Source organism: Sciurus vulgaris (genome assembly GCF_902686455.1).
Source record: "Sciurus vulgaris genome assembly, chromosome: 7".
NCBI lineage: Eukaryota > Metazoa > Chordata > Mammalia > Rodentia > Sciuridae > Sciurus > Sciurus vulgaris.
In genome coordinates, this window is record NC_136467.1 from 132,604,887 (window position 1) to 132,893,244 (window position 288,358).

General features: G+C 36.0%; 2 protein-coding genes and 2 pseudogenes across 4 annotated transcripts; 2 read left to right on the forward strand and 2 right to left on the reverse strand.

Moving 5' to 3' along the window:
- Positions 1-7,790: 7,790 nt before the first annotated feature.
- On the reverse strand, positions 7,791-227,191 carry EXOC2 (exocyst complex component 2). Its single transcript, XM_079147307.1, is given in 29 exon segments — positions 7,791-8,100; positions 8,639-8,691; positions 8,693-8,699; positions 11,431-11,492; positions 16,747-16,869; positions 18,624-18,679; positions 51,406-51,547; positions 102,561-102,677; positions 105,915-105,981; positions 109,229-109,290; positions 109,965-110,024; positions 110,475-110,555; positions 115,630-115,691; positions 116,819-116,940; positions 117,345-117,502; positions 117,659-117,724; positions 126,030-126,154; positions 142,422-142,547; positions 158,619-158,737; positions 162,897-162,999; positions 163,732-163,813; positions 163,948-164,093; positions 173,824-173,904; positions 182,604-182,728; positions 184,168-184,281; positions 196,170-196,296; positions 199,346-199,522; positions 203,057-203,220; positions 226,757-227,191. Coding segments are annotated over 28 exon segments (2,775 nt in total). The 5' UTR covers positions 203,175-203,220; positions 226,757-227,191; the 3' UTR covers positions 7,791-8,006.
- Positions 53,141-55,694, forward strand: LOC306665668 (ras-related protein Rab-7a-like; annotated as a pseudogene). The gene has a single exon. The product of its transcript is annotated as a ras-related protein Rab-7a-like (transcript).
- LOC306665831 (mortality factor 4-like protein 1) lies at positions 134,069-136,775 on the forward strand (annotated as a pseudogene). Its single transcript has one exon. The product of its transcript is annotated as a mortality factor 4-like protein 1 (transcript).
- On the reverse strand, positions 203,204-224,911 carry HUS1B (HUS1 checkpoint clamp component B). Its single transcript, XM_079147302.1, has 2 exons — positions 220,598-224,911; positions 203,204-203,217 (listed from the first exon to the last, which is right to left on the reverse strand). The coding sequence occupies exon 1, from the start codon at positions 223,117-223,119 to the stop codon at positions 222,097-222,099; it is 1,023 nt and encodes a 340-aa protein (XP_079003428.1). The 5' UTR covers positions 223,120-224,911; the 3' UTR covers positions 203,204-203,217; positions 220,598-222,096.
- Positions 227,192-288,358: the final 61,167 nt, after the last annotated feature.

The window sequence follows — 288,358 nt, forward strand, 5'->3', positions numbered from 1 at the left end:
TTATTTCAATAGATGCAGAAAAAGCATTTGATAAAATACAACACCCCTTCATGCTCAAAACACTAGAAAAAATAGGGATAGTGGGAACATTCCTTAACATTGTAAAGGCCATCTATGCTAAGCCCATGCCTAATATCATTCTAAATGGTGAAAAACTGAAAGCATTCCCCCTAAAAACTGGAACAAGACAGGGATGCCCTCTTTCACCACTCCTATTCAATATCGTTCTTGAGACTCTAACCAGAGCAATTAGACAGACCAAGGAAATTAAAGGAATACGAATAGGAAAAGAAGAACTCAAACTATCCCGATTTGCGGATGATATGATTATATACTTAGAGGAACCAGGAAATTCCACCAGAAAAACTTTTAGAACTCATAAGTGAATTCAGTAAAGTAGCAGGTTACAAGATCAATGCTCATAAATCCAATGCATTTTATACATAAGTGATGAATTTTCAGAAAGAGAAATTAGGAAAACTACCCCATTCACGATAGCATCGAAAAAATAAAATACTTGGGAATCAATCTCACAAAAGAGGTGAAAGACCTCTACAATGAGAACTAACAGAACACTAAAGAAAGAAATTAAAGAAAACCTTAGAAGATGGAAAGATCTCCATGTTCTTGGATAGGCAGAATTAATATGTCCAAAATGGCCATACTACCTAAAGTGCTATACAGATTCAATGTAATTCCAATTAAAATCCCATGACGTACCTTACAGAAATAGAGCAAGCAATCATGAAATTCATCTGGAAGATAGAAACCCAGAATAGCTAAAGCAATCCTTCGCAGGAAAAATGAAGCAGGGGGTATCGCAATACCCAAACTTCAACTTTATTACAAAGCAATAGTAACAAAGACGGCATGGTATTGGTACCAAAATAGACAGGTAGATCAATGGTACAGAATAGAGGACAGGGACACAAACCCAAATAAATACAACTTTCTATACTAGACAAAGGCGCTAAAAATATGCAATGGAGAAAAAGATAGCCTCTTCAACAAATGGTGCTGGGAGAATTGGAAATCCATATGCAACAGAATGAAACTAAACCCATATCTCTCACCCTGCACAAAACTCAACTCAAAATGGATTAAGGACCTTGGAATCAGACCAGAGACCCTGCAGATTATAGAAGAAAAAGTAGGTCCCGATCTTCAACATGTCGGCCTAGGACCAGACTTCCTCAACAGGACTCCCATAGCACAAGAAATAAAGCAAGAATCAATAACTGGGATAGATTCAAACTAAAAAGCTTTCTCTCAGCAAAGGAAACTATCAGTAATGTGAAGAAAGAGCCTACAGAGTGGGAGAATATCTTTGCCAATCATACTTCAGATAGAGCACTAATCTCCAGAATCTATAAAGAACTCAAAAAACTCTACACCAAGAATACAAATAACCCAATCGACAAATGGGCTAAGGAAATGAACAGACACTTCACAGAAGAAGATGTACAAGCAATCAACAAACATATGAAAAAATGTTCAACATCTCTAGTAATAAGAGAAAAGAAAATCAAAACCACCCTAAGATTTCATCTCACCCCAATTAGAATGTCGATTATCAAAAATACAAGCAACAGGTGTTGGCGAGGATGTGGGGAGAAAGGTACACTCATACATTGCTGGTGGGGCTGCAAATTAGTGCAGCCACTCTGGAAAGCAGTGTGGAGATTCCTTAGAAAACTTGGAATGGAACCACCATTTGACCCAGCTATCCCACTCCTTGGCCTATACCCAAAGGACTTAAAATCAGCATACTACAAAGATACAGCCACATCAATGTTCATAGCTGCTCATTCACAATAGCCAGATTGTGGAACCAACCTAGATGTCCTTCAATTGATGAGTGGATAAAGAAACTGTGGTATATATATACAATGGAATATTACTCTGCCATAAAGAACGATAAAATCATGGCATTTACAGGTAAATGGATGAAATTGGAGACCATCATGCTAAGTGAGATAAGCCAATCTCAAAAAATTAAAGGACGAATGATCTCACTGATAAGTGGATGATGACACATAAGGGGGAGGGTGGGGGGAGTTAGTGTTAGGGTTAGGGTTAGGGTTAGAGTTAGGGAGGGGGAGAAGAATGGAGGAAGAAAGGACTGTTTAGAGGGAAAAGAAGGGTGCGAGGGGTGGGGGGAAGGGAAAAATAATAGAATGAATCAAACAACATTATCATATGTAAATTTATGATTATACAAATGGTATGCCTCTAACCCACGTACAAAGAGACAAACAACATGTATCCCATTTGTTTACAATAAATAAAAAAAGAAAAAAGAAAAAAAAAACTCAATAGAAAGACTGAATGGTAAATGTGAAAAAAATTTCTCAGAAAGTAGAATAAAGACAAACAGAAAACATGAAGGAAAGATTTTTAAAAATCTTAACCAAGAGGTCAAGGGAATTAAAAAAATAATTCAAGAAAATTTCCCAGGATCCAAAGGCATTCGACTTATAACTAGGAATAAAAGGGCATCATACCCATAACAATATTATAAACTGTCAGAAACCTAGGAAAAGGATAAGATTCTACAGCAGAGAGATAGATACAGGCAGAGAGATTGGGAGAGTCATGCTACAAGGCTTTTGAATTCCGAGGGAAAAGACTTCCAACCTAGAATTCTATATCTAACCAAGCAATCAATAAAGATTTTCTTTAGATGTTCAAGGTCTCCAAGAAATTAACCTCTTTCACTCTTTTCTCAGGAAGTTACCAGAGGCTGGGTTCAACTGAGTGCGGGAGCAAACCAAGAAAGAGGAAGACCTGAGATACAGAAGTGGTAGATCCAACACAGACAAGCAGAGGGAAATTCCAGGTTGATGACTATAAAAGGAGGGCTCAAACAAAGGCCAGTCCTGGGAGCAACCAGCCCAGACTATGATGGGCAGAAAGCTCGAGGGAAGTTGTAAGAAGATAAACTTGGTAAAATACTTATGTGCGTGAATATATCACATAGACAACTGCACATTTTGGATGAAAGGAGTTTGGGGATGAAGGAAAACAACATGGAATACACAGAAAATACAAAAAGCTCCAGAGAATGCATCAAAGTCTATACTGGCTTAGCAATGAACAGCATATACACAGGAATGAGAAATTGGACACTGAACACACACGCCAAGAGTAAAATTCAGGGAAGTGTGTGTGTGTGTGTGTGTGTGTGTGTGTCTATGTGTGTTTTAAAAGAGGCAAATTTAGGGAGAGCTAAATTCTCATTTTCTATTATAGAAAGATCATAGTGCCCAAAACTTAAGTAGCAGCATTATAAATCTGTTAAGGAATGACACAGAGGCAAATACCAGAAGACTACCTGAGTTAAAAGAACTAAAAGTGGATGGCTTTAGAGAACAGGCAGAGTGGGTATGAGGGACAGAGGGATTGTCCACAACCAGTTCTGTGAAATCATCTGATGCTTTACATATATAATTTAAAAACATGAAAAGATTCTGACACATCTGCTAACAATTTCATCAATTACATTCAACAGCTATTTCCTAAGGAGTTATTCATCACCAGCTGCTGAGTTGGGACCCAAGTCCTCATATGAGGGTAGTCCAGTGATTACTGGATGTGGCACAGTGCACAGCAGTCCAGGAGAGCAGGGGATAGGAAATGTGGCTACACAGAACCCAACCCTGTGACATTCTACTGTTTGTACTCACTTAGGCACAGGCTGATTCCAGGAGCTGGGCTCAGACTCAGTGAAGGGTTGGGCATGAGCATCTGTAATATTCCAAAAGACAAAGAGGCAGGGACAGCAGGAAGTGATCTGACACCCAGGAAGAGAACCTAAGATTAGAGAAGCTAAGGAAAGAACTCAACACAGAAGTTTCACTTTGGTCCTTAAGGCCAGGATACTCTGTGACACTCAAGGAAGAGGCAGTTGTCTTAAAAGCCCCTATTGTAAGATAAGAGAACTACTGCACAGCAGTATCTTCCTCTGGCCTGCTTTATTACTCTCAGTCTAATCATTTATAGTTTTCTAAATGCCAAGTTTATTGACTATTTCTCAGTACTCATCTTTTGACAACTTACTCTTTTGACCTTGCTGATGGGTCTTAGTTCTTGGGGCTCTGTGCTTAGCTAGAGGGTTTATGGGCAGGTGGGACATGAACAGTGGTTTAAAAATGTGAGGAGATAATAATGCTAAAACCATGACAATATCAACAGTGACCACAATAATGCAATCAGTGGGACACTAGCCACTATTAAAACAACAGGGAGAGGGGCTGGGGTTGTAGCTCACTGGTAGAGCACTTGCCTAGCATTGGTGTGAGGTACTGGGTTCAATCTTCAGCCACCACATAAAAATAAAATAAAGGTATTGTCCATCTATAACTAAAAAAATTATTAAAAAAAAAAAAAAAAAAAAAAAAAACCCAGGGAGATATACAGGACTGGCTCCAGTGTTCACCTTGTCCAGGGACAAGCAGAAGGACATTCTGACTTCCTTCTGGATTTCACTGGCCAACCTAAGTACAGGTACACAAAAGACCTGGGTCCTGTCCATAAGATTTTGAGGGGGTGGAGTGGGGGGTACCCAGGATTGAAATCTGAGGCACTCAACCACTGAGTCACATCTCCAGCCCTATTTTGTATTTTATTTACAGCAGGGTCTCGGTGGGTTGCTTAGCACCATGCTTTTGCTGAGGCTGGCTTTGAACTCAAGATCCTCTTGCCTCAATCTCCTAAGCCACTGGGATTACAGGCATGCACCACCCACCGTGCCTGAACAATAAGATATTTGTTATTATATGTTAATAACCTGACCAGTAAAAAAAAGGCTTTCAGAGTGATACATAGGATACAACTCAATGTGGGTTTAGAAGGAATAAGATCAGCACACAAAAGGCAGGATGGCAATATATAATATACATATGTATACATATGTGTGTGTATATATATATCTTGTTGTGCATATATATATCTTTTTAAAACATGTACCAGTATTTAAAGCAAAGTGAAAATCATTACAGCTGCTTCTCTAATTGAGGTACACTGTCAAGTTTCAAAATCTTCTTTAGATTTTCAGACCAGTTTATAAGCCCATATGAAAATCTTTACAATAGTACTGATAAATAAATGTTTAAGGACAAAATGTATGCAAATTTCAGTATTCATAATTTCAGTATTCATAAATTTGTTAAGCATACAAATGTGAAACCTAATTATTTTAATATAATTATTCTAATTATTTTAGAAACCTAATGATTTAAAAACTATTTGGAATGTGTAACTTTACAGAAAACAAATTATGACACACTCATAAACAACTACTAAACTATCCTACAGCATATATTCGAAAGAGAAACACATTCACTATTTTGTACTCAAACCAGAATTAAAAATATACTATTTTTATTCATTCTTTTAAAGAAAAATTCATGCAAGGATGACAGAGAAGGCGGAATGAGTCAGTAAGAGCTGTGGCCTACAGCAATTGTGCTTGTTTTGCAATGCCCAAATCATTTCTAGAACATGCCACTTTCATGGTACACTGATATAGAAAGTCTTAGTAAAACCAAATTATTTCTAATAGTCCCTTAGTATTTAAAATTGAGGCCTACTAGCTAACTCACATGAAGCCATGCTGACCCACACAGACATGGATCTGTTAAAAAAAAAAAAAAAAATGCTATCAGAAGATGAAAGCCCCTTGGATGCATCCAACTATTTTCTCAGCTGTCTCTTTGTGAAAATTGGTTGTAGGGCCTAGGTTTGTCCTGTCAACTTTCTTCTAACTTATGTTCCTCCATCTCCTCTTAAAACCACTAAATTCATCTTCTGTAAACGCAAGTAGCTCTTGAAATTCCCCCTTTCTTCCCAAGAAGTTCCCCCCGACTACTTGGAATAGGTTGTCCCTGACCCTCAGTTGGGTATGGGGTTTTTATGCTACTATGGTTCTCTGAGCCATAACTTATTCCTATGTGCCTTCCCTTAACTGAGGTCCCTCCAGTGCGAAAGATGGCAGAAATCATGTTCAGCGTGGGAGGAAGAACTGGGCTATTAGTAAGGCAGTATAAGGTTAAGGAGCCAGGAGCCAGACGGTATGAGTGGTGAACATGGGTCCTACCACTAACATCTTGTAGTCTCAGAGAAGTCACCAACCACTCTATGTTTATCTGGACAAAGGAGGTGACCCAGCCTATATATATCTATCATAAGCTGTTGTGAGGATTAAATGAGGTAATGTAGTACAATAACAACACATGACAGTTTCCCAACAAAAGATTTAGTAGGGGACCTGATAAATGTTTTGCTGACAATGACTTGAACAACATAGGGTAAACCAGCATTTCAATGTTTATTATTTTAATTAAAACTAGACATATAAGCAGTTTATAACAAAGGAAAAATGTTGAAATAGAAGAAACTTAGGGAAAAATGTTAACTAAAGTACACCTCAGAGTGAGATAGATTCTTTACCTGGCCAAATGTACTATACTAGATAATTAATTACAAACATGCAGGATTGCAGTCTTGTATTTAATTCACAGTCATAGCTAGATACAATGGTTAACACACTCCATTGGTTAGCAGGAGAACAACATTCTGCATACTTTTTCATGGCTTTATCAGGCCACAGTTGTAAAACATTAAACTTTTAACCTTCCAGTTATTTTGAGTCCCCCCAAACACCAAATTAACAACATAACATTTACTTATTCCAAATAATACTGTATATTACTATACTATGTTCTAAAATTACTTGTAGTAACAAAGACATTCATTTTGGAATTGAAAAAGAGGACTGTATATCACCCATAGAAAAGTTTGAAGACCCTGGCAAGTAAAACTACAATTGGAAACATTTTTTGAAACAGGATAAAATGGAGTTAGGTGAAGGGAAGCTGCTTTGAGAGATGTCCACAGTGACCTGAGCCTACTCTGGTAAGCCCAGTCCAGTAGTGAATCACTGCTTGCTGACCCAGGGGTGTCTTGAAATCTTCGAAAACACAGACTATGCCAGAGCAGCATCCTCTCAGCTCCGGGTAAGATTTTTCAAAGGGTTAGAAGTGGTAGAGAGAGTAAATACACTAGAGTAGAAATAAATAGGAGTGCCAGCTGTCCTCATGTGACTGGCGGGGTTCTTAGGTGACATTGAAGACTATGCTGTCCCTGACAGTGCTACAAGTTTGGCATGGAGTCTGGCATCCACATTCCATGAGAGATAACACAAAGGTCCTCAGGGACCAGCAACATGCTGAAGCTAAGTGACACTCACACACAATCAAATCAAAAACAGTGATGAGAACAACAAGAAGAAATTTGCAAAAGGTGCTGGATATTTAGTACTATGAAAAAATAAAAGTTGGACACAAAATGGAAGTTAATTCATGAACCACAATAAGATATCCTGATTACATAATTTTTTAATGAAGACCACGAATTCCCCCCAAACTCACTTGATTTAGGAGATATAGAGTCATTTGTATGAAATAAGGTTTTAAAGTAGCAGCTGCGGCAGTTTAGGATAAGTTCACAAAGATGTCTAGCTATATTTTCTAAATTTCTTATCAATCTCTTCATGAGTCTTATAAACCACTGACATTAAAAGTCTAGTTAATGATACATGGGAGAAATGCTTTCAGACACACCATGTACCATCTCAAAAACATTCCCTAAAGAAGCTGCTCCTCCCAGAACACTCACCAGGAAACATTTAGCTCAGTGGGAAAAAAAAAAAAAAAAAAAAAAAAAAGCCAAATAGTCACATAGGACCTTATTAACAGAACATAAAAAACAAAAAAAAAAAAAAAAAGGTAAAAAAAAAAATTACTGCTTGGGGCATTTCAAATAGTGTCATTTTGGTTGAGATAAAACATACATTAACATCTTTTCTAAGCTTCCAAGTTGATGGGGGGATAAAGAAATTGCAAACTCAGTGCTTCATACACACCAAATACCTTTAGGGCACTTAGGAAAGAGAATAGTCTTATTACTTGTTATCTTTCTGAGCTGCCCTTTTTTTTTGCAGGTATTTATGTTTTCATCATGGTTGAAGAAGCAGCTTGGAAACAGGTAAGCTGCAAGTGCATACTGCTCTTGAACTTGTTCAGCAGCTCTTCCAGTAACCTGCAGGGAGGAGACACTATTTCACAGTCTGACAGTGAGGATGGCCTAGCAACCCAAGTAAACATGCAAAGAGACAGCTTGCCCGACTCTGCCTTCTGCTGTTGTTTTTAGAAAGAAGCTGAAAAAATCACTATCTATTATTCCTAAGAACAGAAACAATCAATCAACGAAGCTGGTATAAGAAAAAAAAAATCACCAAGTTCTGGGCATTTTACTATTCTGCCCTCTTTATTATAGTCTTAAATATATAAGCCAATAATATATTACATAGAATAAGTAAGATTTCTTTAACATTTTCAGTCACTTAAAACTAGAAAAAAACTTAATTTCTAAATTATCTTAAACCTAAAATAAAAGTCTTAACTTATTCCATCACTTGGAAGACAAGCAAGGTACAGGTAACTTGGTGCAGCTAATAAATACTACTCCTCCTTAAATTCCGTATCAGCAGCAGCATCAACTTTTAAAGAATCTTTGGATAACAAAACCTTGTTCAATACAGCTAACTAGCTTCTGAAGACAAGCACAGAGAACTTACTTCTTATCTGCTCCACTTGTAATCTGAGGCAGGGCTTCCAGGGCCTGTTTAAAAACTAGACCTGGAACAGAAGGATACACTGAAAGCCCAAACAATTCAGAGTTCTGAGGGATATCAATTAGAGGATCACTTAAAAATTCTTAAACATAGAGAAACTAATATAGGCCGTGAAGCAAGTGGAAATATGAGAAAAAGTAAAAGTGAAAAACAGAAAAGAAAAGTAAAAAGCAAAAGTGAGGCCATGGTTACTAGATGGAGGCTTTGAAGGAGCAGGGTCAGAAAGACTCAACTGGGAAATGAGACATCACCTGAACAAGGAACACGTCATGGGAGATGCGGGCTTAGTGTGGACAGGTTCTAAAAAACGATCTTTTTTTTTTTTTTTCAAAACTGAACTACAGATAAAGTATCAGGTACAAGAGGAAAGAACTACAAAGAAATGGGAATAAGCTTGTAAAATATTACACAAGCAAGGACACTTATCGTATTGCAATGGTAATAAGGCTTGAGTTACAGTCATATAAAGATGGTCTTCATAGGATTTAGCTATTATATTTAAAATCTGGAGGAAAATGGGATAGATGTTTATATACTTTAAAATATAGTATCATTTCTTTATGAAAAGGGTAAAAGGAATACATTTAAAAACCCACCTATTTTGGTGTGCTTGAACTTTTTTTTTGGGTACTAGCTCAGGAAATTGAGCCTAGGGACACTTTACCAGAAATCCAACCCCCAGCCCTTTTTTTTCTTATTTTGAGACAGGGGTCCCCTTAAGAGTTGCTGAGAGCTGGTTTTGAAATTTGTGATCCTCCTGCCTCAGCCTCTCAAGTCTCCTGGGATTACAGGGCATTGGGCTACTGCAAACCCAGCTTGATATGCTTAACTTTTTCAAGTAGAAAATGTCAGAAAAATCACTGAACAAATGAAAAAACATGTTAGGGGAGGGAAAATAGTTGGTACTAACATGGGACTGTTCACTAGGGAACAGTTCTGAGGCTTTTCAAATCTCTAGTGACTCAGTGAGGAAATAATTAATTGTTTACTATTTTAAGGTTGGTCGGTGAATGTTGTATTATAAAACATCCCTCATCATCTACCACTAAGTACGTTTTTTGAGCACGTTTCTTAAACAAGGGGTAGGGTGTTACAGAAACATGTAAAGAGAAAGAAAAGTTTCCAATAAAGTCATAAAAATGGGCACTGGAATCCTTTGTTTGTACTGGAAGAGACGGGTAGGGACTGGAAGGGGTGCTTATTGGCACACTCATAGCCTTCCCCAAAGTTAACTGGTTTCTCCTCTTTCCTTGGATGATGGGAAGGCAACTGCATATTATCTCCATCATCATCTTGTTCTTATAAACCTCTTCTAAAAAAAAATTGAGAGAAAATGTAATACTATTGTTTCTTCATTATCACTGTGAAATATAATGATGGATAATGATAATAAAAGTTTATACTACCTATTATTTGTAGAGACACTAACAGTTTTGAAGGTAACTTGATACATTTTCTTATTTAATCTTCTCAAAACTTTGTCCTGGGGGGAGTGCAGATTGAGCATCCCCAGTCCAAAAAATCTGATATCAACATACCCACAGAATTTGAAACTTTTAGCACCAACATTATGCCACAAAGTGCAAAATATTAAAAAAATATATAAATTACTTATCAGGCTGTGTTTAAAGTATATATAAACAAATGAATATCAGGTTTAGACTTGGGTTCTCATCCCTATGATACCTCATTATGGATATGAAAATTATTACAAAATAAAAAAACAATTCTAAATCCAACACGCTTCCAATCCCAAGCACTTGGATAAAGGTACTCAAAACCTGTATTATCTTCTTTTCTAGATGAGGAACTTGGGCTCTGTAAAGTTATGCTCATGGGGAGAATAGGTACTCATAACCAGCAGATGTGGACTAGGGGTTGGCTCTCATCTAGCACTTGGAGCAGAAAAAAAACATGATGGTTGGGGAAGAGGTGTGGTTATACATGAACATGAGAGTCCTTCTAGAAATGAATTTCGGTAAGCCATGACATCAGGAATAAGAAGCTAACTTCATTTATTAAGAAAAAAAATTTTAAGTCTTTTCAGGTATAATGATGTCAGTAAGAATGATGGCATAAGCCATCTTACCAACATGATAAATGAATAAATAAGTATATTACAGTGCCCTTAAATATTTGATTTGCATACAACTTGGCTTCTCAGTCACAGTAATCCAGTATTTCCTAGGTAATATTGCGAGTGTGGTAAATAATTTTGTAAGGGCAAATACTAGCTCTGTTTCACTTCATCTACTGATATTTCAATGGTAGGAAATCCTGACTTTCATTCAAAACAGCTAAAAATTATCATAAAATTTCCACTACAAAATTTTGCAGAGAAACCACAAGGCTTCCTTTTATGCTGATATTTACAACACTTGAGCTGTCCTTCTAATCTACTATGAATAGAAGAAACCTCAATTCTTATTCTCTTCTTTTTTAAGAAGTATGTAATTCTCTGCTATATTATTTATGATAGTAAGATTTATCAGTAATGAATGAAATGCATAAATTATATTTAGCCCCTTCCCTTTATTTTGTACTACAAAGAAGTGATCTGGAGAGTACTTGGCTTATTGTAGGCTTATACTGTTTAGCTAAAAAATTGATCAAATATAAGCTTTATCACAAGTTTATGAGCTTTTAAGCAGCCATCTTTACAAAGGACATAACATACTAGTAAAACAACCTTTTTTTTAAAAAATAGAGCCACATGAGAACACTTAACATCTTACTTGCTTTCAGGTGTCAGGTAAATGGCCACAGTATCCCTCAAAGCACAGATTTCAAGTCTTGCCTAAAGATAAAAAAAGGACAGAGACACAATAGGAAGTTGTGTTGATTATCAAATATGTACAAGTACCGAGGGGAACAGTTTCTCCAGTCTACTAACCATAGGACAGGGTGGGTATGGTGACAATTAATTGCAAAAAGACTTTCTAAAATCTGTATAAAGAAATTGTACAAAAAGATCTTCTTTTAGCCAAAATTAACTTGAGTCAAGTATGGTTATGTACAGACAAGGAGCTTGATACCTCACATGAAAAGTACAAACCATGCAATGATTTTCCAGCAATCAGTATTTACTATCTGACTTGTAATTTGCCTGATAGTCTGGTGGTGACAGGAAGGAAACTCTGAGACAGTGGCCCTGAGGGGCCCCTCCCCCACAGTGGGGGAAGTCACAGGGCTTGCTTCCTCAGCCTATGCCCTTCCAGGCACACTGTCTCCTCTCAAAAGCTAAGCTGCGCTCTACAGATTTAATGCAATCCCTATTAAAATCACAACTGTGCTTTCTTAAAAATGGAAATTAACAAATTGATCCTAAGATTCATATGGAAGTGTAAGGGACATAAAACAGCCAAAACAATCCTGAAAAACATTAATACATTTGGAGTATTCATACTTTCTGATTTCAAACTTACTACTGAGCTTCAGCAATCAAGTCAGTGTGGTATCAGCACATGACAGGCACAGAGATGAAAGGAACTGAACTGAGGGACTGAATAAACCATTACATTTATGAACAATTGGTTTTCAACATGGTACCAAGACCATTCAGTGGAGAAAGAAGAGTTTCTTTAACAAATAATGCTGGGACAACTGGATATTCACATGCAAAATAATGAGGTTGAATTTCTTCTTTAGTATAAAAATTAACTAAAAATAAATGGTAGACCCAAATGTAGGAGAGAAAACTATAAAACTCTTAGTAGAAAATAGAGTTGTTATGGTTTTGAAATGAAGTATTCCCCAAAAGCTCGTGTGTGAGACAATGCATGCCATATACATTTATATGAAAGTTTCAGAACACATAAATCGTAGAGGTAGAAAGTTGTTGGCTGTCTGTGGTGGGGAAGGAGACATAAAAAAATGGTGGGAGTGATGGCTAATGAATCTGGGGTTTTTTTTTGGGAAGTGATGAATATTGATTATGCTGATGACTGGGCTACTCTTCAGATACACTAAAAATCACCAAATTGTGTATTGTGTATTCTTTTCATATAATAGGTAAACTGCATGAATATATTTGCATGAAACAAACAAAAAAAAACAAAGAAAGAAAAAAGAAAGAAAGAAAAAGAAAGAAAAGAAAGAAAGAAAGAAAGAAAGAAAGAAAGAAAGAAGAAAGAAAGAAAAAGAAAGAAAGAAGAAAAGAAAGAAAGAAAGAAAAAGAAGAAAAAGAAAGAACCCAACCTAGGGTTCACTTCTATACAAGGTAAAAATGTGTGACCTGACACATAAGCCAGGATTCCCTGGAGCTCCAGAACAGTGCATCCTTGCACTGCATTCTCTAACTTCTCTGTCTCAACAGTGGGGTTGGGGGACATTTAAAAGAAAAAACCCTATTCTCAGGAGTGTAAGAAATGTAAAAGGATAGCAAAAGGCATAATTAATTTATATAAGATACATTTTATTCAGTGACTTTCTGTTTGGAAAGCACTTGTTTGGCTTCATTTTGCAGAGCTTGTAAAACTAGAGTGCATTTATGATAATTTTTGTCTCTACTGCTTAAATTCTAGTATAGGCAAAAAACAACAACAAAACAACAACAACAAAAACAAACAAAAAAAAAACTACAGGCCTAGAGGAAAATATCAAAGAGAAAAAAAATATGGTAGAATGTTTAGCTGAATATCTTAGGAGATAGATTAAAATGCTGTAAAACTAATCTTCAGGTAGATATTTTATTCAATCAAAGTGATAGGGTATTTCAATTAACCTATGAATTATGACAATTATAAAAGTTATAGCTACTTAAATAATACATATATAATTGTAAGCCAGAAAATGCCTCTCTAAAATAACAGCCAAACTCACTCTCTTCTGGCTCTGGGGAAGGTTCTAGATATTGTCCCATCCTATCTAAGATACCTACTCCAGAGAAGGGAGGTCTAACAGTCATTCTTAACAGGAAAGGGTGAAGTGGGGAGTTTAGACTGACTTCAACTTTTTCAAAATATAAAATGCCTGGCCCACTCCCTAAGAAGGATTCATAATGTCAGAGAGTAGAACAGTTATAGTAGCCAGTAGTCTGACATGTGCATCTCAAAAAAAAAAAAAAAAAAACCTCTCCATCTGATGTTAATATCTCTCCCCAACCTTTGCCTACTGTATGTCTGTGGGGTTTAGTCACTGAGTAAATGGACTGCAGAGGTAATTTGCACAGAGGGCAAACTTTTGTTATTATTCTAAGACTGCTGAGGGCCACAGTAGCTACTGAATCTTCCTTCAATACTACACAATTTATCTACTAATGATCTTCCATAATGCGACCATTATAATAATCCTGATCTTTCAACTTATACTATAATATCAAATGGCTGATAAATCCAATTTTTAGGGAAAATTGGTAGCAAATGTTAATGTAGTATAAGTTTTTGTAACAGATTTCCCTCTAACCAAATTAACAAGTGTTGTCTATTCTTTTCCCCAAAAAAATTTATTATGAAAATTTTCAAATGCACTGACTTCTAAAGAATTTGATAGTGACTACCTGTATAGTCATATTAACTTTACTTGATGTACTGAATTCAGCACAATGTTCCTGAGATTCATCAGTAGTTTTTTTCTCTTTAATGCTAAAGGGCATTTGGTTGTACAAACATACTGCAGTTTGTTTATTCTGTTGATGGACACTATGGACACCTGGGCAGTTTCCTGTTTAGGGTTATTTTGAATAAAACTTCTATGAGTATTCGTACATGCTTTTTAAATTTTATCTATTTATTTATTTATTTTTGAGACATATATTTTTAGTTCTAGTCATCAAAGTTGAAATGGCTGGGTCATAAGATATTCATATGTTTAGTTTTAAAAAAAATTGCAAGACCTTTCCCCAGAGTTGTAGTGATTTATATTCCCTGCAATGTGTGAGTTCCAGTTCCTCCACATTCTTGCCAACACTTGGTAATGTTACTCTTTAATTTTCTTCATCTTGGTGGATGTCTACTGGTGTCTTTCTGCAATCTGAACTTTCATTTCCCTGGCATCCTTTCAGTGCTAATTGTCCTTCAAATCTAATTACATGCATGCTAAACCTTCGACACTGTCCCAGGAATTCCTGGAGTTCTTTTTATTTTTTCCAATTTTTTGTGTGTGCTATTCCTATCTAGTAGATTTTTAAAAATTCATTCACTTTTATTTTTCCATTCCAAAATTTCCATTTAATTCCTTTTTTAGAGTAACTGCTGATATTTCACACCTATTGGTTCATTATGAGCATATTCTCCTTTATATCACTGCACATAGCTGCTTTAAAATTCTCGTCTGCTAATTCCAACAACTTGATCATCTTATGGTTGGTCTGTTGATTTTTTTTCTTTGTGTTACGCTTTCCTGTTTTGTCAATTTTAATTAATTTTGAATTTGTATCCTAGACATTGTGAATGTTTTGTTGTAGAAACTTCGGATTCTATAATATGTCACTAAAGAGTTGAATTTTTGTTCTAGAGTGCAATTAACTTATCTGGATTCAAACTAAGCACACTTGGCTCTTGGGTAGCAGTTCCATTCTTACTTCAGTTTTTCCAGCCTTAGCTAGGCTGGTTAGAGTTGAGTTTAAAAGGCTAAACAGAATTTAGGAAATGTGAATACAGAATCTGTGGCACTTGCTTTCTTGCTCTCTGGGATACTTCCCTCACTTTTCTCTTGGTGGGGCTGCCCCAAAGCCTATTCTTTAAACCAGAAAGAACAGATTTTGGATTGGAGTTTTTGGTACCCCTGGGCCTACTGTCAGGCTAAAATCCATAAAAATTGGGGAATTCATTTATGTGCCATTTCCTCAAGAATCTGTTCACTCACTTATAGCTGGTCTCTTGTGTCTTCAGGTGTTTTATTGTTTGTAAATTTTAACCAATTAGATCTTATTCACATTTACAACATTATCTTTAGAAGGCTGGCCTGAGAGAAGCTTTCTCAGCCATTAGTAGGAGAACTGCCATTGTTTTGTTTTGTCTTTTGGTGAGTGTGCATGTGCTGAAGATGGAATCCAGGACCCCTACCACTCAGTCACAAACCCAGCCTGCAACTGCTATTTTTTTTCCTTTCAGGTTTTTAAAATTGCTTTTATTTTTTGAAAGTTAGTATGTGTATTACAGGAAACAAAAACATAAACAAAGATAAAAGTAATCAGGTCACAAACAGCTCAGTAGGATGTGTCCTTCCAGGGTCCTGTGTACACATACATAAACACCCCAGTCTCTGTGATTGAGACCATTGTGTGTACTGTGCTTTTCCACACATCAAGAATATTCACCAATTCAAAACCCCAAAACTATAGGAGTTTTTTTGTTTTGTTTTGTTTTTTTTTTTGATAGCCAAGAACATACTGTTAGAACTCAATCTGTTACCAAAAAAAAAAAAAAAAAAAAAAAAAAAAAAAAAAAAAAATTATAATCCTGTCTTTCTTGGAGACAAAAATTTCAATGAAGACAGAAATGGTAACAGGTCTCTAGACAGAAATACTCTGCCACTGTTTTTCTATAATACCCTCCCAATGCTCCAGGTACACAAAAAGCTCATAGTAGGGAGCTTCTCTCCCATAGGCCTGTATATCTGATCTCCTTGAAGTTGTTTTACATGCACACCAAGAATCAACTGATTTGTTTAGAGCAGTTGTATTTGTTGTAATTATAAAATTAAACAAGTAGGACATAAATCAATGAAATATGAGACAGCTATTAGTGCTTTCTATGTATACTGCATTGAATGCTTTGAAATGACTTATAAATAAGTTGCTACATTTTTTCTATGAAATTGAATACAATGAAGGCACCTATAAAATTAAAAAAATCACAAAAGTTTGAAGTGATCTGCATTCAGATAATTTTAAAACGATAGTGTTTAAGGTTTTGCTCTAATGACTGAAACAGAAACTTGAACTCACAATGCCTCAATGGATATGGCTCATGTAAGAAATATGATGTATCTGCAATTAGTAGAAACATTTGAAAAAAATCTACCTGTATGTCATGAGATGGACGAGTTAAAATACATTTACATATTTTAAATAAAAATAAAATTTCAACATGAAATTGAATTTTTGGTACCTGTAATGCTCCATTTTTGCTGAAGGAAGAAACACACTGCATCAGTCGACTTAGCTCTTCAGAAACTGCTTCTACCACCTTGGACAGTACCCGAGGCACCAATTCTTTGGAAATAGTAAACACCTGATGGGAGATTTAAAATAAGAAAAAAATAATGCACTCTGGGGCTTTTCCTAGCCTGAATTTGTTAAAATCAAAACAACATGCAAAACAACAACAAAACCCCCTAAGTTTTCTTACTTACTTATTACTTTTGGTAGTGGAATTTAAACCCAGAGGGGCTCTTACCACTGAGCTATATTCCCCAGTTCTTTCCTTATTTTTTATTTTGAGACAGGGTCTTGCTAAATTGCCTAGGCTGGCATCGAATTTATAATTTTCCTGCCTCACTAAACCCAGCTCTAAGTCATATTTTTAATAATCCTATTTAAAAATATAATATAGGCAATTATAATTTTGAAAGTTATTGTTGATACTGATAAACTAAAATTTGATTGAAGTTTTTTCTCTTCCTACCCCTTTCACAAGAAACAATTTCTAAGGAAGAAATTAGAAAATACACTGGATAAATATTTTGCCATTGTTTAAATAATCACTGAGCCCTATATGGTGATGCATGCCTGTAATTCCAGCTACTTGGGAGGCTGAGGTAGGAGGATCACTTATGCCAAGGAGATTGATTCCAGCCTGGATAACAGGAGTGATACCAGACTCAACAAAACAAAACAAAAACAACCCTGGGTTAAACTCCTTAGAACATGACAAACAACCCTACGTGCTGGGTCCTCTATTATGCATTGGACAAGATTCCCAGCTTTATTGCTCACCTGCCACCAAAATATTTCTACAATGTTTCATTTGTTTTAATTTTAAAGGAAGCTAATAAGAGCTTTCTTATAGTCTTCATAAAATCTCAAATGTGATAAATTCCTGCCTGTGTTATATCATATAAGCCTTATTTTTAGAGAAAGTTATATGCTTCCCCTTTTTTTTTTTTTTTTTCAAGTTTTCCTCAATCGTCTGAGATACTTCTGGATAGAGGAGGCAAGTATAAACCTAGAAACACCCATTTGGATACATACAGGTGAGGAGGCTCTTGAGCAACAGTGGTAATTATCTAATGGTAACCTCTTTGCTCTGCCCCATTTTATCTGGCTTCCCATCAGTCTGTGAGCCACAGCCACCCTGAAAGTGTTGGTGAAGCAGTGAGTAATGGACTATGAAACTACTGAACGAGAACAGGTCATCACAGTGGTGACAATGGTGGCAGCTGTGGTACAATGGTGGTAGCTCAATGTTCCTCAAAAGGGCTCTCTTCCCCAACTAAAGATGTTAACATGAAGCTTTAGAGGGTAACACTTCAAGGGAGGGCAAGCTTCTGTGTGAACCAGAAGCAGCAACGTTTCCCAGTACCTACACTATTGAGACTATCTGCCTCATTCTAACATCAGATTCCCCTGGGAGTATGTCTTTCTGACAAACTTCTGCTTTTCTGAAATCTCCAGCACTATGTGAGCTCATACTGCAACATGAATGAAACATAAATGTTTATTTTTATTTTGGCTAACCAAAGAATAATTAAATTTCCAAGTTAAGGAACTTAACATTCTTTAAAGGAAAAATACTTTTCCCATTCTATTTATCTGGAACTTCCAATATTACTGAATTTAGTTTTAGTTGTCAGAGAAAACATATAATTTCGAAAAAAGATACACACACACACACACAACACACACACAGAGCTCAGCTTTATTTCATTTATATCCAAGATACCTGAAGGGGAAGAAAAGATATCACCATTTAAAATCATCAAATTTTCCACTCTCTTTTTTTTCCTAGTCATCCACTTTTCTTAGGAACATCTAATGACAGCTTACCTCTGCATGCACAGCAATTATATTCACCAATGCTTCTTTTAAGTAGTTTCTGACACCTGAAATCAAGAAGGGGGAGGTGAAAAAGCATTTAGTGGGAACACAAGCCAGTCCTCTCCCCTGCTGGCACCAGTGTGCACTGTGCAGCATGCTGCGTTACAGTGTTCTGAGGAGAAACAGAAAGTAATGCCACACTATCAATTTCCTTTTGAGAACCAAATGGTGAAAGGACTATTTTCAAACAGGTCATTTTTTAAAAAAAGGTTATATTAGAAGTTTTCTTTCACTGTTTTTCATTTCTATCACTATATGTTTTCTATCAACTACTGGTAATTTGACCTCAAAATTAAAATTTTTAATAAATGTCCTATTTCTTCACAAACACATGAATAATAATACACAGGACAGAAGGTAGATTTTATTAAGGCTTATAAGATATATGTTAAATATCATAGCACTTAACTTTCAAAGGTAAAATTTGAATTATTATGCAGACTGACTATTCTAATCTTAAGGAATCACTCTGAGGAGAAAATTCTCACAAAACCACACTAAATCTGATTCTGTAAAGCAAGTTTATGCCTGGACAAAATAAAGATTTCTGATTCTAGGTACAGGATCAAAGAGCACTGCTTTACTCAATAGTAGTACTCACCAGATTTATGAGTACAGGGTCTAAAGTTAATCTATTTTGAATCAAACCCCAGTTTCAACACCTAATAGCTGTGGCTTTTGGAGAGAAGACAGTGAGCCCCAGTTTTCTATCAAATGAGTATAAAAAGTGTACCCTCTCTTGTCATGCTATAATGTGGATTAAAGGGGATAATGCATGAGACAGGTATTCACATGGCTCCTTAACAGCTTTCATGATTATTATTTTTCTAGAAAATACACAAGAACAAAATGCTATTTTATTGTAACTCCAAAAACCTTTCATTTAGATGGACTATTTTAGAACGTACACCCAGAATTAACTGCACACCCTGAGAATACTTCCACTACATAAGAAAAAATGTTCTGTATGCAAAATCATGAATATTACCAGCAATGGCATTAAGGATGATCTCTCAGAACGTTTGTTATACACACTTCTGAATATTTAGGAAAGCTGAGACAGAGACCATGAACTAAAATCAATGTTTTGAATTGGCATTTGTAGACTTTGAATACATATCTGGATTTTGATTTTGCCATATACTATGGTGTAAAAATAAGTACACTGTGTTTCTTTTGAAAAGCCAATTTCATATGTATTTCTGTATAATATGAAGGTTCAGATGTTGCTGATAGGATCGCTGAAATAGCTGAGTGAAGAGTAATTACATGTAATCCAGAAATTGATTCTTCCTGAGAAAAAAAGGATAATTGTAAGGGAAGAAGTTTTATGTGGGAGGTAGGACAGAAGACACAAGGAGTCTATTGTACGTGAAGGGGTAAATAAACAAACTTGGGGGACCAGATCAGCATTCTTCCTGTCAAGGAAAGTCACACCAAAGAGAGTTTCCTTACGCTGTTCCCTACTGCATTGAGGGCACCAGGGGTCCTGGCCTACTCTGATACCCACTCTCTCACAGAATTAGTATGGGGTGCATGGAAGCCTGCTCTGGCTCCAAAGTCTGTTATCACTGTCTCATGTCTATTGCCTTTTAACTGCAATTCCTGGGAAAGATTAGTTCATATATATTTATATATCTGTGTATCTAACATGTAAGTCACTAATACTATAAGCACAATACTAGGTAAGGAACCAAGGGTCTCCAGACTTGATGAAAATCAGGGTCCTATTAATGGCACTACAAGAACGAATGTCAGGAGGTTCTTGGTGTTCTAGCAGTGGTGCCTAGAAATATGAAGGTAATTTTTAATTCTTAAAATTCTTAAATGTAAATGACAAGGGGGCCACAGTGGTGACTAAAAAGTCAAAAATGAAATTCAGAATCAACCAAGAAAATATCACATGCTTTGTGACATCATATGCTATGAACTCAACTCCCACTCTGACCTTAATAGGAGAAACATTTCCTGGTAAAAAACATTAGACTAAGCATTACTAATAAAACACCCTTTAAAAGGGACAAAACTAAATTAGTCAATGCAATTCTAAAGACTTAGCTGTGAATTATAAGAATAAAAGCAAAAGAACCATATTTCTGAGAGAAAATTTGAAAAAACCTCTTAACCAAAAGAACCATATTTCTGATAGAAAATTTTTAAAACAATCAAGCTTCCCATTTTAGGTTGACCACATGGATAATAATGTATTGTAGGAAGCACTTTGTATAAGTTAGAGAACTTTGGATTTCTTGGAGATTTTTTCATTACAGACAGGAGAGAAAAAGAGGAAATACTTTCTCCCCCCACACAAGTGACAACTGCTTCAAGGGTAAGTGGTGATATTGGGAAAAGTGAAGGGGAAATATATGGTTCCAAGAATGGACAAAACAGGGCTCCTACTCAGACTTCAAGGCAGGCCAGTAAGGGTCAGACAAAATGAAAACAAAGACCTCTAAAAAAAGGCACACCAGCTTGATGAGGAACTTCATAAAGCATCATTTATTTCCCCCCCAGGCAATGCTGGAGTTACAACAATAAAATATTTAAAATATAAAAGATTGCCTCACTCCATAAAACCCTACCCAATGTGTTAAATACAGAAGTATTTTTTTATTGCCTGTTGGAGTAACACTGTTGTTCATTCTAAAGGAGTGACTAAAAGTTTTCATTTATTCATTAATTGTAATTTACTGAGACTCACTACATAGTGGCACCATTAAGTACACATCAGGGGCAGTCAGGAATTAGGTCCTTCATGCAGAGGATCCCAATGTGCTTAGTTATTACAAGTTTGACTTCAATTTACTGTGTTTATATGTGTGTTTATATTGCATGTAGCGGATATGTACAAGATGGTTATAAGAATGTGCCTGACATTGCAAAAAAATTCTTTATACTGATTTAAAATAAGTTAAATAAAATAAGTTAATAAAATAAGTTAAGTGAAAGATCTTTACTTGCTGTCTTTATTTTGTGACATTCTTAATTGGTTAAAAAACAGTACTGGAGTAGGGGTAGAGAAAGTCTAGGCAAAGGGCTAGAAACCAGGCAGTATCTGTGTTTGGGAAACTCATAAGATCGCTGTACTCTTCTAAGATAAGAATTCTGAATCCTTTCTTTCTACGCTCCGACCACAGCTGGGTAGCAAGCAGCCTAACCAGTTGTGCCATATACTCCACTCTTTCACCTTCCTTGCACGCACTCAGGAATCCACAGTGAGAAGACACAATCTTAAAAGACTAACCTCTGAAAAACCTCTTGGTTTTAATTGCCCACTGAGTTTTCTGTTTTAAAAAGCTCAAAATCTGACAATGGGAGGATATCAATTCTTTCAAAGACCTGTACCTAAAGCCAGGTGCTGCTGGTCCCCTAGCTCACTTGCTCCATGTGGCACTCCACCTGGTGGTAAATACGGCTAGCAATAAGGTGGTAATGTACTTTTCCAACTGGATAGACAAAAGTACAGTTGGTCCTCTTTTTCAATAGGCTCTGCATCTACAAACTCAATCAATGGTAGATTGAAAATACCAAAAAAAAAAAAATATGGATGTGTACATACTTTTCATTTGTCATTATTTGTGAAGAGCAGTGACAGAGATGGGAGAGGAGTGACTGAGATTGGGGGTCTCTGATGACCTCATGGCTGTGGTATGCCCGGTGCCTGGGAATGTTTCTGTGCCAAGGCACAGGATGCCTAGCTGCTGTGGCAATGCCCTGCATGAGCAGGCTCTGTGCAAGAGTCCTATCAGCTCTGATCTTGATCTCAGGCACACAGCTCCCAGGAAGGAAGGAATTCTTATTCTAGACAACTACGATGTTTCAGCAGCTCTGCTTCTTCAGTTCCTGCCTGTCTTATAGTAACTTTTAACAATGGACTTTCTAACAGCACTTTGCAACTGTGAACTGTAACTATTGAAAAGCTACATAGGTTGTCCTAGTTTCTGTAACTTTCCTGAATACAAAGAATAATGGTTGCATAGTCTTTAACCTGATAATGAGAATGAGATGTATATAAATAAAGGTTGCTGATGCAACTCTTTAGATCTGCATCTCCATCGGAGAGTAGAGCTCCACCTGATCCCAGCTTAATCTCCAAGATCTGTGTCTGTGAATCTTTATTTTCCAATCCCCCTTTGCTCCTCCCTGAACCCAAGAGTTTGGTCATGCTGGTTGGGACAATTATTCCTAAACAATACAATACAGCAACTCTCGGCATAGCATGTATTCTGTATTAGGTATTATAAGATATCTAGAGACTATTTAAAGTATATGGGCCTTGAGCATCAGTAAATGCTGTCATCTGTAGGGGATCCTAGAATCAATTCCCCCACCTCCAGAGACCAAAGGACTATTGTATGTGGAAGCCACAGTGAAAGAATGGAAATCCAAACACTGAGAGGTGACTGAGACCATGCTCGGGCTTGGGAAAGTGAGGCTGGGTCTTCACTATGGTCTCATGGGCACTAACTGACCTCTTCCTTCAATGAGAGAACTGGATGAAAAAAGAAAGACAGAAATGCTGAGGAAGATGTTACCTAAGAAAGACACAGATGATGCCAGGAAGTTGTACATGCATCTGTTATAACAAATATCCAAGGCCTAAGTAGGAGGCAGAATGAAGTGTAATGTGAATTTCAAAGGACCTTGGTTTTCACACCTGGAGACAGAACCAGAATACGATTTTTGGTGATGGCACTATCTTCAAAGGGTCTATGATTGTGTCAGAGGACCATATTGCGGTTAATTTGGATGGTATACATTATTTCCCTTTCCACTGTATTTATTCTAATTGTAATATTATTAGTATTGATGGTTGACAATTACCTTTAAGTTCACAGAAGTAAGTGACAGAAAGGATACTTGGAATCTAAATTCTGGCTTACCTATATACTACTTATATGACCTCAGAGAACTCAATTTACTTTCCAGACAACTGCCAACTCTGTGAGATACCAAGATTATAATATCTCATTCTTCAATATTTGTGCGTCTAATATGTGATAGGTACCTCCAGGTGGTGATATCCCAAAGTAAGCAAAACAGATGCAACCCCCACTCTCTAGCCCTAAAGGAGCTTAGAATTCAGTGGGAAGGAACATTTTGTCATGAAAAGCAGTACACATATTTCAGGGGTTAATTTTTTAAAATAAAAACATTAGTAGTTGACTAAAAGACATAGAACAAGAAAAAATACACTAACTTTTCTTTCTAAATCTCATGATCTATATGTTTGCACCATGTAATCCATTTTGACTCTCATCTACTTGTAGGTGGCACAGAAATTCCTTAGCAGTTGAATTTGCACATAATGCAGGATAGCAGCAAACAACCCAGACACAGCATCAAATGTGACTGTGGCATGATTAATTGGAACTATTTGTCTTTGACAGTACTCTCGTTGTGCTGGCTTCACACAATGTTCATTAGAAGTTGGAATTTTAGTGGAATGCTTGTATGATACTTTGCACTGGCTTTGAAAAGAATGATGGAACATCACATACTAATAACAGTCCTATGATAACATCTGAGCCATTACCTGAAAGGGGACCAGGTGGACACAGGAAGACTTACACCATGATCTCAAATGCACATGCTACTTACTACTGTCACCTTGGGGCAAGTTCCTGATCTGAGGATTTCTAACTTTCTCTTTCATTAAAAAAAAAAAAAAAAAAAAAAAAAGATAACATTGATAAAATGGAATAATATTGGTAAGAGGCCAAGAACTCACTTGCCAAATACTGGGCAGTCAGCAAATGGGAGATGCTATGATTGGTTCCAGTCACGGGCCCCACCCTGCAATTCCATGTGCACATGGATCACCTGGAACATCCTCTCAGAGCACTCTGTACCTTCCTCCCACTGAAGCAGCTTTACATTTATTTTTGTGACTACTCCATTAATATCTATCTCCTGTACTGGACTATAAATTCCACAAGCATAGAGATCACACACCCTTTTTCTTATCTTTGTATCCTCAGAACCTATCACAGTGGCTGGCACACAGTAAGTGTTTGGAAAATATTCATGAATGAAGAAATAAGAGGTAAAGGCCATGTCTGCTCTGCTCACTACTAAGTTCTGAGGACTAAATCACCTAAAGAAATTGATAAGTCAATGAGTGAATAAATACATTAGAGAAAAAACTTGAATTTGTGTAAAATTCAATAATGTCCACAGTGAAATGACACTTGAGTCATTCACTAAGAAGGTAAGTAATTGGCTCTGTTTATGTGTGAAGGAGGTGTTCTCTGGTAGTGTCTCTTACTTCTCTTAACACATAGGAAAATGAAGAAAGTCTTTGTAATCAACAGTCAGGATCAATTTGGAAAATACAATTTGACTAAAGAAAATACAGCAGAATAGAATGTAGCTGAGATTAAATCTATTTGCTTTTCAAACATGCTTTATTTTTCTAGCTATATTCTTAAGCTAATCGCTTGTTTCAAATAATAAACAGTTAAAGTATTTGCTGAATGCTCACTATGTGCTAGATATTTAGGGAGATGCCTATGTATTATAATAGAACATAGTATGTGAACATTTGTCAGGAAACCTGGGTTTTAGTTTAACGTATGGTACAGATACTATTAGGAAGGAACCATCAGTGTGGACAGTGTGTGCAGAAAAAAAGCAAATTGCCCTGCTTCTTAGAGTTATAGACAAATGTTACATTATTATGATGTAGTAATAAGTACTGTTTTTAAAAAGGTACCCTTAGATAAACCCCCACAACTTTCCATGTGATTTAAGTGAGGGAATGAGAAATAGCTTCTAAGCATTTATAATATATATCTCTCTACTCTGAATATGAAATTAGAATGTGTCATGATATTTGACAAAAAAAAGTGTCCCCACCCACACAGTATCAACCCAGACTATCACTTAGCAATTAATTTGGTAGCCCAGTGTGGAAATTCCCCATGGAGAAAACAAAGCTTATTTCTATTCTGTGCAAGGCTGCTTCTTGCAGGGTGGGCTTCCTGTAAGTCAACCAGTACAGTGTAACATCTTCAACACCAAGAGCTGTTTTCACACATCAGAATGGAAAGAAAACCTTCTTGTTTGGTATATTTGCGTTTGTTCTTTCAATCAAGTAGAGAGGTGACTTGATTTTGGAATAGGTGCACTATTAAAAATATCTATTGTGTACTATTACTATTTCATGCCAGACACTATTCCAGGTGCTAGGGATATGGCAGTAATCTAAACCTACACACAACAAAGCCCCTTCCCTCATAGGGCTTACACTGGAGTGGGGATATTTAAAACAATAAATAACTATCTTAAATATAGAAAAAAGGAGCCCTAAACCATTCCAAAACAGCACAAGTAACCAAGTGCATGACAAAAAAATTGTTCAGGGAAATGGTAAAACCTGCACTGCCAAAGACAGGCTTCTGTTTTATTAGACTTCTCAGTACTGTCTCTGGGGTGGGGAAAGCTCCATTACTTGTTGAAAAGATGGAGTCTTCCTTTTGTGTCAGTTTTATGGAAATAATTCTTACCAATAAGTTTTAACAGATAAGGTACAGCTGTGTATTAGAATGATTTGGATTTAAACCTCAGCTGGAAAATCAGTTAATTTCACTTAGCTTCAGGTTTTCCTGAATGTATGGGAAAATTCTTTGTAAACATATAAATTAAAAAATGTCATACACATTTGATTCTTATTATTAATAATTTGGACAAATTGCTAGGTATGTTGCTATAGAGGAATGTCCACATTAAAGGACAGAATATTGGCCAGGCACAGGGGCAAACGCCTGTAATCATAGTATTGAGAGGCCAAGAGAGGAGGATTGTTGAGTTCAAAGCCAGCCTCAATGAAAGCAAGGCACTAAGTAATTCAGTGAGACCCCATAACTTAATAAATCACAAAACAGGGCTGAGGATGTGGCTCAGCGACTGAGTACCCCTGAGTTCAATCCCTGGTAACCAATAAAAATAATAGAATATTGAACATTTTGGGTTGACCAAGTGTTTGTTCTGTAGTTTTTAGTTTGAAAATTAAAAAACTACCCATTGAAAAGAAATTAAAAATCATTGAAGTGTAAGTTTACATAATAACGAATAAAAGTCCAATAAATTCTTCCTTCATCCTCCCCAGGAATAATCACAATTAATAGTTTGGTGTATATTCTTTCAATCTTTTCTGATGTATATAATTTTTTCTTAAAAAATGAGATTATACTACACATTCTCTTCCTGAAACTTGATTATGTCAATCTACAATACATCACAAATATTCTTTCAAAAATATTTACATTTTAGAGCAGTTATGTTCTCACCAATACTGAGCAGAAGGTACAGCAATACCCACGTACCCCCTTCACCCACACAAGCACAGCTGTCCTGTTATCACCGTTTCCCACTAGAGTGGTACATTTGATAAAATGATGGATAGGCAGTGATACACCACAATCACCTGAAGTCCACAGTTTACATTAGGGTTTACTCCAGGTGTTCTTCATTCTATAGGATCAGACAAAAGTATAGTGACATGTATCCACTACTGTAAGTACATGCAGAATATTTTCACTGTCCTAAAAATCCCCTGTGCTTGCTCTGCTTATTCATCTTTCTTTCTCCACTAACCCTGGCAACCACTGGTCTTGCACTCTCCTCACAATTTTATCTTTTCTGGAATGCCATATTAGAATCGTACGGTATGTGACCTTTTAAGATTGGCTTCTGTCACTTAATATGCATTTAAGGTTCCTTCATATCTTTTCACAGCTTGACAGTTGATCTCTTGTAGTGCTGAATGATACCCCATTATCTGGATGTACCAGTTTATTTCTCCATTCACCTACTGAGGGGCATCTCTGTTGCTTGCAAGTTTTTGGCAATTGAATAACACTGCTATAAACAATCAGCCGTAGGATTTTAGCACCTTTGGTAAATGCCAAATGATTGTCACTGCTGGATCTTCTGATAACAGTATGTTTAGTTTTTGTAAGAACTATTCTCAACTGCCTTCCAAAAGGATACACCATGTTGTGTGTTCCTACTGGCAGTGAATGAAGCTGTCTCTTACTTTTCTATCTTTACCAGCATTTGGTGTTGTTCAGTGTTCTTAGACTTTGGTCATTCCAATAGGTACACGGTGGTATTTTAATTTGCAGTACTCTAATGACATAATGTGTGAGTCATCCTTTTCATAGGCTGATTGGCCATATGTAGATTTGTTGTCAAGATCTTTGTCCCATTTTAAATTGGGTTGTTTGTTCTTCTATATACATGTATCCACCTGATAATTTTCAATGGCTACCTAGTATTTTATCATACAGCTATATCATAATTAACCGTTTTCCTACTGTTGGATAGTTACCTTAAGTAATAATGCAGTGAACACAGACTCAATCATTCTACTAGCATATTTATGTAAGATATCTTCCTGGAAGTGGAACTGCTGAGTTCAAAGATTTCAGTTTTGATCGATTCTGCCAAGCTGATATTCAAGAGGCCACAGAAAATTATATTTCTTTTTTATTTTACCCTGGATTCTCTGGTTGCTTAATTAACAGTACCTCCAATATATGCTTCTCCTCACCCATGACAGTCCATTGAGAATCTTCTTAAACAGCTATTTGACAAAACTTTGATTTAAACAATAAAAGAAAATTTAAAACAAATACAAAAGTCAAGAGGAACTTATTAAAAGTTACACAAGACATTCACTTAATCTGACTGTATAAAGACTGTATAAAAGAGTTGAAGAGGAAGAAATCTGTAATTACAGAAAATAACCACTATGTACCATTTGAATCTATACCAAGAATGCAAACTTTTCCATGAAGCACTTCCTGTCACAATTGAACAGACGACTCCTTTAAATGCAGACTGAGTTCAAGGTACTCTGCCTAATGTTGTTTTGAAACATGACACTCTTCAGTCAATGCTATAAGAAATCAACCCTGGAAACTCTGGAGATACTGCCTACCTTATAAACCACATTTCCTGTTTTTAACCCCTGTGCCCTAAATCAGTTTTCACTCCTAGTCTACTGATAAAAAGATTGAAAAATACTATAAATATCCCACAATGTACTTTTTTATTGTCAAACTGAAACGATACATAAAAGTATTTTCGGCTATTTCTTTTTCAAGTAAATTATCTTTTCAGTTATATTCTGAAGAATGCCTATTTGAAAAAAAAAAAAAAAGTAACCAGAAACCATATCAATATTAGCAGAACAGATAGACTCAAATATTTCGTAATAAAATTTGCTTTTGTTGGAAAAGAGAAGGGGTTTTAATTAACAAGTCTCCATGTTTTAATGTACTAATTTCCAAATTTATAGCTTTTGCCATGTAACAGGTTTTTAAAAATGTATATCTGAGGACAGGATGCTTTCATATGTAGTGAACAAATAACTTCAGCCTCTACAATGTTCTACTTTCTATTCAAGGATTTCTTTTTCATTAATCAATATGATATCCTGTTGATCAATATGATCAATCTGAATAGGAGACCTCAATCCTTTTGAAAAAGAAAAATATCACCAGCAGTGAAAATAGCAATGAAATGATTTCATAGCTTATTTTTTCCATCTGTAATAAAAATTCATATTCCTGAGTTTAGTATTCATAAACTTCATGAACAGCTCTTAAGATTTAAATAAAGGTAAGGCAAATATAAACCCCTGTCCATTTCAAAAGTTGAAGTCCGATGTCTAAGACCATTAATTATACATAAAATATTATAGAATACTTTATACGTTTTACCTAGAATATCACCTTCCTCATTTATAAACTTGATACACTGAATTTCAGACTTAAAGGTAGAAAATTAGCCAATTTAATTCAAACTAACCAATTAAATTCATTTGTTCAATTTAATCCTTTGACAAAAATACATTTTTTTCTATAAGAGGGCAACTTCAATTGAAAAAGTGAAAGTGACAATAGAATTCGTTCTATAAACACAAATGAATACATTTCATGTCTACTGTATAGTATATCTTTTCTAGATATAATGTTTCAAAAACAGGTTTGGGGTAAAATGTTAATTTTCAAACACTCAAGGAATCTTTGAAAAAAATAAGAATGATTTCAATGAAACTGAAAGTAATGTCATGAGAGAAGTAGGGCTGAGAAGCAGGTTATTTAGCTGTGTGGCCTCTGTGAACAATGGGAAGGACTTCTATTTACTATCTGGCACTGTGTGTATGGTTCAAAAATGCTGGGTAGTTCTATTGCTATTATTGACCAGTCAGTGCATCTCTATGACTAGAATTACTACTGTGGAGCACAGGAAAGAAGTAATCAGGTATTGTCCTTATTCTTGATTTACAGCTCCAAACTCAATTTAAGAAAGAAAATCCAATCATTGTAAGTTTCAGCCACTAAACCAAAAAGAAGGACCTTGAAATTAAAAACAAGCTTGAGTCATAATAAAATTGAAGGCAAATAAAAATGTGAAAAGCCGATCGTTACCTGGGAGTTTAAAGTCTCACTTACTTTTAGTAACAACTCCAGGTAGAAATCACATCTTTCAGAAGAAATTGACACATATTTGCTCAGAGTATTAAAACCATAAAGTGCTGGGCTTGTTTCTCTGTTGAAACTGATGACATTGAAGGAAGAGGTCAAGGAGAAAGGTTGGGACAGAGGCGTTTGGGTGTGAGTCCCCAGCTTGGGCAAGCTGTCTACGTGCATGAGTGTGCCTTTGCATAGCTGTATTAGAAGTTCTTAAGAGTTGGTCCCAATGAGGACTGTTAACAGGAGGCACATGTTTCAAGGGAGGTGCAAAGTTCAAGAGAGCCTCATTTAATTCACGGAAGATCTCTGTAATGAGATCTTCGAATACCTAAATTCTAAATGGTTCATTATATCTCTTGATAATTTAATTAACAATTACTCAGCTGCTCTTCCATTTTCAATAAGAATGCTTGCTTTTTGTACTCTATCACATGTATTTGCTTAGTATAGATTCGTAATCCAAAAATAAATATAAATGTAAAGGGGTTGCCCTTACTCTTCCTGGTATTTTTAATTTCTTAGAGACTTTCTGGTGGGATCCACAGGTGACTATGGTATGTTGCCTATCATTAGAAAGCACAGTCTTGGAGATGAGGCTTTAAGTTTACTGGATTGTACAAATCATAGGTAGACAAATTTTGCAACTTCTTAGTGGATACATGTGTATTTACATATAAATATAGAAGATTATAACATGAGATAAATACAATCTCTATAAATATCATGTTAGCAAAATGTTAATACTATCTATTATAAAATACATGTAATATAACAAATGTATAAAACACATGCATAAATATATTATGTATTTTATACATTATAAATAATAAATTAGAAATGAAGAAATAAAGAGGAAGTAAAATTATTTTATTAGTCTAGAAAAGCTAGGTTATGCTAGTTGAAGAACCCCAAAATATCAGCAGCTTACAACAACAGACAATATACTTCTTGCTCATGTGATATGTCCAGTGTAGGTCACAGGGGTCTTGATCACTGCGATCACTTGGGTTTAGGATTATGGAGGCTCCACCTCAACATACCTTCTGTGATCACAGAAGTAGAGGAAAATGTGAGAGGTAGTCTGAGCTAGTTCTCTAGGCTCTGGCTGGAGATTAGCAGGCTACTCCATAGGCCTAGCCCTGACTTCAGAGGGTAGGGCAGAAAAACCCTTTCCCTGAGAGAAAAAAAAAAAGGAGCTTTGGTGAATAGTAATACAATCTACAATTATTTAGAGTAGATTTTTACATATACAGTACAAAAAAGTATTTTAGAATTGAAATTAAAATGATTTGAAGGTCTGATTCTAAGTTCATTTTATTTTGAAACTTGGATTTAATAGCTTTGTAGTTGAGAAACTACTACATGAAAAAATATAGATATGTTGGAGAAAGTATATAATGGGCTGCATTTTAAACCATGATCACTCAGCTGTTAGGGTCTTTAAGTTTACAGATATGAGTGCTTCCTTCACCTTTAAAATTAAGTATAATTTACATTTAGAGAACTATATAAATCCTATGTATAAAACATGATGATTTTAAAATTTGTGTATGTATACACACAGCCAGATCAAAATATAGAGTTCTTTATTTTCAGCAAACTCTGATGTACTCCTTTCCTGTCCAAGGGGTAAACACTATTTAACCTCTATCTCCTAAGATCAGTTGTGTTTGTTTTAATACAAATGGAACACTGAAACTGGTACAGAAGCAGAGTGTTGTTTTTATTTATTTATTTATTTATTTATTTATTTATTTATTTATTTATTTATTTATTTATTTATTTATTTATTTATTTATTTATTTATTTTGTTAACAGGGCTTGAACTCAGGGACACTCAACCAGTGAGCCACATCCCCAGCCCTATTCTGTATTTTATTTAGAGACAGGATCTCACTGAGTTGCTGAGCACCTTGCTTTTGCTGATGCTGGCTTAGAACTTGAGATCCTCCTGCCTTGGCTTCTAGAGTCACTGGGATTACAGGCGTGCACCACAGCATCTGGCAAGAATAAGAAATTTTTTTTTTTTTTTTTTTTTTTTTTGTGCTGGGTTCTTCTGCCTTTCCAATATTTGCGAGAATAATCAAGTTGTTGCATGTGGAAGGTGGATCATTCTCATTGCTATATGAAATTTTACTGTACCACAACTGATCTATCATAAAATTTGTTTCCAATTTTTAGTTACTTCAAATAGGGTTTCTAGGAATATAGTTGTTCACATCTTTTGGTAGGCATAAATAACAATTCTCTTAGAAAATCTACTAGACTGGAACTGGGTCACTGGAAACATGCATGCTGATCTTTCATGCATATGGCAAGTTCCTAGTGGGGAGTACCACAGGAAGGACTGCAGGCCTCAGCAGAATATAAAAAAGCAAGCTATAGAACAAACCATAAAAGAAGAGGAAAAAAGATCAAGTATATACACCAATTTTTCTTTTCACTAATACAATCCAACTGTAGAGTACAAGAATATTAATTTATTTCATACACATCATATTTAAAGTCTATGAAAGTTGCTTTCTGTGATTTCATAAAACCTATTATTAAAGTTCTTCAATACACAAACTTGCTAAAAGTGGTATGCATTCTACATATAATTCTTAAAGCCCTTGTTACTATAATGATGGGTTGTCACATCATTTGCAATCAGAAATGACAGCAATTTCAAAAAAGAAAAAATGGGTTTTCAAGTATATCATATTTATGAATTTACTTTGGTTGTCATTCAAACATTTTGATTATTAGTATGAGATATATCAGAAAATTGAAGTAATTGATCCAAAAAATAATTCATATCCCAAGTAAATATCCTGTACCATATAAAGATTTTATTAGCATTGTCTTTAATTTGCTCAGATAGAAATTCATTGATGTCTATTGCTCCAAATACTTAAAAAAAAACTAGACACAAAATGAGTTTTTATTCCAACTATTCTATTTTAGATTGTTAATATAGGCTAAGCACATTAATTAGATTGTGGATAAATGACATATATATGTTGAAAGTGGTTAGAAAGCAGAGAGAGAAAGAGTTCTAGATCAGTGCTCTTCCATGGTCTTAGGTAACATTTCATTTGGACCTCAGTTTTCTCATCTATAAAAAAGGTGCATGTTACTCTCTCATCCCCATTCCATCCTCTTTTATTGTGGACTCCTAGGAAATACAGAAGACATTATTTTTTAAAGTACTCAGAAGTTTTCCACATTGATGTTCAGAATAAATAGTAATCAAAAGGTCAACAATTAAGCTGTACTCAAAGTATTTGAGGGTTGGATTTTGCTGCTTATTAAGAGAAAGTAGTTAAGAAAGTGGGAGTCCAACAAATATTTATTGAATGCCTCCTATTTCTGAGGTTCTAAACTGGTGTTGGAAGAGACAGATGGTGATGGCATTCTGAAGACATGCTCTGGGGTTTAGCATTCTTAACAAATTCTCTCACATGCTCAATATATATATATAAAAATGAGTAAATCTCTGCCTCCCACACTCCCTGAGCACAGGATTTGAGCTCCTGGTATTCATCTGATGGTTTACTAAGGGTTGCAGGTAGATTGGTGGTGAAGATTTACTCCTCAAGTGTTCTCAGGAAACTCACCCCTGGAGAAGAAACTCCAGGGATGAAGGACACCCAGGGAGGAGTCCACAATGGACAGAAAACCAAGAAGAGGGCTGGGTTAGGCACATAGGAAACTTCCATTAGAGGAGTGTGGGGTAGGAAGGGTAGAGAGAGATGTGGGGGTCAAGTGAGGGAAATGAATTCTTGAAAATGTTTTAAAGGGAGCCAATAACCAGATTTGCATGTAAAAATAAAACAAAACAAAACAACAACAACAACAACAACAACAACAAAAACTTAAGAGAGAGGGATAAGCTGTGGGAGGCTTCACTCTAAACCAACACTTATTAAAACTTTTCTCCTTCAGTTCTAACCACAATAAAAACATTTGAATGGTATTGCTTTTTGATGAAACTATGACCCTCTTCTGTTTTATAAAATATCACACCAGAAACAAATTTATAACTTCGTAATGTATAAAGAAGAGGATTCTTGGATTATATATTTTTCAGCTCAGTTCTCAGAGTTACTTTTCCCTTGCCCAAAGTTAGCAACTAGTAACTATAGTTTACTTCCACCTCACCCTACACCCAATAATACAAGAAAAGCAAAAAAGTTTTAAAAAATAACCACAATACTAGGAAAGTAGGTTAGGGAATGTGGGGATTAGCAATGATTGAATATAAAAATCTCTTTCATCTTTCTATCATTTCCACAGTCTTCTGTCCTAACATTCCCTGTCATTCCTGTCATCTCTCTTGCTGTTTTTGAAGTCACAGAATGTATGTATCACAGTTGGATGCAAGGTTCTCCAGACAGCTGCCTGGGTCTACCTAAGTGCCAATAAATTAGAGTTGCTATGTAGCCATTTAGACCCCAGGTGTGCTGGGAAGGATAGGGCACCACAGGTCCAAGGAGGAAATACCTAGTAAGAATGATTGTAACAAAGTAACACTTTCAATAAAAAATGAGAATGAACATACACGTACATACACACACACATACCACATGTAGGTATATGTGTTGAACACAAAGTGGCTTCCAGGGTTTCTTTTAGTCAACTTGTCTGCCCTGAGTCTCACTATTGTTACTCTAATTCTTCAGATTCTGAAAAACAGGAACTAAATTACCAAGGCACATTTGATAATGACTTTAAATTTTGTAAGAAAAGTCCAAATATAACATTTGGAAATCATCTGAACCTCAGCCTTTCTGCTGTGATGCATGTTATAAATAACTGGAAAATCATAGTAATTGTTAGTTTCCAGTTCAAAGTAACAGTCTGGATTGCCTACATCACTATACTATTCCAGTGCACCCCACTTATCTAAACACTAAGGCCAATCCTCAAGTGTTTCATTAAATTTCACCTTTAATGCAAAGTGCAGAGATATTAAAATTAGTCCAACAGTTTTGGGGCTAACTGTGGACTGCAGTGCCCCATTCTGCCCAGAATATGTAGAGACACTAACTGGTTCCTATCAGCTCTGAAGCTACATTTATGTGGGCCAGGCTACTCTCTAGGCCAACAGGCTAGGACAATAAAAACTTCTACATACAAACCAAGGCTTTTGTTTAGAGGAGATATCAGAATAGAGGCAAGGTAATTCCAATGATAAACTTAAATAACATGGAGTGTATACAGTAATCTCAACAGACATGCCCTCTGTACAAACAGCCATGTGGCATGGCTGCCTGAGTTATGTTCTCTCTGTTCATCCAGTATAGGGGCAGCAGAGACTTCTAAAGTCTCCTCAGGAAGGCCTGAGTCAAAGAGATCAAAACAATGGCAGCCCAATGCCCTTCAAAGGTTTTCAGACAAAAGCATTTAAGACAAACTTATTAAATTTAGGGCTCACACTTACCCTAAATGTAATGAAGTTCATTAACTAATAATAAAATTATCTGGGATAGAGAAAAGAATGCTGAAACAGTGGCATATATACAAGTATTTATTATTTTATTACCTTGGTGTTTACCAGCATGCACAAAACTGTAGTATGAAAATGAGTTTTAGAGAAAAGTCTCTTAGATCTATGAACAGATGGGCAAAAGCAGGTAAAGTGAAGGGGGGGAAATCCCTTCCATAGAACTTAGAAGCTTAAGTTCCCCAGATTCATAATACAAATATACAACAATTACAAAACACACATGCACACTTTATTCAATGCCTTACTGATTGGAAGAGAACCTTTCAGAAGTCAGGGATGCAATCCATCATTACCTGTCTGGAACAGTATGTTCTGGAACGGCTCAATGAATGTTGACTTACAAACAGAACTGATGGTATTGAAGGAATATAGGTAATGTTACTATTGCTAATGTGGCTCATCCAATTTGAGAACAGACTTTTGGATAAAATTTTCTGGGAGTGAGAGAGATATAAGTCAACAGGGTTGACGGGGAATTCAGAGACACAGTGTGAAAGACTAAAACTAAGTTAAAGAGAAGACAGAGAGACATAGTGTGAAAGACTAAAACTGAGTTAAGAGAAAGGAAGATTTTCATATTCTCCTTCCCCTCAATGGTTCATTCCACTGGGACAAAGAAGCTACAATGAGAAAGGAAAACAGTCCTATACACCAGAGCATAACTATGCAGGGCAAGGCTGACCTATAAGACTCAAAGTTCACTCTAAGGGACTCCTTTGGCCAAAGGAGGCACAATTTGATTATTAAAAAATAGCAAGTACTAAAATGAACTGAAGCTTATATGTTTATATCATGAGTTCATAAAGATATTTAAAAAATAAACAAATACCTTGTTGAGACCTTTGAGAAATGCTAGGGAACCAACTCATTTGGAAAAGTGCCAAAGAATCAAGCATTTTCCCTGACCTTCCAGTATGAACTACAAAATGAGCATACAGTTGATGAAAATAATTTTTTAACTTATTTAGTGTTCCAGGAAAGAATCAATAATTTGCAATCTCTAATAAGAAATAGATCATGGCAAAAATTTCCAGTGGGGGCTAAAACTGTTAGATGAAAAGTTTATGGTCCACTTTTAAAGGGTAAATCAAGTTGATAACATTTGAATTCAATTCACATTTTAACATTACAAACAGACTAAATGTACTATATAGACTTGATGGAAGTAACTTTTTTTTTTTTTTTTTCTCCTTCCATCAAAAATGTTTAATTAAATTATTTCAATTAAAAATTATTACTAATTAACAGATAAGGCACTGTAACAGCAACAGGACAAAGACATTTAACACTTTTGACAATTACAGTTAATAACAGGAAATCTAAGTGGCAAAAAATATATCATCATACCTGTGCTATCTGAATACTAATATATTAAGTAGACAAAGAAAGTGTTATGAGATATTAGACAAATATAAATTTGTCTAATATAAATAAATTTGTCTAATAAAAATAAATTTGTCTAATATAAATATAAATTTATATTAATATAAATATAAATTTATATATATGTCTAATATAAATATAAATTTGTCTAATTGTCTAATATCTTTAATTAATATTTTTTGGTTTTGAATAAAGTTAATAGCAAACTCTTTTTTTTTCTTACTGAGAAGTTATGGAAGTAACTTTTTAAACCTAATACTGATAAAGCATCTTTACTAACCACAAATTTATAGAAAACAACAAAGAAAAAGGTACAATGTTAATGACATCATGAGGAACCAAACTAAAAAACCTAGAATGTGAGAAAATCTAAAACACAAAGAACCTAATTTATTTAACAAACTCAAGAGGGGACCCTAGAGAGTTAATAAAAAACTAAAAAGATAAATAAAATAAAAACACTTATGAGATGCATGAATAAAGAAGAACATAACTTGAGTGAATCCTACCTTGAGCAAACTGTCTAACAAGCCTCTGTAAGAATTTCAACAGTGAGCCTATGACAAAATCAAGGAATCATTTTTCATTTTTTCCAGATCTGATAATAATATTATGATTGCTTATGTTTCTTTAAAAAAAAATCAATCCTCCTGACTTGTGCATGGGTAAAAAGATGTAATACCTGAGACTTACTTCAAATTACTAGATCCTGGAAGTAGTGGGGAGTCTGGTGGTATAGATTAAAAAAAAAAAAAAAAGATTGGGGCAGGGGATGATAATTATTGAAGCCAATAGGTAAATCAAGATTTGCTATGCCATTCTGTTTAACTTTGTGTCTGAAAATTTCGGTAATAAAAAGTTTTAAAAACGACTTAAGACTACACAATAGTACGTTAGTTTATCCTGATGCCAAACAGCACAGTTTACCACTATCAATTTAATACATAATAAAATAAATACTTCAGCAGATAAGACAATGCAATGAAGAAAATATGTAGGCCACAGTCCATCTCAAGGTTAATAAATTTCACATTTAAGACTATTTGAGCCAATATTTGGCTTTATTGAAAAATGTCTGGCAGACAAAGAAATTATAACCAAATGTCAAAAGCATTGTACAAATGGTTTTATAGCACGGCTCTAATATGTTAAATTGCTTATAAGAAAGGAGACAATGTCTGAAAAAACAAGAGCCTACATGACGAAACTAATTTTTAAAAAACATGACCAACTAGGATTATCCTCCAACAAATATAAGACCATTACAATCTACCTCACAATAAGTTTCAAATGAAATTAAGAACGGTCAGACATCATAACCCTATGTACATGTATGATGACATGAATGGTGTGAATCTACATTGTGTACAACCATAGAAACAAAAAGTTGGACCCCATTTGTGTACAATGAATCAAAATGCAGACTGTAAAAATAAAAAATAAAAAAAATTTAAAAAACTGTCCAAGGATTTATAAAAGCTTTTTCTTTAGAGTTTAGTAAAGGGAAGAGATTATTGACTTGGACATTTCTTCAAAGATGAAGTTCACTCAGTTGGTGTCTGTTTGATCAAAGGGAGAATTCATAAAGTGCTGAACTACCAAGAGTAGGGGACTCTGTGAGGAGTGGAAAGGTAATAGGGACATGAATGTTTTCAGTGAAAGCTAACACAGATTCCACATCCAGAGAAGAGGAAAGATAGCACCAGGAATATGATGTTTATAATGGTGTTGCATGTATTTTACAATATTTTAAGTCCTTTTAAATGGATAATGTGTTATTATTTTTGTAACTGTTTTCCTATTAAATCAACCAAAATTCCATTGACATTTATTGAATAACAAAAGTTGACTCAATCTGACATCCTCTCAAAGATGAGACTACACACTGATATTTTAATTGCTGTTTATTTTTTCCTATCATTATTCCTGGCTTGAGGAACTTTCAAAAAGGTGTTTCTCATGAACTGATCAACTAATTACTTAATAAATCTGTTACTGAATGCAGGCTTTGCGCCAAGTACCATTCTGTTTACCAATACAGAGAGCAGAAACAGCACAGGAGAGGGTAAAGTACAGACAAGGTAACTAGCAGGATAACCCAAGACTCACTGGGTGCAAAGAGAAGCACCTGGACCAGGCGGAAGGTGTGGTCAAGGGTCCCAGGCCCTTCGCAGGGGGGAAAGTCAACTGGAGGGAACAGTGTGGACAAGGGAACCTGGGGATCAGCTCATGCCTTTTGCCTGTGTGAGGATGAGCAATGGCACAGTGTGAACTGAATGCCAGTGACATAAACAGTTGGTATTAGGAGACAGGATTGGAGAGCAAAGCAGGGTCAACTCATGACCAGTACTCAAATTGTTAAAACTGTATATGCCCCTAAAGACTGGGGATGGGGGGAAGATGGTAACTGAATGATTGTGAGGGAGAAGAACCTGAAAAAGCCCCCAGGTTCTACAGCAACAAGTTAGCAGGATTCAAGGGCAAGAGATGGAGAAGCAGAGATCAAACAGGAAAGAAATCCAGGTTAAAAGATAGACAGGAGTTACTCAGCAAGAGGTACTTACAGTCTCTGCTGGCCAGGTGGCAAGTGGGGCAGGTGAGGCAGAGGCAGCAGTGCCATGATGAAGAACAAAGGAAAACAGACAGGGTAGTGGGTTACAGAGGAGTGCTTTTCAGAAAAAGAACTGAAGGTGTGGTGAAGATGGCAATTTAGAGTGTGTCATATGCAACAGGATACAAGTAACTGGAGCTCACTGAGTGTGGGATGAGCAAAGGGCAAGGAAGGTATCTAGTACTGGGGGCAAGAAGAAAGTGGAACATGTCAGCCTTGGAGGCTGAGGGAAGCATGTCCCTGGAAGCTAAGGGAAGCCAGCACAGAAAGCAGGTCAGCAGGCACTCAAAGGAGGCGGGAGAGGATGTGATCTGAAGCAGTTCTTTTCAAAGACTTGACTATCAGGGTAAAACACTACCTACAAGTGCAGCTGGAAGGGATGAAACAAGGTTTGCCTGTTTTCTTTTTTAAGAGACTTGAGTGACTTTCAATTTTGTTAAGAAAAAGGCTGTGGAAAGGAAGATGTCAAAGGCCTGACTAGAGAAGAGAGGTGAGGAATGAGCTTGAAGAGGGGTGTGGAAGCAAGTTTAATTAACCTCCAGAGGCTGAGGAGCACATGATGTGGGAAGGACAGATGCACACAGATAGAAAGGAGGGCAGTACTGACCATTGGATTCCATCATCCAGAAAACCAGGACTTGGTTATGGAGAGAAAAATACTTAAAAGTTATAGTTTTATAAATCTTCCTTATAGCTGATCCCTGAACTGTTGGCTGAGGAGTTTTATTTGGAATAGGAAGTAAAACTGAAATAATTCTGCTTTCTTTGTATATTATTAGAACACCTCGAGTTTTATATTTGCTAGGATCAGCTCATGTCTTTTGCCTGTACACCTACAACTGGCTCTCTAGATCAATAGAAATATATATTATAATCATCATCTCATTATCATTATTATTATTAATCACAATTAACAGTGTATCACTAATTATAACCAATATCAATTCATAGTAACATCATTTGGAAATGGAAATGGTTAGTACCTTATAAAAGGGCTTGAGGGGGTGAATGAACCCCTTCACCCCTTCCACCATGTGAAGATGCAGGGTTTGTCCACTGCAGCAACAAGGTGCCATCTTGGAAGCAGACAGCAGCCCTCACCAGACACTGACTGAATCTGCTCTCACCTTGACCTTGGATGAAGATAAGCCAGAATGTGATATTGCAACAAACTTGTATAGACCCTCCCTGTGCCAGAACTTAAAATGCATTTTAGTAAATTGTCCAGAAAATTTCAGAAAAAGATTTTCCCTACGAGTTGTTAAAGTTTAATAGCTGATGAGATTAATGTTTAAATGGAAGTAAAAATGTAATGATATAAATGGGCACATAGCATGCCTGAGTTCTATGTACAGAGTAAAGTGTAAGCAAAGTTACTGAAATACAAAAATATTTTAAAAATTACAAAATTTAGTATGAAAAGAAAAATGTTGAGGGGGAAAAAGCATACACAAAGCCAACCTAAACAGTCTTCACAGAGGAAGTATATTTTCACTAGGTAATTGCAAAGAATGATATTATAAAACAAGACAGTATAGTAAAAATAAATAAATAAATAAACACAGCAAGAAAGTATTTTTCACATGATTTTCCCCACAAAACTCATGAATTTTCATTTTAATTTTGGGAAGAATTACCCAAATGGTTCAAGAAGATATGATTTTTAAAGATAAATGGATATAAAAGCATAACAGAACTACTTTGTTATTTAACATTTTTGCCACATAATGCTATGATATTTTTCACCAAAACATCTGCCCTATCCCACACACACATACCTGCCACCACCACCATCACAATTAATAACAAACCAACCAAATGACAAAAAAGAAAAGCATTCATCACGGATAAAGATACTAATAAGAAGTAGTTTCAGGAGTCTTCTCTAGCAAAAGGCTTATTTTAAGGATATTTCAGAGGATGGAGAACATTAAGAGATGTACTCCTGATTTTTTGAATGCTGAAAGAGAGAAGAGTCCTTATTAATTCATTTGAGAATCACAACCCTGTCATCTCCTTCACAGTACTATTAGCTTCTCTACTGACACTTTAAACTTGGAAATCAAGCTGGGTGTGGTGGCACATGCCTGTAATTCCAGTCACTCAGGAGGCTGAGGCAGGAGGACCACAAGCTCAAGGCCAGCCTCAGCAACTTGTCCAGATCCTCAGCAATTAGCAGGACTCTGTCTCAAAAATGAAAATAAATAAAAGCAAATGCATTTTTTATCTAACGTGAGGTAAAGATTTTAAAAACTTTGCATGTACAGATTAACATACTGATTTCACTTTATTCTAGTTGATGTTTCAAATATGTATATTTCTGAGAATTAAAGTTTAAACAGGGCAATGAATGTGTAGTTTTCTCTGGCCAGTGTGCAAAGTATAATTAGGTCCTTAAATTTGTATTGGTGATCTTAATAATTTTATGATTGAAATGCTGTTTTCCAAATTCCTTTTAAAAATGGAATTTAGGGGTTGGGGGTATGGATCATTGGTAAAACACTTGCCTTTCATGTGCAAGGTCTTAGGTTCAATCCCCAGTACTTAAAAAAAAAAAAAAAAAGTACTGTTTAGAATGAAAACTATTTCTTTTTTTTTTTTTTTATTGTAAACAAATGGGATACATGTTGTTTCTCTGTTTGTACATGGCACAAAGGCATACCATTTGTGTAATCATAAATTTACATAGAGTAATGTTGTTTGATTCATTCTGTTATTTTTTCACTTCCCCCACCCCTCCCACCCCTCTTTACCCTCTATACAGTCCTTCCTTCCTCCATACTTGCCCCCCTCCCTAACCCTAACTCTAACCCTAACACTAACCCTTCCCTCCCCCCCATTATGTGTCATCCTCCACTTATTAGCGATATCATTCGTCCCTTGGCTTTTTGAGATTGGCTTATCTCACTTAGCATGATATTCTCCAATTTCATCCATTTGCCTACAAATGCCATAATTTTATCATTCTTTATGGCTGAGTAATATTCCATTGCATATATATACCACAGTTTCTTTATCCACTCATCAATCGAAGGGCATCTAGGTTGGTTCCACAGTCTGGCTATTGTGAATTGAGCAGCTATGAACATTGATGTGGCTGTGTCTCTGTAGTATGCTGATTTTAAGTCCTTTGGGTATAGGCCAAGGAGTGGGATAGCTGGGTCAAATGGAGGGTCCATAGAATGAAAACTATTTCTATTTACCACTAATTTATATTCTGAATAAAGGGTTATTATTGGAACGTAATGTTAGGTATGTATATTAGGAGAGTAAAACTGATCAGAACTAAGACATTGCAGTGAAAATAAATTAAATGCTTTAACCAGGGCAGAAAAGGAAGCTACAGGAAGAGAACTTCAAGATTCATTAAGTAAAGCAGAAGGGATAACTTTGGTTATAAACTTGTTTTATTGATAAAAAAGTAAAAGTAATCAGTGGACAGAACAATTTCTTATAATTCTTATTCAGGCATTCATTGGGAAGAACCATTAGACTCAGCAATGGCTATAATTATGTAGAAAGGTCATCTTGTGAAAAAATTAGCATGGCTGCAGCCTTGTACATGGCCAGTAGAGACATCTGTGACTACCAGAGCAGGCCTAATGAGGCCACTAACAGACAGTAGAGGCCCAGAGAAAGTCATTCTAAAGTGAGAATTAGCTTTCTTACTTTAACAAGCAAGGTTCCTAATACACATAATTGAGCAGTGATGTCATTGAAGTGAATTGAAATAATTATGTTTCCCCCTTAATTTCTGACCACATATAAAAGATAAGTTCCTACTCTAGAAAGCAGTTTTACAAACTTCATTTTGAATTTAATTATTTCTTCTCGCAAAAAATCACAAAAAAAACAAAAATACCTAGATCCACTGCTTAATGAAATATGAAAACACTTGTCAGGCAGTTTCTCCCAAGTTGTAAATACATCTTTCTATACATAATTGTGTTAATTTTTATGAAGCACATTTTATTATAAAGGAAATACCTTTTATTTTTTCTGGATTCCACCCAAGTTCATAGTCCACTCACCTAGCTACATGACTTTCTCTATAGCTTCCTCTCTTCAGCAGAATGATAAAGCCCCACCTCCATCACCTAGTCCCCACTAGGCCATCAGTACCTTTAACAACTTCCCTTAAAGCACCACTTCAGTTAGATTAGTTTTAACTTTGTTCTGTTTTGTATTTGGTCTTTAATGTCTAGGAGCTTGGAATGCCTTACCACCTGAATTCTTGGGATGTATCCCAAATCCTATTTGTTCCTCAAGATATCTATGATTACAGGCCAAGTTAAATCATCCCCAATCAGAAAGAGTAGAATCAGGAGTTTGCAATTCTCTGGAGGGCATTTGGATCAAGTAAGAGACCCTGATAACAATAAATCAGATGGTTGGCCACTGAGCATTGATATGAACTCTGCTGATGAGGAAAAATATATATTTCTTATAAGGCTATCCATTTTTTGAAAATTCTAATAACTGCTATGTGATTTTAATTCTGCCTTCTGCAGCTAAACAGAACTACTTTCTCTTCTTAAAAATGTAGATATCAGAAGATAGCTATTAAATCCATCTTTAATCCTTTTTCTAGAATACAGTTCTGACAACCATTTTCTATATGATTTGGCTTTAAGACCACATGCGATAGCTTCAGAACACAGGAATTTGCACCTTCTATCTCTGGTTACCACACTTTAGTAATTCCAACTCTCATTTCACTGGATACGTTAAAGCAGAAACATCACAGAGCACTTAGAGAGTAGACCTGCAAACAACCTACAACCTTTAGAATTCACATATTGGCTTGTATTAAGCTATGCCTTTTCCTCCCTCCAGTTGTGAAAACTTGTCCATCCAATAACTGTACCTATGTAATTTATACATGTGACTTTTCTTTATCTTTATGTTTCTTATTATGCCTTTTTCTTTTTTGTATGCTTTTATTCTCATAATTCAATTTTTCTTGTATGGCTTTAAATTTTTTCTAGTCAATGAACTCTACCAAGCCTTTACACCTAGCAATGTTAGCATACCAACTTCCTGCCCTCAATAAAAATCTCTGGATTATTCAAAACCCCTCACTTTTCCAAATAAGTTTTAGAATCACCTTATAATTTCTACCCAAAAAAAGTGCTGAGAATTTTGTTGGCAATGCACTGTTATCTACAGATAAATTTGGGAGATCTGACTTCTTAATATTGAGAGTACCAATACAAAAGTACAGCATTCATTTATTTAATGAAAATAAAATATAATTTAATGAAATTAAATTCAGCAGTAATTTTCCATTTCCAGTGAAGAAGTCAGAAATGTATTTTGGTTGACTTATTCCTTATTCTTTGTGTTTTGATGATATCGTTAAGTGGAATTATTAAAAATTTTACTTTCAATTTTTTGCTATACACTGTTGTATGTTAAATATAACTGAACTTTGCATGTTGATTCTATATCCTGAGATCCTATAAATTTACTCATTAATTACAATAATTTTGATGGTTCCTCAGAATAGTCCACATACACAATGACACTGTCTTGGAATAAAAACATTTTTACCTTTGTTATGGTTTGGATATGAGATGTCTCCTAAAAGTTCTTGTGTTAATGCTGGAGTATTCAGAGGTAAAATGATTAGATTATGAGTGCTAAAACTTAATCATTTCCATCTTAGAATGGACTAACCGGATGGTAACTGTAGGCAGGTGGGGCATGACTAGAAGTGATGTGGCACTGGGGGGGGGGGGTGTCATATAAGGGTGCATATTTCCTGAGGCCCCTTTCTCTCTCTCTCTCTCTCTCTCTGTGCTTCACAGCTGCCATGAACACAGCAGCACTCTTCTGCCATGTCCATCTGACATGATATTGTCCCTTACTTTGGGCAGAGTGAGGGAAGTAGGCTGACCATGGACTGAGACTGAACCTCTGAAATAGTGAGTCTAAAGAACTTCTCTTCCTCTAAGTGGTTCTTGTTAGGTATTTTGGTCACAATGACAAAAAGCTCACTAACACAATCTTTCCCCACCCCTGCTAATCTTACTTTTTTTTCCTGCATGATGACAATAACCAGGACCTCAAAGATAATATTGACCAGAAATAAGAGTAGACAACTCTGTCTCCTTTCTGATCCTAGTGGGAAGTATTTCATGTTTCATTACATTATATTAGTCACAGGATAAATGGTTGCATGACTTGCTGAAACATAGACTCATGAGTCTTTCACTTTCATATCAAAACAAGTGCGTGTCTATGAGGAAAACAAGTTAGTGTTACATGTACCTTTTCTTCATGAGTATGCTGCCTCCATAGATAGTTCTTTTTCTTATGTATATAAATTTTTTTTTTTTTTTTTTGGTGCTGGGGATTGAACCCAGGGCCTTGTGCTTGCAAGGCAAGCACTCTACCAACTGAGCTATCTCCCCAGCTAAATTTTTTTAAAAAATAAGAATGTGTGCTCCTCACAAATATTCCCAAAACACTAAACTCTCCCTCTCCCTATCCCTCTCCCCCTTTTCTATATACCCACATGCATAGTCATCTCTCTGTACCCATGGGGAATTGGTTTCAGAACATTGTCCTTATGGAGAATAATACCAAATCCATAGATGTTCAAGTCCTTCATGTAAAGTGGTATGATATCTGTGTAGAACCTGCAAACATTCTTCCATATACTTTAAAATCATCTCTAGATTATTTATACTACCTACTACAAGGTAAATGCTGTGTAATTAGTTGTTAGGCTATATTGTTTACAGAATAACAATAAGGAAAAAAGTCTGTTCAGGGTCAGTAAGTTGCAATGATATTTTCGAATAGTGTTTCTGATTTGTGATTGGTTGAATCCACAGATGCAGAACCTGCAGAGACAGTGGGCCAAATGTATAAGTGTATATATGATTCACACGTACATATTACAAATATAACATTATTTTCTAGGGACCCACATTTTAATAATCAATTTTCTCAGAGAGCAGTACCATACTTTGATATTGTCTAAGAGTTTAAAACTTTTTGAAAAGTCAAATAAAACTCCAATTTTTTCTTATCTCCATTCTTCTAACATCTTATTCTCCAGAAATTATAAACCAGATTTAAGCTTTTAATAATTTGAGTCATTAGATGCAGGCAATAACCTAATTATACAATGTCTTTTATAGAATATATTTAAAATATTTGCAAGATAGTTCTGAAAGGTAAAAATCTCAAAACTAAAATTGTTTTGGGTACAATAAACATATAATAAGAACTATGCATTTGCCTTTGTCTCCATATCAGATTTACATTCTCTCTCTCTGACTTACTTAAATATGCTGCCTAGCATACTGCTTTGACAATAGACATCTAATAACTCTTGCTCACTAATGAAACTGGGCATCACAAAGACTGTGATCTGACATATTATTAACGTGTGGGAAATTATTCTGCTCTGGATTATATGCACCATTTACATAAGCAGTCAACTATGATATTATTTTTAGAATGTTAAGACATATTCATGTCATGAATTATATAAAATGTCTTCCCCTTCCCATTACAATATAAATTATTGCAATTAATATAAAAGCACTTGAATTAAAAGTTCAATTTAGTACTTTACCTATATAAAATAACTAAGTTTAAATTCATTTTTAAATGCCTTTAATAAATGAATATAAATGTAAATTTATATGCCTTTTGGAGAAAAAAAATTAGCTAACACCAGTATTTAAGAGAAACTTTAAAAGAAAGATTTTTAAAATATACTAAAAAGATGTAAACTCCTATGGTATGTGAAAATGGAGCTCAATAATATCCTCAGTTTAAAATTTATAGAATTCTAATACTTGGAGCTCTTCATAATTATGGATAACAGAACAATTAAAATCTTAAGAACAGTCAGTTATGTGACTCAGAACTAGCCAGACTATCTCTACTGACATACACAAATAAAGAGGTGACAACAAATTAAATATTGAACCACCAGGTTAAAAAAAGCACATGTATGGCTTTAACAAATATTTCTTCCTGAATCATGAAATTAATCAACTGGATTTCTTTTTAATCACTACATACAGTACCAGAAACTAAATTTAATGCTAACAACAATAAGTAATCAGTTACTAACATGATTTTAAAATTCAGGATCTAGAGCTAAAAACTCTAAAGATAATATTAAAGTTGCTAATTGAAATTATTTTAGGAGAGTAATAGTCAAACCTGGCTGTTCACAAGTCTCAAGTCAACTTTAAACAAACTAAAAACCACTAGATGACTATGCAAGACTGAGGTTCAGCTGTACTCATGAAGTCAAAACTACACAAAGAACAGAACTAAATACAGTTTACAAAAGTGAAACAAACACGGACAACTGAAGTGTTTTTGGAATAAGAGAGTATATAAACTACTGACATTAGGGTGCCATGTGCTTATGAAACAGTTTCTTTCTAAATAAATTTTTAAAAATAACTAACCTGGGTTTAAAAAAAAAAGAAAAAAGCCATGCCACTTAATGTCATTTAACCAGCAGAATCTTAATTTTGTATAGAGAAGAAATTATCTATAAACTATTACATTTTTAGACTTCACATCAATGGTTGGTATTAATTTATTATTATGGTTGAAAAAGATAAGAAGATAACAGAGAATGGACTTTGGGTATCTTAAATAAATATGTTACAACAGAGGACTTGGAAATCAAATGTCATGTTATCCAACTAGATACAATGGAAATCTAAGATCCCTCTTAGCCTGGCTTTGCCACTCACACGCTCCTTTCCTCTTGTTAATGTGCAATGAAGTGCTGTCACAGGATCCACCTGGCTAGCATTCTGACCCAACAAAGCCCTTCAGGAAATGCAAAACTTCATGAGTCTCTTTCCCAAAGATACTCCTTAAAGAGGCATAGTGATGAGAAAGAAGACCTGTGTTTTACTCCAAGAGGAACTGTGCACTGCTATTGATGTTTTTTATGAGAAGTGGGAAGTCTGAAAGAGGGCCAGCCAAGAAAAGACAGACTTCATGTGTGTTAGCAGCAAACAAATCCTGTTTGTCTGTAACAATTAGAGCTTTTGATGAAGACAGATATGAACCACTGATTGTGAAGACCAAAACTTGGTCCTCAATTCCAATTTGTTGCAGTAATGGATGAAGTAGTTGTGTTGTGAGTGTTCTCTTCCCGCAGAAACATTGTAAGTAAATTAATCACCTTGGACATACACAAAATAATGTTAAGAACTGTTTTGGTGCTAACTTTTAATATCTAGTACAGGTTAATCATTGAAGGAAATATGAAGTTTAACAAAACTCATTCACACTATCACTGAACAATATATTTGAAAGAAATATGAATTTTAACAAAACTCATTTACACTATCTATGAACAATATATTACTTTTACATAGTGATACCACATAGAATTGCTGATGTGTTAGATATAATTAATTGTTGCATTTTAATTGAAATGCAGTTGCCCCAAATTCAAGTTACTTCTTCAATACAGCTGTCGTGAGAATTTACAAAAGACAAGAAAATGATCATTTACAAAGTTCATTTCAATTCACTTTAATAAGTATGAAAATCTCCTGCGCACAATTTATCAAAAAGCAAATAATCATGGTAACAAGAACACTGTATGATTTACTTTACTACTGAAGAAAAATTTTTGAAAAATCACTGCAAAACCATGTGTGAATAATCGGGAGATAAATTGAGGAGTAACCTGCACATGTAGAAAGACTGCATATTAATAAACTATCAATCTTCATTCACTCAACACACATGCACAAAACATCTTGTATGTCAGATCTGTGCTAAAACACTGGGAGCTCAGATATAAAAATGGTCCCTGAACTAAGGCTATCCAGTAAGGACTAGATAATGATAAATACTTCACATGCAGAGCACTCAGAACAGCAAACTGCTCCAGAAGCACAAGGAGAGAGGTAGGCCAACTTCACCTACGGGCATATAGAAGGGGGTCAGGCAGAATGTCTGTCAAAGCATCACCTAGGAAATTGGGGAAGGGCTAGAATAAGCAGGAAAGTGGATGAAGCTAGATGGAAGGGAATGGACACATGGCTTTCAAGCCTGCTGCCTGCAGGAGGTACATGGAGAGACAGAGGAATGGCATACTGCAAGCAAAGATGAATATAGGAAGGGCCTTGCCACTGCCAAAGAAGTATGGGGTCAGTCTGAAGAGCAACAGTCACCTGAAGAATTTAGATTAGGGGGTAGGAAAGGATCCAATTTAAATTTTAGAAGGATGAGGTTTCAAAAAGGCAGAGGTAGAGGCAGATGGATAGAGGCCTTGGGGTGAGGTGCTAAGGTTCAGGGGCAGAAGCCCACATAGCAAAGGTTCACAGGGCTTATTGTATGATGGGAAAATACTGTGAAAATTAACAAGATTCTAAATGAATCTGAATTGGACTTTAAAAAGAAATAGTTTGAATATGAACTGTAATCCACTTTGGGCACACAAAGCATGAACATAGAAAAGTAATGGAGTTTAAGGGAAAAAGATCAATTACAGGCAGATGAAGGAATAAGGCCTAATAGGACTACTATGACCATGAATTCAGAAAATAAATTAACTCTGGTCACATAAAATATTATTCATGATTGTTTCTGGTATCAGTACATGTGAACACATTTTATCACCATCTAATGAAAAAGCATTACACAATAAAAAACAAAAGTACAGTGATCAATTAAAAGAACAAAGAGTAAGTCAAACTTGTTAATAATTCCCTAGTACATCTACGTATGTATATCCAAAAAGAATTCATGTCTAGTACAAGCATGACATTTCTATATAAGACCACTTCTATAAAAAAAGGTTAATAGGTAGCTTGGTTTTATGTATCCCACATTATTTTGTAAAAGGAAACAACTATTTGATCAGTCAAAAAGTTTATTTGATTCAAAGAGCAATATTTTTAAGATACATATAAAGTGATCTAAGCAACTTTCTTTTTTAAAAAAAAATTTTTAGTTGTAAATGGACACAATGCCTTTATTTTATTTATTCATTTTTATGTGGTGCTGAGGATCGAACCCAGTGCCTTGTATGTTAGGCAAGTGCTGTACCACTGAGCTACAGCTCCAGTCTAATTTAAGCAACTTTTAAATAATATCACAAAAACAATACTGTGTCAATCACTCTTATGTAGCTCAATTTTCTTTGCTGAGTTACTAGAATAATCTTAGTCCTACACATTTTCCTTCTATCCTTCACCTTTTCAGCATCAATAATGAGGTCTTAAACAGAACTGACCAGTTTTCTTAAATAATTTTTTTGATGATGGTCCCAAGGTCACTGCATGAAACTGTCACTCATAGTCACTCTATCATATCTATGCAAAAAAGTATCATAGAGAGCAAGTATGTATTATTAGAATGATCAATGATTATAAGGTATAATTAATTATTCTCAAGAATTACAGAATAACCAAGCCATTGAGTATTAATAATGAAAAAATGTAGACTGGAGTGTAGTTCACTGGTAAAACACTTGCCTAGCATGTATGAGTCCCTGAGCTCAATCCCAGCACTGCAAAAAAAAAAAAAAAAAAAAAAGTGTGCTACATTCCAAACTATCAAAAAAAAAAAAATGGGTTTGAGCTAGTAACTTAAAATAAAACTCATCTCCCATCCTCAGAATGAGAAAAATATGAATAAAGAGAAAAGCATTCTAAGCATATATTACTTGACAAAAGCATATCCATATCTATTATCAGTCGAAACACACTCTATTACTTTTAGGGAACTCCAGTTACTGTGTTCACTTACCTGTAGGAGGCAGGCAGTCTTTCCAGTCAAAATAGCCTGCGTAAATTCCAGGTTCCAAGGAGCCAACTATGGGATCTGCTTTCAGCTCTATGTAATTTTCAAAGAGTCTTTGGTCTAGTTCTTTCAATGAGGCCATGCTAACCTAGAAACAAAATTAAAAAATACAAAGAATAATGCATGCTGGTAAGAACATGGACCACTAGAACACTTGCTTGAGTGTTTTACAGTGGCTGAGTATAAAGTAAGACACCCACTCTGGAAAACTATCCAGTTTCTATTACCTTGTTCCATCACTAGCAATTACACTTCAAAGCATAAGTCCAAGAAAAAGTTCATGAGAAGACTTTTTGTAATGATATTCATTCACAGCAACATTATTCATAAAAGCCCAAAACTGGAAATAACCCTATATCTATGAGAAAGACCAAACAAAATGTAGTTATCAATACTCAACAACAGCAACAACAACAAAATCACTGATAGATACATAATTTGAATGACTCTCAAGATGGTATTAAGTTGAAGTAAAAAGATATACAGATACACATGAAGTTCCAAAAAGACAAAGCCACTCTGCTGACAGAAGTTAGAAAAGTCAAAAGAATAGTGCCTGGGACACAAATCCAAGATAGCGAACTAGAGGTAGGCTGTGTTCCTTGTTACTCCTTAACTGGGGATTCAAGCAGAGGAAAATCTTTCTCTGTGAGGCAGTCTTTGCTGCTCTTGGATCCCCTGCTATTTACCCCATTTGTCTACCATGATCACGGCTGTCTGCCAGCATATCGCCTACTTTTTGAGTGTGGACCGTTCACTGACTGCCACCTATCATCTGCCATTTGCCCATTTGCCTGCCTCTTGCCTGGCCATCGCCTGCCTTTCACCTAACCATCAACCACTGCCCAAGGTCTACGTGCTGATCGTCCATTGTTAGCCTGAAGTCCACCTCTAGATCACCAGTGGGTCACCCGCTGCCCACTGTTGCCTGGAAGTCAATTTGTCACAGTAGCCACAGGTTTGGTTACATGTGACTGCTGCCATTTTGAGACAACAGCCAGGACCTGCAGGACCCCCAGCCCAACCAACCGCACCCCAACTTCAGGACTGACAGCCCGCCTGACCACGCCCCACCTTCAGGACCCCGGCCCACCCATGCCCCTCACAGACTCAGCTCCTGCACTTGGTCAATGCCCACGCTACAAATCCCCAGTTACAACACTTTGAAAGTCATCGCAGCCATCTTGGATTATCCCAGAAACTCCCAACCTGACACTCCTGCTGGAGATTGGAAGCTCATTGTCAGGTACCTTTCGTGCATTGTCTATACTGGGTGCTGCTATTATTGATCTCCCTCTTAAAGAAGAGGTTTTAGAAACTTGCAGGGTCACTATAAGCCTATAAGGGGGAAACTGCAATACCCGAGATCCACACTGCTACACAGGAAGATACATGAACAACAGGAAAAACAAGGGAAGAAAGTGTCCCAAACAAACCTAGATGCTATATTAATAGAATCCAATGACAGTACGGTAAAAGAAATGACAGGAAAGGAGTTCAGAATGTACATAATTAAAATGATCCATGAAGCAAAGAATGAGATAAGAGAGCAAATGCAGGCAATGAATGACTGCTCCAATAAATAGTAAAAAAAAAAAAAAGCAAATGCAGGAAGCAAAAGATCATTTCAATAAAGAGATAGAGATTCTGAAAAAAAACAAAAACAAATACAAAGGCGGTGGCGGTGGCAGTTGTGGGGGCCGAGCCAGAGTCTTGGCCATAAAGCCAGAGGCAGTGGCAGCAGCGGCATTGAAGGCTGAGAGAGAGCACCCAGGAGTCCCCTGCCCTCTGTTGCGTCTCCTCCTCAACAGGAGCCCTCACAATGCACCCAGCCCAGAGCCCCTAGTGCAGCGGCCACATATGAAGGATGACCTCTAGGAAGAAAGTGTTGCTGAAGGTAAACATCCTGTGAGATTCAGACGTTGGTAAGACATCACTCATGAACCAGTATGTGAACAAGAAATTCAGTAATCAGTACAAAGCCACAATAGGAGCAGACTTCCTGACCAAGGAAGTGATGGTGGATGACAGACTAGTTACCATGCAGATCTGGGACACCGCCAGTCAGCTATGCAGATCTGGGACACCACCAGTCAGGAGCAGTTCCAGTCCCTCTGCATGGCCTTCTATAGAGGCACAGGATGCTGCATCCCAGTCTTCAAAGTAACCGCCCCCAACACCTTCAAAACCCTGGACAGTTGGAGAGATAAGTTCCTCTTCCAGGCCAGTCCCTGGGATCCTGAAAACTTCCCCTTCGTCATGTTGGGGAACAAGATTGACCTTGAAAACTGACAAGTGGCCACAAAGAGGGCACAGGCCTGGCGCTAGAGCAAAAACAACATTCCCTACTTCGAGACCAGTGCCAAGGAGGCCATCAACGTGGAGCAGGCCTTCTAGATGATCACTCAGAATACGCTTAAACAGGAAATGGAGGTGGAGCTATACAACGAATTCCCAGAACCCATCAAACTGGACAAGAACGACCCAGCCAAGGCCTCGGCCAAGAGCTGCAGCTGCTGAGGGGTGGTGGGCGCAGAGCACAGAGTCCTCCACCCCCAGGATCATATCCAGGCCTTTCACATAGTGCCCCCTCCTCCAGACAGAACAGCAAGAGAACAGCTGCCACTGAATCACCCACACTCACGGAGGGCGCACACACACACACACACACAAACACACACACACACACCCTCATGTGGCACCAGGACAGGACAGCTGAGCCAGCACTCTGTCCTGTAGTCAGCCTTGGAAGCTTCTTCTTTTTGACTACTGGAGAGAGAGAACTGTTCACAGTCAATTTGTGTCTAATTAGTTATCTGATTTTTTTAAAGGTCTTGTGGTCCCCCCAATGAGAAGTCTCCCCTTGGGAAGGCTGGTGCCCACGCTTCATGATAGGCTCCCGGCCAGCCTGGTCAAGCTGTGTTTTGTATGTATCTGTTAATGCTCGTTACTTTTAACTAATCAGATCTTTTTATGGCATCTTTTATTATGTAATGCTTCTTGGAAAAAAATCCTTTAGTACATATTAATATATGCAATCAATTAAAACAAATGTATAAATTAGTGTAACAAATTCTTGGATTATGTGTTGAAGTCATGGAAGGCAAGTGTGGCAGGTCAGACCCTCTCTGGATCACAGAGTGTTAGCATCTCAGAAACTGGAGATGCAGCTAGCGGCAGTATTCTGTACAGTAGACACGAGAAAGATGGACGCCTTCTCTCAAAGACTCAAGTCAAAAAAAGGAGATTTTCATCTCTCCAGTGGGAAAACTTGTCTAGATCCCTTCTGTATCTAAATTTTTTTCCAAAAGAGTTAATTTGCATAATACCGTGTGCAATAAATGGCTGTTATTTCATATTAAAAAAAATCCTTGAAATGAAGGAAATAATAAACCAAATTAAAAACTCCATAGAAAGCATAACCAACAGATTAGATCGCATGGAAGACAGAACCTCTGGCGATGAAGACAAAATATTTAATCTTGAAAACAAGATGACCAAACAGAAAAGATGGTAAGAAATCATAACAGAACCTCCAAGAATTATGGGATATAATGAAAAGACCAAATTTAAACATTACTAGGATTGAAGAAGGCACAGAGATACAAACCAAAGAAATGAACAACCTATTCAATGAAATAATATCAGAAAATTTCTCAAATCAGAAGAATGAAGTGGAAAATCAAATACAACAGGTCCACAGGACAACAAATGTACAAAATTACAAGAGATCCATACCAAGGTACATTATAATGAAAATGCCTAACATCCAAAATAAACATAGAATTTTAAAGACTGTGAGAGACCAGCATCAGATTACATATAGGGGGAAACCAATATGGATTATCAACAGATTTCTCAGCTCAGATTCTAAAAGCTAGAAGGATCTGGAACAACATATTTCAAGCTCTGAAAGAACATGGTTGCCAACCAAGAATCTTATACCCAGCAAAACTAACCTTCAGATATGACAACAAAATAAAAGCCCTCCATGATACACAAAAGTTAAAAGATTTACAAATAGAAAGCCTGCACTACAGAGCTTTGTCAGCAAAATATTCCATGATGAAGAAATGAAAAACAACAATGTAAGACAGCAAAGGGAGGAACTACCATAAAGGTAAGGCCAAGCAAAGGAGAAAACAAGACAAGTTAAAAACCAAAAATAAGCCAAAATGACTGGGAATACAAATCATATCTCAATAATAACCCTGAAAGTTAATGGCCTAAACTCACCAATCAAGACATAGACTGGCAGATTGGATTAAAAAGAAAGGCCCAACAATATGCTGCCCTCAAAAGATTCATCAAAAGTTGAGCAATACTGTTTACCCCTCTCATCCCACATAACTGAGGCATACTGGCTACTAGGGCTTACTCCCAACAGGGCAAGGACATATTTCCTCAGGTACTGTGAAGATAGAGAATGAAGGGAATGCACCTAGGGCTCAAGGTGCAGAAGCCATGGAGCAGAGCTTGTTCCAGGCTTGCCCTACTGTGCCAGCTGCTGTGAGGGCGATAGCCCATATGCCTGGTGCCCATCTGGCCTACAGAGAAGATGCTATCAGGCAGAGCTAGCGTCTAGCTTTTATTGGACACCTACAGACTAAAGGTGAAAGGATGGGGAAAAATATACCATGCACATAAACTCAGTGAAAAAGCGGGGGTTTCCATCCTCATAACAGAAAAAGCAGACTTCAAGCCAAAGTTAGTCAGAAGGGATGAAGAAGGACATTTCATACTGCTTAAGGGAAGCATAAATCAACAAGATATAACAATTGTTAATATTTATGCCCCAAACAATGGTGCATCCATGTATGTCAAACAAATCCTTCTCAATTCCAGGAACCCAAATAGACCACAACACAGTATTATGTGACTTCAACACACCACTCTCACCACAGGATAGATCTTCCAAACAAAAATGAACAAAGAAACCACAGAAGTCAATAACATAATCAATAACTTAGACTTAACAGACCTATATAGAATATTCCATCCATTAACAAGTATCACTTGGTATCACTACATGGTTTCTTCTCTAAAATAGACTACATGTTATGCCACAAAGCTACTCAAAGCAAATACAAAAAAAAAAAAGAGAGAGAGAGATACTATCTTGTATCGTATCATATCATAATGGAATAAAATTAGAAGTCAATGATAAAATAAAAAACAGAAACTACTCCAACAACTGGAGACTAAATAATAAGCTATTAAATGATGCATGGATAGTAGAAGACATCAGGGAGGAGATAAAAAAATTCTTAGAGGTAAATGAGAACAACCATACAACAAATCAAAATCTCGGGGACACTATGAAAGCAGTACTAAGAGGAAAATTCATTGCATGGAATGCATTCAATAAAAGAAGACAAGGTCAACAACTAAAAGACCTAACATTACATCTCAAAGCCCTAGAAAAAGAAGAACAGAACAATACCAAAAGTAGTAGAAGACAGGAAACAATTAAAATCAGAGCTGAAATCAATGAAATTGAAACAAAAGAAACAATTCAAAAAATTGACAAAACAAAAGTTGGTTCTTGGGAAAAATAAAATTAATAAATCTTAGCCATACTAATGAAGGAAAGGAGAGAGGAAAAATTCAAATTACTAAAATTTGTGATGAAAAAGGAAACAACAGACACCATTGAAACACATAACATAATTAGAAGCTACTTTGAAAATCTACACTCCAACAAAACAGAAAATCTTGAAGACATCAATAGCTTTCTAGAGACATATAATCCCCCAAATGAATCAAGAGGACATACACATTTAAACATATCAATTTCAAGCAATGAAATAGAAGAAGCCATCAACAGCCTACCAACCAAGAAAAGTCTGGGACCAGATGGCTTCTCAGTGAGTTCTATAAATTCCATGAAATAGAAAAGGAGGGAACCCTCCCAAACTCATTCTATGAAGCTAGTATCATTCTGATACCAAAACTACACAAAGACACATCAAGGAAAGAAAACTGCAGACTAATATCCCTAATGAACATATTAAAATTAACAAAATTTTAGCAAACTACATACAAAAACATCTTTAAAAGATAGTGTACCATGATCAAGTGGGTTTCAACCCAGGGATGCAAGGTTGGTTCAACATCTGGAAATCAATAAATGTAATTCACCACATAAACAGATTTAAAGTTAAGAATAATATGATTATTTCAATATATGCAGAAAAAGCGTTGATAAAATACAGCACTCCTTCTTGCTCAAAACACTAGGAAAGAAAAGGGATAATAGGAACATACGTCGACATTGTAAAGACTATCTATGCTAAGCCCATGACCAACATCATTATAAATGGAGAAAAACTAAAAGCATTCCCTCTAAAAACTGGAACAAGACAGGGATGCCCTCTTTTATCACTTCTATTCAACATCATCCTTGAAACTCTAGTCAGAGTAATAAGACAGAGCAAAGAAATAAAGGTATAAAAATTAGAAAAGAAAAACTCAAACCATTACTATTTGTCAATGGCATGATTCTATATTTAGAGGATCCAAAAAATCGCACCAGAAAACTTCTAGAACTAATAAATGAATTCAGCAAAGTAGCAGAATATGAAATCAACACTCATAAATGTAATGTATTTGTATTTGTAAGTGATGAATCAACTGAAAGAGAAATTAGGAAAATTACCCCATTCACATAGCCTCAAAAAAAAATAAAATAAAATACTTGGAAATCAATCTAACAAAAGAGGTGAAAGACCTCTACAATGAAAACTACAGAACACTAAAGAAAGAAATTAAAGAAAACCTTAGAAGATGGAAAGATCTCCCATGTTCTTGGATAGGCAGAATTAATGTGGTCAAAAGGACCATACTTCCAAAGGCACTATGCAGATTTAACACAATTCCAATTAAAATCCCAATGACATTCCTCACAGAAATAGAGCAAGCAATCATGAAATTCATCTGGAAGAATAAAAGACCCAGAATAGCCAAAGCAATCCTGGGCATGAAAAGTGATACAGGAGGTACAACAATACCAGACCTTAAACACTACTATAGAGCAATAGTAACAAAAACGGCATGTTATTGGCACCACAGGAGACAGGTAGATCAATGGTACAGAATAGAAAACACAGACAAACCCACATAAATATAGTTGTCTTATACTAGACAAAGATGCCAAAAACATACAATGGAGAAAAGAGCCTTTTCAACAAGTGGTGCTGGGAAAACTGGAAATCCATATGCAGTAAAATGAAATTAACCTCCTATCTCTCACCCTGTATGAAACTCAACTCAAAATGGATCAAGGACCTCAGAATTAGACCTGAGACCCTTCACCAAACAGAAGAAAAAGTAGACCTGAATCTTTACCATGTCAGTTTAGGACAAGACTTCCTTAAGAAGACTCCCAGAGTATAAGAAATAAAAGCAGAAATCAATAAATGCAATAGATTCAAACTAAAAAAGCTTCTTTTCAGCAAAGGAAATAACTAATAATATGAAAAGAGAGCCTATACAGTGAGAGAAAAATGTTCACCACACACACTTTAGATAGATCACTAATCTCCAAAATTTATAAAGAACTTAAAAAATTTTATACCAAAAATACAAAGAACCCAATCAATAAATGGGCTAAGGAACTGGGCAGATACTTCACAGAAGAAGATATGCAGATAATCAACAAATATATGAAAAATTGCTCGCCATCTCTAGTAATTAGAGAAATACAAATCAAAACCACCCTAAGATTTCATCTAACTCCAATCAGAATGGTGATTATCAAGAATACAAGCAATAATAAATGTTGGCGTGGATGTGGCGGGGAAGGCACACTCATATATTGCTGGTAGAGTTACAAATTGGTGCAGATAATTTGCAGTATGGAGATTTCTCGGAAAACCTGAAATGGACCCATCATTTGACCCAGCTATCCCACTCCTCGGTATATACCCAAAGGACTTAAAATCAGCATACTACAGTAGAGCAGCCACATCAATGTTTACAGTTGCTCAATTTACAATAGCCATATTGTGGAACCAACCTAGATGCCCTTCAATTGATGAATGGATAAAGAAACTGTGGTATATATACACAACAGAATACTACTCAGCCATGAAGAAGAATAAAATTATGGCATTTGCTAGTAAATGGATGGAGTTGGAGAATATCATGCTAAGTGAAATAAGCCAATCCCAAAAAATCAAAGGCCATATGTTTTCTCTGGTAAGTGGATAATGATACATAACGGGAGTGGGGGCAGGGCAGGAAGAGAAGAATGGAGGAACTGTGGGTTGTGTAGAGGGAATCAGGCGGGAGGGGATGGGGGAAGGAAAGATAGTGGACTGAGACAGACATTATTACCCTATATACATGTAAACACAAAAGGTGTGAATCACATTGTGTTCAACCATAGAAATGAAAGTTGTGCCCCATTTCTGTACAATGAATCAAAATGCAGTCTGTAAATAGGAAAAAAAAAAAAAAAAGTCAATTTAAAGAAAAAAAAAAAAGAAGAATGCCTGGAAGGGAACCCAAGAGAATGTTTTATATCTTCATGTAGGTGGTACATATCAGGATGTGAACATGTGTAAAAAGTCATCAATTCATACCCTTAAAATTTGTCATTTTACTGTGTGCAAATTATTCTTCAATTTCAAGAGAGAAAAATAAAGGTTGAAAATAAATGGACAAGCAAATAGATATAAGGCTAATGCAACAAAGAGTAGAGTGGCAGTATAATGTGTGAACTACTCACCTAAGTTGTGAGAATTTTAAACAGATAAGTCATGAAACTTGCACAGCACAATGGAAGTACTAATAAACACTACCAGCTATTACTATTCTCACAACTGTCCCCTTTCCATTAATACCCCATTCATGCTGGCTGCTGAACATAGATGTCAACTTGATTCTGGCTCAATAGGCAAGAATGAGCTTCATCCACCATCAGATCAATGCCTGCGTGTGGAATAAAAGTTAAAAAAAACCATCCCATGACTAAGGAAAGCAGAGTCTAATAGGGAAGAAGGAAAGGACAATATTTATAAAGGAATATACTGTGGGACAGAGAGGAAGTGTTCAAGGGCCACTGGTGCGGGAGTTGAGAAAGGCTACACAGAGAAGTAGAGGCCAGAGGGTAGTGTCCTGATGGACCATGTGTCTCTAATTAAAAAGAGGATGTCTTCTTTAAAAAGTGATAATTTAATATGTGTGTGTTATAAATAGACTCACTAATTTCCTATATCCTAGAACTGGGACCATCTTTTACAGTACTTTAAAACTACTGGTAACAACTTACTGAGGTAAAGCTCATGTTAAGAGGATGCATTTCTGATTCAGGGCAAATTATTATGTCTGATAAAATACTGTTCTCTTTCTTAGCAGCAATACACATATGGAGCAATATACTTATCTCATGCAACCTGGCCCATGTCCCAGACAAGGGTCATGAATGGGTAGCACTGGAAAAGAGACATCTGAGTAGAGGTCACATTTAAAAAAATTTTTTTAGAAGGTGTCTTTAATCAAAATGATTAAAAGGGTAAAATTACTTTCTTGGTATTTTTAATGTTTCAACTTAAATGCTCAAATTTGGTTAAAATGTTTCTTTTTTTAATCTGTTTTTAGTAAAAAAAATTTTAATTTTAAAGAAGATAGAAAAATTGCATTAAATTTGGCTAAATGTTTAGAAATAAGCCCATTAAACTTCCATCAGCACACCTTGCTCAGTGCATGTGGATAACTTGGTTCAGTCACATTAATGGTTTATTTTTAGAACTTTACAAATGAACATTAAAGGACAGATGGTAAACTCACATCTTTTTATATTATTAAGACACAACTCTGGACAAAAGCCAAGTAAATAATTAACTTTTAACAATAAACTCAATTCTTAGTAAGAGGTGGCATTATTAACAGAAAAAAAAAAAATATGTAGATGACAGGATATAGGCCAGAAGATGTTCCTAGGACTTGCAAGGGAGGGTCATTCTTTCCCACTTCTCAGCCTCCTGTTGGGTCCTACTTTTATTTAGTAGAAAAACAAAGGACATTAGTAGAAAAAAATATTTCTAGGCACACAGCATTTGCTGTCTGGGTTCCAAATGGCATGAAGATCCCTGAAGATTCATCATGGGGGAACTTTGTAGGTAAGGTTTCCTTGAAAGATGATTTGGATACTTTGATCACATGAATTTAATATTCAATGAATCAACAATCTGCATTTTCATATTTTCTTTTCTTTTTTTGGGGGGGGGGCATGTTTTTTCATGAGAATAATTTCATTCTTTAAAATATATGGGGCCAGAGCAGAAAAAACTCTGATTTGGAATGAGAAAACTTAATTTTGAGTCCTGGTTGTTCTGTTACTTTCAGGACAAGTCCTTGGCCTCTCTGAATATCATTCCCTATGAAGAATATGGGGCTAAAAATACCATCCCTTATTTATTTGCTTATTTATTTATTTATTTACTTTTCAAGATTATTGGTATACATAGGAAAGCATTCCAGTTTCAAATGTTAAAATCCTAAAAACATGGTTATTTGTATATTATTCCTACAATTAATTCAATTCTACTTTTGAATGTGAGAAGCAAAATGAAGGGGATTTAAAAACTGACTTTTTTCAGTTTTCTACTGGCTGAATGAAATACCAATAAGAAACTAGAAAGGAGGCTGGGGTATAGCTCAGTGGTAGAATGCCTGCCTAGTATGCTTGAAGGTCCTGAGTTCAATCCCTAGTGTTACAATTAGGATGTGAAGTGTCTCCAAAAGTTCAAGTGTGAGATAATCCAAGAAGGTTTGGAGGAGAAATGATTAGATTATGAAAGCCTTAACCCGATTAGTGAATTAATCCCCTGATGGTATTAACTGAGTGACACCTGAACATGGGTAGGGTGTGGGTGTAAGAGGTGGGTCACTGGGGGTGTACCTTTGGGGTTTATATTTGGTGAGCTGAACTCAGTGTCTCTCTGTGACCTGATCATCATCATGTGAGCTGCTTCCCTCTGCGACACTCTTCTGCTGTAATGTTTTGTCCCACCTCAAGCCCCAAGGAATGGAGCCAGCTATCTCCAGGAGAAAGACCTCTGAAACCATGAGTCCCCCCAAATAAACTTTTCCTCCTCTAAAATTGTTCTTGTCAGGTCTTTTAGTCACAGCAGCAAAAAAGCTGACTAAAACACAGCATTTGAAAAAGAAAGAGAGAAAAAAAAAAAAAAAAGAGAGAGGAGAAGAGAAGAGAATAAGAGGAGAAAGAAGGCAGGAGGAAATAAAACTGGAAGAAACTCTGGCCAACTACCAAATCACACCAGGAGGAGGTTTGAGAGAAAGTCGAATGTTCAGTGACACAACATGAAAAGACCTCTAACAAACCATTATCGCTAAGAGCAGAAACAGAGAATGTACCCTGTGATTTTTCTAAGACACGGCTAGAGTCATCTGTCATTTGGACAGAGAATCATCTGGAAAATGATGGCAGTTGGCAACATTTTTCCTTGAATACAAGCAATGATTTACTTGGTAGGCATCATGAAAATGAGTTCAACACATAACAAACAGAATCAGGAGAAATGCTATAATATAATCTTGTGCACTATTTGTTTCAACCACAACTGAGTAATTTTAAATATTTGAGATGATTAATTAGTTAAAAATTCAAAATTCAAATTCTGAGGGAAAATAAAGCCTATCATTTATTCTATGATACACTCCAAGATCCTTCCTACTGTCCTGTTTTTCAAATGATCTGGACAAAGACTAGGAAGGATATTTTTTAAAAAGCCCTTTTTTAGTCAATTTCTTTCTACTTATTAATGATATAAACTGAAGCACCAGAAAGTTTCTACTAATTACTTCACAAAAACCTGGAGAAAAATTAATCTTATTGCTTCTCTTATCATTTCATATATTTTAAAATGACAAAGAAAATTTCTCTAATAAATATATTCATGTAACTAATGTATAAAAACAGAGTGACCACATTCTACAAATAATAATTTTTTATTGTAAGACAGCATATTGCAATTCTTTACACAAAAATTTCTGGAAATAAACTAGACACTTGGCCCTAAAGCCTCAAGTCACAACATTTCTCATCAGGATGATTAATCTTTACGAAAAGGCAGGAAAACAAGACAGAGCCGCCTACTCTGACATTTTCATTCTTTGAAGAAAAAAAAAAATCCCAATCTAGCTCATGAACTGGAACTATCATTTATAAAAAGTATGTAATCAACCAAGAGTAAACTTTGATTATATGATTAACAAGATCATTATCTTTCTTATTCTTTGCATTGAGAAAAGTATACTGACATTATAAAGTGGTTCTAGCATCATTTTACCTAGAAATCTGATAAACATTTGCCCAGGAACCAGTCAAACTTTAATAACAATGTTATTTCATTTTTTTTTTCCTTTATGCTTACTTGAAAAAATATAAACAAGAGATAACAATACAGATTTTTTTTAAAAACCCACTCAAATGATTTGTATAAGACTTATTTTTGCCCACTCTTTCTAAATCCAATGATCAGAGAGTGGGGAAAATGTATCTTTCAGCTAAGATGTTAAGTGTCCTGCAACTGCTATTGAGCTGGGCACACACAAGTGTGTGCACACATGCTTAAGAAGTACGGCAAAAGTATCACTGTGGTTACATGGAAAGGAAGAGAGGTGTGGATCAGCAGGAAGAGGTTTATCTGCAGGCTCCGAGAGTCTGCTGTTGGTTGTATCTAAAAGCTCTACCCTAAAAGGACTCAAATCTGACATGATTCTTATAGATTTAGTTTGATGCCTTTCTCTCCTTACTTACTTTCCTCACTTTTGAAGAGTTTAGGTGGGGAGTGAACCATCTCGAACCTTGCAGGCTTGGCTCTACAGAAAGCATCTGGCATTTAAAATAAGGAGTTCACGAGGAGGTATGAGAAGGAAGGAAATCATTCAAAGATAGTATGAGAGAGTGCAAGGAAGAGGCTGTGGGAAAGGCAAGGAGAAGGAATAAGACAGGGAAGCCAAAGAAACGAAGGAGAAGAAAACAGCTTGTGAACAAAGTTCAGAAAACAATCAATTTGTTCACTTAACCTTAACTGATTTACCTGTGTTATTTTTTCTATTCCCTGGAAGTTGTGTTTTTCAAAATGTTCTGCTATATTTAAGAAAGTACGACGTTCTAGATGGCAGCAATTACTCAGGACAATCAAAAGTCGCTGTTCCTAGAAGCAAAACAAATTTTTAGAAATACATTTATAGTAACACTTGGCAAGTATAACAGATAAACCTTATCACTTTCTGAAGTTTAATTATAATCTCTTGCTTTTTAACCTCTATATTTTCTTGACTGTTTCTTTCCTAACAATAACATAGGAAGAAACATCTTATAGTTCTACAATTCCACTAATTGCTTAAGATCACATAATACACTGAAGAGTCAAATGGGCTACAGGTGTGCTCAGGTGTAGGCATTTCCCTAGTGTGGGCAAGGGCCCTAAGTTCAAACCACACCACTGCCTTAAAAATAAAAAAAATAATAATAATAAAAAAGAAGAATAAAATAATGTTTATTTTACCAATTTCATGTACACAAAATGTTATACAAATGGATATCTTAAATAACTATTAGAAGAATATAAACTTTTATAGCTTGAAAGAGATTAATGCTGACATATTATCTGTTTGATGGGCTCCTTCAAAATCCTCATGGACTGAGGGTCACTAAGGCCAAAGGATTCTTCCACAGGAAGTGGTCAGGTCAGTCAAGGGAAAGGAGTAGAGCTCCATTTGCTGGTACATTCTCCAGGGTCCTGTCTCACTTAAATAATTTCTTATAAAAATGATCAGACCCCAATGCTTACAAATGCAATATCCTACAGTTCAGAAGAATTATGTATATAAATTCTGGGAATGGCCCTTGTGGCTGCTACTGTGGTCACTGAGGCTTGGGGGTCCTGTACTCCAGCTGGTGTGAGGGCATTCTCTGGAACAGCTGTGACTCATCTATGACCTTCATTCAAGATCCTTGACTAAAACTAAGGCAAAAGTACCTTCTAGGAAAAGTTCTCAACCATACTTGGCTTATTCTTTCTGTACAGAATCAGAGTAACTTGCAATAATGTAGTTCGACATAGAAAAGGTAGATATGAACAGGTTCCTGTTCTTTGAGGTACATGGACCAAAGATGTACTACACTCTTTGAACTCAATTGCCAAGCAAACCTTGCATTTCCTATAATTTCAGTTCAATCAAGTGTCCACAGACCTTCTAATTTTTTTAGGGGGGCGTGCGATAAGTACCAGGTATTGAACCTAAGGGTGCTTAACCACTGAGCCACATCTCCAGCTCTTTTTTTAAATTTTTAAAATTTTTATTTGACACAGGGTCTCACTAAGTTGCTTACGACCTCGCTAAGTTGCTGAGGCTGGCTGTGAACTTTTGATCCTCCTGCCTCAGCCTACCAAGTCTCTCCTGGGATTACAGGCACTGCACCCAACATATTCTATGTTTCATTATTTAAAATGTTCTCATCTTTATTTCTGGCAGAATATAGCCTACTCACTGCCCTTTTGGTCCATTAACAAATAGAAATAAAAGGCCAAATAATTTTAAAAAGTAACTTCAAACAAATGAAAAAAGTTGCTAATGGCTCTGAGTCAACTTGTGGATAGGAAGTGGAACATATTACAAGGTTAACAGGGTGATATTATGTATAAAACTTTTTCCATATTTAGTGAATAAATGGCAGAAAAGACACCAGAAAGAAACAATGGGTGAGTGCTGGAACTGCACAGATGAAGCCAGGAATGGCAAGACCATCTCTCCCTCTTGTTCCCAAACCTGGTTCTGCCATTACGCAGTTCTTTTAAAGCACATGGGCAATAAGTGAACAGGACTGGTATCCCCAATATTATTTTCATGTTTGGTCTTTATCTCATTCTATAAATGTACAGTCTCCTAGAACCCCCACTTTTTTACATCCTGGTTGAATGCTTTGACCTGTCTGTGACCCAGTCGGCTGCAGGTCTTACTCTGCAGGTTTAAACCTGAGCTGGGCTTTTTGTCTGGCACTGAGGAAGTTGTTTGGGCTGTTGCTGAAAGGTATGCACAGATGAACTGTGCCACTTAACATGTGCCACTTAACATTCAGGGTGGGAAACCATCCCACCCTGAGCCAGATTCTTTAAACCTAAATTCCATAACACAGGCCCCTTTTTGTGGATATTTCTTCTCATTATCCACTGTCCAGTGAGAGGAGATACTGTAACCTCCTCCATATGTAAGCCTTCTGATAAATGCTTTGGACTGATCACCCTGCATTTTGAAATCCCAACAGGCCCCATTTAGGACAGTAACTTGCAGGAACTCCCCTTCCACCATGTCTGGGGAGACTTTAGGCACAAGTTCTGCTGGACAGAACACTAGTATTTTTCTTAGTATTGTATCTATTCATAGGCTGTGTATATAGGGTTAATTCACAAATCTCTCTAGATTTCCTTCCTGGGATCCAGACAAGTATATCCAATCACCCAGAAGATATCTCCTACTGTCACCCATTGGACAAATCTCCCAAACTAAGTTTTCAATCTTTCTTCAGAAGATGTTTATCTCAGTGGCAGGTAACTTCTGAATCTAGTCATCCAAACAAGTAAAACCTAGAATAATATTTTTGACTACTTTGACTAAACAATAGTTCCCTAATGTCAAATCTATTATTATTAGGAATTCATACTTAAATTACTGTGGAAATAACAAATAAGAGGGTAGGAAATTCAAATCTTTCTTCTTGATACACACAAACACACACACATTCAATACATCATCACAATCAGAGAAGTTATTTTTCTTTAAGATAGCTAACTTGAGTCTGGATTCAACAGCTAAGTTTACCTACATGGTAATGTATATATGTGAATCATCCCTAAATACACGTATATATTAAAAATGTGTATGCACATGTGTACACATGTATGCATGTATGTGCAGATATATGGTGATCTGGTTTTGTTTTTGCTATAAAACCTGTATTCAAATAAATGGTGACCTCACAGAAACAAAAGAGAGAAAAGCAAAGCTTCTCTGATTGAAGAGGCAACAGACATGAGGGACATCCCTTTGTCCTGTGCCTCCTTCCCAGAGGATCAAGGTAACTTTTTCAAGCACCAGAGAACTAGTAGGACATCTTTTAATGCTCACGAACCCGCACAGATGTGGCAAGTGTGCAGGACTTTTTAGGTGCAATTCCAGCTAAAAAGTGATATGAGGTACATTTTAATTATACTTTACTAAAATTTTCACAACATAATATAGCCCCAAAGCATACAGCACTGTCCCATAGAACATGTTACAGCAATGATGCAGTAATACTCAACATAATTCAGATTGATTTATGGGCTAGTCATTAAATAATTTTAAATGGCATGTTTTATTTTCCTTTATTAGCTTACTTACGGAAGTCAAACTAAAGTCTTCATGAATACTTCCAAACAAATCAGGAGAAGAAATGTCTACAGAAAGACTGAATTATAGAAGAGAAGAGTTAGAATTAAAGCACTGAAACTGAAAAATGCAACAAACTATGTGTAAATTTCACTTTAAAAGGTTCTGGTATAACTATAATGAACATTTTTTAAAAAAGGTTTCTTGGATTGGGAAGAGGGGAGTGAGGGGAGGGGAGGGAAGATGGGGTGGGGGAAGGATGGTGGAATGAGACAGACATTATTACCCTATATATATGTATGACTATACTACCGGTATGACTCTGCACTATGTACAGCCAGAGGAACAAGAAGCTATGTTCCATTTGTGTACAATGTATGTATTCTACTGTCATGCAGAACAAATTTAAAAAAAAAAGGTTTTGGTTAAAAAAAAAATCAAATAACTTTCTATAAATTTCCTAAAATATATTTTAAATTATTAGCTCAAAGAAGGCACAGTGGGCTATCAACTAACATGGGCCATTAAAAAAAAAAAAAAAAACAACAAAACAACTGCTTTTGGATGTTCTCAAAACTGGTATAAATTTAAAACAAACCATCAAAGGAAAAATGTCAAGTAATTTTACTCAAAGTGTTTCTATCAGAATTTCCAAGGGGCTTTTTGAAACTTCCTTCATAGTAATCCACTTTAAAGGTGAGGTGAATTAGGAAATTAATTGATAACCCACAAGCAACTAGAAAACAAAACTGGTGACAGAGGGAAGGACGTATCATAAAGATACCATTCCTTTTTTTTTAAACCTGACTGATTTTAAAAATTCCCATGGAAGATTAAAGCAATGAAAATATAAATTAACATTTCAAAACAGAGATAATAAAAGAATGCCAGTCTGAAAAACATTGAAACATAAGCCAAAGATAATTAAAACAGCACTGATTTAAAATATATTTGTGATGAATCAACTGAAAATAAAGCTCAGAAATACACTGCACATGTATATCTAATACAATGATGTATGAAACAAATTATAACCAAGCAACAAGACAATCAATAATACCAAGATTCTGATTAATTACACAAATTTTGGCATAGTAATAAACTTAATAAAGAAAATCAATTCAGAAAATCTAAAAGAATTAAAAACTTATTTGATCATCATAGATAGTTTTATATACTGGAAAATAAAAACCAATATGAGGAAATAAATAAGTAAAATTCCTTAGAAAACTTGGAATGGAAATACCATTTGACCCAGCTATCCCACTCCTTGGCCTATACCCAAAGGACTTAAAATCTGCATACTACAGAGATACAGCCATATCAATGTTCATAGCTGCTCAATTCACAATAGCCAGATTGTGGAACCAACCTAGATGCCCTTCGATTGATGAATGGACGAAGAAACTGAGGTATATATATACACACAATGGACTATTACTCAGCCATAAAAATAATAAAATTATGGCATTTGCAGGCAAATGATGAAATTGGAGAATATCATGCTAAGTGAGATAAGCCAATCTCAAAAAACCCAAGGACTAATGATCTTGCTGATAAGCGGATGATGACACATAATGGGGGGCGGGAGAGGGGCAAGAATGGAGAAAGGAGGAACTCTATAGAGGGAAAAGAAGGGTGGGAGGGTTGGGGGGGATAACAGAATGAATCAAAAACTAAACCCTAGGTAATGTATGATTACACAAATGGAATGCCTCTACTTCATGTACAAACAGAGAAACAAGATGTATCTCATTGTTTACAATAAAAATAAATTAATAAAAAAATAATAATGAGGGAAATGCAAATGAAAATCACAATGGGATATTACATCACACCTGTTAGGATGAGTGTTAACAAGAAGACAAGTTTTTTTTTTGTTTTGTTTTGCTCTTTTTTTTTTTTTTTTGGTGGTTCTGGGGTTTGAACCCAGAGCCTAATGCATGCCAGGCAATCACTCTACAACTGAGTCACGTCCTCAGAATTACACTATTATGTGTAACTATAATGCAATAAAACATAAAAAGAAAAAATGACAGGGTGAAATAAGAAACTTTTTATCTTAAAAATATATATGAATGCCAATTAATGATGAATGAAATGATATCTGAAGTGGATGAAATCGAAAGGAAGCATTTTTTGGTTATCTATAAGGTGGCTTAAATGAATGATTTTTCAATTAAATCAACAAAGCTCTGTGGGTTAAAATAAAAAGACAAGAGATATGTGTTGATGAGGATGTGGAGAAAAAAGGAATCTTTGTACCCTGTTGTGGACTGTCAGTGTTACATTCTTCAAAACTGGGGAAAACGGAGGAATGCTGGTTAAAGGGCACAAATTTTAGGTTATAAGAAAATAAGTTCTGGGGATGGAACATGATGTAGTTATGTTAATACTCCATACTAACTAGAGTTAATAGGACTGTAATGTTTGCTTGTAATTTGCTGAGAGTAGATATTAAGAGTCCTCACCACCCACAGACAGTCCTACCCCCAGCAATGATTTTTGATGATATTAATGGTGTCAATTAATTTTATTGTGGTAACTACTTTACAATGTATATCAAATAAATGTACACCCTGACTGTGTACAATTTTTACTTGTCAATTATATCTCATTAAAGCCAGAAAAAGGAGTTATTAAAATAAACTCATTATGAGTGAGATTCTCATTCATATGAATAAAGTCATTAAGAATAAAGTCATTAAATAAAAAAAAATAAATAAAGATTTAGGAGACTTTTTTTTTTCAAAATTGTTATCAGAGCAAAAATTTTAGATGCAGAGGAGTTACATGTGTCAAGTGTCATTCAGAAAAATTAGATGTTAAAAAAACAAATAAAGCATTTTATAGTACTGTCCTATATAGCCAAACTATGAAAAAACTACCTCATGAATTTGGAAATATCAAGTCAGGAAGTATTCTCTGGAGCTCAAATAACTGACCCAAGCTCAACTCTTCCCAGATGCTCAATTTCTAACAAGAGAACTGGTGCAGTCCCCTAACACCAGGAGTATAAAAATAATAACTGGGAGATATACAATTAAATTTCCCACCATTTTATTATTTATAAAACCTATTCTTTTGGACAATTAGTAAGCTAATTATGTTTTCAATTTGTTTAATATGTGTGTAATAAGATTACAATGAATTCAGAAGATAAAAAACTTATGGAAAAGGCATAGGTCATATAAAACTATGACTTTAATATGAACAATTTACCTCTCACTGGAAATCTCAGAATATAAAACCAAATATGTAACTTCAGTCTACATTTTTAATTCTCTTAAATGCACAGGTGAAAATAACTTCACTTTTACTTACTGTGTAGTATCTATATCAGCATCAGGTTTGGTGCTCAATTGTTCCAGACAGTATATAAAAACCTAAGTCAAAGATAAGTTTCAGTGACATAAAACTGTGACAGTCATCTATTTGGACATGAAAATTATTTAACATGAAATAGAACTATCTATACCATCAGTGGTATGTTGTGGGGGTGTATTAAGTACATTTATATTTGTGTATGTGTGTTCCTGTGTGACAGATAAGTTGCTTCAAAGTATACCACATAAGTGACAAAAAATAAAAGCACTTATGTTTTTGACCAATTGTTTTGAATATATTTTAGGAAAAAAATAACCTTTTTTCTTTCCCTTGTTCATTCACTAACATTTTTCAACTTTGTTAACACAATGTGCCTACACAGAACTGATCCCAATCAAAAAACTTTATAGTTTAGATAAAATGTAAACAAGTAATTATCATTTAATTTACTCTAATAGAATGATCTAATGGAAATACAAATAAAGTATCATGAGAACACAAAAATGAAAAAGTTAACAAATTAAATATTTAGGTATTATTAAAATGAGCAGGAATTAATCCTAGATTAAATATTATTTGTTACCCTACTTACTCTAAACTATTACATACACAGATAAGATTCAAATATGAATCCATATTTAACAAGTTAAACATATTATATAAACAGAAGGGCTGACTGCTAAATGCATGCATGATCCCAGGTTTTGGGCATCGCTGCTGTCAAACATTACCTGCATGATATTGATGCTTAACTGGCAAACCTCTTCCTGTGTTTTAGGTTGTTGAAAGACCTGTGAGGAAGAATTATGATTGAAACTTTTGGACTTTGCTAAGGAAATAAACTATTTATGGAGTTAGACACAGTTAAAACATGAGAAACTGCTTCAGGTATGGACATGCTTGCTCTGAAGAGCTGGTTCACAGGTGATTTCCTAGGTAGGGGTAGTTCTGGTCCCAAGCTGGCTGACAATACCCAGGTCAATCATTCACTTTGTATACAAAGTATTGCTTACATCCCCTGGACTCATATTTTAACTCTTATCATCCCACCTTAGAACCAGCACTCAGCATATCTCTATAGTTGAACTTAAAAAAAAAAACACACACAAGTAAATATGCGAAATAAGTTCTTGTATTCAGAAATTCAGTTCTTTGTATTCAGAAATTTAAAACTGTAATTCCTGAGAAAGGGTTCCTCAAGAAATTCTGAAATGGAGATGGAATTGAGCAGAAACTTACACTGGCTTCCCCAGGCTTGCACTCCAGAACGCCCTTCAGGGACTGCAGGGAGTGCACGATGCACTGTTCAAACTGACATGGCTGAAGGAAAAAAATACCTATCTTAAATTTTTAAAAGAGCACAGGCTATGAAGACATACTTAACTAAGTGAATATGGCCAAAACTCCAACTTTTTCAGGATTTTGGAAAGGAAGACAGATAATAATCTGACCAATAATATCCTAATCACCAAGTTTTAGATTTGGCATGTGCTTTTTGCACTTAATATTTGTAAAGTGGGTCAATCTTAAAACTAAAGTACATCTCATTCTACTAGAAGAGAACTCAAATATCACTAAAATTTGTCTTCAATATTTTACTCTTCTGAGAGGCAAATGATGCAAAAAGGACCAAATATAATGAGCACGTTACTTTTTTTTTTTTTTTTTTTTTTCAGTATTGGGGTTTGAACCCAGGAGTCTAGCACCACCCCCAGTCCTTTATTTTCAGACAGTGTCTCTAAGTTGCTTAGGGCCTTAAGTTGCTGAGACTGACCTGAAACCTGTGATCCTCCTGTCTCAAGCTCTTGAGTTGCCGGGTTACAGGTATTTGCCACTGCACCCAATTTTAGCTTATATTTGAAACACTATGTCCCAGGTACATTCTGAGATAAGTTTAGTTCCCTAGATGTTCCACATCTCTGGCACTGTTCAACAAAATCTAATGCTAATAAAAATGAGCTGTAAGTGAAATAAATTATTGTAGTACATACATATTAAGTGAAAAAAAAAGTTGAAAATATATCTAACCAATGGCAACCAATAAGCTTCAATGAATTCTAATACCTTAAGCTCCTATGTGTGTCTGAAGTTTTACTCTGGATGATAGTGACACGAGAGTAAGACAGAATTCTCATGAAAAGCTTATTTTGTCCAGGACATACCACCATGAAAGTTACAGTCAAAAATGATTTTCTAAAAAAGTATAGAAATATAAATTTTCAACTGCATAATAAAATAAGCATCATGAACAAAACAAGTAGAACTCAGAGAAAAATGGTGCTGGAGGGAAGTCTGATCTAAATATGACAGTCAAAGAAGGCACCCTGAGATGGCAAGAACACTGAGGCTGAGTCGTGAAAAGCAAGAAGGGAAGAAAGCAACTTTTTTGGAGGAAAACAGTACGCACACAGGCAGAGGTGGGGGCAAGAAATACCAGCACTGAAGGACCAAGGGAAGGGCAGTGGATCATAACCTCTGAGTGTGAACACAGGCACCACAGATAGGGTTAGGAGTTTAGGATTTATCAAGGGACGCTGAGTCAGGGCAGGATCAATGCTCAACTAACCAGCTTTGTGCAAAAAATCTGGCAAGAACCTCTCCTCAAAATACACACTGATTTTTCAAAAGTGTTTGGGGAAAAATAGTAACAAAAGAAAGGAAGTGACAAATGTATACATATTTTAAAAAGACAAGTTTACTTTCTTACAAAAATAGCTCTGACAATGAAAGTTAAAATAGTGCCACAGCTTTAATGATTTTACTACTCTTTGAACCACCAGAGGGCACCATAAAGAATATTAAAAGTAGAAGTGGAAAAAAAGGGGGACATAGGATGACTGCACAGAAAGCATTTAAAGAGTCAAAACGTGTATTAGTGCCTAGCATGTGTGACGATTGGGGTTAACCCCAACACCATCACAAAAAAAAAAAAGTTTATTAGATGAACTGACCTTAAACTTTGACCACCTATCTCAGGAGACATGAAAATTTAAGTTGTTAAAACAATGATAACAATCTAATATTGAAAATAAAATAAAAAATTGAACTTCAGACAGTTAAATAGTGACGCTCATGTGTGCTCACTTAGATTTCTTGTGTTAAGATTTAAACTATGCATTTTAAATTTTTACATTTATATTATACAATAAATGGACAGGGAGTAATAGAAAGCTCAGTTAAATTGGGAGTAAATGACAGTCTAAACAATTACCTTTTCTCTAAAAAAAAAAAAAAATGAAATAGAGCTATCTCTTGTATCGTCAGTGAATCATCCAACATAGTTGACTACTCTACAAGAAGTTATCACAAATCATTCCAGTTCCTCTGAAAGAAGAAAATTCTCAGAATTATCCAAACTGAAAAAAGGCAGAAACCATTTTCAACATGAGAAGAAAACAGGATGCTTTCAAGTGAGCTGTAAAGGAGCACTGAAGTGAAGTTCTAATTAAAGACAATCTTCGGCAAAAATAGCAGTCATAAGTGGCAAAACTCGATATTCATTTCTTTAAACACGATAAGGAATGTTTCCCTATAAACAGTCAAAGGAAAAGAAACAAATGGGATTGGTAGTATGGAAATGTTAAGATAATATAACTTAGAGGTATGTGACAGGATTTGAAAGAACTAAGCCATTGTTCAAAGTCTAAGAATTTTACACACACACGTAAGGTTAAACTATTTTAAATTGGAATCTAGACTTGTGCTCTAGACTTTTTCTCTTGAGAGAGACCCATGTTGAATGGCTAAAACCTTTGTCAGCATTATCAAATCCATTCTGTTAGCTTAATTCTTCAAAGACATTTGACCAGAAAATGTCTGCTGACTCTCAATGTGCTCCTTCTCATTGGTCATTCATTTCAAAGACCCACTGGGGTTTAGATCTTCCCCTACACTACTTACAAGGCTTGTGTGTTTCAAGTCAAACAAGGAATTAGCTATTTTATGGTTATAATTGCACTAGGGTAGTCAAACTTTAAAGATAAGACTACAAACACATTTCGGTAGCAACTATCCCAGGTCATTGTCACAGAGGCTGATTATAATAATCAAGTAAACCAACCATCCTAGGTTACAGCAGCTGTCAGTGAGGTGCACACTGGGCTGACCACATATGCTATAAACACTAACCTGAAGAAGGACCTAAAGCCAATACCTATTTTAAGGCTGAGGATCAAATTTACATCATTTTTTTTAAATGAAACAGAACCATGAAAACTGAGACTTTATTTTCTCAAACTGAACATATAACCCTCCCCCACTCTTTTTCTTTCCAGAAACTAATTTCAGGCAGGTATCACAAACTAGGAATTAAGGTGACTTGATGTTTAATTTGGTCACATCTATTTCATTTGGGGCAAGTTATTCAGTGGGTGATGGTCCAATGATCTCTTTTGGACCTATCCTTCAAGCTTCTATAATTGCTTCATAATTAGGACAGGGTTGTATGAAACAGTTTTGAAAATATAGTAAGGAATAATGTAAACTTAAGGAATTGCCATGGAGGCCCCAGTCATTACACATGTTAAATTAACAAATAAAGATTCATGTTTACCTAAAGCTTACAGTTTACAAAGAGCTTCAATCCACAGTATATCATGTAATCCTGACCCAAAACACTGTGAAGAATTATTTTATTCCTTTCCTAATTAAAGCATAGGGATCAGTTAGGTAACATGGCTTCTTTAAAGTTGTGGTTCTAAATTGAATGCAGTACATTTTCTTCCATACCAGTGCTGTCCAACAGAAGTATAATATAAGCCACAAAGACAAGGTAGAGATATAATTTTAGATTTTCCAGTAGCCACATTAAAAAAATTAAAACCAAAAAATTTTAACATAGTTATTTAATTCAAAATATCCAAATATCATAACTTCAAAATGTAATCAATATAAAAAGTTGAAAGATTTTACATTCAATCATTTTAGTATCTTGAGAGGCAATACTAGTTGCTACACAACTTTCTCTAACAATTTAGTGTGAGGTGAAATAAGGTACAGAATAGCTTTTATTTAAATACAAACAACTGTGACAAATAGAGTAAATCTAATTAAGATATTTTTATTCTAAAGATCTTTGAAATTAGATAATCAATTTATTAAAAACAATAAACTTTTCTAACTCATTTCGAGCATGAGTTAATAAAAAATTGGAAGTAAGCATTTCTTTTCTAAAGTATGTTGTTACTTAACGTAAGGAACACTTGCATATATTTAAATCACATTAATATAGAACCTTCAATTTTGGAAAAATAAAACAAGACCCAATTTTCCCAATTCTCAAAGGAACGTTGTTGATAAGAAGTTCAGATCTTCAAGGAAAAGAAGAAATATGTGGGAGCTTTGTCCCTCAACAGCCTCACTCCTCATTGGTTTATAAATTTGAACTGGTAAAAACCATTTTATTCTTGTTTTCCTTACCTGAAGCAGAAACTGGAAGTTTTCTTCCCACAATTTAATTTCTCCCTTTTTCTCACTAAGGTAAGACTAAAATTGGGAGTAGCCACAAACTCTGCTGAAAAGCTCCATTTCCCTGCCTCTGCTGCTGAGGATGTACATACATAAAAGTGTTCTGCCAACTACACATGAAAGACCTGTCAGTCATGGCTCTGAGGAGAGTGCTAGACTTTTTTCCTAGAAGGAGTAATGCTGTGAGTTATCATGGGGCCATCCTGTGCAGAAGCCACTACAAAGGACCACAGAGAAGAAAGGCAAAGGGCGTCTGGGTATTGGACACTTGGATTATCTGGCAATGTGTGAGAAAAAGGAAATTTCTTGTCTTGTGTAAGTCACTAGGATGTTTCTTTGGCAATGTCAATCTTACTGACACATCCACATACAAGATTTTTAGGGGGATTTGTAAGTCAGTTGTGAGAACACAAAAAATTATGAAAACTATATTCAAAGATATTTTGAAACCCATCTGAAAAGAACAGACCATAGTTGTAGTTGCTGCCTGACCTGTGAACTTATCTGCAGAGGTTTGGGCTTGTTGTTTTCTTAAAGTTTAGGGACCAGAAAGAACCTCTGTTCTGCTTTTCTGAAAATTTGAAGTTGCTGAGTAATATGGAATTAAGAATAAACTTTTTTAAAAACTAATACAAACAAAAATAGTGATGCAGGATGAAAAGAAGCCACTCTAAAAGAAACCCACTGTTTTCATTAATTGTTAAATAAATAAAAGTGATTAGCATTAAGAAAAATGACTCAGAAAAATTAAACAAGTGCAATTTTTTCTATTTTCAGAAAACTATAGAGTTGCAATGCAGACAGCATACACACCTTATGAATATAATGGTTTTTAACATAATAAACAATATGTAATACTGTTTAATTTTAATGTTATAAACAATAAGGACTAATGATGAAACAGAATTTAAACTTACTAGAGAAGTCAGTCCTTCATTATCAACAATCCAGTCCTCCTTTTCAGCTAATCTCTTTATTTCTACAGGAAAACAAGCATACAGTCCTTTTCATTATAATTATCTCACTGATATTATACAGATAAAAATCTACAAAGGGTATGGTTTTACTTATTTTATATAGATTTGTAAAAATCTGATGAAAGTAGGAATAGATGTAATTTTTGTAGACTTAAAGATCTAAATATGTATTATTTACTTAATTTTTCTAATAAAATACTAATATAAATAAACATTTTTAATACATAGCCCAATTTGGAAAATATTAGGTTAGGCTTAATGATTCCCTTGAGATGAGGATTACTTATTCAGTACCCAAAACTGGACAGACAACAAAATCAGCCCTACAATTTTTTCCCCTATAACTTCTGATGAATACTTTGGATTCTGTTTGAATGTTATACATTCTTGACAATGGCAGCATGATTCTCACTTGGCTAAAGGAATGTCAACTGCCAAAATGTCAACACTGCAGGCTGGTACAGGTTCCTGGGGAGAAAGGGTGAAGTGATAAATTAAGAGGGGAATGTTCAGCTACACAATGTATTAACTACCATGTCTGCAGTGATGTGACTTCCCCATTTAAAAAGCCAGTGGCAGATAGTAATGGTTTGTGTTATTTCTAACAATGTTCTTGATTGTTTTCGATAACATTTAATATCCAAAAGGCTGCTTTATAAAGATTAACCTTACTGATTTTATGATTCTCTGTGGAAGATCCTGAGAAAATTAAAAGTATCTATAAAAAAATTTCTAGTATTCATAATACCATTGCTAATGGCCTTTTATCAGATTTTACATTGTTTTATTTATATTAAAAAATTTGAATGTACACATTTTTTAAAACAAATCCCTATTTTATACACTACATTTTCTACTTAACATTTGCCCTAAGGATGTTCTTATATTCTGAAATATTTTCAAGTATATCTGTCTCAATTTCTGCATGGTCCTGCATCTCACCTAAATTGATTTGAAAAGAAACCAAAATGAAAAACCTCTATTAACAGCTAGAAATGAGGTGAATATATTCAAATTACCGGTAAGAGTACTTTTCTCTTGTTTTCAAGGATTTGGAAGCTGAAGAAGGGGGCAAATTCAGATAACTATCGTCCAAGTAAGTGTTATCAATTTTTCTTAACCACACCTTCTGCTGTGTGTTGTAATGTGACCATTACACAACGTACACGGAGATCCAAAATGAGATCCTGGATAGTCTGTAACATGTCATTAGGAATTTCAAGGGCAGTCAATGATTCATAAGTAAGCCTAGGAAACAACACAACAAAAGAAAAGTGAGCAGAAGGGATCTTGAAGTAATTCCTTGCTATTGCTTTCACCATCTGCCACCTGTGCCTCATTGAGCTTATGAGCTATACCATTAGGAGGAAAAAAGGGAGAATAAGACCAAGACCCTGGTATAACAATAATACTGAATTAAGCAACAGAAAAGATATACATACAGTATGGTTTTCTCATCCAACATAAATACCAGGAATGTTTAAGAGTTTTACTATTAGATGATAAGTGAGAAATAGTGGAGGAAACAGGACAGAGAAAGAGGAAAGTAAAAATTTCTTTCTTGCTGACAATATTAAAATGGTCATATCCCATAATGAAGTCCGTCCCCTCCCTACTCCCCAAAAAACAAGGTGTGTTTGTGTGTATATTTACCTTATGGTCTGGATGACATGAGCAAAGCCACTGCCCAGAGAGTTCAGATTTCACCTCCCAGCCTCCATACTGCCTCATTTCTCCCTCTCGGATGCTGAGTGGGAGCAAAGCTCCACGGATCAGCTTCACGAGAGAATGCATTACTTCCTGAATCATTTTCTAGAAATGGACAAGCAAAAATGTATTTAAATGTCATCAGGTTGGTTAAATAAAAGAATGAGTCTGATCAATAACAAATACTTTCATTGTAAAATCTTCTAGTAACCTCAGATGAGAAAGTCCTACCCTGTAGTCTACATACTTATCCTTAACTTACCTTGAAATCATTTTGTCTTTGCCTTACATTCTTTGATCTTTCAATCTGACCTGACTTCTCAGCAGTCTAAAATTTTTAAAACAAAATAAAACATATTAGTTGTCTTTTAGAAACAATTTATAAAATTAAATGTTTTAATAGTTGTACATGAGAACATGAGATATAACTTGATTTGAGTGGATGCTTAAGAAATTAAGTTTCTGGTTATAAGATGATTAATTAGAAATCCGTTCTTATGCCATCAAGAAGTTACATACCTTTCTAAAACCTTTAGGTACAATTCCCATAAATAAATATAAAAATTAAGGTTGAAACTATCAATCTCATAGGAGAATTTCATATGGTATTTCAACAATTCTATATGATTAAATATGATGTACCATATCCATGATAACATTTTTAAAATACTTTTTTTAGTTGTTGTTGGACCTTTATTTTATTTATTTATTTTTATGTGGTGCTGAGAATCAAACCCAGTGCCTCACACACGCTAGTGCCTCACTCTGCCACTAAGCCACAACCCCATGATAACATTTTTAATATAATTTCTCATTAGATAGTACAGAAGTAAAAGGAAGAGTAAAACTCTAAATTAAGGTACAGCAATCCTAGGACATCCATTCTATTTCCTTGGTAAATACTTATAAGCATTATGTCATTTTATTTAAATAGATTATAAATCACTGCTCTTCTTTCAGGGATTTTACAATGTAATTTAGAAAAAATACATTCTACTATTCTAGAATAATTTTTTGTTTACTGACATAGCCCACCTTTCCTTAAAGTAATGTGTAGAAGACATTATATTGATTAAAAGAGATCTGTTCAACTGGATTTCAGTTAGCATTTTATTATCAAATTTCTGACAACCAAGTACTAGAAGGGCAAGCTTAAGGAACCTTACAAATAAAGAAGCAACAACAAAATTACACCATGAAAGGAAAACTCTGACATTTCACTGATATAATGTAAAAATTATTTCTTAAAACCCTCACATATTATTGTGTTAAATGTAAAGAAATGTCTAGAGACCTTTTAAGTTAAAAACAGTCACATTATCAATGATTATGTTACGAACTTCATATTAACTTTAAAATACAAGCAATGTTTATATATTTATACATAACATATATACACATATTGGATAAGCTAAAGAAACAGTGTATAGAGTTTGTTTATATAATGAACATTACTGAGTAAACAAAGGATTAGATTGTTGGTTGTTTCCAACAATAATGTCCAACATGCCTGATAAAAAGTAGTCAGCACAAACATAAATATGCATCCTTCAAACTCTAATTTACACTTATTTTTAATTGTATATTAAACTATGGAGTTGTCTTCAGTTTTTTTCTTTGAAGGAACTCACTTTTGCTTTGAAAGGATTAAAGGTATAAATAAAAACACTAAACTCAAAATTCACCTCAATAACCATTCAAAAAAGCTAACTCCTGTGTTCACTGGTCAACGATTCCTGAAAATCTTAGTACAACGGAATGGATGTTTTCCTTCATTTTTAAGATGAATGAAAAGTGAAGTGAAGTGTATTAAGTATGAAAGAGATGTGATTAGGTCTCAAGTGAGGAGGAGGGAGGGAAAGAGGGCCAGTGTAGAGGTATAGCCAGCCAGCAGAATGCTAGAGTGATCCAAGTGAGCAACGGCTGTACCTGAAAGTAGATGGAGGAGCCCACAAATATTATATATACAATATATATAAAGCCTGACCACCCTGGCCACTGTGGTAAGGAAGGTGACATGCCAAGAGGCCTCCTGTCTGAGTCATGTCCACTCAGGCAAGCCCAATGGCTAAGAGCTGCTAGCCTGCTTTCTGTTCTTGTCCAGTACAGTGCTCAGTCAAAAGCCCACTGCTGGGTTACAAAGCACAAGTGAGACTCTGGGTTAGATATCCAGTACTGCACCTGCTTACCCAGCTAAATCACACTGCTGGTAATACAGAGCCTCAGCGTAGAAAAATTTGCAAACACATGTTCTGCTCACTAAGGGGCTAGCGCTGTTCTCTGAATATTGTAGACACTATTTTCCTTTTTTCTTTCTTTATTATCCCACTAATTTGTTTCAAATATCATTTCTATCTATAGCCTTCCAAGAGATATCTCCAGTGCAAATGTCTTCTCTGAGACCCATATTTGAATCTCAAATTGCCTACTTGCTATCTCTTTGAGTCTACTATCTTAGAAACTTGGTATGTTTCCTCCCAAGTACATTCTTCCTCAAGTCTTTCAGGCTCTGTAATGGCAAACATGTTCACTCAGGAGTCTGTTGCAGGGCTATATCTGAAAACCTGTCCTCATCTCTCTCATCTAATCCACCAGCATGACCAATCAACACTATCACCAAAATACAAGTCATGCCTATCAATTTCTCTCCAACTCTGCTGGTAAAACCTTCACCCAAACCACTACTCTTGCCTGCCTATACCACATTCATGGCTTCCCCACTTGTGTTCTCTGACAATTTATTTAGACTAAGCAACTAAAGCGGCCTTTTTTAACACAGGATGGCAAGCCCAGCCAGTCCTCCTAACGTGTGCATGCCTGCTAGGGACAGTCTGGGTCTTCCTGTTTTTTCAGATGCCACATGACACATGTGCATTCATCATATAGAGCATGTTGATCTCTCCTGTGTTGTTTCCTTTTCATATGCCAAGTATCAACTTAAATATGCACAAAGAGACCTTACTTCCATTCCATTCCACTACTAGAATTTTTATCTTAGGATAAAAGACAAAGGTTTTTGTTTCTGTTACAGCCTTTCGCAGGACTTAGGGTGACTTTTTAAAAAATTATATTTTGGTCCTACCTCTCAGGGAGGGAAAAGAGTCAGGTTTACTCTCTCTCTTCAGCTCCAAAGAGTTGTTTTTTTTGTTTTGTTTTCCCTCTTCTTTTTTCTCCTCTGAGGCAGCAGGGATTTGAACCACGGCCCTTGCGTATGCTAGGTGAGCACTCTCCAAACTGAGCCATTTCTTCAGCTCCAGGTTTACTCTTGACATTGCTTTCTTTATAATACTGTATATTTCTATTTTAGAATTTATGTCTGCATATATATTCTGTGTGCATGTTTGCATGTATATGCATGTTGCAGGTATACATAATGTGTGCATGCATGTATGTTTATACTCTATGTCATGTGTATGTACAAATGTATTTCTATAATATTGGTAGGTACATGTTGTGTGTGTGTGTGTGTGTGTGTGTGTGTGTGTGTGTGAGTACCTGGCACACAGATGATTTCCAGTGTATTCAATAAATATCTGGTGAAGGAATTATCACTGGGACTTAGGGTCCCTCAGGACCTTTCTGCACATACTTCAAAAACCATGACTGCCCTAAACACTGGGATACTCTGAAGGCCTTTTTGAAAAACCTGAAGTCCTAGGTCTCAAGGAGACAGATTAAACTCTTGGAAGGAGATCTGCCAAGCATAAATACTATGATATGCTCCCAAAGAACTCAACAGACTCAGTTCTTCCTAGAGATTTAAGTTGTCAACAAAAAGTATGAGCAGAAGTCTGAAAGTTTTGTATGAAGACTAGGGATTGAGAGTACTTCTGCTGGTGTTGAAATCAGATGTTGCAGAGGATCCAGCTCCTACTGGAATGTCAGGAGGCACACAATGACACTGGATACTGAACTGCTAAAGATTTAAGAATCTTACAATAATTAATTTTATATGGCAACTTGAACAGGCCACAGGGTGCCCAGGCATTTGTTCAGATATTATTCTATGTGTGTCTGTGAGAATGTTCTAGATGAAATTAACATTTAAATCAGTAGACTGAGTAAAGCGGGTGGTCCTCCTCTATGTGGTGGGTCTTATCTGATCAGTTGAAGGTCTGGATACAACAAAAAGGCTGTTTCATTGTCTCTGAGTAAGAAGGAACTCTTCCTGCTTGAATGTCTTCTTTGGGGTATTCACCTTTATTTTTGCTTTGATACTTGAACTGAAACATTTGCTTCTTTTGGATCTCGAGCTTGATGGCATTTACACTGTAACTTATACCAGTTCTCCTGGGTCTCCAGCTTGCTGCCTCACCTTGCAGACCTTTGACTTATCAGTTTTCACAATCACATGAGCCAATTCTCTTTGTATATGTGTGTGTGTGTGTGTGTGTGTGTATGAGAGAGAGAGAGAGAGAGAGTTATGCATACCTATACATATCCGATTTGATCTGTTTCTCTGGAGAACCCTGATTCACACAGACCTAGTCTGGTATGCTGCAGAGGAAGGAAGGGACGTGCCAGCATAAGACTGTCAGAGGGAGTCTTCTCTAATTGTGTCCTCCATAGTACCTCAACTTTGTACATAGGGAACTGACCATTCAATGGGAAGATTATTTCAAAGTCATTTGTTCTGTAAATACTTTTAAATGAAAGAAAAAGAGAGAAAATGTGTAGTTAAGAAGTATCAAGGGCTGGGAATATGGTTCCTTGGTAGGGCACTTGCCAGGCATGTATGAGGTCCTGGGTTTGGTGCCCCATCATCCCACAACTCAACAAATGTATCAAGTTAAGGCTATGTTTTTGTCACAATTTTGTTCACAAAACAGATGCTTGTAAATGTATGATAACATCTACTGGACAATAATTTTGTAAAATTTAAGAACTTATCTCCAAATACACACAGAGTAGAAGGGAAAGAGGAGTTAAGTCTAATGCATGCAGTTGCTAATAAAACAACAGTGACATATTGTTTTAATCTGATGAGGAGATGAACATTCCTAACACAAGAAATTTCCTTAGTTTTGCCTTACTTAAAAAAAAAAAAAAAAAAAAAATCCAGCGGTGAAATCTACATTTTAATTGACATGAGCTGTACAACTTTTTAAGATAGCAATTCCTAACAATGAACAAATAATTGAATACTTAAAAAATTTTCATTCAAAAATACACTACATTTAAAATATATCTAAAGGTGAGATCTTAATCTATTATTAACCATTTCGTTAACTAAAAACCTTAACTCTTTCCTGCATACACAGACCAAAACTACTTTGTGGTAAGACCAACGGCTAGATTTCACTGTTTTGATTCACATTATGTTACTTCACATGGACTAACTGGTTTGAAGAACTGACTATTTCTTTAAACTGTTGGAAACTTCATCTAAATCTTTAACGGATGGGCTCTTAATAAAACAAGACAGTTCTATAACAACTAAATATGAAAATTTAAGCAAATTGTATTTAAATACTGTAAAGCTCTCTGGAATGAAATTAACCCTTAATAACCAAGTTTTCAATTCTGAGAACATAATAATCATTTCCACAGTAGTATACTTGTTGCTCAATTTAAGTTTTTATAGGTGTTCTACATCTGAAACAATGGGACAAAATGGGTTAAATACTAACGATTGGAAACTTCAAAATTCTTCCCAATATTAAGTTTCTCGATTTCACTCATACACTGACAGGGTGGACACACGTACAACTCTTCCACTCCTTGCTACTTCCCTTTGTTACCTTTTGAGATTTACAATAGATGGTTAAAGAGTTTTAAAACATGCTTTAATCTATAGAATGAATTACACTTAATTAATAATCTTACTATAAACTTAAAATGAACATTTATGAACGTAAGTATACAGAAATATATTCAATTCAGTAGAAAAATTAAAATCATCTTTTTGTGTCAACAAAAATGTTGTCTATCAGATCTGAAGTAGGTCATTTATTTTTCATCTACAAATATCTCATATTTTTACCATACATAGGTAACCTACAAGGGAGGAAATATATTCCCTTTCACTAAAATACTTCAAATCAAAAGCTCTTAGAAACTTTATGACTAAAAAAGAGTCTAAATAAAACAAGTTACTGACTGTGTTGTGTGGTTCACATTTTGGAACTGATTCAAATGAGAGAAAAAACACTTGGCTAGAAACAAATAATATGGCTTACAATCCATTTCCTAAGGGACTAATTCTTCAGGTGAGTTAATCTACCTTGACATCATTCAATTCTAACTGTTTAGCACTCTAATTTTCTTTTGCTCTTTTCTTGGTGGTACTGCAAATCACATCCAGGGACCATATGCATGCTGTGCAAGTGTTCTTCCTCTGAGTCACAGTCTCAGCCCTGGCATATATTTTATTCCAAATAATAAGAACTCTTATTTATCTGCTAGACACTGTTATAAGCACTTTACTTACTTTAACTCACTGAATTCTCAAACCAGCCCTATGGAAGAAGACATAAAGAAGTAAAGGTCAAGGGCCGTAAGTGCGGGATGTTTCTGTTTATAACACTAGTGTTGTGAGAAGATCTTTGAAAACCATCTGTGAAAAGACATGGTATGGAAGCACCTAACCTCTCCTGTCCAAACAAATGAGCTAGTTTAGAGATGGAGCAGATTATGAAGAGAAAGCTGTACTGTGAGAGATACAGCTCTTCTCCACTGTGGCAGAGGACAAAGGGCCCAAAGCCTGTTCCCAGCACAGTGAGCTGCCCACAATTCAGCTGAGATCCATGGAAATACAAATCAATTTGTGAAACATATGAAAGCAGAGCACTCAGAAAACTTTTCTCAGCTGACCTGAAAAACTGAAGTTTTGCAGCAATAAGTGGCATTATATTTATGAAACCCCACTTTATTTTATAGGATTCCCTCTATTAGAGTTCACTCTTCAAGAGTTTTCCTATAACCAGGTGATACAAAAAAAGGAAGGAAATTGTTAATTATTGGTTTAATATTTAAAATTGCCCCTGTATAGTAATTATTACTGCTGAGTTCATTAAATAAAAATTGCATTGGTAAGTCATGCTTAAGAGATTGGTTTTATGGCACTAAGGACTTGGGTTTTCACGCACCACCATTTTTATGGTTTTCACAAATGAAGTAAATAACAGTCAATCATATTAAAAAAAGAATCCTAGGGATCTAGTAGACAGAAAAGAGATCATGGGCAAGGAGTTTTAATATGCAAAGGGGAAAAAAAAAAAAAAACCCTCCAGAGGATGATTTTATTTCTTTAACACCTGAGTGATTTATGCTCATGGTCAAAAGAGACTCAACAGAACCCTAGAGCATCCAGATACCCATCCACTTCTGTAACCACTTCAGATTGAGAAGGAGGGATCTAGAACATCAAAGATGTGACATCTTGTGGGAGGTTTTGTTTTTTGCCAAAAAAAAAAAGGTGTAGCTCTTGTTCATGTTTACTTTCCATGTTGCCAAGTTCAAAAGAAGTAGGAAATAGCCCCTACCTTCATGAAGACCCCCACACCTCTTACAGCTCTCCTGGGGCTATACAGAGTTCTTCCATTGAGACAAGAAACAGAACCATTTTCTCAATCCTACAGGTGGGCCCAGGTAGCAACTAGAGGCAAAGGATGTTAAGAGTATACATTCCAAGAAATGGAGACCTTTTGTGAAGTATCTGAGGTGAGATCATAAAGTGATAAGTCTGATTTCCAGGTGTAACACACAAAAGTCAAGATCATTACTTTATGCTCATACTTTCCACACTACCAACTACTGATACTTCTCAACTCACAATGTCATTATGTACTGATAAACCCACCACATATTAGAAATATCCTAAGTTGAAAATGCATTTAACATATAATCTGTAGATATCATAACTTAGCAACACAGTAGAGTGTGGGCTGTTTTCCTGCTCACTGCTGCCACCCAGCATCACAAGAGATGATTACACCACATGTCCCTAGCTTGGGAAACAAAATTCAATGTGATGTCTCCATTGATGTTTATCACTTTCACACCATTGTAAAGTTGAACCATCATAAATCAGAGACATCTGTACATTGCAATTAAGACATGAAGTAAATGTGTAACTCATTAAAATGTAAAGGCTCATAAGAACTCAAGTAGGCTGAAACAATGGGGTTATGTGACATGATTTTTAAATTTGTTCCCATTAGGAAATTCTAGTTATGTGGATTATTTCAGAACTGTGTACAAGCTGCAAACCTTTTATTTTTGCTTTATTGTTTGTTCATAGTCTAACAGACACAATAATTTCATTCACAACTTGTTCTGACTGACATTATATTTGTATCTGAATCTTCGAAAATACTTCCATGTTCTTCTCAATTTAGTTGCTTTCCTCATTTAATCCTTATAACCACTTGCTGAGAGGAATAATTTACTATTCTCTTTTCAACAGATGAAGAAAGTGAGTCCTGGAACAATCAAGTAATTGGATCAATGTCATGTGGCCACCAAGTATCAGAGCTTTATGACACTTTTAAGTAAACCTTAGGATATTAAATAATACTTACAGGGGTCAGGCCTCTAAGGTTTCAAAATCTAAAATAAATATTAAGAACAGAAATTCACAGTGACTTAGCTCCACCTATAGTCAATTTCCTTTACATACCTCACTGAAAAGGCTTCCATTAACATAGGAAATCCAGAGTTTCCAGAAGTTAGGCAGCTGACTTAAAACAAGCTTAGTTAATTTTTCAACAAATGCCACTCTGTAGGGAGTTTTGTATCTCCATGCTAAAGGAAAGAAGAATAAAATACTATGAATACTCTTTTGAATCAAGAATATAATGTATTTGAATATATGATTTTCTACCCACACCCACACCTAAAAATCAAATGCATAGGAGAAATAGCCTAAATATGGGTAAAAACTTGTGTTGGCCCACTTTGGCTATGGAACTTTAGTGACACAGCAATATTTCTTAACTCACATCACACTCCAGAGCACAGTAGTCACCAAGGTCCCTACTTTTCTTGTTTCCCTCTGGTAATGAGAAGCACCCTCTAAAGCATTGCAGCCCGCATACGCAGAGGCCAGTATGACAGGTCAGGACATCAGCTGGGAGGGCTTCAGGAGAAGGGTACTTTGGCTCTTCAACCTTATCCTCAAAATAGTATAGTTGTCTTCAAAAAAGTCATGCCTTCAACCAACAAAGAAAAGCCAAGGCAGGAGCTTGCTCTACCAACAATAATGAAACTCAAGGCTAATTTACAACCTTTTAGAAAAGTCATATACCCCAGACGGTGAAAATTCAGTCAAGAATCTAGTTTTCATAGAAGAGCACATTCAAGGAGGTGTTTCAAGATGGCGGACTAGAGGGTGGCTCCATTTCCTGTTGCTCCAGGACTCAGGATTGAAGAAGAGGAAATATTGAGAGACTTGGGACCAACTAAAAGCCGCCGGGTGAGTCTCTCCCATTGTGGAGGCGTCCCGGATGGGGCAGTCAACCCGGAACACAGGGAACTTTGTGAAGTAGAGCTGCCTGGCGAGACACGCCTCCCCCCACTGAAGCAGTGAACTCGGACCACTGGGAGCATCGTAGAGGAGGCTGCTCAGTGGTTGGACTCGGAGCAACCACCGGTGCTCCAGGCTGCTGCCCAGAGGAGGAGGAGGAGCATGGCGTGTCCCTTGGACTCGGAGTGACTGCAACAGGGCTAGGGGCGGCTGCCCCGAGGAGGAGGTGCGCAGTGAGTTGTTTGGACTCAGAACAACCGCTCCTGAACACCCGGGGGGCAGCCCGGAGGAGGAGGAGGAGCATGGCGGGTCATTTGGACTCAGAGTGATGCACCAGGGCTACGGACAATTGTCGGGAGGAGGAGGTGCGCAGTGAGTTGCTTGGACTCCTAGCGACCGCACCGGAACACAGTCGCTGGGACTCGGAGCGACTGTACGGGGCTCCAGGTGGCGGCTCAGAGGAGGGGCCGCACAGCCAGGCAATTAGGTGCAGAGCAGGGTCCCAGGACCTAGGCGGCTTCTTGGTGGAAGAGCTGCACAGAGACAAGCTGAGGGGCGGAGCGAAGGTTCCAGGACTGCAGGCAGCTTTTGAGGAGGGGCAGCCTAAGGAGACTTGTCTGTGAAGGGTGAGTCTCCCAGACCCAGGAGGTAGGTCCGGGCCCCTGGGAATGTTGCAGAGGAAGGCAGCCCAGCCCAGGCAGTAGTTGTGGATTCAGGGGAACCTCTAGGAGGGGAACTGACAAGTGAGACCTCCCCACCGGGTGAGTCTTCCCTGCCGGGTGAGGTTTTCCCACAAAAACGGTAAAACCAGAGACACAGGCCCAAACAGGCCTTGCCTCAGCCCTCAGCCTAGTTCCCCTTTGGATGACCATTGGTCAACAAGTGGAGGCACCTCTGCCCACTAGCAGGGAATATACCCCACTTGAAGGCCACCACCCCTAGAGAGGCAGCTTCCTTCTGGAGCACCGCATTATCAACTTCCTCCAAGACTTCAGGCTACTAAAGGTTAAGAGGGAATATACTAGAAATCTTCAGGGACATTATAAGTCAATAGAGGAAATCTGCAATATCTCAGCGGTCCACTGATCCCTGAACAATATGAGAAAACAAGGAAAGAAAATGCCCCAAACAAATCTAGATGTTACATCAATAAAATCCAATGACAGCATGGCAGAAGAAATGACAGAAAGGGAGTTCAGAATGTACATAATTAAAATGATCAGGGAAGCAAACGAGGAGATAAAAGAGTAAATGCACGCACTGAATAATGAGATGAAAGAGCAAATGCAGGCACTGAATGATTGCACCAATTGACAGTTAAAAGAGCAAATACAGGAAGCAAAAGATCATTTCAATAAAGAGCTAGAGATATTGAAAAAAAAAAAAACAAACAGAAATCCTTGAAATGAAGGAAACAATGAACCAAATTAAGAACTCCATAGAAAGCACAACCAATAGGATAGAATATCTGGAAGACAGAACCTCAGATATTGAAGAAAAAATATTTAACCTTGAAAACACAGTTGAACAAACAGAGAAGATGGTAAGAAATCATGAACAGAATATCCAGAACTTTGGGATATCATGAAAACGCCAAATTTAAGAATTATTGGGATTGAGGAAGGCTTAGAGAAACAGACCAAAGGAATGAACAATCTATTCAATGAAGTAATATCAGAAAATTTCCCAAATCTGAAGAATGAAATGGAAAATCAAGTACAAGAGGCTTATAGGACACCAAATACACAAAATTACAACAGACCCACACCAAGGCACATTATAATGAAAATACCTAACATACAAAATAAATACAGAATTTTAAAGGCTGTGAGAGAAAAGAACCAAATTACATTCAGGGGGAAACCAATACGCATATCAGCAGATTTTTCAATCCAGACCCTAAAAGCTAGAAGGGCCTGGAACAACATTTTTCAAGCCCTGAAAGAAAATGGATGCCAACCAAGAATCTTATACCCAGCAAAACTTACCTTCAAATTTGACGATGAAATAAAATCCTTCCATGATAAACAAAAGCTAAAAGAATTTACAAAAAGAAAGCCAGCATTACAGAACATTCTCAGCAAAATATTACATGAGGAAGAGATGAAAAACAATGATGCAAATCAGCAATGGGAGGAACCATCCTAAAGGAATTGTCAAATAAAGGAGGAAACAAGTTGTGTCAAACAAATAAATAAACAAAATTTAAAAAATAAGAAAATGACTGGGAATACAAATCATATCTCAATAATAACCCTGAATGTTAATGGCCTGAACTCATCAATCAAAAGACATTGACTGGCAGGTTGGATTAAAAAGAAAGATCCAACAATATGTTGCCTGCAAGAGACTCACCTCATAGAAAAAGATACCCATAGACTAAAGGTGAAAGGATAGGGAAAAACATACCATGCACATGGACTCAGCAAAAAAGCTGGAGTATCCATCCTCATTTCAGATAATGTGGATGTCAAGCCAAAGTTAGTCAGAAGGACATTTCATACTGCATAAAGGAAGCATAAATCAGCAAGACATAACAATCATAAACATCTATGCCCCAAACAGTGGCTCATCCATGTATGTCAAACAAATCCTTCTTAATTTCAGAAACCAAATAGACCACAACACAATAATACTAGGTGATTTTAACACGCCTCTCTCACCACTGGACAGATCTTCCCAACAAAACTTGAACAAAGAAACCATAGATCTCAATAACACAATCAATAATCTAGACTTAACGGACATTTATAGAATATACCATCCAACCAAGAGCGAATACTTTCTTCTCAGCAGCACATGGATCTTTCTCTAAAATAGACCATATATTATGCCACAAAGCTAATGTTAGCAAATACAAGAAGATAGAGACAGTACATTGTATTCTATCAGATCATAATGGATTGAAATTAGAAATGAATGAAAGAGTAAAAAACAGAAACTACTCCACCACCTGGAGATTAAACAATATGCTATTATATGATGAATGGATAACAGAAGATATTAGGAAAGAAATTAAAAAATTCTTAGAGGTAAAACATCATATCAAAATCTCTGGGACATTATGAAAGCAGTACTTAGAGGAAAATTTATTTCATGGAGCGCATTCAATAAAAGAAGTAAAACTCAACAAATAAACGACCTAACACTATAGCTCAAAGCCCTAGAAAAAGAACAGACCAACACCAAAAGTAGTAGAAGACAGGAAATAGTTAAACTCAGAGCTGAAATCAACGAAATTGAAACAAAAGAAACAATACAAACAATTGACAAAATAATAGTTGGTTCTTCGAAAAAATAAACAAAATTGATAAACCCTTAGCCACACTAACAAAGAGAAGACGAGAAAAAACCCAAATCACTAAAATTCGGAATGAACAAGGAAATATCACAATAGACACGACTGAAATAAAAAACATAATTAGAAGCTATTTTGAAAATCTATACTCCAACAAAATAGAAAATTTCGAAGACATCAACAGGTTTCTAGAGACATATGAATTGCCTAAACTGAACGAGGAGGACATACACAATTTAAATAGACCAATTTCAAGTAATGAAATAGAAGAAGTCATCAAAAGCCTACCAACAAAGAAAAGTCCAGGACCAGATGGGTTCTCAGCCGAGTTCCACAAAACCTTTAAAGAAGAGCTCATTCCAATACTTCTCAAAGTATTCCATGAAATAGAAGAGGAGGGAACCCTCCCAAAGTCATTCTATGAAGCCAATATTACTCTGATACCTAAACCAGACAGAGACACATCGAGGACAGAAAATTTCAGACCAATATCCTTAATGAACACCGACGCAAAAATTCTCAACAAAATTTTAGCAAATAAAAAAGCTCTACACCAAGAATACAAGTAATCCAATCAACAAATGGGCTAAGGAAATGAACAGACACTTCACAGAAGAAGATGTACAAGCAATCAACAGATATATGAAAAAATGTTCAACATCTCTAGTAATAAGAGAAATGCAATCAAAACTACCCTAAGATTTCATCTCACCCCAATTAGGAATGGCGATTATCAAGAACACAAGCAACAATAGGTGTTGGTGAGGATGTGGGGAAAAAGGTATACTCATACATTGCTGGTGGGGTTGCAAATTAATGCAGCCACTCTGGAAAGCAGTATGGAGATTCCTCAGAAAGCTTGGAATGGAACCACCACTTGACCCAGCTATCCCACTCCTTGGCCTATACCCAAAGACTTAAAATCAGCATACTACAGAGATACAGCCATATCAATGTTCATAGCTGCTCAATTCACAATAGATGCCAGTTTGTGGAACCAACCTACATGCCTTTCAGTTAATGAATGGATAAAGAAACTGTGGCATATATATACAATGGAATATTACTCGGCCATGAAGAATGATAAAATTATGGCATTTGCAGGCAAATGGATGAAATTGGAGGATATCATGCTAAGTGAGATAAGCCAATCTCAAAAAACTAAAGGACAAATGATATCGCTGATAAGCGGATGAGGACATATAATGGGGAGTGGGAGGGGTTAACGTTAGGGTTAGGATTAGGTTTAGGGTTAGGGATAAGGAGGGTGGTAAGAATGGAGGAAGGAAGGACTGTATAGAGGGAAAAGAGGGGTGGAAGGGGTAGGGGGGAAGGGAAAAAAATAACAGAATGAATCAAACAACATTGACCTATGTAAATTTATGATTTTTTAATAAAAAAAAAATTTAGCAAATCACATACAGAAACATATTAAAAAGATAGTGCACCATGATGAAGTGGGTTTCATCCCAGGGATGCAAGGCTGGTTCAACATCAGGAAATCAATAAATGTAATTCACCATATCAATAGACTTAAAGTCAAGAATCACATGATTATTTCAATACATGCAGAAAAAGCATTTGATAAAATACAGCACTCCTTCATGCTCAAAACACTAGAAAAAATAGGGGTAATGGGAACATTCCTTAACATTGTAAAGATCATCTACGCTAAGCCCATGGCTAATATCATTCTAAATGGTGAAAAACTGAAAGCATTCCCCCTAAAAACTGGAACAAGGCAGGGATGCCCTCTTTCACCATTTCTGTTCAACATCATCCTTGAAACTCTAGCCAGAGCAATTAGACAAACCAAAGAAATTAAAGGGATACGAATAGGAAAAGAAGAACTCAAACTATCCCTATTTCCTGATGATATGATTATATACTTAGAGGAACCAGGAAATTCCACCAGAAAACTTTTAGAACTCATAAGTGAATTCAGTAAAGTAGCGGGATATAAGATCAATGCACATAAATCTAATGCATTTTTATACATAAGTGATGAATCTTTGGAAAGAATAATTAGGAAAACTACCCCATTCACAATAGCCTCGAAAAAAATAAAATACTTGGGAATCAATCTCACAAAAGAGTTGAAAGACCTCTACAATGAGAACTGCAGAACACTAAAGAAAGAAATTAAAGAAAACCTTAAAGGATGGAAAGATGTCCCATGTTCTTGGATAGGCAGAATTAATATTGTCAAAATGGCCATACTACCAAAAGTGCTATACAGATTCAATGCAATTCCAATTAAAATCCCAATGATGTACCTTACAGAAATAGAACAAGCAATTATGAAATTCATCTGGAAGAATAAGAAACCCAGAATAGTTAAAGCAATCCTCAGTAGAAAGAGTGAAGCAGGGGGTATATCAATACCAGATCTTCAACTCTACTACAAAGCAATAGTAACAAAAATGGCATGGTATTGGTACCAAAATAGAAAGGTAGATTATGGTACAGAATAGAGGACAGGACACAACCCAAAATATACAATTTTCTCATACTAGACAAAGGTGCCAAAAATATGCAATGGAGAAAAGATAGCCTCTTCACAAATGGTACTCCAACAACTGGAGACTAAATAATAAGCTATTAAATGATGCATGGATAGTAGAAGACATCAGGGAGGAGATAAAAAAATTCTTAGAGGTAAATGAGAACAACCATACAACAAATCAAAATCTCGGGGACACTATGAAAGCAGTACTAAGAGGAAAATTCATTGCATGGAATGCATTCAATAAAAGAAGACAAGGTCAACAACTAAAAGACCTAACATTACATCTCAAAGCCCTAGAAAAAGAAGAACAGAACAATACCAAAAGTAGTAGAAGACAGGAAACAATTAAAATCAGAGCTGAAATCAATGAAATTGAAACAAAAGAAACAATTCAAAAAATTGACAAAACAAAAAGTTGGTTCTTGGGAAAAATAAAATTAATAAATCTTAGCCATACTAATGAAGGAAAGGAGAGAGGAAAAATTCAAATTACTAAAATTTGTGATGAAAAAGGAAACAACAGACACCATTGAAACACATAACATAATTAGAAGCTACTTTGAAAATCTACACTCCAACAAAACAGAAAATCTTGAAGACATCAATAGCTTTCTAGAGACATATAATCCCCCAATGAATCAAGAGGACATACACATTTAAACATATCAATTTCAAGCAATGAAATAGAAGAAGCCATCAACAGCCTACCAACCAAGAAAAGTCTGGGACCAGATGGCTTCTCAGTGAGTTCTATAAATTCCATGAAATAGAAAAGGAGGGAACCCTCCCAAACTCATTCTATGAAGCTAGTATCATTCTGATACCAAAACTACACAAAGACACATCAAGGAAAGAAAACTGCAGACTAATATCCCTAATGAACATATTAAAATTAACAAAATTTTAGCAAACTACATACAAAAACATCTTTAAAAGATAGTGTACCATGATCAAGTGGGTTTCAACCCAGGGATGCAAGGTTGGTTCAACATCTGGAAATCAATAAATGTAATTCACCACATAAACAGATTTAAAGTTAAGAATAATATGATTATTTCAATATATGCAGAAAAAGCGTTGATAAAATACAGCACTCCTTCTTGCTCAAAACACTAGGAAAGAAAAGGGATAATAGGAACATACGTCGACATTGTAAAGACTATCTATGCTAAGCCCATGACCAACATCATTATAAATGGAGAAAAACTAAAAGCATTCCCTCTAAAAACTGGAACAAGACAGGGATGCCCTCTTTTATCACTTCTATTCAACATCATCCTTGAAACTCTAGTCAGAGTAATAAGACAGAGCAAAGAAATAAAGGTATAAAAATTAGAAAAGAAAAACTCAAACCATTACTATTTGTCAATGGCATGATTCTATATTTAGAGGATCCAAAAAATCGCACCAGAAAACTTCTAGAACTAATAAATGAATTCAGCAAAGTAGCAGAATATGAAATCAACACTCATAAATGTAATGTATTTGTATTTGTAAGTGATGAATCAACTGAAAGAGAAATTAGGAAAATTACCCCATTCACATAGCCTCAAAAAAAAATAAAATAAAATACTTGGAAATCAATCTAACAAAAGAGGTGAAAGACCTCTACAATGAAAACTACAGAACACTAAAGAAAGAAATTAAAGAAAACCTTAGAAGATGGAAAGATCTCCCATGTTCTTGGATAGGCAGAATTAATGTGGTCAAAAGGACCATACTTCCAAAGGCACTATGCAGATTTAACACAATTCCAATTAAAATCCCAATGACATTCCTCACAGAAATAGAGCAAGCAATCATGAAATTCATCTGGAAGAATAAAAGACCCAGAATAGCCAAAGCAATCCTGGGCATGAAAAGTGATACAGGAGGTACAACAATACCAGACCTTAAACACTACTATAGAGCAATAGTAACAAAAACGGCATGTTATTGGCACCACAGGAGACAGGTAGATCAATGGTACAGAATAGAAAACACAGACAAACCCACATAAATATAGTTGTCTTATACTAGACAAAGATGCCAAAAACATACAATGGAGAAAAGAGCCTTTTCAACAAGTGGTGCTGGGAAAACTGGAAATCCATATGCAGTAAAATGAAATTAACCTCCTATCTCTCACCCTGTATGAAACTCAACTCAAAATGGATCAAGGACCTCAGAATTAGACCTGAGACCCTTCACCAAACAGAAGAAAAAGTAGACCTGAATCTTTACCATGTCAGTTTAGGACAAGACTTCCTTAAGAAGACTCCCAGAGTATAAGAAATAAAAGCAGAAATCAATAAATGCAATAGATTCAAACTAAAAAAGCTTCTTTTCAGCAAAGGAAATAACTAATAATATGAAAAGAGAGCCTATACAGTGAGAGAAAAATGTTCACCACACACACTTTAGATAGATCACTAATCTCCAAAATTTATAAAGAACTTAAAAAATTTTATACCAAAATACAAAGAACCCAATCAATAAATGGGCTAAGGAACTGGGCAGATACTCACAGAAGAAGATATGCAGATAATCAACAATATATGAAAAATTGCTCGCCATCTCTAGTAATTAGAGAAATACAAATCAAAACCACCCTAAGATTTCATCTAACTCCAATCAGAATGGTGATTATCAAGAATACAAGCAATAATAAATGTTGGCGTGGATGTGGCGGGGAAGGCACACTCATATATTGCTGGTAGAGTTACAAATTGGTGCAGATAATTTGCAGTATGGAGATTTCTCGGAAAACCTGAAATGGACCCATCATTTGACCCAGCTATCCCACTCCTCGGTATATACCCAAAGGACTTAAAATCAGCATACTACAGTAGAGCAGCCACATCAATGTTTACAGTTGCTCAATTTACAATAGCCATATTGTGGAACCAACCTAGATGCCCTTCAATTGATGAATGGATTAAAGAAACTGTGGTATATATACACAACAGAATACTACTCAGCCTGAAGAAGAATAAAATTATGGCATTTGCTAGTAAATGGATGGAGTTGGAGAATATCATGCTAAGTGAAATAAGCCAATCCCAAAAAATCAAAGGCCATATGTTTTCTCTGGTAAGTGGATAATGATACATAACGGGAGTGGGGGCAGGGCAGGAAGAGAAGAATGGAGGAACTGTGGGTTGTGTAGAGGGAATCAGGCGGCGGGAGGGGATGGGGGAAGGAAAGATATTGGACTGAGACAGACATTATTACCCTATATACATGTAAACACAAAAGGTGTGAATCACATTGTGTTCAACCATAGAAATGAAAGTTGTGCCCCATTTCTGTACAATGAATCAAAATGCAGTCTGTAAATAGGAAAAAAAAAAAAAAAAAGTCAATTTAAAGAAAAAAAAAAAAAGAAGAATGCCTGGAAGGGAACCCAAGAGAATGTTTTATATCTTCATGTAGGTGGTACATATCAGGATGTGAACATGTGTAAAAGTCATCAATTCATACCCTTAAAATTTGTCATTTACTGTGTGCAAATTATTCTTCAATTTCAAGAGAGAAAAATAAAGGTTGAAAATAAATGGACAAGCAAATAGATATAAGGCTAATGCAACAAAGAGTAGAGTGGCAGTATAATGTGTGAACTACTCACCTAAGTTGTGAGAATTTTAAACAGATAAGTCATGAAACTTGCACAGCACAATGGAAGTACTAATAACACTACCAGCTATTACTATTCTCACAACTGTCCCCTTTCCATTAATACCCCATTCATGCTGGCTGCTGAACATAGATGTCAACTTGATTCTGGCTCAATAGGCAAGAATGAGCTTCATCCACCATCAGATCAATGCCTGCGTGTGGAATAAAAGTTAAAAAAAACCATCCCATGACTAAGGAAAGCAGAGTCTAATAGGGAAGAAGGAAAGGACAATATTTATAAAGGAATATACTGTGGGACAGAGAGGAAGTGTTCAAGGGCCACTGGTGCGGGAGTTGAGAAAGGCTACACAGAGAAGTAGAGGCCAGAGGGTAGTGTCCTGATGGACCATGTGTCTCTAATTAAAAAGAGGATGTCTTCTTTAAAAAGTGATAATTTAATATGTGTGTGTTATAAATAGACTCACTAATTTCCTATATCCTAGAACTGGGACCATCTTTTACAGTACTTTAAAACTACTGGTAACAACTTACTGAGGTAAAGCTCATGTTAAGAGGATGCATTTCTGATTCAGGGCAAATTATTATGTCTGATAAAATACTGTTCTCTTTCTTAGCAGCAATACACATATGGAGCAATATACTTATCTCATGCAACCTGGCCCATGTCCCAGACAAGGGTCATGAATGGGTAGCACTGGAAAAGAGACATCTGAGTAGAGGTCACATTTAAAAAAAATTTTTAGAAGGTGTCTTTAATCAAAATGATTAAAAGGGTAAAATTACTTTCTTGGTATTTTTAATGTTTCAACTTAAATGCTCAAATTTGGTTAAAATGTTTCTTTTTTTAATCTGTTTTTAGTAAAAAAAATTTTAATTTTAAAGAAGATAGAAAAATTGCATTAAATTTGGCTAAATGTTTAGAAATAAGCCCATTAAACTTCCATCAGCACACCTTGCTCAGTGCATGTGGATAACTTGGTTCAGTCACATTAATGGTTTATTTTTAGAACTTTACAAATGAACATTAAAGACAGATGGTAAACTCACATCTTTTTATATTATTAAGACACAACTCTGGACAAAAGCCAAGTAAATAATTAACTTTTAACAATAAACTCAATTCTTAGTAAGAGGTGGCATTATTAACAGAAAAAAAAAAAATATGTAGATGACAGGATATAGGCCAGAAGATGTTCCTAGGACTTGCAAGGGAGGGTCATTCTTTCCCACTTCTCAGCCTCCTGTTGGGTCCTACTTTTATTTAGTAGAAAAACAAAGGACATTAGTAGAAAAAAATATTTCTAGGCACACAGCATTTGCTGTCTGGGTTCCAAATGGCATGAAGATCCCTGAAGATTCATCATGGGGGAACTTTGTAGGTAAGGTTTCCTTGAAAGATGATTTGGATACTTTGATCACATGAATTTAATATTCAATGAATCAACAATCTGCATTTTCATATTTTCTTTTCTTTTTTGGGGGGGGGGGCATGTTTTTTCATGAGAATAATTTCATTCTTTAAAATATATGGGGCCAGAGCAGAAAAAACTCTGATTTGGAATGAGAAAACTTAATTTTGAGTCCTGGTTGTTCTGTTACTTTCAGGACAAGTCCTTGGCCTCTCTGAATATCATTCCCTATGAAGAATATGGGGCTAAAAATACCATCCCTTATTTATTTGCTTATTTATTTATTTATTTACTTTTCAAGATTATTGGTATACATAGGAAAGCATTCCAGTTTCAAATGTTAAAATCCTAAAAACATGGTTATTTGTATATTATTCCTACAATTAATTCAATTCTACTTTTGAATGTGAGAAGCAAAATGAAGGGGATTTAAAAACTGACTTTTTTCAGTTTTCTACTGGCTGAATGAAATACCAATAAGAAACTAGAAAGGAGGCTGGGGTATAGCTCAGTGGTAGAATGCCTGCCTAGTATGCTTGAAGGTCCTGAGTTCAATCCCTAGTGTTACAATTAGGATGTGAAGTGTCTCCAAAAGTTCAAGTGTGAGATAATCCAAGAAGGTTTGGAGGAGAAATGATTAGATTATGAAAGCCTTAACCCGATTAGTGAATTAATCCCCTGATGGTATTAACTGAGTGACACCTGAACATGGGTAGGGTGTGGGTGTAAGAGGTGGGTCACTGGGGGTGTACCTTTGGGGTTTATATTTGGTGAGCTGAACTCAGTGTCTCTCTGTGACCTGATCATCATCATGTGAGCTGCTTCCCTCTGCGACACTCTTCTGCTGTAATGTTTTGTCCCACCTCAAGCCCCAAGGAATGGAGCCAGCTATCTCCAGGAGAAAGACCTCTGAAACCATGAGTCCCCCCAAATAAACTTTTCCTCCTCTAAAATTGTTTCTTGTCAGGTCTTTTTAGTCACAGCAGCAAAAAAGCTGACTAAAACACAGCATTTGAAAAAGAAAGAGAGAAAAAAAAAAAAAAAAAAGAGAGAGGAGAAGAGAAGAGAATAAGAGGAGAAAGAAGGCAGGAGGGAAATAAAACTGGAAGAAACTCTGGCCAACTACCAAATCACACCAGGAGGAGGTTTGAGAGAAAGTCGAATGTTCAGTGACACAACATGAAAAGACCTCTAACAAACCATTATCGCTAAGAGCAGAAACAGAGAATGTACCCTGTGATTTTTCTAAGACACGGCTAGAGTCATCTGTCATTTGGACAGAGAATCATCTGGAAAATGATGGCAGTTGGCAACATTTTTCCTTGAATACAAGCAATGATTTACTTGGTAGGCATCATGAAAATGAGTTCAACACATAACAAACAGAATCAGGAGAATGCTATAATATAATCTTGTGCACTATTTGTTTCAACCACAACTGAGTAATTTTAAATATTTGAGATGATTAATTAGTTAAAAATTCAAAATTCAAATTCTGAGGGAAAATAAAGCCTATCATTTATTCTATGATACACTCCAAGATCCTTCCTACTGTCCTGTTTTTCAAAATGATCTGGACAAAGACTAGGAAGGATATTTTTTAAAAAGCCCTTTTTTAGTCAATTTCTTTCTACTTATTAATGATATAAACTGAAGCACCAGAAAGTTTCTACTAATTACTTCACAAAAACCTGGAGAAAAATTAATCTTATTGCTTCTCTTATCATTTCATATATTTTTAAAATGACAAAGAAAATTTCTCTAATAAATATATTCATGTAACTAATGTATAAAAACAGAGTGACCACATTCTACAAATAATAATTTTTTATTGTAAGACAGCATATTGCAATTCTTTACACAAAAATTTCTGGAAATAAACTAGACACTTGGCCCTAAAGCCTCAAGTCACAACATTTCTCATCAGGATGATTAATCTTTACGAAAAGGCAGGAAAACAAGACAGAGCCGCCTACTCTGACATTTTCATTCTTTGAAGAAAAAAAAAAATCCCAATCTAGCTCATGAACTGGAACTATCATTTATAAAAAGTATGTAATCAACCAAGAGTAAACTTTGATTATATGATTAACAAGATCATTATCTTTCTTATTCTTTGCATTGAGAAAAGTATACTGACATTATAAAGTGGTTCTAGCATCATTTTACCTAGAAATCTGATAAACATTTGCCCAGGAACCAGTCAAACTTTAATAACAATGTTATTTCATTTTTTTTCCTTTTATGCTTACTTGAAAAAATATAAACAAGAGATAACAATACAGATTTTTTTTAAAAAACCCACTCAAATGATTTGTATAAGACTTATTTTTGCCCACTCTTTCTAAATCCAATGATCAGAGAGTGGGGAAAATGTATCTTTCAGCTAAGATGTTAAGTGTCCTGCAACTGCTATTGAGCTGGGCACACACAAGTGTGTGCACACATGCTTAAGAAGTACGGCAAAAGTATCACTGTGGTTACATGGAAAGGAAGAGAGGTGTGGATCAGCAGGAAGAGGTTTATCTGCAGGCTCCGAGAGTCTGCTGTTGGTTGTATCTAAAAGCTCTACCCTAAAAGGACTCAAATCTGACATGATTCTTATAGATTTAGTTTGATGCCTTTCTCTCCTTACTTACTTTCCTCACTTTTGAAGAGTTTAGGTGGGGAGTGAACCATCTCGAACCTTGCAGGCTTGGCTCTACAGAAAGCATCTGGCATTAAAATAAGAGTTCACGAGGAGGTATGAGAAGGAAGGAAATCATTCAAAGATAGTATGAGAGAGTGCAAGGAAGAGGCTGTGGGAAAGGCAAGGAGAAGGAATAAGACAGGGAAGCCAAAGAAACGAAGGAGAAGAAAACAGCTTGTGAACAAAGTTCAGAAAACAATCAATTTGTTCACTTAACCTTAACTGATTTACCTGTGTTATTTTTTCTATTCCCTGGAAGTTGTGTTTTTCAAAATGTTCTGCTATATTTAAGAAAGTACGACGTTCTAGATGGCAGCAATTACTCAGGACAATCAAAAGTCGCTGTTCCTAGAAGCAAAACAAATTTTTAGAAATACATTTATAGTAACACTTGGCAAGTATAACAGATAAACCTTATCACTTTCTGAAGTTTAATTATAATCTCTTGCTTTTTAACCTCTATATTTTCTTGACTGTTTCTTTCCTAACAATAACATAGGAAGAAACATCTTATAGTTCTACAATTCCACTAATTGCTTAAGATCACATAATACACTGAAGAGTCAAATGGGCTACAGGTGTGCTCAGGTGTAGGCATTTCCCTAGTGTGGGCAAGGCCCTAAGTTCAAACCACACCACTGCCTTAAAAATAAAAAAAATAATAATAATAAAAAAGAAGAATAAAATAATGTTTATTTTACCAATTTCATGTACACAAAAATGTTATACAAATGGATATCTTAAATAACTATTAGAAGAATATAAACTTTTATAGCTTGAAAGAGATTAATGCTGACATATTATCTGTTTGATGGGCTCCTTCAAAATCCTCATGGACTGAGGGTCACTAAGGCCAAAGGATTCTTCCACAGGAAGTGGTCAGGTCAGTCAAGGGGAAGGAGTAGAGCTCCATTTGCTGGTACATTCTCCAGGGTCCTGTCTCACTTAAATAATTTCTTATAAAAATGATCAGACCCCAATGCTTACAAATGCAATATCCTACAGTTCAGAAGAATTATGTATATAAAATTCTGGGAATGGCCCTTGTGGCTGCTACTGTGGTCACTGAGGCTTGGGGGTCCTGTACTCCAGCTGGTGTGAGGGCATTCTCTGGAACAGCTGTGACTCATCTATGACCTTCATTCAAGATCCTTGACTAAAACTAAGGCAAAAGTACCTTCTAGGAAAAGTTCTCAACCATACTTGGCTTATTCTTTCTGTACAGAATCAGAGTAACTTGCAATAATGTAGTTCGACATAGAAAAGGTAGATATGAACAGGTTCCTGTTCTTTGAGGTACATGGACCAAAGATGTACTACACTCTTTGAACTCAATTGCCAAGCAAACCTTGCATTTCCTATAATTTCAGTTCAATCAAGTGTCCACAGACCTTCTAATTTTTTTTAGGGGGGCGTGCGATAAGTACCAGGTATTGAACCTAAGGGTGCTTAACCACTGAGCCACATCTCCAGCTCTTTTTTTAAATTTTTAAATTTTTATTTTGACACAGGGTCTCACTAAGTTGCTTACGACCTCGCTAAGTTGCTGAGGCTGGCTGTGAACTTTTGATCCTCCTGCCTCAGCCTACCAAGTCTCTCCTGGGATTACAGGCACTGCACCCAACTATATCTATGTTTCATTATTTAAAATGTTCTCATCTTTATTTCTGGCAGAATATAGCCTACTCACTGCCCTTTTGGTCATTAACAAATAGAAATAAAAGGCCAAATAATTTTAAAAAGTAACTTCAAACAAATGAAAAAGTTGCTAATGGCTCTGAGTCAACTTGTGGATAGGAAGTGGAACATATTACAAGGTTAACAGGGTGATATTATGTATAAAACTTTTTCCATATTTAGTGAATAAATGGCAGAAAAGACACCAGAAAGAAAACAATGGGTGAGTGCTGGAACTTGCACAGATGAAGCCAGGAATGGCAAGACCATCTCTCCCTCTTGTTCCCAAACCTGGTTCTGCCATTACGCAGTTCTTTTAAAGCACATGGGCATAAGTGAACAGGACTGGTATCCCCAATATTATTTTCATGTTTGGTCTTTATCTCATTCTATAAATGTACAGTCTCCTAGAACCCCCACTTTTTTACATCCTGGTTGAATGCTTTGACCTGTCTGTGACCCAGTCGGCTGCAGGTCTTACTCTGCAGGTTTAAACCTGAGCTGGGCTTTTTGTCTGGCACTGAGGAAGTTGTTTGGGCTGTTGCTGAAAGGTATGCACAGATGAACTGTGCCACTTAACATGTGCCACTTAACATTCAGGGTGGGAAACCATCCCACCCTGAGCCAGATTCTTTAAACCTAAATTCCATAACACAGGCCCCTTTTTGTGGATATTTCTTCTCATTATCCACTGTCCAGTGAGAGGAGATACTGTAACCTCCTCCATATGTAAGCCTTCTGATAAATGCTTTGGACTGATCACCCTGCATTTTGAAATCCCAACAGGCCCCATTTAGGACAGTAACTTGCAGGAACTCCCCTTCCACCATGTCTGGGGAGACTTTAGGCACAAGTTCTGCTGGACAGAACACTAGTATTTTTCTTAGTATTTGTATCTATTCATAGGCTGTGTATATAGGGTTAATTCACAAATCTCTCTAGATTTCCTTCCTGGGATCCAGACAAGTATATCCAATCACCCAGAAGATATCTCCTACTGTCACCCATTGGACAAATCTCCCAAACTAAGTTTTCAATCTTTCTTCAGAAGATGTTTATCTCAGTGGCAGGTAACTTCTGAATCTAGTCATCCAAACAAGTAAAACCTAGAATAATATTTTTGACTACTTTGACTAAACAATAGTTTCCCTAATGTCAAATCTATTATTATTTAGGAATTCATACTTAAAATTACTGTGGAAATAACAAATAAGAGGGTAGGAAATTCAAATCTTTTCTTCTTGATACACACAAACACACACACATTCAATACATCATCACAAATCAGAGAAGTTATTTTTCTTTAAGATAGCTAACTTGAGTCTGGATTCAACAGCTAAGTTTACCTACATGGTAATGTATATATGTGAATCATCCCTAAATACACGTATATATTAAAAATGTGTATGCACATGTGTACACATGTATGCATGTATGTGCAGATATATGGTGATCTGGTTTTGTTTTTGCTATAAAACCTGTATTCAAATAAAATGGTGACCTCACAGAAACAAAAGAGAGAAAAGCAAAGCTTCTCTGATTGAAGAGGCAACAGACATGAGGGACATCCCTTTGTCCTGTGCCTCCTTCCCAGAGGATCAAGGTAACTTTTTCAAGCACCAGAGAACTAGTAGGACATCTTTTAATGCTCACGAACCCGCACAGATGTGGCAAGTGTGCAGGACTTTTTAGGTGCAATTCCAGCTAAAAAGTGATATGAGGTACATTTTAATTATACTTTACTAAAATTTTCACAACATAATATAGCCCCAAAGCATACAGCACTGTCCCATAGAACATGTTACAGCAATGATGCAGTAATACTCAACATAATTCAGATTGATTTATGGGCTAGTCATTAAATAATTTTAAATGGCATGTTTTATTTTCCTTTATTAGCTTACTTACGGAAGTCAAACTAAAGTCTTCATGAATACTTCCAAACAAATCAGGAGAAGAAATGTCTACAGAAAGACTGAATTATAGAAGAGAAGAGTTAGAATTAAAGCACTGAAACTGAAAAATGCAACAAACTATGTGTAAATTTCACTTTAAAAGGTTCTGGTATAACTATAATGAACATTTTTTAAAAAAGGTTTCTTGGATTGGGAAGAGGGGAGTGAGGGGAGGGGAGGGAAGATGGGGTGGGGGAAGGATGGTGGAATGAGACAGACATTATTACCCTATATATATGTATGACTATACTACCGGTATGACTCTGCACTATGTACAGCCAGAGGAACAAGAAGCTATGTTCCATTTGTGTACAATGTATGTATTCTACTGTCATGCAGAACAAATTTAAAAAAAAAAAGGTTTTGGTTAAAAAAAAAATCAAATAACTTTCTATAAATTTCCTAAAATATATTTTTAAATTATTAGCTCAAAGAAGGCACAGTGGGCTATCAACTAACATGGGCCATTAAAAAAAAAAAAAAAAACAAACAAAACAACTGCTTTTGGATGTTCTCAAAACTGGTATAAATTTAAAACAAACCATCAAAGGAAAAATGTCAAGTAATTTTACTCAAAGTGTTTCTATCAGAATTTCCAAGGGGCTTTTTGAAACTTCCTTTCATAGTAATCCACTTAAAGGTGAGGTGAATTAGGAAATTAATTGATAACCCACAAGCAACTAGAAACAAAACTGGTGACAGAGGGAAGGACGTATCATAAAGATACCATTCCTTTTTTTTAAACCTGACTGATTTTAAAATTCCCATGGAAGATTAAAGCAATGAAAATATAAATTAACATTTCAAAACAGAGATAATAAAAGAATGCCAGTCTGAAAAACATTGAAACATAAGCCAAAGATAATTAAAACAGCACTGATTTAAAATATATTTGTGATGAATCAACTGAAAATAAAGCTCAGAAATACACTGCACATGTATATCTAATACAATGATGTATGAAACAAATTATAACCAAGCAACAAGACAATCAATAATACCAAGATTCTGATTAATTACACAAATTTTGGCATAGGAATAAACTTAATAAAGAAAATCAATTCAGAAAATCTAAAAGAATTAAAAACTTATTTGATCATCATAGATAGTTTTATATACTGGAAAATAAAAACCAATATGAGGAAATAAATAAGTAAAATTCCTTAGAAAACTTGGAATGGAAATACCATTTGACCCAGCTATCCCACTCCTTGGCCTATACCCAAAGGACTTAAAATCTGCATACTACAGAGATACAGCCATATCAATGTTCATAGCTGCTCAATTCACAATAGCCAGATTGTGGAACCAACCTAGATGCCCTTCGATTGATGAATGGACGAAGAAACTGAGGTATATATATACACACAATGGACTATTACTCAGCCATAAAAATAATAAAATTATGGCATTTGCAGGCAAATGATGAAATTGGAGAATATCATGCTAAGTGAGATAAGCCAATCTCAAAAAACCCAAGGACTAATGATCTTGCTGATAAGCGGATGATGACACATAATGGGGGGCGGGAGAGGGGCAAGAATGGAGAAAGGAGGAACTCTATAGAGGGAAAAGAAGGGTGGGAGGGTTGGGGGGGATAACAGAATGAATCAAAAACTAAACCCTAGGTAAATGTATGATTACACAAATGGAATGCCTCTACTTCATGTACAAACAGAGAAACAAGATGTATCTCATTGTTTACAATAAAAATAAATTAATAAAAAAATAATAATGAGGGAAATGCAAATGAAAATCACAATGGGATATTACATCACACCTGTTAGGATGAGTGTTAACAAGAAGACAAGTTTTTTTTTTTGTTTTGTTTTGCTCTTTTTTTTTTTTTTTTGGTGGTTCTGGGGTTTGAACCCAGAGCCTAATGCATGCCAGGCAATCACTCTACAACTGAGTCACGTCCTCAGAATTACACTATTATGTGTAACTATAATGCAATAAAACATAAAAAGAAAAAATGACAGGGTGAAATAAGAAACTTTTTATCTTAAAAATATATATGAATGCCAATTAATGATGAATGAAATGATATCTGAAGTGGATGAAATCGAAAGGAAGCATTTTTTGGTTATCTATAAGGTGGCTTAAATGAATGATTTTTCAATTAAATCAACAAAGCTCTGTGGGTTAAAATAAAAAGACAAGAGATATGTGTTGATGAGGATGTGGAGAAAAAAGGAATCTTTGTACCCTGTTGTGGACTGTCAGTGTTACATTCTTCAAAACTGGGGAAAACGGAGGAATGCTGGTTAAAGGGCACAAATTTTAGGTTATAAGAAAATAAGTTCTGGGGATGGAACATGATGTAGTTATGTTAATACTCCATACTAACTAGAGTTAATAGGACTGTAATGTTTGCTTGTAATTTGCTGAGAGTAGATATTAAGAGTCCTCACCACCCACAGACAGTCCTACCCCCAGCAATGATTTTTGATGATATTAATGGTGTCAATTAATTTTATTGTGGTAACTACTTTACAATGTATATCAAATAAATGTACACCCTGACTGTGTACAATTTTTACTTGTCAATTATATCTCATTAAAGCCAGAAAAAGGAGTTATTAAAATAAACTCATTATGAGTGAGATTCTCATTCATATGAATAAAGTCATTAAGAATAAAGTCATTAAAATAAAAAAAATAAATAAAGATTTAGGAGACTTTTTTTTTTCAAAATTGTTATCAGAGCAAAAATTTTAGATGCAGAGGAGTTACATGTGTCAAGTGTCATTCAGAAAAATTAGATGTTAAAAAAACAAATAAAGCATTTTATAGTACTGTCCTATATAGCCAAACTATGAAAAAACTACCTCATGAATTTGGAAATATCAAGTCAGGAAGTATTCTCTGGAGCTCAAATAACTGACCCAAGCTCAACTCTTCCCAGATGCTCAATTTCTAACAAGAGAACTGGTGCAGTCCCCTAACACCAGGAGTATAAAAATAATAACTGGGAGATATACAATTAAATTTCCCACCATTTTATTATTTATAAAACCTATTCTTTTGGACAATTAGTAAGCTAATTATGTTTTCAATTTGTTTAATATGTGTGTAATAAGATTACAATGAATTCAGAAGATAAAAAACTTATGGAAAAGGCATAGGTCATATAAAACTATGACTTTAATATGAACAATTTACCTCTCACTGGAAATCTCAGAATATAAAACCAAATATGTAACTTCAGTCTACATTTTTAATTCTCTTAAATGCACAGGTGAAAATAACTTCACTTTTACTTACTGTGTAGTATCTATATCAGCATCAGGTTTGGTGCTCAATTGTTCCAGACAGTATATAAAAACCTAAGTCAAAGATAAGTTTCAGTGACATAAACTGTGACAGTCATCTATTTGGACATGAAAATTATTTAACATGAAATAGAACTATCTATACCATCAGTGGTATGTTGTGGGGGTGTATTAAGTACATTTATATTTGTGTATGTGTGTTCCTGTGTGACAGATAAGTTGCTTCAAAGTATACCACATAAGTGACAAAAAAATAAAAGCACTTATGTTTTTGACCAATTGTTTTTGAATATATTTTAGGAAAAAAATAACCTTTTTTCTTTCCCTTGTTCATTCACTAACATTTTTCAACTTTGTTAACACAATGTGCCTACACAGAACTGATCCCAATCAAAAAACTTTATAGTTTAGATAAAATGTAAACAAGTAATTATCATTTAATTTACTCTAATAGAATGATCTAATGGAAATACAAATAAAGTATCATGAGAACACAAAAATGAAAAAGTTAACAAATTAAATATTTAGGTATTATTAAAATGAGCAGGAATTAATCCTAGATTAAATATTATTTTGTTACCCTACTTACTCTAAACTATTACATACACAGATAAGATTCAAATATGAATCCATATTTAACAAGTTAAACATATTATATAAACAGAAGGGCTGACTGCTAAATGCATGCATGATCCCAGGTTTTGGGCATCGCTGCTGTCAAACATTACCTGCATGATATTGATGCTTAACTGGCAAACCTCTTCCTGTGTTTTAGGTTGTTGAAAGACCTGTGAGGAAGAATTATGATTGAAACTTTTGGACTTTGCTAAGGAAATAAACTATTTATGGAGTTAGACCACAGTTAAAACATGAGAAACTGCTTCAGGTATGGACATGCTTGCTCTGAAGAGCTGGTTCACAGGTGATTTCCTAGGTAGGGGTAGTTCTGGTCCCAAGCTGGCTGACAATACCCAGGTCAATCATTCACTTTGTATACAAAGTATTGCTTACATCCCCTGGACTCATATTTTAACTCTTATCATCCCACCTTAGAACCAGCACTCAGCATATCTCTATAGTTGAACTTAAAAAAAAAAAACACACACAAGTAAATATGCGAAATAAGTTCTTGTATTCAGAAATTCAGTTCTTTGTATTCAGAAATTTAAAACTGTAATTCCTGAGAAAGGGTTCCTCAAGAAATTCTGAAATGGAGATGGAATTGAGCAGAAACTTACACTGGCTTCCCCAGGCTTGCACTCCAGAACGCCCTTCAGGGACTGCAGGGAGTGCACGATGCACTGTTCAAACTGACATGGCTGAAGGAAAAAAATACCTATCTTAAATTTTTAAAAGAGCACAGGCTATGAAGACATACTTAACTAAGTGAATATGGCCAAAAACTCCAACTTTTTCAGGATTTTGGAAAGGAAGACAGATAATAATCTGACCAATAATATCCTAATCACCAAGTTTTAGATTTGGCATGTGCTTTTTGCACTTAATATTTGTAAAGTGGGTCAATCTTAAAACTAAAGTACATCTCATTCTACTAGAAGAGAACTCAAATATCACTAAAATTTGTCTTCAATATTTTACTCTTCTGAGAGGCAAATGATGCAAAAAGGACCAAATATAATGAGCACGTTACTTTTTTTTTTTTTTTTTTTTTTTCAGTATTGGGGTTTGAACCCAGGAGTCTAGCACCACCCCCAGTCCTTTATTTTCAGACAGTGTCTCTAAGTTGCTTAGGGCCTTAAGTTGCTGAGACTGACCTGAAACCTGTGATCCTCCTGTCTCAAGCTCTTGAGTTGCCGGGTTACAGGTATTTGCCACTGCACCCAATTTTAGCTTATATTTGAAACACTATGTCCCAGGTACATTCTGAGATAAGTTTAGTTCCCTAGATGTTCCACATCTCTGGCACTGTTCAACAAAATCTAATGCTAATAAAAATGAGCTGTAAGTGAAATAAATTATTGTAGTCACATACATATTAAGTGAAAAAAAAAGTTGAAAATATATCTAACCAATGGCAACCAATAAGCTTCAATGAATTCTAATACCTTAAGCTCCTATGTGTGTCTGAAGTTTTACTCTGGATGATAGTGACACGAGAGTAAGACAGAATTCTCATGAAAAGCTTATTTTGTCCAGGACATACCACCATGAAAGTTACAGTCAAAAATGATTTTCTAAAAAAGTATAGAAATATAAATTTTCAACTGCATAATAAAATAAGCATCATGAACAAAACAAGTAGAACTCAGAGAAAAATGGTGCTGGAGGGAAGTCTGATCTAAATATGACAGTCAAAGAAGGCACCCTGAGATGGCAAGAACACTGAGGCTGAGTCGTGAAAAGCAAGAAGGGAAGAAAGCAACTTTTTTTGGAGGAAAACAGTACGCACACAGGCAGAGGTGGGGGCAAGAAATACCAGCACTGAAGGACCAAGGGAAGGGCAGTGGATCATAACCTCTGAGTGTGAACACAGGCACCACAGATAGGGTTAGGAGTTTAGGATTTATCAAGGGACGCTGAGTCAGGGCAGGATCAATGCTCAACTAACCAGCTTTGTGCAAAAAATCTGGCAAGAACCTCTCCTCAAAATACACACTGATTTTTCAAAAGTGTTTGGGGAAAAATAGTAACAAAAGAAAGGAAGTGACAAATGTATACATATTTTAAAAAGACAAGTTTACTTTCTTACAAAAATAGCTCTGACAATGAAAGTTAAAATAGTGCCACAGCTTTAATGATTTTACTACTCTTTGAAACCACCAGAGGGCACCATAAAGAATATTTAAAAGTAGAAGTGGAAAAAAAGGGGGACATAGGATGACTGCACAGAAAGCATTTAAAGAGTCAAAACGTGTATTAGTGCCTAGCATGTGTGACGATTGGGGTTTAACCCCCAACACCATCACAAAAAAAAAAAAGTTTATTAGATGAACTGACCTTAAACTTTGACCACCTATCTCAGGAGACATGAAAATTTAAGTTGTTAAAACAATGATAACAATCTAATATTGAAAATAAAATAAAAAATTGAACTTCAGACAGTTAAATAGTGACGCTCATGTGTGCTCACTTAGATTTCTTGTGTTAAGATTTAAACTATGCATTTTAAATTTTTACATTTATATTATACAATAAATGGACAGGGAGTAATAGAAAGCTCAGTTAAATTGGGAGTAAATGACAGTCTAAACAATTACCTTTTCTCTAAAAAAAAAAAAATGAAATAGAGCTATCTCTTGTATCGTCAGTGAATCATCCAACATAGTTGACTACTCTACAAGAAGTTATCACAAATCATTCCAGTTCCTCTGAAAGAAGAAAATTCTCAGAATTATCCAAACTGAAAAAAGGCAGAAACCATTTTCAACATGAGAAGAAAACAGGATGCTTTCAAGTGAGCTGTAAAGGAGCACTGAAGTGAAGTTCTAATTAAAGACAATACTTCGGCAAAAATAGCAGTCATAAGTGGCAAAACTCGATATTCATTTCTTTAACACGATAAGGAATGTTTCCCTATAACAGTCAAAGGAAAAGAAACAAATGGGATTGGTAGTATGGAAATGTTAAGATAATATAACTTAGAGGTATGTGACAGGATTTGAAAGAACTAAGCCATTGTTCAAAGTCTAAGAATTTTACACACACACGTAAGGTTAAACTATTTTAAATTGGAATCTAGACTTGTGCTCTAGACTTTTTCTCTTGAGAGAGACCCATGTTGAATGGCTAAAACCTTTGTCAGCATTATCAAATCCATTCTGTTAGCTTAATTCTTCAAAGACATTTGACCAGAAAATGTCTGCTGACTCTCAATGTGCTCCTTCTCATTGGTCATTCATTTCAAGACCCACTGGGGTTTAGATCTTCCCTACACTACTTACAAGGCTTGTGTGTTTCAAGTCAAACAAGGAATTAGCTATTTTATGGTTATAATTGCACTAGGGTAGTCAAACTTTAAAGATAAGACTACAAACACATTTCGGTAGCAACTATCCCAGGTCATTGTCACAGAGGCTGATTATAATAATCAAGTAAACCAACCATCCTAGGTTACAGCAGCTGTCAGTGAGGTGCACACTGGGCTGACCACATATGCTATAAACACTAACCTGAAGAAGGACCTAAAGCCAATACCTATTTTAAGGCTGAGGATCAAATTTACATCATTTTTTTTTAAATGAAACAGAACCATGAAAACTGAGACTTTATTTTCTCAAACTGAACATATAACCCTCCCCCACTCTTTTTCTTTCCAGAAAACTAATTTCAGGCAGGTATCACAAACTAGGAATTAAGGTGACTTGATGTTTAATTTGGTCACATCTATTTCATTTGGGGCAAGTTATTCAGTGGGTGATGGTCCAATGATCTCTTTTGGACCTATCCTTCAAGCTTGCTATAATTGCTTCATAATTAGGACAGGGTTGTATGAAACAGTTTTGAAAATATAGTAAGGAATAATGTAAACTTAAGGAATTGCCATGGAGGCCCCAGTCATTACACATGTTAAATTAACAAATAAAGATTCATGTTTACCTAAAGCTTTACAGTTTACAAAGAGCTTCAATCCACAGTATATCATGTAATCCTGACCCAAAACACTGTGAAGAATTATTTTATTCCTTTCCTAATTAAAGCATAGGGATCAGTTAGGTAACATGGCTTCTTTAAAGTTGTGGTTCTAAATTGAATGCAGTACATTTTCTTCCATACCAGTGCTGTCCAACAGAAGTATAATATAAGCCACAAAGACAAGGTAGAGATATAATTTTAGATTTTCCAGTAGCCACATTAAAAAAATTAAAACCAAAAAATTTTAACATAGTTTATTTAATTCAAAATATCCAAATATCATAACTTCAAAATGTAATCAATATAAAAAGTTGAAAGATTTTACATTCAATCATTTTAGTATCTTGAGAGGCAATACTAGTTGCTACACAACTTTCTCTAACAATTTAGTGTGAGGTGAAATAAGGTACAGAATAGCTTTTATTTAAATACAAACAACTGTGACAAATAGAGTAAATCTAATTAAGATATTTTTATTCTAAAGATCTTTGAAATTAGATAATCAATTTATTAAAAACAATAAACTTTTCTAACTCATTTCGAGCATGAGTTAATAAAAAATTGGAAGTAAGCATTTCTTTTCTAAAGTATGTTGTTACTTAACGTAAGGAACACTTGCATATATTTAAATCACATTAATATAGAACCTTCAATTTTGGAAAAATAAAACAAGACCCAATTTTCCCAATTCTCAAAGGAACGTTGTTGATAAGAAGTTCAGATCTTCAAGGAAAAGAAGAAATATGTGGGAGCTTTGTCCCTCAACAGCCTCACTCCTCATTGGTTTATAAATTTGAACTGGTAAAAACCATTTTATTCTTGTTTCCTTACCTGAAGCAGAAACTGGAAGTTTTCTTCCCACAATTTAATTTCTCCCTTTTTCTCACTAAGGTAAGACTAAAATTGGGAGTAGCCACAAACTCTGCTGAAAAGCTCCATTTCCCTGCCTCTGCTGCTGAGGATGTACATACATAAAAGTGTTCTGCCAACTACACATGAAAAGACCTGTCAGTCATGGCTCTGAGGAGAGTGCTAGACTTTTTTCCTAGAAGGAGTAATGCTGTGAGTTATCATGGGGCCATCCTGTGCAGAAGCCACTACAAAGGACCACAGAGAAGAAAGGCAAAGGGCGTCTGGGTATTGGACACTTGGATTATCTGGCCAATGTGTGAGAAAAAGGAAATTTCTTGTCTTGTGTAAGTCACTAGGATGTTTCTTTGGCAAATGTCAATCTTACTGACACATCCACATACAAGATTTTTAGGGGGATTTGTAAGTCAGTTGTGAGAACACAAAAAATTATGAAAACTATATTCAAAGATATTTTGAAACCCATCTGAAAAGAACAGACCATAGTTGTAGTTGCTGCCTGACCTGTGAACTTATCTGCAGAGGTTTGGGCTTGTTGTTTTCTTAAAGTTTAGGGACCAGAAAGAACCTCTGTTCTGCTTTTCTGAAAATTTGAAGTTGCTGAGTAATATGGAATTAAGAATAAACTTTTTTAAAAACTAATACAAACAAAAATAGTGATGCAGGATGAAAAGAAGCCACTCTAAAAGAAACCCACTGTTTTCATTAATTGTTAAATAAATAAAAGTGATTAGCATTAAGAAAAAATGACTCAGAAAAATTTAAACAAGTGCAATTTTTCTATTTTCAGAAAACTATAGAGTTGCAATGCAGACAGCATACACACCTTATGAATATAATGGTTTTTAACATAATAAACAATATGTAATACTGTTTAATTTTAATGTTATAAACAATAAGGACTAATGATGAAACAGAATTTAAACTTACTAGAGAAGTCAGTCCTTCATTATCAACAATCCAGTCCTCCTTTTCAGCTAATCTCTTTATTTCTACAAGGAAAACAAGCATACAGTCCTTTTCATTATAATTATCTCACTGATATTTATACAGATAAAAATCTACAAAGGGTATGGTTTTACTTATTTTATATAGATTTGTAAAAATCTGATGAAAGTAGGAATAGATGTAATTTTTGTAGACTTAAAGATCTAAATATGTATTATTTACTTAATTTTTCTAATAAAATACTAATATAAATAAACATTTTTAATACATAGCCCAATTTGGAAAATATTAGGTTAGGCTTAATGATCCCTTGAGATGAGGATTACTTATTCAGTACCCAAAACTGGACAGACAACAAAATCAGCCCTACAATTTTTTCCCCTATAACTTCTGATGAATACTTTGGATTCTGTTTGAATGTTATACATTCTTGACAATGGCAGCATGATTCTCACTTGGCTAAAGGAATGTCAACTGCCAAAATGTCAACACTGCAGGCTGGTACAGGTTCCTGGGGAGAAAGGGTGAAGTGATAAATTAAGAGGGGAATGTTCAGCTACACAATGTATTAACTACCATGTCTGCAGTGATGTGACTTCCCCATTTAAAAAGCCCAGTGGCAGATAGTAATGGTTTGTGTTATTTCTAACAATGTTCTTGATTGTTTTCGATAACATTTAATATCCAAAAGGCTGCTTTATAAAGATTAACCTTACTGATTTTTATGATTCTCTGTGGAAGATCCTGAGAAAATTAAAAAGTATCTATAAAAAATTTCTAGTATTCATAATACCATTGCTAATGGCCTTTTATCAGATTTTACATTGTTTTATTTATATTAAAAAATTTGAATGTACACATTTTTTAAAACAAATCCCTATTTTATACACTACATTTTCTACTTAACATTTGCCCTAAGGATGTTCTTATATTCTGAAATATTTTCAAGTATATCTGTCTCAATTTCTGCATGGTCCTGCATCTCACCTAAATTGATTTGAAAAGAAACCAAAATGAAAAACCTCTATTAAACAGCTAGAAATGAGGTGAATATATTCAAATTACCGTAAGAGTACTTTTCTCTTGTTTTCAAGGATTTGGAAGCTGGAAGAAGGGGGCAAATTCAGATAACTATCGTCCAAGTAAGTGTTATCAATTTTTCTTAACACACCTTCTGCTGTGTGTTGTAATGTGACCATTACACAACGTACACGGAGATCCAAAATGAGATCCTGGATAGTCTGTAACATGTCATTAGGAATTTCAAGGGCAGTCAATGATTCATAAGTAAGCCTAGGAAACAAACACAACAAAAGAAAAGTGAGCAGAAGGGATCTTGAAGTAATTCCTTGCTATTGCTTTCACCATCTGCACCTGTGCCTCATTGAGCTTATGAGCTATACCATTAGGAGGAAAAAAGGGAGAATAAGACCAAGACCCTGGTATAACAATAATACTGAATTAAGCAACAGAAAAGATATACATACAGTATGGTTTTCTCATCCAACATAAATACCAGGAATGTTTAAGAGTTTTACTATTAGATGATAAGTGAGAAATAGTGGAGGAAACAGGACAGAGAAAGAGGAAAGTAAAATTTCTTTCTTGCTGACAATATTAAAATGGTCATATCCCATAATGAAGTCCGTCCCCTCCCTACTCCCCAAAAAACAAGGTGTGTTTGTGTGTATATTTACCTTATGGTCTGGATGACATGAGCAAGCCACTGCCCAGAGAGTTCAGATTTCACCTCCCAGCCTCCATACTGCCTCATTTCTCCCTCTCGGATGCTGAGTGGGAGCAAAGCTCCACGGATCAGCTTCACGAGAGAATGCATTACTTCCTGAATCATTTTCTAGAATGGACAAGCAAAAATGTATTTAAATGTCATCAGGTTGGTTAAATAAAAGAATGAGTCTGATCAATAACAAATACTTTCATTGTAAAATCTTCTAGTAACCTCAGATGAGAAAGTCCTACCCTGTAGTCTACATACTTATCCTTAACTTACCTTGAAATCATTTTGTCTTTGCCTTACATTCTTTGATCTTTCAATCTGACCTGACTTCTCAGCAGTCTAAAAATTTTTAAAACAAAATAAAACATATTAGTTGTCTTTTAGAAACAATTTATAAAATTAAATGTTTTAATAGTTGTACATGAGAACATGAGATATAACTTGATTTGAGTGGATGCTTAAGAAATTAAGTTTCTGGTTATAAGATGATTAATTAGAAATCCGTTCTTATGCCATCAAGAAGTTACATACCTTTCTAAAACCTTTAGGTACAATTCCCATAAATAAATATAAAAATTAAGTTGAAACTATCAATCTCATAGGAGAATTTCATATGGTATTTCAACAATTCTATATGATTAAATTATGATGTACCATATCCATGATAACATTTTTTAAAATACTTTTTTTAGTTGTTGTTGGACCTTTATTTTATTTATTTATTTTTATGTGGTGCTGAGAATCAAACCCAGTGCCTCACACACGCTAGTGCCTCACTCTGCCACTAAGCCACAACCCCATGATAACATTTTTAATATAATTTCTCATTAGATAGTACAGAAGTAAAAGGAAGAGTAAACTCTAAATTAAGGTACAGCAATCCTAGGACATCCATTCTATTTCCTTGGTAAATACTTATAAGCATTATGTCATTTTATTTAAATAGATTATAAATCACTGCTCTTCTTTCAGGGATTTTACAATGTAATTTAGAAAAAATACATTCTACTATTCTAGAATAATTTTTTTGTTTACTGACATAGCCCACCTTTTCCTTAAAGTAATGTGTAGAAGACATTATATTGATTAAAAGAGATCTGTTCAACTGGATTTCAGTTAGCATTTTATTATCAAATTTCTGACAACCAAGTACTAGAAGGGCAAGCTTAAGGAACCTTACAAATAAAGAAGCAACAACAAAATTACACCATGAAAGGAAAACTCTGACATTTCACTGATATAATGTAAAAATTATTTCTTAAAACCCTCACATATTATTTGTTAAATGGTAAAGAAATGTCTAGAGACCTTTTAAGTTAAAAACAGTCACATTATCAATGATTATGTTACGAACTTCATATTAACTTTAAAATACAAGCAATGTTTATATATTTATACATAACATATATACACATATTGGATAAGCTAAAGAAACAGTGTATAGAGTTTGTTTATATAATGAACATTACTGAGTAAACAAAGGATTAGATTGTTGGTTGTTTCCAACAATAATGTCCAACATGCTGATAAAAAGTAGTCAGCACAAACATAAATATGCATCCTTCAAACTCTAATTACACTTATTTTTAATTGTATATTAAACTATGGAGTTGTCTTCAGTTTTTTTCTTTGAAGGAACTCACTTTTGCTTTGAAAGGATTAAAGGTATAAATAAAAACACTAAACTCAAAATTCACCTCAATAACCATTCAAAAAAGCTAACTCCTGTGTTCACTGGTCAACGATTCCTGAAAATCTTAGTACAACGGAATGGATGTTTTCCTTCATTTTTAAGATGAATGAAAAGTGAAGTGAAGTGTATTAAGTATGAAAGAGATGTGATTAGGTCTCAAGTGAGGAGGAGGGAACAAAGAGGGCCAGTGTAGAGGTATAGCCAGCCAGCAGAATGCTAGAGTGATCCAAGTGAGCAACGGCTGTACCTGAAAGTAGATGGAGGAGCCCACAAATATTATATATACAATATATATAAAGCCTGACCACCCTGGCCACTGTGGTAAGGAAGGTGACATGCCAAGAGGCCTCCTGTCTGAGTCATGTCCACTCAGGCAAGCCCAATGGCTCTAAGAGTCTGCTAGCCTGCTTTCTGTTCTTGTCCAGTACAGTGCTCAGTCAAAAGCCCACTGCTGGGTTACAAAGCACAAGTGAGACTCTGGGTTAGATATCCAGTACTGCACCTGCTTACCCAGCTAAATCACACTGCTGGTAATACAGAGCCTCAGCGTAGAAAAATTTGCAAACACATGTTCTGCTCACTAAGGGGCTAGCGCTGTTCTCTGAATATTGTAGACACTATTTTCCTTTTTTCTTTCTTTATTATCCCACTAATTTGTTTCAAATATCATTTCTATCTATAGCCTTCCAAGAGATATCTCCAGTGCAAATGTCTTCTCTGAGACCCATATTTGAATCTCAAATTGCCTACTTGCTATCTCTTCTTGAGTCTACTATCTTAGAAACTTGGTATGTTTCCTCCCAAGTACATTCTTCCTCAAGTCTTTCAGGCTCTGTAATGGCAAACATGTTCACTCAGGAGTCTGTTGCAGGGCTATATCTGAAAACCTGTCCTCATCTCTCTCATCTAATCCACCAGCATGACCAATCAACACTATCACCAAAATACAAGTCATGCCTATCAATTTCTCTCCAACTCTGCTGGTAAAACCTTCACCCAAACCACTACTCTTGCCTGCCTATACCACATTCATGGCTTCCCCACTTGTGTTCTCTGACAATTTATTTAGACTAAGCAACTAAAGCGGCCTTTTTTAACACAGGATGGCAAGCCCAGCCAGCTCCTCCTAACGTGTGCATGCCTGCTAGGGACAGTCTGGGTCTTCCTGTTTTTTCAGATGCCACATGACACATGTGCCATTCATCATATAGAGCATGTTGATCTCTCCTGTGTTGTTTCCTTTTCATATGCCAAGTATCAACTTAAATATGCACAAAGAGACCTTACTTCCATTCCATTCCACTACTAGAATTTTTATCTTAGGATAAAAGACAAAGGTTTTTGTTTCTGTTACAGCCTTTCGCAGGACTTAGGGGTGACTTTTTAAAAAATTATATTTTGGTCCTACCTCTCAGGGAGGGAAAAGAGTCAGGTTTACTCTCTCTCTTCAGCTCCAAAGAGTTTTTTTTTTTTGTTTTGTTTTCCCTCTTCTTTTTTCTCCTCTGAGGCAGCAGGGATTTGAACCACGGCCCTTGCGTATGCTAGGTGAGCACTCTCCAAACTGAGCCATTTCTTCAGCTCCAGGTTTACTCTTGACATTGCTTTCTTTATAATACTGTATATTTCTATTTTAGAATTTATGTCTGCATATATATTCTGTGTGCATGTTTGCATGTATATGCATGTTGCAGGTATACATAATGTGTGCATGCATGTATGTTTATACTCTATGTCATGTGTATGTACACAAATGTATTTCTATAATATTGGTAGGTACATGTTTGTGTGTGTGTGTGTGTGTGTGTGTGTGTGTGTGTGTGAGTACCTGGCACACAGATGATTTCCAGTGTATTCAATAAATATCTGGTGAAGGAATTATCACTGGGACTTAGGGTCCCTCAGGACCTTTCTGCACATACTTCAAAAACCATGACTGCCCTAAACACTGGGATACTCTGAAGGCCTTTTTGAAAAACCTGAAGTCCTAGGTCTCAAGGAGACAGATTAAACTCTTGGAAGGAGATCTGCCAAGCATAAATACTATGATATGCTCCCAAAGAACTCAACAGACTCAGTTCTTCCTAGAGATTTAAGTTGTCAACAAAAAGTATGAGCAGAAGTCTGAAAGTTTTGTATGAAGACTAGGGATTGAGAGTACTTCTGCTGGTGTTGAAATCAGATGTTGCAGAGGATCCAGCTCCTACTGGAATGTCAGGAGGCACACAATGACACTGGATACTGAACTGCTAAAGATTTAAGAATCTTACAATAATTAATTTTATATGGCAACTTGAACAGGCCACAGGGTGCCCAGGCATTGTTTCAGATATTATTCTATGTGTGTCTGTGAGAATGTTCTAGATGAAATAACATTTAAATCAGTAGACTGAGTAAAGCGGGTGGTCCTCCTCTATGTGGTGGGTCTTATCTGATCAGTTGAAGGTCTGGATACAACAAAAAGGCTGTTTCATTGTCTCTGAGTAAGAAGGAACTCTTCCTGCTTGAATGTCTTCATCTTGGGGTATTCACCTTTATTTTTGCTTTGATACTTGAACTGAAACATTTGCTTCTTTTGGATCTCGAGCTTGATGGCATTTACACTGTAACTTATACCAGTTCTCCTGGGTCTCCAGCTTGCTGCCTCACCTTGCAGACCTTTGACTTATCAGTTTTCACAATCACATGAGCCAATTCTCTTTGTATATGTGTGTGTGTGTGTGTGTGTGTGTATGAGAGAGAGAGAGAGAGAGAGTTATGCATACCTATACATATCCGATTGATCTGTTTCTTCTGGAGAACCCTGATTCACACAGACCTAGTCTGGTATGCTGCAGAGGAAGGAAGGGACGTGCCAGCATAAGACTGTCAGAGGGAGTCTTCTCTAATTGTGTCCTCCATAGTACCTCAACTTTGTACATAGGGAACTGACCATTCAATGGGAAGATTATTTCAAAGTCATTTGTTCTGTAAATACTTTTAAATGAAAGAAAAAGAGAGAAAAATGTGTAGTTAAGAAGTATCAAGGGCTGGGAATATGGTTCCTTGGTAGGGCACTTGCCAGGCATGTATGAGGTCCTGGGTTTGGTGCCCCATCATCCCACAACTCAACAAATGTATCAAGTTAAGGCTATGTTTTTGTCACAATTTTGTTCACAAAACAGATGCTTGTAAATGTATGATAACATCTACTGGACAATAATTTTGTAAAATTTAAGAACTTATCTCCAAATACACACAGAGTAGAAGGGAAAGAGGAGTTAAGTCTAATGCATGCAGTTGCTAATAAAACAACAGTGACATATTGTTTTAATCTGATGAGGAGATGAACATTCCTAACACAAGAAATTTCCTTAGTTTGCCTTACTTTACAAAAAAAAAAAAAAAAAAATCCAGCGGTGAAATCTACATTTTAATTGACATGAGCTGTACAACTTTTTAAGATAGCAATTCCTAACAATGAACAAATAATTGAATACTTAAAAAATTTTCATTCAAAAATACACTACATTTAAAATATATCTAAAGGTGAGATCTTAATCTATTATTAACCATTTCGTTAACTAAAAACCTTAACTCTTCCTGCATACACAGACCAAAACTACTTTGTGGTAAGACCAACGGCTAGATTTCACTGTTTTGATTCACATTATGTTACTTCACATGGACTAACTGGTTTGAAGAACTGACTATTTCTTTAAACTGTTGGAAACTTCATCTAAATCTTTAACGGATGGGCTCTTAATAAAACAAGACAGTTCTATAACAACTAAATATGAAAATTTAAGCAAATTGTATTTAAATACTGTAAAGCTCTCTGGAATGAAATTAACCCTTAATAACCAAGTTTTCAATTCTGAGAACATAATAATCATTTCCACAGTAGTATACTTGTTGCTCAATTTAAGTTTTTATAGGTGTTCTACATCTGAAACAATGGGACAAAATGGGTTAAATACTAACGATTGGAAACTTCAAAATTCTTCCCAATATTAAGTTTCTCGATTTCACTCATACACTGACAGGGTGGACACACGTACAACTCTTCCACTCCTTGCTACTTCCCTTTGTTACCTTTTGAGATTTACAATAGATGGTTAAAGAGTTTTTAAAACATGCTTTAATCTATAGAATGAATTACACTTAATTAATAATCTTACTATAAACTTAAAATGAACATTTATGAACGTAAGTATACAGAAATATATTCAATTCAGTAGAAAAATTAAAATCATCTTTTTGTGTCAACAAAAATGTTGTCTATCAGATCTGAAGTAGGTCATTTATTTTTCATCTACAAATATCTCATATTTTTACCATACATAGGTAACCTACAAGGGAGGAAAATATATTCCCTTTCACTAAAATACTTCAAATCAAAAGCTCTTAGAAACTTTATGACTAAAAAAGAGTCTAAATAAAACAAGTTACTGACTGTGTTGTGTGGTTCACATTTTGGAACTGATTCAAATGAGAGAAAAAACACTTGGCTAGAAACAAATAATATGGCTTACAATCCATTTCCTAAGGGACTAATTCTTCAGGTGAGTTAATCTACCTTGACATCATTCAATTCTAACTGTTTAGCACTCTAATTTTCTTTTGCTCTTTTCTTGGTGGTACTGCAAATCACATCCAGGGACCATATGCATGCTGTGCAAGTGTTCTTCCTCTGAGTCACAGTCTCAGCCCTGGCATATATTTTATTCCAAATAATAAGAACTCTTATTTATCTGCTAGACACTGTTATAAGCACTTTACTTACTTTAACTCACTGAATTCTCAAACCAGCCCTATGGAAGAAGACATAAAGAAGTAAAGGTCAAGGGCCGTAAGTGCGGGATGTTTCTGTTTATAACACTAGTGTTGTGAGAAGATCTTTGAAAACCATCTGTGAAAAGACATGGTATGGAAGCACCTAACCTCTCCTGTCCAAACAAATGAGCTAGTTTAGAGATGGAGCAGATTATGAAGAGAAAGCTGTACTGTGAGAGATACAGCTCTTCTCCACTGTGGCAGAGGACAAAGGGCCCAAAGCCTGTTCCCAGCACAGTGAGCTGCCCACAATTCAGCTGAGATCCATGGAAATACAAATCAATTTGTGAAACATATGAAAGCAGAGCACTCAGAAAACTTTTCTCAGCTGACCTGAAAAACTGAAGTTTTGCAGCAATAAGTGGCATTATATTTATGAAACCCCACTTTATTTTATAGGATTCCCTCTATTAGAGTTCACTCTTCAAGAGTTTTCCTATAACCAGGTGATACAAAAAAAGGAAGGAAATTGTTAATTATTGGTTTAATATTTAAAATTGCCCCTGTATAGTAATTATTACTGCTGAGTTCATTAAATAAAAATTGCATTGGTAAGTCATGCTTAAGAGATTGGTTTTATGGCACTAAGGACTTGGGTTTTCACGCACCACCATTTTTATGGTTTTCACAAATGAAGTAAATAACAGTCAATCATATTAAAAAAAAGAATCCTAGGGATCTAGTAGACAGAAAAGAGATCATGGGCAAGGAGTTTTAATATGCAAAGGGGAAAAAAAAAAAAAAAACCCTCCAGAGGATGATTTTATTTCTTTAACACCTGAGTGATTTATGCTCATGGTCAAAAGAGACTCAACAGAACCCTAGAGCATCCAGATACCCATCCACTTCTGTAACCACTTCAGATTGAGAAGGAGGGATCTAGAACATCAAAGATGTGACATCTTGTGGGAGGTTTTGTTTTTTGCCAAAAAAAAAAAGGTGTAGCTCTTGTTCATGTTTACTTTCCATGTTGCCAAGTTCAAAAGAAGTAGGAAATAGCCCCTACCTTCATGAAGACCCCCACACCTCTTACAGCTCTCCTGGGGCTATACAGAGTTCTTCCATTGAGACAAGAAACAGAACCATTTTCTCAATCCTACAGGTGGGCCCAGGTAGCAACTAGAGGCAAAGGATGTTAAGAGTATACATTCCAAGAAATGGAGACCTTTTGTGAAGTATCTGAGGTGAGATCATAAAGTGATAAGTCTGATTTCCAGGTGTAACACAAAAGTCAAGATCATTACTTTATGCTCATACTTTCCACACTACCAACTACTGATACTTCTCAACTCACAATGTCATTATGTACTGATAAACCCACCACATATTAGAAATATCCTAAGTTGAAAATGCATTTAACATATAATCTGTAGATATCATAACTTAGCAACACAGTAGAGTGTGGGCTGTTTTCCTGCTCACTGCTGCCACCCAGCATCACAAGAGATGATTACACCACATGTCCCTAGCTTGGGAAACAAAATTCAATGTGATGTCTCCATTGATGTTTATCACTTTCACACCATTGTAAAGTTGAACCATCATAAATCAGAGACATCTGTACATTGCAATTAAGACATGAAGTAAATGTGTAACTCATTAAAATGTAAAGGCTCATAAGAACTCAAGTAGGCTGAAACAATGGGGTTATGTGACATGATTTTTAAATTTGTTCCCATTAGGAAATTCTAGTTATGTGGATTATTTCAGAACTGTGTACAAGCTGCAAACCTTTTATTTTTGCTTTATTGTTTGTTCATAGTCTAACAGACACAATAATTTCATTCACAACTTGTTCTGACTGACATTATATTTGTATCTGAATCTTCGAAAATACTTCCATGTTCTTCTCAATTTTAGTTGCTTTCCTCATTTAATCCTTATAACCACTTGCTGAGAGGAATAATTACTATTCTCTTTTCAACAGATGAAGAAAGTGAGTCCTGGAACAATCAAGTAATTGGATCAATGTCATGTGGCCACCAAGTATCAGAGCTTTATGACACTTTTAAGTAAACCTTAGGATATTAAATAATACTTACAGGGGTCAGGCCTCTAAGGTTTCAAAATCTAAAATAAATATTAAGAACAGAAATTCACAGTGACTTAGCTCCACCTATAGTCAATTCCTTTACATACCTCACTGAAAAGGCTTCCATTAACATAGGAAATCCAGAGTTTCCAGAAGTTAGGCAGCTGACTTAAAACAAGCTTAGTTAATTTTTCAACAAATGCCACTCTGTAGGGAGTTTTGTATCTCCATGCTAAAGGAAAGAAGAATAAAATACTATGAATACTCTTTTGAATCAAGAATATAATGTATTTGAATATATGATTTTCTACCCACACCCACACCTAAAAATCAAATGCATAGGAGAAATAGCCTAATATGGGTAAAAACTTGTGTTGGCCCACTTTGGCTATGGAACTTTAGTGACACAGCAATATTTCTTAACTCACATCACACTCCAGAGCACAGTAGTCACCAAGGTCCCTACTTTTCTTGTTTCCCTCTGGTAATGAGAAGCACCCTCTAAAGCATTGCAGCCCGCATACGCAGAGGCCAGTATGACAGGTCAGGACATCAGCTGGGAGGGCTTCAGGAGAAGGGTACTTTGGCTCTTCAACCTTATCCTCAAAATAGTATAGTTGTCTTCAAAAAAGTCATGCCTTCAACCAACAAAGAAAGCCAAGGCAGGAGCTTGCTCTACCAACAATAATGAAACTCAAGGCTAATTACAACCCTTTTAGAAAAGTCATATACCCCAGACGGTGAAAATTCAGTCAAGAATCTAGTTTTCATAGAAGAGCACATTCAAGGAGGTGTTTCAAGATGGCGGACTAGAGGGTGGCTCCATTTCCTGTTGCTCCAGGACTCAGGATTGAAGAAGAGGAAATATTGAGAGACTTGGGACCAACTAAAAGCCGCCGGGTGAGTCTCTCCCATTGTGGAGGCGTCCCGGATGGGGCAGTCAACCCGGAACACAGGGAACTTTGTGAAGTAGAGCTGCCTGGCGAGACACGCCTCCCCCCACTGAAGCAGTGAACTCGGACCACTGGGAGCATCGTAGAGGAGGCTGCTCAGTGGTTGGACTCGGAGCAACCACCGGTGCTCCAGGCTGCTGCCCAGAGGAGGAGGAGGAGCATGGCGTGTCCCTTGGACTCGGAGTGACTGCAACAGGGCTAGGGCGGCTGCCCGAGGAGGAGGTGCGCAGTGAGTTGTTGGACTCAGAACAACCGCTCCTGAACACCCGGGGGGCAGCCCGGAGGAGGAGGAGGAGCATGGCGGGTCCTTTGGACTCAGAGTGATGCACCAGGGCTACGGACAATTGTCGGGAGGAGGAGGTGCGCAGTGAGTTGCTTGGACTCCTAGCGACCGCACCGGAACACAGTCGCTGGGACTCGGAGCGACTGTACGGGGCTCCAGGTGGCGGCTCAGAGGAGGGGCCGCACAGCCAGGCAATTAGGTGCAGAGCAGGGTCCCAGGACCTAGGCGGCTTCTTGGTGTGAAGAGCTGCACAGAGACAATGCTGAGGGGCGGAGCGAAGGTTCCAGGACTGCAGGCAGCTTTTGAGGAGGGGCAGCCTAAGGAGACTTGTCTGTGAAGGGTGAGTCTCCCAGACCAGGAGGTAGGGTCGCGGGCCCCTGGGAATGTTGCAGAGGAAGGCAGCCCAGCCCAGGCAGTAGTTGTGGATTCAGGGGAACCTCTAGGAGGGGAACTGACAAGTGAGACCTCCCCACCGGGTGAGTCTTCCCTGCCGGGTGAGGTTTTCCCACAAAAACGGTAAAACCAGAGACACAGGCCCAAACAGGCCTTGCCTCAGCCCTCAGCCTAGTTCCCCTTTGGATGACCATTGGTCAACAAGTGGAGGCACCTCTGCCCACTAGCAGGGAATATACCCCACTTGAAGGCCACCACCCCTAGAGAGGCAGCTTCCTTCTGGAGCACCGCATTATCAACTTCCTCCAAGACTTCAGGCTACTAAAGGTTAAGAGGGAATATACTAGAAATCTTCAGGGACATTATAAGTCAATAGAGGAAATCTGCAATATCTCAGCGGTCCACTGATCCCTGAACAATATGAGAAAACAAGGGAAAGAAAATGCCCCAAACAAAATCTAGATGTTACCATCAATAAAATCCAATGACAGCATGGCAGAAGAAATGACAGAAAGGGAGTTCAGAATGTACATAATTAAATGATCAGGGAAGCAAACGAGGAGATAAAAGAGTAAATGCACGCACTGAATAATGAGATGAAAGAGCAAATGCAGGCACTGAATGATTGCACCAATTGACAGTTAAAAGAGCAAATACAGGAAGCAAAGATCAGTTTCAATAAAGAGCTAGAGATATGTGAAAAAAAAAAAAAAACAAACAGAAATCCTTGAAATGAAGGAAACAATGAACCAATTAAGAACTCCATAGAAAGCACAACCAATAGGATAGAATATCTGGAAGACAGAACCTCAGATATTGAAGAGAAAAATATTTAACCTTGAAAACACCAGTTGAACAAACAGAGCATGATGGTTAAGAAATCATGAACAGAATATCCAGAACTTTGGGATATCATGAAAACGCCCAAATTTAAGAATTATTGGGATTGAGGAAGGCTTAGAGAAACAGACCAAAGGAATGAACAATCTAATGTTTTCAATGAAGTAATATCAGAAAATTTCCCAAATCTGAAGAATGAAATGGAAAATCAAGTACAAGAGGCTTATAGGACACCAAATACACAAAATTACAACAGACCCACCCAAGGCACATTATAATGAAAATACCTAACATACAAAATAAATACAGAATTTTAAAGGCTGTGAGAGAAAAGAACCAAATTACATTCAGGGGCGAAACCAATCGCATATCAGCAGATTTTTCAATCCAGACCCTAAAAGCTAGAAGGGCCTGGAACAACATTTTTTTGCAAAGGCCCTGAAAGCAAATGGATGCAAACCAAGAATCTTATACCCAGCAAAACTTACCTTCAAATTTGACGATGAAATAAAAATCCTTCCATGATAACACAAAAGCTAAAAGAATTTACAAAAAGAAAGCCAGCATTACAGAACATTCTCAGCAAAAATATTACATGAGGAAGAGATTGAAAACAATGATGCAAATCAGCATATGGGAGGAACCATCCTAAAAGGAATTGTCAATAAAGGAGGAAACAAGTTGTGTCAAACAAATAAATAAACAAAATTAAAAAATAAGAAAATGACTGGGAATACAAATCATATCTCAATAATAACCCTGAATGTTAATGGCCTGAACTCATCAATCAAAAGACATTGACTGGCAGGTTGGATTAAAAAGAAAGATCCAACAATATGTTGCCTGCAGAACTCACCTCATAGAAAAGATACCCATGACTAAAGGTTGAAAGGATAGGAAAAACATACCATGCACATGGACTCAGCAAAAAAGCTGGAGTATCCATCCTCATTTCAGATAATGTGGATGTCAAGCCAAAGTTAGTCAGAAGGACATTTCATACTTGCATAAAGGAAGCATAAATCAGCAAGACATAACAATCATAAAATCTATGCCCCAAACAGTGGCTCATCCATGTATGTCAAACAAATCCTTCTTAATTTCAGAAACCAACATAGACCAACACAATAATACTAGGTGATTTTAACACGCCTCTCTCACCACTGGACAGATCTTCCCAACAAAACTTGAACAAAGAAACCATAGATCTCAATAACACAATCAATAATCTAGACTTAACGGACATTTATAGAATATACCATCCAACCAAGAGCGAATACTTTCTTCTCAGCAGCACATGGATCTTTCTCTAAAATAGACCATATATTAATGCCACAAAGCTAATGTTAGCAAATACAAGAAGATAGAGACAGTACATTGTATTCTATCAGATCATAATGGATTGAAATTAGAAATGAAATGAAAGAGTAAAAAACAGAAACTACTCCACCACCTGGAGATTAAACAATATGCTATTATATGATGAATGGATAACAGAAGATATTAGGAAAGAAATTAAAAAATTCTTAGAGGTAAAACATCATATCAAAATCTCTGGGGACATTATGAAAGCAGTACTTAGAGGAAAAATTTATTTCATGGAGCGCATTCAATAAAAGAAGTAAAACTCAACAAATAAACGACCTAACACTATAGCTCAAAGCCCTAGAAAAAGAACAGACCAACACCAAAAGTAGTAGAAGACAGGAAATAGTTAAACTCAGAGCTGAAATCAACGAAATTGAAACAAAAGAAACAATACAAACAATTGACAAAATAATAGTTGGTTCTTCGAAAAATAAACAAAATGTAAACCCTTAGCCACACTAACAAAGAGAAGACGAGAAAAAACCCAAATCACTAAAATTCGGAATGAACAAGGAAATATCACAATAGACACGACTGAAATAAAAAACATAATTAGAAGCTATTTTGAAAATCTATACTCCAACAAAATAGAAAATTTCGAAGACATCAACAGGTTTCTAGAGACATATGAATTGCCTAAACTGAACGAGGGAGGACATACACAATTTAAATAGACCAATTTCAAGTAATGAAATAGAAGAAGTCATCAAAAGCCTACCAACAAAGAAAAGTCCAGGACCAGATGGGTTCTCAGCCGAGTTCCACAAAACCTTTAAAGAAGAGCTCATTCCAATACTTCTCAAAGTATTCCATGAAATAGAAGAGGAGGGAACCCTCCCAAAGTCATTCTATGAAGCCAATATTACTCTGATACCTAAACCAGACAGAGACACATCGAGGACAGAAAATTTCAGACCAATATCCTTAATGAACACCGACGCAAAAATTCTCAACAAAATTTTAGCAAATAAAAAAGCTCTACACCAAGAATACAAGTAATCCAATCAACAAATGGGCTAAGAAATGAACAGACACTTCACAGAAGAAGATGTACAAGCAATCAACAGATATATGAAAAAATGTTCAACATCTCTAGTAATAAGAGAAATGCAATCAAAACTACCCTAAGATTTCATCTCACCCAATTAGGAATGGCGATTATCAAGAACACAAGCAAACAATAGGTGTTGGTGAGGATGTGGGGAAAAAGGTATACTCATACATTGCTGGTGGGGTTGCAAATTAATGCAGCCACTCTGGAAAGCAGTATGGAGATTCCTCAGAAAGCTTGGAATGGAACCACCACTTGACCCAGCTATCCCACTCCTTGGCCTATACCCAAAGACTTAAAATCAGCATACTACAGAGATACAGCCATATCAATGTTCATAGCTGCTCAATTCACAATAGATGCCAGTTTGTGGAACCAACCTACATGCCTTTCAGTTAATGAATGGATAAAGAAACTGTGGCATATATATACAATGGAATATTACTCGGCCATGAAGAATGATAAAATTATGGCATTTGCAGGCAAATGGATGAAATTGGAGGATATCATGCTAAGTGAGATAAGCCAATCTCAAAAAACTAAAGGACAAATGATATCGCTGATAAGCGGATGAGGACATATAATGGGGAGTGGGAGGGGTTAACGTTAGGGTTAGGATTAGGTTTAGGGTTAGGGATAAGGAGGGTGGTAAGAATGGAGGAAGGAAGGACTGTATAGAGGGAAAAGAGGGGTGGAAGGGGTTAGGGGGGGAAGGGAAAAAAATAACAGAATGAATCAAACAACATTGACCTATGTAAATTTATGATTTTTAATAAAAAAAAAAATTTAGCAAATCACATACAGAAACATATTAAAAAGATAGTGCACCATGATGAAGTGGGTTTCATCCCAGGGATGCAAGGCTGGTTCAACATCAGGAAATCAATAAATGTAATTCACCATATCAATAGACTTAAAGTCAAGAATCACATGATTATTTCAATACATGCAGAAAAAGCATTTGATAAAATACAGCACTCCTTCATGCTCAAAACACTAGAAAAAATAGGGGTAATGGGAACATTCCTTAACATTGTAAAGATCATCTACGCTAAGCCCATGGCTAATATCATTCTAAATGGTGAAAAACTGAAAGCATTCCCCCTAAAAACTGGAACAAGGCAGGGATGCCCTCTTTCACCATTTCTGTTCAACATCATCCTTGAAACTCTAGCCAGAGCAATTAGACAAACCAAAGAAATTAAAGGGATACGAATAGGAAAAGAAGAACTCAAACTATCCCTATTTCCTGATGATATGATTATATACTTAGAGGAACCAGGAAATTCCACCAGAAAACTTTTAGAACTCATAAGTGAATTCAGTAAAGTAGCGGGATATAAGATCAATGCACATAAATCTAATGCATTTTTATACATAAGTGATGAATCTTTGGAAAGAATAATTAGGAAAACTACCCCATTCACAATAGCCTCGAAAAAAATAAAATACTTGGGAATCAATCTCACAAAAGAGTTGAAAGACTCTACAATGAGAACTGCAGAACACTAAGAAAGAAATTAAAGAAAACCTTAAAGGATGGAAAGATGTTCCCATGTTCTTGGATAGGCAGAATTAATATTGTCAAAATGGCCATACTACCAAAAGTGCTATACAGATTCAATGCAATTCCAATTAAAATCCCAATGATGTACCTTACAGAAATAGAACAAGCAATTATGAAATTCATCTGGAAGAATAAGAAACCCAGAATAGTTAAAGCAATCCTCAGTAGAAAGAGTGAAGCAGGGGGTATATCAATACCAGATCTTCAACTCTACTACAAAGCAATAGTAACAAAAATGGCATGGTATTGGTACCAAAATAGAAAGGTAGATTAATGGTACAGAATAGAGGACACGGACACAAACCCAAATATATACAATTTTCTCATACTAGACAAAGGTGCCAAAAATATGCAATGGAGAAAAGATAGCCTCTTCAACAAATGGTGCTGGGAAAACTGGAAATGCATATGCAACAGAATGACACTAAACCCATCTCTCTCACTGTGCACATAACTAAACTCAAAATGGATTAAGAACCTCGGAGTCAGACCAAAGACCCTGCAGATTATAGAAGAAAAAGTAGGTCCAGATCTTCAAAATGTCGTCTTAGGACCAGACTTCCTCAACAGGACTCCCATAGCACAAGAAATAAAAGCAAGAATCAATAACTTGGATAGATTCGAACTAAAACGCTTTCTCTCAGCAAAGGAAACTATCAGCAATACAAAGAAAGAGTCTACAGAGTGGGAGAAATCTTTGCCCAATCATACTTCAGATAGAGCACTAATCTCAGAATCTATAAAGAACTCAAAAACCTCTACACCGAGAATGCAAATAACTCAATCTGCAAATATCCCAATCGACAAATGGCCTAAGGAAATGAACAGACACTTCACAGAAGATCTACAAGCAATCAACAAACATATGGAAAAATGTTCAACATCTCTAGTAATAAGAGAAATGCAAATCAAAACCACCCTAAGATTCCATCTCACCCCAATTAGAATGGCGATTATCAAGAATATAAGCAACAACAGGTGTTGGCGAGGATGTGGGGAAAATGGTACACTCAAACATTGCTGGTGGGTTTGCAAATTAGTGCAGCCACTCTGGAAAGCAGTGAGGAGATTCCTTAGAAAACTTAGAATGGAACCACCATTTGACCCAGCTATCCCACTCCTTGGCCTATACCCAAAGGACTTAAAATCAGCATACTACAGAGATATAGCCACATAAATGTTCATAGCTGCTCAATTCACAATAGCTGCCAGATTGTGGAACCAACCTAGATGTCCTTCAATTAATGAATGGATAAAGAAACTGTGGTATATATATATATATATATATATATATATATATATACACACACACACACAATGGAATATTACTCGGCCATAAAGAATGATAAAATTATGGGATGAATATCATGCTATTTGAGATAAGCAATCTCAAAAAACCAAAGGACGAATGATCTCACTGATAAGTGGATGATGACACATAATGGGGGGTGGGAGGAGTTAGTGTTAGGGTTAGAGTTAGGGTTAGGGAGGGGGGCAAGAATGGAGGAAGGAAGGACTGTATAGAGGGAAAAGAGGGGTGGGAGGGGTGGGGGGAAGGGAAAAAATAACAGAATGAATCAAACTACATTACCCTATGTAAATTTATGATTACACAAATGGTATGCCTTTACTCCATGTACAGAGAAACAACATGTATCCCATTTGTTCACAATAAAAAAAAGAAAAAAAAAAAAGAAGAGCACATTCAAGTGCAATAACTGAATGAATAATTCCTTCCACAACACAGAAATTCAAGAGAAAAAACGTATTGAAACCTCTTTGGTTCTATATTATTTAATACAGTTTTAGCAGTAACTGGGAAATAAAGCCTTAGAGTTCTGTGGGGAAAAATAAGTTTTTGGGAATAAAAACAAACATAGAGAAATTGGGCCTAGGATATAGAGCTGGCTGTGCCTGATAGTGTGTCTGACACGAAGTTGGGTGGGGTAGAGAGTAGGGGGCGGTAGTCATCGGTGGTGGGGAGAAGGAGGAGGTGGTGAATCACTTATAAATGGCACCCAAACAGGACCCAAAACCGAAATTCCAGGAGGGTGAGCGAGTACTGTGTTTTCATGGGCCTCTCCTTTATGAAGCAAAGTGTGTTAAAGTTGCCATAAAGGACAAACAAGTGAAATACTTTATACATTACAGTGGTTGGAATAAAAATTGGGATGAATGGGTCCAGAGAGCAGAGTACTCAAGTATGTGGACACCAATCTGCAGAAACAGCAAGAACTCCACAGAGCCAATCAGGAGCAGTATGCAGAGGGGAAGATGAGAGGGGCTGCTCCAGAAAGAAGACATCTGGTCTGCAACAGAAAAACATTGAAGTGAGAACAAACAGAAAACACCTGGAAATGGAGATGGTGGCAGTACCAATGAGACACCTCATGTCCTCGGAAGAAAAGGGCCCGGGTAGATCCTACTGTTGAAAATGAAGAAACATTCATGACCAGAGTTGAAGTCAAAGTAAAGACTCCTGAAGAACTAAAACCATGGCTTGCTGAGGACTGGGATTTAATTACCAGACAAAAACAGCTGTTTTATCTTCCTGCCAAGAAGAATGTGGATTCATTCTAGAGGATCATGCAAATTACAAGAAACCTCCAGGAAACACAGATACTAAGGAGTATGCTGTTAATGAAGTTGTGGCAGGAATAAAAGAGTACTTCAACGTAATGTTGGGCACTCAACTGCTCTACAAATTTGAGAAATCACAGTATGCTGAAATCCTTGCAGATCATCCTGATGCACCCATGTCCCAGGTGTATGGAGCACCACATCTACTGAGATTATTTGTAGGAATTGGAGCAATGCTGGCCTATACTCCTCTGGATGAGAAGAGTCTTGCTTTATTACTGAATGATCTTCACAGTTTCCTCAAGTACCTGGTAAAGAACTCTGCAACTTTGTTTAGTTCCAGTGATTATGAAGTGGCCTCTCCTGAATACCATCGGAAAGCAGTGTGAGGAGGCGCTCTTTGCTCACTTGTGTTTGGATCTCTGTAAACACACTTTTGTTCTTAGTTCTTCTCTTGTACAAATGATGTACTTTGAAGATGTTAGTGTATGACAGAACTGATGTTTGTTTTCTGTTTGAATTTAAACAGAGAAAATAAATGGGGTCACTGTTCCTCTTCCTTTTTTTTTTTTCTTAATTTCATTTCAAAGTTGCTACCAGTGTATTCAATGATGGACAACAGAGAGACATGCTGTAGAGTGTTTGCCTAGTTGACAAAGCTGCTTTTGAATGCTGGTGGTTCCATTCCTTTGACACTATGCACTTTTATAATATGTGTTGATGCTATATGACAAAATGCTCTGATTCCTAGTGCCAAAGTTTCAATTCAGTGTATATAACTGAACACACTCATCCATTTGTGCTCCTTTTTCTTTTTTTTAATGGTGCTTAAAGTAAAGAGCTCATCCTTCACAAGTCATCAGTGTTGTTCCTTAGGCATTATATCTTTGCTCAAATTGTTGAAGAATGGTGGCTTGTTTCATGGTTTTTGTATTTGAGTCTTATGCATATTTTAACATGATAGACGCAACGCATGTATAGCTAGTTTTCTGGAAAAGTCAATCTTTTAGGAATTGTTTTTCAAATATTCAATAAATTTTTTCTTTAAATTTCAAAAAGCAAAAAAACAAAAACAAAAAAAAAGTAGAAATTTAGGCATCTGTAGTGATTTTCAGGCTCCCCCTTTCTTTAACACAGGGATTTCTTTGTGGTTACTTGACTCAGGATTCCTTCCTGTCTCCCTTGCTCCTAAACTACTCCTTGGCTGCTCACATGGAAGCTACTGCAAGCTCCCACAAAGTCCTCCACTTAGTCCCAGTTCACAGAGATTATCAGAAATGCTGGACAGGGGGTGGAGGGAAGTTAAGATCTAACTGTTATTTAGCAACCTCAAAGACAGGTCAGCCTCCAACTAGGATTTCCATTAACTCCATGATCAACCACTAACTTCCTTTTAAAATATCCCTAGGCAAAAAGTGCTGTTCTTGTTGGTGTTCCAGGGAGGGAGGTGTAAACTGTATGTATTTTAAAATGTCTGATAATATATGGCTAGAAAATAAAACTTAAATGATACACAGTGGAAAGTATACTGCCTGTCACCACCCCCATTTGTCCAGTCCTCAGTTCAGCTGTAAGAAACCACTGTTACAAGTAACTTGTGAATCTTTGCTAAAAGCTTTTCGTATATGCAAATATAAATATGTGCTCTCTGTCTCCCAACTGCCACTTTAAAGAAGTTTTTTTTTGGGGGGATTACACAAATGAAAGCATACTAAATATACTCTTTTGATGCTTGGCTTTTTTCATTTAACAAATGATTCCTATCTTCCACATTCATACTTAACATGTTCCTCCTTTTTCTTCCCATAGATACAGAAGACACAGTATCTAATATTAGAAGTACTCTAAGGAGCAAATTATCTTCTAAGAGAAAAGACTGTTTTCACTCTTTTGCAGTTAAAACTAATGCTTTAACCAATAACTGTATGCCTACATCATTTGGTATATGTGCCTGTACAGAATAAACTCCATTATAAGAACAGCTGGGTCAATGAGTACATGCAGTTGTAATTCTGAGAAATATTACTGAATTTCATTCTAAAGGGGTTATTATGTACACTTTATCAAGCACACATGAAAGTAGAAGCTTCATTATAACCTCATCAACAAACAAACCGAGCACACAAAACCCAAAACAATAAAAGTTTGGGGTTTTTGCCAAACTGGTATTTCACAACAGTATTACACTGCCTTTTATTACTATTATTATGAATGAGGTTAGTACCTATTCATATGCTTCCAAATCACTGAAACTTCCTTTTTGCTGCTTTTGGGGTCTTTTTTTCCTCTTAGGCCCTCTGTTTATGTTGTGGGGGCAAGTTCTAAACTCATTTTTTACAAGAATGAAAAACATGATTCTTTAGTTAAGGGCACATTGTAAACTTTTACTTGGTCAATATTTATTGATGATCCACTGTGTGCTTATCACATGGTTGTACCCAAGATCTGTCTAAACTGTTCACCACTAATGCTGAACAAGCTCTACTTAGTTTTACAATCTAAGAGAACAGTCAATTCAGAACATCACAATAGCAATGTAAGGCAAGTCTAAGGTGTCAAAATATAGCTTTTGTCTCTTGATAGAGTTGGTACAGATTCTTTTTCCCAGAAAGTAATTGATGGACTATTTTCCAAAGGCAGGCATCATGCCAGGGCCAGGTGTGTTCTAAGTCTAATAAGGTAAAAAACAGGAGAAGAAAATCTAAAAGTTGAAGCACTGAAAGATTTTCATTATATGGTAACAAATAAGTATAGTATCTTTCACAAGAACAATGTTTCCAAATATCTGGGTTCCTCTATGCAGCCAAATCTATCAATATTTCATACCCGCCACCAACACTACCCTCCCCCTCACTGTGAGAAACCCATCTGCACCTTTATCTCACCATAGTCTTTGTAGGGCTAATTTGCTGGGGAATTAAAGTGAAGTCATCCAAAGTAGAACTCATTGAACCTGTACCAGATCTTTCTGTGGTCTGTCCTGGCTCACTGCCTATATATATACACACTCTGCATATAGATAACAATGTAGGGATCTATATTTATGCATGTCTATACTCTATAAGTTTAAAAAGCAGTTCTTCATGAAGATTATGCCCCAAAACCAGAGGGAAAAAAAAAAAAATGAGGGGATTTTATCTTTTGTGTTTGTTTATTGATTTTAAATTTTTTAAAAATTTTTGGGGTACCAGGGATTGAACTCAGGGGCACTCAACCACTGAGCCCCATCCCCAGCAAACGAAAAAAAGAAATATGTCCTATAAACATATAAAAGGGATAATATTCTCAAATAAAATTAGTTTTTACCAATCTTGATGAAAAATATTCAATCTATCTAAATGAGTTATCTAAATATTAGGTAAATATCTTTAAAATTCCTAAAGGCAACAAAGATGGACACTATATGTATGGAAAAAAATGCATTTTTATGCATAAGTGAGAATCTTCAGAAAGAGAAGTTAGGAGAACTACCCCATTCACGATAGCCTCAAAAAAAAAAAATAAAATACTTGGGAATCAATCTCACAAAAGAGGTGAAAGACCTCTACAATGAGAACTACAGAACACTAAAGAAAGAAATTAAAGAAAACCTTAGAAGATGGAAAGATCTCCCATGTTCTTGGATAAGCAGAATTAATATTGTCAAAATGGCCATACTACCGAAAGTGCTATACAGATTCAATGCAATTCCAATTAAAATCCCACAGAAATAGGGCATGCAATCAAGAAATTCATCTGGAAGAATAAGAAACCCAGAATAACTAAAGCAATCCTTAGCAGGAAGAGTGAAGCAGGGGTATCACAATACCAGACCTTCAACTATACTACAAAGCAATAGTAACAAAAATGGCATGGTATTGGCACCAAAACAGACAGATAGATCAATGGTACAGAATAGAGGACACAGACACAAACCCAAATAAATACAGTTTTCTCATACTAGACAAAGGTGCCAAAAATATGCAATGGAGAAAAGATAGCTTCTTCAACAAATGGTGCTGGGAAAACTGGAAATGCATATGCAGCAGAATGAAACTAAACCCCTATCTCTCAACCTGCACAAAACTGAACTCAAAATGGACCATGGACCTCGAAATCAGACCAGAGACCCTGCATCTTAAGAAAAAGTAGGTCCAAATCTTCAACATGTCGCCTTAGGATCAGACTTCCTTAACAGGACTCCCATAACACAAAAAATAAAAGCAAGACTCAATAACTTGGATAGATTCAAACTAAAAAGCTTTCTCTCAGCAAAGGAAACTATCAGCAATGCGAAGAGAGAGCCTACAGAGTGGGAGAAAATCTTTGTCACTCATACTTCAGATAGAGCACTAATCTTCAGAATATATAAAGAACTCAAAAATCTCTACACCAAGAATACAAATAACCCAATCAACAAATGGGCTAAGGAAATGAACAGATACTTCACAGAAGAAGAGCTACAAGCAATATATGAAAAAACATTCAACATCTCTAGTAATAAGAGAAATGCAAATCAAAACTACCCTAAGATTCCATCTCACCCCAATTAGAATGGCGATTATCAAGAATACTAGCAACAACAGATGTTGGCAAGGATGTGGAGAAAATGATACACTCATACATTGCTGGTGGGGTTGCAAATTAGTGCAGCCACTCTGGAAAGCAGTGTGGAGATTCCTTAGAAAACTTGGAATGGACCCTCCATTTGACCCAGCTATCCCACTCCTTGGCCTATACCCAAAGGACTTAAAATCAGTATACTACAGTGATGCAGCCACATCAATGTTCATAGCTGCTCAATTCACAAAAGCCAGATTGTGGAACCAACCTAGATGTCCTTCAATTGATGAATGGATAAAGAAACTGTGATATATATATATATGCACACACACACACACAATGGAATATTACTCAGCCATAAAGAATGATAAAATTATGGCATTTGCAGGCAAATGGATGAAATTGGAGAATATCATGCTAAGTGAGATAAGCCAATCTCAAAAAACCAAAGGACGAATGATCTTGCTGATAAGTGGATGATGACACATAATGGGGGGTAAGAGGGAGGCAAGAATGGAGGAAGGAGGGACTATATAGAGGGAAAAATGGAGTGGGAGGGGTGGGGGAAAGGGAAAAATAACAGAATGAATCAACACCATTACCCTATGTAAATGTATGATTACACAAATGGTATGCCTCTACTTCGTGTACAGAAAAACAAGTTGTACCCCATTTGTTTAAAATTAAAAAACAATTAAAAAAAAATAGCAAAACATAGCAAACCAATTCCAAAAGATTCCTTGGACTAAATCTTTCTATGGCAGATTAACTAGTGAAAGTATTTTGCTAAACTTCACACAGGGGATAAATGTTAGGATAGCTAATAAACGATGTTGCTGGACAGTCACAGGGAGTGGGAATTCTGCCATCATTTAATACACTAGCTGGCACTCAGTCACCAAGTTCTCAGAAAATAGCACAGTTCCTGCAGCCTCCTGCCCTGTGACAGAGAACGATTCTTAGCATTATGTTTTATTTCAGCTTCTCATTACCTGTAAATTCTTCTTATGTACATGTATATATAATAGAGTCCTTTCTTCCCCATCCCTTCTAAGTCAACTTCACCCAAATTCTGATCATCATCACTGAATAATAATTTGGATTTTCTTTTCTTACTGAACTAACAAGTCTTTGTTAAAAGTCACATGATATATGACTATCAGAATAACATCAGGAGTAATTTCCTAAGAATTAAAGAAAGGAACTAAAAGGATATGGCATGAACATCCTTTTTTTTTTTTTTTTTTCCCAAAAGAAATCACAAAACATGTAGGTTCATGAATCTTGCTTTGATCACAAAGTTGAGAAAGAACCTATTCAGAGGCTGGGGATATAGCTCAATCAGTATTGTCTCACATGCACAAGGCCCTGGGTTCAATCACCAGTACCACAAAAACAAAAACAAAAACAAAACAAACAAAAAAAAACCTATTCAAACTTATTCATATCCATGGTTTACTATAAGCAATCTTTCATAATGCTACAATTTCAAGTGATAACTTTAAGGAAATTAAACTTGATTTCTCAAAGAAATCAATTTCTAGCCATGCTGGAGTAACAAGATTTGAACTTAACCTCCAGTCATAAGTAACCAGACCAGGGTGAGGGCAGCGGACCTCTATGAACTAACTGTTTTCAGCACTGACAGCAGCAACACAGGTCTGTGTTCCCTGAGGTGGGAATACATGTAGTGAGCCCATCATCAGTGAGTCTTTCTGCCTACAGAAAATTTCTGGAACACAGAGGCAAAGGAGGAGGAATCAAAACAAAGCTTGGTGGATTAAGTTGTAGAACAAAGTTTAAGGAGGTCAGGGTAACTAGAAATTGTAGGGAAGAGTTCAGGAAAGAAAGGGGCTAGGTATTCAAAAAAAAAAAAAAACTTCATATCTGAATGGGAATTCTCTTAAGTTTTTTGCTCAGGCTGGTCATGTATATATGGAGTGATACTTCACAAAGCCAGGCAAAGAAACATCAGGAAATAATAAGCTCAAAAATTCCAAGAAATCAAACAGGGCTTGATGGACTGAACTGATCTTAACTGAACCTGCCTGGCTAGCCTTCTTTAAAAGAAGACAACAAAACCCAGACACTCAACACGGAACATTCAGTGTGTGAGAAACAACAACAACAAAATCATTACAACAACAATAAAAATCATTAGAAATATCCAAAAGCAAGGAAATGGGAACCATAACTAGAAGTCAGAAGAAAAATTAGTTGATAGTAATAGATCTAGAAATTATACACATGATAAAATTAATAGATATTAACAGATAACTTCATACTATATCTATAACATATATTATACTATCTATAATATATTCATATTATAATATGTTGAAGATACAACTATCTTCAAATACTTAAGGGAAAACATGAAAATAACAAAGAAAGGGAAGACATTAAAAAGACCAGCTAGGGGTGTAGCTCAGTGGTAGGGCATATGCTTAGCCCTGGGTTCAATTTACAGCAAAAACACAAAAACAAACAAAAATGGAATTTGCACAGATGAAAAATACAGCACATGACATTTTAAGGTTTAACATTAATTAAAATGATCAGAAAAGTTGGGCTGGAATAATACTTGCTGCTGGGTTCAATCCACAGTACCACCAAAAAGTGGGAAGAAAAAAAGGTCAGAAAAGTTGAAAGTTGAAATTGACTCTATCTTATCTATAATGAAGTACTGAGTGAGTGAACCACAAGGAAAGGAAAAAACAAAAACAAAGAGCCTTAGCAATTAAGTTTAATTACTTCATAATTAGTAAGCACAAGAGATGAGAGTTGATAATACCTAGCACCAGTAACATCACTAAATCACGAAATTTCCAAGAGAAGGAAGAAAGTTTGAAATCACATGAGTGTAAATTTGAAAGACCAAAAATATGTGTGTGTTGGGGAGGGAAGAGGGTGGATACCTACTATCATCTCGACCAGACTGAAAGCTGCTGCCCCTCTTCAGTGATGCTGTCTGACTGAGGTGGCCCAACACAGAGGGTCGAATGTCATTATCCAGATCCAACATGGGACTGTGCAGGCCGGGGTTACCTGGAAGAGAGAGGTGGTATTCCCATATATTCTATATATTCTTACTTCATTGACTTAATACACTGCTTCTCGGAGGCTATTTCTTGCTCAGTTATTCCACTCTTCAAATAAAGTATTTGCTAAGTAAACTAAAAAATATTTTCTCTAAATAGCTTTCAAAAATCATTCCCATTATGACACATTTGGAAGATTTGAGCTATCATTTTGAAACCATGTGGTAGAAACTTATGTATCATTTTAGATGGCAAACATAAAAACTGGGTAGGTAATTATATAAACATTATAATTAGAAGGATAAATCACTTTTTTACAAAACAACTCACTGACACTTGGAAAGGAAGTCATGGAGGCCTGACTAATTTTTACACCATGAATCTTCTCTGACTTCTTTACAATTTATATTTAGATCTCCAAATCTCATCCTTTCTTTCTTTGGGATATGGGATTTAATTCCATTTCTATTCCTGATACAGGCCACCTAATTTGGATCCTTTTTTATTTTTTTATTTTTATTTTTATATATTTATTTATTTTTCTGCATCCTTTTTAATCTCACACTGCTAATATTCCAGAAACTGAACATTCTGCTACTGTCAAAATTTTTTCTTTCTTTTCCTAGATTAATTTACACACAAAAATACTGTTTTCTTGATTCTCTTCCCAGAAGTCTTCCAGAAACCCTCAGGATAAAAAGGCTCACCAGTTTTTTCCATTCCAAATTATCCTGAGAATCGGGAAATAATTTTTCTAAAATGGATCTCAAGAATTATAGGAAAGGTACCCCCATGATACTAAGAGAGTCTGTAAAGACATTGATTTTAAGTGGTAAATTGTGCTTTGTTGCTCTGTAGAGGACCCTATAAAAACCACTTTGAACTCTATAGTGGAGAATTCAAAAATCTCCAAAATAAACAGAATTCAATGAGCATTAGAGTATTTACTATCCATAGGACAAAAATTTTAAAATAGTTTAGGAGCTGGGGATGTTGCTCAATGTTTGAGCACTTGTGGGTACTTGCCCTAAAATGCATGAAGCCTTGGGTTTGATCCCCAGTGCTGAAAAACAAAAACAGAACAAAAGCACCTTACATTTTCTTGCCTTATTTACTATCCTCTCCAACTTGAAAGGCCTTACTCATGTTTCCTCTTCATCCATTTAGACCCTTGTCCTTAAAGATTCATCTTAAATTACAGTTACTGCATAGTCACCTCTAACTGTAACAGGTAAAAGGGTAATCTATCTTCTTTACCCTCTGACAGCAGTCAATCAGAATGTACACAATTTATCAACTTCACATTCTACCTTCTGTTCATTAATTATATGTTGCCCAGTCCCAAACCAGACCATTGGGTTCTTAGGAATAAGAACTAAATATTATATCTCCATATTGCCATAGTCATTGACCTTCCACAAATAACACCCTCGACATATAATGAGTGGTGAATTTCAAACTACTTACTGAAAATTGTATTCCTTGTTCTATATAGCTTAAAAATTTGTGGATTTATGTTCAGGTCAGGTGCTAAAGATATAACACATTTATAAATAAAATAATTTACCATTTTAGTAAGGTGATTCCCTTATCTTAATAAGAGAACAAGGTGATGATTTTATGTCACCAATGCCAGCTATTCAATTACATTCAACAAGTTATTTATTGGGCTCATCCTATGTGCCAGGAATCACAGGTCCTGGGAAAAGGTGATAAATAAGAGATGGGGGGCCTTGCTCTCAAGGACTTTACCTTATGAAGGTGGAGGTAAAAAATTGACCAGTAAATAAAAAATAAAAAACTAGTAAGAGTGCTATGCAGAGAATCTAAAGGAGTAATGGAGCAGAGTGATCGGGTGATCAGAGAAACCCTGATTTCACGAGCACTTGCTATCATGAGCCATTGTACATGGTACAGAACCAGCTAAATGCTACCTGGAAGGTTCTACAGAAATAGAAATTAAGTCATTTGGACAGATTTTTAGTGGGATACAAGTTTTTGAAGACTATTTTTGGACTACTGTGTTAGATATATACCTAATTTGGAAAATATTACATCTCACACAAAGGTTATATAATTCAAAATGTTCAAACAAACAAAAAAAAAGGCATGTGATGCAGAGTTTAAAAACATACAGTATTTTTGTAATTGATTTTTTTCTATATTAAATAGAAAGTTTAAGGAAATTTTAATGATTTATGACATTTTACTTTTAAGTTTATATAGTTAACACTATTAATAGAATTCAGGAAATTAATATCAAAATATTAATTTTCTGACACTTTAAAAGGAAACTCAAAAGAGGGATCTCAAACAGCATCACATTAAACATATAAATTTTTATTTTGTATTTAAAAATATATATTAAAAAGTATAAGAGAATGCTTTAATTTAAAATGTTACTTTTGCAGGTTCCAGGACTATAAATTTATGACAAAGAAGTCAAATCCTTCCTAGTTTCCTGAAAAACATGCTATATAACATTTTACAAATAATGTAATTATCATTGCTTAAATAGATCCTCAGAAAATGTTTCTCCCCATAACTGATATTTTGACAACCTTAATTTAAATGTTTAATATTATATCATTTATGTAGTTTAAGTAAGTCTTGAATTTTGAAACTGTTAAAAGACTGATTTACGTTTTCCTTTAATAACAGAAACTGTGTTAAGAATATGCTTTTGTTCTATTAGAAACCACACCATCAGTTTTCTGTGATACCGGAGAAAGAACATTAAACTAATTTCTTAACTGATAGCTCAGCATTACTAGCAAGTATAATAGCACTGCATTCCCCCAGAGGACAAGTCAGCATCTGGAACATATTTGTAAGACTTATTTATGCTGAGTAACCAGAAGGTAGCGCTGCACCATTGCACCTAAATGCATAAGCCTTGCAAACCAAGTGGTAGGCACAGACATAGACGTGCCATTTCTCTCCCTAACATTGACTTCTTTTCTCTGTCAAAAAAGAAGAAGAGAAAAGAGAAGAGAGAAAAGGAGAAGGAGGAGGAGGAGGAAAGAAGAAAATGAAAGAAGAAAGAACATAAAGAATAAGAACTTATAATGCATTATTGTACAGGGAATTAGAAGAATTGTGCTTTGAAGAAAAATTGATGCAAACATTTTAAATATCATTTGTTACAAATTATTTACTATCAAGTGTTCAAACAATATTTGAGGATTATGACACTTCTTTTCAACAAACTACATGACTCGGTATTTTTATCTCACAAAATTATTACAAATATTAAGTGGTTTTGACAATAAATAAGCATTACTATAAAAGAACAAGGTGAAAAAAACAAAATTTTTGTAAAATATAAAATCGCAAAGGCTTTAAAATATTTCACAAGAGCCTGGCATGGGGGCACAGGCCTATAATACCAACAGCTCTGTAGGCTAAGGCAGGAGGATCAGATTGCAGGTAAGCCAGCCTCAGCAACTTAGCAGGACCTTGTCTCAAAATAAAAAAGTAAAAAGGGGTAGGATGTGGCTCAGGGTTAAGCGCCCCTGAGTTCAATCGCAGACCACAAAAAAAAAATTTTTAATTAAATATTTCACAAGAAATTAGCCTATTTCACCTTGCTTGTTTTACCTTACAATATGATAGCAATGTGTTTAAGAGAAACATATACACAATATAAAGCATATGGTTGTAAGAGTATCATATGCAACTAAAAATAATGTTATTTTTTGTATTTTCCCTGGAGACCTGAATCTTCTTCCCATTGACAGTGTTCAACTATATCCATACTACTTCAATTTTTCATTAGAATGCTTATTTGCAATAGAACCTTGTGTAGGTGACTGAAGATAAAGTTTTTGTAAAAGTGGGTTTGACTTTCCTTTTCAAACTAATACTTCATTAATATGAAATTTGAAGGGTAATTTGTTTTCTTGGCAGTAAATTCATCTACTATTTTTTTTAACAGAAAAACAAAAACTATTTTTTCTTCAGTGCTAGGGATCAAACCTAAGGGTCTCACATATACTAGACAAGTGCTCTACCACTGTCTATAGCTCTACCAAGTGCTATACATCCCATCAGATGAAAACTTTAAAGACTTTGTCAAATAGAAAGTTATTACTTTTACCCTTAATGAAAATGTTTATGTTATGTCCTCATTTGAGCCAATACTAATTGTTCCCTACATAAGAAAGTAAGGCAGGGATTAATTCTATGAAGAAGTCTCACGGCTATATAGTTGGTGTGGGGTTCTAGAGCACTTAGTCACAGGCCAGTGCTGCAAAACATACCTACAAAAATTAGTGCTTTAAACCATGCATTTTGGAAAAGCTTCTTTAGCAATAAATTCTGATCCTAAGATTCAAAGTTTGAATATGAAATTTTAGATCACCAATAAGAACAAAAACAGAAAAAAATGCTTATTCTGCTCACTATTCCTACATCTAGGAAACTGATCACTGATCACTGGTGTCATCTAATAGTGTAAAAAGTTTGCCTCTACACCTAGAGCAAATGAGAAATTAAAAGGAAATTATATCACACAAATATTAAAGGCAATAAAAACTTAATTAGAATTCTATGATTTTTTTTATGGATTTCAGAGCTTGGCTAATTCTAAAGACACTAAGCACAGTAACCAGTAAGTTATTCTCAAATGCATAAATGTAAAATCAAAAGTACTCACTGCAGTCTGTCAAAATTATCTGAGAAATAATAACTATGGGTCAAGACTACTCTGGAGTAATTTCAAATAGGCATAAAACCCTATGGCATGAGAAATTTTCATATAGCATTTCTAGTTCTAAAATCTTACAATGTAGTATTTATAAGAAAAATGGTACAAACAAAATTCTAGACGTGTTCTTACGGTCTGGCTCTATCTTTTAACTTCCACAACTAGTGTTAGAATAGTTACGATTTTACCAATATAAACGATCCATCTCATCTACAAATGGAAGAAAAAAATCCTTTAAATAATTAAGATTAACACATAGACACACAAACTATACTTGGTAATTAATGGCAATTAAGAGTCAATCTAATTTCTCCAGTTAAGTAAGTTTCTATAACATATGATAGCAACATTCTCAAAAGGATTCTCGGGTTGTGGATGTAGCCCAGTGGTAGAGTGCTTGCTTCACATGTGTAAGATCCTGGTTCAATGTCCAATAAAGGGGGGGGGGGAATATACACACACACACACACACACACACACACACACACACACACATGTATATGTATATTTGAAAGGAATTATTTTTATAATTGCAAGTATGAAATATATTTGACAAATTATAAACAAGCACAAAATTAGAAAAATATTTTTGAATACTGTATAAATACAAAACAAATTCGGCTTTAACAAGAGAAAAACAGCTGGAAAATTTGTTTAAAAGTTGCAGGAGTTACTTTCTTCAGAACAATACTAGCCACTTCATTTTACCAGTAAGTGTATGGTCCTAGTTTCTACCTCCAGAACCACCAAGAAAAGACTAAGTTGAAATGTGCTATTTTTTCCAGCAACTATGACATTTCTACTAGGTTAAAAATACTAGCTGGGCATGGTAGTGCACACCTGTAATCCTAGCAGCTTGGAAGGCCGAGACAGGAGGATCCTGAGATCAAAGCCAGACTCAACAAAAAGTGAGGAGCTAAGCAACTTAGTGAGACCCTATCTCTAAATAAAATACAAAATAGGGCTGGGGATGCCCCGAGTTCAATCCCTAGTACCAAAAAACAAAAACTTCAGTTTTATGCTTATCTCTAATCAGGAAAGATCTCTCACTAAGCTCACAAACCTAAGGATTTATACTAAAACTCTGAATCCTACAACAATCATTTTTTTTAAGGAAAAAAAAAAAAAAACTGATGTCTTTAAGAAGACTATAGAAAATGTTTATTATACCTAGAATTACATGAAACCTCAGGAATCTCATCACACATTGGTCAAACCCTTTCAACTCAAGCTGTGCAAAGTTTTTTCTATTTTAAATGCAAATAACTGTCAATATTTGTTTAACAGGGTTCTCTACAACATAAAGTGCAGAAGAGATATTCTTAAGGCAAGCCTGCAGATATGGAGCCAGGTGAATAAGTTTACTATATTTTCTCATCCTTTATGCATGTATAGCAAGTTTTCTCACAGTCTACAATAGACTGATCTATAGCCCTGGGACTCTCAGAAGGGCGGCTGACTTCCTCACTGCCCTTAAACACCTTTGAACACATTTTCCTGTGCACAGCAGGTCCTTGTCCTGTGCTGCAGCCTGACCACCCACTGTTGCTTGTTGACCAAACACCCAGGGCCAGAAGCCTCCACAGACAAGCAGGATGGGATTCCTTTCAAGCACACCATGCAGAAGAATTTCAATGCCAAAGCTGTGGTGGGGGTAGGGTGTATTAAGGCAGAATTACAAATTCCTTACAAATTAGACCTGTGTCAACAGATAAACGTGCTCTTTTGGATCTTCTGATTCTCTATATATTTAAAGCTTTAACAGGGACATTTCCTCAATTTAAAAAATCATTTAATCCCAATTAAACCAAGGGAGTCATAGTTAATACACCCTGCTTTACACCATTTTGGATAATCCTTAGCAGGTCCCAGGCCACATTTCTGATGTACATTTCAACACAACTTAAAACAACAGTACAAAAAAGTAAATGTACTTCAAAAGAAAAACTGTTAAGGATGAATTTTCAAGAAGACTTTATTAGCTAACTGCCTAGTTAAGCAAGAACCTTATATTTGTAATATGTAAAATGGGTGAGTAACCAAACAAAAATTTTTAGGCTTTTATTAAGTTCCTATGCTTTTTAGCAGTTATATATAGATTACATAGAAAAAATGTTATCTAGAATATATAAGTAAAATAATTGTTACAAAAATGGAAGAATACAAAATTAAAATACTTGTAATGATCAATATTTTAAAATCACCAAGCACTGCTAGAATTCAGTGTATACTTGATATTCATTGTCAAACTTTTCTTTCCATTAAGAAGAGAGGATGGGGTTAGACATGAAATGGCTACCAGCTGCATGAAGTCTTCCTCCAGATGTACAGTAAGCCAAGGCTGTAGAAAAGAACCAGCTGCTAGGATAACCCACTGAAAAGATCCTTTGACATCAATTTTTTGGCCAGTCTCATCTAAAAGAGATCACTCATTATAAAGTGAATAGAATATATAATAAAACAGAAGATACAAGAGACCTTAACCTAATTCTCACCCATGATATTCAACAGCTGTTATTTTACCACAGGGGATCCAAAATGCTATTCCAAAAGTAAATCAAATTCTTAGCTCCTAGGTTATTGACTTTAGGGGGAGGAAAAGTACCTAAATTACTAGTATTATTAGTCATAATTTGAAACTGGAGAGTAAAATTATTTTTTCAAATTAGATTTTAAAACAATCTACAATCATTATGCTAAAAAAAAAAACCTTGCTGATCTGCATTTTGGCAATTAAAACCATTTATACAGATTTGAACTACTTACTACGAGAGTGACAATTTCTGATGGTATGCATTTCAAATCTAATTTATGTATATTAAATATCAACTTTTTTTTCTTCTTCTTCTTCTCTTTCTCTCTCTTTGAAAAAAAGACCAAAAGAGAAAGGAAACTCAGACTCTTGCTTTGCTAAAAAAAATTAAAAATAAAATTTTGACCGTAATCATAAACTGGTATTTTCCCTTTTTTAAATTCCCTACCCTGAATCTACTTCTCCCTGTATAGCTTCTAAATCTTCAAGCAGGTAAATAAAATACCACTAAGCATTTCATATTCTGAAGCCAATTTTTAAAAGAACGTCACCACAACGTGCAAAAGAACAAGTATATAGATGAATCAGATGTCAGTCCAACTCAGTCCTCAATGTTGGATAGAACTTAGTTGCAAGAAGTAGCAGATGGAAATCAAATTAATATCCCACATCTGTACTTACTACAATTTTGCTTTTATTTGTGGTTTTTTTTTTTTTTTTTTTTTTTTGTAAATGGAAGTTTATCATCATTCATGTAATAAACATTCAGGAGAGAAACTACTTTTTAAATCTCCAGAAATTAAACTTACATAACGGAAACTTCCTAATCTATAACCTCATTATATCAGCTTTAACAAATTACATTAAAAGGTTTAATATATGTATAACAACACCCTTTTGCTGTCTTTTTGACTATAGAAATATGTTTATAGTTCCACAGAAAATTCTATGAATCTGCTGACAGTTTCCTAATGGAGGCTGCCATTTAATTCAGCATACAGGAAGTCTACCTAAACCTGTACTAGAGCAATACCAAAATTATATGTATTAACCCCACTAATTCAAAAAATATATATGTACATATACATATATAATATGTATAACATGTACATACAGATCACAGCTTTATTTTTTTAAATATCGCAAAAAATATAGTCTACTTTTGCTGTGTAAATTCACAAAATTGTAGGCAAATTAAAATAATATAACTTATGTACATATTTTATGAGCTTCAGTTGAAAATATGGCCTTTTTACTTCTTAAGGTCCTTGAAAAAACATTACCATTTTTATTTCTTTCAGCAAGTATTTAACAATCTGTTGAATGTTTGAAATCAAAGAGAAACTGAGCCTTGTATAAATGTATTTCCTTCTGTTGTGAGGTTATTTTTAAGAATCCATTGCTTACTTAAGCTATGGCTCCTATTCTAAATGTCCCCTCTTTTGAGATCCAATTCTAAGATGCCTTTGGCAAGTCTTAGTTAAGCATATTTCTGAAAGAAGGGAATTACTTATCTATGAGAAGGTTGATGGCTTTTTCCTCAAGTTATTAAGACATAGCCAGTCTATATCTGAAAAGTTAAACTCAAACTTGCTTTCAGAACAAAGGAAAAAATACCTTTGAAGGCCACCTTTAAAAATCCTGTTTGACAATGCCAGTAGGGGGTTAACCAAAGGGCTTTTCCTGGCAGGAAACCTAAAGACTTACTCTAATTTTGGACCTATTTCACAGGAATTTCAAGAGACAATTGACACTTCTTATAAGGTGGCTAAGTTTAATGTGTGACAATGATTCAGGGCACAGGGCTGCTTTGAATGCAAGGGACCAGAAGCAAAATGGTTACCCAGTTCAGGCTGGAAAAAACACAGTAATCAAACTCTTCCATCAACATTTAAGCTTTCACACTGGTTTTTAAAATGTTCTCATTAGTTTTATTTTTGTTTTGTTTTCTTTGATTTTGTTTTTTTCCCATCTTTTCCTCCAGTAAAAAAATCAGAAGATCACATTTGGGCTATAGTTACCAGGCCCCAGAAGAGGAGAGAGAAATATTTGGGGATGATGGCCAGGTGTGTTGGAAGGTACAGGGGCAACCTCCTGCTCTGCTTTCCCAGATTGTAACCTGAAGAGCACCATCTGCTAGGGTGGATGTATATTATTACTGTAAAAACTGGAATCTAGAGAAGGGTCTAATGCAGTACTCATAGGAATATCCACCTTACAGCTACCACTGATGCCAAATGCTTCATCTACAAGAGAGTCTTTCTTACAAAAAGGCAGCTTTGTACGTAGGGCTGCGGTCTCTGAACATCTATCATCATCTTTGCTCATGAAATTTTCTCTTAAGACCACAAGACTAAATACAATTAACATTTCTCCTCAAACCACATGCAAAGACTTTTTAAAAAATATTTATATGTTAATTAGAATTTCTTAGATTTGTGCATAAAGACTAGCTTTACTTTAAAAGACACCAAGAATTCTTTTCCTGATGGAAACACTTAAAATTTATCCATTTAGAATTGGGTGGGTTTTATTTCACAAAATTGTCTCAGTTTTTAATCACTGTTCTACCTATGGGTTTACTTAAGCAATTACGACCATTTCATTCCTTCAGTGTTAATAGTCCAAGTACAGTTATTATGATAAAAGAACTGAAGACATACTTTCTTTAGATTTAGAAACCAATAGGCTTTCATTTTCAAAGTATATTCCTGAGACTAACCTAATAAAACCAACACAGCTTTACAACAAAGTATAGATGAAATGCAGGCACTGTCATTTTAGGGATGACCATCTCTAAGCAATTCCTGACAGAACATGAATCACCTTTCCAAAATGCTTGAGACTTCAATGCACAGCTATAGTCAGTTCAAAGAAACCAGCAAGTACCAAGCAAACAAATAAATAAATACTGTGTCACTGAGCAGTGGGGGTCAGATCAAGTCACAAAAGTGGCACGAACTGGGAAATGCTGGCCCTATCTCTTTCCATCCCTGTCCCCATAAGTCTTTGCAACTCTGGTGGGAAGACAGTAGGCCTTCCCAAACATATCTTTAATATTTCCTAGGATGACTTCTAGGTCACTGGATACTTTCTCATTCAACTCCATTTTCTCAACATGTTGACTCTTGGAATGTTTATTTATACTGGATATATAATTTTTAGAGGTCCACTAATTAGGTTTACATAAAATTTCTCCAATAGAATTTAACTAGGTATAAGCATAATAGCACCAAAAGTAACAGAAATTAGAAGCAGCTCATCTAGCTTGGAGAGTTTCAGGCATAGCTCTTCATGATTAACCAAATATCGGTTTGTCTTACCTGCCAGAAAAATGCCAGTTTGTTTTGAAATCATGTTCAGAATCCTGTATGATAAAATATTTGCTCCAACAATGTAACATAGATAAGTGTTGTGTCATTTGCACACTTGCTAGTTCTGCCCTCACTCAAGATACACAGAACTTGGGTTTGTCACCTGGCTTTTCTAGGATTCCTTCATCACACATGAAAGGAACCTACAGTCATCTATTGAATCAGACAATTTCCCTGGTTTCTTCCAATGGAAAGTCCAAATGATATTTTGGGTATCTTCCTCCATATTATCTTACGTTTACATTATATGTAATTAGGATAACCATAAAATGTCTATTAAAATATCTATACAAGGGCTGGGGGTATAGCTCAGCAGTAGAGCACTTGCCTAGCATGTGTGAGGCACTGGGTTCAATTCTTAGCACCACATATAAATAAATGAATAAAATAAAGGACTATCAACATTAAAAAATATATTTAAAAAATCTACACAACAGTTATAAATTATATGAAAGAAAAATTGTATTTATTCCCAGCATACTTATAATTAAGGCAAATATTTATGTAAACACAACCTAACATATATATATATATATATACACCATACATAATTACATTACCTGTGTAAATGTAGGTTAAGTGTATATTGGAGAGATAACATCTGTCCAATGATATATACATATATTAATCATGACAAACAAAAGCATCTAAGTGCAAACTGGTCAAAGTCAAAACATAATTTAACAATGACTGATTCCTCTTCCATTCTAGGAAAGAGTCTACCTACATCTATGACACATTCATCAATTGGTTTTTGACAAGTATAAGTCAAAAAGTGATGGTATCAAAGTACTTGAAAAGAGAGGTGAACAAAAAATTAATAACCCAATCAATAAATGGGCAAAGGAACTGAACAGACACTTCACAGAAGAAATACAAATGATCAACAAATATCTGAAAAATGTTCAACACCACTAGCATTTAGAGAAATGCAAATTAAAGCTATACTGAGATTTCATCTCACCCCAGTCAGAATGGCAATTATCAAAAATACAAGTAAGAATAAAAGTTGGTGAGGACGAGGAAGAAAAGGTACACTCATACATTACTGGTGCAGCTCTGGAAAGCTGTATGGAGATTCCTCAGAAAACTTGGAACAGAACCACCATCTGAACAGTTATCCCACTTCTTGGCATATACTTAAAGGACTTAAAATCAGCATACTACAGTAATGCAGCTACATCAATGTTTATAGCAGGTCAATTCACAATAGCTAGATTATGGGACCAACCAGATGCCCTTCAATAGATGAATGGATAAAGAAAATGTGGTACATATACATAGTGGAATAGTACTCAGCCATAAAGAAGAATGAAATTATTGCATTTGCCGGTAAATGAATAGAACTGGAGGCTATCATGCTAAGTGAAATAAGCCAATCCCCAAACACCAAAGGCTGAATGTTCTCTCTCATATGTGGATGCTGACTCACAATAAGCAGGGGGTGGGTTGGGGAGAGGAGTGGAGGTTCACTGGATTAGATGGGGGTAATGGGGGGAAGGATAGGAGGATAGGAATGGACAGTAGAATGAATCAGACATAACTTTCATAAGTTTATATATAAATACATGACCAGTGTAACTCCACATTATGTAATCCACAAGAATGGGAGGTCATATTCCATGTGGGTATGATATATCAAAATATATTCTACTATTCTACTGTCATGTATAACTAAAAAGAACAAATAAAAAATTACCAAAAAAAATAGAGGTGAAATTAAACTGTTTCTGAGTTTAAAATTAAATGAACATTTTATAACAACAAATTGTTGGATGATAATATTGGATGACAATTTTTCTAAATTGGACAATTTTAAAATTGTATGACAATTTTGAGAAGACTCCTTATCTCTGAAAAGTAAATACTGAATTAGCTATGGATGAAATGATGTGACCCACTTCAACATAATCCAGAATGGGATGGCTCATAACTGCTGAAGTTATGGTGGGTTCATAGAAAATTATTCTATTATCTCTTCTGCTTTTTAAGTATGTTTGGAAGGCTAAGCATATATAGGTCAGTGGTACAGCACTTGCTAGCATGTGCAAAGCCCTGAACCCAGTTCTCAGCACCAGGTAAAACACATATATACACATACAGAATTTGAGAACCTCCAGAATGAAACTATTAAACTGCTTCTGACCTGAACACAAAAGACCACACTATTCTTCCAATTAAAAGGTTCTTATATATTAGGGTTACCTAAATTATTTCTATTAGTAGCATTTACTAATAATGAAAAAGGGAACAGTTAAGCATGAACATCAAAATAAAATTAAATTAAAATACAACAAAAATTGACCAATTAATTTGGGAAATCTACCCTGTATTGTCATGAAATTTACAGAATAAAATCAAAGTGCTAGAACTTACTATGTTTTACTTTTAAGGCAAAAGACTAACTTATGAAAATAACTTCAGGTATAGGTGTAATAATAACATACATAAAACTTCCTGGGATTTTTCTAATTTCAAAAAGTCTATATGTTGTCTTTTATAAATAACAGACATATCCCAGAAATTCAAATATTTTCATACCAAATTATGTATTCAGAATGTTTCCTATATGCATAAGAGGAAAATTCCTTGTCAGATCACATATCCTGTGAACACAGTTGTCGTATTTATCATCAACTTTGATGGAGAGGGATAGCATTTACTGAGATGTAGGAGGAGTCTGTAATACTTCTCTACCCACAATCTAGAGAGCAACAGTAGTCATTTGGGTTCAACTGAGGTATCATGCCCTGTAAGGACACTTCTTTGTACTATCTGCCAGTCAGCCTGTATTCCTGTAATACGGTTTCATAAAATTCTGCACTCTACACTTCATAACCCATTTTACAATTATAATTAAACACATACCTATATGATTTCAAAAATCATCTTAGGCTGTAAGATCTAAGAAGCTTCCTCACCATAGCACTTCTAGCCCCTAGCACAAAAACCAGTGCACCAATGATCAACTATGGCTGCAGCTGACTCACCAGGAAGCTTGAAAAATACTGCCACCTGGTCTCACCTTCAGGATCTAATGCAATTGGTATGGAATTGATGGGTGCTAGATTCTGGAAATCTAGGAATTCTGATGTGTAGTCAAGGTTGAAAGCCTACTGAACAAGTAGACTAAAAAATTACTTGTTAAATCTACAGAGAAATGAATGTGTTAAGTCAGTCTTAAGTATTCTCAAAGACTAAGGTCTCTGTGTCTCATTTGCTGTCATTTTCCTTCACTACAAATGTAAAATAATTAATGATATTAATAAAAATTTTGACATGGCATCAGCAGAGATATTCATGCTTTCTGAAATATAAACTTAAAAAAGAACAAGAATTAAAACTGAAAAGTACTCGAATCCAAGTCAAATAATTCATGACAAAATGATGCTACAAATAAATACAGGCAACCTCACTGTTACTGTCTTTCTGGGCCAGGACTGTTATGTTATTTCACCTAACTCTTCTGGGACCTGAAGATCACTACTCCTCTCATTTGATGTCATTTACTCAGGAGCTCAGGCTGCTGACACTACACTTGCCAAGGTCACCAACAGCAGCCTTGGTGCTCAATCTAGAGGACACTTTACTGTCACCTTCCACTTCAACTTAAAAACCTCAATAAAAAACCTTAAAAACCTCTCCTTTTGGTTTTATGACTCTATGCCCTCCTTTTTCCATCCTGCCCTGCCTGATAACCAACCTTTCATCATCCCCTTTCCAGGTTTCTCTTCTACTAGCACCTCAGGATTCTATTCTTGGTTTTCTTTTTTCTTTTTTTTTTTTTTTTTTTTAATTTTTTTGAATGAGTACATCAACTCTTAAGCACCATCCATGTGTAACCACACCCAAATCCCTAGCTCCCTAAGTACAAATTCCTTCTAAGTATCTCTACTTGCATGACAGACAATTCCAAATCCACTTATCCAAATCCAAGGGGTGAAAAATCACTTCTTTCCTCTAAATTCCCTAACTCGATGGCACCTCCATACTAGTAAGTTACCATAGTCAGATGTCTGAGAGTTATCTTCATCCCCTCCTCCTCATTCTTCCAGCACCTAGGCCTATCTATCTATTTTCGAAACAGTCCTGGAACCCACACACTTTACATTTTCACCACCTCCATGCTAGGTCAGATGCCAGAATTGTCACACTAGGCTTTAACCAGCTTTCCTGATTTGGTCTTACCACCCATCGATTCTGTACATGAAAGCCAGAGTCATCACCTCTTTAAAAATAAGTTTAATCATGTCTTTCCCCACTTGAAGTCCTTCAATGTCTTCAGCACTGCCCTCTGTATAAAGTCCAAACCCCTCAAAGCAGTTAATAAAGTCAATTATCTGTTACATCCTAACTCCAGTCTCAGTTCCTCCAATTTTAATCACATTCTTAGTGATGACATTCAAGTCATGCAAAATTCAGTGGCTTTCCCTTGTCCAAAATCTGGTACTCTTTCTGGAATGCTCTTTAACTCTTTCTTCTATTTGAAATCACTAACACAGGAAGCCTTCAGATCTCCAAGTTGATGTCATTTCTTTCATATCTTAGAATATCATTTCCCTAACCTCAAAAACCCTGGATTAGAGCCTATTCCTAAGTACTAAGACAGCACTAAAAACTTCCCCAATCTTAAAATGTGGCAGAGTGCACAGTATGCTAATAGTCAACCAGAATGTCTCCTCCATGATGTTGTAAACCTGGATGAACTAGGCCCTTGTTGGTTATATTGACCATCACAACATCTAGAGCATGGTAGGCATTCAATATATTTAATATTTGTTGAATGCCAGCATTATACAAATAAGTTGATATAAATCTCTTCAAACTTGCCTAAGGGACTTTGCTCAAGTGGTTCCCTCTCTCAGGTTGGATGAAGTCTCTCTAGTAAGCCACTTCCAATTCTTAGATAATATGGACCATTCCAGAGACACTTTCCTAAACCAGCCATCTGAAGCATTTTCCTCAGTTACTCCCCCTCAGAACACCCTGTTGTTTTCCTTTTTATCACTTGTCTCAATGTTTTTAATAAGTTACAGGCTTAATACCTTTCCCTTCCTCTGTCAGTGAAATCAATGATGCATAGCTTGGGTCTTATTCATCACTATCTAGTACTTGGAATTTGTCTGGTACACTTACTGATCAGCATATATCTAATGAAACAATAAGTGAGACTAACACTTATCTAGAATTAATGTCATTTCTAAAGCATTATGCTGTCTCTGATGAAATTTTAAATGTTCCTTATAACAAACCTTTGTCAATACTGTTACTTGGCCACAAAAACAAACATATTAATTTTGCTCTTCCCTGTTCTGTTCTAAAATGAGGGGAGGGGCTGACAACAAGAAGACAGGTACACATACTAAGAAAAGCAGGTAATCATTGCCTTAATCATTCAGTATTCCTGAAGAGTATTAAAGTGACATAAAGAAACAGTATATAAATCAGAAAAGAAGCCCTTGCCTTTCAAGTCTTTCACATAGCCTTCTTTGCAGTTGTGCATGAGCTGAATGATCCACTTGTGCTGGGCTCCAATGCATTGCCAGGCAGGGTCTCCAGATGCATGAAGGTCAGAGAGATACCTGAAAAAAGCAAGCCCAAGACTTTCTCTGTTATAAGTGAGGGCAAAAAGAAAATCAAGCATATTTTAAAATCATTACCTTCTTTTAAAGAAAAACTAATTTTTTATTAATGAGTAAAGCACTTCTCAATATTAGTTTTTTTTCAATATTAGTCTTTAATGTCTAGTTCTCAAATAAGATCAAATTTCTCTTAATACAATATTAATAACAAAACTAATTTTAATTGGCTCTTTGTATAAAGATAACTAAAAAGATAAAGTCAACTTGACAAAGGCCAAGTGATCCTATGGACGTGGTGAGAATTTTTCTTTATATCTACATTTAGTTCTCAGAGTGTTCTTATTCAGTTTGAAGTCATTACATTAAACACAGGGGAAGGAAGCAGAGAACGAGGTAAATAACTGCAGTTTGTTTTTTTTAATTCCTTTCTGGTATTAAATACAGCCACTAGGTGGCAGTGTGACACTGCTTACTAAGAGAGCTGAAACAACACTGCTTTCTATAGAAGGTATTTGGTGACAAACTAACTCATGACCAAGAAAGTATTTTTCTAGAATATATAATATAGATGAATATTTTCTTATTTTTAAGTAATTTTAAGATATTTAATGTCTTTGCATATAATATACCCAAACCCATATAGACACTTTAAATACATTTCAGTTAAAATTTTTCTATCAAACAGTATTTAAAATATGGCATTCATACCTCACAAATTATATGAATATAACAAGTTAAATTCAATTAAATCAAGTCAAAAAGCATGTCTGAATGAATTTATTATCTTAAAATTATCCTTAAATGATAAGACTGTCCTTTGTCTTGGGGTTAAAGATTTTTGGTCAATGGTGAATGTTCATTAAGAGTTACAAGCTGTGACCTCCAGCCAAATTTCAATCACTCAGGAACATGCCTGATGTTCCTTCCCCATTTTTTCAGTAGCCGGTACTCATTACTCAGACATCTCAATTAGCAGCTAATTAAAGGAGAAACAAATCAATTTTGTAATAAGCTAGCAAAGAAGATGCTGAGAAGAAATCTGACATGGCATTTAGAAACTATCCACACCAACCCTAACCTTCACAAGCTAATAGATTCCTGTTTCTCAGGAGGTATGGGCATTTGATCATCTGCAGAAGGGCCACTTGACAACATAGAGCACACTGCACTTGACAGGCTGCCTGCCCCTCTCCTCAGTATGACTGTGGATAGCCTGCAAACAGGCTGTGTGTCAGAGTTGACAAAGAGACAAGTCAATTAAAAGGAAGAAATTTACTAAGACATCATCCAAGACTCCTTATCTGAGAATAACCTCCTAACAATCTAACAAATTAAATTTAGCTTAGCACAGGGAATTCATTCCAAAGCTTTCAAAAACCAATCTGTTTCTTCCTCTCACACAGGCTTTCCTCTTTTATTATTTGAAATATGAATAAAACAAACAATATATTGTGTATATTCTTCCCAAAGAGCATGTGCTTCTTTCTTGGGGGGAGTAATTTATTTCAACAAGCTCCCTAAATAGGCTTGTTATGCCTCTATATATTTCTGCAAAACTCACTTCTAATGCTTTTACTCACGTACCCCTCAAATTTGATGTTAATAGCAATATTCTTTTAGAGAAATGGCTTCCATCTAATTTTTAAACTGAACAGGAATGCAGATGGCCCATTATTAGGGCTATTTCTCCAGCAACACAGCAAGAAAAATCAACAAGCTTGTCTACATATAGTAACTTTTAAAATTATAAGTCTCCTTAGCATGTTGATCATGTCCTTATAAAATTTAATCATAATCCTCTCTCTCATCTCATTGATAAGTATATTAAAGGAGCTTAGAAGCATTTTGTTAAAAAAAGATAAAACTGTTCTCTCAGAAATTCTAGAGAATATTTCAGTTCAGAGGACAAGAGCTTGTTTCACCCTCTTCCAGTAAGTTTCTCATCTTTCAGTATGAAGCTTAAAACTAATAGTTTCATTACAAAAATCTTTGTTTAGAATTATGATGTTTAAAACTACACAGGAAAAGAGACTTTGTATGAAGGTTTTTGAGGGAAAACATTCCAAAGATGATGAACATAGGCTTAATATTTTAAAATCTAAGTTAAAGTTTTAAATTCTATATTCTGATATGATTTTTTACCAATTACCAGGAACAGGATCACAATTACATGGGAAGGAGTAAAAGGAGCTCATTTCTTGCTAAGGTTAATAAGTTCCCTACCAGATCAAGACAGAACAAGAAGTGAAAATAATCAGGAAGTCGTTCATTTGATAAAATAATGAATACAAAAGTAAGACAGTCCAGCATTAATCTGATTTTTACTTCTACTATGCATAACATGAATCATGTAATACTAACACCCTGTATTTGTGTTGATGATAAAGCTTTCTCCATTCCCACCTGTGCTCATAGCACTGTTTTTTACAACTCAACAGATACTTGACTTGGTTCTGATTTTATTTTCTACTTATTAATAGCTAAAATTTTAATTAGAAAAAAGTAACCAAATTGCTTAGTGTCTTCTCAAAGCATCAGGAATAAAATAATGATTAAAATGGGTCAACTGTTGTTGACATTCTTGTTTTTCCTTTAAAATGATAAGGAAAAAAAGCAGTGAAATATACCATCTAAAAGCATCTCTTTTGACACTATCATCTTTTAAATGATGTTCAGTAATTAAAACCTGGTCATGTGAACTGCACATCTGTTATCCATATAGACAGTAATTTACCTATAAAGAAACTGCATACTCTGTAAAGTTTAATATATTACTGTAGGGAAATTTAACATAACAGATGAACAACTAAGTGAATCCATAGAGAACAACCAGTGAAGTAGCAGAAGGAACACAGAAAGTAAGAATCAGGGACCTGCCACTCGTCAGCGTATGTCCTGGACAAGATGCTACACCTTACCAAAATTATTTTTTATATGTAGAATATAAAGCAATTGGATAACTAACATGTAATTTATTTCCAACTTTAAATTTCTACAGTTACATAAGCCAGGAAAGTCCGCTGTATACATTCTTTCCTTAAGGAGACAGCATGGAAAAAAACCAGCATAGGCTTTGAAACCAGACCAACAGTAGAAATAATCCTGTGTGTGCTAGATGTGCTGTGTATGCTGGGCAAGATTTGGTTTCTTGACCTGTGTAACAGGGACAATGCAAGTACCCTTTGGTTAAAGAGGAAACACAGAATGCACCCTGTGCAGCACCCAGGCACAAGGCACACGTTCTGTAGTGGCAGTACTGGAACAGTATAGTAATGTTCCCTGTGTCCTATTCCCCAAGCCTCTACTCACCTTCCTACTGGACAGCACTAGTGACACTGGCTCATGATCCCATGATCTCCCTCATCATTAGGACGAGGTCTGAGTGTAGACTCTTGACCTCTCCACAACTGCATATACAGCAGCTTTTAGACCAGATCCTTTTCCTATGCCTGGAGATTATTTTCAATGGTCACATGATGATCACAGCCAAAGGCACAAATGCCTAGAGTTAACAACAGTGAACAGCTAGTTCCCACCATGAGATACCGCTTCCTCCTGAGGATTCTTCATATCCTTGTGACATCCATCTCTTTTAATATTATTTCTATTTTTTGAAAAGTACTTCTATTTAGTAACTTTATTCCTCTTACTGATCATTAAAAGCCTGTAATCAGATAGATATACAAGGGAAAAATCTTCCAGAACTTTCTTCACTATTGAGTCACGGGATACTCCTGTGGAATGAATAATTTCTCACACAGTGTAAAACAATATTCTCTTTAAACCATATGTGGAGCCCCTACTTCAGGAACTATGGTATTTACAGGGCATGGCCCCATACCATCCCACAAGGTTAGGTAACCCACAGGAAGAAGAGGTGACTAAGCAGTCGGGTTACTTTTCCTTTGCCAAACTGGCAGGATTTTCTAGCTCTAAAAAAAAAAAAGTGAGTACTATACAACTATTCCCAATTTGTTATTATTTAAAAGAATCTTAGTGTCCTACACCAAATATCCCTAAATTTCTGCTATTTGGCTTCCCTTTCACTATTTCATCAGCAATCCACTAATTTCCCCCAAATTAGTTTTACAGGTTACACAACATATCCAACAACAAAACAGATTAAGGTGATTCCTCAGAATTCTTGAAAAAGTTTTACCTTATATAGCGTTTCTGATCATGTAAAGTTGATGGTGTCTCAAGCAATTTATCCAGAAGTAATTCTCGTAAAGCTTCTATTCGTGTTTCTACTTCAGCATAATCTATTTTTAAAAAGAATATACAAGATTTGCAAAATTTAAATTTAAAATCAAATTTCAGAAAGCAGAATAGTGGTTCCTTTTGACTTTTGAGAAGAAGCACTTTGGAAGTGATCAAAACACCATCTTAAGTGTGTACATGGGCATGTGTATTTGTCAGAATTAAATGATATATAACGTACAGTCTATACATTTTGGTAAACATAAATTTTGCCACAGTAAAGAAATAAACATGATTTCTGAATCCTTATGAATTTCATTTTTTAATTTAATAAACCCTATAATATTTCTAATTGATAAAGAGTTTAACTATAAGACATTTTAAACTTTTCTAACTTTTTGTAAATACAGTATTAGAAATAATTTCAAAAGGTGTTGTTGGGTTTGCTCTAAACAAAAAAATTAGGATTCATAAATAGCTTGTTCTTGCCACAGAGAAAAGACTATGTGACTTTATGTCTATAAGATAATACTTGCATTGCTTCTTTCTGGTAAGAAAGAGTTTTAATAGAACTGATTAGCAGCAAAGAATGTCCAAGAATCATCAGGTTGCTCATTTTCACTGCATCACAGAAAGAAAATCCATAATGTTATTTTTTAAGTAATTGTTTTACATTTTAAAAGAACATCATATAAACAAAATCTAAAATGCATGTAACATTCTTTATAGAACACATTCCTCATTCTTCCTGTAAAAGGAAAGTAGAAGATGTAGAAGTAATAAACAAATCTTACATTTCTTGAAAACTTGCACCTCCGTTTTCCCAAAGAGTGACTTGGCCTTTTCATAATCATTAATAACCACATCATAGTCTCCCTTTAAAATAAAGAAACATTTTGGAGACCGTCAATAAAGCAAAATGAAGACATTTGGTTAACATTAAAACAAATTAACAAACTTTTAAAATTTATGACATTTATTAACTGTTAGTACATAAATATTTTCTCTACCTTTTGAATATTCCTTTCAATATTCAGAGGAAGATTGAAGAGAAACTTAAATCGTTGAAGTACATTGAGTGCATTTCTAGTGGAATCTGCCTTGTCCTTACGACCTAACACCTCTTGAAATAACGTGTCCGCAGTATTACTTGCTCCTGTTTTTAAAGGAGAAAAAGAAACTTATATAAAAGCTAATTTGAATCAGAAAATGTGTAACTGAGCACTAGAAACAAAATCTGAGATAGCTATTATAACTTTACAGTAAAACACAATAGACTATTTTTTAAGTTAGCTATATTGGAAATCTTTTACAGTTTTTTAAAGTAAAATTTCCATTTTGCCTGCTAAGTCTTTTCATATGTTAAAAATGGTACCTAATTAAAAACAACTATACTTGCCATGCCCAAATAAATTCTCCCACATGAACTTGTATTTATTTTAGTTACTCTTTTAAATGTTATTGCAATTATGGGCCCTTAGGTTATATCATTACTTCAGACAATAAGAGTAAAACACACATACACATGTGTGCACATACACATGCACATTAGTGAAATTCTATGAATTCAGCATCTACATATGGGATGATAAACAAAACAAGGAAAATACTTTTCAGAAAAGTTGTTCAAAAGAAGTAATTTTAAAACTAATCTTATTTCTTGATAGAATTATCTCCTATGTAGCAGGCACAGAAAATTATATACTCAACTTAAAATGACAAACTTTAATACAGTATCGTTAATATTTCTTAAATCAGCTAATTCTTATAAAGTTATACATGAACATTTCATGAGAGTTTTTTTTTTTCCCCAAAAAGACTTCAAATTATATGGATCTCTGTAATAAAAGAGCTGCTTTAGCTAAAGCAAAATTTGCAAATACAAAAAACAGTTTAAATTTTGCAACTTGTGAATTATTTTTAATTAGCCACAAGGAAAGGAGAGAGAAAGGATAAACTGTTTTTGGCTGTTTGATTGCTGCTTGTAAAAAGTTTCTACATTATCTGGTCTAGTGACTATACTTTAAGCAAAGATGAAAAAATTACCTCAGTCTCACTGGGTGGCTTGCATGCCATATCCTCTGGTCCACACTGTGGGTGGCCTGATCGTGTTAAAAGTCGTCTTTGTAACATGATTGTTTTATCTAAATAATGTTTAAATTCTGTTGAAATTTTAAAGGCCTGATATAAAAACTCTGTTTGGTCAAGATAGCTGTTTTCACCACATGCTATTTAATGTAGACTGCTAAATTTCTACTATAAGATGAAGAAAAATACATTTTCTTCTCGCCACCAAACCACATAATAGAGACTAAATGAATATCTGAAATCGGATTAGGGTTAAAACTTTCTGTCTTCAAGGGAAATTATTCTAAATAATATAATATAAAAAATATAAACCTAAGTTGAGGCTTCATAAGTGAATAGATGCAAGTAGAAATGAATCTTTTTTAAAAGGTTGCTTACTTATATGTAGGTTTTAAATATTAAGTAACCAAGCATTTTTTTTTTTTCCTGTTCAATGAGTGGAAGAATTTAGAGCAAGCAAGGTAGAGTTCAAAATTTGATTTTTCTCATTTTATTTTTAAAGTAATAAAAAATCATCAACTTGGGTTCAATCCCCAGCGCTGCAAAAACAAACAAACAAACAAAAACTAATAATTAAATTAAACCCTAAAAAAAGTATGAAAACAAAAACATGAAAAAACACTACTTATAATTAAATAAAACAAAAGCATCTTACACAGAAAAGTTTATAGACAGAAATTGTAAACTTAACATCATAATTTATATGGAAATGTATGCATTTATATATGAAGGATTTTAATTTGTGAGATACTGAGAAGTTAAGTAGACAACTTGTCAATAAATATTATTCTGCTGTGAATTTTACTGCATTCACAATAAAACAGTAGTTCATGACTCTGATAACTGAAAGATACATCCACTAACAAAATACTGGTGTAACAAATACAGTGTAACCAAGATTTGCACAGCAGATAAAAATCACCGGCAGCTCACAAAATGAATTGTTATGTCTTTCTTCCCTAGGGCTACTAATTAGAAAACAAAACTACTACACAAAAGGGGCACACTTCATATGTGGGCTGTTGTTACAAATAACACCATCAGGAGAGCATCCCCAGACATCCAGCAAATATTCCCTGTGTGTAATGACCCATACACACCTCCCTCTACATTCTCACACCAAGAACATCCAATTTTAAGGCAGTTGGTAGTATCCAGTGTGTGACCACAGAACAAAACAGAATCTGATGGTCATAAGAACCATGACTTTGGCCTTACAAGTCAAAGAACAAGTTTTGATCCTATACCTGAAAAGGTCTTTCTCCTCACCCAGGGATGATGTCAATACCAGCTAAACTGGACAGTAACCATCACTGTCTCGGTTACACACAATTCCCAAGAACTAACAGCAATGCTGTTGCAACAACATGCCAGCTGCCACTATTATGGTTGGGTTCACTGAACAGTAAAACTTTTCCACAGGACAACATGGAAAGAAACATCACTTTCCCATTGCATACTAACTTCATACTCAGACCTGCTCAATGATCTATCCCTAATACACATAAAAAAAATATTTAATTGTGTCAGGAACTCCTGTCATCTACAAAATCTAGTCCTGTAATTCCAAGGTGTCTTTTAATTTCAAGCATATTTATTTAAAGTAAACATTATGCTTTCTCTTATTTCAAAGTGACCTTATAAGTCCCTTTTTCAGTATTGACACTTGAGACAGTAGATCTTAGAAGTGATTTTTAATCTGTGTTTTCCCCTTCCTGGAACTTGCAGGGGTCGAAGCAGGATGGAAGGAGTGTCCCCACCACAGCACAATTTATCCCAGGAATAGGTAAACCAAATGAGACTAGAAAATGAAACTTGCAGACACTCAGGAAGATTAAGGTAACCCTAAAGTGTATATTCACATTTATAGCAAAATCAGGCCCACAGAGAGAGATCTAACAATCTGCTTTGGGTGTCTCATTTTAACAGATTATGGAAAATCACTAGATAGGCACCTGCCTAACATAATGTTATTACGTGAGCAGCATCATAAACAATATTTAATGCATGTTTACAACACCATGTAACAGCCACTACAGCTCTAAAAAAAAGGACACACAACTAGAACCCTGGGGATGAAAAAGAGTTGCAGTGGGTGCATACACTCTCAAGAGTAACCTGCTCACATCTCTCCCCCTTCTTTTCAAGTCAAGTTTGGGAAATGCTAAAATTGAGGTTGGTTTTCTTTTTCCTTTTTGAATGTCACTTGTTAAATATTTACAAGCCAACCACTAAATAGACATCAGTTTCTTTTTTACAGACTTGACTCTTACATATATTCTTTAGTTTCCTAACCACCTGACCTGGTTATTTTAATTTGACACATAGTTCTTTAGTTAAATCATTCAATCCTATTACTTTAACCACCATCCCTATGCTAGTGACAAATCTGTATCTCAAAATGTGTCTGTAAACTTAAGACTAAGCTTTAAAAATATTTTCACTAGACATAAAATAATGACAGTTAATCAATGAACACTTCCTCTATGCTAGGTGCTATTCTTAAAATTTTACATGTATTTTACATTACACTTATTTATGTTTATCCAAGACCGGCACTATTTTTACCCCCATTTTAAAGTAGAGGCAATTGACATAGGTTCTTCCACTTATCCCATATGACAGCAGTGAGAGCTAAAAAGATACTCACTGAAGTGACCCTTAACATCTGAGATTTTTATGTTATAAATTTATGTTATAAATTAAACTGAATTTTTTTCCTCTCTACTTCCTCATGCCCCAAATCTGTTCCTCCTTTCTCCAGAAGACCAGAAAACAAGTCATCACTAATCACTTCCTTTTTCTTACTTCCCACCTCAAACCAGAGACAAATACTGCTATCCTTATCTCTTTAATGTTTCTCCCCTGCTGCTGGCTCTACTTTACCCACCTGTTTTGGTGGGGAGTCCTCATAAGGTCACACCTTACATTACTGTTATGGACTTTCCCTGCCTTCAGTGCAGCTCCCCTCTACAGATGGCAAACTGCTCTTTCAAAAATCTCATCACATCAGTCCCTTATTAAATTCCTCCAATCACTCACCACTAGTCTTCAGGATAGAGACAAATTCCACACTAAGGTACAGAGAGATTATATTGAGCAAGCCCCGTCTCCCTCATAGCACTACACAGCAGGCATTACAGATACTGCATCCCACCTCCTTTCTGAAGTCACTACCTTCTCCCTCATGCTGCTAATCCTTCTAGGATCTGTAACCATCTCTGCTGAGCTTCCCACTCATCAACCTCTGCCTGTCTGGCTACTTCCTACTTCCCTTTTAAGGTGCACATGACCAACATGATATTCTCTCCACTTCACTCTACTATTTTCCCCCAGGGCTGGGAGTAGAACCCAGGGCCCTCCACTTTTCACATGTACACTCCAGATATACCCCAGGATTACTACCAGCAGAGTATTATTACTGCAGAGTACTGTCACATTATAATCCAATCACCTGCTTTAGTGTCTGTATTTGTCTATATTTTCCAAGATGTTATAAACTTTTAGAAGAAAAATACAAGTTTTATCTTTATCCCTGGGATAAAACAAAAGTATGCTCAATAAATGCTTACAGAGCAAGAATTAAAATATCAGTCTGAATCAATGAGCAGTATTGTTTTTACCCAGAGAGGTAGCACAGTAAAGTATAGAAAAGTCACGTTTTACACAATGTGTGGGACCATGAATAGTGGCTGGTATGCTGAAACCCAACAAAGTGATCTTAACAACGGGAAAATCACAGTCCCCCCAATTTAACAATGGTTCCCCTTAGGATTTTTCAACTCTACCACAGTATGAAATTGATAAGTGTTCTATAGAAACTATACTTGAAATTTTAAATTTGGATGTTTTCCCAGGCTAGCAATATGCAATCAGATGCTCTCTTGAGATGAATAGGCGGCAGCAGAGAGATGTAGCTCCCAGTCTGTCCCACCATCATGAAGTTGTTAGGTGCAATAAATGCGCATTCAACTTAATGATGAGCTTATGAGAACATGAACACATCTTAGGTCAAAGAGCATCTATATAATTCTCTAAGACATCTAAAAATGTTTGTTTAAACATTAAAACTTACATGCCATTAATTACAAATGAATAGGAAAAATAAAAATTATAAAACTAACTTGCTTATTAGTATCCAGGTTAAAATATTAGAAACAATGAGAAGCGTTTTATTCCTTTTTAGAACTTATAAGACTTCTTGCTTTTTTTGGTCCTAAAATTTACAATATATATCAAACATCGTTTTAATACTTTGACAAATTATCTTCTTTCCAAGTGTAAATCAGTTTCCAACATTTCAACCTTTGCACTTTTAATCTTGTGAAATATCTCTGAGGGTGCTTTTAAGCATCACTTCCCTTGGGACATTTCCTGTGCTTCACAAGCACTTCTCTTAGTTATGCTGGTAAGATCACCTTCACTGAGTTCCTCCAGAGACACAGCTCCGGTCGTGAACAGCAGCAGGGTCATTGCCACCATCACCATCTTCCCTAACTCCATTTATGTTGGATCTGAATTTCACTCACAGTGTCATCACATTGTGTTGTTTGATACATTTTCTTCTTATGAACCAGTTACACAATTCCAGTGAATATACTGCAGTAACCAAAACCTGAACTATGTTGTTGTTTGTCAGGTGTTTATTTAACCAAACTTTAATAACTGAGACACACAAAATCAAACAATTATTCCAGAAATCTGGCTCCAAACTTGTGCATTAATATTATAATTCCTAATTTTTCCACCTGCTATTTGTATGAATTTATGTAGCTAATTTAATTTTCTGTGCTTCAATTTTTTCATCAATAAAAATGGAGAGTTGGGCACAGCAGTACACACATGTAATCCCAGCAACACAGGAGGCTTATAAATTCCAGGATAGCTTCTGCTATTCAGCAGCATCCTGTCTCAAAAAAAAAAAAAAAAGGCTGGGGATGTAGTTCAGTGGTACAGCACCTCTGGGTTCAAGTGCCAGTACTGCAAAAAATAAAATAAAGTAAAATAAAATAAAACAAGATGGCTAGAAGAGGTGGGTCACTAGGATATGCCCTAGATGGATTCAACCTTCCTGTGGTCCCTTTCCCCTCTTCTTTCCTCTTTCTGCTTCTTGACCCCACCATGAGCTAAGTGTTTCTTCCACTGGGTCCTTTCTCCCTGATATGCTGCCTCACCTAGGGCCTACAGCGATGGAGCCAGCTGTCTAAGGACTAAGACATCTGAAATTGTGAGCCAAATAAACTTTTCCTACTTTGTTATTGTCAAGTGCTTTGGTCACAGTGTTGAAAAAGCTAACTAAAACAGCTATTATTACCATAACCACTACAAATACTTACCTACAAATACTTACACTGTACTATCTGTATCTACACTGTCTAATCCAGTAGCTGCTAGCCACCTAAGGCTACTGGGTGTGGTGGTACACATCTATAATCCCAGTGACTCGGAGACTGAATCTAGCCCTGGCAACTTTGTGAGACACTGACTGACTCACAAAAAAAAAAAAAAAAAAAAAAAAAAAAGTCCCCAGTACAAGACTTACAAGACTTAATTGGTGCTATAGTTTGGATCTTGAATGGTCCCTAAAAGCCCATGTTCTGAAGATTTGGTCACCTGCCTGTTGTGCTACTGGGAGATGGTGGAACCTTTTGGAAGTTGGGCCTAGTGAAAGGAAGTTAGGTAATTAGTAGTGTGTCCTGAAGGGGTTTATGGGGACCTGGCCCCTTCTTCTCTCTTTCATAGCTGTCATGAGATAAGTAGCTTTGCTCCACCAAGCACTCCCTGCCATATTATTTTGCCTTACCACAAGCCCCAAAACAATGGAGACAACTGACCATATTAGATTGAAACCTCTGAAACCACAGGCCAAAATAAACCTTTCCTCCTTTTAAACTGATTTTCTCAGATATTTTGTCATAGTGATAAATGCAGCTAAATTAATTAAAATTAAATAAAAATTGAAAATTCAGGGTTGGAGATATTATTCAGTGGTAGAGTGCATACCTAGCATTTAACAAGGTCCTGGGTTCATCTCCAGAGCTTGGGGATAAAATAAAAACCCAATTCCTCAGTTATTCAAGCCACATTGGAAGTTTTCAATAACTTTGTTTCATCATTGTAGAATTTCTATTGGACAGTACTGTTCTATACTTTGGGAAGAAGTAAAAACAGGTAAGTGACTTTTTTGTGGGGGGGGCGGGGAGGGTACTGGGGACTAAACCCAGACATGCTTTACCAGTGAGCTTTCTTCCCATTCCTTTTCATTTTTTATTTTCAGACAGGGTCTCACTAAGTTGCTCAGTCACCCAAGTCACTGGGATTATAGGCACGTACCACAATGCATGGCAAATAAATGAATTTGATATAAATGAATAAAATTCAACACTGACTTGAAATCAAGAAAACAATTTTAAGTTCAAGTAAATACAAGAAGCATGTGTCAATGAAAATCGAAAACAATTTCAACAAAAGTTGTTGACATTGAAAAAAAAGGTGTTAAAAAATTGAAGAAGAAAGTTCCATTTAAGTTAGCATATTCTTATATGTAAGATAAAAGCATTAGTAATAATTTAAGCAAACTAATGATATTCACTTATATATATTCCTTCCATACTCATTTATCCTTCCACCCTTTTCAAAAGAAAAGCAATTAAATGTTCAGTAGTACTCCTATAATTATTATTTTTTTTATTTCAGTTCTCTGTATTTTCACTGCTTCTACAACACTTGCAACCCTGACTATCTAAAATACTCTCATCCACACAGAAGACATTCTTGCAACACTGAAGCCACATCTCTTTCAGTTAGCAGGCTAAACCCAGGACTATACACAGCTAATGTGAAATAAACGTTTGTCATGCTGACCTGAATTAGCAAAACCTTATACGAAGATAGCAAACATCAACATCATTTTGACAAAGAATTTTTCTGGAAAAAAGGAAATTATTATAAAGCACTATATTTTAAGAATATTTTTTCCTTTAAAAAACCCTGAGAGTCTTATAAAGAAGTGACTAATTTATGTCAGTCAAGCCTAACTTTATCCCAAAAGAGCAAACTTCGGTAGAGAATTACTGTGACACATTTTTAGAAAAGGTTTACGGTAGAAAATAGAATAAAACAATTTCCCCTACAACTTCTATACTCCAATTCCCAAGAGAAGATTATTTTCAAACTATACCCTACGAGAAGAAAACTGTGTTACCACATATCGCTAAATCTAACAAATAAAAGAAACCTTAAGTCAAACTTTAACAAGTACCTCTTCTACTGACACAATACTGTACTGAATGTCAGCTATACCTATGTTACCTTTTAAAAGTTAATGAAGTGATCTCAGTTTTTTTAATAGATATCATGGTTTGATGACAATGTCTACAGTGCAAATAATATCCCTAAGTACAAAATATCCTTCCAAAACCTTAAAATGTCTGACTACATTATTTATTTGGGCAGAATTCATAATACACATATTTTAACAAAGTTGGTGACTTATTTGTCAGACACAAAAGCAAGGCAAAATCTTAGGGCAAAAAAATAACAATACTAATAATGAAACTTATCAGAAGAGAAGATTTCTAAGTGCTTTCAAATTCACAAATTTAGAATAAAATCCAAGTATTCAGATTCTAACACCAAGGAAAGCTAACACCAAATTAACCCCCATTCCCAACTCCTAGAAGTATAGAGGACTACACCCAAGGGCACTTTTACCACTGAGCTACATAGTAGCCCTTTTTATTTACAGAGTCTTATTAAATTGCAAAAGCCAGCCTCAGACTTACAGTCCTCCTGCCTTAGGCTCCTGATTAGTTGGGCTTACAGGCATGTACCACCACACCCATCAAAGCTTTTTTTTTTTTCAAGTAAATACTTTCTTATTAAGAATTCCCCAGGTTTGTGAACAGATACTTACATCCATAAATTCTGCTCATAGAACCAAATTAATCCAAAAGTGCAAAATTAGTTTCATATCACAGTCCTATATGCATAGAATGTTTAAAAACTCAACATGAGGTTTTTAAATTTTTTTATTAACCCTTCTTTATAAGGAAATCATATATGCTATATTATATTTGAAAACAAGGAGATTCCCATGCAAATTATCACTTCATATCAAATGTTAACTACATGTGTGAAACAGGACAATGTAATTTTAAGCCACTAATAAAACAACAAGGACTAATTCATTTGATAAGCTTCTTCTAAATCAGTTGGATAAGTAGCTGGAACCCAAGATGTCTTAAAAAGGAGAGAAGAGGAGGTGGACAAACACAAATTTTTACATATAGCATTTTCTTCTGGACCTACAGTTCTTAGAAAATGTCTAGAGTTAGACTCACTCTTAAACAGACAGTTGCCCAAATTCCTTTTGAAGAAATGCAAGGTGTAAACAAGCAATTCCTTAAGCATCTGTTGTTCTTACACCTGAGGTTACCTGCATTAAACACTGGTAGATGCTTAAAGATGACTTTTCAGGTTTTTGATCAATGACAAACCCAGCTACTGCCTCAGTGCATTTCACTTTGGTCTGTTTTAAGGTAGCAAATTTTATTTCTTAAGAAGTAAAATGACTTGCTTTCAAGTTAGGATTTCTCATAAATAAAGTAAAAACAGAAACAGGACCTTCATTTCTAATGTTTGTTCAGAATACCCCTTTATGTTTGTTAAATCACTACTATTTAGAAATGAATACTAAATGCAGCTCACCACCCTGTCCTCTGAAATCAGGTCTAAAAACTATATTAAAGCTTGTTATAAAGCCCATAAATACTTTCAGGTAGTAAGACAAAACTTACTGTTCAGAACATTCTCCAGTTTCTGCGTCATGGATCCTTCTACTTTTTCCGTTCCATCAGCCTCTAATTTTTGATGGATGGCTAGAAGAAGGAAAAAAAAAATCTAGTTAAAATGCAGGCCATTTTAATGGGTAGGAAGATATTACATCCAGATGACATTTTTAAACAGCTTTAAAAAATGGTAATATTATTTTCACTGCTGGAAAGGAGCACAAACATGTAATATTTTATAAAGTCCCCAGCAGACACCATCTGAGTTATTCATAGTTTAACATTATTAAAATAGTACATAATATACATACTCAATCATCTGATCTTCTAGACTGGGTGATAAAAACAGATGAATGAAAAAAGAAAAGAAAAAAAGAAAAGTGAGATCTGGGTCTTATACTAATATATTTGATATTTGGCCATGATTTTTATTTCTGTTTCACCATTTGCAAAACAGAAATGCTACTATTTGAAGTATGACAACAACAATAAAAAAGTTAATATCAGCCTTGGGATACAACATGGCAAAATATATATATATATTTTTTTTTGTTCTATTCACAATAAATCACCTGTAGGTTCCAAAGAAGTATCTAGCAACATCTACCAAATATGTCAACTCTGGATGTATAAATTTCATGGGAGTTTTATTTGCTTTTATTGATTTAGCTCTCTGATTCCGATAAAGATTATCAGAAAATTACTTTATAATACATATTTAGCTATTAACTATTGAAGAGATGAGGTTTTGAACAGTAAATCAGGCTTATATAGGTGAAGAACTAAGAAATATGTCAAAACAAATGTAATTTCATATTCAGAATTGTGAAAAAAATAATAATACATCCAGAAACACTAATTGAGCCTTGACACTAAGCTAATCACTATAAATTTCTAACCTGTTTTTCATCTTGTAAGAAGCCAAGGATGTATGTTCTAACATCATTTCTATGTTACAATACAAAAAACCACAGAATCATGAAATTAAACAACTTGACCTAGGTCACAAAGTCAAACTCATAAAACTGAACCCAGGCAGTCTAATCCCAGTGCTTAAAACCTTGCCCTACACTCCCAGCCTGAACAAGCAATTTAGATTGTCTGTTTTCATGTTTGTAAAATGAAAACAATAAATTTAATATGTTAGTTGGGAACTGCATTCAGTTCAAATACAAGAGTCTCATCTCCTCAAAATAATAGATGCTAAAACACCTAGGATTTCTATTTTGTTACATAACTTGCTCTAGAGAAACCCAAATACAAGACATCTAACTCCACAGTTTTTCACATAGTATACTAAAATGAATATCACTTAAATATTAGCTATTCTCTGAAATTCAAACAGTGATTAAAATTCTTTCTTAAAAAGGAATTTTTCAGGTTCTGCTTTAACCCTCTAGTCATAGATGGTAGATTTATGCTGAAAAAAAAGAAATCCACAAACAAAAACATTTGTATATGTAAATGTGTGTGTGTTATATTTCTTTTATGAGCCCTATACAATTCAATGTATTTCCTCTGGCTAATTGGTCAGAAAATTCTGAGTCAAATTTAGTGCCCAAACAGACTATGAACATACTTTCAATGCCTGATGATATCTACTTCTCTGCTCCTTTTCTTGTAGAGAGGAGGGATACAGGGGATTGAAACCATGGGCGCTTAACCACTGAACCACATCCCCAGACCTTTTTATTTTTTGTGTCAGGGTCTCCCTAAGTTGCTTAGGGACTCACTAAGTTACTGAGGCTGACTTTGAACTTGTAAACCTCCTGACTCCATCTCTGCTTCTTTTAGTTACTTTTTAATCCCAATTCTATTTTAATACATTTTTCCTATAAAGCCACCTCAAATTTCATTTGAATTCTAAAATAAACAGATTCCTCCTCTGTTGACGAAAAAGAAATACATTTAGAAAAACAAGTAGCCACTATTTTTTAATTGTCTTGTTGGATTCAGAAGTGAAAAGAAAGTAATTTCTCTAATGTTTCAAATTTGGGTTATACAGTAAAAGTGTCACAAAACATTCTATATGTCAAAGCTTATATTTCAATTTGACTTGTGAAGTCAAAAGGAAAAGAACTTCCTTCTCTATTTTTAAGAAAAGGAGACAAACTATATACCTAAGTATTAAAGAGCTAAACTAGAAAGATTTCCATGCTCTGCGTGAGCAAATCAGATCACACTATTTAAAAGCCACTGTGGTTTTCTGACAATCCTGGTTGTAAAAGAACATTTGGTACACACTAAGGAGGCACTGCATGTAGTTTGTCCTGGGCAATAAGACATTACACCTTAGCCCTGCATTGAATGTTATTCTCTAAGTCAAAATCAGCATTGAAGAAAATCATGCAGTCACATTTTCTGATGCTGACATAACCCTTACTGATCAGCAGGTCAAGATGAGGTGACCTTGGTTCTACAGCTCAGTTTACAGTCCTTTTTGCTGACAAAGCCACTTCCTCCCACCCATCTCCACTACAGCAGAGCCACTGTCAAGCTGTCAGCCAAGCATGAGGACCAAGAGACACTAGGATCTGATAAAGGCAATCCGATTTTCCAGAAAATTAAACCAAATAACCAAATGTCTGGTTCTTTTGACCTTTTATTTTCTCAGAAAACATTTTTAAATAAAATAACTCAATAAGCAAATCAGTACATGATCACAGGTTTGTTATTGTTTCTAATCTATTAAAACTTAAATATGTGAGACAGTTGAACATTGTAAATTATTTGGGAAACCAAAAATGGTAGGTATAAAAGTACTATTCAAATAAAAATTAGTTAATCATTATATTTAACTTGAGTAAAATATGGATGTGAAACTTGCAATTTAAATCAAATTTTTTTCAAAATATCTGTCCTTACATTTATATAAATACCAATATTAAATGAGGCACTAGGAATGACATGTGTATGAGCAACATCTACAAGAATCCAGGTATGAGGCACAGTTCTATATATACTTATAACCATTTTATGTTAGATAGCAAATATTTCACATAGCCTCTATCATGAATTCATCACTGTTAACAATCCTAGCGATGGTAAACAAAAGCAAACTTAACTACTGGCCCTTATAAAGACAGGTTGCTGCTTAATTTGACAAGCATGTCAGGCTGTGGGGGGATTATACTTACTAAAGAGGCTATGAGAAAGGGTTAAAAAATATGCATTATTAATTTAAATTCATAAGCGTCTCTCACACATTTAGTTTTTACTTATTCTACTGAATTTTAACACAGACGCCCATGTGAAAGGCTTGCTGCTCAGAGTAACACTAGTGGAACGTGTTATGGATCTCTGAGAGGACAGTCTTGTAGGAGATTCTTGGTTTACTAGGGTGTACCCATGAGGGAGACTGTGGGATCCTGGTACTTTCCTTTCCTTCTTCTTTGCTTTCTGAGGTGAGAGTTTGTTCCACCACATATTCCCACTACCATGTGCTGTTTTGTTAGAGGCCCAAAGCCATGCCCTCCTCAACTTCCTGGACTGGAACATCCAGAATCTAGATCTAAAATAAACTTTTCTTCTTAAATGTTAATTATCTCAGGTATGTCGTTATAGTAGTAGAAAGCTGACTAGCACAGAGTGGCTAAATCATATATAAATTACATTTAAATTAAGTAATCTGTGATTCCTTTCCTTCCTCAGTTATACTAAAGAAAAACAATAAATTATAATTTCAACTACTTTCTAGAAGACTAAAAAAATGACTCATTTAGAAATCTGGGTCCTAGAAAACCAAACCTGCCTAGATCATCTTCATATGTCTATCAATAGACACTAATAACAAAATGTTCTTTTTTTTCCATCCTTTTTTTTTTCTTAATTAAAGGCTAAGCAAATACATCTTCTAAGCATATAAACTAAAATAAAAACAAATAATTTACTTACACATTATAAAGATTGTGTTGGTTAAGGATTTCTTCTAATACTAAAAGTAAACAGATCAAAACCTTCACAAAATAATTCTTGTATAGTACATAGGTTGTTAATGTATAAAGGCAAGAGACATTATCAGACATTTAAGAATTCAAAAGATACAGCATGAAAGATATACCCCATTGCTTAAAATAAAAAATTCAAAGACAGGGAAGATGAAATAGGAAAGGACTGGTGATACATATTAAAATCAATTAAATTTACAGGTATCAGTAAATTTTATATAATTGTGGTAAAATTAAATGCAAAAGACAAATCTAAACAACACTGAAATGAAAAAGAAAAACTAAAATAAGAAGCTGGGTTTATAACTTTAACTTATTAAAACCAGGAAAAAGCATAGGAAACAAAGTTATGCTAAACTGTTGTCACACACAACAAAAATCAAAAGACAATTTTGTAACAGAATTTAAAAACATTTTTCCCAATCTGTAAACAATACAATTTATAGAGGAAAGAGAAAAATGAAGAACCAAAAGCAATAATAGACCATGACCATAGGATAAAATATTCAGTTATGATAAATGGCTTAAATTCTATTAAAAGGAAAAAGTTCTCAGAATACCATTTAAAAAATAAAAATCCTGCCTCATGTTGCTCATAAGACATCTTCCCAAATCAAAACTTCTGAAAGTTCTCAAAGAATACTATGGATAGGTTTGGGTGCACAAAGCCCTGGGTTCCATCCTAACACTGCTTTAAAAAAAAAAAAAAAAAAAAAAAAAAAAGATAATATTTCAATCAAATGCTTTCAAAAGGAAAAATATAAAATGCTAACATGTTCAGCAAAGAATTAATCTTGCCACCTCCTCAAAAAAGATTTGGCCTTTTCCTTCAATTACTGGGAGGTAATCATGAAGTTCTTGGAATATTCTACCTGATAAAAACGTCTGTTTACCTAGAATACTTGGGTCATAGCAGATAATTTAACAATGTGATTTATGGTGAGGGCTTTGAATCACTCAGTATCACCTTGACCTTTCAGGGGCCTGGAGACTAGAATCAGCTATAATGGTCATTGATCCTATGTGTGCAATAAACATTCAATACTGACAGGAAATAGCTCCCTCACTGGCTGTGTGTCTATTTCACACATTATACCCAGGAAAGTCAGTGTTGTCCATGCTTCCAAGAGACAAAAACTGAAAGCACCCCACTTGAAACTTTCTAGATCCTGCCCCCCATTTGACTTCCTTTGGCTAACTATTATCTGTATCTTTTCCTAATAATAAACCAAAAATGTGAACACATCAGCTTTCAGTGAGTTCTATGAGTCCTTCTAATACATTAGAACCTGAAGGTGACCCTGGGCACTGTCCTTCTCTTTGGATGTTGTTACTGTATTATTTCAGTAATAACATCAAGAGAGCACAAGTCATCAAATGTTAGGAAGGAAACACAGGTTTCACATACAAAGAAAAACTGACAATCAAAATTAAAGAGGGAGATTTGTCTGTTACATTTATTATAAATACACAAGCTTTAAATAATGCAATTAACCGGGCACTGGTAACATATCAGTGTGCCCTGAAGAGAACATGCCCCACTCTTCTTTTTGGTTTCTGTTTTGTTTTTATTTTTGTTTTTGTTTTTCCTTTCCTTTTCTTTTTCTTCTAGTACTGGGATCAAACCAGGGCCTCATGCTTAGACAAGCATCCCACCACTCAGTTACATTCCCAGCCCCTCTTCTCTTTAGCAGAAAATTGACATAGATTAAGAAATATATCCTTTGTTAGAAACCAGCTTTAAAAACAAAAAAATTCTACAAACTATAACATCTAATGAGAACATTTAAATTACAAATTTTAAAAACACAAAAAAGGTATCACTGAAGAATTGACATTTTTAAAAAATATAATACACAAATTAACAGAATAGATTATGAAAAGGGCCTATAACATGAATTTTAAATGATTTACAAATTATAATACAATGCTGAAAAACGTGAAAATTTTAATGAAACAATTTCTAGGGAAGACAAAACCAAAATAAACAAAACACAGAGAAATTTTAAAAGTAAATTTAAATGTGTGTGTGTGTGTGTTTGTGTGTGTGTGTGTGTATGTGTGTGTGTGTGTGTATTTCAGGACCAGGGTGTAGCTCAGTGGTATAGCACTCACTTGCCTACCATGCCCAAGGCCATGGGTTCAATTCCCAACACTCCCAAAACTAAGTAAAAGTATATAAACATATATCAACTGCTGGTACCTAACTCTACCACCTCCACCACAGAAGCTTCTGATTCACTGTGGTGTCCCAACCAAACACTAAAGGATACCTGGTATGATAGAATAGGAAGCACACAGTACTATCCCTGGTCAAAAATGTTGACACTGAATCTTTTCTAAGGTTCAGACAATGAAACAAAGTTAAATGACAAGATGGGGAAGTACTCAGTTCAATGTGTGGTATCCAAAAGAACAAATGACCTCTATCTTCAAAGGTATGGGAAAAAAATAATAAGAAGGCAGGGAAGGGCTGGGGATATAGCTCAGTTGGTAGAGTGCTTGCCTCGCATGGCCCTGGGTTCAATTCCCAGCACCACAAAAAAAAAAAAAAAAAAGAAGGCAGGGAATATGATGAGATTGTTGCAGTTTTAAAAAGGTTTAGGAAATTTAAAATAAAATGAAATGCCTAAATATTATATTTATGTTGATTTGAACAAATTATACAAAGGAAGTTGAGGGTAATTATAGACATCTGAATATAAGCTGAGAATGAGTCAATATTCAAGACTTCGCTAATTTTGTTAGCTGTTATATTGGTACTGGGTTATGTACATAAATGTTCTTATTTGGGGGAATTCATACTAAGGTTTATAGTAGAGAAACATCACGTTGCTTGAGATTTGCTTTAAAAATCACAAGCAAAATGCAAACCAACCAACCTCGAAAACACTGATAAAGCAAGTATGGAAAAATATTCCTAACTATAAAATCTAGGTGATACGTATAAAGGGGTTGATTACATTACTGTCTCTACTTTTAGCATTTTTGAAAATTTTCATAGTAGCAAAGTAAAACAAATTACCTGAGCAACTCTCAAATTTCAAACAATTCTGAATATTCATACTTAGCCCAATACAGATACACTAACATGCAGAGATCCATACGATTCTATACAATATAACACTAAAGCCAGAACAAACAAGCATTTTTTAAAAACTACGGATCAATTTCACTTAAAACTATCACTGGAAAAGGTACAAACAAATTAAATGTAATGATAAGCTACAAACAAATTAAATGCTATGGTAAACATCACACAAAGTGTAGTAGGTTTTATCTAAAGAACACAAAAAATTTCCAGTAAACACAACTTTATAAACAATATCCAATTTTGTCATATACACTTGTTTAAGCTAAGAAAAAAAAAAAAGCCCCAAAGGACATCACAATGTTATATCTCTACAATGGAAGTAGTCCTTGTTATGTAATCTGCTAAAATGTTTTCTATAAAATATTTCTTTTTCATCAAAAAGTAAAAAAAAAGAAAAACTAGATATACCTGAATGTATCTAAAGTTTTTAAATTTATTATCATAATCATTTTCTATATACCATAAAGTCATTTGTTTATTAGTAGTTGGTTGGCACTTTGCTGAATTTTAAGTTACTAACACATTTCTAAGGCAAATTTCTAATAAATGAGACTACATAAATTTAGTGCACCAAATAAAAGTTCTTGAAATCTACCAAGAAGGACACCACTTATAAAAAGAAAAACCATGAGGAAATAGGAATATATATGAATGCTTAAGAGTGGAAGAAAAAAGTAAAACATTTATCTTTGCTAAGTGAAATCATATCAATTACAATAATTTATGGAAAGCACTTATGTAGCAATTGAACATATGAACAACCACATTTACTTAATAACACAAAACTGATAACTAAGAAAAAGCAGCAACAGGCACAATGAAAGAAAGGTAAAATGTCAAGAAATAGGGCATGGTATCTATCCAAGAAGCGCACCTCGTTGCTCTATTCATTTCTAGGCATTCACATTTCAGCCCTTCAAAATCTTAACCTCTACCTGCAAGAAAGGGACTGCATCAAATATATAATTAATGAGAGGGTTTTAAAAACAATAAAAGGGGTCCATACTTTGAGAACAAATTAATTTTAAAATTTTATCTGAGTTGAAGAAGGTACAGATTCATAATATACAATTAGGTACTGATACTTAGTTACCTTCACTTTTAAAAAGATTTGGGTTAACTTTTATTAATATACTTTTCATTTCACTAGATAAATAATAATTAATTTTTTTATTAATTAAAGGTAGTTAAAAAGAACCTACCCTACATCTTTCATTGAAATGTCTAAAGCTCTATTTCTCGTTAATATAATTTTCCTTACATATGAAGATAATGGCAGATAGTAGACAGCTAACTTTGTGTATGAGTGTTGGGGGCTGGAGGGATGATGGCTACAAAAAACAACGCATTATCATCAGTCCTTTCCAAGTCAAACACACAATGAGTCCAACATCTTTATAGAATTTGGCACATGTGTAAGATATTGATGGCTACATAAGGATTTTAAGAATTCTAGAATTTTACCCATTGGGATTTAATTTCTTATCAGTCCCAAAGATTGGGCATCATCGAGAGGTAAAGGAGTCTCCCATTTCACACATGTAAGATGGGTCAACAAAGGCTCAGAGACAAATATTTAAAGTACCAGGCCTTCAAAGAGATTCCAGCCTAGTCTGCAACAAATATTTATGGTACATTTTAGATCTCTACTTTTATAAATACAGACTGAATGTCGCACCCTGTAAACACTCTGCAAGCACAGTGTCAGATTTCCATGGGGGAAGCTCCCAACAGATGGATCACTTTACCTGAGAGGGCATCCTGTGCTTCAAAGAATGTACTGAGACCTCCTTTCACGTATGCCAGACTGCCCTCACTCTTCTTGTTGGCCTGCCTTTTGAGGGTGGTGACTGCTGTTTTGAGCTGTTCAAAGCTGAAACAAAATTAAGAAACCAAAAGTTTGAGACTAGTAACAAGAAAAAAGAAATAAGATCATTCATCAAGTGTAAAATACTAGAAATGCTGAAATCTATGTTAAGAAGCAGCACACAGATTAATATGAAAACAAAAAGCTTGCAAATTCTTATCTAGCTCTAAATCTTTCCTTTATAAAGATGCTTAAATTACAATAACTATAAAGAATTTTGTAGCCCTCAAATGGTAATTTTAAATATATCCAATCCCTAAGAAGTAAATACATATGATAAACATGATTTACCAGATAAAGGGTTTTGAGTATATCTTCTACCTGACAGAAAGACAAATATTTCCAAGGTGGGACTCCTACATTCGTTCAAGTACTTTGGAACGTTCAGCATAATGATAATCTTACCATGTTGATACACAATTCTTAATAATAGCTACATAAAATCTGTGGGTCAATTCACAATTTGAATAATTGAGATCAAGATATTTTATCTCTATATCTCAAGAAGAGGGAACAAAAAGGTAGGTCTCTATATTTAGGAGGTTTCACTTCCATTTGAGCTACAAAAATCTAGCTATAAAATTTTGAAAATATTCTTGAATACCATGATAATTCTACACAGAAAACAGACTAATTCTGAGTTATAATAGAAAAAGTATGTCCATAAAATTAGAATCATTTTCTACAATGAAAGAATTATTTCATACATTTATCAAGCCAAATGTGTTAAAATACTAACTTTGTATTAAAATACTAACTTTTCCTCATATTCTCCAGTAATGCTTTTCATCCTAATAAGTGAATGAAAAATTTATATTAAGGTATATTTTAACAAGTTGACTTACCAATAATACAAATTTTAAGCAATAAAGCATTCATCCATATGTTTTCACTAAACTTATTTTAAATCAATCTTATAAAGAAGTTATAAATCTCTTATAGAGAATAGATAAAACATAATTAGTACACAAAAGAGAAAACTGTAACTTGGACATACAACTAATTTTGAGTTAATTTTAAGCCAAGTATTTACATAATTATACTGTAACTCATCTTCCTTTGCTCTATGGTCAGCAAAGGCAGTGTGCTCTGTATTTCACAGAACTTAAAATTCGTCAAAATTTGAGTAGGGCAATATATCACATGTATTTACAACAGCTTAGGTCCCCAGCTAAAACTCCACAAAATTTTAATGAGTTGCACAAATGTAGAAATACAAATTTATACAAAATTATAGTAAAGAATAAGAGACTTCTAATAATCTCACTTTACAAATAAGGAAGTTGATATACAGATGTTCACAGACTCACCCAAGTCAAAGAACTCATATACATAAAACTGTTACCACATGCAGAGGCAAACCTAAAACTCAAGTTACTATACTCAAATTCCCATCATTAGCATTGGAGCAGAAGCTCTCAGAGTTCAGTGTGACATTCACTAACCTGGTGGTTGAGTGGTTCTCTATAAGATACCATGCAGCTGAAAAATTCTCACTTGTAAAATCAGCACTCATTCCATGGAACAGCATTTCTAATTCCTTCTGAGGAAATTTACTTCTATGGAGAAAAAGATTTAAAATATATTATAACTATTACTGCTACAAAAAAGTAACAAGAATTATTGAGTGTCTACCTAATATAAATGTGAATATAAACAATCACAATTACATGTAATGTTATCAAGAACATCTTTGTATAAATTTATTAAATATATTTCCTATACCACAATTGATTTTCTATCATGTAAATATCATGTGCACCTGTGTGCACAATATAGGAAAATAGCTAAAATACAGAAATAACATCAATTGAAGAACATAAGATTTAAAAGAAGACTTAAAACATCAGGTTGAATTGCTCATTTTATAAAATCTACCAAAACATATAATCATTCCCCATTCAATGGATAAAAATCAAAATTTGGATACAGTGAAATTTTAAAACATCAAATTACTTTGTTAAAAAGCTTTTTATTAAAGACCTATAGGAAAGTTATTTTAAGACATTCTAAAGCCTAGGAAATTATCCGAATGCTAGTAAACCTACACCTAACTCTACAGCACTCATATTTCCATATCCATGTCTAGAAAAACCTCAAGAAAATATTGTAATAACAGGCTATACATTGTCTGCAGCTCCCTATCTTGCCTACATTTTTTTTGTTCTAATTAGTTACACAGGACAGCAGAATGCATTTTGATTCAATGTACACAAATGGAGCACAACTTCTCATTTCTCTGGTTGTATCATTAGTGCTATCGTTCAAGTACCTAGAGTAATGATGTTAATCTGATTCCACCATCTTTCCCACTCCCCTGTCTCCTTCCTAACCCTCTCACCCCTCTGCCCAATCCAAAGTTCCTCCATTCATCCCCCTGCCAATTATGGATCAGCATCCACATATCAGAGAAAACATTTGGCCTTTGGTTTTCTGGGATTGGCTTATTTTGCTTAGCATGATATTTTCCAGCTTCATTCATTTACCTGCAAATGCCATAATTTTATTCTCCTTTAAGGCTGAGTAATATTCCATTGTGTATATATACCACAGTTTCTTGATCCATTCATCTATTGGAGGGCATCTAGGTTGGTTCCATAGGTTAGCTATTGTGAACTAAGCTGCTATAAACATTGATGTGGCTACATTACTTTAGTATGCTGATTTCAAGTCTTTTAGGTATAGACTGAGGAGTGGGATAGCTGGGTCAAATGGTGGTTCCATTCCAAGTTTTCTAAGAAATCTCCATACTGCTTTCCAAAATGGCTGCACTAATTTGCAGTTCTACCAGCAATGTGTAAGCATACCTTTTTCCCTACATCCTTGCCAATCCTTATTGTTGCTTGTATTTTTGATCACTGCCATTCTGATTGGAGTGAAAAGATATCTTAGAGTAGTTTTGATTTGCATTTCTTTAATTACCAGAAATATTGAACATTTCTTCATATATTTGTTAATAGATTGTATATCTTCTTCTGTGAAGTGTCTGCTCAGTTCCTTAGCCCATTTATTGATGATTATTTGTTTTTCTTGGTGTTAGGTTTTTTGAGTTCTTTATATGTCTTGGAGATTAGTGCTCTATCTGATGTGCATGTAGTAAAGATTTTCTCCTACTCTGTAGGCTGTCTCTTCATGTTATTGTTTCCTTTGCTGAGAAGAAGCTTTTTAGTTTGAATTCATCCCGTTTATTTTGACTTTATATTTTATATCTTGCATTTTATTCATTTACATATTCATTCAAACACTAATATCTATTATAGGTCAGGCTCCATGCTGAGACACCAAACATGTCTGAGAGCAAATATACCATAGCCAGACTCTGCAACCCACCCCCCAGTCTCATAACTTCATACACAGGATTTGCTGCTGTCACACCTCCCTATTTGGAGGATGAAGTCCATGCTCCACTGTTAAATGTCTTCTGCTTATTTCTTGGGAAGCATTTCTGCCATTCTAATCCTTAAACTCAAAGCTTCAGCAACTTCTAAAGGATTATACTCTTCTGTACAACCATGTTCATTTTTACTTTGTTCCTCTGATTTGCTGTCCCCTCTAACTGATGTGTCCCTAACCCTGATACACTAGAAAAGTCCAACCTATAAGGTATAAGAAAGACACAACATTATTTTATAGCCCAGGATCTTCAAAGTTTATTCAGTAAGGTAATTATCCCCACCTGAGAAGCAAATGTGGACAGATCCAATGATGTTTTCAACTTACTCCTACCTGGGAGAGTTTTGATTTCCCAGTACTACAAATAGCCTAAATCCAGAAACAGTAGCCCAGCCAATATCAACACTCAGTCTATATCCAAAGGTAATATTTTTCTTTCCTTCTCCACAGCTAGGATCAATGATTGAGGGGCTGCTCAGTTTGAGGGATAAGTAAGCCTTTGACCCCTTCCTCTCCTAGTCACTGTCTCAACTGTAGTAGGATGGAAAGAGAGGAAAGAATAGAAAGTCCTTCCAGGCTATCACTGGTGGGTCTCTGCTCACTGGACGGTAAAACCTACATCAGTCTTGTAGGCATTTTCACAGGTTCCCTAAAGGGTGCTCTGGGAGAACCCTCTAGACATATCTCTTGAATCCATTTGCTTCCTACTGCCTTTCCTCAGCCTCTAGTTGCCCTGCAGTCTTTTGCACACAACTTATTATATACATCTCCCTGCTAAAACCCCACAACACTTAGGGGCCTGTCCTCTAGACACAACTTCCTGAGGCCCACTCATATGGTCACAGGGAACACCTCTCCCAAAAAGCCACCTCTACTGTCTACATGTGCTCTGTATTCTACAGCTTCTGCAAGCACTGTCACCTGGGTGCCCAAGGGAAGTCCCACTTGACAGGCCTTATTAGAGAAGTTCACATGTCGTCATTCTACCCCTTCAGAGTCTAGCACAGCTCTTCCCAAGGAAACCTCCCATAAGTCCTATCTGCCTGGACTCTCCCTTCATGTTCCCCAGAAAGCCAACAAGTTCAAGTAGCAGGTCTCAAGGATTTCTCTTAAAAATCTGCCTAGTGAGATACCACACCACCTTCCCCTAAATATGTGCTGTGTGAGAGTCTCACTCTACATCCTGTTAAACGGACTTTCTTCTGCATGAAGAATCATTCTTATTGTCAGTAGAGGGGAAAGAAAGCCCTGCTAAATGTCTAGTAACCAAAAACAACCTGTGAGATTTTAGGAGGCTCACGTCACCTCAGTTTAGAAACTGAGACTGAATTTATTTTCCTTACTAATAGCTTCAAAAGTTCAAAGATCTATAGTTAGAACCTTCTTGAAGTGTATATGTGGCATTCATTAGCTTACTGGTCATTTTCTCTAGTCAGTGGTCTCTGACAGGGATGTAGAGAACTCTGCTTTTATTTTTTTTTTTCCGACACTTTACAGAAGACGACATACAGGCTATTAATAAATATATGAAAAAGTGTTCAACATCTCCAGAAATTAGAGAAATGCAAATTAGAACTCTGCTTTTTTAAGTTTATTTTGGTGTAGATTCTTCATGCTGATTCTGGTACTTAGTAAGAAAACCCTGTCACTTCTAAAACTTGAGACTCTCATTTTATTTGTATACCATGCCTGTAATTTAGAACTTTTGGGGAACAAAATGACTAAGTAGAGACTTAGGCTAAGCCACAACATGCTGGACCCCAGTGTAACTAATTCAGAAACACTTCCTTCTGATAGGGCCTGGATTTCAGGGAGGGCCTTGACTTAGTAGTCCTACCTTCTAACTGATAGGGAGTGTCTCTCTAGACTACTGTATGAAGGATCAATTGGCTTTGTTTAAACACAATCGGTTACCAGTGTGGCATGCAGACCACATTTGGTCAACCTTGCTTCTATGTGCAGGCATTCTAAATATTGATTGACGCAGAAAGTTAAATAATCATAACAAACAAAAATGTCCTACAGAATTGCCTGATATTAACTAAATCCCTAATTATAATAGTGGTTATTAACTATTCAACTATAAAAAAAAGCCTCAATTCCAAACTCACATATTAAGGACACAACTGAGAAAAAAGAAGCAAAATGAGACACTGAGAAGTCAAAGTAAGCATCTGTATTCCTCACGCCAGCCCTGCATAATTTTAGTTTAGTTGTGTGTTTCCCTGCCCATCATCAAAGTAGTGGGTAAAGAAGAATTGTTTGTGTCAAGAAATGATATCGATGAAGCTAGGTATTGCCCATTTGTATAGTGTTTGCCTAATATGCACAAGGTCCTGAATTTAAACCCTAGCACTACAAATGAAAAAATAAAATGACTTCAAGAAAGAACCTATAACACAATGATATCAAGTAAAGCAAAAGAGTACAAAATTTAGACATAAAAAACTCAAAACTAGAGCAGTTGTATGCTATGGTAACATGGATAAGACTCTCCAGTTCTTACAAACCTATAAACCCTGCTCAACATAGTTAGCAAAAAAAAATTTTAATGGGATGAATATGGCATATTAAAAAAGTTTATGTCCTAAACAATAAAAAGCTTAAACTGCTGGGACCCAAAAATGTAAGTCTACAGCTCTCCAGAACTTCTCATTCTATATTCAGTATTTAAAATTCACCTCATTCCTAAACTTTAATAACATTTTACTTACAGTATACTAAATTGTTATTTTTACGAACAAAATCAATTATATCGAAACAGAAAGTTTTAATGTCTAGTGAGGACTCTAGGACAAGAGCTATTAAGAAACTCTCCTACCCCAGAGGAGTCCCTCCCCACCTACCTCACCCTCAGAGAGAGAGCAAGAACGGGTCTGGTCATACTGACTGGCAGCAAAGAGACACCCATGGACATGGCAAGGCCCCCACAGGTTCAGCACCCTCATCTCACATCATGTTCACGCCATAGCTGCTAGAAGGACAAGTATGGGAGAAAGGAGAATGGCAGATCCTAAAATTGAGCTTCGGCATGAATGGTGACAAGACTCTGTGCTCCCATCAGAGAGCTTTAGGCTGAGATTTGAAGTATCAATTCACCTTAGTTTTTTCTGTCTTGGCTTTTTTGTTGTTTGATTGTTTTTTTCTTGTTATTGTTTTTTCTTTTTTTTTTTTCTTTTTCTTGTGGTACTGGGGATTGGGCCCAGGGGTGCACCACCACTGATCTATGTCCCCAGTTCTTATTTTTCTTTTGAGAGATCTTGCTAAATTTACCAGGCTGGTCTCAAACTTACAATCCTCCTGCCTCAGTCTCCCAAGTTGCTGGAATTATAGGCATGCACCTGGCCCACCTACTAGTATCTTACCCACCACAAACATTGCTCCTTCAGGCTCCCAAATGAGCCAGGCAGAATTTGAAAGTACTGGATTTCTTGGTCCAAACGCCCAAACCCTTATAATCACCCCTCAGACTGTATTTATTCTTCAGTGATTTCTTTCTAAAGACCTTAAAACTATTTCACCAAACTTAACTACAACAATTTGAGTTGGAAGAAGTGCTGAGACCTAAATCAGAAATTGGATGTACAGGAATAAGAAAAATTATTTTCAAGACAGTGAAATTCTAATACAGAGATGTCAAGTCGTTTTGTCCAAATCATACAATTAAAGTCCAGGACTAATCATGCATAGAAATGCAGCTGCATTATCAGTAGACACTATTGGCTAGTGACCTGACAATTATTCTAGGCCCTCTCTGGTAGAAGAATTCCATACAGTCTGGCATTTGTGCCTTTAACGGGTAAGGTAAACTATCCCAAGCCAACCCTGTCACTTTCCCCTTGTTCTTTATTGAGTGACACTGTTTTGACCAGTGCTATCTGAGGAAAGATCAACTAGAGTCTTTTTGGGAAATGTCTCCACACTTGAAGGAGAACCCAGAAGAAACAGTGTCTTTCTGCCTCTGGGTATTATGTGTTTAGTTTCAACACTAGGAAGTGCTAAAGTCATTTTGCAATTATGAAGAAAATCAGTTTTATGCTAAGGGCAGCAGAACAAGAAACCCAGGTTCCTCAAAACATGACTTTCACTGCCTCAACCAATCTTGGTGTCTGTTATCTGCTTAAATATACTGATATTTTATGCATATACCCCAAAAATATGAAATAGATGATCTGAAAAACAGAGAGAAATGGCAATGCCAAGAATCAACAAAGCTGACTGCAAATGTACAGATGACTCTACTCAGTATTTACATTGGGAGGCAGCAGTGATAAGAGTGGCTAACAGGATAGGCTCTGCATTCAATTTCCAAGTTTGCTCCATCTGTCTGTATAACTGTGGGGAAGTTAATTTAACTTCTCTTAGGTTTCCTTTATTCATGAGGATCATAACACCTCCCTTTCAGGAATGTTTTGAGGATTAAAGTAGATAATGCTCATGAAAGGCTTAGCAGTCTCTGGCACACAGTGAATGCTCAAAAATGTTATTTGCTGTTACTATTATTTTTATACGTCTTAGTTTTTTATATTTTACAGGTTATTTTTATCATTACATTTAATTTTCATCACAAGTGAGTCAAATGCTCTCATATTACAGATGAGTAAACATCCTCAGAGAGATTACATGTCAATAATAAAGACTGAACTCTAGTGCTTCTACTGTCAAAGTACCAGAGAATCTTAAGATAGGAAATAAAACCATAACTATAAATCTGTGAAGATAAAAAACCAGGGGAAGAATGGAAGGGGTAGTTTTTTTTTAACCAAAAACAAAGGAAAGTATTAATTATTTAATAACCACAATAGGAAAGGAAGAAGCACTATGTCAACATGATTTATGAAGCACAGACAGTTAAAACTTAAATGTGTATTTAGAATAAATGGATTTTGGATACTAGCTTCTAAATGAAATGACAGTTCAACAAGTCAGTAAAAGCAAGATATATACTTATACTTTAAAACTACTAGAGTTAGAGATCAAAAGTAACATATACTCCACTACAAAAACCCATGAAATATTTTCATTAAGGAATCAAAACACAGTTTCAGTGGTAGATAACTCTTTCTACCCTTAAAAAAATGTTTTCCATTAGATGGCAGTGTAAACTCAGATTTAAACTTTCTAAAAATGGGTAGCCCAAGCATGCGTATTGAGGAACAGACATAAAATTAACAGGAATGTGCATAACATAACAGCATTTGCTTTCCAGTATAAGAACAATCTTCAGTGATAACCAGTGTAGCATGCAAAGCAATGACATTTGTTGTGAGAACATTCTAGCCACCCAGATACATTGAAGTCTGGGTGCAGTTTTGATATTCTGTTTGCATTGAAGACAACACATTTCCTTCATGTGGCAGATGGAAGATGGAAGGGTAGGGGGTTAGTAATAAAAGTTGGCTTATATAGTTCTTTGAATGTGTAAATGTTATGCTTAATTCTTTAGCTTTAAATTTTTTAAATATTTCTATTTTTAGTTGTTGATGGACCTTTATTTTATTAATTTATATGTGGTGCTGACAATTGAACCCAGTGCCTCACACATGCTAGGCAAGTGCTCTACCACTGAGCTACAAAATTTTTAGTAACACTGTTTACATCCTGTTATATTAAAGATCATAAGTTCTCTGTGGTTGTCTCATTTTGTTTTTTTAATCTGATAGTTTCTGGACTTAGGCATCATATCATAGCCCACAAATCTATTTTTACAAAATTCTAAAAGATACATTTATCCAAGTTCTTCTCCTCTACACTCCTAGTAAGATTTATCTTGCCATCACTTTTCCTTTCTTTTAACATACAGCTTTCTAAATGTAGTGGGGAAACCGGTCATATTTTCTTTCCATTAGAAAGCTAAACTGATTAGAAGAATGAGATATGCATTGCCTATAAAACCAGTGTAGAGATAAAACAAACATTAGTGGTATATCAACCGAGTAGATAGCCCTTTCCACATAGTAATTCATAAAAAATGTTATGAGGCAAAATTCCATTTTTCTACTCCCACTCCAATAGGTGTACTGTCTCCAAACACTGTCTATAAATATTCTCTTATTAGACTAATAAGTATTGCTTTTAAGAAACAAAACTTAATGAAGATTCTCACTTAACATGAACCTGGTTTTACTTTCTTTTTTTGGTTTAAATAGTTTGTCTCCATTACAATTGAAGCCATGCAGAGAACATAATCTGTGACAATAACTGTAATAAATCAGAAATATGGACCTTTTACAAGCAAATCCTACTCTCAATTCAAAGTGAAGTTAGTTTTTCTGAGCAATTAGTAACATTGTTTATAAGTATCAAGGCACCATGTGTGCAAAAACATCAGTTAAAAATTTAGGAATATGAAGGATTTTAACAGTCAAAGGCGACCAATAAATGCCAGTTGTTAAACTTGTGGCCTGAAAGACAACAGCATGCATGTTGGGTCAGCCAATAAAATATTTATTAAACTCTGACTCACACCAAAAAGCAACAAGGAAACTATATTGTATTACTCTCACTTTGCTTTTTCATATTCAGATGAACCAACCACAGCACCACAGGATGCCTCATTGTTCCTTTGTACACTGGGCTGTCAGCTGTAGAAAATTTCCATGAACATTCACATTGCAATTACCAGGAGCTGATTCATCTCCAAAGGCTGCCTCCCCACTTTAATCCGATAATTCATCAAGACCACAGTTGAGTATTTTATAATAAGCATTTATAATTCTTCAAACCTTCTAAATCAATACCTTTCAATCAGCAAATAATATTAAAACCCTGTTGTTCCTTATTCAATGATGTTTAAAGAAAATAGGTCTTCAGTTTTTAAATTATAAAAGAAACTCCTAATTGACATTAATAAAGAGAAATAAAAGAAAACAAGGTTTCTGATCTGAATGAAATGCTCTTCTTTACAGACACCAAAGCTTTTATCTAAAGTATATTAAGTGAGTTAGGAAAATAAAACTTATACCAGCATTTTACAATATGTCTTTCCCTTCCTTTTCTTTTTTTCTTTTTCTTTTCTTTCTTTCTTTCTTTCTTTTTTTTTTTCTCTAAAACAAGATTTCTCTATCTAGGCTGTGGTTAGCTCAGTAGTAGAGTGTACACTTAGCCATCGATGGGCAAAGCCCTGGATTTGATTCTCGACACTACCAAAAAATAAAATTTCTCTATCTGAAGTAAAAAGAGTTCAATAAACCAAAGTGGCTTTCTTGGCGGTTATTTTAAAAAGAAAAAGAAAGGGAAGCCTGTAAGGCACTTTTCTGATCAAAAACATTCCTTCCTTTTGGTTTCTATACTCTCTCTCTCTACTTTCCTACTTTCATTTCTTGCTTCCTGGCACCTCTAGCAAGAAAGGAAAAAAAAAAAAAAAAAAAAGGCAAAAGATTCTTAAACAAAAAAATTACTGGATGCCCTTTTCTAGTCAGGAGCTCGGCAGTGCCTTCCTAATGCTCTCTCTGATGCTATGAGGATCTTTGCATTTCTCTGTAAACTGACAAATTTACATCTCTGTGAGACAGACAGAGGGAGGGGAGGTCTGACAGTGACAGGAGGGATTTCATCCACAGAAACAGGGCAGATGAGGATATAACTGGTTAGCAGCAGAACTAGCTTGTTTTACACCTTTGAGTATTCCTCACTGCCTATTATATCTCTTCCAGGACATTCCTTTGAAATGTTTTTTGCATTTTATTGGTTCTCCCACTAATTAATGATTTAAATAAGAGCTCACTATTCATTTTATGTGAGAGTTGAGATTTTACCTGTTTCAAAAATTATTCTTTAATATTTTACATTATCTAATGGTTGAGCAAATTATACTGAAACTTGAGCAGTACCTTAAAATAAAAATTTGTTAATATTACCCCCATTTAAGTCCTTCTTCAATACATGTGCAAGAGATTATTTAAGACTTTAATATAATTTATTATCCTATCATTTTTATCCTATCATCTTAAGTCATTAAAGAAAGGTTCTTAGGCTGGGGAGTGGCCTATTTGGAAGACTGAGGCAAAAGGATTGCTAGAGCCCAAGAACTCAAAGCCAGTCTAAGCAACAGAGTCAGAATCCCTCTTTTCCTAAGCAATGAAAAGTATATGTCCAAGAAGACAGTAATAATGACTGACATTCGCCAGGTACCTGCTATGTTCTACATGTTTACCTGCATCTATACACTGAAGGTTCACAACAATCTGAACCAGGTACACCATTGTGCACCTGAGGAAACCAAGGCAAAGAAAAGCTGAATAACTTCTTCAAAATCATCCTGCTAGTAACTGGTGGAGCCCAGTTTCAAGTCAAGGAAGTCTGGCTCCAGACCAAACTAGACTACCTCTCAAAGAAAAGAAAATTTTAAGCAAGCTCAAATTTGTAGTGCCATAATTCCTCACGCTGTTACCAACCTTGCCAAATGATTATCTTAGAACATATTAAGAAAGAGTGTCATTAGAGACAGACAGTTCAAGCCAAACCTCTTTGTAGGTAGCACCATATTAGTAAGATAGTCAAAGGTAAGAGGACATGAGACTATAGAACAAATAAGGGAAGTCTATATGCCAAAATAAAAGGGGAGGACCTCAATTTTATGAAAGTGAACGTTCAATCTAAACCTAACTTTGCTCATTGGTTGAGTCTCATGTAAAATGCGTGCAATGCCTCTGCACTCCTTTGGTTCACATTACAAAGCTGCCTCTTGGTCAAACAAGAAAGAGAAATCAGAAGGGCCCTTCTGCTCTACACTTTCTGTAGCAGTCTTGGAAAGAACCTGGATTTCACGTTGTTTAAGCAAGGACTTCATGGATTTACTATCAACTACAAAGTCTATTTATGCTTGAAAATGTGCTCAAATACATACCTGGACAAAAAAAAAAGAAAGAAAAAAAAGGTTCCTATCATTCTTCTCTGGACTGTCTCAATTAAATTCTTAATTTCCAGGGTACTGAAATCCTTAAAACAGCTCTAGAATGACCCATACTGCCTAAATGCTTCAAAGATGTTACCTAGGGCAAATTCAAGCTCGCTAAAGCTGCCAGTGCCCATGGTTTTTTATCACATGATGTGTCCCCAAGATAAATGCCCTACCTCCCTGTCATAGGACAAACCTAGTAATGAAAAAGCAGTTTGTTGTTTAATTACTAATGATCTTCAAGTGTGTAGACTTAAAGGTTGAATATTTACAGATTAGTGGAGAATCTTCCCCAGTCTTAGAAAAACATAATGGTTAAAGTATTAATAGAACAAACTTGCTGCCTTCCCGGAGTGTTTATGAAGCAACACTAAAACATTGTACTAGGGAGTAAGTAAAACAAAATCCCAGATTTGGTTATAAAATACCATGAAAGAGATTATTTACCTGGTACAACTCTGATGATTGAAATTAAGTAAGTCTAGAATAAGTAAGAATTATGGCAGGAATTATTATGCAGGCTGGGGTTGTGGTGCAGTGTAAAGCATTTGCCTAACATATGTGAGGCACTGGGTTTAATCCTCAGTATCATATAAAAATAAATAAATAAAACAAAGGTATTGTGTCTGTCCACAACTAAAAATTTTTAAAAAACCATTTTGGCTCTAATTATTCTAAAATATTTCTAGAAAATTCAAGCAAATGGACAGATTACAAACTCTATCTTCACTTCAAATACCATCTAACTATTTAAATTTACCAACTCTAGATAATACTCACATCATTAAAAATATCAGTTAGGAGCTGGGGATATAGTTCAATGGAGCTTGCCTAGGTAGCTTACAAGCTAGGTTAGATATCTTGCCTATGATATGCAAGGCCCTGACTTCAATTCCTAGTACCACAAAAAAAGGCATTAGTTATTAAGATGTCAAGACTTTTGTTGGCACAAAATTCAAATTCAAAAAGATTAAAGAGGTAGATAATTTTGCCAAAAGTTTAAACTAACTATAACATTTACTCTAGCAAAGCTGACCTAATTTCAGTTGTCTTTGAATGTGCTTCCAGGACATTTCTGGAATTTGACTCTCCTTAAATACATAAAACTTTTAGCAAATGAAGAATAAAGAAAACCAAAGGTAAGACAATACTCACTTTTCAATTTCAATGCCAAGAGGATTTGCAGGACGGAGGGACAAGGGAGGAATTCCTTTATTCCTGTCGGTGCGCATATCATAATAATTCATTTCATCAACCCACACAGCAGACTGATCCAAAATGCCTACAAACATGAGGAACACAGCCTTAATACAATAAAGACTCCCCCAGGTATTTTTTAGGTCTTGCCCTATTGCTTTAGTTTTTAAAGACCTAATATCAAATGTCTAATAGATCAAATTTAAAAGATTTGAAGGCCCTATAGCTTGGATAATTTTTAATGGCTAGTGGCTTAATTAAAAATACTAAGAACTTATAAAAAGGCAAAAATAGCACCTTGGTTTACAGTTTGTTATTTTTCAATAGAGAATACAAATTAAAATTAAGCCTCTGAGAAAAATATTCTTCAAAAACAAATGTATTTTACAAATAACAAATGCTACAATTATTTATACATTCTAAATATTATTGTTTTTATTCAAGAGAATATTCTGGAAAATGGCTGAGAAAAACCTAGACAGAAAACATTCAACTTAAGCATTATTAATAAAATGAAAAGATTCTTGGTTAAGATAATTCAAAAAGTCATAATACATATAAATAAATACATGATGTTATACTTAATATTTTGAGTTTCTTCTGAGTTCTACAAGCTACCTAAGGACATATCACTGCAGATGAAATCCAAAATATTTCTTAAAAGATTCTTAAAAACTCTCAAAAAAATGTCTTTTATATTCTCTTTTCCTCTATAAACATGGCCATGTTCTCATAAATAGTTATGCAAAAACAACATATTCTATTTTGTTTTTGTTTTTGTTTTTTTTGTTTTTTGGTTTTTTTTTTGTACCAGGGATTGAATCCAGGGACACTTAACCGCTGAGCCACATTTACAGTCCTTTTAATTTTTTTTTTAATTTTGAGACAGGTCTCACTAAAGTTGCTTTGTGGTTTCCTAAGTTGCTGAGGCTTGCTTTGAACTAGCAATCCCCCTCCCTTGGCCTCCAGAGTTGCTAAGATTACAGGTATGCACCATCAATGCCAGGCTCCAGGTTATTTTTCATTCTTTTTCCTATTATTAATGTTGCAAATGTCCCAGATGATAAAAACATTAGGTTTTTTCTATACTATGCTAAAACCAATTAGTTAAATGCAACAAAATATCAATAATTAAATCAGTCATTTGACATTCAAAGAACACATGGCTTATGTAATGGAAATGATTAGGTTATTCAGGGAAAACTAACTGGATATGAACCCTGTGAACAAGATTTAATTCCAAAAATATCATTTTCCCTTATGTGACTGAGCTCTTCAATCATTCATCTCAGCGCAGGACTTACCAGTTACCACCTCAAGAACCCTGAGCTTAACAAAGCAGAAGCAAAAATCCAGGCACACAGAGCAAGCTGCCCCCACCTCTACAGAGGAAGGCTGGGGAGGGTGGGGAGGACTTTTTGGAAAGGCTGCTTAAATACCAGGCTATTTGTAGCTGCACGACTCTTTGTGAACCTACTAATTCAGCACCCATAGTTCTGCCTGGGCATAATGGGGACTCTGAGATTATGCTCAAGTCCAGTCACTCTGGAGCACAGGTCAAAAGATAATTACACCTACTATGTGCTTGGTCTTGGGCTGGGCATTCTAGAATAAAATTAGTGTTTTCACCTAAATTTCTTTTTATCTGCTACATAAACATGCTATAAAATAGTGGTGAATTTTATAAAAATGTTACAGTCCTCTAAAAAACCGTGAAACAAGTTCCTTCCTGCTTTAATTTCACAGGTCAGCAGTTAAAGACGTTAAATAAATAAATACATAAAAATAGAACTACATTTTATATGACACATGTATGTACCTGTACATAGGTAAATATATACAGATCCAATGTTAAAAATTTCTTTAAATTTCTGTAAGGAATTTTTATTCATTAAAATAAGAATTTGTGGAGGATAATACTATAGAAAGGTTTTATGATTTAAGAGAGAAAACAAAAACAACTTGCAAAATTGTTTACTTTTATACAGAGAGAACTACTGCATGGTTTTAATTATGCCTATGATGTTCTTACTTTATATAAATATTTGTGTATTAATGCAAAACATTAACAGTGTTACAAATCGAAATCTGACATTACTCTAATTTTAGCAGGGGCAATGGATAAGTACATAACTATGAGAACAGTAACTTAACATTACTAATTTGCTGTGTAAGGAACTAGGCTAAGCACTTTACATACATTTATATTCTAACATACAATCCTATGAAGTAGGTAATATTTTCATTATATTTTTTTTTTTTTCTCTTTTTTTTTTTTTGCAGTGCTGGGGATCAAACCCAGGGTCTTGTGCAAGCACTCTTTACCAACTGAGCTATCTCCCCAGCCCTTTTCATTATATTTTTACCCACAAAGAAACTAGGCACTGAAGTTGCTAGTAGCTAGTGGTAATAAAAGCCCATTTTAGAATTCAAGTCTGTCTCCTCAGACTAAGTTCTTAACCACCACTAATGTGCAGAAGGAAGAGATGAGTATGTTAAAAAGGATTTTGTGAAGTGCCATATGATACAAAGAAGAGGAATTGTTATTAGTTTGGAGGGCTAAAAACCGATCCAAATCAGGCAATATTTCTTCTGGACCTGGAAGGTAGGGAAAATGAAGGGAAAGGAAATATTATTCAGAAAACACTATTGCTAATTTGGCCAAATCAGAAGCAATTTCACCTTGTAGTATCATTGTATTCATAATCTAAGAACCAAAACTGGTATGTCAAAATATAAAATGAACAGATTTTGTTAATAACAGAACAGTATTTCTTTTTGAGTCTTACGTTTTATTGACTTTGAGCTCAACAAATGGCAAATTTTTACCAAAAATTACAGTTTTTTAAAAAATATATTTTTAGTTATAGATGAACACAATACCCTTATTTTGTTTATATTTTTTATGTGGTGCTGAGAATCAAACCCAGTGCTTCACATGTGCTACCAATGAGCCACAACCACAGCCCCCCCAAAATTAGTTTTTACCAAGATCCTTTTCCTAACAAAATTAACATATATTGAATTGATGAGATATGAAAGTAGGTAAATTTTAAACTAAGCTACCATTTAAATTTTAAAAGATAAACTAATTTTTATTTTCATCTTTTGAATAAAATCACTCAAAGTTTTACCTATTTTTTCAGGTTTTAATAGCTTGAAAGAGACTGTTGAGGTTCCTTTGCCACCTGTCTTGGTTGTGACAATAATGTCCCCTTTGTCATTTTTGGCTTGTCCCACTCGACATACTATTTTACTTGCAGACATCCATTCTGCTGTCAAAAGGCAATTATGTCCACAAATTGTCAATCCTGCAAATAAAGGAATAAAAAGAACAATGATAAAACCTTAAACATGTCTTACCTGAAAAAATATAGAAATAGCCTTTCCTGTTCAATAGTTATTTTTATTATTAAATATACCTGATGTTATTTGTAAGTTTACTGCTGTATAGATTTTTTTCCAATTTGTTTTTTCTCTAGTATTTAAGACTTCCTTTAGACTACGTTTAAGTTTCTTGCAATATCATAATAATGGACCATAATTACGGCCAGGCATTCCAGATTACTTAAGACTATGATAATGTTAAATTATTTTCAGAAGTGTTAAAAGGAAAATTATTACTACTACTGAAGTTTAATGATTAGTATAGGTTTTTCACATGTTTTAATAAATTTGTAGATCATTCCATAAAACATTCTATATTTATTCATCTTCCTGAAAAGAATCAGCAAGTACTTTTTCTGGTGTTCAATTATACCTGGTGTTAAAGAATAAACTAAAGTGAAAATTTTATTTACTTGAGGATAGCATAAAGTATTATAAACCTGGTGAAGTGTTTCAGACATTACTGGATTATATCATTTCATAAATTTGCATAGCAGTTCCTATCCTGGAAGTTTATGCTACCTTGGTATTTTCCTAATAAAACTCTAACTAAATTACTGTTCCATTATTCTACTCTTCCAGTAAACCAACATCTTCAAAACATTAACTCATATCTATCACCTCCTTCACTTGATAGTATATTAATTAAAAACGTGGCAATAACCAAATAATACTGTCTACTGAAAGACTGCAGTAAGACATGTCCCCTAGGCAGAACACCAATACTGGTCAGTCAATTTTCTAACTCTCTTCCTTTACATTTCCATTTCCACAATGAAAGAAGGAGGTAATAAATATTTATGGAAAAAATAAACCAGAATGTATGTGGTACAATCACAGCAATTTCACATTTTTTTTCTTCTTTATTTAACTTTGTATATTGCTCAGCAGGCCAATTTGGCAATTATTAGGTTTATTTTTGCTTTTTTTATTTTCCCCCTCCTCATATACCAGGAACACCTCAACCAATGGCAAACTTGGTTTTAAAAATGAAGGGAGAGGGCTGGGGTTGTAGTTCCGTGGCAGAGTGCATGCCTAGCACCTGCAAGGCACTGGGTTCAATTCTCAGTACTGCATATAAATAAATAAAATAAAGATCCATTACCAACTAAAAATACATTTTAAAAAATGAAGGGAGAGATTCAAGACATCTTTTCTTATAACTTAAATGACTATTTAGTAAGAAGGTTATATTAACCTTAAAGAAATTTTAAAAGATACATTTTTAAGACATTTATATTGCTTGAAATAATGAATTTTGGGTATTCCCCTAAAATATTTATTATTTAAATATTATTATTATTAAATATTTATTATTTATTCATGTATATAGAAACTTATTTTCCTAATAATGACATTTAAAGGTTCCTTTTAGGACAAAATTTTCTAAAAATACTTTTTAAAACACTCATAATTCAAAACTGTGTTTTCAAAATGGGAATACCCTTGATATCTTTCCTGATAATCAATTTTTGTTATGAAAATTTTAAATGATTTAAAATATTGAATACTTCTTCAAAACCAACTTCCCAAGATAAATAGAATGTACATTTTGCTCGAGTAATTTTATATATGTGTAAATCAGTCTATATATTTTTTAAAACAAGCAGGAATTGTTTTCATTTATAATGTACTTACAAATATGGTGGTTATTTTGATGTCACATCAACTCAATATATAACAACATTTTAAAATTTTATAATATCAAAAATATTCTTATGATTTTAAACTAACTTTTCAGAAAAGAAAATAACTCAATAATAAGTGTCAGAGTATAAAGTAAAAACACAAATAGCATCTTTATTTTTTAAAAAATGGTCATTCGGGATATAAGTTCCCTGCCAGAGAACTATCCCATAATAAAACTAAGGAAGGCAGCAGATTTCAGATATCCTATACACATAAAGTCTCAAAAAACCACTCAAATGAGCAAACATAAATGGTAGCCATGAAGAATGAGGTGGCACAAAACTATCCCTAAAGTAACAGCTTATTCACCTGCTCATAAATGTTTTCAAGGTTCCTCTGATTTAATATCTGAATTCTTGTTTTACTCCAAAGATTAATAATCAGCAAAGAATTTAAACATGAATTCCAATAGATTATTTTCAATGTTATGAAATTAAAAATGATGACAAGATCTATAAGTTTCATTCTTAAGCATATTTTTGCTAACCTAAAGAAAATTAAAAAGTCTGCTTCATGAACTAAATTAAAATAGCATTTAAAAAAACAAAGCAACTTGTAGAATTCCAAGTAAAGTACTTTTATAATGTTTTACTTGGCTAGTGTAGAAATCATCTGAGTTAAAAACACTTAAATTATTTAGCAGGTTGTTTGCTTTTTTAAAAAAATGGTTTCTTGGCAATACATGAAGCAGGTTGAAAGCTCAACTAGCAAGGTTTATAAAAGTAATACACACTTGATCAAATAAGAATAGCATTGCCAGAAGCTAAAGCAAGATTAAAATTTACATAGGCTAGTAACTATCATGTTTTGGTCTTCACAAAGAGTGCCAGTTAAAATTTTAGATATAACCTCCTTCTATGTGGTATATTTCCATACATTCTGGGGATTTTTTTCTACTTGAGTAAAGAAATATCTGGATTGAGCTATGTTAAAAAATAAATAAAGTCATGGGATTAGACAATCTTTGTTAAGAAAAAAACTGAAGTAATCTTTAATAAAGAATCAAAATCTATCACTAGAGAAAATAATACAAATGAGATGTATTTAAATAACACTAGCAAAAGGAATTAGCTGGAAGTATAAAACTCAGTTATTATTTTACAGTGCTGAGCTCTGATTAACTTTCTTTTTAAAGGGTTTTCCAGATAACCAAAAACCAGTCCATTAACAAGAAGTTACAATGCAGGAAAGTTAAGTTCCAACTCAATCTCCAGTACTTTATCAGTAGGTCCCTCTTTGGTTAAAAACTTAGTCCAGAGAATGCTTGAGTCTAGAATAATTTTATGTGGCAAGTCAGTATATATATTCAGTAGCAAATACTGGGGTGCTTTCGTTCCTCATTCTGAATGCATCTCTCTACCCTCATCTGAAATTCACAGATAATAAATGTTAACTGACCATAAGTCATATTTAAAATTTGCTCTCTTCCCTATCCCTGATACCCATTTGTATTTTTATAAAACCATAGTTTGGTTCTATCCTTTAGCAATCTAAGCACAAGAGATGGAAGTTGAAGCAACAAGCAAAATCTCAGCTGTGGAAAACTTTTTTCAAGGACTTGAAAGCCAATATAGTTAAGCTTTGATAAAATAATGATTTTCGTAGAAAAATCAAAAAACCAAATATTCTTTAATTTTTATTTAGATTGCTCTACAGAGATCAAATGATGTTTTCTTGTCACCTTCACTATTTTAAAATAACATATCCTGCTTTAATAGCACAACATAAAAATTGATCTACCATATACAGCACGGAATCCTTGCCCTTACCTATAAGGTCAGTAGGGCCAGTCCCCAGGTTTTCTCCTCTAATGGTGACCTTTGTCCATGGTATTCCTTCATTTGGAGAGATGCCTGTCACCAGAGGGGGCTGTCGAGATCGAGACATTATGCTTTGTATAACTAATTGGTGACCCAGTTACAGAAGTAATCTGCTAAAAGAAAAAAATGATTGTGTCAACTGAAATAAGCATAAACTAAAAATGTAAGAATGCTACAGTCAGTACTTACATATAAAAAGCAGTCTAAAAACATGTAGTTCTGAATTTTTTTAGCTATCATTAAGTTTATCAGCTCATATCTAATGAACATTAATGTTCCTAAGGACTCTAATTAATACACCAAGATATGTAACAGAAAATTAAGCCCTTAGTTCGAAGCATTTTAAATACAATGGCAGACAGAACCTAAATGTCACTATTTAGTTCTATGCCCCTGAATTTAAAATATATATCATAGGAATCGTTCATGTTCTACTTTCCATTCTCAAAGTTGCTTAAGGAAGATATTCTGATTAATTATAGTCATAAAAATTAAAATACATTTATACTCCCATAAGTGTATTGAATTTAACTTTATTTTGTATTATATGCAGTACAGCAACACTTTTTTAATGTGCTCAAATTCGTATATTGACATTTTTACAAAACAGGTAGTGTAGATGTATAGGCAGAAGCATATATTTGCTAAATACAAACAGTTGGTAAAAATGCAGTTTGTAGGGTCAAATACTCTATTCCAATACTGATACTTCAATTTACTAATTCTGTTCTAATTGTGAGCAAAAAGAAGCAAATAACGAAGCCATTTCATAAAAATATTGTAAAGATTAGGTAGAATAATCACTGAGAACTCCCTTGTTATGTTTATTATGATAGGCTACGAAGTCAGACATTCTTGCCCTTGCCTTTATCCTGCACAAACAGGCAGAGGATCAGAAGTTTAGTCTCTGAAAAAAACAAGTAAGACAACCAGGGCTGAGGGACCACTAGCACGAGGAGTGGGTGAAGGGTGGCATGAGCTAATAATAGGATTTAAGTATAAGTTTGTGCAGCCAACTGGAGGACTCCTCGGGACACAGCACTACCATCAGGTATGTGAGCGCTCTACATGCAGCTGTACCCTGTTCAGAGAACAGAGTCCTAATTAAAAAAAAGACCAAAGATCCTAACATGTAAGAAAGGATCTCTTGCCCTCATACCTCCTAAGGGAAAAGCCACTTACGGGAAAACTCTGCCCACACACACACTAAATAAAATCAGTTATCAACAACCTCATTCTAAAATATGGATGGACAACCAAAGGCAAGATAGAGATTCAAGAAATATACTTAAGGTAGAGATGGAAGACAGAAAAACAAGAACAAGATCTAGAACTGTCATCCCTACCTGCCAACAGAATTCATTATGTTGAAATCCTAACTCCCCCTTATATCTCAGAATATGACTATATTTACAGAGAGGTCCTTAAAGAGGTAATAAAGGTAAAAAGTTGTCATTAGGGTGGATACTAATCAAATCTGATTGGTGTCTTTATAAGAAAATGGAACTAACACACAGATACACACAGAGTGAGGACACAGGGAGAAGATGGCCATCTAGAAGCCATAGAAACAGGCCTCAGGAATCACAACCCTGACCATTCCTTGATATTGAATTTCTAACTTTCAGAAATGTGAGAGAATACATTTATTTAAGCTAGCTTGGTATGACAGTCCTAGTGAAACTAATGCAGCAGGTAACAGGGAAAAAAACTACAGAAGTATTGCAGAATTTGATCAAAAATTAATGTCTGGTGACAGAGAAATTTTTGATATCATGAAAAGGAAACAATACAGAACTAATAGCTGTTTAAACTACAGGAACTGATCCTTTGTTTAACCAAAGTTGTAATAAGGCCACAATCAGCAGATGTGTGGGAACAGGAGAGGGAAGTGAAGAGGGAAAGGAAGTGATCAGATTTTATCTACTATAAAGAGAGAGTGATAGTTAATGTCTAAAATTAACTATCAAGAAATGGCAGATTAGACAACAAATATAGAAATGAGAAGATACATGTCAGAAGAGAGCTAAATGAGTTTGGGTTATGTTATATAATTAGGTATTTGGCCTTTATTCTTGTTTCTAGGAGGTAGACTTTTAAATCCTTGGAATTTTCAAGTAATGGGAACATATTTGTTATTCATAAGCCCCTCAGACCATAGCTGTATTTGGCCCAATAAGATTTGACACTGTCCATGCCAGAATGACCATGTGATAAGAAGGCTGGGACTCTGAGCAAAAAGTGAAAGCACCCAACTTCCTCTGGAGAAAGGGCTCAGGATAAAGTTCAATCACATAGCCAGTAACAATCATGCCAATTTCTTTAGCTCAAATGAAACAACAGCAAAAGAAAAAGGCCCCAGAAAGACATTGTCATTCATCCAATAAACTAAATGAGACAATTCAAGGTTCTCTTGAGTTCTTTCCTTCCCCATAGTAGTTCACCAAATCAAAAAGTCAGAATCAAAAATAAATCATTTGGGGCTGGGGTTGTGGCTCAGTGGTAGAGTGCTAACTTAGCATGTAAGAGGCACTGGGTTCAATCCTCAACACAACATAAAAATAAATAAACAAAATAAAGGTATTGTGTCCATCTACAACTCAGAAAAAAATTTTTTAAAAAGCCAACTATTGTTCTAAATTCTATTTTTGTTCCTCCAATTAAGACCTTCATATTCTCCCCTGAATACAGGTCCTGACTTTTAACTGGTTACTGTTCCTTTTATCTCTCTACTGCAATCCATCCTCAGCAAACACTAGTTAGTTCTCCAAAAAAATTATCTTATCAATTTATCCCTCTCTTAAAAAAAAAAAGAAAAGAAAAAGAAAAAGAAAACCCTTCTATGGTACCCACTGTTCTATTTTTGCCAGTGCCCACAAAATGTTTCCGAAGTCTCTTCTCTTTTCTGATTTCATCCTCAACTACTTCACTCACCACATAAGCCCATTCATACTGATGAATTTGCCAAGTATTCTTATTCATGATTTCATATGCCCTCTATCCACTAAATGGAAAATCTCTCCAAGTTTGTCAAACCCTTAAACAATATTTTGGGTCAAGCTTAAATGTTATCTTCTCTAACAGAGTCCCTCCTAGACTCCGTCCATTGTACTGCTAAATAATTATAATAGTCACTAGGTTAAATCTGAGATGACATGTTTGTGTCTTTTTGACAACACAAAATGTTTAATCAATTTGCATTCCAAGTGCCTGTCACAGAGTTCCTGACACAAAATAAGCATGCTATATGTCAAGAAAGAAGTCGAAATTTTCTAAGCATTTCATGCTATCAAAGGAACACTGGAATTAGAACAGGATAAGGAACAAAAGTAACAAAATAGCATACAGGATCTCAGGATAAGAGGGGAGAGAGGAAACAGGGAAAAGATTAGGATTGTGATAAAAAGTCATGAGGAGAAACATACAAATACTACAGCATTAAAATGAATAAAATATTCAGGATTAAATTTTACAGAAGAAATACAAATCATTGTTCAAAAAATTAAAGATCTAATAAATGAAAAGGCATGGATAGGAGAACTTAATATTATTATTTTATGTCTCCTGTGGAGAAATGTTTGTTTGATCCTTTGCCAACATCTAAATCAGACATTTCTCCACAGGAGACACAGAAATGGCCAAAAAGCACAGGAAAAGATTCCAATGTAATTAGCAATTGGGGAAATGCAAATCAAAACTACAATAAGATACCACTTCATACCCACACTGTTATGACTATAATCAAAAAGTCTAAGTAATAATGAATTGGCAAGGATATGGAAAAATTGGAAGCTTTATATTGCTGGTGGGAATGTAAAATGTGCAACCACTTTGGAAAACAGTTGGCAGTTCCTTAAAAGGCTAAACACAGAGTTACTATAATCTCATCAATTCTACTCCTAGGTTTATATTCTAGAGAGGAAAAAAATGTATGTCCAAACAAAAACTTGTATTTGAATGTTCTTAGCAGAATTAATAATAGCCAAAAAGCAGAATCAACCCAATGGTCCACTGTTTGACAAAAGGATAAATAAATGTGGAACACTCATACAATGGAATATTATTTGCCATTAAAAAAGGAATGAATCACTGATACATGCTACAAAATAGATGAACCTTGAAAAATTATGCAGATTTAAAAAACAGTTGTAAAAGACCATATATTGCATGATTCCACTGACATACAAATATCTGGAATGGCAAATCCATAGAGACAGAAAGATTAGTGGTTGCCAAGGGGCAAAAAAAAGAAAAAGTGGAGGTGGGAAATGGGGAATAAGTGCTTATGACTACGGGATTTCTTCATGTGGAGAAAAAGTTTTATTAAAATTTATTGTGGTGATGACTGCACAACTTTGTTGAACTAAAAAGCAATGAACCATACACTTTAAATGAATGAATTCCACGGTATGTGAATAAAGCTGCTTAAAAAAATAAAAGTGGGGGGGAATTCTCAGAAAAGTTTCAAGATGAATATTAAGATTACAGTGCTACTCCTGAGAACTTCAAAAGCACTCAACTGGACATTCAATTTTCATCTAAAAGAATACCCAGTCCAATAAGCCAAGGGCAGCTGAAACACAAATCAGAAAACAAAAGTACTAATCTTATGGTTCAGGGAGTTAGGGTATGGAGTTTGGGGCTAAGAAACTAGCTAGAGAGAAAGAAAGGAAATCCTGGTGAGGAGGAAGCCACAGGAGCAGAAAGAATATTACAGACATCCTTAGCTGACCCTGAACTGCACGTGCACAGGATGTATAAGCAAAGACTACAAAGAGCACAGTGGAGAGTAACATCTTACAGTATGAAAGACAGGAGCAATGATTTCAGCTGCTACCCACCACAGGGAAGATAAAGAGATTAAAATTGAATCAAATCATGTTAACAATGCCTACGGAAAAAATTAGTCAACACAATTTAGAATAACGGAACAGAATCCAAAATCCCTAAAATGTCTTAATCACCTATCTAGAATAAAAATAAAAATTATTAGACACATGTAAACTGAAAAGAAAGCTGCTTTGTTATAGTCAAGCAAGCTGTGATCCTACAAAATATATATTTGTTTTTCATCACAGTTTCTTAAAATGCAGATCCTAAAACCCTTGGAATCTCTAGATCCATAAAAGTGCCTTTAGTATATATGTCAGTGATTTGACTGATGGCTTGAGGCCCTAGATAGCTTCAGGATAGGGGCTGGTAACCGGAAAGCACAGGCAAAAGTCCCAACTCCCCAACTTCCAATTCAGGCAGAGGGGCTGAAGGCTAAGTTGACAATCAATGGTCAATAACTTAACCAATTATGCCTATGTAAGGAAGCCTCCATAAAAAAAAAAAAAAAAAAAAAAGCATGGTGGCTCATCCCAGATATTTGGGTGGCTGTGGCAGGAGGATCACAAGTTCCAGGCCAGTCTGGGCAATTAGCAATACCCTGACTCAAAATAAAATTTTTAAAAAGGGATAAGGATATAGTCCAGTGGTACAGCACTTGCCTAACATTTCCAAGTTCCAAGGTTCAAACTCCAGTACCAAAAAATAAAAAAAATAAAAGGGGATTGGGTTCAGAGAGCTCCTACAGAGCTGAACATATGAAGGTATGAAGGTTCCAGAAGGGTGGTGAGCCTACAAATGGCATGGAAGTTTCACAGCACTTCTCGTATACCTTGCCTATGTGTCTCTTCCATCTGAGTGTTCATCTATGTTCTTTATAATATCCTTTTATAATAAATGGGAAAATGTTAATGAAGTATGTCTAAGTTCTAAGATACCAATTAACTGATTTAAAGGATAAGGGAATGACAATTGCTGGTAGATCAATCACAATCTGGGAAATTGAGATTCACATTTGAAGTAGGGTGCAGTTGGTGTCCCTTAGAGAACTTCTCAGTTGCTGTGTTGGGGGAACCTTCACAAATATCTGCTTTTGGACATACTGTATTAAATCAGTAGCCATGTGACAAAAGAGAACTCTTGGCTATTTTTTCTTTCTTAAATAGCAAACAAGAGGCCAGGCAAAGTGTTGCATGCCTGTAATTCTAGCTACTCAGAGGCTGAGACAGAAGGATCACAAATCCAAAGCCAGTCTTGGCAATTTAGCAAGACCCTGTCTCAAAGTAAAATAAAAAGGGTTGGAGAAGTAGTTCAATGGTAGAACACTTGGCTACCATGTGTGAGATCCTGGGTTTAATCCCCAATGCCACAAAATTTTTAAGAAGCAGATAACAGAGACCCAGATGAGCCAAATACTACTTACTACTTACTTGTCTTAGTAGCCAAGAACTTTGCAAGAGTCTATAATCAACATTATTGAGGAAACATATAAACATAATGAATAAACAGTTATTCCAAACAGGAATTGAAATTATAAAAAGAAAATGGAAATTCTATTATAGAAAGATATACTATCTGAAATAAAAATACACTGATTGGGTTGAACTGCAGATAAGAGATACGTAAAGAAACAGTGAATATGAATCCAGATCAAAAATACAGTCATAGAAATCAATCTATCAATATATCTATATCAATGGGATATAGAGTTTTTAAAGCACTAAAGAAGAAACACATGTCAGAAATAAAGGTTTTAAAAGGCATTTTTCAAATAAAGGAAAACCCACTGTGAACAAATCTATATGACAAGAAATACTAAAGGAAGTTCTTCAATCTGAAGGGGAAGTGATACCACATGGTAACTTGGAAGGAGATTTTATAATGATGAAAGGATGAGTTCATCAGAAAGATACAATAATCCAAACTGCCAAAATATGTATCCAACAAAAGAGCTTCAAAAGGCATGAAACAAAAGTTGAGAGGGAACTAGGTACAGTGGTGTAGACTTTTAATCCCAGAGACTCATGAGGCTGATACAGAAGGATATTAATTGCAGGCCAGCTTGGGAAACTTGGCAATATTTCACCCATCAACGAGCAAATACACTTTTTTCTCAGCAGCATATGGATCCTTCTCTGAAACAGACTACATGTTTATGCCACAAAGCAACTCTTAGTAAATACAAAAAAATAGAGATACTACCTTGTATTCTATCAGATCATAATGGAATGAAATTAGAAATCAATAATAAAATAAAAAACAGAAACTACTCCAACACCTGGAGACTAAATAATATGCTACTGAATGATGCATGGATAGCAGAGGACATCAGGGAGGAGATAAAAAGTTATTAGAGGTAAAGGAGAATGACGATCTAACATATCAAAATCTCTGGGACACTATGAAAGCAGTACTAAGAGGAAAATTCATTGCATGAAGTGCATTCAATAAAAGAATAAAAAGTCAACAAATAAATTACCTAACATTACATCTCAAAGCCCTAGAAAAAGAAGAACAGATCAACATCAAAAGTAGTAGAAGACAGGAAATAACTAAAATGAGAGCTGAAATCAATGAAATTGAAACAAAAGAAACAATTTAAAAAACTGCAAAACAAAAAGTTGATTCTTTGAAAAAGTAAACAAAATTGATAAGCCATTAGCCATATCAATGAAGAGGAGAAAGAAAACTCAAATTACTAAAATTTGTAATGAAAAAGGAAATATCACAATAAGCACCACTAAAATACAAAATAATTGGAAGTTATTTTGAAAATCCATACTCCAACAAAATAAAAAATCTCCAATATATCAACAAACTTCTAGAGACATAGGATCCCCCAAACAGAAACAGGAGGACAGACACAATTTAAACAGATCAATTTTAAGCAAAAGAAATTGAAGAAACCATCAAAAGCCTACCAACCAAAAAAAGTCCAGGACTAGATGAAGTCTCAGCTGAGTTCTACAAAGACCTTCAAAGAAGAACTAATACCAATACTCCTCAAAGTATTCCAGGAAATAGAAAAGGAGGAGCCCTTCCAAAATCCAGTCTATGAAGCCAGTAGCACCCTGATACCAAAACCAGACAAAGACACATCAAGAAAAAAAACATCAGACCAATAGCCCTGATGAACAGAGATGCAAAAATCCTTAACAAAATTCTAGCAAACCACATACAAAAACATATTAAAAAGATAGTGCACCATGATCAAATGGGGTTTGTCCCAGGGATGCAAGGTTGGTTCAACATCCAGAAATTAATAAATGTAATTCATCACATCAATAGAATTAAAGTTAAGAATCATATTATTATTACAATAGATGCAGAAAAAGCATTTGAAAAATACAGCACCCTTTTATGCTCAAAACACTAGATAAAACAGGGATACTAGGAACATACCTCAACATTGTAAAGGTGATCTATGCTAAGCCCATGGCCAACATCATTCTAAATGGAGAAAAACTGAAAATGTTCCCTCTAAAAACTGGAACAAGACAGGGATGCCGTCTTTCACCACTTCTACTCAGCACTGTCCTTGAAACACGAGCCAGAGCAATTAGAAACACCATAGGAATTAAAGGCATACAAACAGGAAAAGAACTCTGTCAACAACATGATTCTATATTCAGAGGATCCAAAAAACTCCACCAGAATACTAATAAGTGAATTCAGCAAAGTAGCAAGATATACACACATAAATCTAATGCATTTCTCTTCATAAATGATGAATCCTCTGAAAGAGAGATTAAGAAAACAATCCCATTCACAATAGCCTCAAAAAAATAAGACACTTGGGAATCAATCTAACAAAAGAGGTGAAAAACCTCTACAATGAGAACTACAGAACACTAAAAGAAAGAAATTAAAGAAAACCTTAGAAGATGGAAAGATCTCCCAAGTTCTTGGATAGGCAGAATTAATGTGGTCAAAATGGCCATACTACCAAAAGCGCTATACAAATTCAATGCAATTCCAATTAAAATCCCAATGACATACCTCATAGAAATAGAGCAAGCAACCATGGAATTCAATTGAAAGAATAAGAGACCCAGAAGAGCTAAAGAATGAAGCAGAAGAGTGAAGCAGAGGGTATAACAATACCAGACCTTCAACTATACTACAGAGCAATAGTAGCAAAAACAGCATGGTATTGGCACCAAAGTAGACAGGTAGATCAATGGTACAGAACAGAGGACAGAGACAAACCCACATAAATACAGTTCTCTCATACTAGTCAAAGATGCCAAAAACATGCAATGGAGAAAAGATAGCCTCTTCAACAAATGGTGCTGGGAAAACTGGAAATCCATATGCAGCAAAATGAAATTAAATTCCTATCCCACCCTGCACAGAATTCATCTCAAAATGGATCAAGGACCTCAGAATTATACCAGAGACACGGCACCTAATAGAAGAAAAAGTAGGTCCAAATCTTCATCATGTTGGCTTAGGACCAGACTTCCTTAACATGACTCTCAAAGCACAAGAAATAAAAGCAGGAATCAATAATTGGGGTAGATTCAAACTGAAAAGTTTTTTCTCAGCAAAGGAAACAATCAATAATGTGAAGAGAGAGCCTACAGGGTGGAAGAAAATATTTTCCACATGTACTTCAGATAGAGCACTAATCTCCAAAATTTATAAAGAACTTAAAAACTTTACACCAAAAATACAAATAACCCAATCAATAAATGGGCTAAGGAACTGGGCAGACACTTCACAGAAGAACATATACAAGTGATCAACAAATATATGAAAAAGTGTTCAACATCTTTAGTAATCAGAGAAATGCAAATCAAAACCACCATAAGATTTTATCTCACCCCAATTAGAATGGCTACTATCAAAAATACAAGGAATAATAAGTGTTGGCGAGGATGTGGGGGAAAAAGTCCACTCATACATTGCTGGTGGAATTGCAAATTTGTGCAGCCACTCTGGAAAGCAGTATGGAGATTCCTCAGAAAACTGGGAACAGACCCACCATTTGACCTAGCTGTCCCACTCCTGGTTTTATATCCAAAGGACTTAAAATTAGCATACTACAGTGATGCAACCACATCAATGTTTATAGCAGCTCAATTCACAATAGCTATATTGTGGAACCAACCTGAATGCCCTTTAATAGATGAATGGATAAAGAAACCGTGGTTAATATATACACCATGGAATATTATATAGTCATAAAGAAGAACAAAATTATGACATTTGCAGGTAAATAGATGGAGTTGGAGAATATCAAGATAAGTGAAATAAGTCAATCCCCCAAAAAACAAAGGCCAAATGTTTTCTCTGATAAGTAGATACTAATACATAACAGGGTGGCAAGGTCGGGGGCGGAGGGGAAAAAGGAGGAGCACTGGATTGTGTAGAGGGAAATGAGATGAGGGGAGGGAGCACAGAAAGGAAAGATAGTGGAATGAGACAAATAATATTAGCCTACATATATGTATGAGTACACGAATGGTGTACAACCTTAGAAATGAAAAGTCGTACCCCATTTGTATAATGAATCAAAATGCATTCTGTAAAAATAAAATTTTAAAGAAAAGGCTAGGATGTAGCTCAGAGGTAGAGAGCACTTGCCTTGAATACAAGAGGCCCTAGATTCAAGCAATCCCCAGTAGCACTTTAAAAATGAAAGAAGGCCAATAAGGAAAAAGGGATAAATCCAAAGTAAGAGATTTTAATATCTTTCAATATGGATTAAATAAGAAACAGTAAGACTATTCCAAAAAATATATGAATGCTGTTGATAATCTTTTGACCTACCTACCATCTATGAAATTGCCTTTTAAGAGACTAGAAAACATTTACCAAAATACACCATAACCTGGACATGAATCACAATATATTCCCAAAGACTACATGCAAATTAAGTCAGCAAAAGCAATACAGCTAAAAAAGTATCTAAGCATTTGCAAATTAAACAATATATTTCTAAATAATGGTCAAAGAAGAACTCAAGAGGAAAATTTAAAAATTATTTTGACTTGAATACCAAAATTTTGAATATCAAAATTTGTGGGACATCAAAAAAAAAAGTGGTTTAAAAACTTCTTTAAAGAAACTAGAAATAAAATCAAAGCAAGTGGATAAGGAACAGCAGTAAAGGGAAGCAGAAAAAGCAGAATAAGTAAAATAATACATAGAGGAAATTGATAAAATAGAAAATAAAAGGACTAGAGAAAAAAAAATTAAAGTTAAAAGTTAATCACCAAAAATTAATATAATTGATAAGCTGTTGTAAAACTTTAAAAAACAAGATAATCACCAATGTCAGAATGGAAGCAGGGACAACTATAGATATAAAAGACATTTAAAGAAAAATAAAGGAATATTATGAACAATTTTATACCAATGAATTTCCCAATAATTTTTAGATGAACTTAAAAAATTCCTTGAAGGACAAGTCATCAGAACCAAACAAAATGAAACAGAAAATCTCAGTAACTTCATATTTATTAAACAAACTAAATTCATCATCAAAATTGACTTACAAAGAAAACCAGATGGTTTCAGTGATGAATTCCAACCAACATTTAAGAAAGAAATAATTTAAAAAACCTACATAAATTATTTCAGAAATGAACCACAGGGTTTTTCCCAGCTATGAAAGGACAGTTTTAACTTTCTGAAATGAATCACTGTAAGTCACCACATTAAAACAAAAAGATCATATGCTTATCTAAAGAGAGGTAGAAGAAGCCTTTGACAAAATCCAACACCTATTCATGATTAAAGACTTCACAGTGGCAAGGGTGCATGCCTATAATCGTGGCTGGAGGATGGAGGGAGACTGAGGCAGGAGTATCAGTAGTTCAAGGCCAGCCTCATCAATTTAGTGAGGTGCTAAGCATCTTAGCGAGACCCTGTCTCTAATAAAATACAAAAAGGGGTTCGTGAAGTGGCTCAATGGTTAAGTGCCCCTGAGTTCAATTCCCAGTACCAAAATAAGAAATCCTCACAGGCGCAGTGGCACACACCTGTAATCCCAACAGTGGGGGCAAGAGGATCACAAGTTGAAAGCCAGCCTCAACAACTTAGTGAGTCCCCTAAACAATAGTGAGAACCTATCTCAAAATAAAAAATAAAATAAAAAAGGACTGGGGATTTAGCTCAGTGGTTGAGCACCTCTGGTTTACACACATATACAATATACACACATCCCCCCCTCAACTAAAATTGGATGTGATCTCCTCAATTCAATAAAAATAAGGGTGGAAGGAGACTGAACATGGGAAAATCATACTTAATGGTGAAATACAGAATGCTTTCCTCCCGAGACCATTAAAAGAAAGGATGCCTCTCAATTAAAAAAAAAAAAAAAAAACTCAAAATTTTTCAAAGTAACACTTATCTTCCACCAGCATCTATGCTAGCCCCCATATACCTCTTAGTAGCATCCCTAGAATTTACTACCCTCATCCAGATATGATTTGTCCTATCACTTCTCCACAAATTTACTGTTCTTTCTAAAATGCATATAAACATCAAGTGTTGGGCATTTCTTTTGACTTCACTGTTTTGTACATGCAAAATTAATAAAACTTGTTATGTTTTCCTCTTGCTAATAAATTACTGTAATTTATAATTATTATAATTTGGTTAATCCAACCAAAAAGCCCACTTAAGAACCAAGAGTGGTTGGAAGGTGGGGATAAGTACATCTCTCCTTCCCCTACTATAAACCAACAGATTTGTTTGGTAGATGTAGGGGGTAGTTATTTCCAACTCTACACTGAGAGAAACAAGAAGCAATAATACAACAAGAGTAATGAGTATACCTAACTTTTAATCACTATCATCCGTTAAAAAGAGCCCTGGAGAAATGGCTGACCCCAGGGGTAAGGCAGGACATATAAAAGTTAAGCATGAAATACTGTGTTGCCCCAGTAAGGAAGTACTCAAGGAATAATGAAGACCTGTCAAAAGAGTATAGGAGTCAGATTTTAAGGCCTCCTCCCACTGTTGAAATATGAGACAATTTGAGCAAAAAAAATTAATGGTAGCAATAGATGACAATCTATTAAACTATACTTAGTAATATGTACTCTGCTCTTTTCTTAATGTATTTACTTATTTTTGCAGTGCTAGTGATCAATTTAGGGTCTCACCCATGACACTAAGCCACATCCCCAGTCCTGCTCTGTTCTTAGTGAAGAAGTGATGTTTGCACCTCACTTTTGAGTGCTTCGGGAAAAAACTACACAGATAGATCAACGGAGTAAAGCAAATGGGACAAAAAATAAACAACTGATGGGTGTTTTAGTCAGTTTTTGAGTGGCTGTGACCAAAAAGCAGACAAGAACAATGTAGAGAAGAAAAAGTTTATTTTGGCTTATGGTTTCAGAGGTTCAGTCCTTGGTCTGTCAACTACATGGCTGTGGGTCTGAGTGAGGTAGAACATCAGGGAGGAAGGGTGAGATAGAGGAAAGCAACTCAGAACATGGCAACTATGAAGCAGAAAGCTGAACTCATTAGAGACAAAATATAAACCCCACAGGCTCACCCCAGTGATCTACTTCTTCCAGCCACACCCTACCTGCATGGGTACTGCCCAGTTAATCCCTATCAGTGGATAAATCCACCAATCAGGTTAAACTTCTTATAATCATTTCACCTCTGAAAATTCTTGCACTGTCTCACATATGAGCTTTTAGGGGATAATTCATGTCTGCACTATAACAATGGGCCTGATTAAAGGGTTTTCAAGGGTTATTACTTATCAATATTAAAGAGTTTACAGGAGTTTACTTTTAATATTCCTAAATGTTTTCTGTAATTCTTAAGTTATATCAAAATAGAAAGTTATCAAAAATAATCCTTTGGTATTCTTTTAAATTATGAATATATCATATTAATATTCTATTAATCAACATAGAAGGTCCACTATTAATCAAAAATCATAAGACAAATATTTTTACATTTGATAACAAAATGCACAAGTAATCAATAAACCAATTTTAAATAATAGAAATATTAAATGATTTAATAGTTAATCTTACATAAAGTTTTAGAAATAAATATTCCTTTAAGGAGACATGCTATTGTTATCCCTTTAAACATGTTTGTAAATAAAGACAAGAGTGGAATGTATGTTTTGAGTACATGCTTGAGAACTATAATAAATTGGTTAATGTGAAATTCAGTATGGTAACAAATTATTAATAAAAATTCAAGAAATTGAAAAGACATATTTGGCCTCAAAGTTCTAGCAATCATTTAAACAAACAGATATTAGGTTACCCAAAAGATACTATAACACTGTAGGGAAATAATAAGGAAAGACTGGATAATTAACCTGATTCAATTTGAATTATACAATTGAGGTCACAGCTTAATAGTGTCAGCAAGATAATTAAATCACAGATTTTCCAAATGTAATAAAATAATTAAATAAATACATTGAACAGAAGTTTATGTTGGATATTGAAAAAGTCAAAACAAAAAATAATGTGGCCCAGGGGGAAGGAATGAGGGAGTCACTGTCTTTCCCAGTGACAAGACAGGCCCTGGGGAGGAAATTTCCATCAGGTCTGAAATGACAGTTTCTGAGAAGAGGTCAAAGCATTGATCCCACTCTAAAACTGACCCACATCCTCCACCTGGCCCAGTAAAGATAGCCCAAACTGACATGCTCATTAATTGAGTCACCTCTTGTTGGAGGCCGCTGCCCTGTAGGGCCCGCAGTGGTGGCTGGCCTCGCCCTATGGCGCCGAGAAGCCCAGCTGCAAGTGCTTTCTATTGGCTGACTGATCTCCTCCTCATCCGTGCTTAGCTCGTGATCAGTACATGTCCTCATTACCCACCATTAAGTCTCCACCAGCCAAACGCCTGACCCATTAAGGTGATTGGCTGTTATATCCCACAAAGCTGTGTATTTTGCACGGCGGCGGGAGCAAGCAAGGCGGAGCAAGCAAGGCAAGGAGGGCAGGCAGCAGCTGCGGGAGGAGAAAAGAGGAGAGGCGCCGCAGCGCATCGAGAGAGGAAGAAGAGAGAAGTGACAGCTGCACGAGAGAAAAGGAGAGAGAAAACTGCACAAGAGAAGGAGAGAGAGAGCTGCGCGACAAGAGAAGAAAAAGAAGACGGCAGCGGTGGAGGAGGAGGAAGAACCAGGCACTCGGCTCAGAAGCTCTCCCATAAAAATAAAGACCTTAAAACTTCATTTGAGAGCGGAGTCTTCATTGTACTCGCTGGACGAGACAACCTCTCAATGTAACCTATATAAGCCTAACCCCGCTCCCCACCTTATGGCTGGTGGCTCACTTTCTACCAGGAAAATGAGTCCAATCAGTTGTCACTCCATTCCCAGATAAAAGCTATGCTAAGCTGATTCATAAAGTTTGCATCCAGCCAGGTCCTTCTGCACTAACAAATAAAAAAGTCTGACTTTTCCTGTCATAAACCTCTTTTGTTTAATTAAGGCAATATACATAGTCTTTTCATTACACAGTCATTTAATACAATGAGAAAAGAACTAAGGAACAGAGTCAATGAGCCTATCTTAAAAATACATACCACAAGCTAATTTTATCTTTTGAAAGCACACTGATAAAGAGACAAAGTAGCTATCGTTACTCAAGTAAGGAAGACAGCATATGTAGAACCAGCCACTTTTATCAGGCAGTACTCTTAGTGACATAAAAAGGACTAAATTTTACAAATGGGCAAATGATAAAGGCTGACATTATTGGAGTACTTATTGGGAATTCCACATATATGCATTGGTATGTGAAGATAAGCTGCAAATTACTACATTTTGACTTTTCACCTAAAAACTACAGTACACATCCGTCCTGCCAGTTACCAAAAGGGTTATGGGTTTGCTAAAAAGGAAATTGAAATACTGATGTGTCTCCAGACTCATATTAATTTACCAAGTATTTTTCAACTGCCTCACTTGGATACGAATAAACAGAACTAGGAGCTTTCTTATAGAAATTAACCAGCTAACAGACACTTGTCCGATTTCTTTTGATATTGGTAACCTATTCACTTACTAAACATACACTCAAGAACGATTAAAAAGAAGTACAAGTCTGTTATGTAGATAAGCCTACTATAGATTTTAACAAATGATATTTAATAGGACAATAAAAATTATATTGATACATCCATTTTGGGATACAAAGATTTATTTTCTTTAGACAGAATAAAACATAAAAGGTGAAGTGCTTCCTTGCTTCTCAGTACTGTCTTCCTTGAAAGATACAAATGAAAGAAGTTGAAATAATTTATAAACCTGATGCCTTGACTTTTTTTTTTTTTTTTTTTTTTTTTTTTTAAACATGCGACTTGTTTTCCAAAGAAGTATCTTCCCCCCCAACTCCTGCTTTGGTACCAGGAATTAAACCCAGAGGTACTTAACCACTAAGTCACATCCCCAGTCCATTTTATTTTTTATTTTGGGACAGGGTATCCCTAAATTGCTTAAGGCCTCACTAAGTTAACTGAGGCTGGTTTTGAACTTGCAAACCTCCTGCCTCAGCCTCCCAAGCCACTGAGATTACATGTGTGCACCACCACAACGCTCTAGAAGTACCATTTTGTGGCAAATAATTTCATTCCTCCCTGCAGCAACAATGACATCATTGCACAAAAGCAATGCAACAAAGCTCTTCAAAAACATTTAAGATTATTTAGTGTAAATTTTAACTTTTTTAGGTAAAATACTCTAGATTCATTTTAATATAAGTATATCCAAACTATAAATCTCTGAATTAAACCTTGATAGAGATATTTCTATTTTTATTATTTATTATTATTTATTATTTTTTATTTATTAATATTATTCTATTACTTATTTTATTATTTATTAGTTCTCTTAAATAGAAATTTTAAAATTTCTATTTTTATTTTAAAAATTTTTAACTATCATTCGAACAATGTGAACTTTCAAGATATTTAGATGACCTGTTGCTATTTCTATAATAGCATCTAATCTCAAAGTTGGTAAATAACCCAAGTAGAGAAAAAACTTATCCTTTGCTTTTTCAAAAAGTACACTGCAAAGACTAGGCTATAGAACTTCTGATACTTTCTGTTAATGAATTACTAAACTATAATAATTGACTGCACAAACTGTAAGGTTTCTCATTTTCCTCAGTTTAATACATAAAAAGGAATAAAAGAGAGAGACATAGTCTAGTGGAAAAACAGAGGAGAGAGAGAATGAAACAGTCAAATAAAAAAAGACAACTAAAGCTTGAACACTTTATTTTAAAACAAGGAAAGAAAGAAGAGATGCCACAAATAAATACAAGTCATGTCTGGTACAGAAAAAAACTTAAGATCTTAGAATTTTCTGTTAAAAGATGTTTTTTACTTTCACATTTAAAGTCTGATGAAGGCAGATAATTTTTTAATGGATTTTTAACAATTTTTTCACAGCTTAACCCTTAATAAGCTCAAGTGATCTGCCTACGTCCAATGTTTGTGTTCCTTCCATAACAACACAAATGGAATCGGCAAAACAAATTAACAAATTTAACTGTCTTATCACCAAAACTAATGGCAAAATATTCACTATTGATTAAAATAGTCAGGAATTTACTGATTATGCAAAAATAAAGACTTCCAATGTATACAGGATCTTACTGAACAAGTCATTAAAAAAATCAAATTAAAATTTAAGCCAGGTGTGGTGGCACACACCTGTAATCCCAGTGGTTCAGGAGGCTGAGGCAGGAGGATCTCAAGTTCAAAGTCAGCCTCAGCAAAAGCAAAATGCTAAGCAATTCAGTGAGACTGGTCTCTAAAAAAAAAATACATTTTAGAGCTGGGGATGTGGCTCAGTGGTCAAATGCCCTTGAGTTAAATCCCTAGTAACCCCCCAAAAAACCCCTAAAATTTAATGTAAAAGAATATGACCTATTATGTGAGATTTTTTTATCAATATACGAGACTTTTATAACCTCTCCTTTTTCTCAAAATAATTTAGGATGAAGAATTATTTCCTGGACTGGACTGGGGTTGTGGTTCAGTGGTAGAGCACTTGCCTAGCATGTGTGAGGCACTGGGTTCGATTCTCAGCACCACATATAAATAAATGAATAAAATAAAGGTCCATCAACATTTTTTAAACATTAAATAAAAAAAGAAACCACATTTTTAAAAAATTATTATTTCCTAAGTGGAGTAATGAAATTCTATGAGGGAGAAAATGGAAATTTGGTTTATCCAAAAGTTACATAAGCAACATCTTGGTTCACATAAATTTAACTATTTCCTTGATTCCTTACGTGAATACAATACATATGAAAAATTAACCTAATAAAAAGCAATTCCAACTGTAGAGATGATAAATCTAAAAGTTATATACACTTAACTTTTAACCAATGTGGGGGTTATCAGTGCCAACCCCTGCAGAGTTGAAAATCAGTGTATAACTTTCAGCTTCCCACAATAGAAAAAGGAGGCTGCTATGAAATTGATAGTAGTACAAAATGTACTATGGCTGATTTTAAAGCTTCTACACTGCAGCTTTATATTTTTTATCAACTACGAATGGTATCTGTGTATGTAAGTCTGATTCATTTTAACTAATAACTTATCTACATATATTTTATGTATTTATGACATTTTCTTCCTCATTTTTTTATATTTCTAGGATACACAGTTCCTCTGTGAATTTTTCAAATTGTTGCAAAACTACACACACACAAAATTTGCATATAAGTGGATCCACACAGTTACTGCTCAAAGGCCAACCATACACTAGTATCTCCTTTCACAAAACACATGGTTTCTTACAAAGAATGTGATGTACACAACGGCTGGATGAATACCCTGCATTTTTTCCAAATATTCTGACCTCTCTGAATTAAGCAAAGTCTCTTAAAAAATGTTTACATTTATTTTAAAAGGAGAAAATTCTAATTCTTTGTATTAGTATTTTATAATAAAATAATGACAAAAGTGTTTCAGGATTCAGAGGTATTGTCATTTATTTTGTTACAATTCCCTTTCCAACTATTTCACCAGTGTTTTTTTTTTTTAATATCAGTTCTGCAAAGGAAGGTCTCAATGAAACATACACCCTCATAACCCATTGAGGTTGCAGACTCTCAATCCAATTAACTCAAGGTCTGTTTCAGTTATGAAAAGATCCTAAGGTTTGTGTTTCTGTTTTTAATCCAGGCTGGTTGAATTTTTTATAAGGCAGGAATGAAATACTGAAGAGAGACATCTTCATGAACCAAAACAAGATGAAGAAGAGTATTGCTCAAAATATTGCATAAGGTCATTGTGGGATTTATTTGCTGTCCCTCAAAAAACTGCAGAAGTTTCCTATTCTCTACCCATACTTGTACCATGGTCTCTGGGTCTCTGTCTTGGGTAACGCTCAGAGCAGACTTTGGAGGATTTCCAAGATTTTTAAAATAACTTTTAATAGACACTACATCAGTTTCTACACTCAAGTTCATTTTGCCATTTAGATTTGCTTCCACTAGCACGTTTTCACCCATGTTGGCCATCCTTTCCACAATGCTCTTCAGGATCCTCAGACCTGGCAGATAAACACTCACATCAGAGACTTGAACGTTGGGCTCTGGGTACTCTTTCCACCATGTTCTGGGAAGGACCCTCACAGGTAGGTCATGGACCATCACATGGGTGTGACCAGTGCGCGATGCCAGCTCCACCACCACTGTGAGGCAGGGTCGACGCTTGTTGGTCAGCTGAAGTTTCAGGGACGCAGCATTTCCTGCGTTTCTCACAGCTCTGGGCAAATGCTCTGATGTCAACTCTAGATAAATCTCATTGAGCTCTTCTGAAACGCCTTCCATATTAAATTGGTAGAAGGCTCCCCGCGACACTTCGCACCACAGCCTGGCCTCTCGAGTAGCCCTGGGGCCTGTGGGGCCAAAGCACAGTTTGTCCTGGCACACACGGAGCACACAGACCTTTGTCAGCTTCGCTATGGTGACACTGACCTGGATGAACAGCTCTATAAAGCCCTTGTTGATGATCTTAGCACGAAACTTCATGGTGCCACAATAATGGTAGCCGCTGCACTTTTCCAAAGAGAGACACCTAGGCTGCACGCTTTTCCGGTCCCCGCGGTGCACCCACTCACCTGCTCTCCCTCCTGCCCCTGGCAGAGCATGCATTGGGTTCCGCCTGCCTACAGGCCCCTCAGGTCTAAGGCCACCAGAGGGGGCCTCGTTAACCATTCTCAACTGTCCTCCGCTGCCTCTCTTTACAAAAAACTTCACTGTTTCCACTCTGATTATAAAAAGGATAAGTGTTCCACTGCAGAAACTTTGAATATTCTATACAGTACGAGGAGAATTAAAAGCAGCACTCATAACTCATAACTTCTGATCTTTTTGGTGTATACACAGGTACTGTCTTCTTCAATCAAGACACAAATGCATAGGTATATGTTTCTTATAAAATTGAAGCATACTAGACACACACTTTACAACCTGATTTTTACATAAAATATACAATGGGCATCTTTCCATGTTGTTAAACACAAATTTACATCATTTTCAAGGCTGTTTGGTTTTTCCTTGGATGATCACTTAATCTACAACTGACATTTAGATGATTTTCAATTTTTTCCCTATATATCACAAAACAATAACATTTTTGTACAAAATATTTGGGTCAATTTACCCAACTATTTCCTTGCATTAAATTAAAAGAGGAACTACTGGTTAAAAGATACACATTTAAAATTTAATTATCCACCAAAATGGCCTGTAGAAGGCTCTATGAAACAATCTTCCATCAGTGACAATAGGTATAAGCAATTCATTTTATATATAACAATGTCAATGGTGAAATAAAATGGGTTCATTCTGCATTATAAGTGTGTGGATTCTACTTTAATGGTCTTAGCATCTTTTTATGGAGCTTATGTTTCTTGATGTTTAAGATCTCCCATAAGAATATTAGACCTCTGTCTCTGTCTCTGTAAATATCTTCCCCAGTTTATCATTGTTTATTGTGTTCTTTACCCTTAGGAAATAATGAAATAATGACTCTTTATACGTAAAACCTTTTGGACTTTTCTTCACTACTCCTAGAGTGTCCGTGGATGAAGATGGTCCTCCTGCCTGTCCTGGTTACTGTGAAAGAAAGAAGCTAGTGGCATGCCTTCCAGAAAGTTCTACTGGTTCTGATCAGAGCTGACCAGCATGGAAGAGGTTTCTCTTGAAAGATAAATCTTGGGGCTGGGGCTGTAGCTCAGTGGTAGAGTGCTTACCTAGCACATGTGAGGCATTGGATTAGATCCTCAGCACCACATAAAAATAAATAAATAAAATAAAGGTATTGTATCCATCTGTAAGTAAAAACATATAAATAAAGAAAAAATAAACCTTGAGCACAACTGGTACTACCTAAGGTTCCACCACTGCTGCTGGTTCTATGGGTGGAAGGGACAGTCACAGGGGATATGCTGGGAGACTGTTGGGGGTAGATAGTCTTCATCAGGAACTCTGTGATGTTGACCTTCTGCCTTAACACCTGGTTCTCTCCAAGATACTAATTTCCTCTTATAGAACAAACTAAAGGTTTGGATGGCAAGCTTGCTGCTTGGGGCTACCTTGAATGTAAGGAAGAACTGTAGCAATTTTGAAGATCAGCAGAAGGCAGATGCTTCATAGTGTAGTGTGCCACTCCAGCTAGGGTGTCACATTCCCAGAGCTGAGAGCCGGCTTCATCTTATTCCTGACCCACAAATGAGTCCTGAATCTCATTCCATTCATAACTCATGCACAGCATCAACTCAGTTAGGCTGGAGGTCATGGTAGTGAGGGAGTACCTTGATATAAAGTTTTAGTTCCTCTTTATGGCCCATATCTACCCACAGGTCCCTCAGGATTTCCCCAAAAGGGCTCTCTCAAGCGGGTATGATAGACATGCCTATAATTCAAGCAACTCAGAAGAGTGAAGAAGGAAAGTCCAAGTTCAAGGACAGCCTCAGCAACTTAGTGAGACAATATCTCAAAAAATAAAAAAAGGAGCGCCTCTCTCACTGAGGTTAAAGATTAGGAATTTCACAGACACATAAAAAGTAATGTGGTATAATCCTCTTATACCTCCTTCTGCAGTGTTCTATCCATTAAAAAGCAAAATTCAGTGACCTTTACATACAGGAGAACTACTAGGTTCTCTAGATCTACCATAGGGTCATTGTACTTTTGGACTTCGAATAATTCTGGGGTAGCATAAGAAGGACTTCCATAAAAGGTATTGAGCTTGTAAACAGACGACTGACGCCAAAGTCTACAATTTTTATGTTCAGGCTAGCATTTTCTACAGTTTGAATGTTAAGTGTCCCCTAAGATCCCATGTGCTAAAGGCTAGATCCCCAGGGTGGTGCTACTGGGAGGTGCTATGGACCTTTAAAAGATGGGGGCCTAGTGAGAGACCCTAGGACATTGAGGATATAACCTCAAAAGGGATTGTGAGGCCCAGGCATCTTCCTCTCTTTTTTGCTCCCAGGTGCATTCTGCTCTGCCATGTGCTGTGTTCATTTAGTTAAAAAGAGGACCAGACTCTTTTTGGTTTAAAAATCAAAAATTTTTAAAAAGGAAGAAAGGAGGGTTGGGGCTGGTGACCAGTGGCAGAGCACTTGCCTAGCACATGTGAGGAACCTGGTTGGATATTTAGCACCACATACAAAAATAAGCAAATAAAATAAAAGCATGCTGTCTGTCTATAATTACAAAAAATAAAATAAAATAAAATAAACATATTTTAAAAAAGGAAGGAAGGAAACCCCAAAGGGATTCTTGTTTATGTGGGCCTTACTAATTAACATTATCAATAAGGTAAATTAAACCTATAGGATGCTTCAGTAGCCTTCTCGTCTTTTAGTTTGAAAATACAATAATTTTTGGTTTTTAAAGAGCTCATAATGTTTATAATTGAAATATGCAATTCATTTTTTTTAATTTCTGAAGAATTAGTCTCAAAATAATTTGAAAACTGGCATCACAATAATATATTTTGTTGCATAAGACACAATAAAGTATGTTAATAACATCCATAAAGCAGAGGGGGAAGATAGAGCTTTCATCATATTTTCATTGCTTACTTACAATTTTGCCTATTCTTTTTTTTTGTTGGGAGGGTGACTGGGGTTGAACTCAGGGGCACTCCACCACTAAGCCACATCCCCAGCCCTATTTTATATTTTATTTAGAGACAGGGTCTCACCGAGTTGCTTAGTGCCTCACTGAGTTACTTAGTGCCTCACTGTTACTCAGGCTGGCTTTGAACTTGAGATCCTCCTGTCTTAGCCTCCAGAGCCACTGGGATTACAGGTGGGCACCACCACGCCCAGTCCAATTTTGCCCATTCTTTGGGGTAGATTCCTTCCTTGAATAAGCCACAGAACTCACTATGCCTATCGTGGCATCCTGCTGCAGCTGTGAGTCAAAAAAGGAAAAAAAAAAAAAAAAAAAAAAAAAACCTTCTATTTTTTGTACAGCAAAAAATACATTATGCTCTGTGTCTTTATTATTTAGCAATGATGATGGGGTTCTGAGTAGTGGGCCAGTACCTCAAGGGAAAGAACTGAGAAGTTGTCTCTTATTCCTTCTCTAATACTCTTAATGTAGAACAAGTTTCTGACCTATACTATTTCCTTTCTTTCTAAACTTTTTATGATTTTAACTTTTCGTTTTTAACATGTAAGTCAAATTCATTGATGACAAATTTCCTCCATTTTGTTTGTCTGAGGAAATCTTTCTCCTTCAAATTTAATAACCATCGCATTCTTCATTTCTGTGATTTTACTTCTAATATTTTTATTCTTTCTTAAAGTTTCTACAGTCTACTTATTTTACTTACCTGTTATATATGATCTACTTTTTCCATTAGAGCCCTCAGCATATAATCATAGTGGTTTGAAATTTCTAGATTGCTAATTCTCCCATCCCTGCCATATTTAGGTGTGGTTCTAATGCTTGCTCTATTTCTTCAAACTGTGTTTTTAGTCTTTTAGTATGCCTTGTAATGTTGTGTTGAAAGTTGGACATGAAATACTGGTTAAAGCAAGTCAATACTGAGTTCCCTCAGAGACATCTGCACTGATCATTCAGTTCCCTCCTAGGCATCTGCACTGATCATTTGTGATTCTCTCTATGTGCCTATGTTTAGAGGCAGCAGTGACCTTAATTATCTAATGGATATAAGAAAAGCTGTTAATTTCCAATTTCTTCAACTTTTTCTTCTTGGGGGAACACGAGTGGTGACCTCCAGGTTCTTTAGATGCCAGTCCAGAAACTGCAAGAGATTTTTGTTTTAATATTTACATTAGTAAACTGCATGATTATAAAACTAAAGAAGTAATCCTTACAGTTTACTCAAGCTTTGGTATTTAAAAATATTCTAAAAACCAAGGTTATTCTAATGAAATATACATCTAGTAAGGTTAAAATAAGAAAAATATACAGTTTTAAAATTCATATTTATCAAATAAAATTAACCGATAACAATAAATATATTTTATTTGTATTTGTTAGTTTTCTATTTAAAGCAGTATAATCTAAGCCTAAGCCATAACAGTACAAGGCTTTGGCTAACATAGCAGTTGAGTTATGAAACTGCATTACTGTACTGTTGCTATGTTTATTCAGAAATGTAAAATGAAATTTAAGTAGTTAGAAGGAGAAAAGATTTTTATTTCTTGGGTCTACAGAACCCTTAGGGTGAGGAAGAGCAGAAACTTTTCTAGTAGGACAATCTTTTAGAGATGTTTGCAAAAGTGCAACGTAATATAGCAAGGCTTCATTTACTAGATGCAATTAGTAAGATAGTCTTCATAAAGGAAACTTCCAAATAAGTAGGCTTTATACTTTAAAATTAAAAAAAAAAATTTTAAATCCTATGTAATTCTTAACTATTTTGGCAGGGATCATCCTGATCTATATTTGCCTTTCCAGTGGTATATAGAACACAATTGATCTTTAAAAAATTCACTCGTGGCAATTATTATGGTCATTAATGACTGCTCTGGGTATGTTTCCGTGTTACTGCTTCAGACTGCAGGGTTTTATGGGCATACTTTTTATAGTCACTTGATGTCAGACTAATATCTGACTTGATGTCAGATTCTTATTAGATCGTGGTACCAGTCTCTGATAAGTCTATTGTCTTTTCCTTCTTATTTGCTGCTTCTAAACTGCTGCACTGCTTCTAGATGATCACTGTTCTCATCAACTCATCCCTCCTGTTTTAACTTGTTCAATTCAGTTCTTGAGCATTCCTACAAAACAGAAATCATATGGCAGAGTCATGAGGTACCCAGAAGCTCCTAGCTGCATTTAATTAAGCCTCTCTCAAGTCAGGAAGAGCCCCAAGCTTCTTGTTATCTTCCTCCAAGGCTGGGGTTCTCCACTGGGGCACTAGTCACGTGTTATGGTCTAGACATTAGTTGTCCCCCAAAAGTTCATAAGAGATAATGCAAGAAAATTTAGAATTGAAATCATAGTTATGAGAGCCACTGACAGGGATTAACTGAGCAGTACCTATAGGCAGGTAGGGTGTGGCTGGAGGAGGTAGATGACTGGGGGTGTGGGCCTTTGGGGTAAATATTTTGTCCCTGGTGAGGAGAGCTCTTTGCTTCCTGATTGTCATGTCTTGAGCTGCTTTTCTTCATCATACCCTTCTGCCCTGATGCTCTGCCTCAGCTGGAGCCCAGAGTCTCTATGAACTGAGACCTCTGAATCCGAGAGCGCCAAATAAACTTCTCCTACTAAAATCGTTCTTGTCAGGTCTTTTGGTCATAGTGGAGAAAAAGCTGACCAAAACACAGTTTGGATATGACCATTCTTTATGATGAAAACTATCCTCCTGTGTGTTTCAAAATGCTGAACAACATACCTACCCTTAACCAACTAAGTGCTTGCAGCTCCCCTCCAACTGTGATGATCAAAACTATCTCCAGACAATTCCAAATGACCTCATTCAGAAGGAAAGGGAGACACCGCCAGTGAGGAATCAGTGCTCCAGGGATTAAAATGCACCCAGAAATCTAGATGCTTAGAATAAGACTGTCTCTTCTGGGGCAACTACACCACCACTGGCAAGAATGAAGAGCAAGGCCCAGATCTCAGCATATGCTCAGGAAGACTCCACTGCCCCTTAAACTCACAACCTCACCACCATGATCATCCTTAATTATTATGTCCTATTTGTTTACCTTGGTCATGGGAATGTCACTGAAGGAGTTCTCAAAGAGGGGGTCCTCAACCCAGAACAAGTGGGTCATAGGTATACATGAGGAAAAAAAAAAATTCAGCATGCACCAGTTGGAGTCACAGATTTAAGAAAGCATATAAACAGTGAAAGGAGAATGTGGGTTATCTCAAGGGAGAGACATTTTTTGGAATAAAGTAAGGAATACAGATTCAAGGGAGAATGCCAGCCATCTTGAGTGAGAAGGTGTGGGGGTAAAGCAAGGAATACACATTCAAAGGAGAATGAAGGTAATCTCTCCAGAGGGAAAAAGCAACCCCTTGGTGTGGAGTTAATATTCATAAAGGGACAGTTGCTAGGGGCTGGGCTAGAGGGTAAGCCAGGGAGGAGTTAGACAATTTCCTGCTTGTTTTCCCTGCACTTGCATATCTCCCTTATGTTACTTTTTGCAGGCAAGGGTACTGGTTAAATGATCTGGCCAAGGGCACAGACTGAGGACATGAGCTAAGTTGCTCATGAATGCATGTTTTGCATTTCAAATATTCATGGGTGTTTCTGCATTTCAATGGTTCTTGGGTGCTTCTCTTTTGAGACTCACTGGGTCTTTCCTGTATCCCCAAATTCAACTCATGGATATCCTGCACAATCAGACTCTAACCCCTGTAAAATCTGACCATCCTTTTCTTGACTACTGTCTAAAATAAGAACAAGAAGACAGACTTTGGGGGAGGGTCTCTGGTTGTGATGCCTTTCCACTCCATTATTTGCATTAGCTCTCTTACAGCTCCAAACAGGTAGGTGTGATGTCAAAAAATGACCAAAAAGTATATTTTTAAAAACAGGTTAGAGTGGCTTCCTGTAACTTCCTTAATCCAAAAATAGGAAACTGAGTACTTCCCACAATATAAAAATGGAAAGCTGAGAACTATCATTACTTTTAATTAAGTCTTAAAACTGCTATGCTGGGTTCAAAGAGTAACAGAAGTAACAAAGTCTAAGCTAGAATTAAGCAAAAATACCAAATTGATCATAATTCACATGCAATTAGCCAAATTTGAATCATTATAACTAAACAGATAACTCTAAGGTCAAAATGAGTGTCATGATAATTACAGAACAAATGGTACCAAATGATTGATAAAGATTGCTAACAAGATTACTTCCTTTCCTTAAATAATTCCATTAAAAAAAATAAAGAATTTGTTTAGCCTTGGAAATAACTTATTTATTTATTCTTTTAACTGGCTAAAATTGGGGCCATGTTTTAACATAAGAGTTCATACATCCTGTTCCAAAAAAAAAAAAAAAAAAAAATTACCTTATGAAAGCCTAACAGTAAAAAATGAGACTGGGCCATGGTAAAAACAAAGAAAATCTGCAAAACACAACAATAACTTCAAAAATAATTTGGAGAAATGAGGTAGCCACCATGAATGTTTTCATATATTCTATTCTACGTCAAATGCATGCCTTCTGTTGAAGGCAATAAGAACTGCCTTCTACTGATCTTTTCTTCTCTCTGCTACTAAATCCCAAAGCTGTGGTTCAAAGTCCTGAACCCCATATATTAATGATGTTTTTAATTTTCAGTACTTTATGATGCTTTGACATCTTAAGGCCTTGGGGACCTAGGAAGGGAATGCCCCTCTAAGGGTCACCTATTTCCCAGAGACAACAAAAAACTTGCTGGGGGAACACGCCTTTGATATTCAAACCAAGTCAAAGTAGAGTCCAAATGCTCTCACCAGGTTCTCTAGCAGTCAGGGATACTATTCCTCAACCCTAAACACCCTAGGTACCAGACAACTAGAGACTACCTCTATATCCCTGAACCCCTGGAAATCATTCAAACTATCCAATCCTAAATTTGCTCAGCTTGCCCACTCTGCCTTACCCATTCACTCCTGTGAAAACTACAACAAAGGCTCTGGCCCATGCCCCTCCAATCCCAGCTCCCTCTGTTCCTGGTGCTTCCCTGATGACCCTATGTGTCCTATGTGGCAAGGGATGGCTCCTCCTCTTAGAAACAATGAACAATCAACTACCTATTGATCTGTTGATCTCACAATAACTAGAAAATATGAGCAACATTTAAAACAGCCTTCAAGGTTTAGCCTTTCCTGGGTCACTGCAAGTCAATGAATAAAGAGAGTCTCAAGATTGAGGATGTGGGGAGGCAGGAAAAAAGCAAATTACATTTAGAAATTCTTAATTCCTTAAGTGTTCTAGGGGAATCTGGCTATAGTAATAGCAATTTTTGTTTGGTCACTGTTATGATTTAGGTGTGAGGTGTCCCACAAAAGTTTCTGTATTAATGCAAGAATGTGAAATGAATAGATTGAGAATGCTATAATGTAACCAAATCAGTCTATCCGAGCTTAAATGGACTGGGTTAACTATAAGCAGGTGGAACATGGCGGTGGAGGTGGGTCACTAAGGGCATGCCCCGAAAGAGTACATTACATCTTCCCTATGGCTTTGTTTAAGTCAGCCTTTTCACTGCTGTGACTTAATGATCTGACCAGCAGAATTATAGAGGAAAGGTTTACTTGAGAGCTCACAGTTTCAGAGGTCTGGGTCCATAGAAGGCCAGCTCCATTCCTCAGGGTTTGATGTGAAGCAGAACATCACGGTGGGAGAGCATGGCAGAGGGAAGCAGCTTGCATCATCAGAAAGCAGAGAGAGACTCCACTCTCCAGATACAAAATATATACTCCATAGCCATGCCCCAATTCAAACCTCCTCCAGTCATACCCTACCACTTCAATTAATCCCACCAGGGATTAATTCACTGATTGGGTTAAGACTCTTACAACCCATTCATTTCTCCTCTGTACCGCCCTGCATTGTCTCACATGTGAGCTTTTGGGGGTCTCACATGTGAGCTTTACGGGGACACCTCACATCTAAATCATAACAGGCTCCATCCCTGCCCTCTGCCTTCTGATCCCACAATAAGCTGAGCTGCTTTCCTCTGGTGGACCCATTTTCCCATGATATGCTGCCTCACCTTGGGTTCAGAGCAGTGGAGCAGGACCTCTATTGACTGAGTCCTCTAAAACTGTGAACCCCAAATAAATTTTTCCTCATTTAAACTGTTCTTGTTGTGTATTTTGATCACAGTGATTAAAAACAAAACTAATTAGAAATTGGTACTGAGAGTGGGGTCACTGCTATTACTAACCTGACCATGTGGTTCAGAAGCGTTTGGAGCTGGTTAGCAGGAGGAATTTTGAAAAGTTTAGAAATGCAGGTTAGAAAAGCTTTAGATATTGAGTAGAGATTAATGGGTGAAGACCAGAATGCCAAAAAAGAATGCAGACTGTGCTCATGAGGTTTCACAGGGAAATGAGGACTTTATCAGGAATTAGACTAGAGTCCAAACATGTTGTATTCTGGCAAACAATTGGGCTAGATTTTACCCATGTCCTCAGATTTTGTGTGGGACTGAATCTAAAAGTGATAGACTAATTAATCTGGCAGAGGAAATACCAAGGCATCACAGCTTTCCATCAGTGGTAAAGATATTGCTGAAGTTTTTAACCAGGATTACTGTGAGCATTAGAAGCAAAAAGCAGAGCTGAAAGATTTTATTAAACTTACAGACTGGCCAGAAAAGTGCATGTAAAGCTCTTTACATGGTCAAGGAACGTGTCCTTGTTGAAGAGATTACAACCCCTAAACATATGCTATGTTGAAGAGATTACACCCATTAAAGAGATGCTAAGTACTTTGCACAGAGACAATGAAGGGCATCTCAAGTATTTTACAAGACCACACCAACTACAGGCTTCAGAGTATAGAAGAGTAAGTTCCTTAAAGAAGAGATCACAGAGGTGTACTGATAGCACAGGGAGCCTAAGGCATTGTTTCATCATGCTGAGCAACTTAGGCACTCTGAGGCCACTTGCAGCTATGATTTCAGGGGTCCCAGATACTGCAAACTATTAGCACACCTTGGCAGAATCCAGGTGGTGCTGGTTCTGCAAGAATGTAGGACTCTCAAGTTAAGGGGCCATGGAGGTTTCCACTAAAGTTTCAAAGGAAGGCCTAAGAGGCCAGGCAAAGTCTAAAAGGGTTAGAGTCTCTGTAGGCTGCCCCTGAGAGGGCAATGCATGAATATGTGAAGATGAAGATGCAACTTGAATGGAGATCCCAAGAATTAAGAGATGAAAGTAATGTGGACAGTATGCCAAGGAAAACTGTTGGCTGTAGAGTGTCAGACTACAAGGGAGACCACATGGACTGCAACTGGCAACATCAAAGGCACAGGGTTTCCTAAATCATTTGGAAATAACACTTGACAGTCATGTGTCCTGGATGCAGTACACAGTAACAGGGACCTGTTTCCCTGGGTTTTACTCTTGCTTTTGGCACCCTCCCTTCTTCCTATCACTTCATTCCTCTCTTTCAAAATGGGTATGTTCCTCGGTATGACTATACATTGGATATATGTTAACTTGTTTTTGATATTTACAGGGGCTCATAGCCAAGAGTTTGCTCACAAGAATGTGAAATGACTGGACTGTGAGAGCTGTAACCTAATCAATCCATCTTAGTTTAAACCAAAATAGTCATTAATACAAAACAGATTAATGACAGAAGACAGATAAGAGGATTCAGCATACATGATCCCTCATTTTCAAAGAGTACAATTGACTCTAGCACCACATTACCCATAAATTCTGAAATTTGGGACTTTGCATAAAGGACATGTTTTTATGGTGATTCTGCAAATCCCCACATTACACTTTTCAGGGATCTTAATTCCTTATTTAGTAGGCTAAAGTTTTCATGTATACTATAGAATTAATATTTGAGCTATGTATTTAGGAATAAACAAGACTCATGCCTTTATTTACAACATTTTTCTGGGTAGGGATACAGTTCTGTGGTTGAAAACTGAACATGTGTAAGGCCCCCAGCATCAAGTCAAAGAAAGAGAAATTTTTTTTCAACTGAAAATAAGAAATAATAAAAATATTAGTAAAGGATACAAGTGGCCATTAATCAACAGATAACCAATCTTAGACATTATGCAAACATCAACCAATAACAATAGCAATTTTACTTACTGAATCATTATTATGTCCAGGGATGTTTCTACAGTCTCCCCATGTGATGTGATAACTTTTAATCCTCACAATTCCTCTATGAGATTAGCCCATTAAATACTTTGTCTAATACCCCATTACTAGCAACTGGCAGAGCAGGATTCACACCTGACAATTTGGCTCCAGCAGCTGAGTTTGTAAAATCACACACACACACACACACACACACACACACACACACACACACACCCTTCATGTTGTCCTTCATGTGTGAAGTATTTGTCTGACACTGTCATGCTTGAAGCCTGGGTTCAACTCCCAGGACTGGAGGTGGGGGTGGGGAGGAAGGGGGCCACAAAAAAAGAAGTTTGAATGGTTACCTGCATAGAATGAGAGATACTGGCATTAACGACACTACCAAGTTTTTTAATCAGTGCAAAGTCAGATGACTTATATGGGGTAAAGAACACTAGTATTGCCAATACCACACTTTGGCCACACAAACCAACTTGTTCAAATATGAAGATACTTTCATTCTGGAAGACTGGATGAGAAATGCTATAGAAGAATGGTTTTAATCTGGCTTAAGACAGAAAATATTCTAAGCAAGAATAGAGAAAATATGGGATTCTTGCCACATAATTTGATTAAGAATGACCCAAGAAGCAGGGCAGAACAGACTGGAAACAATATAAAAACCACAAGAAGTCACCATTATCTCCCAGGAAATTTGGTGTGTAGGCTCTGCAGCAAATGGGTAAACTACTTTAAAGCTACAGTAAGGCTCTTCATCATATGATGGGAAAATTCCACTTATTATGAGACATAGGATGGCCAAAAATTAAGAATAACTTCATTCTAAACAAACAAATGCTTTACTTCTTGTATCTGATTTTCTGTATATTAACTTCAACCCCCAAAATACTTCAGTTAAAGTCAAAAGCATAATTTTCTTGCTTACTGATATAGTTTGGATCTGGAATGTCCCCCAAAGGCTAATGTATGGAATGCCTGGTTCCCAGCTGGTGGTGCTACTGGGAAGGGATGGAAACATTAGGAGGTGGGCCTAGTTAGAGGAAACAAGCTCTTGGGTATATGCCTCTGAAGGGTTTATTTTGTTTCCAGCACCTTCACCTTCCTCCACCCACCCCCAGCTCTGCTTCCTGGCCACCAAAACATGAGTAGCTTTCCTCTACTATACCCTCCCCACTATGATGTTCTGCCTGACAAGCCTTCAGCAATGGGGCCAAGTGACCATGGACTAAAATTCCTGAAACTATGGACCTTGAATTTTTTATGGATCTTTATTTTTTATGGATCTTTAATTTTTTTCCTCATGTATTCTGTCACAGCAATGGAAAGCTGACAAACACACATATAACTCCAAATATTTATAAAATTAAAGAATTTCTGGTTATTTGAAAGTCAAATATAAATATAATCAATTAAACCAAAAGATCTAGGCAAACATGACATAAATGTGTATTACAGCTTTCATAGTAGAAGTACCTCCGGATTTGATGGAAGAAGAACAGTGAACACACTGATTTCCCAGTCATACAGAAAAGCACATCTTCTTTACGTTAATAAAAGAGAGACAACCAAACTTGAAAAGCCAAATAGGAAGTTGTCCAGAGCCGGCAGGTCACGCGCCCTGCCTTGCCTCAAGGTCACGCGCCTTGGCTCATGGTCAGGCGCTTTGACTCATGGTCACGCCCCCTGCCGCGCCTCATGCTGAGCTAAGATGGCGCCTGCCAGATGCTGGTGGGGCGTGCCATTACCTGTTTACACACCTGTCAGACTATACCAGGTGCATCACACTAGATTGCGTGGTGCTTCATGATTGGACAATTACACTTCCTTATTGGAGTTCTGGCGCGAGACTAGTCTTGCCTTTGCGCGCTTTACTCTGATTGGTTTCTGTACTTTATATTAACTGTGTTTATTCCTCTAATAAACGAGACTTGATCAGGCTTTTGTCTTGTCTCCATTTCTCGTGTCTCTTGTCTCTTTCAATCCCAGCACCCCCCTCCAGGTACCCGTTGATATCCTGCGGGCCGGGGCAGGAAGTTTGAGAAAATATTCAAAATGATAAAATATGAATAGCTCTATACATAAACAGCTCACAAAATTCAATAAAATATAAGGCCAGAAAAGAAAACAAAAGAAAAAGAAAAGAAACAGAAGGCAGAGCAGACAATTCACAATGAAGGAAATGCAAGCAATAAGCAAACAGGAGAAACAAACAAAAACTTAGATTCCATATTTTCCTATTACCACAAGATATTTAAGACAATTAATCATGTGTATATGCTAGATCTGTGTGGTGTTTCTATGTAACAAATCATTCTAACACTGAAAAATAACAATTTGGCAAAATGTGTCAAAGTCTTAGATAAACTTCTGTATTGACTTGAAACATTCCTGAAAAGTGAACAATGATTCAAATAACCCAAGCCATGGTCATTATCAGGCATGAATCCCCACAGCTATAGAAATTTTCTATAACAAGTGGTGGGAGGCATCCCAAACAACTAGAAAATGAGTTAGGTAAAACTGAAGGGCCAATCAAGGAAATACTAAGGCAGAAGTGAAATATTATTAAAAATATATGCAAGACCAGAAAATACAACAAATTACAAAAAAAAAAAAAAAAAAAGACAAATTTAGTTGGACATATAGGTAGGGGGAGAGAGAGAGGGAGTTCTGAGAGCGAGTGAGAGAGAAGACAAGAAAGACATAGAGAGGTAGAAAGGTCCTGGAAGAAAACACTCTAAAATGCTAAGTGATTTTATTAATCACGTATCAAAGATTAAATAGCTTGGGCTGGGGTTGTAGCTAAGTGGTAGAATGCTCGCCTAGCACATGTGAGGCACTGGGTTTGATCCTCTACCCTCAGCACTCATTTAAAAAAAAAAAATCAATGAAGTTATTATGTCCATTCACAACTAAAAAAAAAAATGTTGGTAGTCAGATGTGACAGCATGCATCTCTAGTCGAGCTACTGAGGAGGCTGAGGCACATTCACAGTTAATAAGTGGTAGAGTTGGGATTCAAAATCAGGCTCCAGCTCTATGCTAGTCTGATTTTCTCAGTGATTTTTTTTTAACTTTCTATTATGGAAATCATAAACATACAAGAAGAAACACTAGCATACTGAACTTCCATGTTTCCATCAATCAGCTTTTAGAATCATGTCTCCTATTTCAACCACCCCACCTCCTCAAATCCTTTTTATATTTTTGAAGAAGTACTTTAAAGTCAACTATAAACATGTCATATCATTCACAAATATTTTTGTTTGTATCTCTACAAAGGACCTTATACTCAGTCCAAGTTCAATTTTTCCATCCTGTCTCAAAAATTAGTTGATATAAGCCGGGTGTGGTGGTGCACGTCTGTAATCCCAGCTACTGGAGAGGCTGAGGCAGGTGGATAGTGAGTCCAAAGCCAGCCTCAGCAACTTAGCAAGGCACTTGGCAACTCAGCAAGACCCTGTCTCTAAATAAAATATTAAAAAGGGATGGGGATATGGTTCAGTGGTTAAGCACCCCTGGGTTCAATCCTCAGTACCAAAATTAATTAACTTTAAAAATTAGTTGATGTGTTAGAAATAGGCTACAACCAATGCTATTAAAAAAAAAAAGACTAACAGTACAAAAGTTACCTTTATACAAATATATACATCTGATGAACACAAAGAAAGGATGAAAAAGATGCATAATATTAAGAAGGGGCTAACATTGAGACAATAATACTAGAGAAGGGTAGAGGCATCAGGGAAAATATGTTTAGATAAATTTCTAGAAGTGTTGTTCCCTATGTCAATTTTTAGAAATGAATATAATTTTTAGAAAGGTAGATTGGTTGTAGATTACACAGGTCTAATCCCAGAGCACCATGTGGAGCAGCCCTTCTGGAAGAGGATATAAGGCAGTAAGTAGATGACTTCCTTAGGAATACTAACCAAATGATGGTTCCTCTTGGCAGTTCTGCCTCATTCTGGGTTTTTTGTTTGTTTGTTTTTGAACTTGCTCCTTTCTTCTTCAAGTTAATTATCTAAGAAAGGGATCATAGCAACTACACCATCCCTTACATTAAAGAAAAAGGTGGGGGAATGGATAAAAATAATTACTCTACCAAACTCCCTGACAAAGTCATCTTCAGTGGGTATGGCTAAGACTGTCATCATATGTGTGCTTCTCTAACTTCTAGACATTGTCGGACACTCAGTTAAAACAGTGGTTAAGCTATACAGATCTCAGAACACATCAACTCTCTGGTTTGACTCTTCTTTAGGTTCCTCAATCACAGAAGCAGAGAACCTCAAAGCCACGTGAAAGTCCAGCAATGAGAAATCATGAGATGTGGCCTTTCAGAGGGATGTCAGCTAGATTTCTTTGACTTCAGGACAAACGTTATTCCTTGATTCTGTACTATGTCTCACACAGTTTCTTAAACCAATAAATCTGTGCCACAATAGTTACCATCAAAACTATCACAGAAACTGGGGGTCCCCTAATTACATCCTAAAAGATCAATCATACCATGTTAGCTCCTCTTGATTCTCAATACCAAACATGCCACAGAAAAGAATTAGATGAATCCAAATTAAAAACAAAGATCTGAGCAGAATAACTCCTTTTCTATGGGCCACCTCTGGGTGAAAACGGTTCAAGCCCACTTTAATGGTAAGGTTCAAAAGGTGAAAAGATTGATAATCTATTAATACTTCTATAGAAAATTACCTAAAAATCAGAAATTCTAATTGGCAGACCCAGATCTTTGAAGTTTGTGTCTTTTTACCAAAGAAAAATGTAAAATGTTTCAACTATAATAATTTTACCCCTTCATAAACCTTTGTATAGATTCATTTTTAACTATTCTTTATTCCTATAAGAACTAAGCCTAAACTGTTTAGTTTGCTTTTCAAATTTAAAACATCCACACATAAAAGAGAAAGAGTCAATGCTAAGAATATATAAAAAGATTCTCAGTTTTCAGTTCCAAATAATGAAATGTTCAGATAGTCTTTTTTTTTTTTTTCCTTAGATTCAAAGATAAACTTGTCTTCAACAGAAATGCACTAGGAAATACTGTCATTTGCAAGGCTGCCCAACCGCTATGGTTTTACAGTTTCTCTATTTCCATGAGAATCAGTTGTACTGGAGGACAGTTTAATTTCCACAAAGCAAAAGCCTGATCCATTTCAGGCTTATTGTTCATTCTTAGAGAATGCAATCCAGTAAAGAGTTAAGGTAATGGAGGGATTCAACTCAATCAGGTTTTATTAGTTTAGTTATACATCAAATTCTATATAACCAGTTTGTACTGACATTGGTGAAACTCAAAAAAGGTTAGGAGTAGGTACCAACTATGCTGCCTAAAGTGCTCAGAGACTAACAGACCATACACATGTCATTTCTATCAAACACAAGCCTAGAGCATTTCACACTTCAGTTTCCAAAATACAAGTACATTTCTATTTATGATTATTCAACCATAACCATCATTTATCAAAATTTTCTCTTTATAGAAACAGAATCTTTACTTCTTAGGTAAATATCATAGGGTAATGACTTCATTTTGTCATAATTGACATACCAGGCACATATTTTATGATTCCACTTATGTGAAAGTTCAGAATAAATAAAACCATAGACACAGAAAGTAAATCAGGGTTGTCTAGAGGGAGGGTGAATAGAAAAGAACTGATAATGGGTTCAGGGTTTTCTTTTGGAGTAATGAAATGTTCTGGAATTAACACAGAGGTGATAACTGTACAACTTTGTGGATATACTTACTGTGTTTCAAAATTTTTGTGAGCATCAGATTAACATTGTTACCACCACAAATACAGAAAATACTCCACAAAAAAAAAAAAAAAAAGAAATCTGAGATGATAGCATTTTTTTAAAAATCAGGTATTCAATACTACTAAATTCTGGATCAGTTGAAGCTAAGGAAAACTGCAGTCATTTCTGAAGAAAGGCAAGGACAGAGGAGGCTTACCCTCTCATTGATAGAAACTGAGTTCATGTTTGAAACTCAAAATTAAAGACAACAAAACAAAACAAAACAAAAAAAGGCAGCAGAAGTAAAAAACTACATGTTTGACTTCATTGGAAGATGAAGATGTCAATGGCCCAGACTTTCTAGTCCTGGTTAGACAAGGTATCAATACCACAACTCCAGCAAGACTACCCTGGAAGAAAAAGAAGTGAAGAAGCTAAACAGTGCCAAATTCCAACTGATATTAAAAGTCTAAAGATGTTTATTCAAATAACAAAATACTTGACAATGTCAACAAAAATGTTCAGGAATGAGAGGAACAAAATCAAGAAAATATTACTAAGCTATTCATAATGAAAGAATTAGGGAAAAAAAAGATTCTGTCCTAAATTTATATTATGACATAAAAAACAAAATTCACTTGTCTCAACTTGCCAAATCTTTTATAATGAAATAAGCCAATATCACTGCTGACAAATATAATAACTACAGTAAACGGGGGTGCCAAAATCAATGTGGATTTTCCAAAAAGGTCAAGGAATCAGTTGTCAGCTTAAATTGGTTAATTTCATTAAAATTGTTAAACATGACAGATGTCACCTAATTCCAAGATTCTTTTATATGAGCACAGTTGGATTAATTTGATCCGAATTTTGTATAATAGCTTTCCTAATTTCTAAAAATACATCAAAACTTTGTCACTTATCTTACAACTTCTGCATTATTTCTCTAGTTTTAGAGAAATTTCTTCAAGGCCATACATCTTGACATAGTGAAAGCAAAATAATCACAGCACTCAGCAGTGCCATTAACATTTCTGAGCCACAAGGGATTAAACAGGCAGATGCTATGGAAAGTGCCTGTCAGGAGAGGCCAGCATAGAGTTCAGACTGCACCACAGCTGTGAGGGATTGAAGCTGCTAGCTGTGGAATCAAGCTTAGGAGAAACCCTGGGCACAATTCCGGCATCCGAAATAAATTAAAGTAAACAATATTGCTCTCTCTCATCCACCCTGTTAGCAGCCTCTCGGCTGAGTTGGAGACCACACACTCAGACCACACAGCGCCAGCTGAACTGCCTCGCACGCAACATCTACAAGCTGTCACTCCACAGAAGCAGAGAGGTAGGGAGGGAGGGAGGAAGGGATAAAAGGATGGAGGGAAGAGAAGAGGGGAAAAGGAGGGGGAGGGGACGAAGGAGAGTTTCTACTTATAGCTGGAATAGTGTGTGGTTTGGAGGAGCGGGGGAGGGGTGGAATACATAAACCTCCCTAAGAAAACAAGCTGGTCACGGCCTTGTGTAGTCTTGACCTGTTCCCCTGTACCAATTTAGTAGCTGATGAAGGATTAACAAAGCATCCATTTAACATCAATTAACCTCCTATCCATCACAGGTCAAAAGAGAAAATTACATTATAAAAGCATTTCATTAAAATAAAGACAAAAGGTGACATCTTCTTATAATTTATAATGTATACTTAAATAACTGCATTTTCTTCATAGATTTATCTTAGTTTCAAACCATCCAACCTCTTCATTTAATGAAGCACATGGAGATGAACTGAAAATGTTTCTGCAACTGAAACCATAAAATTTTAATTTTATAATTTTCCCATATTGCATTGTCACATAATCTTAATTTTCCAAAATACTATTGGTAGACGTAAAAACAGTAAAGTGTTCTTTCTTTACAAAACTTCAAACTAAAAATATATAAACAAATTAGCTAGTGGCAATAATATTAAGAAAAAAATCAGAAAATGAAACCACAACCAACAAAGTTTTAGAATCATAAAAGCAATATTTTTTACTATTTGGTAAAGAAGAGTTCTGCTGATTTAAATAACAGAAGAAAAATCTGAACAAAAGAAGAGGTGAGGCAACTATAGGGAAAATACAAGTTCTGATTCACTTAAAACTTGGACAATCTTCACTAAATAGGCCAAGCAGATGTTAAAGCTCTATGTTCTTAACAGATTAGGCCATAAAAATGGGAATATTTTCTCCTAAAGACACTCAAAAAAACTTCCATTAGTCTACCTACTCTACCCCATTTCCCAACAGGATACTCATACTACCAATATCAGCATCACCATGGAACAAACCAGAATGTGGGTAGAATCTCAGACCCTACCTCCACCCTAGCCATCTGTGTGCATATCCATGTTTAAGAAGCACTAAGTAGTCTAACCCTGTCCAAAGTCATTTTAGATGCAGAGGATCTCAGAAAGATCTGGTAGGAGAGCTACCTATTGACTTTCAACACAAAATTAGACTTGAAGGATTATGGAAAATAATATTCCTATAAAACAGCTCCCCAAGAAAAACTGAGGGACAGTATGGCTCGGGAGGAGGGAAGGAAAATTGGCCAAACATTAAACCTCTCCCAGTGCACCCTTTCCCAATAACAATGGATCCTAGAGGGGAAAAAAAAAAGGGGGGGGGGGGGCAGAACAAGATTTCAGTACTCATCCCTAGGAATCTGGACTCCTATCTCCCCAATTAATAATGAGTTTCAACTTTTTTACAACTACCTTCCTAAGGTAAAGTTCTAACCTGTACAACTAGCCCCTGACTGTTCAAACTGCACAACTGCAGTCTCCAATGAAGCTATGAAAACCCAGATTACTCTTGTGACTCAGAGACCCTCCCTCCCATGTCTGATCAATGGACTTCGCTGCAGAATGAAGGAAAGCTTGCTGATCTGAGGTTTGCTTCCCATCTCCTGCCTCCGCCATTTGTGGGCCATGAGCTTACAAGACTCAGCCAGACTTTCAGGACACTCATAACAGAACCAAACTGCAGAACTTACGTCTTCCTTGAGGCACATCTAATCTCCCATAGAATAGATCTGTCACCACTAGGCTGAGCTAGACTCAAAGGAATCTCCCAGAAATATTGGGGAAAGAGTTCAAAGGAATGGTTTTCCTTTCTTCAGTACTTTGTAAACTCAAGACTCCACTCTTATTGAGGAGGGTCAAGGTCAAGTTATATCAGCATCATCACAAATTTTACAAGGAGAGACAAGTTTCAGAATCAAGGTCACGAACTCTGGGGTCCAGTTTTCTAAATTAATCCTTTCTCTTCCTGCTTCAATGCAAAAATCATGGTTAACAAAAACAATCATGAAGGAACCTGGAAGAATCCAGGGGGTCCAAACTGTATCCCATGTAAGATCCTCATTAAGAAGGCTCAAGACCTCAGAAGGGAAATTTACAGAAAAGGGGTGAACTGACAAGAGATAATGCATCCTGTTTCCCTAGCCCTCTCTTCAGACCTCTTTTCCTTGTTCACCTCTAAAAAAAAAAAAAAAAAAAAAAAAAAAAAAATTGAAAGCACAGGTGTTTATATTTTAACCTCTTGGGGAAATCTAGTAATTTAAACAATATATTAAATAGATTATTTAATAATTATTTGCCTATTTTACCTATTGTAATTAATTAGTGTATTTATTTATGGATGAGGAAAAAAATCTGAACTCCTACAACAATGTCTGGAGGTACAGATTTAAGGGAAAGAGAATGTGCCTGAGGTGACCAAGAAACAATACTGGAGACATGGTAGAATATAGGATAAGCTTGGGCTTTTCAAGATGGTAGAACAGAGGAGGTGGCTTTCCTGGCTGCTCCGTGGCATGAAACCAAGAAAGCAGACAGGTAGCTTCCCCACAAGTGAGGTACTGGAAAACTTCAGGGACACACAAACAACATGAAAGAGCAAGGGAACAAATCACCCCCAAAGAAACCAAGATACTCTAGTAACAGAATCCATCAACACCACAGTGGAAGAAATGTCAGAGAAGGAGTTCAGAATGTACCTAAGTTAAGCTCATCTACAAAGTAAAGGACGGTATAAGGAATGAAATCAGAGAGAAAATACAGGAAGTGAAAGATCATTTCAATAAAGAGGCTGAGATTCTGAAAAAGAAAAAAAAGCAGAAATCCTCAAAATGAAGAAAACAATAAAGCAAATAAAAATTCAATAACAAACTAGACCACTTGGAAGACAGACCCTCAGCACAATGAAGACAAAATATAATCTTGAAAATAGAGTTGACCACAGAAAGATGTTAAGAAACCATAAATAGAACTTCCAAGAACTATAGTATAACATGAAAAGTCCAAATTTAAGATTTATCAGGATAGATGAAGGTATGGAGATACAAACCAAAGGAATGAACAATTTTTTCAATGAAATAATATCAAAATTTCCCTAACTAAAGAACAAAATAGAAAATCAAATAAGAGAGACCCACAGGACTCCAAATGTACAAAATTACAACAGACCCACACCAAGGCACATTATAATGAAAATGCTTAGCATTCAGAATAAGGATAGAATTTTAAAGGCCCTGAGAAAAAAGTATCTGCTGATTTCTCAACCCAGACCCTCAAAGCTAGGAGGTCCTGGAACAACATATACCAAGGTCTGAAAGAAAATGGATGCCAACCAAAAATTTTATATCCAGCACAATTAAGCTTCAGATTTGAAGACTAAATAAAAACTTTCCATGATAAACCTGGAAAAAATGGGCCCTCAGTGGCCCCACATAACTGATCTATTAAATACTATATGAGTCAGCTATTCTCATAAAATTAAAGCATAGATTTCATCTTAATCAGAAAAGTTTCTTCGGTTCTCTGCCTCAATAGTTAAGCCTCTTCCTAGAGGACACTGACCTTCAGCCAAAAGTTGAGGTCTGAAGGTAACTGGTCTTCTAACTAATGCCATGGGGACATTGATGACACATCAAAAACTAAATAGGCCAGTGAAAAAATCCCCCTCTATACATTCACCCCCCAAAAAAACAAAAATCCCAAACATACACTAATTTTGGAAGGAAGAATAAAGGGTAGTGTCAAATAAAAGCACAGCAGTATTCAATCAAAATACATATATATATATATATACACACACATATATACACATACATATCGCCAATTGTACCCAATTTCCCTAATGATTTTCTTTTATTAGGTCTATATAAACAAACAAAACATTAATTCCTGATATTTTAGAAAATGTGCTCTTTCGGGGAATAAAAAATCCACGTGGGTTCCTCCCTAACACAGAAAGATAAATCACCCAGACAAGACAGAAGAGACATTACCAGATAAAATTCATTTCTACCTTTACTTAGATCATTGAGAAGATTTGCTGTATACACCCAGAACAGTCACCCTGAACCTCAAAAGGTTGGACTCCTATATACCTCAAAAAAATAGAGATACAAATGAAAACTAGGACTATGGAAAGAAAACATCGTCATATTTGTTTAGTCAGAAGAAATACTTTTTAATCACTTTCAATGAACCAGGCACTATGGGGAACCAACAGGAACAAAATTTTATAACCAGGAGGTCATACATGATTTTCAGCAGTGTCATGGGTACAAAACCAGATGGCAGTGGGATAGGTGAGCAGAAGCTATTTCAAAAAACTTGAGTGGGAAGAGAAGAATGAAATTTTAACAGGAGAATGTGAAATCAAGAGAGGATTCTACTTTTTCATTGTAGTTGTTTTTCTGGTTTGCTTTATTGTTACTATCTCTAAGCATGTGTAAAGGCTGAAAGGAAGGAACCTTTAGCAAAACATGAAGAGTTAACTGAAGTCCTCACAAAGGCAAGAGCAGATAAGATCCAGAGTCCAGGTATAGGGATTGTGATCTTAGCACTGAGTACATTCTCCTTTCCCTGTAACTGAAGGAATGTTTTTGGCAGAAAAACCATGGGATTCTACTCTGACAGCTCCATTATTATTTCTGAAACAGGTAGCAAGAACATGTTCTAAGTAGATGATGTGAATGGATGAAAGATTTGAAAAGTGTTTTAAAAAATGCTAAAATTAAATTCTACAGAGATTAGAAACAGGTGCTGATGAGGACAACAAGATTCCTTGATGGTCCACTTGTAACGGGACCAAAGCTATATAGGGGCACAAATCTATATACAATGATTTTCCCCAGCTGGTCCTAGCCACCCAGGACCCAAACATTACAGAAGGTAAGGAGATGAGATCATCCAGGACTGAGAACTTGTCAGACTATTGTTACACAAGGACAATGATACAACTGAGTATGCTGGCAATGAGAGTGACTGAAGATCATGGAACCTCCGAAAGAGGTAAAATACAACAGAGGTGAGAACGTGTGAGATAAAAAGATAAGACTATAAGCAAAGAGTGGGAGGGCTGGGTTTTGGATTTCTGAAGGGGACCAGTTTCAAAACCCGTACATTTCATTGCTGCTCCCCCTGCCTCCAGCACCACATCCAGTCAACTGCCATACCCACCTCCACATCTCTAGCTCTCAATGTGCTCTATACTTTCTCCTTTTGTCACTGCCAGTTGTTAGTTTCTCTTTGAGATTCACTTCATTTTCTAATCCTTCCCACATCTCTGTGAGTAGTCCCTTTATTAAAGCCTCCTCTTTGAACATTCTGGCATGAATTCTGATTCCTCCTAAGATCTCTTTCATTAAAATTAAACTGAAGACATATAATCTTGGCTTTTTGTCTTATTTTATTTTCATTAAAATTATAATTAAAGTTACAGAATTTTAAAAACTGGAAAAGTCCTCTAAAAATTCATCCTTTCCAGGTACAGTGGTAAATGCCTGTAATCCCAGCACCTAAGGAGGCTGAGGCAGGAGGATCTGTGAGTTCAAAGATAATCTCAGCAACTTAGTAAGGCCCTAAGCAACTCTGTAAGTCCCTGTCTCTAAATGAAATATAAAAAGGGCTGGGAATGTGGCTCAGTGGTTAAATATTCCTGGGTTCAATCTCCCATACCCCCCCAAAAAAAGAAAAAAAAAAAAAAATCAGTCATGCTTATAGCCATACAGTCATGCCAAAGCAAGTATTTCCAGCAGTAGAAAATGGAGAGTCCTTCAACACTGTGCACTTATCCCTGAGTGCTTACTATATGCCAAGCACCATTGTAGATACTCTCTGGATCCAGCCTGGATAGCTGACATTCTCATAAATGAAAATCCAGGCTTCCCAAGTCCAGATATCCAGTGTTCTTTTCATTATTAGCACCAAAATTTACTATGGATGGAAAATATTAAGAAGGAATTACTAAATCTAAAAATAAAAATAAAGCAAAATATTACCATCAATATTAAAGAATGTTCAAGAAGCTATTGAGCTAATTTTCAAGATAATTTTCAAGATAAAAACACTACCTAACAAAGCAGTTCCAAATGCTTCTGCCTTGACCTTCAAGGCATTCTATAACCCAAAATTCACTCACTCAACAGCCTCTGGGCCTCTGCTCCTGGTGTGGAGCCCAGATAGTCACACACCTTCCCCCATCATGCTCTTAGTTCCAAGAGTATTCCCAGATCCTTCCCTTCTCTGAATTCCTGCTACACTTATACTCAGTTTAGTTCTATGCTAGTATTTAATTGAGAGGACAAAAATGCCCATTCTAAATCCAGGCTAATATTATTTTTAATGTGTGTATCACACACATGCTGAGACTGAGAAGGACAAAAATGACTGAAACTAATCCCTGTCCACCAAGAGTATGTCCACCACAGACTAATCTTTTGACTAGTATGTAAATACCAACAATCGTTATAGCCCCTAACACAAAATAGAAATAAGAAACGTGCTAAATGATTATAAGATTCACTGAGAATTGGAAATTTTCAAAGCAGGAAGGATTCTCAAGATAAGAGGATCTAGTCTTATATAGTCTCTGGATACATACAAAAAAAGGAATCGGAGGCCCAAAGAGATTAAGGAACTCAGCCAGTGCTATCAACCAGGCCCAAGAACCAGTGATTGGCTGCTTTAACTCCTAAAACAAAATAACTCCAACTCTGTAATTTTCAAACAGATCCAAGAATGCCTATGGGCATGTACACAGCTTCAAGATCCATAATTTCTCTCCAATTAATTCAAGTGTGTATATTTGGTTCAAATAATTACTCTTTTAATTAACATAAACATACTCTAAAGTCTAAGATTAGAAGGGAACACTCCCTACCATACAATTCAGGAGCAGCCCAGGGAGTCCAAGAACATATTCCTGAGGGTCTAAGATCATTATGCAACATTTTAACATACTGCTTGGCAGAATGATCAATGTTATCTCCTATTTCAGTCAATTTTAAAATCTGCCCTACTCAATATCAGCCTAAAACTCATCCATTTAATAAACATTTAAGAACCCCTATGTTCCACTATGTCCCAGCAGCAAAGGAGGCTGAGGCAGGAGGATTGTATATTCAAAGCCATCCTCAGCAATTTAGTGAGGCCTTAAAGCAACTTAGTGAAACACTGTGTCAAAATAAAAAGGGCTAGGTAAGTGACTCATCCCCAGGTTCTAGAAAAATGTGGGCAACACAGTGAGACTCTGTCTCAAAAGGAAAAAACATGTAAGTGGAAAAAATAATCGAGAGACAATTTTGTAATTAATACTTCCTATATGGCCTGACTGTACTGCTTGCGACCTGACACTTAGAAACTGTTCCAAGTCCTTCACTAGAAGACTACCTGTGTATGAGTACTAGTTTCATTTTAAGATTTTCAAATAATGGGCTCCCAAATACTTGTGGAATAAACAGAAATGAACAGGTAAACAATCATCTTTTAGAAAGGTGATAGTTCAAAAGTATATCTAGTACTGGAAACTAAATTTTTGACCAAAAAAAAAAAAAAAAAAATTATTTTGGAAACTTCCAAGAGTTGTTCCTTGTTGTACTGAAGGATTCTCTGTTTCCCGGCATAACATTAATGCTTCCACTTAATCAAACAGAAAAGAACATGTAAATACTAAGCATACATCATCTTCTCTCTCTCAACCCCTATGATTCACTAACTTTTCACACAGAGATCATCCTTGGGAAGCCTTTGGTTTTTCAATTCCTTTGTCATTAAAGGAGTGTGCTACACACAGACTGGGCCAGCATATACTAAGAGTTATGAGCAAAATATTATTAAGCATTAGGAGATGGATCCACAAACTCTCTGTACTAGCTTTTCAATAAAGGATACCCAAATGCTTTAATTAAGGCGTAGCTGACTTGTTTTACAATGTGAAGACTTAACAGTTTCATAAATATATCAAACTTAAAATTTCCCATATGATTTTTAGCAGATTAAAAATAACTCAGTTCATTTAAAAACAAATTCTCTCAACCACAGTTGCTTGGAATTAAAAAAAAAAAAAAAGTGTCTATTTATAAAAATCTTGAGATACTAGGTCACACATCACCAGCCTTTCAGGCTGGGTGTGGAGGTCTGGTGCCTCCCTGCATTGTCTCAACAATAGTTTTATCACTGGAGGAACTATACGACTTCAGGCTCCTTACTTAACCGGAGTCGCCATTCCCCATCTGTAAAATGGGATAAGCCAACATCATCTACCCATCCCTTGTGAGGATCAAATCAATCGGTGCCAATGCGGAGACAGTGGCAGGCGCCTGGCAAGCGCCCTAGAGCCCTAAGTGGATGCATACTTGACCAAACAGGCAGAACATGCGTCGCGTTCTCTTTTCACGAGTGAGTCCTCAGACCTGCCAGTGACAACTACACAGAGGCACAAGGGAACAGGTGGGTCCGCGGCACCCAGGCCGGTGGGGTCAGTGCTGTGGAGCCCAGGGGTTGGGTGGCGCGGGGCCTGGCGGCAGGTGCCCTCCGCGGGTGGGCCGGGGCCGCCCTTCGCAGCCAAGGCCCGGACCCACGCCCGCTGGCCGCGAATTCCACGCGGCCTCGCGGTGCGAACCGCTGCTCGTCCTCCACTAGGGCCTCTTAGGCCCACACGTACCTCCCGTCGGTTTGTCGCCGCCGACTACAGCCGCAATGACAGAGGTCCGAGCAGTTCCCACCAATCCCTCCAGGCCGCTGCCGCCCAACTGCCGGCGCCACACTTCCGCTCGCGGCGAGCCCGGAGCACGTCGATCCGCCGAGTAGTTGAGCGCCGAGTCTTCGATGGACAGAACCTCTTCTAGAGAGGAGGGGCGGGGCGGCGGCCACAGTAAGCGTTGAAAGCTGGACTGCTTTGCATTCCGAGGGACCCAGCTGCGTGCTTACATGCGAACTGGCACTTGTGTGGACAGGACCGTGCCTCACATAATCTCAAAGAGCGTGCCATGAGCACCTTTCATTTCCTTCCCCTATTGTATTGTCAAAGAAGATATGGCATGACGGGCCATTTATGGACCCGAAATTCATGAAGATGGGCCCTGAATGGAGTAGTAGCAGATCAGGGGGCAGCACAAGGTCAAAGAACTGCACTGAGTCAGAGTGCTGCGAGAGTCAAGGGGTACATAAAGGGACTACACCCCCTCAGGACAGTGTCATTCATATCCCCTCAACTGAAAGCTGCTTTCTGGTAACACCTGCACCTTTCCTTGTGCCTGAAGGCTTTCTCTTTGGAACAGAGCAGTTGAGAGCACTAGAGAGTCCATTCACCCAGAAGCAAACCTCAACCAACAGCTGCTCCTAGCAGGCTCCCTCTGGGTATGTAGCTTAAAGGCATGTTGTCCATTGCACTGCACAGTCCCCAAGGAGGCTGTGCTCCAACTGCCCTCAGTGAAGGACCTTCTAGCACACCTTGACTGGCTTCCCAACTCCTGGCTTGCTATCTCCCATTGTCACTACCCACATCAAATACTAGTCCTGGAAACCTTATCTCTGGTTCAGCTTCTGAGAGAACCAACCAAGATTGCCATTGCTGTAAACCAGAAACAACCTATGTTTCTTACTGTTCAAATACTGTTGTGTGCTGAATTGTACATTTATTCCAGATATACATCCAGGGACAAAAAGATGATATTATGTACAGAAGCCTTGAGTCATGGGATTTAGCATGACTTCATTTTTATCTCTTTTTCTGTCAGAGGATGTGTCAAAGTGTTGTTCCATTATGCAATAACTTGACTGTCCCCAGGATTATTCATTTTAAAGAACAAGAGGAAGGCTCTTTAAATGTGAATCAGAAATTTGGCAGCAGAGGTTGAAAGGAAATAAAGTGAAAACTCCCTGGCAGCATTATACCCCCTCCACAGTGAAACCAAATCCTTTGGGTCTCAGTGACTTACCATTTCTCAAGTTAGGCAATTCCTGCCATTAAGTCAGGATGTATAGGTCTTGAGAACTCACAGAATTTTCCTGGATTAAAAAGAAAGTGTGTGTTTGTGTGTGTGTGTGTATTTCTGGAGGGAGAAAAACACTCAAAACAGGAAATGGACTCTTTTGTTACTATTAGTGCCATTTTCTTTCTTTTTTCTTAAGTTTCAGGTCCTAACTCTGAACCCAACCAGTAAATGTTAGTACAGTATATGTAGAACTTGTCAGGAAATAAAAATCATTAAACCTAAAATTGAGATAGTAGCTATTGGGGCAATTAAGTATGGTTGTATAGCTCTGTGTTTTCAATTCTGTGACAGATTTCATTGGACCTAGAGAGAAAGAATAATTTTGAAGCATGAAATCCCTTTGAAAACAGTCTTAGGAAATACCATGAAAGATAACAATGCTCTGTTCTTTAGGTACTTTATTTATGTATTCATTTTACATTAAATCAACATGTTAAGTGTTCTGTACTGCATGGCATACCAGTTTGAAATGGACCATAATTAGAATACAACCTAATCCTGCTATTATAACTGCAGTTTGCCACATCGGAATGACCTTTATACCAAAATTGAAATTTGGTCATCTGTTAACTCATAAACTCTATGCTCTTTGCTGGAAGATTCCTGCCTTATTCATTGTTGTACATTCTACAGAGCTGTACCTGTTATTAGATAGACCTGACTGACCATCTTGTAATAACATTAGCATATTTGTAAATAGATTATTATCTCTTTGCTTACCTCCCCCCACTAGAGTATAAATTTGAGGGAAGGGACTTTATGTTGTTCACTAATGCCTCACACATAATAGATACTCAATAAATATGTGCTGAATGAAAAATTAAAATTAAAATCAGGCTACATTATGATATTAGCAAACTTAGGGGACAGTCCTGTTTCTAAATGTCTATTTCAAAATATGCTGAATGGTCACTTAAAGGCACAAAATGTAATCCTCACTTGACATATAATCTTGATAATATATAGATGTGTGGGATGTTTCATCAAATACCACCAGCTTTGTCATCCTTTGTGTTTTAAAGTGACAAGGATGATTTGAAATCCTGCATGACTGGAACAATTACAAACCCTGATTTAGTAATCCCTGGATTGTGCTTTTTAGTCAAGGAAGCCCCTTGTCTGGTTTTGTTTTTACCTTTGTCTTAGCTATTGTGTGCTCCTAGTTTATGTGGACTTAACCATATACATTTCTTATTGGCTTCAGAACTCTGTATATGAAGAGTCCTCAACATCAAACAGCAAAATAGAGCTCTGTAGTTTTTGATATTTACTTTCAATTTGCATATCTTAATTTTAAAAATTGTAAATAAAGTTGGCTCTACAGAAAGGGTATGGTGTTACAATAGTGTTATTCCCACCATATGGCCATTGCTGCCATTCAGTGCAATAATGCAGATGTGTTTAACACCTGTGTTTATATCTGGGGGTCTCTGGCAGTAAGCTGTGTCTGTAGGTGGTCCAGAAGGGAAAGGAGAAATTGAGGAAAGGCACTCACTGCCAGAAAGATATGAGAGCCATATCTAGAGAAAAGAAACCAGGCCAGAAGATAAAAATAGTTCATTTGCGCAATCTACAAGTGTACTCTTTTGTCCCTGCCAGTCCTACTTTACATGCAGAGGATACAAAAAACCTAATTCTGTGCTTTTCTGTAAATAGGAATTAAGACTCTTCATGTTCTAAATGAAAAATTTCTAACTGAACATAAGATATAATTTTATTTTTAAAGACTAGTTAGGCATGGGTGGTTGGGTTTGTTGTTATTATTGTTGTTGTTTGGTGGGGCAGAGTTTTTTGTTTTATATTTTGAAATTTTCCTCTTGAAGGTCCTCTATAGCTTGTTCAATGGCAATAAGACCAATTTGCATTTTGTCAGTAATGTCAGCTGTCATAGAAAATGATTTCGTTTTCCCAGTTTATTTCATGGATGTGGTAGTGCCCATAAAGACAAGCCTAGGGCAGAGTCTGCTGGCTTTCACTTTGCAACTCAGCGGCCAAGGCCTATCATCCTATTGGGAGCAGAAGTACCAGCTACAGTTTCATGATGGCAGGGAACATTGTGTATAAGATTTGACTGGAACCAACCTCCTTTAACAAGGCTTTGCATGGTTCCAGGGTGTTACCTTGTATACTATTTGCCAGTCTGTCTTTAGATCTCATTTGTTTTAAATTCTAATATGACACAAATTTTATCTGAGTCCTTTCAAAAGATTTTAAATTACTTAAATATAGGTCTCTAACCCTCTGTGGTCAGTAGGGTTCCCTCAAATTTTTAGGTATTCCCCCTTAGGAACTGACCATAGTTTCCAAAAGTTTTTAAAGGTGATGACAGGCATCACTGTGCATGACACTGGTGCCACTTGTGCACCACAGTTGTGCCCTGGTTACTTAGGCTGTTTAAGTCCTCAAGTACTTGACCTGCACCTGCAGGAAGCTGCCTCTTGTCAGTTCATCTGTACTTTCCATGGTACTAAAGGATAGGAGCATGTGCAAAATTAGAAGCCAAAGATAATTTCCAAGTCACACTTTATTTAACCAAGAGTCTGAACCTTTGCTCTCAGTGACTGAACCCTTACAACAGAGATACATGACCAATTGGTTTGAATAGTAATTGATTTCTTCATCTCTAGAGAAAAACTACTAAAAATGTTTAACAGTGCAATACCAAAAATTAAAGAAATAAAAATATCCTTAGACCCTGAAAAATAAAGAGTTGACTATAGATTATCAATTAAAAGAAAAATTACTTTGGAAATTCAAAATCTTCCCCCTGAATCCTGCATATTGACTCTGATTATTCCATCTCTTGAGAGTTCCAGTTATCTTATTTCAAAACAAGGTGGTTGAATAGGAGTGCACTTTTCAGTAAACAGCTATTCTGTGGCAAGTTTGACTGAACTGCAGGGCCCTCTCTTCTGGTGACTTTATCTGGCCACCTGCACACAATAGGACATATGGGTGGCATTAGTGGAGTTTTTCCAAATAACACTAATATGCCAATAGTAGTGGATCACACTACTTGTTTTGCTATTCAATTAAAGGATTTTCCCCCTCCTAGATGTTTTGTCCTTTAAATTTGTTACCTGTAAGACAATTCATCTGAAAAAGAATTTTGTGGTTGCTCTTTCTGAACTTGAAACAGAATGTTGGTCCTTTTCTGTTTCTATAACTTTTTGCTTCTCTGTCTTGAATCACTTCTACACCTTCCCAACAGCTCTCGCCCTGTGAATTGCTTTTTATTTTTGTCCTGGCTGAGGTACAGTTGTAGGAAGCCCAACCACAGTAGGTTAGCTGTCAAGTAAAGTAGCAAAGAGGAAAACAATATAATGTTAAGTATGTGGATTGCATTTTCAATTTTGCATTTTTATTGAATTCCTACTTTTCCATTAAGCAATTCCCTTTATGCTTGGCCATGTTTTTCAGATCCAGGGTATTTGAGTCTATGTCACTTTGCATTATTCTTATATTTTGTATAAGAATTCTTATATTTAACAAGATGTGTATTCATGTCACTAACAGATCAGAAGCTCAAATCAATGCACAGAATTGAATGGTAGATTTAAACACATATGTATGATTTCCTTCTGATAAACAACAGCTTTTCAGGACTCTGTAGACATGTAGGGATTCCTACCAAACTTTTATTTAAGAACTAATAGAGAATATCTCTCCAACTATACAATTAAAATTATATCCTAGAAAGTAATATACCCCTGATGACCAACTGTTAAGCCTTTTGGCAGGCATCATTATGTGAAAGAAAATGTTCATGATTATTATTTGTTCCTTCACATCTTCTGTGTTTTAGACATGTTTAAATATAATTGCTACTGCTGTTAAGCAGCCTATATGCAAGCATATATTTGTTAAATCACATTCAGAAAGGAAGTTTTCATTCTTTAGGAAAATCACTTTTGAACTAGAATTTATTGACTATGTTTTCCTTGGTTACAATGCTGGCTTGCTTTGAAGTGCCAATCTCTTCCACTGCCTAATGGAAAAACAACTAGCCATGGTGTGACAAGGCACAATGTTGATTAATATTCAGGAAAAAATATTAAATACCAGCCAGCTTTCTAAATACTTGCTTTACATAAATATGCTAGTAACTATTGACTCTTAAGTTTGGCAGCAATTTTTCTAGTAAATGTAATTTCAGGCCAGAAACTCTATAATGTCAAGTAGAATACTACTCAAAGGAAAAAGAGAATGAAATGCATTGGTATATTCACCCTTGCTCCCCAAATGAGTCTTGGCATGCTTTAAGAGAAATGAAGTATAAATTAATTCTCAAAGAATTTAGGATGCTTCTGTAGAATGAGATGAGTCAGTGTCTCACATCAAACAGGGAAGGAAACCTTTTGCATATTCAGTTGATCTTCTATATTTACAGAATTTTCACATTGCTTTCCTTTCTTGAATTATAGCAACACAATAATTCTTTCCTTTAAAGATTTCTTAAAAATCTGTGTTTAGCTGATTCTAGAGGCAGTGCAGTTTTAGAACGCACTTACAAAATAGCTTTATTTTCTGCACAAACTGTCTAGTCACTAATGTGGAGAGATCTTCTGTACATATACAGCAATGCAAGTTGAACTTTTTTCAGTTCTACAAATATTGACACAATGTCTCTTACATGCAGAGAATTGTTCTTTTTTCTGCATATTATCTCTTGCCTCCTCTAAGCTAATATACCATTAAGATAAATATATAATAGTAATAGTAGGATTAGATGTACCAGTAGTAGTAATTGCAGTATTAATTATTAATTTTCCAGAAGAAAAATGTATTTTGGGTATCAGGAGGTAAGAAGAATAAATGAAAAACTTAGTTTGATTTTATTTATTTATTTATTTATTTATTGTGAGTCCCAGTCTTGTTTGGTTAGTGTTTCTGATTAGGGCTAATACAAATCAGTTGCCTATGAAAATATGCTGGAGAAAAATCTTTAACAAATAAGAAAATAGCCACTAAAACTCTAAAAAATCTGCTTGCTTTTCAAGCATACTCTAACATGTTTAAATCAGCAAATTTTGAGTGGAACCAAATAAAAGACTATTCTCCTAGTTAGGTTTACGTGTAACCATGATTATGTAAGCAGTATTTGAGGGTGGAAATTGTCCCCAGATCAAGGCTACTGTCATAACTAATCTCTTCATAATGTAAACATGAATAAACTCCTTACTCCAAAAAGTTTATTGCCCATAGTCTATTAATCTTTTAATTTTAAATATGAATTTATATTGAAAGTTATGTCACTGTATGTGTGCATTTTCATATGCATTTTTGAGACCTCTAATGAAATATACAATGGTACGCATTTGTAACTTCACACGAAGATAATATACTATTAAATACATATTATGACTGTCTTTGAAAAATGACAATAACAAATTATTTAAATGTGTTTTAAAACTGCATACACATCCTTATTAGAAATCTAGTAACTACATATTAGTTGCAAATTATCAAAAGTGTTATACATTTCATGACATTTAATGAATCTAAATAATTTACAATACTGATCTTTCTTATAAAATATAATTATAGAATGCAGGTAGTTCTTTCATGGAATTGAACTTTCTACTTTACCCAGTAAGAGTTCATGTTTTCATAGCATATAGACTAATAGCAACATCAAATTAACTTTTTTTTTTTCCTGTAGCAGGGATTGAACCCAGTGGCACTTTACAGCTGAGCTAACATCTCTAACCCTTTTTATTTTGAGATAGGATCTTGCTAGGTTTCTGAGAGTCTTGCTAATTTCCTGAGGCTGGCCTCAATCTTGTGATACTCTTGCCTTAGCCTCCTGAGTTTCTGGGATTACAAGTGTGCACTGCCATGTCCTGCTTAAATTAACTAAGAGTGCTTACATTTTTTAAGTGGAAATTAGAATATTTCTCATTGTAAAAGCATTTTGTGAAGTAAAAATGTAGCATTTAATGAATACCCTTTCACCAAGTCTTAACAATTTACTTAAAGGTGAAATAACTAAATGTAAAAAATTTTGTAACTCTGATCAAAAATAAGCTGATTCATTGTCCTCTCAGAGTCTCTGTAATGCTACTACTAATAGCATTGATATTAATAGTAATAATTAATAGTAATAATTAATTTCTGAGAAACATTTAGGAAAAAAGCCTTCTCTCAAGTAAACAAATATATGGAGTCCCAGGAGTTAAAAATCTTTATCTAGTTTGGGTCACTGCTACCCCCCAAGTTCATTTCAGTCCATGCTAAACATAATGCACACAGACATCTCCTAATGGCTAGTATAGAAGCACTATGGTCCGGTAGCAGTCAGTGGAGGGTGGCCACTGGAACATTCCACAAGGTTGAAACAAGCATTTCAGTCTATGGGTAAGGGTAGGAAATATCACCTTCTTGTTTCTTTTGCATAAAAACAATTTGTATTCACTTTATAGGGACTAAGTATTATCCCTGTGCCTTTTATTTCCTGAAGGTCATACTGCAATATTAAGGGAGAAAATGTGGTTACAAAAACAAAACTGGCCGGCAATGGGCAAGTTGGAACTATTAGCTAACTGGTCTCCCCTCCTCACAAACCCCTCTCCCCTACTCCCACAAAAGTAGAAGCGGACAGAGAAGAAAATGGTGTCAGTAGACTGACTACAAGAGTTCCTCCCCACCTGCCTTACTCCTTCTCCATGTCCCTTCCTCTTCTCATCCCTCCTTCACTTCTTTTCTTTCTTTTTTGGTGAAAAAAAACTATTTGTCCTGAGAAAATGTTAAGTCCTTTCTTCTTACATAGGACACATACACAGATGCACACATCAATGCACAAGTGCTCAGTCCACATACATACAAGTTTACCCACATGCACAGCTGCAAACATACACACATCCATACACCCTTGCACGCATGTATACAAGCACATAATCATCTACACATATGCAAACACCTCACACACATGTGCCAATGCACACATACACAGATGCACCCACATGCACACAACCACAAAATTATACATACCCACATACATGTACACATGCACACACATCCAGACCCATACACACATGCACCCACACACACTATTAAGATGGAAAATTTAAACTTAATTTGGAGGTGGCAACTACTGAGAAGAGATGCAATGGGGTGACAGTAAGTGGGGGCTCAGGAACTATGGCAGAAGCAGCTGTGAGGGCTCCAGATCTCTGGATGTTTAGACTGTATTTTGTCTTACCCTCCTTTTAACTCACCTTGCATCCTTCTGTCTCATCAATCATGGTTTGACTATTTATTTTCCAACATTGCTTTGGTCTTTTCTGTAAATGGAGATCTTCAGCAGATATCCATGTAAAAAGAATGCTGACAGTGGTGTTCTAGTCTTTTTAAAATTCTTTGATTAACACATTTCTCTTTTGTGGCTGAACCACTCATCATAGGAAGATTGTTCACTGGTACTTGGCTTTCAGCAGCTCTTCAGCTTATTCAAGGAGTGTGTAACTGGAGAATTGTGTTTGGGTGGGTTTGGGCTTCCTAGCCACAAGGCGTCTTCTCTCCCTTCTTAAAGTGAGTTGACAGTCTGCACTGACTGATCTGTAGGCCTGGAGATCTGTTAGATTCCTTGCGCTCTTAGTTACATTACCTCTTTTTGCCCCCATTTTAAGAAAATGTTCAGAAGAACCAACTTACTTTCTCAAGAAAAGAAATCAGAAACCTGGTTTATTTTGCCTTGTGCTTTGGATAAACTAATCCAAATCAGGTGAGTTGTCAGTTGTTTACAGTTGAGTGTCAGATGTAGAAAGTCGATACATAGATCCAATAATTCCATTATCCAACATTATACATATACCCCAGTTTTCTGTCTAAGTCATTAAATTTCAAGAGAGAGCAAAGATGGGAAGATAGTTCATACTTAGGCTTTCGTGTTTTGTTTTGCTTTGTTTTGTGCATACTATTTGGCAATCTTGTTCCCTTCTCAGTGTGCTCTGCAGATGATGGCCTGTCCTCTGTAATATAAATCCTCCAGCCCAAACTTTGCATTTTTATTAGGCATAGTTTTGAAATTTTAGGAATTAATTTCTTTTGGGCAATTCCTAAATCATCTGCAAATCGTGTCTGTGTATATCGTAAAATTATACTCTGAAGTGATCCATCTCTGTTAAAATGAAATGGCAGCTCTTGGCTAAACCCAGGGAAGGGTAAGTCACGAGAAGTGGTTTTTGCTTTTGTTCATTCTGTAAAATACATTTCTTTGAAAAACATTTTAGATTTGCTATTTGATACCCAGGGGGGAACTCTCAGCCATGCTAAAATTTATCATTAATCCTAGGAAAATAGAAATGATGGTGAGAAATACTTAAAATGTTTAATTTTATTTTGAAGACTGTACCAATAGGAAAACACACCTTTCTCCGTCTCTGTTCAGACTTACCTACAAAAGCCCAGCAATCATATGGTCTCTATACCTTGGTGCCATGTGTTTCCTCAAGATCTAATTTAACATAATAAGACAGACATAGTGAGAGGTCAGCTCATTACTAGGAAAAAAAAAAATCATACAGATGCGAATAGTGACCAGGGTGGATTTAATTTTAACATTTTATTTTAAAAAGGCCAAATGAAAAGTAAAACTGTTAAATAAAATACATTTGAATTTATCAAGTGAATGTTTTTGAACTTGTTTTCTGAGTGGAAAAACTTCAATAACTTTACATTAGATTAAATAATCATCACAGTCATTCGAAGTTAAGTATCTCCTTTATTTAAACTGCAACATATTTCCTGTTTCATACTTGATTCTGTTACTACAGACACACTTTCAAAAAAACATAAACTGATTTTTCTTTACATTTTTTCTCATTGAGTTTAATACACTTTTAAAACAAGTTGGTCTCAGAGAATTAAGAAACTCAATTATACATGTTGAAAAATACTTGTATAGTCCATGAAAAGTTATGTGAACATAAAATATTACTATTATTATAAACACAACATATCTTACAGAGATAGGCTCAAATATGTAATCGGTATCATGTGAAAAACTGTAATTATTATTCTGCTCACATATGTATATTCAAATTAAGTACTTTGGCTATTCTGTTTACATAACCTGAGCAGATTTCTCCCCCTCATTACCCCTTTAATTTTAAGACAAGATACAGTGGATGGTGGATGTAGCTCAGTAGCAGAGCATACATGATTAGCATACACAAGGCTCTAGGTTCAACCCCCAGTACCACAAAAAAGAAAGAAAGAAGGAAAATTATATATATATACACACATATGGAAAAGAAATCCTATTCATGAATTATAAAAAAGGCATTAATAAGTTTTTTCCACTCAAATGAGGCAATTTTACATAATTATTTTTATGTAAAGATATTATTTGATTTTTTAATAATTTAAAACTAGGTCCAATTTATAAGAAATAACTCATTTAATACCATTAATTTTTGTAGCTAGACAAGGTTTTTGTATTTCTCAAAATCCATTGCCAAAACAAAAATTGGACCAATGTTTTTCAAGATTTTACTTTTAGTTCATATATACAGGGTAACTCTTTGCTCCACAGAAAGTTCTTATTTTTCATTTTGAGTTACATTGATGTATGCTTCGTATGCCTGTCAATTTCACCAGTGGCAGAAATGTGTATTAAAAAAACAAAGGAAGTTAGCTCTCAAGATTAAGAAAAGGACTTAGATCCAGTCCCATTTTAAAAACAGAAAAATGGAAATGTATTTGCCTCTCAACTGGCACTCTTTCAGAAAGTAGAATTAAAGTAATCATCTTTGATAACCATCTATTAAACATGTATAAATATTTTCAAACACTTTAAATTTTTCTTTTAATATATTTTACACATAGGGTAACACATGCTAAAAATTCACTCTATTTTCTTTTAGTTTAGAAATCAAAGATTCACCTATCCAGAATGAAATTAAAAGTCTGTTTTAAAGTGAAAATTCTCTAAGCCTTGTATATAAATTTAATTTTTGCCAAAATTGTGTTTTTATACAAATCCATTGTAATAGAGACCTCTTTGAATGTTAGGCAATAGAAAATTTACTGCAGGGTAGATTATTAGAACAGCATGGTTTAGCATCTTGAGAAAATTAAAAATTCACCGTTCGCTTTCATATTCCTACAGAAGAATTCTTTCGCAGCATGTGCGTTCTATAATGTGTATAACCCCAGTGAGTGTGACGGTATGGTGAAACAAGTTGGTTTTTTTAATTGAAAATTAGAAAATTAGAGCTAATCTGTTTTGTGATGATTTAGATATGAGGAAAACAATTTTTGAGTTGTACCAAATTATTTTCAGTGGTACCTCCTATTTATTCTTTGTCTTTCATAGTATCTAAGCAGATCACTGTGTTTTCTCCTTTTCCACAAGAAAGTAAACTTGTCTTTTTCATTTCACAAAAGAAGCGGGCATCTCTGGATGGCTTACATTTAGTTACAATTTACAGAAGCAGGACTACAAAGTCAAATCTCGATACCGTCTTCTGCTGTGTGTCTGCGTGCTGACGGGGACTGGCTTTTCTTCTCATTGTTGTAGTTTGAAATTGAAACGCTGTACTGCTGAGAAAATGCCATGAAAATATAACCCACTGCATTCCAGGAAAATAAATAAGCAAGGCCACCCAAATTTTCAATTAGTGCTCCTGCAGAATGCAGGAAATGGCAAGAGATCCGTCCAAGGCGCCCTAGGCCGGGTTGTGGATGGGGAGCAGGGACAGGAAGGCTGGGAGGGGATGGCAGGCGCAGTGTGAAGATGGCCCGTCTCCAAGGAAAACTGCATACTAATAGGCTATTGCCGGCTTCCTGAATCAGACCCTAGTCTTCCATTCTGACCGGGGAGACTGCTAAGCTTCAACACTGGGACTCTTCATGGTGAAGCAACACTTGAATGTTCTAGTGGCATTTCCTATTTTATACCATAAGCTTAATAAACATTCCCAGTATCCCTCACATGTGGCATATTAGGCACCTGAAATAGCAATATTCTGGTCAGTTGATGAAACTTATAAGATCTTTTGATTAGAGTGTCAGGTCTAAGGGTCTTCTACTTGATAGTGATCGCTTACTTGCTAAATAAGCCATTACCAGCAAGATGAAGCCACTGGCTTTGAGGCAAAGAGGTACTGCATGTGTCTTCCTGACTTAGGATGAATGCCATTCTTTCACAAGTCAGCAAGAGATGGAAGAATAGCAATTCTAGAGGGAGGTAAAAAGTTAGTGTTTAGAAACTCCTTTCCTTGATTGTTTTTCTCTGAAAAATTCAAATCACTAGTTCGAGGTAATACTTAGAAGCCCAAAAGAGAAAGACGAAAACAGGATTCTTCACCGACCCTGTATACCCAGGCTTCTGCTTTCTCATTCTTTGACTTGCTTTCTGTTTCACTTCTCATATCTTTGCTACAGCATTTAGAATTTTCCAACTCAATCATATTGAAGTTGGTTAAGAGAGGAGGGGGAGAAAGGGTTGACATTTCAGCAGCATGGTGTTGTTCTTGTTTATAACACAGATGGCCCCGATTATTCTGGATGAATTTTATCTGTGTTGTGGGTCTAATTGTTTTAAATTTATTAAACAAGGTTAAATTTTTTGATTCCCTTCTCACTGCATTGATAAACAAAAAGTAAATCTATCTATTCTGTTTACTCCTATAACCAAGCAGTAAAATAATTGAGTAGCTACTATGGACCACTGTAGTTAAGAAAGAAAACTAAAATAATCTCTTTAAGCTATAATTACTGTATGTGGGCAGGAAAAATGGTATGGATGAGGAGAAGACAAAAATTCACTTCATCTGAAGATTAAGTATGAAATTCAAATTGTGCTTTGTAATTATTTAAATAATTATGTTGGATATTTGTGGTAATCACAGGAGCATTTCTTTTTAAAGCTTGATCCCTGCACAAAGATAGAGTAAGTGGAAACAAAAACATTCATTGTATATTTCTTCTTAGCTAGTTTCTTCAAGTTGACAGCATTTTCTTGGCAAATCAACTGTTTTGTTAGGTCAGAAAGGCTATCATTTCCTTTTTCACATTAAAATCAGGAGTTTCATTTTTGTACAAGACTGGCATTTCCTTTCATTGAATTCTTAAGGTTTGGGAATGTGTTCTTCACCAAGTTTTCCTATACAAAACGAGGAGCAGGGGGGGAAAAACCTCTCTCCATTTGCAATAATTTTGAAATATACATGCTTTAAGATTTAGTAAGTTATGTGATTTTCAACCACAAGGAAATCAAAATCTGGGTCCTGTCATAATATATGCTGTCCAAGGAGCTTTCCCTGAGAGAAGTCACCCAGGGGTGGAGCAGTGCCTAACTGGGCTTCACAGTCTGCGTCCCCCACACACCTGAAACACTTGTTTCACTTGTTCTCTTTCTTCTCCCTTCACCACCACATCCATGGCTCTCAGTTTTAACTAACACATTCCATCCATTGAACCTGCTTCCAGGAAATTATTTAATGAATTCATACCAAAGTGTAAGTTTTTCATAGGATTTAACTTATTCAACCAATGTGTCCAGCAGCATACTGGGTGATGTCTCTGAGAAGTATAGAAATGTTGCTGGCATTTGTCCTTTGGATAAGATTCCAAAATAAATAACCATAATGCAAACTCTGGGCTCCATATCAGAACTGGAGGGGACCATAACACCCTATAGACCAAACCTCTGATTTAATAGATGAGAAAGTTAGGCTAAGAATAAGCCAATTGACATAATAACATTTCCACTACAACTCGTTAGAAACCTGCTGCTCTATCGGGTGCTCTTTCAGGATTGCTTCAATATCCAAATTGTTCTCACATGTTATGGTAGATGAAATTATTGTTGAAGTATTCACTGCCCCTCCTAAAGGCTTCTTCCTTGAGGAAATTATATACCCTCATATACTTATGTCAGCCTGGGTCGGACTTGTTTTGACAGAGGAAAAATTGCCATAGTTTGCCCTCTTTTAGGACAACCCATTGTTCTGGATAAAGGATACTTCTTCAGCCAACAACCTGGGATAATGAATACATAAAATGAAGTCACGGTCAAGATGGATGTTAACAGGAATGAGAGAGAAATATTGGTTGCAAGCCCCTGAGATTTCATAACTATTTGTTATTGCAGCAGAATACAGCCTCAGCAGACTGACCCATAGTAGAACTGCCAAAACAGAGTGGTTACCTATTTCATTCTGTATACTCTAACCTTAATCAGGGTGATTATGGATATTGAGACCCTACTCTGTGTGTGTGTGTGTGTGTGTGCGCGTGCGCGCGGGGTGTGGGATCAAGCCCAGGGTCATATGCATTCCCAGCAAGCACTCTGCCACTGAGCTATAGTGATCCAAATTTTTATACAAGGATCAAAAAGGGGATTCATGAAGGGGAGGTACCCACCTACTGTACTCTAGGGCTCTGTGAAATTGTCTGGTCTCCTTGGAATCCAGAGTTGGGAATAGAAAAGCCCACCTGGAAGGCCATGGATTCTCCTGCCCATATAGCCAGGTTCACACACACCTGGAGGTGCTTTCATTTGACAGAATTTTGGCATTACCAGCTTAGCTGCCTTAAAGGGAAATTCTCCAGGGGAAAAAATAGGAAGAAGACGTGCTTTCTCTCTTTCATAACACCAGATGCCCTCAACCTGAGTCATGTGTCCCTTATGGCAAAAATTAGTGGGGGAAAAGCCATGTTATAGGTCAGAAAGTGCTAAGTTTATGAGAAAGCAGGCAAGTAGGCCCAGAGCAAATTCTGGGATCTAGGAAGTCTTCTTAGAGATGACTTTTCTTTGTAGAATGAATAGGAATTTGACATTCTGAGATAGCAGGAAATGGCTAGTTGGCAATAAAGGGTCATTGTAATCAGATGCATTGACATAGGAAGACCTAGAATGCGGGCTGAGGGTGTAGCTCAGTGGTAGATCGCTTGCCTGGCACGAACAGGGCCCTGAGCTCAGTCCCCCGTATTGTAAAAAAAGGGGAAAAAAAAGACCCTAATATGTTTTGAAAACTTTGCAGTTCAGTTTTTATTACTTCTTTGAGGAACATGTGCCTTTTAATAAAGAATGCAACTTTACCACAAACAATTTAATTGTTAATCATACAATTACATTTACTAGATTAGGACAAGTATTTTGCTTTTGTTTTTCAGGGGAAAGCAGTTTGCTCTGGATCACCACACAAGTGTCTGCCTGATCTTTGATGTCTTATAGCATTTTGCTGAATGCTTTTGTACCAATTGTGCATTAGGATGATTTTTCTGTGTATATCAGTATTCTGTACCCTGAACGGAGTGTGTTTTGCTGAGCTGTTATCCTGAAACCTGGCACAGATCCTGACACAAATAAGCATATAGCAACCACCTATAGAAGAATAAATTGATAAATATCTGTCCTCCCCATTCTTCTTATGTAGAGTATGCTCACCTTTCAAAGTGAAGAAATTATATGCCTGTCTTTAACATGTAGGGAAAAAAAAAAAAAAAAAACCAGAATTGTCAAGATTTGTCCATCTGTGTCTCTTTTAGGTCATAGTTCATAGCTGTGCTACATGTCTTCCTATTTATTTGTTTATTTAGGGGTACTGGGAGTTGAATCATGGGTCACTTTACTACTCAGCTACATCCCTAGTACTTTTTACTTTTTATTTTGAGACATTGTCTTGCTAAATTGTTTAGGGCCTCACTAAGTTGCTGAGGCTGGTCTTGAACCTATGATCCTCCTGCCTCAGCCTCCCAAGTCACTGGGATTATAGGTGTGAGCCACCATGCCCAAATGTCTTCCTATTTTATGTATAACCATATACACCTTTCCAAATTCATTGGTGATTAAAATTGGAAAAAACAATATATAATTGTCCTTTGAAATTAATTTACAAACAATTTCTTATTCCAGTGCCATGTTTACAAAATATTCACAATAACCTGAATATTTCTTCCTTCTGGGCTCTGGGTAGGCATCCGAAGCACAGACCTATGATCTTTTGACACCAGGGACAGCTTTGCATTGGAAGGACATACTCTTCTGAAAGGATCTCAACAGTGGGCAATGTACAGCTGGTGGGAATTATTGGAGTCACCACAACATGGAAGAAACTCACACCATTAAGTTGCTGTGACTATGTGTTTTGTTAAGAGGTAACAAATTTATCAGAAAAAAATGGCCAGAATGATTTATATAAACAAAATAAACATACACTGAGTATAAATAGATGTCTCATTGCTCTCGTCATTGGAGGCAGCGTAGATACCCATAAACAGAAGGAAAATGGATTTTGGAATCCAAGAGGCTGCTGCTTAGATCCTGATTCTGCACTGCATTGCCTTGGGCAAATTAACCACTCTGGGCTTCAGTTTTCTAATGAGCCTAATGGACATAATGGTTTCAACTTCTCAAGATTGTGGTGCTTGGCACAAAGCAAATGCTCCTTAAGTATTTGTTTCCTTCTCTTTTCTCATCATAAATAAGTATTTAGCACGCACCATTATATGATAACTTATTCCTGCTTTCAATTATTACTGTATTTGGCAAATACAGAATATTTCTCATTCTTTCTGCATGCAAGGCTGAGGGATCAGTGCTAATTGGGCAGGGGCACAGCACCCATCGAGAGCTCTAATTTTTCTTTCCAGCCCCCGATCTCCCTCCCACCGTCCTCCTGATGAATTACACACCCAAATCATAGCCTATTTAGAGGTTGTGGCACATAGCCATCTTCAATATAGCAGTCCACTCTGAATTTAAATTTGTCACCATTCTCCTCAGAGGGAATGAGAGGGAAAATGAATTTAATTTAGTATAAAAAATAAACATTTCTGGGCGCTGGAAACGTCTGTGGTGTTTTAAGAGCTGTTATCATTAATCAGTCAAGCATGTTTACCCAGACCCAGGATTGCTTATGAAACTGAACCGCATGCCCTGAGCCCTTCAATGAGAGATGGCCACCAACATCCGAGGTAAAGGGTGCATGTTCACGGTAATGGTTATATGCCCTGACTGGCTCATGAATGTGGCCTCTTTCAGAGTGTTCATGGTTAGAAGGAGGTGACATAAAACACAGGACTATTGAAAAGTACTGCTTGGGCTATTGTTACCTTGTGACTCTCTGGTTTTGGCTAAAGCACTGTCTCGTGGTTGTGTTTTTTAATAGTTTATCCTCTTATAATTTTGAAAGGCAATATCTTCTGCATGAATTCTATTTACCGTGGTTGTAAAACAGTCATGGAAATTATTATCACTAGTGGATTCTTACCACAGAAAAGGAAGCCTTCACCTGCCTGTGAGGGGCAGGTAATTTACCTGAGTGAACAAGCCCAGGAGCCTGGAATGGTGGGAGTCGGGAAGCGGGGAGAACTTGTGAGCATGTAACTTGAGAATGCTCCTTTGTCAGTGCTCACAAGAAACCTTCCCATGAAACCAAGGCAAAAGGTGGCCCAACACAGAAAATGCAACCTTGCCAGGTGCGGTGGTGCATGTCTGCGATTTCATCTACTCAGGAGGCTGAAGCAGGAGAAGCACAAGTTTGAGGTCAGCCTTGGCAATTTAGTGAGACCCTGTATTAAAAAGAAAAATAAAAAGGCCTGGAGATGAAGCTTAGTGGTAGAGCATTTGCCTAGTATGTGCAAGTCCTCTGAGTCAATCTCTAGCACAAAAAAGAAAAAGAAGAAGAAGAGAAAGAAAGAAAAATCTTGAGTACTGAAGCCTCATTCATTCATTCATGTATGCAATCAATAGTTACTGAATTCTAATTATGCACTTGACCAAGTTCTAGACTAGTAATAAACCAATGAACAGGCAAAGGTCTTTACTACTCACATGGTACATATAACCTAGAGAGATAGCAATAATTAACCAGCATACATTTAACATAATATCCAATGCTGATTTCTATCTTGAAAGTTAAAAACAAGGAAAGGAGATGAAGATGGACAGGATGGGTAAGGAGACCTATTTTACATGGAGTGGTCCGGGAAAACTCATAAGGAGGTAACACTTGACAGTGATCTGAGTAAAATAAGTGAGTCATGAGAATTTCAAGGGTAAGGTGTGGGGAGAGTTCTCAGCAGAAAGGAAGAAGTAAAAAAGGGCCTACGGCATGAAAGACCATGGTCAATGAAGAGTGAAGCAGTCCATATGGCATTTACCAAGGAGAGCTGCCAAGACTGGTGGGAGTTGAGTTGGTTGAGGTTGAGGAATGTAGGGAGTGGGTCATGCTAGGCCTCAGAGACTGTGTGGTAAGGAGTTTGGATGGAATTCTGAGAATGACCGGGAACCACTGAAGGTGGCAGGCATCATATGATTCATGTTTATAAAGATTTGATTATAGGTTTGCAAGAGTCCAAGATGGTAAGAATGATTGGGAGGCTTCTGTGATAGCCTTGGCATACAGTGGTGATGACTCAAACAAGTGAATGCAGAGCAGATGGGACAAGTGACTGCATTTGAGTCCTACTTTATAAATAGAGTTGAGAGGACTTGCTGATGAATGAATGTGGGGATGGTGAGGAAAAAAACATTAACCAAAATTTTTTGATGTAGTGCTTAATAGCAAAGACTCTGGAGACCACACTCTACACTCAGCCTATATTTGTTCAAATTCTGTCTTTGCTTCTTACCAGCTATATGAATTTGGATAATTTCTCTTACTTGTCTGTGCTCAGTGGTAAAGTGAAAATGAAAATAGGAAGAGGATAATAGAATCTCATCCATTTCTCTTTCTACCTTTTGTCACTGTTGTTGTTGAAATGGGGTCTTGCCATGTTGCCCAGGCTAGTTCTGAACTTGTGAGCTCAGGTGATTCTCTCCCCTTAGTCTCCTGAGTTGCTGAGACTACTGACAAGTGCCACCATGCCTGGCAATAATAGGATCTCTTTCAACTGGGGGTATTGTGAGAATTAGATGTGTGTATATATGTACTGTGATTTAGATATGGTTTGGGTGTGTCCCCCTAAGTTTTGTGTTGGGAGCTTGGTGCCCATTGTGACAATGTGAGGAGGTGGTGAGACCTTTATGAGGTGGGATCTAGTGGACATTGATTGGACATTGAGATCAGAGGCTGCATGGTGAAGTGAGCCATGGAGGACAGGAAGGTAAAGAAAGGCGAGAGTTCATTGAAAACTCATCCTCCAGACATGGACTCCAACCCTCTTGTCCTCCATCTGGGTGTGTGCAAGTTCAAGCTCTGCACACCCTTATTTTACATTGGCACCACTATAAGGCCCATGGGATCCTCAGTTCCTTCCTACTTCAGGAAGAAATGGGGATCAGGGTAATAGTTCTGTTGCTTAACACTAGCCATGCTAACAGACACGTCCACCTACATGTGCATATATTGGCACAAAGCAACTTGTGGGTATACTTAGAGGTAGAGGAATTGTTCTAAACCCAATCTATAGATATGGTCTTTCAGTAATAGCAGGTACCTGACTTCCAAATGATCATAGTGTACTTAAAATGAATATGCAGAGTAAAGAAGACATCTATAATACCAGTTGGACAAACCATGTAATTTTGGAAGTTGTCACTGATGCTTCTTAATCTGTTATGAACTGAATTGTTACCATTATCAAATTAATATGTTGAAGCCCTGACCCCCACAATGTGATTATATTTGGAGATAGGGGCTATATGGACGTAACTGAGGTTAAATGACGTCACAAGTATTCAACTGGATTGTTGTCTTTATAAGAAGAGAGAGAGGCACTAGAAATATTTTTGCACAAAAAGAATGACATGAGAGGACACAGAGAGAAGTTCCATCTATGAGCTAAGAAGAGAGGACTCAAGTAGCACCAACCCAGCTGATACCCTGATGTCAGATTTTTAGCATTCAGAACTGTGAGGAAATAAATAAATGTCATTTAATCGTCCTGTATGTGATACCTTGTTGTAGAAACTTGAACTAATTAATAATCTTTCCATCCCCATGTGCTGAGTTTGACAACTCTACTACTATCAAATTCCTTGAACCTCTTCCCTTCTAGAAACCCCATTTTTGGTACCCTAAAGTGCTCATAACCCTCTTCCCAGATTATTAAAAGAGTCTTTGTGCCTGTTTCCTGACTACCCCAATCTACCCACCTGCTATCCTCTGTTCAATACATCTGTCAAGAATGTACTGAGCACTTAAAGTGGACAGGGGACTGAAGAAAATGTGAAGAAGATGCTCCCCAGTGTGCAGACTCACAGCATCCCAAGGGTACAAGGAAGGCAGAAATAAGCCCAGAGATGTCTTGGGAGGTGACCTCCACAGCTGCCATGGTAGTGAGTTAGGTATTTCACCAGGCACAGGAAGAGGAATTTACTCATTCATTGATTTGTTTGGTGAATTTGTTATGTAGTTAGCACCCGACACCCAAAATTCTGCGAGAAATAAATGAGAAGAGATCCCTGACTTTGTCAAACTTCTATTCTGGTAGGTGGAAGCACTTAACAGATACATAAATCAATGAGATATGATGTAAGATAGGTCGAGGTGCTATGAAAATTATGAAAAGGAGTAGTGGGTTGGTGGGAAGGGGCCACTTCTGGTAGACTGGTCAGAGAAGCATTCATCTGGTATATGAAAGACAAAAGAGAGCTAACAATGCAGGGGAATGACATCTCAAGTACAGGAAACTGCTCTTGCAAAAGCAGAGGAGAGGAGATTTAGACATGTAAGACGGGCAAAAGCTAGTGAAGTAGTAGCATCTTGTTGGCCATTCTAATTAGACTGTCCAGCCTGGTGGGTCCGGGGTTGTAAACTTGGAGACGGTAAGCTGTTATCTCTGTTTTAAAAGGTCTTCCCAGCTGCTGGTGTGGAGAGAATCTGAAGATGGTAAGCCATGGGGAGGCATTCAGGTGAGAGTTCCTGAAAGGTGCGCTAGGAGGCAGTAGCAGTAGAAATCCTAAGGAGATGTGAGGTTCAGAATATATTTTGGTGGTATAACGGGCAGGACATGCAGCTGGATGGGATGTCTGTGGGTAAAAGAGAGGAGTAGAAGGTCAAGCAGGATAGTGTGCCATAAACAAGGAAATAAAAACAGGGAGGAGCTGGGTTGGAGGAACAATCTGGGGCTAACATTTATGGTATTTTATAGGATATTATGGAAAAAAGGACTGGTAAAATGTAAAAATAAATACCACTTAGGAGAGCACAGAAGGAGCACTGGATTTGGCCAGATGAAAATTTATCAGTGTTTTTGATAAGAGCCATCTTAGCTGAGTTGTGGGGGTGAGAACTGCTTGCACCAGAGCAAGTTCAAGAGATTATGTAGAGCAAGAGGTAGAAAAGTTTAGCAGTAGAGGATTAAGAGGAAGAGGAGTGAAGAAGGAGCTATTCATGATGGGTCAGAATTAGGTTTACTTATATGCTGTTGGCAATGACTTGTTCAGACTGAGTAGGCAGGAGGTAGGGGCTACTTGAAGGATCTAAATTCTCATGGCTGGATGAGATGGGGCATGGAAGAAATAACAGTGAAAAAACTGGAGTTAGAGAATTGACGTTTTCTCCCAGTTTGAATATTTCTCTTGTAAAGAACATATATGTTTGAAAAGTTGAATATATTTAGTCCATTTAAAGATAAATGCTTCTAAATCTATAGAGAGTCTATTAATTTTTGTAGAATGAAAAATTCACAGTGAAAGTGTTGAATTGGGCTGGGGATATAGCTCAGTTGGCTGACTGCTTGCCTCACAGGCACAAGGCCATGGGTTCAATCCCCAGCACTGCAAAAAAAAAAAAAAAAAAAAAAAAAGAAAGTGTTGAATTTTGTCTGTACATGCTATGTGTATTAAATATTTTTTGTCTTGGATAGTAACATGTATAAATAACTTAGAATATAATTTAATAACTATTTATGTATTTTATTAGAAATTTACCAAAAAGTGATAACTCTTTGCTATATTTATAGTAGATTAAGAAAAATCTGCTAGCTGGATGTGATGGTGCTCACCAGCTACTACTTAGGAGGCTAGGCAGGAGGATCAGTTAAGAGTCCAGGAATCCGAGACCAGTCTGGGCAATAGGGAAAGACCCCATCTTAGGAGAAAAAAAAAAAAGAAAATAAAGAAAATAAAAAGGTACTTTTAGGGAAAGGAGGGTAATAACAATAAACCAAGCTTTGGGTTTGAAAATTAGCATTGAATTTTGTGTGGCAGACTTTTTAAGAGCCCCATTGCTCTGGAGCTCCAAGAAACCACCACTAGAGGGAGCTCACAAAAGTCTTTACATGAATGGCAACGCCATTCAGGATCCTTGGGAGGAAAAGGTTAAATGAAATTTAAATGAATTTTGCTTCATAATAGTTATTGTTGACTGGTTGCTACCGATCTTCTAGGTATCAGATTTAATAGCATTGATCAAAAAGCTAAAGTCGAAGAATTGAAGTTTTCTTCTTTTTTGAATATTTTTCTTGCATACTACAAAAAAAAAGTTGAATATTTTTCAACATTGCAAAGATGTAAATTCCTGAAATCTGTAGAGGTTAAAAAATGAAACCAAAATATAAAGTGAAATCATGACATTCTGAAATAAACCCCTCTGTTATATTCTGACTGTAATTAACCAGCTGTGTGGCAAATGAATATATTGTCCAACTGCCATTTCTTTGTGGAAATAAAGCCAAGGAGATCACCTTCCCTTTCTTACCAGTCTGTTCTCTGATTTTAAACATTCAATAAGTTCCCAGCCAAAGAATGCATTTTTCTTCCTTTTGATGCTTTTCTGTCGTTCCTTGTGATCATTTGTAGACTATATGCTGGTTCTGTTTACCTCTGCCTGCAGTTTCCAGACCGTTGTGGCTTCCTCTACAGCTGCGGGTGTTTTTCATGTGAAACCACAGGTCACTTCAGAACCACAGAACTGAACTTGACAATTAGAATTTTAGCCACTGTCCTGTGGGATTTTTGGAGCCACAATGGGCTCCATATTTTAAATCCAGATCTTAAATTACTACCATCTGATGCCTGAAGTATTCTTGGTTCTCTGAATCCTAGGTCAGTCTTTATCAGTGTTATTGAAAGTTGGTGCAAACCCATCTCATAAATATTTTTCACAAATACTTTCATAAGAGAGTAAGATCATGAGAATGAGAATTTGGCCTTTCCTGTGTGTTCTTGTGTCTACTCCTGTTCCCTAGTAAATATCCTCCTCCCACCCCCTGCAACACTTATCTGCTGGGGATATGTTTGAAGACTCTCAGTGCATGCCTGAAACCATGGATAGAACCCAACCCTATATACTTTTTTTTTTTTTCATATACATACATATGATAAAGTTTAATTTATAAATTAGCCATGGTACAAGATTAACAAGAATAACTTACTGTGGATTTTAGCAACATCAGCATATGATTTTTCCTTTTATTAAGTCAAGAACTTTCACTTTTTCGCTTCAAGGAAACCCTTTCCTCTTCTCTTTGGCACCACTGACAGCAGCACTACTTAGTCAACTTTTCATCACTGTGGCCTAAATACTGACATGAACAACTTGGAGGAGGAAAGATTTATTTAGGCTCAAGGTTTCAGAGGTTAAGTCTATGGTCAGCTGGTTGCAAGGCAGAACATCATGGCGGAAGGGCATGGCAGAGGAAAGCTGCTCAGCTAATGGAAGCTGGGAAGGAGAGAGAGAGAGGTGGGGGGAAAGGAAGAGGGGGAGGGTCTCATTGGGGAAAAGGGCACACCTCCAGTGACCTCCTCCAAGTAGGTCCTACCTCCCTGTAGTACATCCAGCTATCAATAGGTAAATCACTGATCATGTCAGAGACACTCATGATCCAATCATTACTAAAATCCCAACCTCCGAACCTTGCTGTATTAGGAACCATGCTTTCAACACACGAGGTTTTGGGGGAACATGCCAAACAATAACACTCTGTCCCTTACCCAAACCATATCACTACTCTTGCACTTTGTCACTATTAAGTAAAATAAGACTTACTTGAACATAAGCACAGAAATACCACAACCATTTGTCTGATAAATGAGATGGCTGCTAAGTGACCAATGGATGGGTAGTATATACAACATAGATACTCTGAACAAAGAGAAGATTCATGTCCCAGAATGGCTAAAGTGAGATGATCGCAAGATTTCATCACACTACTGAGAAGGGCATGCAATTCAAAACTTATGAATTGTTTATTTCTGGAAATTTCTATTTAGTAATTTTGGATTGAGATTGACCACAGGTGACAGAAGCCTCAGAAAGTGAAACTCTGGATAAGGGAGGACTATCTTACCTATTCTTTATAGAATGACTGAATCTTTTATTGAGAGCAGGGAGTCTCAATCTTTAGCTTGTAACAGAATCTGCTGAAGGGCTTGATAAAACACAGATTGCTGGGCACTACCCATAGAGTCTCTGACTCAGTAAGTCTGGGGAATAGAGGAGAATTTGTATTTATAACAAATTTGAAGGTGATGCTGATGTTTTTGGCCTGGGAATCAAGTTTGGAGACCCACAGATTTAGAACATTGTGAGTTCCATCAGAAAGAAGAAAAGGACAGGCTTAATAGTATGACAGAGTTCAATTCAGACTGAAAGGGCCCTGGTCTGGTTCACTTTTTGGCTAGCCTACTTATGGAAAAAAGAGGCCTAGCTAGAGTCAGCATTGAGCTTTGAGCCAAGTAAAACATGTAATGTGTGTCCATTTAATGGGACCTCTGGGTGTGGAGAGAGGATGGTATGGAGACAGCCAACTTGTTTGTTTAGAACCAAGTATACAGTCACATTTCATTGATCCCTTGTGCTATTAATACTATGACAGTGTAAAAAGTGTGAATTATTAACTTGTTACTTAACAAGAAAAGCATTTTTTCAATGATATCTTCAAGGTGGGTATTCATTTCTCCATTATTTTTTTTGGTTCTGACTTTGAAAAGCAAGCAGGGACAAATAGAAAAATTGATGGTCAGTTCCCAAGGCCATATGCTGGTCTCTCAAAGGTCACCTCCTTCTCCCCAGGTGAAGTCCACCTGGCCCACTCCTTCACTCAGCCTGGGCTCCTGGAACTGTATCTGGACTGAATCAGCTTCTACATAAGATTGAAACTTTTTTAACCTGTTTGTCACTTGAAAGAATCTTACATACACAGCTACTAAGCTGATGCCTCTGAACAGGTATATATACCTGTGCTAGGGGACATGAGAAAGCACGCAGCAAGGAACTTCCTGGATCAGTGGTTTCAGAATTACCAACACTGGAGATCTTTGGTGGAACTATTATGCTATTTGAGCCCTGCATCATGTCACCTCTGCTGTGCCACGGTAGATGGTCTCTGTATACATCCCACTCCTAGGTTCAAGGTGTCTCTCAGGTCCTTTCCTATGGGCCTTTCTTCAAAGCAGAGGTTTCTCCTCAGCCAGCAGTTAGACATCCTGGAGGTGCTGAGAGAGTTAATGCTCCTGGAAGCGTCTCTAATCACAGGAGTCAAGACACACATATTCCCTGCCTTTCAGTCCTTTCGAGAGACAATTCTCTGAAGTGCCTTCTGCTTGTTTCCTAAAGTTTCCCAGGGAGACTCAGTTGTGGTGGCCTGCAGTGGCAGCCAGCTCAATGATTCCCTCTGTATGACCTTCCCTCTTCCTTTCTCATTCTGCCTACTGCTTCCTCCCTCTCAAATAAATGGCCCACACCTCATTCTTTCCTCAGGCTCTGCAAAAATGGAGAAAAATCAAGACGAGGACACAGAATCCTCCATAACATTCAAGTGTGAAGTAAGTGGAGTGAAAAATTCACACTAAGTTTCAAGATGTGTAGTAATGCTTGAAGCACAGAATAGTGCACAAAGCATTATTTTTCCTTCTATGGGGAAAAAATGGAAAACAATCATTCTAAGTTCAAAGAAAAAGATTCTTATAGTTGCTGTCTCTTTACTGTCTGCACATTCACAAATTTCTCCACTGAAACTCCTGATCAGTAAGTTCTGACTGGCCAGACTTCGTGGACAGTTTTGAATTCTCATTTATTAGATGTCTGACTTGCATCTGACGACAACAATGCTTTTTGTTCACTCTAAGACTCACTTCTTTCTTGATTCTGTTTGGTCCTACACTTTGCCATCTCTATTAACCTCTTCGACTGTTTTTCATTTTCATGCTTAAATTCATTGAGGTATGGCTTTTTCTGTTCATTTTGCTTTCTTTATGCTGCTTTTGCCTGTTGCACTAATTTGGGCTATTTATCTTCAGTGGCCTTATTTTAGAATAAAAATTTAAAAGGCAAATATTTAAAAATAAATTTTCTTTTTAAAATTTTTATTTGTTCTTTTTAGTTATATATGACCGTAGAGTTTATTTTGACATACATACATGGATTATAACTTCCCATTCTTGGGTTGTACATGATGTGGAGATACACTGGTGGTGTATTCATATATGAACATAGGAACGTTATGTCTGATTCATTCTACTGTCTTTCCTATTCACATCTCTTATCCCTTCCCTTCATTCCCCTTTGTTGAATCCAATGAACTTCTTTCTTCCCCTTCTCCCCTTATTGTGTGTTAGCATCTGAACATCAGAGAGAACATTTGGCCTTTTGTTTTTTGGGATTAGCTTATAAAAATAAATTTTCTTAATCCATACTGTTTTCACTTGTATCAGAATAGAGATACAACACTTAAAACACCTAGAAAATTCATTTTTGACCCTAGACATGCTATCACACTTCCTGCAACACCCTAAGGACAGTGTATGTAATTAATGTGTGAATGAATATAATTTGTCCTTTTGAACCACATATAAAATGTGACCTGTTTGACACCAGTAAATCTCATTGAAGATGATTATATGATGTATCCTGGGTCAAATTTATAACGAAGTGTTCTTAAATTTGAGAAAAATAATGGAGAGAACATTTGGTACTCTAGAAATGAGACTTAGTGGTCTTAATAATATTGTATGTAATATTGTTTTTCTGAAATTTATTTGATATAATGATATGTATCTTCAACAATGTAATTTCTTTCCAAGGAGGTCAAAAGATACATTTTTGACATAATACTGCAAAGCAGGTTGAATTTTCATGCCAGAAATTCCTAAGAATGAAAATGCAGATGTTTTTAAAGTTTGTAAGAGATTTTTTAAAAAGTTTTAAAAAGTACTTTCCACAGCAACATCATTATTGCTCATGTTTTTGTTTAAATTTTTTTATATTGAGATGTTATTACTTTGTTGGAATATGTATTTCCTTTCACGTATCTATTTTAATTATCATTGAAAATACTTATTCTAGAGTAATCAGAAATATCTCCATCTTTTTTCTCTATAGTTTACCTGTCATAGGTGAGTCACTCTTCATTTTTTCATAAACAAGGTCACTCATTATTTCATGTGCATTTGTTTTCCTAAATTATCTGGTGGTGCTCCCTCCTCTCTTCTGCCTTCCTCCCTTTCTTCTCTCCTCTCTGGCCCTCCTTTTCTTTTTCCTTCTCTTCATTAGACTCGAATTCTTGTATCGGTTAACTGTTTAGACTCTTCTTTCTTATAAATATAGTGTTTTTCTTTTTAGCTCATGACTGAGTTCCTTGGCAAAATGCTTTATGGAAGTGCAGGGAATAGAAATGTCACATAAAAATAGAATGAGTTGCGAAAACAGGCAGTTTCCATCTCCCCCAAGACAGACAAAAGCTTTTAATGACCTCCCTGGGAGCAGGTAACTCAGGGCATATTCAGATTTTATGGCACCATGGATCAGGATATTGAATGAAATCGTTATTTCATGTTCAAAAATAAAGAGCACTTCAGAAAATCTTTAAATATCCAACTTCGCAAAGATAAATCTTACTGTATTCACTACTATTTCATTTCCATATTTCTCTTTCCTGTTATTCACTATGGGTCCTTTGCAAACCATGTGGTGGATAGAAGTACCATTTCAGCTTTCAAAACAGTTCAGTTAATACATTCAAAGCTATTGTCATTTTCCTCCTCAAAGATGGCATTGTTGGAGTGAGCATATATAAACTTTCTTTCCTGCTGAGTAGACCACGTGAAAAAACGCTTATTTTGTTTTTTCTTGTAAGAATAAAATTGCAATCTTTCAACAGAACATGTTGATTATGCCATCTGGCACATAATTTCTATGCTTAAATTAAGCTGAGAAATCAATTCAGTGTTGAAAGATATTATCCGTTTAACATTTTTTCACCTCCAAGCAATTTGAGAAAGTAGGGCAGAAAATAAGTTGTTTTCATTTCTAAGTATGTGAATTATATAAGTCTTGAATATTTTCCTCTACATAGGGGAAAATTATAATTTATAAGTAGATAGCTATGATCTTCTGGGATTTCTCGTCCTGAAATCATGCCAGAAATATACTGTATTACCAGAACCTTCTACCCTGGAAGACCAGGTGATTGTTAGTTGAAGATTAGCATCAGTTAATGGATTGTGTGATAAAATGAGTACAAAGAACTGCCCTAAGGAGTGTTCAAGTGTTAGTGCCCTAACACTGTGTTCAAATTTTTTTTTTTTTTCCGGGTGGTACTGGGGATTGAAACCAGGACCTTCTGCATATGAAGGACATGCTCTAGCACTGAGCTATGCCTCTGGCTCTCAGATTCTTCTTTGTTAAGCTGTTTGTGGGTTCATATCGTCACCAACAATAAAGGCATTACACAAGTCAGACTGCACCTTGAGCTACCTAGCAAGGCTAAGTAACCAACAGGTGGGGGAACTCAGAAGAATGGAGTAAATATAAGTAGCTTTTTTTTTGCAGTATTGGAGCTTGAACCTAGGATCTCACACAAGTGCTCTAGACAAGTGCTCTACCACTGACTGAGCTACACTCCCAACACTTTTTATTTTTTTAATTATTTTATTATTATTATTATTATTAATTATTGGTATTGGGGATTGAACCCAGGGACACTTTACCACTAAACCACATCCCCAGCTCTTTTTTTGTTTTTTAATTCAATTTTGAAACGGGTCTTGCTAAATTGAACAGGCTGGTTTCAAATTTGAGATCCTCTTGCCTTAGCTTCTCACACATAGCTGGCATTACAGGTGTAGACCACTGTGCCCTGCTTGGACGTGAGTGCTTTTGAACTTGAAAAAGGAGGATCAACAGGATCCCTTTGACAGTTTTTCCTTTCCGTCTTGTCTACTGCACATATGGACATATAAATCAGATTTTAGTCACTGAAGAACTTCCAGGTGAAAAGTGTGAGTCAGTGATAGTTTTTGACCAGTCCATGGCTTCTAAGTCAGAGTAGAATTGATTCATGAGGGCTGGTTCCGGGAAAGCTCAAACAGATGCAACACATTTCCAGAAAAAAAGAACTTCGAACTAAGTATTCATATGGTAGAAAAACAGGAAAAAAAGATAAAAATTAGTTAGAATTTATGCTTTCTTTAATGTATTTTTAAAAGTCATCTTAAAATAATGGTTAGACTTAAAGTTTTGCTATGTAAGTAGAGAGTTTTAAAATTAAGAAATAAAGAATGGGAAATTCTCATTTTGGCAGGTGGGGGTTCATCCAGAAATCAACCATCTGGAGCCTCACAAAAACACACCTCTCCTCAGACTTTGATGCCCACCTGCTTGTTGATGTCACAACACACCTGTTGACTGCCTGGGGTGCTTGGAAGAAAAGAAAACCTAAGTGCTTTCATACCAAAGGAAATTTAAGAATGCATGCGAGCATCAGAAATGGAGTTTTAAAAAAGTCCAGATTCTAACTGCAATAGATTCCAAATATATTTGGTGGAAAAGATAACTAATTTTTGCTAGCAACATAGCAACAATAATCCTTCTCATGGCAGCTTTCAAAATACTTGTGAATTGTGCCGTACTGCTCATTAACTTGCTATCAGCTTATAGATACAGGACTTTATGGTCAAGATGCTGAGTTGGAATGAGATCAAAGGTTTTGGAGAGGAGCAAAACGGAAGTTCTATGGCATATCACAGCTGGCACACATGCTTAGAAAGTGCTCTTTCACCATGTACCCATTTAAAGTCTTGGTTAACTGCTTACATTATTGAAATGAGGGCAGTGTATCCTGGAGTCTGGCAGCAGAGCTCTCATGTGCTATTCTCTGTGTCACAGAGCCTGAGACAGCATTTAAGAGCAGGTGGGCAGAAGCTGCCTGATTGATGGTTGTCCTGGGGTCTGGGCTCCCATGCTCTTATTCACCTGGCTAGCAACCCCAGAACAAGCTTCCTGACCATGACTTTGCCCTTCATAGGAACCTGTTTCCATACCCTTGTGCGTCAAACAAACAGAGAGAGGAGAGAGACAGACATGGAGAGAGACAGAGACAGACAGAAACACATACCCCCCCCCCCCCCCCCCCACAAACACATGCACGGAGAGAAAGAGAGAAATAGAGACAGAGAGAGAGATCAGGCAAGAGTAGAAAAGATCAAAGGCACATCAACCAGAAAAGATGAAATTGGCAAGAATGATTTCAAAGTATGACTTACTACTCCTATTGGAAAAGACCAGTTTCTGACACATTTCAAAAGGATTTACATATAAGTCCACCTGGGAAAGAATTTCTCTGGCACCTTAGCTTTCAAATACTTCTAGCAGTGAACTAACAAGTCCTATTGGTGGAAAGATGAAAGCTAACACAAGGGGCCATCAAAGCACCAGCCTAGAAGAGCCCACAGCTCATTACTGTAGAGAAGCCGGCTACACCCTCCAGGGCCAGGTCCAGCCCTAACTCCAGGGCTCAGAATCATTGTAGCCACCAGGGGGCCGCTACGGGTTTTCCATTTGCTCAACAGAAACATATGGAAAATTCAGAAGCACAAGAAATTAATTTAAGAAAGTGAATCGGAAGACTATTAAGTCCAAGCTCAATTTGCTCCATCTCTTCACTGTGGTTTATGATTCTGGAAATGCCTCTGGGCTCTCCTGACCACCTTTGTTGACTGACTGTAAATGCTACAAGATACAAGAATGGAGAGAAAATGGATTGCCCACATTTTCAAGGCTAGGGAAAGTCCTGAGTTGAAGAATTTCTAATAAAACTCTGACTCTTGCACATTTGAACTCCCTGCCTTTGCAATATGAAATGTACATTTTATGTACAATTTCCATGGCAATTTATGGGTGTTAAATTAGGAACAGGAGTACAGACAAGGGGGACGATATAATGTAACAGCTACAGAGTTCAAACAGAGTGTGTTTCCTATTTTTTTTTAAAATATATTATCATCTGGGTGTCTGCAAAATTTCATGCAAATCAATCTTAATTTACTATATAAAGAGCCCAAATATGGACTCTCATAAAATATTCTGACTGTGCTATTTCTACATTTTGGCTATAAAATTCTCCATAAATTGGTCACTTATTACATTTTTTAAAATGTGGAATGATTCAGTTAGCACAAGAGTTCAGATGAAGAAATACACCAGATAGAGAAATTTAGTTTTTCTTCCAATTCCCCAAAGCTTTACTAAGTCCACATGTCACACATAGTGGGACAAGCTTGAATGCTGCTAGCCTGCACTGTTCTTAGTGTTTCCCTTGTGTCTTTAGTATCACAAATCCACATTAACTTTGGCCTATCTCTGCAGAGCTATGTGTTGTCAAATGAAGTAAGCACTTTGCAAACTCAGTAAGCACTCTCAGGCTGAAATGAAGGGTTTTGTTGGTAACCTTGGTAACCCAATGGCGTGCCTTGAAGAACTGGGGCTCTGTGTTCTTCTGAAATTTATCTCTTCACCTTCAGATTGGAGGATGAGTGAGCGGAGACCATCCTTGTTGCAGGGATTGAGGGAAAGTGAAGTATGAAGCATGGGAGGTTGAATTCAGATGGTGGTTTAGATTGGTTAAGGAAATATCGACTCAGGAAAAGACCAGGGAAACCTATATTTGGTATTATGGAGTCAAGGTTTGGAAATATAAAGGACTCTTAAATGAGTTGGAAGAATTGGAGGAGCTGCACAGATTCCTTGGAAGGCCTCCTCTGAGAAGTTGTGTGTGTGTGTGTGTGTATGTGTGCGTGTGTGTGTGTGTGTGTGTGTGTGTGTGTGTGTATGTGTGTGCGCGTGCGCCCTTGTTTTTACAAGACGATCATCCTCCAGACCACCCATCTGTCTCACTCAGCAGAGCGCATCAGGGATCCTGTCTCCTAACCACAAGTTTAACATTACTGGGCTTTTACTATTCTATTGACTTGTGGCTAAGAGAGATCAGTATGGTGTTATTTGGATTTAGTATCTTCAAACTCATTTCTTTTCCACATTCCAAGAGGATTTCTTCCCTGAAAAAATAAAAAAAAAGGAAGGATAGGAAAGTAAGTTCCAGTATTTTTATTCAAACATAATCCCTAATATCCTTTATACCCCCCACCCCCAAGGACAGTTGTTTTTCAAAGGAAAATATCAGTTAAGACATACCATGTCACTAAAGGGACCTTTAAAAAGTCATTTGGCCTCCTGGCTGGACCACACTCAGAGTAGAGATTACAATCTAACCCTTTCTTTAAAATCTCTGAAGTGTTTTTGAAGCGGTTTATAATAATAAACGAGATAAGGGAATCCAGGTGGCATGGTCATGCGGGCACCAACTGCAGTTCCTCTATGGTAGGTGTCAGCCAATTTGCAGAACAAAGCTGACCACGTTTTATAAGTCGTATTCTAAGAAGCAAAGCATTATGTACCTTTCAGAACATGTGCTTCTATTTATTCTTCGTCAGCATGCTGGGGCACCTGTGTTAGTTTTATGCCACTGCATGCAGAGCCTTTGACGAGCATGGTTCTGGTAAGTTCCAGCTGTTATTTCACCTGTGAGAGTGGAAACGGGGGATAAAACCCTCACAGAACTTTGTATCTGAAGCACTAAAATGATTTGGAAAACAACACATTTGCAACAGTAGGCTAATTCTGCTTACTAAATGCACAATAAAAAAAAATAATAATAGTAGAAACTAAAGATGATCAAACAGGACTCGGGGTAGGTAGCTCATGAGTGCTTGCCTAGCATGAGCGAGGCCCTGGGTTTCATCCCTAGCACAAAACAAATTAATAAAACAAAATTTTTAAAATGAGCCAACATTTTTAAGATCAAAACAACTCTGGTGTGGTTACTATAAGGAAACAGGCACTGGGTATCTCCATTAATTTTACTGTTTACACATATATAAGAAATAATCATTTCTTGTCCACCAGGCACTGGGGGCCACTGAATGCTTGCAGTAGCTCTATGAGAGAGCTGTCAGTCTGCATATTTATCATCTAGACAAAGAAACAGAAGTTCTAAAAGGTGAAGTAACTTGCAGAAGGACTTAACTCTGGTCTTAAAGTCAAATGTCTGGCTCCAGAGCCTGAGTATGAACCGCTGGAATAGTGTCTCATAAAGGATGAAGTCCAAACACTGTGCATGCAATACGTTTTTTAATTAAAAATTATTGACATTAAAATTGTACATATTTATGAAGTACAATGTTATGTTTTGATAGATATAAGCAGTGCATAATGATCAAAATTCATACTCCTATCCATTGCCTGTATTTCTTTATGATGAAAACATTGAAAAACTCCTTTTCTAACTATTTTAAAATATATATTATTAATTATAGTCACTCTATTGTGCGACAGAACACAAAAACTCATTGCTCCTAACTGCAACTTTTTACTCATTGACCAGCTTCTTCCCTTCCTTACTCCCCACTCTTTCCCCCCAGCCTCTGATAACACTATTCCATTTTGTTCTTCTCTGAGGTCACTTTTATCATCTTGCACATCTGAGTAAGATCATGCTGTTTGTCTTTCTGTGTCTGGCTTATTTCAGTTGACATAATGTCCTTAAGGTCCATCCATGTTGTCACAAATGACAGGATTTCGTCCTTTTTTATGACTACATAGTATTCCACCATGCAATGGACCACATTTTCTTCAACAATACTTTCAGACTGAACATGAAGTAACTTTAAGATTTTTATATTGATGTGTATTAGAAAAAAAATAAAGCCAGTCATCTTTCCACTTCTTTGAATGTTACCTCTGCCTCTAGTTGCCTTTTCTAGATTGCAGCAGGAACCTACTAAATGGTTTCTAGAATTGCTACTGTAAAGAGAGTTCTTCACACAGAGGCCTGAGTGATGATGATAAATGGGAAACACTTTATGCCATTCCCCTGCTGGAAATTCTCCAGTGGTTTCCTACGACACTCAAAAAGAAATTCAAACGCTTTCCTAGGAACTTCTAGGTTCTCCCTTATCTGGTCCCAGCTTGACTGAAGTGTCAGCCTCAAGTCCTCCTGTTCTGCTCACTTCCTTCCAGCTATCCCTGCCTCTTAGTCTTTAGTAGGATGGTTTTGTTCTTGCACAGTGCCATTTGCCCTCATAGTTTCAATGCTGAGGACTTCCTGGGCTTGCACTCAAGTCTCTCTTCAAATACCACACCTTTGGAGGGCCACTGCATCTCCTTTCCTCCCTTACCTTCCTTCAATTTTCCTTGTAGCCCTTCACTGATATTGTACTTGTAGAATGTCACATATTTACTTGTTTGTTGACTTTCTTCTCCATTAAAATGAAACTGCTGTGAGATAGGGACTTTTTCCATCCTATTTATAGCTATATTTCCAGCTTCCCCAAATAAGTCACTAAGTACGTACTCAATAAACACTTGAATGAATGACTTAAAGTGATGATCTTACTGCTTGAAATTTAAGATAAAAGTAGGGTTGTAAAGACAAATATTAAGGGGATTTAAAGAGCACTATTAAGAAATGCAAGTTCAGATGGTGCAATGAGTAGGACCCTGTCTCAAACTGAAAAATTGAAAGGGCTGGGATGTAGCTTGTAGAGCACTCCCAGGTTCAGATCCTAGAAAAACATACACACACAGACAGATGGTGTGATGAAGATGGCAAAAGTGAATAGGAGGGAAATGAGAATGCCCCCACTTTGAACAGTACTGTGTATCCTATGCTCTTTTACATATAATTAGCTAATAATGTGGTTATGGCATTTTCTGTACACTTTCACTAATGAGCAAGATTCATACAACTTCCATAAATTCAGTAAATTGTGTTGGATTAATATGGATGGAACACTTCTAAGAAACCAATGTTTAAAGAGAAAAATATTGGTCATTCTATTTATATTCTTTTTACTATTAATTTAGTCATAGAAACTGAGTTATGGACTCAAGTTGGAGTGCACGGAAATAATTATCAGTCTGAAATATGCCATAAAACTCTATTTCTTCAAAAGTAGCACATAGAGAAAGAAAAACACACTAACATTAACTAACTAATTAATTAATTATTTTGCTGCCGTGTTGGAGATGAAACCCAGGGTCTTGTGCATGCTGAGCAGTTGCTCTTCCACTGAGCTGCATCCCCAGGCTGATAAATTTATGCTAGTATTTTGACACTGAACACGTAAAGGAAGGATAATGCTACAAATTAAGTTGTTTGATTCATTGGGGGATTTTGAACTGATGCAAGACTATGATGGCTATGGAGTCTGTCAATCAGCAGTAGCAGTGTGGCTAGGGGCTCCCATCTGGGTTGCAGGGGACTGCCAACGTTCAGCGCTCATGGCTTACTGTCATCATTGCCACAGCACGCCCCAGCTCCTCTCAATCAGAACTCCAGTTGCCTTTCATCATTCCTGTAGTGAACATGTACCACTCAAAATACCAATAATCAAATCTCTCATCAGAAGAAGTGAACAGAACTTGAAGGTTCAAGCATTTTAAATGAGGAGGGAAAAAAAAAAAAAAAAAAACAGGGCACAGAAAGGAAAGTAAGAAAGGGAGTTGCTAACGAATTGCTCGACTGCTTCTAGCATTGGGTTTCTTCTTCAGGGAGCTGGTGTTGAAACATTGTTAGGGTGATTTTTGACAAGATCTACTGGAAATAGGGATGTTTCAAAGTGTTTGTTGGATCCAAAAAGTGAGCAAAGGGAGAAAGCTTTTGAATGAGTGTGTTTTACTCTGCACTTCTTTTTCTTTTTCCCCCCAGAAAAGTAATACTTAATTTTGCTTTTTTTTAAAATTTAATTGTAAACAAATGGGATACATCTTGTTTCTCTGTTTGTACATGAAGTAGAGGCATACCATTTGTGTAATCATACATTTACATAGGGTAATGGTGTTTGATTCATTCCATTATTTTTTCCTTCCTCCCACCCCTCCCACCCCTCTTTTCCCTCTATACAGTCCCTCCTTCCTCCATTCTTGCCTCCCTCCCACCCCCCATTATGTATCATCATCCATTTAGCAGCGAGATCATTCGTCCTTTGGTTTTTTGAGATTGGCTTGTCTCACTTAGCATGATATTCTTCAATTTCATGCATTTGGGGAAAAAGGTACACTCATACATTGCTGGTGGGGTTGCAAATTAGTGCAGCCACTCTGGAAAGCAGTGTGGAGATTCCTCAGAAAACTTGGAATGGAACCACCATTTAACCCAGCTATCCCACTCCTCGGCCTATACCCAAAGGACTTTAATCAGCATACTACAGAGATACAGCCACATCAATGTTCATAGCGGCTCAATTCACAATAGCCAGACTATGGAACCAACCTAGATGCCCCTCAATTGATGAATGGATAAAGAAACTGTGGTATATATATATACTCGGCACTTCTGATTGTATTGGTAGGGAACCTAAAGGGCTGCTGGAATAGTCCCCTAATGCCTGTGTTGGCAGAACTGAGACAACTGAATAACTTCACTCTCAAAGATGCATACCCACAAGTGTTCCTTTCATGATTATTTGAAACAGGTGAACTTAGGTAGTTTTCTTTTATTGATTCATTCATTCAAGTGTTTAGTACCTATGAACACTAGGTTTTCTTCTGAGGCTGGGCATAATCTCATGGCATAAATAAAATAACAAAATCCCTGCCCCCACAGGGCTTAAGTTCTAGTGGGGTGAAGAGAGAAAATAACTTCTTTTTTTTATGTACAGTATGTTAGATGTAACCAAAAGTATGTAGAAATAAAGAAGTAATGGGTGACAGAGAATGCCGGGGAGGAGGGGGAAGGGGTTCAAAGTTAAATAAGGTAGTAGGGAAGGCCCACAGAAGAATGTACATTTGAGAAAAAAATCTTAAAGAGAAGAGTGGGTCTACCATGTGGCTGAAGGTGCTCCAGGCAGCAGGAATGGCAGGCACATAGATCCAGAGGCAGGAATGTGACTGATGTGTTTTGCCAAGAGTCTGATATAATGGGATAGAAATTCTTACCTTAAGAATATGAGTGTAGGGTCGGGTGAGCTGGCACACCCAGTGACTAGGGAGGCAGAGACAGGAGGATCACTAGTACAAGGCTAGCCTCAGCAATTTAGTGAGGCTCTAAATAACTTAGTGGAAACCTGTCTCAAAATAAAAAATAAAAAAAGGGGTGGGGATGTGGCTCAGTGGTAGAGCACCCTAGGTTCAATCCCCAGCACAGTGTTTTTGGTTGTTTGATTTTTTTTGTTTGATTGTTTTTCAGTACTCGGGTGGAACCAAGGGCTTCACACATGCAAGGCAAATGCTGTCCACTGAGCTGCATCCCTAACCTGGAAGGGATTAACTCTTAAATTACAGTTTTCCCTGGCTTATTAGGTATAAAGTCTACAAATCATATTTTAAATTAATCTAGTTAAAAAAATCACAATTTTCAACATCTATTTTGATTTCTCCAGATACTCAAATGAGGAAGTATTAACTTTCAATGGTTGGTATTTTCGGTCACTAGTTTACTGGTTGTCAGAAACAATTATTCATTAATAAAAGTACTATTTGGATATAATACAAATTGAAAACAATTCTTTAAGAACATGCCACAACTTTTTGACATTTGAGTGAATGTTGGTCTCTTCAAGGTTGTTCCTGGGGAAGTTGAACACATATTTCAGTAAAGGGCCATTGCTCAAAATATTTTGCATTTCCTACTTGGAGATGATTGTTTTCAAAGATTGGAAAATTAAATCTTTTTTGATCATCCTTTGCTTTGTGTGTATAAATTTGATTTTTGAAAGCTCGCAAGTCATTCCCAGCTGGTCCTGATGATTACAGAGGTCATCTGTTAGAAATTGACAATAAAATAGAGTATGGTGACAGAGTTGAGCTTTGGCTAATTGAACAAGCCACGGTTGGGTATTTTCTCTGATTTTTCTCCAAATGATGATGAGGCAGAGGAAGTGGGCGGTTATGAAAATGACATTAA

What these genes read in the sequence shown, in the direction of transcription:
- HUS1B (XM_079147302.1), bottom strand. Translation starts at nt 223,119, where the DNA reads ATGGTTAACGAGGCCCCCTCTGGTGGCCTTAGACCTGAGGGGCCTGTA.